Genomic DNA, 288,358 nt, shown 5'->3' with positions numbered 1-288,358 from the left:
CTTCCAAAAAGCCCTCTAGATACATACTTGCACGGTTAACGGTATTAAGGTGCCTGTTAACATGTGTATAACTCGTTAGAATGTGTTAATTACTTTCGATATATTCATTGCCACTTGGCATTAAGCAATCTCCTGTGGAAAGAGACCAGACATCAACTTTATTATTGTTGCTTAAGCTTTTATTACGGAAATTTTAAAAATACACGGAGGTAGAAAGAATAATATAATGTGTCCCCCATGTCATGTACCCACCACCCAAGTTTAACAATTATCAATATTTATCAACAGTTATTAATTATGTTTCCTTTTACACACTTTTTCTCTCCTCTGAGATATTTTATGGCAAACAACTTCCCGCTGGATGTGTAATATAGAGAGGAGTTAAGTAAATGTCAGAGAATAAATAGGGCCCTGGCGGGGCAGCCTGTCCAACTGGTGGGGGCAAGACACTAGCAGAGGTTGTCACCAGGAAGGAGAAACTAGCCCAGGACAAGGGTACTGAAAGGCCAAGGAGTTTTTTTAAAATGTCTATTTTCTGAGAAAGAAAACTGATCTTGACTGCAAAACAAAAAAAAAAAATGGTCTTCTTGTTTAAGGTTTTGTTTCATCTTAAGTATAGGATGATTGTGCCTATATTTTCATTTATTTCAAGATATTTATTTATTTTAGACTTAAAATACTCATAATTACCCTGAGTTTAAGCATCGTGTTGTAAGCAGGATGGTAACCAATTGGTTCTCAGTTCCTCAGTTTTACAGCCAGTTCTTTATTTTTTTAAGAGGTGTTTATTTATTTGAGAGAGAGAAGGAGGGGAGGGGCAGAGGGAGAGGAAGCAGACTCCCCATTGAGCGCAGAGGCAGACACAGGGCTTGATCTCATGACCCTGAGATTGTGACCTGAGCCGAAATCAAGAGTCAGGGACTTAACTGACTGAGCCACCCAGACCCCCCTCTACAACTAATTCTTAAAGATCAAGAACAGTGATTTTACAGATTTTGGGACATACATTAAAAAATTTTACCATCTTTTACATTCAAGAAAATTATTATTGTTATTATTAAAACTATTATGCATCTTTGATTATATCACATATTTCCATTTCTTTTCCTTTGGAAAAGTGGCAGTTAAACTCTTTGGAATTGTCTATTCCTTAAACAAACCTCTATTTCCAAATATTCAACATATAGTCTTTCAGATAGTCCCTTGTCTATCTTTTTTCTTTTTTTTTAAGATTTTATTTATTTATTTGAGAGAGAGAAAGAGAGAGCACAAGCAGGGGGAGCAGGAGAGGGAGAAACAGATTCCCCGCTGAGCAAGAAGCCCGATGCGGAGCTCGATCCCAGGACCCTGGGATCATGACCTGAGCAGAAGGCCACTTAACTGGCTGAGACACCCAGGCACCCCAGTCCCTTGTCTACCTTTAAGTGTAAATGTAACCCAAGTGACTAAGTCCTCCTTACACTAGCATGTTTGGGAAAGGGGGGTTGTTACAGGACAGCATGTGAGTTATTCCTCACTGCAGAGGTGACCTCCTTGCCACTTGGCCACTCAGTGCCCATCTGTGGCTCATAGTCTTTCCCGTACCATCCATCACCCCTGCCTCCTCTCGGTGGGATACTGATATCGCTGGTCACTGCTTGGTGGAGGATGCTGGGAGAGGGCCATACTTCCTGTACCTCCGTGTCCCTTACACCCCCTGTGCTCAGATCAGTCTCTCAGTCAAGGTTTGAGGTGACTGAGAGTGTGTTTGGGGCAGCACAGACTAGGAAACAATGCACACTAACATGATAAGGTAAGCTATGAAAAAATTCATTGGGTTTTTTTTTTTTTCCATATTATTGGTTTCCTTTAATTATTGTGACCTCACCAAGGAAGAATAAATTCTCTATCCCTCCCACCAATTCTGTAAGAGGCCAGTATTGTGTTTTTAAGGCCCAAGTTCTTTTTTACGTCTCTCTGCCTCCACCAAGGAAGTAAATAGCTGTTGTGATTCAGGTGCTTCGAGAGAGACGCACCTGGGCTGCCTCTGGAGGAGAGAGCAAGAGGGCTCAGGCTTTGGCTTCAGGTGGGAGTGTGGCCCATTCGTACCCCACCCCAAGCAGCACCCCTGCTGGAAGCCCCTTTGAGGGGATGGACCGGGGACTAAATGCCCAGTGCCCCAGCGTTGTGAGTTGTGCTCATTTCCTAGGGCTGCTGCAACAGTATCACAAACCTTGTTGCTCCAAACAACAGAAAGGCATTATCTCACCGTCGTGGAGGCCACAAGTCTGAACTCAAGGTGCCGGCAGAGCCATGCTCCTGCTAAAACCTGTAGAGGAGAATCCTTCCTTGCCTCTTTCTAGCTTCTGATGGAATGCCAGCAATCCTTGGCGTTCCTTGGTTTGCAGGTACACAGCTCCAGTCTCGGCCCTTGTAGTCATGTGGCATTCTCCTTGTGTGTCTCTGCTTTCACATGGCCATCTGTTAGAAGGACTCCAGTCATATAGGAGTAGGGGCCCACCCTACTTCAGTATGACCTCATCTTAACAAATTATGTCTGTAATGACCCTCATTCCAAATAAGGTCATGTTTTGAGGTATCAGGGCTAGGACCTCAACATAGCTTTTTGGGGGAGAAACACAATTCAACCCATAACAAAAACCATGGTACAGGATACAAGGACCAAGCCTGCTATGGAGGAGGCAGCCACCAGCCTTTGAATAGGCCAAGCAAGCTTGAATAATGACTATTTTCAGCATCGACCAGCTAAAGACCAGAAGCCCTCCGCAGGTTTTCTAAGCTGTGTAAGCATTTAGAGACTCTTACACCACCTTAAGAGGGTAAGGAAGCCTCCCTCGCTCCACCTCCACCATCCCAAATAATATGACTGTGCTTGCATTTCCTGGTGGGGGGGAGGGGGGATAGATTGGCTGATTCCCATGCACTCATGGGAACATATTCAGATGACCCCACTTGACATCATGGTTCCTACTCCCTGGGCCATCCCCGCCCCCCACCCCAGCCATTTCTTTACCAGCTGTTTTTTCTAAGTGCCTCATTCTTTCATTTACTTTCCACAGTTGCTAGTGTTCTACTTTTAGAGTACTCTTTTATTTTCCATTTGAAACTTTTGTGGACTGTATACACATAGGCAAAAAAACTGAGGTTGCTTCCTAGTCAAAAGTGCCATCTACTCCTGGTGGGCAGGCTTAGTAATAAAACATTTTGCAGTAACAATATTTCTTTAATACATCCTATATAAAATTTGTAAAAAGAACTTATTCTGCTACCAGACCCTATAAACAGCAGGGAAAGGATAGAAAAACATGTCCTCTCCCCATAGAATCAATCCCTAGGGGTTGAGAATATGGGAGGCTGGATTTTTTTTTCCTCCAGTTATATAAAAATCAAACAAATGCCCCATTTCTGCTCAAATTCATTCGAGATATCACCATTCTGATTTTTCCTTAGTTTTAAAACTAGAATCTGTCTACAATTTTTTAAATCCCATAATAGCACCCTCCTACTCAGAGACAAAATGGAAACCTCTGTACACTGTTCTGTAATCAAAGCATCTTCATGCAGTTGCACACAGGAAAAAAAATCCAAGAAATAAGACGACAGGCCAACTACATTTATAAAATCATATAAATATTATGTAAAAGCATTTTAGTTGTATTTGATAAAACAGCTACTTTTACCGATAAAATTGCTAAACCACTTTTTTTATTGAATTTTTTTAAAATTCCCCTTTAAAACAATGAAAAAGCAGGGCTGTAGGCAGTTTGCCCTTCACCCTCCCTTAATAGAAAATCATTAAGATTTAATAATCTGAATGCAGGATCATTTTACAAAGAATTCGATTTATATATATATAAAGGTAGAGAGTACATCAGACCCTCACACCAAGAAGTGCAAGCATTGACAGGTTAACGGCTAGTTACAAATCATTTCCATAAAGTTTCAGCTATTTCTTGGGCTTAAAGTATGGGTACAAACTAAATTATATATTGGTAATTGTTTTTTATGAAACCATCCATTTCCCTTTATTTATTTAACTACTCCAAAGCAAAGCCAAACAAAACAGAACAAAACAAAACAAAACAAAAAACCCAGCATACTTGTTGCATTTTTCTTAAGTCAAACCAAGCTGTTAACAGGATGAAGAGTCAATATACAAAGTATTCAATGAAAATTATCTGAAGCCACTCTAAAAAATATCACTGGTGCAACCCACTTATCATTCATATTCATGAGAACAAATAACTGGTGAAACTCACTGAGAAATTCTTCATTTACCACCTGTAATTTTTATAGTGACCGAACAGTGCAAACGCTTTGACTCCTCACTCTCAGCTTCCCAGCAACCATACTAAGGACAGAATTATTGGGAGCGGCTGATGATCATATGGTGTAATAATATGGTGGGCTTTTTAGAATGGCACATTCATCACCTTCCCCATAATGCCTTCTTTTTCCATGGAACGGTTCTTTCACCCAAGACAAACCTGTCCCCTGTAAATAGAGCACCCTGCTGTCTCCTGTCAACGTCAAAGTTGTGATATTAAAGATGGACAAAACTCCCCCCAACTTTCTCTCACATAGGGCTCTAGGCCATTTTGCTCAGTGTCCTTGTGAACCCCCACCTCTCGTTCTGTATTGCGGGGACCATGCTCCTTGCACACAGAGTCCAGAGCCTAGGGGCCCTCTCAGCAGAGGTGGCTGGATGGTGGGGAGCTCCACACCTTCTCACAGAGCCTGTGGCTACTTTTCCATCTTTCCCGGAGGTACCACCAGCTCTAGTCAAGTTGATCAGAAGTTAGAACTGGACACTGCCTATATATTATAAATACCAGATGTTATCCAGAGCAGAGAAGAATAACTAGGAAATTAAGGAATTTATTTTTATGCTTTGGTTATGGGATGAATTGCTTTAGAGGCTCTTGGGAAGCAGCTGCAACTAAATAAGAACATGGACAATGCCTGAATTCTCCACTGAATTCCTGCAAGTCAGGAATCCAGGTTCATCAAATCCTTTTGGAAGATAAGATTTCTGGTCAAGGTAAGGAAATAAATAACCCTAATAGTAGAAGAATCATAGAACTTGGGATAAACCAGAGAATTACTGTTTCCAGTCTTCCTATCTCACAGATAAGAAAACAGGCTTAGAGAGGGTGAGGAAAACACAGGATCACAGTCTCCCACCCTCCAGTCTAACATGAAAGTGACGCCACCAACCAAAGCAGCATCCCCTGATTCAGCCCTCCTTCATCAGCATGTCCATCGCCAAGTCAGAGAGCTGACCACCTGAGAGGTGGCAAATAGTTATCCACCAAGAAACTGGCTGGCCCATGTCCCAGGAAGCTTTCAGAAATTAGACTGCATTCTAGTTTACTGATTTTTTTCCCTATAATTATGAACTAGCCCTTTTCAAAGGAAGGACGGACATATTTATTTATGTGCCAAACTGATACACAGAATGGCTTACTGTTCTGCACATAGTGTGGAAACTATGCCATTCATTACTATGTTTGGTAGGATCATCTCAAATTTGAAAAGCAAATTACCAGTCTAAACCAACATATTAACTCCAAGCAGAATTAAATTTCAATTTGTGAGAGTCCTAACATTAGCTTGAAAACAAGATACACTAACGTTATAAAAATAAAAATAGACTACTACTTTTATTTGGTTTGTACCCATTTTTGTTCTTAGAATTACAAAAAGGAATACATTTGATAATTTTGCCCTACTAGTAGTATGTATATGTATGCATATATAGTTACATATGCATATATAATATACACAGGTATGTAAACACACACATTAGGAATAGAAAAGTTGTATTAAACTGAGCAGGGAACTACTCCTAGGAAATAGTAATACCCCCCCACATTCCCACCCCACCCACATGCATTGATAGTTGTATCAGTTAAGACAGACTAGCATCTGCTGAGGTAATAAAGAGCCCTTGGGTTGGGGGCCCAGGGCTTTTTTTTTAAGATTTTGTTTATTTATTTGACAGAGAGAGAGAGAACACAAGCAGGGGGAGTGGGAGAAGGAGAAGCAGGCTTCCCGCTGAGCAGGGAGCCTGATGCGGGGCTCGATCCCAGGACCCTGGGACCATGACCCGAGCCGAAGGCAGACGCTTAACGACTGAGCCACCCAGGCGCCCCCAAGGGTCTTTTTAAGATGCCAACAATTACAAACATTTTTTGCCAAGATTATTATTTCTTTGATAGTATAACTGCCTCAAAAACTTAGCTGGCCCCTTCCCTCTTCCTTTGGTTGGGTTATAATTAAGTGCTCAGCAGGGCTGGAGCCAGGGTCAGGGGAACTTGGTTAGTGTGGTCTGTGTGTCCAGAAGAGGTAGAGCCTGAATGTTTGGAAGGCTGATGATATACGGAGGGATTGAGCAGATCAGTAAATATATTGAGGAATAGGAGCCAGGCTTCTTACTGATAAAGGAGGTACAAATATGGTACAAAGGAAGGACAGAATAAATGCTAGAGTATCAAACTGGAATTGGAGATAGAGGTATCAGTGTGAACGTTTGGTTTTCAAAGTAGGTAGGTAGTTGATAGATAGGTATGTGTGTATGTGTTTTCCTGTGTATGTATATACATCTGTATATCACTCAGCTTGTTCTGCTGAGATGGCCTGGAAGGATTGATATTTCTGTAGCAATGAGCACACTGAACTCCTAGATCTTGGTTTCTCAATACCATTTTCAATTCAAGGCTCTTGAATAAATGGCTGATTATAGGGCTGGGGCAGGGAAAGTACAAGATGAGCCTGGAATATCTAGTTTTGCCAAACGGTAAGGATATGTTCAAAGAATAATAAGAGAAGGTCATAGGAGCCAGCTTCAAAGGTCTGCCACCGGCCAAATATGAAAAAATTTGAGGATAAATGTTGATCCATGTTATGCTGTGGCAAAATATACTACTGCTTCTAATAATTTGGAAGGCAAATGATGTGTCTCTAGACTTATAATTTTAGGGAAAGAGATGGGTTAATATTTGCTGCATTTCCAATTACTGAAAGACAGATGGGTTCAGAAATAACTGGCTAGTTTATAAGCAGGATCAAAAGGGAATAGAAAGTCGAGAAATTCAGAACTTGTAGCAATGAAAGAGGCAACTGCTGCTTAACTCCAAATAACAAAAGATGAAAATTAAGAAGTGTCTTGAGTTTGCAGCAAGGATCAAACCAAGAATATGGCTCTCAAACTCAATGAATAGATGAGGTGGCAGCCAGTAAACCCTTCAGTTGGTAAAAGACTGGAGAGTGTGTCACTCTAGAGTTCTTCAGTCCTTATCCACCACATTGACCTTATCACATTCAGCATCTTTCTGTTCTCTCTCCATAACACACACACACACACCCCATTACTTTTTCTGTACCCTTTGAGAGAGTAAATTGCAGACATGATGCCTGTTATCCCTAATACTTTCGTGTTAATCTATGTAAACCCCACAGCTAACATCATACTTAATGGCAAAAGGCTGAATGCTTTCCCCCTAAGATCAGGAACTAGACAAGGAGGTATGCTCTTGCCACTTCTAATTAGCATTGCACTGAAAGTTCTAGACAGGACAGCTAAGCAAGGAAAAAAGATAAAAGTCATCCAAAATGGAAAGTAAGACACAAAATTGGGGTGCCTGGGTGGCAAAACCAGTTAAGCGTCAGACTATTGGTTTCAGCTCAGATCACGATTTCAGAGTTGTGAGATCAAGCCCAAAGTTGGCTCCACGCTCAGAGCAGAGTCTGCTTAAGATTCTCTCTCCATCTCCCTCTGCCCCTCCACCGCCCCCATTGTCTCTGTCCCTAAAATAAATAAATTTTATTTCAAAAAGGACATAAGGGCGCCTGGGTGGCTCAGTCGTTAAGAGTCTGCCTTCGGCTCAGGTCATGATCCCAGGGTCCTGGGATCGAGTCCCACATCGGGCTCCCTGCTCGGCGGGAAGCCTGCTTCTCCCCCTCCCACTCCCCCTGCTTGTGTTCCTGCTCTCGCTGTCTCTCTCTCTGTCAAATAAATAAAATCTTTAAAAAAATAAAATAAAATAAAATAAAAAGGGACATAAAACCACCTCTATTTGCTATGATCATGTACATAGAAAAGATGAAGTGATCTCCTAAAAAGCTATGAGAACTAATAAATGAGTTTGGCAAGGTTGAAGGATAAAAGATCAATATACAAGAATCAATTGTATTTTTATATATCAACAATAAACAAGCCAAGATGACATTAAGAAAACAATTTCATTTACAATACTATCAAAGAGAATGTGATACTTATGACGAAATTTCTAAAGGAGGTGAGAGCTGTATTCTGAGAACTGCAAAACATTGTTGATAAAAATTAAGGAAGCTCAGGAGCAGAGCAAGATGGCAGAGGAGTAGGAGACCTGGATTTCATCTGGTCTCAGGAATTCAGCTGAATAGGGATCAAACCATTCTGAACACCTACGAACTCAACAGGAGATCGAAGAAGAGAGTAGCAACAACTCTCTGAACAGAAAAGCGACCACTTTCTGGAAAGTAGGATGTGCGGAGAAGTGAATCCGAGGCGATATTTGGGAGGATAGATGGCGGGGGAGGGGGCTTCCGTCGGCCGCTTCTGGCAAGTGATAGAGCCGCGGAGCACAAAATCGGAACTTTTAGAAGTCGGCTCCGCTGAGGGACGTCGCTCCAGTGGCTAAGCGGGGGGGGGTGGAACCCTCGTGGGACAGTGTGGTCTCAGGACCCTCGGGGTCACAGAAAGACCAGGGGTGCCTGAGTGCGGCAGAGCTCCCAGGTATCGGAGCGGGGAAGCCGGCTGCAGAGATGGAGCTGAGGCGCGGGCTCTCAGCTCGGGGTTGCCATAAACTGTGATCCGCGGCCCAGTCGGGCCACTGCTCCTCCAGCAGGGACCCAACAAGCGGCAGAGCTGGGGAGACTCCCCTTTCTCCCCCGGGAGGAGCGGCGCGGGAGCGCAGCGCAGGGATCTGCTGGGTTTGGAGACTCCACATGGGGTCAGGTGCCAGAGATAGAAACGCTCGGTCACAGGCCGGGTGAGAACGGAGTGCGGCTGGAGACCGGGGACATGGGAGTGACTGCTTTTCTCTGGGGGCGCACTGAGGAGCGGGGCCCCGAGTTCTCGGCTCCTCCGGGCGGAGATTGGGAGGCCACCATTTTCACTCTCATACTCCAAAGCTGTATGGAAAACTTGCAGGGAACAAAAGCTCCTGAGAGCAAACCCGAGCAGATTGCTCAGCCCAGACCGACAAGGGTGGGGCAGTTCCGCCTCGGGCAAAGACATTTGGGAACCATGGCAACAGGCCCCTCCCCCAGAAGATCAGCAAGAACAGCCAGCCAAGACCAAGTTTACCAATCAATGAGAACGGTAGAACTCCGGCTCTAGGGGAATACTGCACATAGAATTCATGGCTTTTTTTATCATGATTCTTTAGTCTTTCAAAGTTAATTCTTTTTAACTGTCTTTTTTAAAAAATTTTTCTTTTTCCCCTTTTCAACCAACATCTTATCAATCCCTTTTCTAAAAAACATTATTATTTTTCGTTTTTAGAGTCATATTCTATCCCTTCATAGTAGTTACCCTTATTTTTGGCATATATATATATAAGTTGTTCTCTCTTTAAAATTTTGAGATACAGTTTCTTCTAACAGATCAAAATATACCCTAAATCTCTAGTGTATGGCTTTGTTCTAGTCTCCTGCCTCACCACATTCTCTCCCTTTTTTTCCCTTTTTCTTTAAATCCTCTTCTTTCTTTTTTCAAACAACTTCTTATCTTATCAATTGCTTTTATAAAATCTTTCATAATTTTCACCTTTACAGTCATATTCCATCCCTTCATCGTATTAACCCTTATTTTTGTACATATATAAGTTTTTCTTTCTTTAAAATTTTGGGAGGCACTTTCTTCTAGCAAACCAAAATACACCCAAAATCTAGTGTGTGGCACTGATCTATTCACCAGCCTGATCATATTTTATCATATTCTGGTTTTTTTTGTTTTGTTTTGTTCAGTTTTTGCTTGTTTTTATGTTTTTCTTTTTTTTTTTTTCCTTTTTCTGTTTCCTTTCTTTCCTTTCTTTTCCCCCAGTTTCAGGTCTTTTCTGATTTGTTTATAGTATATTTTCTGGGGACATTGTTACCCTGTTAGCATTTTGTTCTCTCATTCATCTCTTCTCCTTTGGACAAAATGACAAGGCGGAAAAAATCACCTCAACAAAAAGAACAAGAGGCAATACCGACTGCCAGGGACTGACTCAATATGGACATCAGTATGATGTCAGAACTAGAGTTCATAATGTGGATTTTAAAGATACTAGCTGGACTTGAAAAAAGCATGGAGGTTATTAGCAAAACACTTTCTGAAGAAATAAAAGAACTAAAATCTAACCAAGTCGAAATCAAAAAGGCTATTAATGAGGTGCAACCAAAAATGGGGGCTCTAACTGCTAGGAGAAATGAGGCAGAAGAGAGAATTAGCGATATAGAAGACCAAATGATGGAAAATAAAGAAGCTAAGAAAAAGAGAGATAAACAACTACTGGATCACGAGGGCAGAATTCGAGAGATAAGCGATACCATAAGACGAAACAACATTAGAATAATTGGGATCCCAGAAGAAGACGAGAGAGAGAGGGGGGCAGAAGGTATATTGGAGCAAATTATAGCAGAGAACTTCCCTAATTTGGGGAAGGAAACAGGCATCAAAATCCAGGAGGCACAGAGAACCCCTCTCAAAATCAGTAAAAGTAGGTGAACACCCCGACATCTAATAGTAAAACTTACAAGTCTCAGAGACAAAGAGAAAATCCTGAAAGCAGCTGGGGAGAAGAGATCTGTAACCTACAATGATAGAAACATTACATTGGCAACAGACCTATCCACAGAGACCTGGCAGGCCAAAAAGGACTGGCATGATATATTCAGAGCACTAAATGAGAAAAATATGCAGCCAAGAATACTATATACAGCTAGGCTGTCATTGAAAATAGGAGAAATAAAAAGCTTCCAGGACAAACAAAAACTAGAGGAATTTGCAAACACAAAACCAGCCCTAAAGAAATATTGAAAGGGGTCTTCTAAGCAAAGAGAGAGCCTAAAAGCAACATAGCCCAGAAAGGAACACAGACAATATACAGTAACAGTCACCTTACAGACAATACAATGGCACTAAATTCATATCTTTCAATAGTTACCTTGAATGTAAATGGGCTAAATGCCCCAATCAAAAGACACAGGCTATCAGATTGGATAAAAAACCAAGACCCATCAATATGCTGTCTGCAAGAGACTCATTTTAGAACCAAAGACACCCTCACATTGAAAGTGAAGGGGTGGAAAACAATTTACCATGCTAATGGACACCAAAAGAAAGCTGGGGTGGCAATCCTCATATCAGACAAATTAGATTTTAAACCAAAGACTGTAATAAGAGATGAGGAAGGACACTATAACCCACTTAAACCCACTATAGACCACTTAAAGGGTCTATCCAACAGGAAGACCTGACAATTGTAAATATGTATGCCCCTAACATGGGAGCAGCCAATTATATAAGGCAATTAATAACAAAAGCAAAGAAACACATCGACAACAATACAATAATAGTGGGGGACTTTAACACCCCTCCGACTGAAATGGACAGATCATCTAAGCAAAAGATCAACAAGGAAATAAAGACTTTAAATGACACACTGGACCAAATGGACTTCACAGATATATTCAGAACATTCCATCCCAAAGCAACAGAATACACATTCTTCTCTAGCGCCCATGGAACGTTCTCCAGAATAGATCACATCGTAGGTCACAAATCAGGTCTCAACCGGTGCCAAAAGATTGGGATCATTTCCTGCATATTTTCAGACCACAATGCTTTGAAACTAGAACTCAATCACAAGAAGAAAGTCGGAAAGAACTCAAATACATGGAGGCTAAAGAGCATCCTACTAAAGAATGAATGGGTCAACCAGGAAATTAAAGAAGAATTAAAAAAATTCATGGAAACCAATGAAAATGAAAACACAACTGTTCAAAATCTTTGGGATGCAGCAAAGGCAGTCCTAAGAGGAAAGTATATAGCAATACAAGCCTTTCTCAAGAAATAAGAAAGGTCTCAAATACACAAACTAACCCTACACATAAAGGAGCTGGAGAGAGAACAGCAAATATAGCCTCAACCCAGCAGAAGAAGAGAAATAAAAAAGATCAGAGCAGAAATCAATGAAATAGAAACCAAAAGAACATTAGAACAGATCAACGAAACCAGGAGCTGGTTCTTTGAAAGAATTAACAAGATTGATAAACCCCTGGCCAGACTTATCAAAAAGAAAAGAGAAATGACCCAAATCAACAAAATCATGAATGAAAGAGGAGAGATCACAACCAACACCAAAGAAATACAAACAATTATAAGAACATATTATGAGCAACTCTATGCCAGCAAATTAGATAATCTGGAAGAAATGGATGCATTCTGAGAGGTGGATCAACTACCAAAACTGAACGAGGAAGAAATAGAAAACCTGAACAGACCTATAACCACTAAGGAAATTGAAGCAGTAATAAAAATCTCCCAAAAAACAAAAGCCCAGGGCCAGATGGCTTCCCAGGGGAATTCTACCAAACATTTAAAGAAGAATTGATACCTATTCTTCTGAAACTGTTCCAAAAAATAGAAATGGAAGGAAAACTTCCAAACTCGTTTTATGAGGCCACCATTACCTTGATCTTCAAACCAGACAAAGACCCCATCACAAAGGAGAATTACAGACCAGTACCCTTGATGAACATGGATGCAAAAATTCTCACCAAAATACTAGCCAATAGGATCCAACAGTACATTAAAAGGATTATTCACCACGACCAAGTGGGATTTATCCCTGGGGTGCAAGGTTGGTTCAGCATCCGCAAATACATTAATAAAAGAAAGGACAAGAACCATATGATCCTCTCAATAGATGCAGAAAAAGCATTTGACAAAGTACAGCATCCTTTCTTGGTCAAAACTCTTCAGAGTATAGGGATAGAGGGTACATACCTCAATATCATAAAAGCCATCTATGAAAAACCCACAGCGAATATCATTCTCAATGGGGAAAAATTGAGAGCTTTCCCCCTAAGGTCAGGAACGTGGCAGGGATGTCCACTATCACCACTGCTATTCAACATAGTATTAGAAGTCTTAGCCACAGCAATCAGACAACAAAAAGAAATAAAAGGCATCCAAATCAGCAAAGAAGAAGTCAAACTCTCACTCTTTGCAGATGATATGATGCTTTACATGGGAAACCCAAAATCCACCCCAAAACTGCTAGAACTCATACAGGAATTCAGTAAAGTGACAGGATATAAAATCAATGCCCAGAAATCAGTGGCATTCCTATACACCAACAACAAGGCAGAAGAAAGAGAAATTAAGGAGGTGATCCCATTTACAACTGCACCCCAAACCATAAGATACCTAGGAATAAATCTAACCAAAGAGGCAGAGGATCTGTACTCAGAAAACTATAAAATACTCATGAAAGAGATTGAGGAAGACACAAAGAAATGGAAAAACGTTCCATGCTCATGGATTGGGAGAACCAACATTGTGAAGATGTCAATGCTACCTAGAGCAATCTACACATTCAATGCAGTCCCCATCAAAATACCATCCACTTTTTTCAAAGAAATGGAACAAATAATCCTAAAATTTGTATGGAACCAGAAAAGACCTCGAATAGCCAGAGGAATGTTGAAAAAGAAAAGCAAAGCTGGTGGCATCACAATTCCAGACTTCAAGCTCTATTACAAAGCTGTCATCATCAAGACAGTATGGTACTGGCACAAAAACAGACACATAGATCAATGGAACAGAATAGAGAGCGCAGAAATGGACCCTCAACTCTATGGTCAACTCATCTTTGACAAAGCAGGAAAGAATGTCCACTGGAAAAAAGACAGTCTCTTCAACAAATGGTGTTGGGAAAATTGGACAGCCACATGCAGAAGAATGAAACTGGACCATTTCCTTACACCACACACAAAAATAGACTCAAAATGGTTGAAAGACCTAAATGTGAGACAGGAGTCCATCAACATCCTAAAGGAGAACTCAGGCAGCAACCTCTTCGACCTCAGCCACAGCAACATCTTCCTAGAAACATTGCCAAATGCAAGGGAAACAAGGGCAAAAATGAACTATTGGGACCTCATCAAGATAAAAGGCTTTTGCACAGCAAAAGAAACAGTCAACAACACCAAAAGATAACTGACAGAGTGGGAGAAGAAATTTGCAAATGACATATCAGATAAAGGGCTAGTATCCAAAATCTATAAAGAACTTCTTAAACTCAGCACCCAAAGAACAAATGATCCAATCAAGAAATGGGCAGAAGACATGAACAGACATTTTTCCAAAGAAGACATCCAAATGGCCAACAGACACATGAAAAAGTGATCAACATCACTCAGCATCAGTGAAATCCAAATCAAAACCTCAATGAGATACCACCTCACACCAGTCAGAATGGCTAAAATTAAGAAGTCAGGAAACTACAGATGTTGGCGGGGATGCGGAGCAAGGGGAACCCTCTTACACTGTTGGTGGGAATGCAAGCTGGTGCAACCCCTCTGGAAAACAGTATGGAGGTTCCTCAAACAGTTGAAAATAGAGCTACCATACGATCCAACAATTGCACTACTGGGTATTTACCCCAAAGATACAAATGTAGGGATCCGAAGGGGTACGTGCACCCCAATGTTTATAGCAGCAATGTCCACCATAGCCAAACTGTGGAAAGAGCTAAGATGTCCATCGACAGATGAATGGATAAAGAAGGTGTGGTGTATATATACAATGGAATATTATGCAGCCATCAGAAAACAAAATCTTGCCATTTGCAATGACGTGGATGGAACTGGAGGGTGTTATGCTGAGCAAAATAAGTCAATCAGAGAAGACATGTATCATATGACCTCACTGATACGAGGAATTCTTTATCTGAGGAAACAAACTGAGGGTTGCTGGAGTGGTGGGGGGTAGGAGGGATGGGGTGGCTGGGTGATAGACATTGGGGAGGGTATGCGCTATGATGAGCGCTGTGAATTGTGCAAGACTGTTGAATCACAGACCTGTACCTCTGAAACAAATAATACTTTATATGTTAAAAAAAAAAAAAGAGGAAGATAGCAGGAGGGGAAGAATGAAGGGGGGAAATCGGAGGGGGAGACGAACCATGAGAGACGATGGACTCTGAGAAACAAACTGAGGGTTCTAGAGGGGAGGGGGGTGAGGGGATGGGTTAGCCTGGTGATGGGTATTAAAGAGGGCACGTTCTGCGTGGAGCACTGGGTGTTATACGCAAACAATGAATCATGGAACACTACATCACAACCTAATGATGTAATGTATGGTGATTAACATAACATAATACAAAAAACATATTTTACACATTATGATATTCCTGAAGAAGGGGAAGTAGAAGGGGAATAAGAAGGAGAGGGAGGAGGAGGAGGAGGAGAAAAGGAGAAGGAGAAGAAGAAGAGGAAGAAGAGGAGGAAGAAGAAGAAAAGAAGAAGAAGGGGGAGGAGGAGGAGGAAAACCATTGCAAGTGTTGAGGATGTGGAGAAACTGGAGCCCTCATTCACTGCTGGTGGGAATGTAAAATGGTATTGCCTCTTTGAAAAAATGTTTGACCGTTCCTCAAAATGTTGAACATAGAGTTACCATATGACCGAGCAATTCACTCCTAGGTATGTACCAAAGAGAAATGAAAACATGTCCACACAAAAAACTTGCATATAAAGCGTCATAGAGACATTATTCATAGCACATTTGTCAGGTTTTAGATTCCTGATAATTGCATTAGCAAGTGTGGTGCTTTGGTTTGCTTTTAACTGATTTCCAGGCAGGTAGAACATTTCTAAACATGTTTACCACTATTTTTTGTTTTCTTCTCATTTATGTCTTTGCCCACTCTTCCATTTTATTTCTGTTGAGGGATCTTTTTCTTACTGATCTGTATATAAAGCAGGTCTTACCAAAAAACAAGTTGCATTTGACAGGAGGGCTTGGGAGATCTGGAATTTAGGGATCCATTGTAATACTTGGCCCAGAGTAAATAGCGAAAAATTAGGAACAAGTAAGAATCTCTACTGTCATCACTTCTATTTAACAATGTAAATAGTGGGAACAACCCTTCTTCTCAAAAAAGTGGAAACAACCCAAATGTCCAATTTGATAAATGGGTAAATAAACTGTGGTATATGCACACAATGGAATATTATTACACAGCAATAAAACAAACGAAATATTGATACATGCTACAGCATGGACGAACCCTGAACATATTATGAAAACTACCTGAAAGAAACCAGTAACAAGGGGCACCTGGGTGGCTCAGTCATTAAGTGTCTGCCTTCGGCTCAAGTCATGATCCCATGGTCCTGGGATCGAGCCCACATGAGGCTCCCTGCTCGGCGGGAAGTCCGCTTCTCCCTCTCCCACTCCCCCTGCTTGTGTTCCCTCTCTCGCTGTGTCTCTATCAAATAAATAAATAAAATCTTAAAAAAGAAGAAACCAATAACAAAAGATCACATACTATAGAGTTCCATTTATATGAAATGTCCAGAACAAAATGTACAGAGGCAGAAAGTATATCAGTGTTTGTAGAAGGGTAGGAAGGAGATGGGGAGTATGTGTTAATGGGTGTGGAGTTTCTTCTTGGGGCAACGAAAATGTTCTAAATTGATTATGGTGATGGTTGCATAACTGTGAATGTACTAAACACTATTGCATACATTAAATGTGTGAATTATATGGTTGTAAATGATATCTTAATAAACTGTTTTTTAAAGTATGTGTTTATTAAAGTGAAACACTAAAAACCTGAAGTTTCCAACCAATTATAGGGTTTAAGACTTGTTGGTATTTCTTTTTTATTTTTACATTGAGGGTAGATAAAGTGCTGTGTTCAAAATTACCTGGATTCGTTTATTTTTTCTCTCTGAAGTTATGTTAATTTGAAATACAATTAGGTTTATTTGTTTCTGTTTATATTCAATTTTAGAGTTATGCCTACATTTAATTTTATTTTTGAATATTTAAAACATTTCTGTTTCCAAAATAAGAACTATACATGTTATGCTCAGACAAGTGTTGTTTGTTCCTTTCTTATTCTTCCCACTTTGTTCTCATCCCAGCCCCATGTATGACCAATTTCATTAGTTTCTTGTTGTCTTTCCTGACATTCTTTAAAAAAAAAAAAAAAAAAGACTTTGGGCTCCTGGGTGGCTCAGTTGGTTAAACGACTGCCTTCGACTCAGGTCATGATCCTGGAGTCCCGGGATCGAGTCCCGCATCGGGCTCCCTGCTCAGCAGTGAGTCTGCTTCTCCCTCCGACCCTCCCCCCTCTCCCTCTCATGCTCTCTCTCTCAAATAAATAAATAAAATCTTAAAAAAAATAAAAAATAAAATAAAATAAAATAATTTAAAAAAAGATTTTATTTTTAAATAATCTCCACACCCAACATGGAGCTCAAACCCACAACCCCGAGATCAAGAGTTGTATGCTCCACCGACTGAGCCTGCCAGGCACCCTTCCTAAGGTTCTTTTTAGCAAAAGATTTTTGAGAAGCAACCAAGTAAAAAAATGAAGCATTAAAAATGGAAAACATAACAAAATTGGATGACAGAACTCATATAAAATGGATAGACATGTTTATTAAAAGATAAGAATCTCAGGGGTGCCTGGGTGGCTCAGTCAGTTAAGTGTCTGCCTTTGGCTCATGTTATGATCCCAGGGTCCTGGGATTGAACCCCCCATCAGGCTCCCTGCTCAGCCAGAAGCCTGCTTCTCCCTCTCCCACTCCCCCTGCTTGTGTTCCCTCTCTCTCTGTGTCAAATAAATAAATAAAATCTTAAAAAAAAAATAATCTCAGTTTGGATTACAAAGCAAATAGGAGACACACATAAAAAAGTGACTTAGAGCTTGAAGGTAAAAGAATGGTCAAAGATAGATCAAATTCACACAAAAAGAAAAGAGACTCCAATATTAATATCAGACAAGTTTGAATTTTATAGATAAAAGCACTAAACTAGACAAAGAAGGCCATTTTACAATGACAGAAGGGTACAATAGAAATGCATACAGATTGGCCCAGCAATTCCACTCTTAGTTAAGATGTATGTAAAGGCATGTGTGCCTGCGTGGCTCAGTTGGTTAAGCGACTGCCTTCGGCTCAGGCCATGATCTTGGAGTCCTGGGATCGAGTCCCGCATCATGCTCCCTGCTCAGCAGGGAGTCTGCTTCTCCCTCTGACCCTCCCCCCTCTCATGTGCTCTCTCTCTCTCTCTCTCATTCTCACTCTCTCAAATAAATATATAAAACAAAATCTTAAAAAAAAGATGTATGTAAAGGTTATGACTGCAGTATTGTTTATAATAACAAAAGACTGAATACAGTCCCCCCCACCAATTTCTATCATTAGGATTTGTTGAATAAATTATAGTAGAGAATACTATGTAGCCCTGGAAAATAATGCACTGCTAAGGAAGAGCCTCCAAGATATACTGTTAAGTGAAAAAAAAAGCAAGATACAGAACAGTATGTACGGCATGCTTTCATTTGCAGTTATATTGTGTGTGCCTAGACAGCTTCTAGAAGATCTATAAATTGCCTTTGGGGAGGAAGATTAGGAAATTGGAGCTCTAGGTTGAGATTTAAATATTGATAGAAAGATAGATAGATAGATTTAATAATAAATATTTAATATGTAATATTCAAATAATTAAGTAGGGTAAGAAAATTCAAATAGTGTAAGAATGTGTGTAGATACATCTATATATTAGAAGGTATATACCTACCTACGTATCTTCTTACACTATTTGAATTTTTCCTATACACATTACCTTTTCAGTTAAAAAAGAGCTAATTTGGGGGCACCTAGGTGGCTCAGTCAGTTAAGCGTCTGCCTTTGGCTCAGGTCATGATCTCGGTGTCCTGGGATCAAGCCCCGCATCGGGCTCCTTGCTCAGTGGGGAGTCTGCTTCTCCCTCTCCCTCTGCCACTCCCCCTGCTTGTACTCTGTCTCTCTCTCTGACAAATAAATAAACAAAATCTTAAAAAAAAAAAAAAAGCTAACTGTAAAAGGTTTAAAAGATGAAAATCCCTTCCAGGCCCCAAATTCAATTGTATCATCATATTGCATAACCCTGTTCAATAGAGAATCTCCAAGAATACCTTATAAGTTGAACAGTAGAAAATGGTTGTTCATGTGATTCAAGTCTTAGGTACTGCTGAGTATTTTGTAAACCATGTGTTTAATTTTGTCCCCAGAGGATTATATCACAGAATGTACCATAGAATAAGTCTGGTTATTTCTTTCAAAGATGAAATGAGTAGTCTACAAAGGCCAGTGTCTTGAAATAAATGGAAAAGTTTTAGATGAATTCTGCCTTACCTAACATAGAGAAGGCATGGGGCGCCTGGGTGATTCAGTCGGTTAAGTGTCTGCTCAGGTCATGATCCCAGGGTCCTCACTCCACCTGCTCCTGCTCTCTCTCTCTGTCGCTCACTCTTTGTCTCAAGTAAATGAATAAAAAAATCTTTAAAAAAAAATAGAGAAGGCATCATAATAAAAAGTACATTGCTATTTTTTTGTCAGAGTAAGGTCTGAATCCTGGCTTACCACTTACTTTCCATGTGACCTTGAGCAAACATGTTATCTCATGCAATCTAAGATTCCTCTTACATAAAAGGGGAATCATTCCTGCCCTGCTGGTCACATGGGGGGGTGGGTTGTAGGGATCCAGGGAGATAATGGATATGAAGAAGCTAATCCAGCCTAAGGGATTATTAATAATTTCGCTACTCAGTATATGTAGACCATGTATTGAAAACAGACTAAAAAGGAGTAGCCAGATATTCAACTGTTTAGTTTTCTAGAGTTTTCTGAGAAGACAGATCAACTGAGCAGCCACAGTGTACTGGCTCAGAACACAGGAGGCGACATGGCTCATTAAGTGTGTAAACTGATACCATAATGAAACAGGAGAGATGAAGCTGTTTGTCAGATACCTGATTTTAGGCTCATGGAGTCATGGAGTGGTACCGAAATACTCAGTGTGGGATTTGAGGTACTTGCGTTCCTGGGACCTCGGTGACTGACACTTGTTGTGGCAAATATACGCTACATCTGGCTTTGGAAAATTGTCATTTCAAAGTCTGGTACAAGAAGAGTAGGGAGAGGTGGCCTAATTAAAAGGCAATTTTAATAACTCAGATTAGTGGTTGGGAAGGCTCTTTCCACATGTGATCCCACAAAAGGAACAAAGGGAATTCTTCCTCATGTAAGGTCACGGCTGCTGGTGGAACAGGTCTGGGCCATTCCTACGGGCCTCCTTCAGAGGCAGGAATTGGAACACAATTTGCAATGCCACACTCACACATAAACCTGTATCTCCAAAGATGAACTAAAACTTTTGTGCATTCAAGAGGTATTAGTATGGCGAAAAGGAATTGCTTAATAATTCAGTGCATCCATTAACCTAAGAAGGGCTTAAAAGTCATTTATTAGCATGAGCAATTGACTGTCAGCCCATTTTCAGTTGGCAATTTTATTACCATTTTATGTCAAAGGTTATCATTTCTTTTTAATATTTTCTTTTATATCTGATTTAATATTTTTATGGGACAGATTTAATAATAAATTGAGATATTTCTTAATTACTTTTTTACCTCTGAATTTTTTCACTCTTCTGCTGCTCTTTTTCTCTGGAGTGCATAACAGAATTTCATCAACAACAAGAAATTAGAGGTCTGATAAAAAAAAGTTGGGGGGGAACGCCTGGGTGTCTCAGTGGGATAAGCGTCTGCCTTCGGCTCAGGTCATGGTCCCAGGGTCCTGGGATCGAGCCCCGCATCGGGCTCCCTGCTTGGCGGGAAGCCTGCTTCTCCCTCTCCCACTCCCCTGCTTGTGTTCCCTCTCTCGCTGTATCTTTCTCTGTCAAATAAATAAATAAAATCTTTTTTTTTTTTTTGTCTGATACAGGCTTAGTGAGACTTACTACAACAGGAATTTATGTTAAAAAGGTCGGGACAGGATATTTCTGGCCAATGAGCTTAAAATGCACAACAGAATGAGAGATGCTTTAAAAAAAAAAAAGGCAAAATAGGCTTAGGTTCTACTTATGGAAATGAAGTTCTTGGAGCACAGGAAAGTAGTAATTCTGTTTTCTGCTGATCAAACCACAACTGAGACAAAAGAGTTCAGTTTAGGAAAACATAATCTAGAAGAAATATGGAGGAGGGCCACCAGAATAGAAAGAATCTGGAAACAGGCATGGGAGGAAGCACAGAAAGCATTTGGGAGGATTGGCCTGAGAAAGAGAACAAAAGAAGGACACAGGAAATGATCTGAAAATAGACAAAGAACCACCAAGTGAAAGAAAGTGTGAACTTATTATATTTATCCACAGAACTAGGATTCTTAAGCAGAAATCAGTGCGTTATGGGTTAAATTATTTAAAATTATGTTCTAGCAAATAAACCTATTTAAAAATGGAATATCCTATATTGGGAAGTAGCTATTTCCCCGCCATTCAAGTAGAAGATAAACAGGCATCTATCAAGGACACTATAAAGCAGTGCTGTCCAGTGAAACATTGTGCAGGGATACAAATGTCCTAGATATGTCCTGTCAAAACAGTACTGGGGCAAAGAGCCCTGGAAATATGACTAGTGTGACCAAGGAATGGGATTAATTTAAGTAATTCTAATTTAAATTTAAACGGCCATATGGGCATAGTGGAGGCTGCAGATATAGAGTCTAGGAGAAATTCCTGCATTGGGCTGAAATACGAAATACACCACCTCTAAGAGTTCTAATCTCACCTACTAATGCCTCATTTCACTCCGGTTCCTTCCCCCTACTCCTCATACCCCACTCAAGTAATACTAACCTGCTTATATCTCCTTGAATACACAATGCTATTTCATGTTTATAAAAGGTTTATTTGTATGGAATGCTCTCCTCCAACATATTCTACTTTTCCTCATCCTTCCTTACATTCTTAGTTATTCTTCTGTAGAACTTTTTCTGATACCCCAACACTTATGTCCTCTGATCTTGGACATCTGTCTCTTATTAAGTACATCATGCAATATTTCAACCATCTGTTTACATCTTCCTCTTGCCTACTTGCTCTGAGTTTCCTTATTTTTTTTTAAAGATTTTATTTATTTATTTGAGAGAGAGAGAGAACGAGAGATAGAAAGCACGAGAGGGAAGAGGGTGAGAGGGAGAAGCAGACTCCCCGCTGAGCAGGGAGCCCGATGTGGGACTCGATCCCGGGACTCCAGGATCATGACCTGAGCCGAAGGCAGTCGCTTAACCAACTGAGCCACCCAGGCGCCCAAGTTTCCTTATTTTTTTTAAGATTTTATTTTTAAGTAATCTCCACACCCAATGTGGGACTCAACCTCATGAGCCCCAGCTCAAGAGACATACATTCTATTGACTGAGCCAGCCAGGCACCCTGACTCTGAGATTCTTTAATTTAGGGCAATTTTGGGTCTCCAGCACTTAGCATAATTGGCTTCCATAGTAGTTCTGTTGAACAGAAATGGAGGATGCCCATGCCTGATACTCCTGACACATGTATTTACAAAATGAGAGCTCAGGGGCGCCTGGGTGGCTCAGTCAGTTAAGCATCCAACTCTTGGTTTTAGCTCAGGTCATGACCTCATGGGTCATGGGATCGAGCCCTGCTTTGAGCTCCATGCTCAGTGGGGAGTCTGCTTGGAGATTCTCTCTCCCCCTCTCCCTCTGTCCCTTCCCCTGCTCTCATGCATGCACATGCCTGCTCTCTCTCTCTCAAATAAATAAATCTTTGAAAAAAATGATACCTAAGAAATCTCCATATAAGGGGAGATGTTACAACCTATAACTTATAGGTAAGAATGAAGAAGTCAAGGTTTTAAAATAATTTGTCCAATATAACAGAAAAATTAGAACAATTTGGCATATGATCATATGTTAACACTCACCTCACTGCTCCATTCCTGAACATCACTGTGTCAAGTTAAATACAGTTACTTTGGAGGAATTTTAATTAAAGCTTTTAGAGTCGCAAGGGATCTCAAGATATACCCTGCCTTTTAGCAGTGAGATCCAGAAAGGCTAAATAAACTTCCCACATTTACTCAGCTAAGAAGTGTCAGAATTGGCTTTAAAACCAGGTCTCCTATTTATTAAGAATTTATGTCTATGGTATACAATAATAGTTGTTATTTTTAAATTAAATGTATATTCAAATTTTACTGATTCCAAAATAATACTTGTTTTTTTATAGAAACATCAAAGAGTACAGACAAAATAGAGAAGTATGAAAAAGAGAATAAAGATCATCCATAATCTCCAAATGCAAAGGCTGATTCATTCATTCATTCCGTAATGTTCACTGCCAAAGGCCAATGGGAACACCGCAGAAATTGAGTAAGTTGGGCTTATTATTCATTGTAATGAAGGAGAATACACACCATGGAGAATCATGGGGTCTCTCAGTAAGAGAGTGTGTCAGAGAGAATGTATTACAATATTAGTACCTTGGTTGAGTGATTCAGGGAAGGGTATAGGGAAGGGGAGAAGGAGTTTCCTTTTAAACTGGTCCTGTTAGAAAACAAGACAGTTCTGTGATGGGTATCTCAAATTTCAGTTACAAGAAGGAAGTTGTAATTTATAAAGAAGCAGTCATTCATTTTGTCCGGAACAGAGCATGCAGGGCTGGGTAGCACATTGACCTTGTTTTTGTTTTGTGTATTCTTAGGAAAATTACGAAGTGGCCTTACTTGTTTCATTTCATCATGGTCTCAGCATAAGCTTGTCTGAAGTTGCTGATCTCTGAGATGGTTTATGTCTAATGGGAATATAATACAGCCCAACTATGTCAGGCTAGCTCTGAATGTCAGGGACTGCTGCTTTTTGTCTTTCTTCTCTATTCAGTCAATAAATATTTATTGAGCACCTACTTAAAACTCAGATAAAGGAGTTAGAATGTAGTGAATAAAGTACAGCTCACGTTTGCTTGGAGATTATATTCTAATTTGGGGATTTCGCTAAGCAAACAAATAAGTATATGACACAAGGTCAGGTAATGCTGACCTTCATAGTCAATGCTTTGAAGACACATAAAACAAGGAGAGAAGCCCAAGTGGCAGGGGTTCCATTTTAGATAGGGTGGGCAGGGAAGGCCACTTTTGAGATGGTCTGAGCAAAGGTCTGAACGAAGTGAGGGAATAAACCATGAGAGGTGTGAGGGAAAAGAATTCCAAGCAGAAGGAACAGCAATTGAAAGTCCCTGGTGGAGAGGCGTATGTTTGCTATGTTTGAGGAACAGCTGAGGTCAGTGGGGTGGCAAAGGAGTGATGAGAGGGTCTGTGGTAGGAGAAAAGGTCCAGGGGAGGGGCGGGAGGGAAAGGAAGTCAGATCATGTAAGGTTTTGTAAGCAATGGTGAAGTATTTGGACTTTAAGTGTGATGGAAGTCATTGGAGGATTTTGAGCAGGGAATGAACATGATCTTGCCTGTATTTTTAAAGGATTACTCTGGCTGATAAGGGGTGAATATCTTTGGGAGGGCGGAAGGGGAGAAAATGATATAAGGAGGAGACCAATTAAAATACAACTTCTTTAGTCCTGGTAAAAGATGATGCTCTGTTCAATAGGATAGCGCATGTTACATGTAGCTACTGAGCACTTGAAATGTGGACAGTCCAAACTGGAGGTGCTGTAAGTGTAAAATACACATGGGATTAAGAAGACAGCTGGAGGGACGCCTGAGTGGCTCAGTCGGTTAAGCATTTGCCTTTGGCTCAGGTCATGATCCCGGTGGGCTCAGGTCATAATCCCAGGTTCCTGGAATGAAGTCCCCCGTTGGGCTCCTTGCTCAGCGGAGAGTCTGCTTCTCCCTCTGCCTGCCTCCCCCACTGCTTGTGCTCTCTCTCTCTGATAAATAAATGAATAAAATCTTTAAAAAAAGATTTATGTTTATTACGTGTTGAAATGATAACACTTTGCAGATATTTGGTTAGATAAAGTATGTAATTAAAATTGATTTCACTTGCTTCTTTTCACCCTTTATTTTAAATAATTTTTTAAGCCCCAGTGTGGGGCTCGAACTCACAACCCTGAGATCAAGAGTCACATGCTATACTGACTGAGCCAGCCAGATGCCCTTCTTTTTACCCTTTTTAATATGGCTACTAGAAAATTTAGAATTATGCATGTGGCTTATGTTATGTTTCTATTAGATAGCACTCATCTAGAGTCATAGGCTGAAGGTGCACATGTGTGCTCTCTCTCTCTCAAATAAGTAAATAAATCTTTTTAAAAAGTGATACCTAAGAAATCTCCATATAAGGGGAGATGTTACAACCTATAATTTATAAGTAAGAATAAAGAAGTCAAGATTTTAAAATAATTTGTCCAATATAACAGAAAAATTAGAACAATTTGGCGTATGATCATATGTTAACACTCACCTGAGGAAAGGTCAGATACATGATGTATTTCTAAGGTAATGCTGGCATTGCTTGCTGATAAATTGGAAGAGGAGTATAAGAGAAAGAAAGGAATCAAGGGTGATTCTAGGACTTGAACATGAGTATCTGGGTGAATGGAGATGCCATTTGCTGAGCTAGGGTATGTCGGAGCAGGATCAGGTTTTGGAGGATAGGGGTTCAAGAGTTCCATTGTGGACATGCTAAGTTTGAGGTGTCTATTAGAAATTCAAGTGGAGATGTCTGGTAGGCAGTTCAAAGGAAAGCTTGGGACTGGGGATATAAATATGGGAGTCACAGGCATAGGGATGATATTTAAAATCATGGGACTGGATGAGATCACCACAGAAACAAGGATGACGGAGAAAAGAAGCAACCCAAGAACTGTATCTAAGAGCACTAGAGAAAAAAGAGAATTCTGTTGGGGAAAAATTCCATGAGAGTATACTATCTCAGAAGTCAAATGAACAAAGTGTTTGAAGAACGTGGGAGTGATCAGCTCTATCAAATGCAGCTGAGAGACTCAATTTGAGGAGGACTGAGAATTGACCATTGGATTTGAAAAATGTGGAACAGAACATTGTCAGTGTTGTGGTGGGGATGAGTCCCCATATGAGAAAGTACAAGAGAGATGGGAGTTGGGCAAGAGGACACAGTGATTAAAGTCTGTCCTTGGGTTTTGCTGCAAAGAGGAACAGAGAAATTAGGGGTAGGTATAGGGCAATGTGGAGTCTAGTAGTGAGAGGAATGGGATCTGGTAACAAGTGGAAAGTTGCCTTAGGTAGGAACCCACATTGTGCTTCCATTCCAACAGAAAGGAAAGCAGAGAGCACAGCATGGAGGCAGGTGAGTAGAGAGCTGGGGTTAGTGAGAGCATTTGGAAGCTCTCTTCAGACTGATTTAATTTTCTTAGTGAAATAAGAAACACGCCATCTGCTGACTGGGACAGGGAGACTGTTGAAAGTATGAGGAACGAAAATGTGTAAAATAGTCACCTTGAAGAGTTGGAGAATGGATATTATTAGGGAAGATTTTAGTTCTTGGGTCACTGTGACTTTCCAAAACTTTCATAAAATGCAATAATTTCAGTATCTAGGTACATAATCCTTCCAATATTCTGGCCTCTCAGTTCCTTGCTCTCTTCTCTTCCAGATCTTCTCTTCTAACACTCCTTTTCCTCCACTTGCTCCCATGATACCCTTGACCTTAACATTTACATAAAAGTAACACCTTCCCACAGTTTCAATTTCAAGCTCTCCATTTCCTAACCACCCCCTTCCAACTTTCTAGCTTATTTCCTCTAGTGCCCCAATCCCAACAATCCTCCATTCCATCCCTATGACCTTTTCACTATCCCTCACTGCCCTCCTATTTCAACTCCTTCCTTATTTACTCAGATGCCTTGGTCAATCATACGCATCCCCTTGACTATGGCCTCCAGTCCCTTGCCCCTGCCTGGGACTTGTCACTGCTCATAGATAGCACTCTAGCAACTCTCCCCCCTCTCTCTAGTTTCCTCAAATTGTCTTTCTCCTCTTGATTTTTCTTTTATTATACAGTACATGCTCTAGCTTCTCCCATCTTAAAAATACACAATTTTTTTAAAATCCTACTTTTTTCCCCACTAACTTCTATGCTTTCTCTCTTTTCCTGTATAGAAAAAAAACTTCTTGAAAGAGTTTTCTCCATCACTGCTTCCAAATCCTTCCTTTCATTTTTTCTTGGAAACTTCCTGGCTTTGCTTTGCCACTACCCCCACTAAAACTCTATATTGCAAAGTCCAGTTATTTATTCTCAGTCCTCGTTTTACTCTGTCTACCAGAGATTTCATCTTGTTTCATCCTTTTCTTCACTTGGCTTCCAGGACATCAGAGTTTTCTAATTTTTTTTTCTGTATCACTGGCTACTCCTTCTGAACACCTAAATGCTCAGATCTTGGACTTCATTTTTCTATCTTCATTCACTCCGTTGGTGATCTGATTTGGCCTCATGGCATTAAATGCTACGTGTATGCTTATGACATCCAGATTTTGTCTTTGGCCAAGGTCTGGCCCCTGAATTCCAAGCTTATATTTAACTTCCCACTCAACAGCCCCACTTGAGTGTCTAATTGGCATCTCAAATCTAGCATATCCCAGACTGGCATTTTATCCATGCCAGCTAAACTTCCACTGCCCAGTCTTCCTCCTCCAGGGTTGATGGCAACTCCACTTTTCCAGTTGTTCAGACCACAAAGCCTTGAAGTCATCCTTGACTCTTCTTTGTCTCACATCTTACATTCAATGTGTTAGAAAATGTGCCCATTTCTTACCATCTTGGGCCACCCCAGGTCTTCCCTGACTGTTCCAAACTTAGTGGTTTCATATCTTGTGCACTACTGGTCTGCAATACGGGAGTTGAAAAGCTCTAAGCATGTGGAGGAGAACAATGGGTGTAAGAAAATAAGAAGTATTCTAAGCAAAAGAAAATAAAATCAGGGAAGAATAAAATGACTGCTAGCCATTTTATTTGGAGGACTGCTAGTAGTTCAACATAGCTAAAGCAAAGGATGGAAGAGATAAGCCTGGACAAATACACAGGGGCCAGATTATGAAAGGCCTTCTATTATTTACTAGGCAGTATGGACTTTATTTTGCAGGAATGTGGAGTCACTGAAAAGTCTTAAGTAGGGGGGAACGGAAGCTGATTTGTGTTGGAAAGATCACCATCACAGCAAAGTGGAAGAGAAGGTATATAGGACACAACTGGAGTGGGGGTGGAGGGCAGACAGTCAAAAAGAAGAACTTTTGCAATAGCCTAGGGGAAAGATGGAGAGGACCTGAAATAATGTAGGGTCTGTGGAGATTGAGAAAGAGAAGATGAAGCTGAGAAATCTTAAAGATACAGAATCTCTCAGATCTGGTATATGATTGAATATAAAGAAAGGAGGGTGTCAACGGCAAGTCCCAGTTTTCTGCCTTGTGTGTGTTTGGATGGTGGTGCCACCACCTGAGAGAGAAGACTAGAGCACCAAGTACAGAGGACAGATGATGAGTTTCTGTTGGACAGACCGAGTGCCAGGTATCCAGGGACATCTCGGTGAAGACGTTCAGGAAGTTGTAAACTGTATGGGTCAGGCACTCTGGAGAGAGGTTGGGGCCGTGGAGGTGAGTTTAGGAGTTATTTGAATACACAGCACTTTGTTCTAGCCTGGGCGCTGTGAATTGCTCAGCGATAGGGCACCGAGGGAGAAGAAAAACAATCCAAGGATAATGTTAGGTATATGCACAGAAAAAGAAGCCCCTGAAATTCAGAAATGTTGGAGGTAAGGTGAGAACCAAGAGAGGGTGGAGTCTCAGAAATTAAGGGAGGAATTTCAAGAAGGGGAGTTATTGAGTAAGATGAGGACTGTCTTAGGTAGCCCAGACGGCTATAACAAAATACCATAGGCAGGGAAGCTTTAAGCACAGACTTCTATTTCTCATGGTTCTGGAGGCTGGGAAGTCCAAGAGCTGCTGATCTGCAGATTCAGTTCCTGCCCTTTTACTTACTTGCAGATGGCTGCCTTCTTGCTGGGATCCTTACATTCGAGGCGGGGGTGGGGGAGGGAGGGAGAGAGAGAGAAAGCGAATGAATGAGCTCTGGTCTCTCTTCCGCTTCTCATTAGAACACTAGTCCATCATGGAGGCCCCAACCACATGATCTCATCTTAACCTAATTATCTCCCAAAGGCCCCACCTCTAAATAACATCGCATTGAGGGTTAGGGCTTAGACATATAAATTTGGGGGAGACACAAACATTAAATCCATAACACGAATTAAAGGAGTCCCTTAGATTTGACAGTCAAGAAGCATTTGCCGGCCTTCGTCAGAACAAAATTTGGTGAAGTTGTCAGGGTAGAGGTCTGATGGCCAATAAAGGGAAAGTCTGAAAGCCAAGACAATGATCTCAGTCTAATGTCCCAGTAACCGACTTCAAAAGGAAGGAGAAAAAGAGGAATGTATTTAGAGAGGGGTGCAGAGCTGTTTTAAGGTGGAGAAATTTGAGCACGCTCAGTGAAGAATAATCTGATACTTTCAAAATACTGCAGAGAAAGGAGATGACTGATAGAACAAGGTCCTGGGATTAGAAAAGAGGAAGTAAATTTGGGGTCAGATAAAGTAAACATGCAGGTGGGAGCAGGGCCAGCTTCCTGGGGGGTGACCTGTACAGTTGCCCGGGGCTCACTCTCAGAAGCCCTACGCTTCATTTAATTTCTGCCCTGGCCACTTTGAAATTCTTAATAGTGTTCTCTTTGAATTTGCATGTCATATGTGACATTCAATGGGACAAAGAACCACGTGCATGAACAGAGAAGATTTGCCTGGCGGAAGGGTGCACAGCCTCCAGTTTAAGCCCACAGGCGTGGTAGGCAGTAGGCAGTTCACCTGGCTGCCTGGCACCCATGTGCCCACCTGACACAGACCGGGAATGACTGGAGGTGGGGCAGGAGCTGAGACCTTGTCCAGATTTAGTGGTGATTATGCAGTAGCCGCGGGAGCAGCAGTGGTGGTGGCCACAGCCCTGGCCCTGGAAGAGAGGAGGGACTCAGCATGGAGGCAGCTTCAGGACCTGTCCCAGGATCCCAACTCCACAGCATCTATACAAATATTAACTCTTCTGCATGATCACCGGGGCAGGAACTCTTGGTGTGCAGGCAGTAAACTCTGTAAAAAATATTAATGTGGGCACCTGGGTGATTCAGTGGGTAAGCATCTGCCTTTGGCTCAGGTCATGATCCCAGGGTCCTGGGATGGAGCCCCGCGACGGGCTCCCTGCTCAGCTGGGAGTCTGCTTCTCCCTCTGCCTCTGCTGCTCTCTCTCTCTGTGTCAAATAAATAAATAAAATCTTTTAAAAATATATTAATGCAAAATAGACGTTGACACATGGGCATTGTAATAAAACATGTCAGGGAGTTATTAGAATATTTCAGAGTTCAGAATTTCTGGTTTTGAAAACTCCTGCTACACTGTCAAGCAAATGTCTCTTCAGTTGCTATTGTATAAATTTACACTTATAATTAAATTTGGACTTGATAGGAAACTGATTTGTATGAAGAGTTAAATCATTTTAGAAAAGCTGTTCCACAAGAATAGTCATCAGTTCTAGATGTACTAAAATTTATATTTCGGAATAATTTATCAGAAATTTTACTCAAATGTTGTCATAACCTATGAAACACTCTTAAAAGCTTCAATAATAGTTGCATCAGCAGAAAGATCCTTCTCAAAGTTAAAAATTATCAGAAATTATTTGCAATCCTGCATTTTAAAAGAGCAACTGACACTGCTTCCAGTTACATCAGTTGAAAACGAAGTTGCTAAAAGTAAAAAATTGTGCCACCCTAACAAATGAACTTGCAGAAAAGTGAGCCAGATTAGTCTTGTCATTAGGATGTGACATTAATAAAATATTGTTATTGTATTATTTGAAATTATGATACCAAAGACTTTTTTTTGCAATTTGAAAGTTTATCGCTATTGCGATTACTATTACTCCTAACATAATTTTATAATTAAAAAATATTTTTAAAGGAAAAAACTTTATATTTTAGTACCTATAACTGCATTTTTTGCTTACTTTTTAAAACAATGGGCCCTGTTTTTCACTTTGCATTAAGCCCTGCAAAACAGGTAGCTGAACCTGGGTGTAAGGATGGGATGTTGAGGAAGCCTATGCCTGGTATATTCAGTTTCTTTTTTTTCTGTTCTGGAAAGTTGGAGGCAAGAAAATGACGAGTGGGGGGAATAGAAGGAGAGTGGGTTCTAAGTGTTGGCTCCAAGAAGAGCTTTAACGATTTAAATTTGGAGGGGGAATCAGTAAGGGAATGTAGCATTTTGTCTGGGGGTTTTCAAATACTTTCAATATAATAATTTCTATAGCTTTTAAAAATTACTACATCGTTAATATGCATTTTATGACCAATCATAAAGGAAATTACATTTGGGGATTATGCTATTTCTGCCAAAACATTTGCTAGGTTTAATATCGTGTTGTGAAAAGTCAAATACAGTTAGCCTGACTCGATACAAAATAAACGATGTGCGAAGGTCTCAATTGCTGTAGGTGATAGAGAATAAATGTAAAAATGTCATATAAACTGTAAAGCATTATAGGCACTATAGTTGTTAAATTTAGTTTTAGTAAATGATCTATAAAATTGAATTTTAAAAATGTAGTTTGTTTGTAAAAGTGGAATTTTCCAGATTATGAAACTGGCATGTTCCCTTTGTTAAAAATTCGAAAACTTTGTCATATGGAGAAAAAAATTACAGGTCCTCTCTCAAAGTCTACTACTGTTATCATTTTGATGTGTTTTCTTCCAGATTTTTTTCTCAGCAAATTAATTAGAATGTATGATCATATAGTTACATGTTATATAAATTTTTCATAAAAATCATTTTGATATTTACATGATTGTCCATTATGTGGCTCTGTCATATTTATCCATTTACTTATTGTTGGAGATTTAGGTAGTTTCCAACTTTTTTGTAATTTTATATAACTACATGAAGATTTCTCATTGAACTCCTTTCCAGTTAAAATGTTTCTAAAATTAAACCACATTTAATCATGCTTGTTTCTCTGCCTGTCCCCCTCCCCCTCTTAACAAACACAAAAATGTGAGTCATTGACCTATTTGAATCTTAGTTACTAAGACCGTTATGCGTCAAAACATTATTCTCTTTTTTAAAGATTTTATTTATTTATTTTAGAGAGAGAAAGAGTGGGGGGAGGGGCACGGGGGAGGGAGAAGGACAAGCCGACTCTGAGCTAAGTGTGGAGGCCAGTGGGGCTCGCTCTCATGACCCTGAGATCATGACCCGAGCTGAAATCAAGAGTAGGATGCTCAACCCACTGAGCCACCCAAGCACCCCTAAAACATTATTCTTAGAAGGTGAAAAAACACTAAAGCTAACCTCACAGGAAATTGCTTTTATGAACTTATTTTCTGTTTATGGCCGCAGAGTGGTAACGCCTGAGAATTTCTTAGCAGGGAGGAAAGGCAAAAGTTCAGATATGATGATAGTTGCATTAATCTTTGCAGGAGAGAACACTGGCTGGAAATGGGCTGAGGATTCCTGCCAGAGATCATAAGCTGTTTTCTATCACCTCTAAACTATTTAAATGGAAATAGGTCATTTGGAATCACATTTAGATTTTCCCAAAAATGACCACTCTAACTAGGAATGTTTCACTTGCCTTCTGTTCAATTCAGCCTCACCATTACTGACTGTTCCAGGCTATTTATTTTGTGGTCAGGAGACCTGAAAGAGTTAAAGCACTTTGCAAATGCCTTACTTGTGTTTGGGATTAATTTCCTCCCCCAACAGGATCTGGCTTATTAGAGCTTCAGATACGTCTAAAGAAAATTCTATGTTAGATGCATCACTGAACCGCTTGCTGTCTCACCAGGAGCCCACATGAAAATGGCTTGGTGGAGTAAACTTATTTTTGTCTCTTTCTTCTCATGAGTTTTCTACAAAACAGCTGGCCTTTTCTAAAATGAGGTTGACTAACCATTTACAAGATTTGAGAAGGGACTAATTAGTATTGGAGGTTGATTAGGGACTGTATCTATTTTTATTTAAAAAGTCACACACGAAGCATTTGTTTGGTGGCTTGCTATAAAATTACTTTTCATCAACCACAGTGTTACTGGGTGGCTATTGCCTGGGAAAAAAGCCCATGGAGTCTTTATCACTGTTTGAAATTGGGCCTATTGTAATCAGTGTCACAACTACATGATTTTACACAGTTTTATAGGTGGAAGCAAGAGATAACAGGAACCCTGACCTCTTGGTGTCAGAGATATCTCTTCATTCATTGTTCAAAGTAGAGGCTAGGACTAACGTGACTTTGCAGGCCTTTCCTTTGGGGGGTGAACAGAGATGACAAGTAGAGCCCAGGAGGCCTGCAGCTGAGGGAACAGTGACCATGAGGGCCCCCTTCGCCACCGTCCTGTCCCATCCTGACCTCTGAGGAGGCAGGCCCTTCAATGCCCTACCAACACTGGGCCAATCCCTGCCCCCAAAACATGCCTCAGGAGTAACACAAAAGAACGTGGAGAGACAGGTCTTTCAGGGCTGAAGTCCCAACTTCATATCTTCTTACTGCTCCTCTCTCACTAGCCTCCAGCTAGATTAAGTCCTCTGATTAACTGGTCTGAATTAACTCCGAATTCCTGAAGAACCAGGATTTCTCTTTTGTTCGTCTTTATATGCCATTATGTTAAAGAGGTCTAAGCAGTTTCTTTCTTTCTTTCTTTCTTTCTTTTTCTTTCTTTCTTTCTTTCTTTCTTTCTTTCTTTCTTTCTTTCTTTCTTTCTTTCTTTCTTTCTTTCTCTTTCTTTCTTTCTTTCTTTCTTTCTTTCTTTCTTTCTTTCTTTCTTTCTTTCTTTCTTTCTTTCTTTCTTTCAAGATTGTATTTATTTATTTGACAGAGGGAGAGAGAGCACAAGCAGTGGGGAGGGGCAGAAGGAGAGAGGAGAAGTAGACTCCCTGCTAAACAGGGAGCCCAACAAGAGGCTAGATCCCAGGACCCTGGGATCATGACCTGAGCCGAAGGCAGACACCTAACTGACTGAGCCACCCAGGTGCCTCGACACAATTTCTTTCATCAAGGGATTCACAATCCAGTTGTAAGATAAAGTATAACTGTGTAAAGCCAACAGTACAAAATACACATAACTAAGATCAAAACTGTTTTATTTATTAGATCAATACTAATTTATAGACAGATCTGATTGATGAAGGCAGAATAATCTAAGGAGGCTTCATGGAGAAGTTGAGATTAGAATTAGACTAATGTTGTCTTTGCTATAGGACTGAGGGAAGGGAGACCGGGGGGTGTTATAGGCTAAGAGAATGAAATGAACAAAAATGTGAAGGCTGGAATAAGCCTAAAATGGGTAAAATGAGCCAGATGGAGAAGGCTGAGACATGGAGAAGGAGCTCAGGCAGAGGTCATAGGAAGAATGAAGCACAAGGAAAGAACTAGCCTGACTAAAAAGAACAGTAAATAGTATACTATGGTGAGAAGTCATACAGATTAGACTTGATGGGAAATAAGAAATCACTATACGTTCCTAAGCAGAGGATTACTGTAGTAAATTGTTACCTGCTCCCGACCCCCCATGTCCAAGAAATCAGTCCTCCTAACCTCTATACTTTTATATAGAGGAAGATTTTCTCCTATCTTTCTTCCCACAGTGACGCTGAGCTTGGACATGTGACTTGCTTGGGCCAATAGGATATCTGCCAACATGACTTTCATGCATTGAGGTTTGTCCTTTTGAATGCTGCCTTTGCAGTGTGAGCAAGCCCAGGCTAACCAACTTGGGATGAAAGACCATGGGGAGACAGAGAGAAAACATGAAAAGAGAGGCTGGCAGTGCCTGTCACTCCAGCCATCCCAGGTGATGTCCCAAACATGTAAGTGAGGCCCTTGTGGGCCATCCACCCCATCAAGGCATGAGGTGAATACATTTGCATAAGTGACCTCAAGTAAGACGGCAGAAGAACTGTCCAATTGAGACTGGCCAGAATTGCTGACCCATGGGCCTGGGAGCAGTAAAATGGTGGTTGTTTTAAGCTACTAAGTTTTGGGGTGGTTTGTTACACAACAATAAACACATTAATAAGATGAAAGACTTTCTCCTATCTCTCTACCTCTCCTTGGTCACCTGGACAGGTTCATCATGTTTGGCTTATGTCAATACTCAATAAATATTAATGTTACTCAAAACTCCTTCTGTTTTCTCTCAATTCTCCCTCCTCATGTGATTTTATCCATAGCTTCTTTAGCTTCCATAGCATAACTTCCATAGATTCTTTAATGTAATAATGTGCACCACCTACATACTTTCAACCACTAGTTTACACCCCCAGCTCTAACCTCTTCCCCGAGGTCCAGGCTGAAATATACTATGGCCTGCCTGATACCTCCATTTGGGTATCTCCAAGGCGCTTCAGACTTATGATCACCCTAAAACATTCTCCTGTTTTGGCATTGCCTCACTCAGTGACTGGCACCATCCACCCAGCTGCATAAGACAGAATCTCAGGTACTTTTTTTTTAATCCTCAGTTTTATTGAGGAATAGTTGACAATTAAAAAAATGTATATATTTAAGAGGTACAACTTGATGATTTGATGTATGTATACATTGCAAAATATTCACCATAATTAAGCTAATTAACATACCTGTTACCTCACATAGTTCCCATTATTTCTTTGTGTGTGTGTGTGTGTATGTGTGTGTGTGTGTGTGTGTGTGTGTGTGGTGATAACACTTAAGATCCACCTCCTTAGCAGACTTCAAGTTTACAATACAATAGCATTAACTATGATCACATTGTCCCTTACTGCCTCTTACTATGTCTTACTGGTTTTACCTTCTCAACATTTCTCAAATCTACCTACTTCTTACCATCTCCATAATCACTACCCCAATCCAATCATCATCATCATCTCATCTAGATCACTGCCAAAGATGCCTAACTGCTCTCCCTGCATCCACTCTTGCCTAAATCCAATCTGTTCCCTTCACTGCTGACAGCAATGTTTGTTTCTCAAAACATAAATCTGGTCATGTCATTCCGTTACTCTTGAGATAAACACCAAAATGACAACTGTGGCCTAAAAGTCTGTGTTAGTTCCAGTTCTCCAGGAAGCAGATGCTAAGACAGTTTTGACATGAGAGATACTTATGAAGAAAAAAGCCTATGGGGGTGCCTGGGTGGCTCAGTCAGTTAAGCATCTGCCTTTGGCTCAGGTCATGATCCTGGGGTCCTGGGATCGAGTCCCTTGTTGGTCTCCCTCCTCAGCGGGGAGTCTGCTTCTCCCTCTCCCTCTGCCCCTCTCCCAACTTGTTCTCTCTCAAATAAATAAATAAAACCTTAAAAAAAGAAAAAGAAAAAAGCCTATGAAGAATAAAGGGGAAGAGGAGAGAGAATGTAGGAGAACTTTGGAAGTGTGATGCAAGTCTAACACCTGTGAAAGAGAGGAGGTAAGAAGGAGGACTGGGTAGGAAAAGGCTCAGATTCCAGAGAAAGTCCGAGAAAGTTTTGGCCAAGCTAATGTTGCCTATTAGAAGAGTCTCTTGTCTTACAGCGGTATCCTCAGGTTGTCAGTCAGCTCTGCTTCCCCGCAGCAGGAGCTCCGAGGGGCGCACTACATGACCGCCGGAAGGCCCTGTGTGGTGCCACCCTTGCCCGCTTTCCCAGCTTCACCTTGTACCATGCTGCCTTTTGTGGTCTCAGACTGGCCATACAAGTCTTTTGTCACTTACTTGAACACGAAGTTTACCCGTTTCTAACCCCCCACCCCTTACATAAATATCAGTTTATTCCTATTTGTCTTTTAGTTGTCAGCTCAGATGTCTCTTTGCTTAGAGACAATTTCCACAACTGGGGCCAAATCTCCCCTTTACATGCCCTCATAGCAGTATCTTCCTTTCCTTCTGGGCATTATTTGTGTGATTATTTGATTACTATCTGTCTTCTCCCCTAGACTATGAGGTACTTAAGAATAGAAAGGGTGTCTTTCTTACTTGTGAATATATCTGCAGGGACTAGCACATAGTATCTGCTCAAAATATTTTTCTTGGATGGATGGATGGATGGATGGATGGATGGATGGATGGATAGATGGATGGAAGCAAGGAGACCCAAATTCTTGATCTGCTGGTATACCTTGGGCACTTTTGATTTTTTCAGCTACTTTATCTACTTTGGAGCTGATGAAAAGTTGATAACCCTGCCCTTTAATGTGAGGTCTCTAGATTCTTAAAAAAAAAATGGCATTGGATGAATTAGGGTCAGGAAGAGTATGGAAACAGAGAAGCCCTTCTGGGTGTGAGGAGCTGATGAAATGAATTACAGGTGACATTATAAAGAAAGAAATGAAATGAGTAATTCACTTATTGGAGATTTCATTTACTTGGAATGAATCATAGGTGACTCAAAGGTGTAAGTCAAACGACTGGGATCATGGAGATGCCAAAGTCAGAGGCATCAAAGGTGGAGCCCGAATGAGGAGGGAGGAGAAAGATGAGTTGATTTTGAAGACACAGATTTCTAAATGAAGCCGGTTGTTCCCAGTGGAAATGGTCAGTGAGGCACTGGAGATGTAAGCTGGTGTGAGAGATCTGAAGTCCTTTGAGTGTCTCCTCCAAGGGGCCTGCCATGGCAGCTGAGTCCCAGAGTCCTGGGAGTCTGGGTTGAATGGACCTGTATGGGGAGGAGAATAGGAGATAACCTGAGACGCAAAGGACAAAAGAAAACATTGCTTCATCACCTATAAGCCAAGGAGTTGGAGGAACTCTCAGTACAAAGAGTCAAGGCAGAGATGCAGAGTCTGTGGGGAGCTGATTGAATGGGAAATGGGGCTCCAGGAGAGATGGGAGGTTTGAAGAGGGTGACAGAAATTAGACCTTGGGAAACAATCCCTGAGCCTACGGGAGAGCAGCTGTCAAGGCTGTCAAGGCCCGTAATGTGGTGGGCGTAAGGATGGACTCTCTGTACTAGTTCCTTAGAGGAGAAGTGACAGTGAAGTTGTGAGATGCATAGCTCCTGACAAACAACAACAAAACTATGTACTTTAGGAGAGAACAGCCACAGAGAACAGAGAATAGTCCTCAACAAGGGGCTGAGGATTCAACACTGACAACCAGGGAAGGGAACAAAGGGGAGTTTTTACAAGGCTTAACAAGGACAGTTGGGACGCAGCTATACAGAAGTGCCAAGAGTGACGTTTCCAGCAAGAAGAGGAAATCCTCATCGGAGAATCAGGAATAATGGGAACACATGAAACCAAAGTAGGCTCAATTTCCGAGTGGACAAATGTGTCCCCCAATACCTTTTCTCAATGTTCTTTCTGTTGAAGTATAGTTTATGTACAATAAAATGCAGATTTTAGGGATATAGTTCAATTCATGTTGACAACTGTATAAACCTGTGTAAATCATCAACCATTAAAATACCAATTAAGATACCAAACATTTACATCACCCCAGGAAGTTCCCCCGTGCAGCTTTTCAGTGAATTTCCACTCTGCTCCTTCCTTAGGCAATTACAGTTCTGCTTTCTTCAACCATATATTGGTTTTGTCTCATCTGGAACTTCATATAAATGGAACCATACAGCTTTGTATTCTTTTGTGTCAGGCTTCTTTTACTCCACATTTTATTTTTAGATGTCCATCAACAGATGAATGGATAAAGAAGATGTGGTATATATATACAATGGAATATTATGCAACCATGTTGTTTTGTATATAGTAGTTTGCTTCTTTTCATTGCTGAGTAGTATTCCATTGTATAAATACACCATTATTTGTTTATCCTTTTCCTTGTTGGTGGACAGTTGGGTAGCTTCCAGGTGTGGGATGTCATGAATTAAGAAATATGAACATTCTTTTTTTTTTTTTTTAGATTTTTTTTATTTATTTATTTGAGAGAGAGAATGAGATAGAGAGAGAGAGCATGAGAGGGGGGAGGGTCCAAGGGAGAAGCAGACACCCTGCTGAGCAGGGAGCCCGATGCAGGACTCGATCCCGGGACTCCAGGATCATGACCTGAGCCGAAGGCAGTCGCTCAACCAACTGAGCCACCCAAGCGCCCCAAATATGAACATTCTTATGTAAGTCCTTTTTGTGAATATATTTTTTCATTTCTCTTGGAGTGGAATTGCTGGGTCATAGGAGGACCATATGTTTAACTTTATCTGACCAATAGTTTTCCAAAATGGTTATAACATTCCGTACTCCCACCAGCAATAAAGTAATATTAAGTATATAAGTTGCTACCCAATATTTGGTATTGGTATTGTCAGTCTTTAATTTTAGTCATTCTGGTGGGTGTAAAGTGGTATCTTGTTGATTTTTATTTACATTTCCCGATGACTAATGATAATGAACACCTTTTCATGTGCTTATTGGTTATTTATGTATCTTCTTTTTGATCTATCTCTTCAAGTCTCTTGCCATTTTATTTTATTATTTTTTAAATAAACTTTTTACTTTGGAGTGATTTTAGGTTTACAGAGAAGTTGCAGAGAGTCTTTTGCCATTTTAAATGAGTTGTCTTTTTATTATTGATTTGCAGGAGTTCTGTATATATTGTCCAAATAAACCCTTTGTATTTATCATGTATTACAAATATTTTTTTCCAAATCTGTAGCTTACCTTTTCATTTTCTTTTTTAAAAATAGATTTTCCAAATTTTATATTTTTTCTCCAGCTTTTTAAAAATTTTATTGTTATGTTAATCGCCATACATTACATCATTAGTTTTTGATGTAGTGTTCCATGATTCATTGTTTGCGTATAACACCCAGTGTTCCATTCAGTATGTGCCCTTTTTAATACCCATCACCAGGCTAACACATTCCCCCCACCCCTCTAGAACCCTCAGTTTGTTTTTCAGAGTCCATAGTCTCTCATGGTTCATCTCCCCCTCTGATTTCCGCTCCCTTCATTTTTCCCTTCCTGCTATCTTCTTCTTCTTCTTCTTCTTTTTTTTTAACATATAATGTATTATTTGTTTCAGAGGTACAGGTCTGCGATTCAACAGTCTCACACAATTCACAATGCTCTCCAGCTTTTTTTTTTAAAGATTTATTTATTTATTCTAGGTGGAGTAGGGGCATAGGGAGGGAGAGAATCTCCAGTCCAATGCAGGGCTCCATCCCAGGACCCTGAGATCATGACCTGCACTGAAATCAAGAGTCAGATGCCTAACTGACTGAGCCACCCAGGTGCCCCTTCTCCAGCTTTTTTGATATATAACTGACATATAGCACTGTATATTTATTGTAAGTTTAAAATGTACAACGCTTTTTCATTTTGTTAATTGTGTCTTTTGAAAGGCAGAAATTTTTAATTTTAATGAAGTCTGATTTTTAATTTTTTTTCTTTTATGGTTAGTGCATCTTGTGTCCTAAAAAAATCTGTCTGTCCTAAGTTACTAAAGGATAAAAACCACTTTAAAATAATTTAAATAAGCCTTTGCGTATTGCCTTTCCCCCTTTCTCCTAAAATGATGCTACTTTTAGTTTAAAATTACAATAATAATACGCACTGTTTTGATAACAAGGTCAAGAATGAGAACAGCAGAGAAACTCACGTAGAAAGTGTCTCATCCCAGCAAGGTTACCAAACCTCAAAGGCCTAGAAGAAAAGGAGTAAGTTCCTTTAAAGACCAGGAAAAGTAGCAAAGTTCTTTGAGAACATGCCCCCTCCACTTCCATCAAATGGCACACGGCTCATTATCAATAATTTTGGAGCTCTACATAAATCAGCTTTAGTTTGACTTTTTATATCTAACAAACAAAAGACGAATGTGTTAGAAGACTTTCTCGGTGGTCAAAGAATCTAAAGGGAAACTAAAAAGGCAGGCTCCAGAAAGGACAGCAACTGAAGTAGCTGCGAAGATCAAGGGAGCAGGATCCAATAGACAACAGATCTCCGTAGGGATGAGCCATTTCCAGCTGCTCTCGTCTTTGTGCCACTCTGTTCAAGCTCAACGTTCTAGAGGAAAGTATCTGAATGGCCTACTTTGGGCACATGTCCAGGGGACCTTAGTTGACAGTCCCTCCTTCAAAACTGGATTCAATAGAGGAAGGAGATAGTTCCCCAGAGGAAAATCGGGGCATGTCCTCCCCCCCCATAGAAGGGGATGGACTCTAGGAGGACAAAAGCAGTAAATGCCCACCACACCCTTAAAAAGGCAGAACATATATCTGTTTTTTTGTGTCTCCTGCCGCAGAACGATGAAATTGCATTTATTCACTTATCTTTGAGTCTTCCCTCAAATAACTGGGCTTGGTTGAGTTAAATTATATTACTGCCAAGGCCAAATTTGTGAAAGCCAAGCTCATCCCAGGTTGGTTTTGTTGTTGTTGTTGCTTTAAATCTTGAAGTTGCATGTGTATTTCTGATTATTTAGAGTTTTTCTTTCTAAATTGAGATGAAGAAACTCTGTAGACTCTCATATTAAGTGGGGGGGGGAAGGAATAACACTAGATAAAACATAACTTGACTAAGATCGGGAGTTAGGAGTGATATAGACAGAATTTTTATGCATTAGTTTCCCTTTTAAAAAATCATTTAAAAAGTTATGTTTCTTTTTTTCTTTTTGGACTAACTCAGGTGTTCTTTATTTGGGTTATGATTTGTGGCCTCAGAGGAAGGAAGCAAACCTGATACAATATGAAAACTTTTGAATGCATGTACATTTGCTGGGAAGAGGTTCTACAGCTTTCTGTTTGAATTGTCAAAGCAGTCCAAGGGTAGGAACACACTAGAAAATCCCCATGTCCCAGTTGCTCTGACATCTTAAGTGTTTTATGACTTTCAACTCCATTTGGGCTCTGATGAAGGAAGAATCCCTTTTTTGCTGAACTTATCGTCTGAGTGATTATATATGATAAAATCTAAATTGCCCTTAGTCCATCGGAAATATTCCCTTATAAATAAAAATATAGAATGATTAGCCTTCATAAGCATATTATTCTGTAAAATAATTATGTCTCTTAATTTTGCTTCTAGAAACTATATGTTTTCACAGGCAAGCTCCTACATTCAATTTTTTTGCTCATTCACGCATTCGGCAAACATTGTTTAAGGGCTTGCCATGTGCATTAACATCAGGGGCTCTGAAGACCTCTGATGAGATCGCGGAAGAAACTGATCTATGAATATCGATGATAAACTACGATAGGAGTGAGGGATGGGATTGACTGTTGTGTTCACTAATTTTTATCCTTACTACCTCGCACAGTGCCTGAAACTAGAAGGAACTTTAAAAGTATACTGTCGATTGGATGAATAAATGAATAGAGGGAACAGCCAACTGGTGGTGTTGGGAACATAGAGGATAATGGGAGGGGACAAGTTCAGGAAATTTTCCTAAGAGTCATTTCATTCTGCTTCAACAAAATGTTTAGGAGGCTAGAGTTGCCCAAGCCCAAACGTGAAGACTGGCTACCACTGTATGTGTCCATCAGGCTTCTGCCTGGTTATATTATCTCCAAAAAAGATGGCAAGAATTGGATGTGCTCTTCCAGCTCTTTGTAATCAGGCTTTTTGTGACTGGGGACGCTGGTTGCCCATATGACCACCAAAAACATGTCAGTCTTCCTGTACTGGGGGTGAAAAGATGAGGCATTTAGAATTTGAAAATTACTTTTTCCTACATTGAGCAGTGTGATGTTGTAGGTTCTTCTATAATAGTTACTCACTCAATACTGTATATTTGAAAATAACTCAATTCTGAAGGAAAGTAGAGAAGAAGTGTGTGGAAGTCATATATCTACATATATGTCATATACATATATCTACATATAACTACAAACACATTAACATTCCATGATAGAACTTTTGAAAACAAACAAAAATAAAATCTGGGTCTTTCCTGGTTTTCCTCTCTTTGTATGCTTGTTGAATTTGTTCACACACCTCCATGTTTGTGTATTCTCTTGCTTTAATACACTTGGTCTCTCTTTAACCCTTATCACTTTTGGATCTAACTTGTTCTACTCAGTTTTCCATCCCAGGGGGTAGCATGGCTTATGAGAAGAGCAGGACCTTAATGCCAAAAAGAACTAGCCTCAAACGCCAGTTAGGCTATTTAATATTTAGACAACTTTCAAAAAGTACTCAACATCTTTGAGCCACAGTTTCTGTGCTGTTCAGTGATGTTTCCATTTCATCTTCTGGGTGCATCATAGGATTACACTTCTGGTTCCCTTAGTATTAGCACATGTCATGCACTTGCTATGGCCAATGGATTGAGAGTAGAAGTAGACATGTGTTCTTCCTGGGGAGAAGCCTGTAAAAAAGTAATCTTGCTGCCTTTCCAAAGCATGACAGTGACTCTATCAGTCTGGTCCCTGAATGAGGGCAACATGGAGTGGAGCACCCACCAACCCAATGGACACATAGCATGACCAAGAAATAAACTTCTCTTGATTGAGGTCATTAAAATTTGGGGGTTGTTTGTTACTCAGCATTAGCCCATCCTGGCTGATATTTCCTAATATGAATAATGATTGTAAGATTTACCTCAAAGAGTTGGTGTGAGAATTACTAAACTACAGTAGGGGATTAAAAATAAGTCGTTCTTATTACTATGACCCCCTTTCTCCCGGCTGTCTGTATCTACTGCTCAAATCAGACATTCCACCTACACACTCATACGTAGCTCACTGTGGTCCATTTCACTCCACCCATAATTCTCTCTCATTTCCCCACTCCCCCACTTTCCAAATCCTTTTCTTTGTCCTCTGTGGAATACCAACTCCATTGGGGTCAAACTCTCTACACCTGTTTCTTATCTTTATTCTCCAAATGGAAACAGAATTTTAGAGTTAAAAAGGGACTTCACTTCTCTAAGAATCTGTAGAAACAGACCTTCAACCTCACTCTCCAGCCATTGAACATCTATAGACATCTTGACATCTGGACCTCATTGGTAGAAGTTACTTCTTCCCTGAGAGCTAGGTACTCTAGGTCCCTAGGTACTCCCCCCCCATTTTTTTTTCTTTCAGCGATTAGCATTCATTTCCTAAGGACATCAAATCACCTTTGGCTTCAAAGGAACCTGTAGTCATTTAGCTGGTCTGACCTCACCTCTCACACACATATTTTGGACACTCACCTTATACTCTACAGTTAACGCTGTACGTACATTTTCTTTTTTCCCCCCTTCTAACCATCCTCATCACTCCCTTGAGGTTTTGCTGAAATGCCAGATAGTTGCAGTGCCTGGGAAGTCTCACCAGATGATTTCTCTTCTCTTGTTCCTGGCCTAAAGAAAAACAATGAACTGTACAGACCCATGACCACATGTTATATGTGTTATCTAAAACTGAAATAATGGACTTTTCTGGACATTTGGCATTAGTGCTCACCCTGACTTCTCAGAAACCTCTCCTACCATCGTCTCTGGTTCTCTTCCTGGCCATACTTCACCTCTCTTTTCAACGGTATACCTTTTTCTGTTCACTCATCATTTAGCAGGCAATCCCCAGAGTTTTGTCCCTTTGACTCTTTTCTTTTTTGTCTACATGCTTTCTCTAGGGGAATTTCATTTACTCTTATGTCTCGTATGACCATTTAAATGTAGATGACTCCCAAATGACTTTCACCAGCACTAACTTCTCTCTAGAGCTTTAGAAGTAGAAATGCAGTGTCTTATTAAACATATGGAGGTGGATGTCCTATGGACACCTTAAACTTAACATGGCCTCAAGTGAACACCTTTTCTCCTCTGACCCCAAAATGGAACTATCCCTTTTCTCTTGCATTAGTGGCATCACCATTTACCTGTCTCTCAACTTAGAAACCTTGGTGTTATTCTCACCTCCTTTTTCTCAACCCCCACATATAGTCAGCTGCCAAATCTTGCTGCTTCTAATTTTAAAACATCATTTGACTTTGTCTCTTCCAAACTCTATGCTACTGGCTTAAAATGAGCCTTCAGCATATCTTCTTTGGACCTATTGCAACAGCCCTGTCTGTAATTTGTTTCCCTGATCCCGGGAATAATATTTCCCACCGTCCCGTATTCTCTAGCCTGCCATTATAGTTGTGGAAAACAAAGCTAACCAAATCTTTTTTCTGTGTAAAAACTTCTGCTGGCTCAATATGCCCATGAGGTAAAATTCAAACTATGTAGTTTGGCTGCAAAATTCTTAACCTCTTGTCTCTGTTCTACTTCTCCAGCTTGCTTCCATTCTTGCCTTTCTGTTCTCTATGCACAACCTACGTTCCTATTGCCTCATATTCTCACTACCTCCAGCACAGAACCATGCTTTCAGAAGTCAGAAGTCGATGTATATATGTATATATATATTTCAAGATATTCTTTTCCTCCTCTACATCCGTATTCCCTTGAAAAATTCCTACCTGTATTAAAATCAAGTTTAAGCATCATGTACTCTGTGAAGTCTTCCCCAATTCTTCTAGGCTATTGATGTTCTGTTCCTTTTGTTCCCAGAACACTTTATATTTGCTGCAGACTTTACAGTGTGGCTTGTAACTTTTTTAGTTACATGTTTTCATCTCACATTAGACTGTAAGCTTCTGATTGTCAGAGAACTGAATAGAAGTTGTTTAATGAATACTGATGATTTAATGCAACATTGTTTTCCTCCCCAGATGTTTTTGGCATCAGTCTCTTCTTTTTTTGTTGTTTCTTTCATTTTTTAAAAAAGATTTTATTTGTTTATTTATTTAGTGAGAGATGGGGGAGGGGCCGAGGGGAGAGAGAGAGAATCTCAAGCAGACCCTGTGCTAAGCATGGAGCCTGATGACGTGGGGCTCCATCTCAAGACCCTGAGACCATTACCTGAGTGGAAATCAAGAGTCAGACGATTAACCCACTGAGCTGCCCAGGTGTCCCTTTTTTGTTCTTTCTGTCATATCCCTAATAAGCAGTCAACTCAAACTTAGATTTTTAATAGCCTCTAGATGACCATCTAGAGAAGCACTGTTCAGTAATGTAGCCACTAGTCACATGTGGCAATTGAGCACTTGAGGTGTAGTTAGTCCAAGTTGAAGCAAGCTGTAAGTGCAGAACACACATTGGATTTTGAAAACAATAGGAAAATAAGAATGTAAAATCTCACTAATTTTTAATTTTAATTTAAAAATTACTCATATGTTGAAATGATAATATTTTGGATATATTTGATTAAATAAAATATACTATTAAAATTGATTTGCCTGTTTCTTTTTCTTTTTTCTATTTTTAAATGTGGCTGCTAGAAAATTTAAAAGTATATGTGGTATGCATTATATTTCTACTAGACAGTGCTGTGCCCCTTCAATTTCTTGGTGGTAAGCCTGTCTTCTGTTTTTTTCTTTTCTCTCTCTCTTTTTTAAGATTTTATTTATTTATTTGTCAGAGAGAGAGCAGCAGGCAGAGGGAGAAGCAGGCTTCTCGGGACTCGATCCCAGGACCCAGGGATCATGACCTGAGCCTAAGGCAGACACTTAAGTGACTGAGCCACCCCGTGCCCGCTTCTGTTTTTTTCTTAATCCTTGTAGCAGTAAGCAGAATTTCCTGGAGGGGAGGAAACACTCAAAAGTCACGTTTGTTAACTGGTACTGTTGGACTAACTTTCCCCAAACATGCCTTTTTTCCCATGCTACTATCCTACTTAAAGAATCTGCAGGTTTTCTGTTGTCAGCTGCATCAGGGCCACATTGTTCTGGCTGGTTCCCCAAACCTTCTTTAATTCTGTCGCACTTCACTTATCCAGCCTTATCTCTCACTCATCCTAAGTAGTACCCCTGTCCGTTAGTCTGTTTTCTGAGCTCCTTGAAGTCTTTGTGCTTTTGTGCATACTGCTCTTGCTCAGTATCTCCTTCCGTGGCCCCCATCTAAATCAAGCCAGTCTTTAAGATGTGACTTAAAAGTTCTGCCTCCCACATGATTTTTTTTGTTTTTTGGAACTCACTCTGATATCCTACTAGTTACTAGTTATTATTTGTCAGACCCACACAGTTTAAGCTCTAATTTGTTCAATTATTCAGCCTTCAATTGAATTCCACAAGCATTTTTTTTTTTTTAAGAGAGGGAGGTGAAGGAGGGGCAGAGAGAGAGAGGGGGAGAATCTTAAGCAGGCTTCATGGCCAGCAGGGAGCCCAAGGTGGGGTTCAATCTCACCACCCTGAGATCATGACCTGAGCTGAAATCAAGAGTCAGAGCTTAATTGACTTAGTCACCCAGGAGCCGGATGAATTCCACAAGCATTTTTGAGATCCTGTGCCAAGAGCAGGGATAGGTGAGCATGAGGGTCACCTTAATGGAGGACCTAGGCTAGGAATTGGCCCTGTAGAAAAGTATAAGACACAGGCCCCGGCTCATTGCCTTTCTTAGCAACTGCTCCATCACAGGCATGTTTATTCTGATTTCTTAAGCCTCATATGAGAAATTGCTAATAAGCCATGATATGCCAAAACAGTCAAATAGCCTCACTCAGGGTTCAAATCCCATGAGGCCCGGTTGGGGAGCTCCCGGTTCCAATTAAGTGTCTTCTTTCCCTAGTTTTCTTTTTCACGCATTAAAGATCATTGCGTATACAGCTTTCTGTTAAAGTGAAAACACCCAGGATTTGCCTCCCTGGCCACACTCTCCCCTCCTTATGAAAGGCTTATTGCTGGGTGTTTTAGACTCTGGAGCCAGACTGCTGCAGACTCCAATCTCAACTCCTCCACTGTGTAGCTCTGTAGCCTGGGCAGAGGCTTAACTCCTCCATGCCTCATTTTACACATCTGTATAATGAGAATAACGTATCATAGGGTTGTGATAAGGGTTAAACAGGTTAATAGTTCTTGGTACACAGTAACCACTCAGTAAATGTTAGTTCTTAATAACTGTCACTACCAGACTATTTCTCTCCCATAAAATGTAAGGGACTGTTTTGACTATTTTATTGCACCCGTGTCCTCCAACTTCTAGGAGTTCCTGTTTCAAAACTGCACGTGAATAAACATGGAATGAATACACGAATGCACGCACTTTATATCTGCATTTCCGATGTTGCGCCGTCAAGAGCAAAGGCAAGGGAGCAAGTGTAAGTCACTTCTTTGCAAAGGTTCTTCCTTTACCAGATTTTACCCGAGGCCCTCTGGGGCAATCTCATCCCCAAAGTGGGGAAGCCCACAGCGGGCAGTGCGAAGTACCTTCTCGGGATCACCTTGGCCGAAGGGCCTGGCGCATAAAGTCCCGGGGGGGGGGGGGGGGGCAGGCTTCCTGGGAAGTTCGGCGCATGCGCATCGCGCCCAGCGCCTGGGTTCCTTCCTGCGCGCCGCCCGGAAGCCTCGGCTCTGTCTCCCTCCTTCCCCCTCCCCCTCCCTCGCCGGCTCAGGCGGTGCGTGCGGGGACGGCCCGGCGAGGAGGCGGGACACGTCGGCGCTGCCACCGCCGCCGCCGCTCCTCCTCCAGTTCCAGCTGCCGCCGCCGCCGCAGCCGCCGCTTCCTGGGCTGAGTCCGCCCGCGGTCCCGGCGGCTCCAGGTGTGTTCTCGCTGCCCAGCTCCTGCCCGAGTCCGCCGCCGCCGTAGCTGCCCCGGGCTCTCCGCCCCGCTGCCGAGATGGCGACGCGCTCCTGCCGGGAGAAGGCTCAGAAGCTGAACGAGCAGCACCAGCTCATCCTGTCCAAGCTGCTGAGGGAGGAGGACAACAAGTACTGCGCCGACTGCGAGGCCAAAGGTAGCGCGGACGTCGCCGCCCCTAGTCGGGGCCTCCTGCGGCCGGTGACCTTCCCGTCGCCGCGGCGCCCGGGGCCCGAGCGGACGCCGCGGCTGTGCCCAGCTGGCCCCGGCCCTGAGGGGAGGGCGGGCTTAGGCTCGAGTAGCCCCTCACCTCCACCGGAGGCGGCGGCGAGGTCAGGCCAGTGGGCGCCGGCACTGGCCCTAGCCTCCTCTCTTTCCCGGCCCGGGAGCAGAGCCGGTGCCAGCGTCGCGATGCTCGGACCCTCTAGAGGGCCGGGCCAGAGCCGGTCTGGGAGCGCGGAACGGGGCGACTGCCTGGCCAGTGCTTAGGGTTAAAGGGTTGCCCTCCTCCCGCCTCAGCTCGCAGGTACATCCGTGGGTGGGGCCCCCCTTAGTCTCGGTCTCCGCCTCGACCCTCCCCCAGTGACCACGGCGTCCCACTCGGGGCTCCGATGCTCCGTATCCCAGGTGGAGCCCTACCTGCCTGCCCACCTGACAGCTTTGTACAGGGTTTTTGCTTCTTCCTGACAAAGGGTATGGTGGTCCTTTTTGGTGGGTTGGAGTTTTACTGAGTGAGACCATTGGGGAGGGGTCTTTAGTAGTAGTAGTAGTAGTAAAATTGTTTTTTTAGTCTGGATATTAACCCGAATGAGGAGGAATTTCATTATATGAGTCTCTTGGACAGTGGGCTTATGTTCCTGAAGCTTTTAATAATTAGATTATCTCCGACCAGTTGGTTTGGGAGAACATGTGGACAGTGGTTTGTGTGGCCCAGAACGTTGAAGGTGCATTTTTTAAAAGATTCAGAGATTGACAAAAACCTAATTTTAGTTTGTTCCGTTGGAGGGCTTCTGCCTCAGCCTTTAAAATAGATACACTATTTTTAGCCTATATGTTTGGGTCTGGAGATCTGATTTATATTTAATGTCTTATAAGTAATCTCCTGAGAAAAATGTTTCAGATTTTAAAAGCAAACCTGTCATGTGTTTAGGAAAAGATCTTGCTTATTTCTAAATTGGTTTGTTTATTTGGTGAAGAATAGGTAGTTCTCCAAAGCAGGAGTCCCTCTTTGAGAATGTCATTTCAGATTTCTGTTATTGACTTAGACTTTTCTTGAAGCTTTACTGTTCTTCCTCAATACTATATAAATGAGTCACGTTTCAGTAGGCTGATAATGTGTGATTAGACTAAGCCACACACCATCAGCAAGTCACTTCACTACCACACTACCATAACAGGTACCTGATTACTGGAAGATCATGTGGGAATACTGTAACCAGACCATTTTAAGAAGCACTTTTCAATATCACAGTAACTTGACTGACCGAACCTTACCTTTATTCTGGGTAACCTTTCAGATGATGAGTTAAAAATGCCTGATTATTATGGCACTATTTGTTTACTTTATACTGATTATGTGTGTGTGTGTGTGTTTTGGGGGGGGGGAATACTGTATTGAGGCTCAATTACTCATCACTGCACTAGTAAAACACCGAAAAATAGGGCCTTTAAAAGGCCAGAAGAAGAAATGAGTTGCATTTTGAATGATAAGTAACATGGTTAAAAAGAGATGTTAGTTAAAAAAAAAAAAAAAGTTAGTATATATTAAATCTATTAAAAATTGAATAGTAACAGTTTCAGTAAGTACCTTCATTAGGTATAGAAATAAATGAAAAATATTTTTTGTTTAAATTTCTGTCCCCGAAAAAGTACTTTATAAAATCAGATTTTCACTGATGCTTCCTAAAATAGTGTATAGGTTTTGATAAATCCATTATGTGCCACATGGTAACATTTTCATTCTCGTTTTTTGAAGTGAGGAGAGGAGAATCGTGTACTTTTTAAATTAGAGCAAAAATTTTATTCTAACAGAAGGAAAAGGGAGCATTAGTTTTGCTCGCTCTTTGTATTGCCACTGAGGTCCATGGATATATATTGAATGAATGTTTTTAGTTTGGTTTTGTTTGGTTTTTTGTTCGTGGGTTTGTTTTTGAGAAATGTAGGAAGAGGGAGAGAAGAGAGTAGCATCAAGAGTTTGAGGGTAGGATGTGAAGGACATGAACTTCAGTCATGATTTGGAAAGATCCTTAGTTTTTCCTTGATGTTACTAAGTATCGAATAATATTAAAATGATCTAAATTATTTCACTGTTTTATCTCGTCTTCCAGGAAAAAATATCACAGTTAAGTTTAATTAGACTTGATCTCATAGTTGTAGTAGAAAAATTTGACATGACTGGGCTATTGATATAATTAAATATATTTTGTAAAAATTTTGAGTCTTCGATATGGTTGAAGCCCACTATAGAGCTCTCTTAGTAGAGTTCTTGGCTTGTTAAATGATTTTGGATTTATTGTTATGTATGCCAGATGACATAGTAAATGTAGGTAGTGAAATTCTGATTAAATGTATTTTTAAAAGACATGCTACGGTTCTTATTCTGCAGCTCAGCTGTTAAAAGAGGTTCCATACTGTATATGTGTATTAATGTTTTCTTCACTGTCTAATAAACTACATCAAGCTTTTCATGTATTTTTGAAGCTATTTCTTAGTTAGCTCAATTTTCTTTTCTTTCACAAAGTACTTCCCCACTACGCTTTGAGAACATGTACCAAAGACTAAAGTCTAGGGCTAAAGATTAGCCTACTCTCTTGACTTTAAATAGTTGGCAAAGTTATATCAATTGGATTTTGACATTTTCTTAACTGAGTCATTGGTGTGTGTGTTTTCTGAATTGACATTATTTAGGAAGTAAGGAAGGAGAAAAGGATGGCATAGGTGCCAGTTTCCTGCTCATGATCTGGCACTTACCAGGTCTGTTGAGCAACTGGAGAATAAGAACAGGCAGATGGATCTGCACTTCCTCTCCCTGGCCTCATTTGTGACTCTGTAGGAGTTTTAATGCAGTTCTATTGGTTATTAGTTGGTGGCAGTTTATGGAGCAGTGAAGATTTAGGGCCCTTTGCCAATCTAAAGTTTAGTTTTTAGTATTTAAAGTTTCATTCACGGTTAATACTAGTTTTGATTCCAACATTTGTTGGCATGAAAATGTGTCTTTTGCCCAGTAAGTTTTGGGGTAGTCAGAAACATAAGGTTTTTGAACCCTTAAGGGATTGTTTTGTTCTACCTGTCTGTTATTAAGAGGGTAAGCTCCTTGCCCAGATCAGGCACTTATTTCTTCATTCCACAGATGTTGACTTTAGGGGACACTACTAAGCACTACTGGATTATGGGGCTAAAAAAATTAGTAAGACCTAAAGGAGTTTGTTTAGTGAGGACTGCATTTTTGCAAATGAATAATTCCAAAACAATGTACTAAGTGTTATAATAGTGGTTGTAAGAAGTACCCCCCTCTCTACTTATTTTGGGCTGCTGTCCCTATTGCATCTGACTTTTGTCTATTGGTTGTCTTCACAGTTCCTAGAATGCTGCCGCAAGGCCTTTGCACATGCTGTTCTTTTCTGCCTAGGAAGCTCTCTAACAATTTTTTGCCTGATCACTTTTACATATCCTCCAGTTTCTGCTTAAATGTCTCTTGAAGGGAAATGATTCTCCCCTATTAGGTTAGGCTTCCCTTTATACGTATAAGACACATCCTGAATATTTTACTACTCTTACTACAGTTGTAATTAAACATTATTTGGGTATTTATTGGGTGATCTATTTCCCTGTTGAATTATAGCTATACGAGAGGAGAGATCTCGTTTGTCTTGTTTAGGCTTGTATCTCCAGCCCTCTACACAATGTGATAGGTTAATATAACTCTCTTGAATGAATGAATGTGAATGAGTACAGAGCTGAAGGCAGGCAGCAGGTTATGTGGAAATGGGTTCACATATGGGCATGTGGAGTGACCCTGCTGGGAAATATTCACGGGAGTCTTGTTTGAGTTAGGTTCCAAAAGTGGAGTGGGATTTCAGCAGATGGAGAAGGAATTGAAGGGCACAGTTAGCTGCACATACAAAGTACAGGTATATAAGAGAACATAAGAGGTTTCCATATGGCCTTTTTAGGGTAAGCTTTCTCTAAGCATGACCAGATTTGATGGCAGCAGTTCAGGAAGAACTAAAATGGTGAGAGATTCCAGGCATGTCACCTAATTAGAGCAGTAGTGTGAGAAAGAGTGTAAGGATCTGACCTCACCTAATGTTGGTGTGTTGTAAATTAGGGTGTAGGGCAGGAAACAAAATGACTGTAGCTCTTTTAAGGAACAGGGTGCTTACATTGGAAGGGCTGGAAGAGCAAAAATCAGGGAGCCACTACTGGACTAATGGTTTCAAGGCCATATACTAATACCATTGCTACCGTTCCCACCACTACTGCTGCAGCTGCTTCTCACCCATGAAACTGGTGAACTGATGGGGGAATCCGGACTGTGGTTACTGCCGCTGTTCAGTGTCTACTAGACATCTTTGTCAGTTTCCCTTACGATAGGAAGATGGCCTCTGTTGAACTTGTGCCTTCCATGTGCAAATAACTTGGCAGACCTATGTCCAACACTTTGCCGGCAAGGGAGTCTTTTAGCTTTCTAATCTCTTCAAAACATAGAAACATGAAGTGAAAGTTGTGAGACTCAATCCAGGAGACTACTACAAGGCAGTGAGGATGGAGAACATTTTCATTAAGTGTTTGATATTTAAGAGTTCTTATATAAACTTATTTTAGAGTAATTCATACTAAAAAGTAAAGTTCACCTTGAGAAAATGATGTTTATGATGATGCTTGTGGGATAAATACATATAAATGAAATCTGTGATGATAGTTCATCTAAAAAGACCTGCAAATATGAAAGTTCCCCCAAAATACTAAACTTCAGTTTGATGGGTTTGATAATTCTGCTGATCTTGAGGTTTTCTCTGGTGATTATGTGTAGAGCCCTGGTGTCAGAGCTGGGATAGAAACCACTGGTCTCTCTCTGACTCATCAGTTTAAAACTTGGACTACATTTTGTCCCCTTCCTTTTTTTTTTTTTTACCTCCCAATTCTTTTTCTTTGTCATTTTCTTTAAGATTAAAATATTTTCATTACTTGATTTCCAATACAAGATATATATAGCCCTTTACGAGATATATATAACCTTTATTGACATGTAAGGATTTGAACCCATGCTCTTTTTAAGGCAAAGGCAAATGTTTGACATTCTAATTATATATTTTATAAACCCAGGCCTTTTCCTACTGTTGTTACTACTATGACTACTGCTAATAGTCTTTTTACTGGATAGAATCAACTCACTTTTCTTTCCATTTCTCAAAAGAAGATCAAAGAAACTTGAAGTCCATTTTGTTTGTTGACTGTCTTATATTCTGACCCCTGTAAAGAATTGATTTAATATATATATAATTTTCTTGGTAAATCAATATTTTCTGGGCATTACAAAGATTAAATATCATGTCAGATACTGTTGTGTGTTCTAAAAAGTTTTGGGTATGGTCCACAAACTAGTTAGGGATCTCAATAGACATGAGACAGTGATGTGTTAAATTCTAGCCTATGTGTAGACTGTAGATTCATTAAAAGTTTGTGTTGGGAAAGCTCAGTGACTTGGAAAAGGTAGGGAGAAAGGAGGAGAAGAAAGTAAGAGGTAAGGTTGGAAGTTCAAAAAAAAAAAAAAGGAAGAATGAAAAAGCAAGTAATAACATTACATATATACAAAAGTTACATGGTGCTTTCTTCTTGCCAGGCAGTTTTGTGAGCATTTTACATATATTAACTCATTTAATCTTCAGAACAACCTTTTGAGGTAGGTAATATTATTCCATCTTACAAATGAGGAAACAGACACACAGGACTTAAGTAACTTTCCCAAGGTTATACAGCTAAGAAGTGGTAGAACCAGGAATTTCTTCATTAAAAGAAAAATTTTTTGGATGGCTACTATATTTCAGGCATTCTAGGAGCTGGGGATGAAGCAGGGAACAGATAGATAAGGTCCAAAGCTCTAAAGGATCTACTAGTCTGTTAGTCTGTTGGAAGCAGGTCTGACTTGCAATGTTGGCCCTTGACTGGCATCAGGGAACTTGGATTTGAGATCTCATTACTCTAAGTGGTAAGAATCAGTCACTGTGTCCAAACTGTACAAACTGTGTGGTTTATGTTAAATGCCTGCTTTCCTTCTGGGAGTCTGGAATTTCTATATATACTAGGCAAGGGTGCCTATGTGACAAGCCTCCCTGCCCACCCTCCCTCCAGTACTCGAGGCATCGAGTTCTCTAATGAGACTCTGATGAGTCTCTAATGGGTAATAGTTCACACTTGTCAGAAATCATTACTAAGACAGTTAAGTGTGTCTGGTGCAACTCCACCAGAAGGGGACACCTGGGCATTTGTGCCTGTTTTTCCTGAACTTTGCTCCATGTACCTTTTCTCTTTGCTGATTATGCTTGGTATCCTTCTGCTGTAATAAATAAATGACAGTGATGAGTACAACTGTATTTTGAGACTTGTGAGTCCTCTTAGCAAATTACCAAACCTGAGGGTGGTTTTGTGAACCTCTCAATATATTTGATAATATATATTTTCCTCCAATATATTGTAAAGGATATATTGGAATCTCAGTGTATCTCGGCTAGCTCTAGAACCTAACCTACCAGTAAGGGTACTGCCCAGAGAAGCAGGTATTAGCATTAGAAGAAACTCTGGCTTTACTGGGATGATATGGAAGTAGGAAGATGGACTCTAGGATCAGGATTTGAATTTACAAGATCTCGCTCCAGAGCTATAAATTGCGTGTTTGATGACATGAAAGATAAAACACGTGCTTTTGCAGTTGAAATTTTGTGATAGAAGAGACTATCACGTTAAAGTTGACAGTGTATTTCTGAGAGAGGTTATTGCCAAATATGTTCCAGCATGGACAGTGTTTATCTCTTTGCTTTTAATAGCAGAACCACCATAACTTCAAAATACTAACATAAAGCAGAATTTTTTCTGATCGCTAAACTTTATTCTACAAATTGAATTATTTTGTGTGGTGTGTGTGTGTGTGTGTGTGTGTGTGTGTGTGTTTTGTTTTTTGGTCTTCATATAGTTTCTTTGTTTTCTCTTTCTGCAGTTCTATTCTTAGGTTAGGTGCTGATATCTACCCTGGCTTTTTAAACCATAGGAACAACTTGATAGAATTGAGAGAGCACTGACCTGGATTACGTTAATAAAGCTAGGTTTGAGTCCAGTCTTTGCCTCACTTGGTGACCAGTTGTCCCTGTCCTCAGTGAGCCTTACTGCAAAGATTTATTTCAACTCTGATGTGATCTGTGTTCTTTTCTGAAACCCATGCCTCTTGTCACTTCTATGTCGGTATTTACTATTATCGTTAATTTTTAAAAATTATATTATTAAGGGTTTATATTTTAGGGCCTTATTGAACTTTGGATCATGGTCAAACCTGTATACTTTTTAAAGCTTTTCACTGATGACTTAGGTCTTCCTGAGCAGATTTACCTGGTATACTATCTTTAATTATCTCAAGCCATATCATTTTTTTTCTTAAAAATTTTTTTATTGTTATGTTTCAAGCTGTATCATTTAACTTGCAAGAATATTCCTCATAGATTGAGGACTCCTTTTGTTTGAATCTTTTTCTCTTTAATGCCAGTAAGATCAAAGAAATAACTATTTGTCTAGTCATCTACTAAAGCCATACTTTAAGACTGTATAGCCATACATAGCCCTTCATTTAGTCATACATAGTACCATACATACATACCATTTAGTCATACATAATACCGTATAGAAATGATTTAAAAAATTTCACTTAAGACAGAGCTTTGATAAGATGCTATTGGAAATATGTGCTGATTTCATGCTTATGTGTTTTGAATGGTAAATGTGAGGACTTTGAGAGTCTAAAGGGCAGAGAGTTATAAGCCTTCTAGTAATTCTCCATTCTCTGTGCATCCTCCTCCTCCCCTCAACAATTTTTGGTCTCCCTTTCACAAGAGATCCAAGTGATTGCTTTTAGGCATGATGGATGATAGACTTTCATACGTTTATCACTGATCTTTTGTAAAGAGTGCATTTCAAGGACCAGTGGTTAGCTTGAACCCAAACTTAAAAAGAAAAAGGATTTTAAAACTTCTGTGGGAAGTCCTATTTAGGATAGCTTTATCTTCCAATACAAGAACATTCATTAAAAATTATGGTTTAGTCTAGTTTAGATGTTTTTCAGTTCATGCATTTCTACTCTTTAAAGTTGCTTTTGGTGTAGGGTGGTAGTGGTGCATAGTGCCAAAAAACTAGCAGAAGTACGATTTTTAAAGAGAAATGATCATCACTAGCATATTAATTTCCTATTCCTGCCATAACAGATTATCACAAACTTAGTGGCTTAAAACAACACAAATTATTGTCTTATAGTTCTGGAGGTTAGAATTCAAAATAAGTCTGTTTCCTCATCTTTTCCAGCTCCTAGAAGTCACCTGTGATGTTTGCTTCATGGCCCCTTCCTCCATCTTCAGTGTGTCATCTTCAGGTCACTCTCTGCCTTTTTGTACTTGCATCAATACATCTCTTCCTGCAGCTCTTTTAAGGATGCTTGTGATTACGTTGGGTTTACCTGGATAATCTAGGATAATGCCACCTCAGTGTCCTTAAACACACTTGCAAAGTGTCTTTTGCCATGAAAGGTAACATATTTGTAGATTAGAGGAATTGAAACATGGACATCTTTGGGGATCACTGTTCTGCTTCCCAGAGGTGGATTTGTGATAAAAATTGTATAGCACACCTAGATTTTTATTAAAGGTACTGCTCTGCGTGTACTTAACATGGCATAGGATGGTGAAGTTAGTGCAATTCAAATTAGGAATTCTTGCAGAAATTATTTTAAAAGTATATACATGCAAGAGTCATTTAACAGACTCTTTACAACACCCTGATTTATGTAGAAAATCTTTAGAAATTTACCAAGAAAGCAATTAGAATCAATAATTGAGTTTCATTAAGGTTAGTATAGAAAAGTTAACTATTTCTGTATACCAGCAACAAACAATTGGAAGTTGAAAAAAAATTACTTACAATAGCATAAACATATGAAAACTTGGGGATAAATTTAACAAAATACGTGCAAGATTTGTGTACCATAAACTTAACCAGAGATGGCTAAGAGAAATTAAAGCATACCTAAAGAAATGGAGAGATATACCATGTTCATGGATTAGAGGATGCAATCTTTTTGTTTTTGTTTTTTGTTTTTTTTTAGATTTTATTTATTTGAGATAAAGAGTGAGAGAGAGCATGAGGGTGGGGGGTGAGGGGGAGAGGGAGAGGGAAAAGGAGAAGCAGCTCCCTGCTGAGAAGGGAGCCTGATGCGGGCCTTGATTCCAGGACCCTGGAATTATGACCTGAGCGGAAGTCAGATGCTTAACTGGCTGAGCCACCCAGGTGCCCCGCTGTGTACAGTTTTAATGTTAAACTTGTATAATCTTAATAAATGATATATTAATAGGATTGTCTGTGATGACTATTACATGATATAATGTACATGAAGCATATATAGTTCAATAGAGAGTATGTAGTCAGTAGATTTTGGATTTGAATCTTAAGTCATGTATGATTAGACCTACAAACACTTTTGTTTTCTTTTCTACTCCAATTACTTTATTTTATTTCTATTATTTTTTTAAGATGTGCTTGTTTTTTTACTTTTGTATTAGGTTTTTTATTTTAATTCCAGTATAGCTAATATATAGTGTTATATTATTTTCAGGTGTGCAGTATAGTAGTTCAATAATTCTGTACATTACTCAGTGCTTACCATGATAAGTATACTCTTTAATCCCCATCACCTATTTCATCCATCCCCCCACCCACCTCCCCTCTGGTAACCATCAGTTTGTTCTCTATAGTTAAGAGTGTTTCTTAGTTTGTCTCTCTCTCTTTTTTTCTTTGCTCTTGTGTTTTGTTTCTTAAGTTACACATGAGTGAAATCATGGGGTATTTGTCTTTCTCTGATTTATTTCACTTAGCATTATACTCTCTAGCTCTTCTGATTACTTTTCAAGAGAGTTGTCCAAGGTTTCAGATGTAAGAAAACTTCCTCCTCCAGATTTTCCCTAAATTTTATTGTTGTGAAATTTTTCTGAATTTTAAGTGTTTTTTAACTTAAAGTTGTAATTGATTATGGGGGTTAACTTTTTGATGTAATTACTGTAGGAAGTAAAAAACCCCAGACTATCCAAATATTTGATATAGACACATTCTTTTTGTAATGTGGTTTCCTTTTCTATTTGCATTATTTTTTTTTATAAGCAAAGATTACTAGTCTATTCCTACTATTACTCTTCCCGTATTGTCAGATTAAAACAAATGTTTTTTCATTGTGGAAATTATGTTCAACTGTTGTACAGAAGTAGTTTCCCTTCTATTGTTTATTCAGTGAAAATTAGTTGTTATCTGGGCTTTGTTTTTTAGTGGAGACAATGATTTTACTTCCGTAGATAAGACAAGGCTGTCAGGTCATTGCCTTCTTTTTTGGCCTTTTATTTCTTGTCCCAAATTTGGGCAATTATACTTTTGACTTTTTTTAACTTAGTTGGTAAAGTATGCCAGTAAACAACAGGAAACAAAGGTTTTTACTTAAAATAAATGTTTGTTTGGCTTTCAAAAAAAAAAAAAAATAGTTAAAGGGGCTTCCAGTTAGAAACTGGCTTCGAGACCGGAAGGATCTTCAAGTCTCCACTCCACCCTAACAACAAGTAAAAAGCTGAGCAAACTGAAAAATCAACATCTCTTCTTAGATCTTCAGAGAAGTGAGGTCACAGGGCAAACTGCTATTCCCAAAATAGGAGAGATCAGCAAATACAGAGAATCACAACTCAGTCAGTCACAACTCTGTGAGAACCAGTACTGGGGTAGAAAAACTGTAATTGGCAAGTTGCTGGAGCTCACTGTGGACAAATCTGAGAGTCAAAAACTACAGGGGGTTTAGTTATGGGGATGGTCCCCATACTTTTGTGAGTTTTACCTCCAGGAGCTTAACACGGTAAATATGGGAGAAAAATCTAATGCTTCTGTCAGGGAAAGGAGAAAAGGAACCATTTTGAAATAATACCAGAGCATTCTATTCTTTTTAGCAAGGTCTGCCCTCTGGAGAAACTATTTAACTAGAGCTTGACTGACTTGGGAAGGGAAATATCTGACTCCAGCCACCTGTAGCCTTTCACAGGAGAGAAGGGAAATGCCAGTTCCAGCTACTCTAGCCAACCTATCTCATGGGGAACGGGGAGAGTCATGGTAGGGGGCACTGATTTTGTGAAACTCACAGTGCAGAGGCAGAGGCTCACTGAAAGACAGACCTAATCATAGAACTTTGGGATGCTTTTCCACTGCATTACTAAAACTGTTCACAGCAGTTACTTTTATCCAGTACATCATATCCAGTTGTCCATAAAAAAATTACAAGACATACTAAAAGGCAAAAAAAAATAGTTGAGGTTCTTAAATTTCACAGTGAAAATGTTTTGGATAACAGAAGTATGGCTTCAGGCTGCCAGTTTACACCTTGTGAGATCTAAATATAATTGGAAAAACATGTAAAAATATTTTCATATATTTAAATGAATGTATTAAAGTATATGTGTATATAACCTATATAAATGGCTAAAGTAACATTATGTTCAGTTTGAATAAACTTGTTCACATCAAATCTATTCCAACCTCTTCTAGTTTAAAAGATTCTGAAGTTTTTGTGGAGAGTATCAGTCTCAAATAATACTGTTACCCCAGCTAAGGGGCAGATCTGTAAACCATTCCCACTCAACTGAGCTATAATCTTTATGGTAGATCTTGAATACTCATATTCAAATTATTTTCAGAATTCACATGAAGTAAGGAACATTATACTGATCAGTGACATTTCATATATGTATGTGTCCCTTGAAAATATTTTAAGTGGAGGTTGTAATTGCTCTTTATATTAAACCTGGGTTTAATATTTCTTTACCAAGTCAATGATATGAAAAAAGTTGGGAGGGGGACTCTTTTAAGTTAAAAGGAACTTAATGGATATAACTAACCACAGTCCCTGGTCCTTGAGAGGATACTTTTTGAAAAAGATCTTTACAAAAAAATTTTGTGGGGAAGCACGGTTATAGAAAATAGAGTACATACTAAATATTAGATGACACTGAGAACTTACTAATTTTAGTAGGTGTGATAATGTTGTGGTTATGGGGAGAAAATTTATATTTTTTAGAGATTCATACCAAAAAAGTTAGAGGTGGTATCTTGATGCCTGAAATTACCATACTTCATAAAAAATGAAAATATGACAAAATCTTAACAGTTGTTGAACCTGGACAGTGGGTATGTGGGTATTCACTATACTGTTCTTTCTTTCTGTTCTGTATTTGAAAATTTTTGATAATAAAAATTAAAAAAATTTTTAGTTTTTGTGTTTAAGGAATAAACTCAAGCTACCAATAAGTAAGGGGTCCCTCCTGCACATAAAAAATGTTCAGTTCTTCTTGGTCTGCAGGTTTTTTTTTTTTTTTCCAGTTGAAAGAATAACACTAATTAACTAGTCTTGACTAATAGTATGTTTCTGGACATTTATGTAATCTTATACTGAATGACTATTTTTTAATATATATCAACTATTCTTAACATGTTCAGAGTCTGTGTAAACATACTAAGAGAACAAAAGAAGTTTAAAAAAAATCAAACTATGATTACAAGGACAGTGTGATTAAGGAATAATTACATTAACTATTGGCTCTTTATGATAGGCCCTTAATCATTTTAGGTTGCTGGTCAGAAAAGGATTATCACGGAGCTGTTTTAGTGCTGTGTAGCTGTTGTTAAAAAGCATTTGAAAATGCAGTGACGTATGTTCTAATTGTACTTCTCCATCACCCTGTTTTTCAAGAACACATTGAAAAGAACTGCCACAAACCATGAAAATCACCAGAACCTCTACTGCTAATCATTATCTTGGATTTTATCCAAGGGGTACTTAAAGAAGTATTCATTTCACAAGTATTTTTTTTTAAAGATTTTATTTATTTATTAGAGAGAGCAAGAGAGAGCACAAGTGGGGTGAAGGGCAGAGGGAGAAGCAGACTCCCTGATGAGCAGGGAGTCCGATATGGGACTCCATCCCTGGACTCCAGGATCACGACCTGAGCCAAAGGCAGACAGTCAACCGACTGAGCCACCCAGGCACCCATTTCACCGGTATTTTATGAACACCAATTAAGTGTAAGGCAAAACTGCTAATTGCCATATGAATTGAAGTTGCGTAAGGTATGTGAATCCTGACCCCACGGCTTTCTGTATTATTTAGAACTTTCCATTGTAGGGCATAGAAACAGGACTAGAATTAACTTAAGCAAAATAGCACTGGGCATTGGTGTTTTTGTTTGTTTTGTTTTTTTAATCAGAAGAGGAGGGAGACTTGCCTCACATGACTCAGTTCTTGAACCTCTTTTCTGTTTGTATTCACTCCCTTGCCAATCTCATCCAGTCTCTTGCTTTTAACTATTGACTATAATTCGATTCCCAGTTATATATCTTCAGACCAGAAGATCTTGTCCCAGACTCCCACTGATAACATCCATCTCTATGTGGTTGTGCATTCAGTAGCTCCAAATGAACATGTCTTAACTGAAATCTTGATCTTCATTTTCTAAGCCTACTCCTTGGGCAGTGTTGCCTTTCATACTCTGCCCTTTTGCTCTGGCCCTGAGGCTGTCACTGGAACTGTTGAGTTTAAGAAAACACCAAATTAGCTGTAGTCCAGGGATTGGAAAGCTACATCTGCCTTAAAACACCTGTAAACCAGTGATTAGGTACTGGAGTGTAGGGTCTATCCAGTATCCGCATCAAAAGTGATGCTTCACACCCAAGAGGCTGGAGACTAGACATTTTATGATCTTGCCTTCTTACAGAAAATAGTCAAAAAGGGCAGGAAGATGATCACCTCACTTTTGCTTTCAAATATTGCATAAGTGAATCTAATTGGTGGAAACATTCTCATTCAGAACTCTGTAAAAGAATCTGAGAAATAGAGCTTTTTAGCTTTACATCCTCTGAATACAGGAGGGCACACCAGAAATAGGGTGGGATAGATATTATGTGAGCAAATCAGTAATACCCACCATGGTTTCTGTCTTAGCTAGTTGCGTCTGAATGAGTAGGATGTGCATAGCTTGAGATGGACTCAGGCAGCCTTTTTTTTCTGTCTTTGGCTCTCTCTATGTCTCTGGGTCTGTAACACATGATTTTTCTTGCCTGCTTTATTCTTTACTGACTACTTTCCCTTATTCATGTGCTTGCCTTTACCTCACGAGTTCCTAAGTCTATGTGACCTGTTATTTGGCTTCCTACAGGTGGTTGTCTCTTTCTTTGGATCATATACTGTATTCCTGGGTGAGATGAACTGGCCCAGCCTGGGCCATATGCCCCATCCCTCGTCACTGTGGCATGGAGGCAGGAGAGCTGCAGGAACAACAAGCAGGGGTTCCTTTTCCATGGCTAAGAGCAAGCAAGGTCTCAAGGAAGAGTAGCTTATATAGTTAAAAATATTAATACAAGGGCGCCTGGGTGGCTCAGATGGTTAAGCGTCTGCCTTCGGCTCAGGTCATGATCCCAGAGTCCTGGGATCGAGTCCCGCATCAGGCTCCCTGCTCCTTGGGAGCCTGCTTCTCCCTCTGCCTCTCTCTCTCTCTCTCTCTGTCTCTCATGAATAAATAAAATCTTTAAAAAAAATATTAATACAAGATTTAGAGGAAAATTTGATTCAAAACAAATTTGAATGAAGTGTTTAGTTTTAGCAGAGTTTTAGCAGAAAAAGTCAGGAAGAATGAGGAAGGGGAGAGTAACGGGTCTGAAATCAGGTAAGGGACAATTAGATGATGAAGTCATTTGCTGAGAATAAGGATAGTGGGACTTTTTAGGGCACTTAAATCTATTCTCTGCATAGAATACTTGCTAATAGTAAGTATTTTAAAAGTATTTTAAACTAATCAGCCCCCTCATTGATGGACATTTGCTTTCTAACTTGTGTTACAAACAGTCCTGTTGTCAGAGCTTTCTGTACACAAAATTATTTCCTGAGTCTTATATGTGATAATTGTATAGTAGAGTATGCAGATTAAAGCCTGTTTGATTAGTATTGCCAGGAATCCTGGGGCCAGTTTACCTTCCCACCAGTAGTGTATAAAGACTGGCTGACCCTCTGCACCCGGCCTGTCACTGGGTTTTCGTGTTTTTGAAAAGTTTTCTTAATATGGTTAGTGAAAATTGTTATTACACTGTTGTGTTTTATTTCTTAAAATTAATCATTTTTAATGTGCTTATTGGTCATTTTTATTCTTTTATGGTTTGCCCCTTCATTTTGGGGGCGGGGGGTGCCTGTCTTTTTCACATTTTTCTCTTGACTAGTCATTGGGCCACAACACAAAATTCCAGGCAACATTCATTTCTGTGAGTATGGTGGTAGGCAGCACCATTCATTCCTAGATTCTATAAGCCCGACAGTAAGTAATGGTGGAGCACTTTGGGAAGATTTTCAGGCTTTGATCTACATTTTGATCTACATTTTTTTATAAGTATGAAATTATAGAAAGTTTAGAGGTGTAAGAGACCTATCATTTACCTGGTGGGATCTCCTAGTAGAGTCATGAAACCAATCAAGAGAGGTTAAATGACTTGCTCAAAACTTTGTAACAATGAGAGAATTTGGGAGTAAGCCCAAGTTAATCTGGTCTGCTGTTTTCTGAGTCCACAGATGAATATTTTACCCTTGGCCTTTGCAAAAGGTAACTGTCAGCTTTTTATTTTTTTCTTTTTCTTTACATTCACAATCTGTATAATGAGAATGATAGTAAATTCTGCATTCTTGTGCTTAACCAAACTCTGTCTATGTAATGATTGGATATTAAGAAAAAAATTGGTAATCACAGTGACAAATGGTTGCATGTTAAGTATTTACTTAGCCAGGTTTTTTTTAACACAGATTTGGCAATAAATGTAAACATGTTCAAGAATTAGAATGCTGTTGGTTTCTGAGGTTATCTAAAAGCAAATGTTATCTCATGAGATAAATCTGTAAAATAGTGCTGAGAATAGCTTTAAAAAGAAGGATTTTTGTAAATATTGGATATCTTTGTGCTTGAGAGGGAAATTTTTGCAAATATAAAGCGCTAGAATATCTGTGAAAGAGTAAACAAAATAAAGGAAAGCTGTAATATGTCTGCTCAAACTTTTGAACTTTTAAGCTCAGTTTTTGAATGATGTTATGTCACCTGAACAAAGTAAGAAGTAGCTTTGACAAGGCTTAAACTTATAGGACAGGCAGGTGAAACAAGGATTGTTAATTCTTGAGTTTCATTTCATTTTCTCCTTTTATTCTGTACCATCCTGATGATAGTGAGTCCTTAAATTATTTTCACTGTTTAGTTTCTTTGCCAGAGTAAATCAACATTTGAAAAATAGCAGGGGAATGCTTTTTTTTTTTGTAGTTTTTGTAGATTTTAAAGTTTTTCACGGTCCTTGTGATATTGTGAACTTATTTATATATTCCTTTTTCCAAAGTTTAAGGAATAAATAAATATTTTTTAAGAAATTATATAATAATTTTTCCTCTAGTATTCTTCCTCTAGTTGACTGTGGGTTGGCAGATTCATTGCTCTGCTGTTATCCTTGAGAGGACACTAGTTCAGTAGTTAAAAGCAGTGGGTTTGAAGGCTGACTGCTCTGGGTTAAAAATCTCAGCTCTCCCATTGCTACCTCGGTGATTTCTTTCTCTTCCTCTCCCTCCCTCTCTTCTCTTTCTCCCCTCCCTTCTAACTTCCTTTTAGTGGGAGAGTGGTATTTAAACTTTCTAAGCTACTCTGTGTCGTCATATGTAAAATGGCCATACTTGTTGTCACAGAGTTATGAGAATTAACTGAGCTTGTGAAGTAATGTCTGGTACAATTAGGGGTCTGATAAATGAGTAAGGGTGTGATAATTATGTCAGGTCTTGTGGGTTTTTGTTTTTTTTTTTTTTAAAGCACTTCGAGTCATTTAGTCATTTTTTTTACTTTGCAGAAAGCATTTGTGAATTATATTTTGTTTAGTAAATAATGTCATTGAGTAGATTCTGAGCACAAGAGTACTTTATGGAAGGCTCAGGAAAAGAAGGTAGTTATTTTTCTTAATCTTTTATGTGCTGGTTCACTAGAGGAGACAGTCAGAGGTATACAACAGAAGCCCTGCCCTGCGCTTTTGGAACCTTTACCTTCAGGAAACAGGCAGGCCATAAGCACAAAGACTATATATATGTCATATATTAATATATTTTATATATACAAGTGTGTGTATGTATATATACATACGTATATATATGTATACACACACACACACACACACACACACATATATATATATATATATATATATACATATATATATTCTGGATACCTGTGTGGAAGGAGTAGTGCAAGCATTTAGTATTATAGAAGTTCAGAGAAAGTAAAAATCACCAAGAGCAGGAATTGGGGAAGGTTTTTAACAAAAGAGGTAGTTCTTGAGGAAGAGGAAGAATCAAACTTAAAGGAGAAGAGTGGCAAAGTTATTCTAGGTAGAAAGTTATTCTAGGTAGGACAAGTTTGTCCATATACTTAGTGCATGTGCTTTTCACATTCCTGGAAGCAGGTATAGGTACCAGGCAGAAACTTAGGAGACGGGATACACAAAGGAATCATCTGTGTGGACATGTTTGCCAAAGCCATGAGTGGATTAGACACTTGCAGATCAGAGGGTCAGTGACCAAGATTAGAGGGAGACAGCTGTCAGAAGTAGAGAATCATTGAAGGAACAAATAATGGCCTGCGAGACTGCAAGGAGAACCAGAACAGAGAAGCATTCGGAGAAGAGGGGTATAATCAGGAAAATTCAATAGGGAGGTAAAAGGGGCTACAAAAGGGCATTTAATTTTGGAAGACATTAAAACTGTTCTCTAAGCTCTTTATGAAAGTGTCTGTTGTGAAACTGCTTCATAACCTATTTTCCATCCTCTGTACAGTGAGAGTCAAGAAAGTGAATATTTAGTATGTTGGGATCATTTCTCAAGTTTTTCTGAGGCAAACATTTGCCTTTTTTTTTTTAGCACCTTTGCCAAATTTCATGGCTTGTTTTGTTTTTGGCATTTAGTTTACTTTTGAAACAAATGCTCTATTTTTCCATGGAATTCTGGCAACTTTTATTTTCTATGAGGAAAATTCTTTAGAATTTATTTTGCAGCCCAAGGAGTATTGTTAATATATATGTAAATGGCCTTGAAAATAAAGCTTGACTGACATTTTATTCGTCAGGGTTATTTTGTTTGAAGGATTATAGTTAACTCCTGAATCAATTGATAAAGTTGACAAAAACTTGTTTCTGGGGAGACCTGTCAGTTTATTTTTGAAAAAGATGTTTATTTTTAGCACTTCTTCTCTCTTAACTCCAAGAAGTACAATTCCTTTTGTGTAAGTTAATATCTAGTATCTTTTGATTCACTACTATTGTACTCCTTAAACATTTGAAATTGGTTTGAGGCGTTTAAAACATATATATATATATATATATATATATATATATATATCTGCCCTCTGCTGGTGAAAATGCATTATTGCTCTTCACTCAATAGCTTCAGTAATTTATTCAAATGAAGCAATACTCCCTAACAGGAGTGGCCATAAAATTTAGGAAAAATGCATTTATCGTTTGAAAGGAATATATTTTCTTTAGGGCATTCCTGTACAATTACTGCCCAAAAGGCCAGTAGTGTTGTGGGTGAGAAATACCCACTACATTGATGATTATTTTTACATTGTGTGTTTTTGTATTCTTTTTTGATTTTTTTTTTTTTTTGCAAGTTCTAGATCTACCCTGCCTAATGTGGTAGCCAGTAGCCATATTTGGCTATATAACTGAAGTTAAATTTTCATTTCCTTATTCCCACTAGCCACGTATCAAGGCTTAATAGCCACCTGTCATTAGTAGCTACCATGTAGGACAGTGCAGATTAAAGAATGTTTCCATATCACAGAAAGTTCAATTGACAGTGTTATTCTAATGTTTAAATTTTAAATAACAAGGATTATTATTTTAATGAAATAATTATTCTTAAATTTGCAATGAATTTCTTTCTTTGCTATGCAACTTTTTCAGATAAACACAGTTATCAATAAAGAATCCCAGTTAACTAAGGGAATCTCTTTAGTAGGATTTTACTTTAAGATTTTTTTTTTGTACCATGTAATTTGTTGTACCTTATATATATGTGTGTGTGTGTGTGTGTGTGTGTGTGTGTGTGTGTGTGTGTGTGTGTGTGTATTTATTTATTGCCAAATGATTAGAGTGCAGTTTTCTCAGTGTAGAGCATTGAACATTTCTAGTGTTTTTATTCTCTGTTTGGAAGATTAAAGTTAAGTGAAAAATAATGATCATATTTTCTCTGTGTTATTAATTGAGGTAATAGTCTCTTTCTCCCTTTCGTGTGTGTTTGGGTGGAAAGAAGGCTAAAAATCAGAGCATATGTAGAGAAACTTAAGATTTTATGACAGGGTGAATCATAGTTTAATGGATGTTAGTTGATTTAAAAAATAGACGTTTTACCAGCTTCCTCTAATGGTAACATCTTGCAAAACTGTAGCACAGTATTATAACCAGAATATTGACATCAGTATAATCATCCAATTTTACTGTGATTTCTACAGTTTTGCTTGTACTCGTGTGTGTGTATTAAGTTCTATACAGTTTTATCAGGTGTAGATTTACGTATCTGCCACCACACTCCAAGATACGGTACAGCTCCATCACCACTAGGATCTCTTGAATTGTCCTTTTATAACCACACACACCTTCCTCCCATTTTTGTACCCCTCCCATTCCTGACCTCTGGCAAGCATTAATCTGTTTCCCACTTCTAAAATTTTGTCATTTCAAATATAATATATAAGTGGGATCATATGATACTTTTGGGATTGGTGTTATTTACTCAGTGTTGTTCTTTGGAGATTCGTCCAAATGGTTGCATGTATTAGTAGTACTTTCCTTTATATTAATAAGTAGAATTTTATGTTGTATATGTGTATGTTCCATAGTTTAACCATTCATCTGCGGAAGGACCTCTGAGCCATTTCTAGTTTTTGACTATTATGAATAAAGCTATAAATTTGTGTACAGGTTTTTGTGTGACATAAATTTTCATTTCTCTGTGAAGTGCCCTTAGTATAATTACTGGGTTGTATGGTAATGGCATACTTAGAATCATAAAAAAACTGCAAAGCTTTTCCAAAGTGGCTGCATTATTTTACTTTCCCACCAGCAATGTATGAGTAGTCCATTGTTTTCACATCTTTTCTAGCATTTGGTGTTGTCACTGTTTTTTACATTATCCATTGTTGGATGTGTAATGATAGTGATACTGGTTTTGATTTGCATTTCCCTGATGGCGCTAATGGTTTTGAACATCTTTTTCATGTGCTTATTTTGCCATCTGTATATTCTCTTCAGTGAAATATCTGTTCATGTCTTTCATTTTCTTTTTTTTTTTTTAATTTATTTTTGACAGAGAGAGAGGGTGTGTGCAAGCCGGGAAAGCAGCAGGCAGAGGGAGAGGGAGAAGCAGACTCCCCGCTCAGCAGGGAGCCTAATGCGGGGCTCGATCCCAGGACCCTGGGACCATGACCCAAGCTGAAGGCAGACGCCCAACCGTCTGAGCCACCCAGGCGCCCCCATGTCTTTCATTTTCTAATTGATTTTTTTTTTTTACTGAGTTGTGTTTTTTTTTTAAATAGACTTTTTAAGAGCAGTTTTAGGTTCACAGCAAAATTAAGAAGGTACAGATATTTTCCGTCTGCCCCTTGCCTCTACACGTGTAGCTTCCCCCATTATCAAGATACTATTGAATTTTGAAAGTGCTTTATATACTTTAGACGTTAGTCTTTTGTCAGATATATGCAACTATTTTCTCCTGTAGCCTGTCGTTACATCCTTTTCACATGATCTTTTTTTTTTTTTTTTAAGATTTTATTTATTTGAGAGAGAGAGTGAGAGAGCACAAGCAGGGGGAGCAGCAGAGGGAGAGGGAGAAGCAGATTCCCCACTGAGCAGGGAGCCCGATGTGATGTGGGGCTGGATCTCAGAACCCTGAGATCACAACCTGAGCCAAAGGGAGATGCCTAACTGACTGAGCCACCCAGGTGTCCCTGAACAAAAGTTTTAATTTTGATGACGTCCAATTTATGAATTTTTCTTTTTATGGATTATGTTTTTTTGGCAAGTCTGAGGACTCTTTCCTAACCAAATTCTGAAGATTTTCTCCCATGCTGTTTCCTAAAAGTTTTACAATTCTGTATTTATGGCCATTTTTCATTTTGAGTTGCTGTTTGTATATGATACAGGTATGAATCAAAGTTAATTTTTTTGTATATGGGTATTCAGTTGTTCCAGCACCATTTCTTGAAAAAATTGTCTTTTCTCTGAATTTCCTTTGCACTTTTCTCAAAAGTCAACCACATGTATATGGGAGAACTTCTGGATTTTGTTATGCTCCATTGATCTGTTGTTTACTTTTATGCTAATATTATAATATCCTATTATTGTAGCTTTATAATAAGTCTTGGAGTCATGTAATATAAGTCCTCCAACTTTGTTATTCTTTTTCAAAGTTGTTTTTGCTATTCTAGGTTCCTTGAATTTCCATATGAATTTTAGAACTAGTTTGTCCATTTCTACAAAGTAATCTTCTGGGATTTAAATTGAACTTGCCTTGAGTATGTAGATTCATTTGGGTGAGAACTGACATCTTTAACAATATAAAGTCTTCCAATCCATGAACAAAGTACATCTCTCCATTTATTTGCATCTTATTTCTCTTAGCAATATTTTGTAGTCTTCAGGATGCAGGTCTTCTGTCAGATTTATTTCTAAGTAGTTCTTAGTTTTAAATGTTATTGTAAATGGATTTTTTTAACATTTCACTTTCTTTTCTTTTCTTTTTTTTAAGATTTTATTTTTAAGTAATCTCTATATCCGGTGCGGGGCTCAAACTCACAACCCTGAGACCAAGAGTTGTGTGCTCCACTGACTGAGCCAGCTAGGTGCCCCAAACATTTCAATTTCTGATTGTTGTTGGAATATGGAAATATAGTAGGTTTTTGCATATTTGTCTTGTATCCTGCAACCTTGCTAACTAACCTCATGTAATTGTTTTAGTAGCTTTTTTATAGATTCAGATTTCCTACTAGATGATTGTCATCCTCAAATAAAGACAATTTTTACTTCCTCTCCAACTTGGATGCCTTTTTCTTACCTTATTTCACTAGCTAGAACCTTCAGTAAAATAAGAGTGGTGACAGTGGACTTGGTTGTCTTGTTCATGATGTTAAAGGAGAAAGCATGCAAACTTTCATCCTTAAATATGTGTTGGCCAAAAGTTTTTCACAGATTTTTTTTATTGAATTGAGGAAGTTCCCCTCTATTTCTAGTTTGCTGAGATTTTTAAAAATCAGAAATGGATGTTGATATTATCAATGCTTTTTCTGCATCTGTTGAGATCATAGTGTTTTGTTGTTGTTGTTCTTTAATATAGGGGATGACATTTGATTTTGATTGAATGTTAAACTAACCTTGCATTCCTGGGATGAACCACACTTGGTCATGATGTATTATCTTTTTCATATATTCCTGGATTTGATTTGCTAAAACTTTATTAAGAATTTTTGCAAATATTCATGAAGGGTGTTGATCTGTATGTTTCATTTCTAATGATGTCCTTGTCTGGTTTTGGTATCAGGGTTATTTTGACCTCATAGAATGAATTGGGAATTACCTCATACCTATTCCCCCGCCCCCCCCCCCCCCCCCCCCCCCCCCCCCCCCGCCCCAGTTTCCTGAAGAGTTTGTGTAGAATTTGTATCATTCCTTAATTGTTTGGTAGATTTCCCTAGTGAAACCACTTGGGTTTTGATGGAAGGTTTTTAATTACAGATCCAGTTTCTTTAATAGAAAGGCTATTCAGGTTATCTTTTCCTTGTGGAAAGAGCTCATTTGTGTCTTTCAAAGAATCAGTGAAGTTATTAGCATAAAATTATTTATAATATTCCCTTATTTTTCTAGTATCTTTAGAATCTGTAATGATTCCCCTTCTCTCATTCCTGATATGGTCATTTGTGTTTTACCTCTTTTCTTAATCAGTTAGGATAAAGATTTATCAATTTTATTGATATTCTCAAATAATCACCTTTTATTTTCATTGACCTTCTTTGTTGTTTTCATATTTTCTGTTTCATTGATTTCTGTCCTTTTTATGTCACCATTGTTTTTGAAAGATATTTTAGCAAGTAAACACTTCTCAGTGTGCAGTATTTCACTTTCAATACTTTTAAGATGTTTCCCTGGCTAGGTAGCATTATTTTTTTTTTTTTGTAGCCTTATTTCTGATGAGAAAATTGTCATCATTATATTTGTTTCTTTGTATGTTATGCATTTCTTCTGCCCAGCTGCTTTTAAGATTTTTCAATTCATCTGTAGTTTTAAGCATTTATGTTATGATGTACCTTTGAGTGAGGAGGAAGAGGCAGAGGGAGAAGCAGATGCTCCACTGAGCAGAGAGCCCGACATGGGGCTTGATCCCAGGACACTGGGATCATGGCCTGAGCAGAAGGCAGATGCTTAACCAACTGAGCCACCCAGGCACCCTAACACAGTCTGCTTTCTTAAGATAATTAATGGACATAAATCTTTCGAGTATTTTTGCCAGCTCTATTTCATGCAGTTAGACTTTGAGGTTTGGAGAGAATAGGGTAGATTACTTTTGGTTTTTGCCTTATAATCCCTTCCATGCCTGGGAATAGCAGTGCATGCCCCAAATATTCTTTGGAGGAATCTTAGCACTATTTTTCTTATTTAGCTTTATTCTCTTTTGTCTTTCTTTCATACTTACTAAGCACGTGCTGGGCACTGAATTAAAATGCTGGAAGTCTGTATATGTACTGATTATGCTGATTTATTCTTAGGGACTACAAATGGTTTGAGCAACAACCATTTACAAATATTTCATAGTAAATGTTTTATTATTATATTTGATGTAGGGATGTAAAAGTAGCCCTTCATAGATCCTTTAAAAAACAAACAAAACCTCATTGGTATTGCTTAAACATGCCTTAAACATTTCTCAAGGTATACCTTAAACCTGAGGAAGGCATATCCGCTTCCTCAGGTCCATTGTGCTTATCGTTCCTTTTGCCTTAATTCCTCTTGCCCACTTAGCTGCATAGTTTGTTCCCCTACTTTCTTCAGATCTCTGGTGAAATACAACTTTTCCTGACCAAATAACAATTACCTCTCCCTTCTTCCTTTCCATCTGTACTCCTTATCCATTTTTCCTTTATTTTTCTCCATAATATTCACTGCTGTTGACACAGTATTACTTTTACATGTTTGTGTACAGCTTTCCATTGGAATTTCCATGAGGCAGGAGTTTATCTGTTTTGTTTATCACTGAATCTCCAGAGTCTTGTACAAGGTACAGTACAAGATACAGTAGTACCTTGAAATAGTAAGCATTCAGTAAATATTTGTTAGTTAAATACATGTGTTACTATTCTGAGTCTAACAGACTTAAAAAAGAAGAAAAAACATTTTTGAGGGAATTATTTAAATATTATAACTTATATGCTCTTTCTGAATAGAGAGGTTTTAAGGAAATTTCTGTGAGCTCATTTTTTAGTAATCACAATCGCTTGGCCTCCATTAGTGTTTCCTATACCAACTTCCAGGTAGTGATTGATTAAAATAGCATGACTCTTCTAATCAGCATTGTAATGACTCTTTAAATCTTGTAAAGTCACTTAGGAACCCTGATTATCAAGTGTTATCCCTACATGTCGTCTTTTTAGCATCACTGATGCTACTTAATAGGAAAACATGAATTTGAGGTAGGTCAACCATAGGTGACTAGTCATACCAAAGTATGTTAGTTACATTCAGATTTAAAAAAAAAAAATAAAGAACATTTTATTTCCTTCTTAGTAAAACCTTGTATGTTGAAATATTTGATATTTTAAAAAATGAAACATTCTGGTGTATGTTTGCTGGAAGAAAGGGTTTGGCAATTTAAAATATTGTTGAAATACTATGTATGGAACTTCTCTTTAAACTTTTTAATTCTGCAAACTCTTTTTTTTCTTAAGATTTATTTTAGAGAGAGAGAGAGGGAGAGGGAACAGGTGTGTGCAGGGAGGGGCAGAGGGAGAGACTCTAGCAGTGAGTGGGGAGCCTGACATGGGGCTCGATCTCATGACCCATGAGATCATGCATTTAAAGAAATGTATACAGGTTTTTTTTAAAAATAGCCTCATTGAGATATAACTTACATACTATAAAATTCACTTATTTTAAGTGTGTAATACAATGATTTTTAATGTATTAACAGAGTCTTGCAGCCATCACCATAGTAAAATTTTAGAACATACCCATCATTCTCAAAAGGCCCCTCTCCTCATGTTTATTTTCAGTGATTCCCCTCCCCCCACCACACACATACAGGTTCTTTTGCAAGTTTGTAGTTTGGTTGTTTACAATGTAGAAAACATGTTTTCAGGGGTTGTTGCTTGGTTCTCTTGCTGATCTACAAGTGAACGTAATTCTATAATGTAGCTGACCAGGAGCAGTGAAAGGCTCAGGTAAAGAACAAAGGGCCTTGGGATAGGAAAAGAGAAAGGGCTTCTTCCTTGTTTCATGCTTGATTGTGGACAGTATTTTGATACAGGCTGTTCTCTTTAGGATCCTTGTATTGCTTTACTGTGTGTCCCTTTCCCTAGGCATCCACTGCTGTGATGCTGTCTTATGAAAACACTCTTTAAGTCTCAGTTGATTTTGCCTTTGTCCTCCTCTCTTTTCCCCCTTGATCAAAATTCTCTATCCTTTACAATTTCCTTCTCCAACAAATCAAACCAAATCCAGTTCTACTGCCTCTAATCTTGGGTATTATGGGGAAAGAAATAAAGTGAACTTGTAATAGTATGGGTAGCATTTGATAATTCTGGAGAGTTGAAAAGATTATTTATATCTTTAAATCTATATTATTGGCCTCAACAGTAAGTGATTTGGCATGTCAAAAAGTTGACAGAATAAAGTAAAAGCAGTCAGCCAGTGTAAAGGAATTTTGTTTGGAAGGTTGGAATTATCATAGTAGGAGATGCAGTTTCTACAGTTGCATTTTGGGATCTGCCTGTGGTATAGTCTTGGCTTTTTCTCTCCCTCTTTCTAGCAATTTGACTCTAAGTTTCTTAGTCCTGAAAATGGTGTGGTAATACCTACCTACCTCACATATTTATTAGGATTACATCAGACAGTGTATCTGGAAATATGGTGAATGATGTCTTGCATATTCAAGTGGTGTTTTCCTCTAAAAGTACCTCCTAGCGGTTTTGGCAGCAGAATTCAGGTGGCTCAAGGTCTTAGCTATCATTTGTAAACTAGAGACTCCGTTTTTATACCAGATATTAGGAAGCATAGAGAGCATACAGAGATCAATATAATTATCCTATTCTCAAAGAGATCACTGTTTCTCAGAAAACTTAGCTAAAACAGTTAACTGTAGGTCATTGTGATAAATGTTAAAGAAGTTTTGGGGGAATTGGCGAAGGCTTTATAGAAGAACTAAATCTTAAAAAGAAATGACATTTAGCAGTTAGTGCTATATTCTCTGCTCCTTATCTAGTTTTATTTTCTATTTATAAAAAAATTCAAAAGTAGCTTTTCAGTTTGTTAGTCTGTCATAGTAATCAGAAACTTAAGAGAAATTTCTTCTCAGAAGTGAATGCAATTCACTTGAATTGTGAATTTCAATTTAATATAATTAAATGCAATTTCATCTTATTTCTCAAATGGTATGAAAATTATAAAATAAGTATATTCAGTTCTCAGTAAAATTCCTGTTCATTGTTTAGATATATAATATTTTAAAATATTGCTTAGATATGTAATAACTTATAGTTCCTTAAATCTCATTTTTCCACTTTCTTCAGAGTTTCCATATCTTAAAACTGTCATCTCTATTTGAAAGTTATTAGCCCCTTGGTACTTGGTATTTAGGTGCATATATATCACAAGTTAAAAAAAAATCAAATTTGTATTTACATAAAAGAAACAACAATAATCAGATGCTGCATTATTATTTTTTTTGGCTACAGCCTTACAGCATAGCTGAAATTCTTCAAGGTTGGAAGGGAGAGGTACTGTTCATTTTACCTAGAATGTACTTCATCCAGACTTTGCCTGTTATAACTCGACTTACCTTTTGGTAATCATCTCAAATGCCACTGTCCCTACAAAGCTTGTACTAATATCCCTGGCCAACATTCATCTTTTCCTCTTCTGTGTTCCCACCATTATTTGTACTTTATAACCATCGTATGACTTTTAGAGTACAAACTCCTTGAAGGGAGGACCTGTGTTTTGTCTTCTTCATTTAATACCTTCGTAAAAACAGACACTTAACATATATTTGGTTATTTAAATTGAATCTGGAGAACTAAGGTTTGGCAAAACTGTGCTTTATTATTCTTTAATACCTCTTAGAATTTTGGCTCTGAAATAAAGGATTAAATCTCTGGCACATTTTATTTCCTGCCACCAACAAGCAAATATAATTCACGTTGAATTAGGTAGATTACAGGCTTCGATGCTGTAACAAAAAGACCCCCAAATACTGTGGCTTAAACAGTATATAAATTTATTTCTCCTTCACATTAGTCTGGAGATGAACTGTCCGGTATGGACAGAGTAGGTTATGTCATCTTCAACATAGGGCTTTAATATCTGAGTCCAAGATAGCAGGCTCATTTCTTATTATGCTGTAGCTAATGGGAAAGGGGAAGAGGCAAGGGGAATACAGGCCTAATTTGGTTAATGCCAAAACATCATTTCTGCTCACATTCCATTGGCCAGAACTTGGTCATGTGACCACAGCTGCAGTGGAGGCTGAGAACTGTAGTCTCTATCTGGGCAGCCATGGTTCTAGCTAAAACTTAGGGGCTTTTATTATTAAGAGGCAGAATGGCTAAATGGATATTAAAAACAATAGTTTTGCCTCACAGTTAATTGCTTTTGCTTCCATTTTTTAAAATAGTAAATGAATTGCTTCAGGTATCAAACAAAGAACCTGTATATTTGACCAAGTCATCAGACTTAGCAGATTTTTTTTATCATGCTGCCTATATACCCTTACTGTAGGCCTGTTTCCTTATTGTAGGTGATGTGGAAGGCCATATAGAGCCTGGCTAGTGAGAAATTTACCATTAACTTTAGTAGATAAAACTAATTACAAATGAAAAAAATATCAGGTGCCTCTTGGAACATACAAACTGTGAAACAAGCTGTTATGGGCTGTAGACATTTATAGGAAAGGAGAGTGGAGGGATGGAGTCATAAGGAAGGGCTTTCTGGATAATATGGGACTCTAGTTAGGCCTTGAAAATGAGGTAGGATCTGTATGGTCATAAGCTGAACAATCTAGGCAAGGGAAATGGTGTGAAGGAAAGTTTCAAGACAGGATAATTGAGTTGTATTCAAGGGAAAACAGTGAGTCTTCTGATTGGCTCCCTGAGTATGTAAGTTGTTATAAGTGGTCATGAAAGCAAAATAGAGGAAAATAGAAAACTGTTAAAAGCTTGGAGTTGGAGACAAATGGTGAAAGAGTTTAATCTGATAATGAATTCAGAGTGGGTAAAGCTCATTTCTTTTCCCCTCCTTCCCTACTAATCTGGTAATGGAATTCAGAATGAATGAATTCCCTCCCTTTCTCCTGCCTCATCGCCATGAGGTTACCTATGACCTCTTGGTTAACATATCCAGATATTCTCTCCTCAAAAACTTCTTTGAAGTCTTTGACATTGTTGACTATATTTGCTTTAAGACCCTGGCCTCTATTTTTGTATTACTTTTCATTTTCTCCCTCAGACTTTGTATTCTGCTTCTTTTGTTCTTTTGTTCTTGTGGCTACAACTGCCATTTTGAAGGTACTCAGGTTTGTATCTCTAGTTTGAACTTAAGTCCTGTATTCCTATTTTTGATGGACATTTTCATCTCCATGTGTCACTGTCATTTAAAGCATTCAACAGATTACCTGCAAAATTTTCTGAGTCTACAAGTATCTTTATGGTTTAAGTCCCAGACTAAAATAGAACTTACAGACATCTTGGTCTCTATCTTCTCCTTTATCACTGTTTCTCAATCACTAACTCCTATCAGTTCTTCCTGGTGATCCTCACATTTGTCCATTTCCGTTCTTATTGTTGCCACATTTATTAATCCTTTAAGGTGATATGTTTGGATTGTTAGTTAGTGTTCTCTAAGTATTTGGTGATGAAGGATGTGAGTCAAGGTGCTAATATTAGGGAGACCAAATAACATCTCTTGTTAATAGAGCTTTGTTTTAGTGTGATTGTGATTATGAGATAAGTAATAATTAGTTTGGTTGATGCTCGCTTATTTGTGTTGCCTTTTTTTTTTTTTTTCATTTGACAGAGAGAGAGACAGCCAGAGAGGGAACACAAGCAGGGGGAGTGGGAGAGGGAGAAGCAGGCTTCCCGCTGAGCAGGGAGCCCGACGCAGGGCAGATCCCAGAACCCCGGGATCATGACCTGACCTGAAGGCAGACGCTTAACGACTGAGCCACCCAGGCGCCCCTCTTTGTGTTGCTTTTAAGTGCGGTAGTGATATGGGTCATTCAAAACAACCCAGTATTTGAATTCTAAATAAACTCTGGATTTTTTTCCTCAGATTTGATTGCTAGTATATTAAAATAAATTTTCACAATTTGAGTCATATACTCAGTAAGAATAATGAAAACAGGTCAAGAAGTATACTGAATGCTTGAGTTGAAGACCTTGTCAAGAATAATTTAGAGTCTTGCTATTTTAAATGTGCTGTGTGGATGGCAGCATGGACATCATTGGTTGCTTGTTAGGAATGCATGATCTTAGGTGCCATTGGAGGGCTACAGAATGAGAATCTGTAATATCCCTAGGGTTATGTACACGCATTAGAATTTGAGAGATACTGATCTTTGTCTACTTTGTCTTTAATTTTGCGTAGTTTGAGATTTAGCTCTAAAATAATTAAACCCTCCAGCTATTTACCTATTTGTATAAATCTATTTGTTTACCTTAGATTTTTGTGTAAACTTCAGGACAGATTGCTGGAAGTATTATATATAAATGATGGAAAGTAACTGGGGGAGGCAAATCTACCTAGAGCAGTCATGGGAGTCCTTTGTGAGCAGGTAGCTGAACTGAGGCCGATACAACAAAGTGAGCCAGGCATATGAAGACCTAAGGAAGAAACATTTGGGGCAGAGACAGCAACAAATGCAAAGACAAGAAGGCAGGAGAGGGCATATATAATCATAGATCAATGCTAAAATTATTTACTCCATGTTGTAAATAAGATTTTATCCATGTTGATACATGCAGATTATTCATTTTCACATTGTATGGTGAGATAATCATATTAGTGAACATTTAAGTTATTCTAGTCATTTTAGGAATCCGTGCTGCTATAAATATTCTGGTACATGCTTCTTAAAGACATGTATGAGTTTCTTTGTAGTGTTTTTCAGCCATATTTGACCATGACCCAGAGAAAAAGCATTTTACAGCATGACTTGATTTCTGTGTGTACATGTGTCTATATACGTATATATGTATGTTACTGATTTCTTAAAAGATTTATTTATTTATTTTAGATAGAGAGAAACTACATGCATGAGTGTGCTCATGTGGGGGTGGGGGCAGAGGGAGTCCCAAGCAGACTCCATGCTGAGCTTGGAGACCGATGTGTGGGGCTTGATCTCATGACCCTGAGATCACCCCTGGAGTGCAAACCAAGAGTAGGCCACTCAACTGCCTGTGCCACCCATGTGCCCCTGTATGTTACTGATTTTTAAAAAAAGTTTAATAAAACTATTTTTACCCTTTGTGTGATGCACTCATAACTTTTTCTCTTCTCTTTTAAAAATAAATACTTGGGGGCTTCTGGGTGGTTCAGTTGGTTAAGCGTCTGGCTTTGGCTCAGGTCATGATCCCAGGGTCCTGGGATCGAGCCCTGCATTGGGCTCCCTCCTTTGCGTTCTGGAAGACTGCTTCTCCCTCTCCCACTCCCCCTGCTTATGTTCCCTCTCTCGCTGTGTCTCTGTCAAATAAATAAATAAAATCTTAAAAAGAATACTTGTTGAGATTAAACTAATGAGTTGTGATCTGCCATTTAAAATAACTGCTGTAGGGTATCTTATATGTGACTGTGTACGTGTACCTAGATATGTCATATTACATATATAAATTGGTCAATCTGTGTGTGTGTGTGTGTGTGTGTGTGTGTGTGTGTGTGTGTGTAAGTATGAATAGATTTCCTGGTGGAGGGGTTTATTCATCTAGAACTTTACTAGATTTCACCAAATTGTTTTTTAAATTGTTATACATATTTATACTTGTCTTGGCCTCCTGAGTCTGGGAACTTAGCTTTTTACCTTTGTGTCTATTTTTAATAGCATTTACTTGGCACAGAGTTGGTAAGTATTCACCAATAGTTTGGGGAATGAAAATGAAGATTTCATACCAATACTTGAATGACTACCATGTTGAGCAGCTATTATTTTATCAATTTTAGGTAAATTTTACCTAATTTTATAGAGTGGATAACCCAATTGTAATTTTGGTTAGGCTTTTAAAAGTTTATTTTTGAAGGTGCCTAACTATATTGGTTAAGATGCAATAGCTATATTCCAAAGAAAGATGCGTTGACAAAATTGCATTATTATTTAAATTGGTAAAAAACGATTGGGGCTGACATTTCCCATAAGTGATAGCAATGTGTAAAGCTGTGTAAAACCTGAACACCACTTAACATTTAATTATATCTGGCTTTTTGTTCAATAGTAATATGCCCATTTTTTTCTATTACTGCTAAGCATTATTCTTGTATTTTGCATTTATACATTTGATCCCTTTATTATCTTTGGTTATTGTAAAAATGCACCACTCTATTTGGTGCTACAACTTCTTACCTGCATGGACAGTTACTGTGACATCGTGCAAATGATACTTTCTTGCTTGCTTTTTTTTTTTTTAAGATTTTATTTATTTATTTGAGGGAGGGAAAGAGAGAGAGAGAGAGGAGCCAAGGGAGAGGGACAAGCATACTCCATGCTGAGTGCAGAGCTTGACACAGGGCTCAATCCCATGACCCCAAGACCATGACCTGAGCTGAAATCAAGAGTCAGATGCTCAACTGACTGGGCCACCCAGGCACCCCACAAATGATGCTTTCTAATTAATTCATTTAGTCATAACATTTGCTGCATCAGAAAAATTGTGCTGTAGAGAAAATCTCCATTTGTATTTAGCTATGGGTCTAACATATTTTGAGGGGAATCATTCTATTTTAAGAAGAAAAATGAAGGCAACACTTGGAGAGTGTTGAAAATCCTTTCCCATCACGCTCTGGGTTCACTGCCCTTTTGGGAATTGTTTCTGAGGAAATTTTAAGATACAGTTGTTTTGCAGACCAGTGTAGAAACTTTTCTAGAGTAGGAACGTATTGTATTTTGATTTTCAAACTTTCTTAAGATGACAATAACTTGCACTTAAGTAGTGCTTTAAAACTTTCAAACTATTTTCTGTACAAGACTCACCTAAGTAATGAGGCAGCCAATCCTGACTCCACTTAACATGAGAACCTTGTAGCTCGGTTCGTTATTAGTGCGGGGTAATTCATGTAGCTCAGTGAGGGCAGAGTAGGTTGACAATACAGGTCTTTGGTCTTTAATTCATTTCCATGCTTTCAGCAATCAGACATTTAAAGAAAACATGTCCCAAATGTTTGTCAGTTTATAGGTGTCACTTCTCAAACTTAAAAGCAGGATATTTTGGTATAAATTGTATATGCATGGACTACTTCCTAAAGAATTTTGGAGAGGAATGTGTTTAGTTTTACTGCATTGGAATTACTGGCTTCAGTGTTATTTTGTCGATTAAATCTCACGTTTAGATAAAAAAAATTTACTTAAAACAAGTCTAATAAATGTTTTAAAAAGTTTGGTTTTTATTGATATGCTGTATATATTTTTTTCATAATCAGGTGATTTATAAAAGTCAGGTATAAGCTTCTGAATAGTTGACATAATTGTCAGATATTTTGTTTTTCCAGTTTTTTACTTTAATTATACAAGCAATATATGAAAATAATCATAAGAATATTTAAAATTACAGTTTTCACAGAGCTGGAACAAACAATCCTAAAATTTGTATGGAACCAGAAAAGACCCTGAATAGCCAGGGGAATGTTGAAAAAGAAAACCAAAGCTGGGGTCATCACAGTGCCTAACTTCCAGCTCTATTACAAAGCTGTGATCATCAAGACGGTATGGTACTGGCACAAAAACAGACACATAGATCAATGGAACAGAATAGAGAGCCCAGAAATGGACCCTCAACTCTATGGTCAACTCATCTTTGACAAAGCAGGAAAGAATGTCCAATGGAAAGAAGACAGTCTCTTCAATAAATGGTGCTGGGAAAATTGGACAGCCACATGCAGAAGAATAAAACCGGACCATTCTCTTACACCACACACAAAAATAAACTCAAAGTGGATGAAAGACCTAAATGTGAGACAGGAATCCATCAGACTCCTAGAGGAGAACACAGGCAGCAACCTCTTTGACCTCGGCTGCAGCAACTTCTTCCTAGAGACATCACCAAAGGCAAGGGAAACAAGGGCAAAAATGAACTATTGGGACTTCATCAAGATGAAAAGCTTCTGCATGGCAAAGGAAACAGTCAACAAAACTAAAAGGCAACCTATGGAATGGGAGAAGATATTTGCAAATGACATATTAGATAAAGGGCTAGTATCCAAAATCTATACAGAACTTATCAAACTCAGCACTCAAAAAAAACAAATAATCCAGTCAAGAAATGGGCAGAAGACACAAACAGACATTTTTCCAAAGAAGACATCCAAAAGACCAACAGACACATGAAAAAATGCTCCACATCACTTGCCATCAGGGAAATACAGATCAAAACCACAATGAGATACCACCTTACACCAGTTAGAATGGCTAAAATTCACGAGACAGGAAACGACCGATGTTGGAGAGGATGTGAAGAATGGGAAACCCTCTTACACTGTTGGTGGGAATGCAAACTGGGGCAGCCACTCTGGAAAACAGTATGGAGATTCCTCAAGAAGTTAAAAATAGAGCTACCCTACAACCCAGCAATTGCTCTACTGGGTATTTACCCCAAAGATACAGATATAGTGAAAAGAAGGGGCACCTGCACCCCAGTGTTCATAGCAGCAATGTCCACAATAGCCAAACTGTGGAAGGAGCCGAGATGTCCTTCGACAGATGAATGAAGATGTGGTATATATACGTATATACACACACACACACACACACACACACACACACACACACACACACAATGGAATATTACTCAGCCATCAGAAAGGATGAATACCTACTATTTACATCGACATGGATGGAACTGGAGGGAATTATGCTAAGTGAAATAAGTTGGTCAGAGATAGACAATTATCATCTGGTTTCATTCATGTGGAATGTAAGGAATAGTGCAGAGGATCATAGGGGAGGGGAGGGAAGACTGGATGGGAGGAAATTAGAGAGGGAGACAAACCATGAGAGACTCTTGACTCCGGGAAACAAACAGGGTTGCGGAAAGGGAGGTGGGTGGAGGGATGGGGTACCTAGGTGACAGGCATTAGGGAGGGCACGTGATGTGATGAGCACTGGGTGTTACACACAACTGATGAATCTTTGAACACTACATCAAAAACTAATGTACTATATGTGGGCTAATTAAATTAAAAAAAGAATATTTAAAATTATCAAGAAAATACATTCAAAGACATAAAGAATAGTACACCTAAGGCTTTGTGTTCTTGTATCCTTCTGTGAGTTTCTCTACTGTGTTTTTCAGAATTTTTTATATTTTATAGTGCACCGTAGTTTATAACTTTTCTTAATTCAGGGTTATATTTAGGATTTATTCATGTTGTTTTAAGGCTTCTTGAGGCAGACCTTACTGTTTCTCAGTCTTTCTAACATTTAGTTGATTAAAAAATTTTTTCCAATGTGTTGAATGTAAAATGGAGATTGTTGTAGTTTTAAAGGGCATTTTCCCTACTAGTGAGCTCATATATGTTTATGTTTATTGGTCTTTACATTTCTTCTGTGAATTACCCATTCATATCTTTTTGCACATTTTTCTTTTAGTTGGTTGTGTGTTTCTTACTAATGTCTACATTTCATTAAAAACTCTGATTTATATTTGTTGCTAATCTTTTAAGGAACACCTTACACATTTAATAAAGAACTTTTTACTGTGGGGTATTACCATTCCTGGTTCACATAAATTAGTTTTAAATTCTTAGACAGACTTGGGAAAGTTTCTAGAAAAGCAAAATTAGTAAACTCATTAAAGTTCTTGAAGGTTGATTTATAACCTTGCTGCTGGTGCCAATTGAAAATTTGAGCATGTAAAATTCTGTAAGCCTCCATTATAATTTTGTAAAAAATCAGAATGCTGCTTAAAAGCTGCCATAATATTTATTTTAGTTTTTAATATTTGTTTATCTTTGTTTTTTCTCCTTAATTAGGTCCTCGATGGGCTTCCTGGAATATTGGTGTATTTATTTGCATCAGATGTGCTGGAATCCATAGAAATCTTGGGGTTCATATATCCAGGGTCAAGTCAGTCAACCTAGACCAATGGACACCAGAACAGATACAGGTAAACATTTTCTTACTAAGAGATTATTTACAATATCTAAAATGCATTTAAAATCTTTAACCCTTCTTGCATCAGGATTAACATTGAAAATGGAGTATGTTGAAATGGCATGTGCCAGATATAAAATTTGGGTGTTACCTGAAATGTCCACTCTCAAATGTTTATATCTTCTTGGGTCCATAGTGAACTCAGTTTTTGATCTATTCTTATTTAAAATGTTGCTTTTGAAATCTTTAAAAAAATCAATTCCTTTTCCTTGTGTTAATGAAATTTGTGGTGTTGTTTTTCTGTCAGTAGAGGGAGCCTGGGTAAAGATAAAAAATAAATCACCTCTTGCCTAAGAACTGACTTGAAGGATTTCCCTTTTTTACAGAAGTGTTCTTGATTTTCAGACAGGTCCCAGTAGTTCGAAGATAGCCCAGTTAGCAAATGTTCTAGTGACTGATTTGTTTTGAGTTGGTTTAGTTGTGTTAGAGATAAATTTGTAATTTTAAGGGCTTGCCATTTTTACAGTGTGACAGTCTTAAATTTTCAAAATCTTACTTTCTGATCCTTAAGGTTAACTGCTAAAATAAAAATGTTTATTTCGGCTGGTTTTAATTTTGTAGTTCACAGTGAAATTATTCCAACTTTTTTTAATGCTCTTTTTGAATTACTTTTAGTCAGTATGAAGGCTCAGTACACAATATATGTAGTGAACTTAAGTGATACTCATACATACCTCTAATCAGAAAAAAACAAAAAGAACACAGGAATTGGCATGGATAGGGTGAGGTAAGGGTGAAAGAATAGAATATAATGCTTGGGGGTGGTGGGTCATAAATAAATAAAGATTTGGTTAAAGAAAGTAAAACTTCTGGGCTAAAGACATATTTATGCCAAAGTAAATTCTAGATAGAGCCAAGATTTAAATATTAAAAAAAAATTAAATCTTAGAAATACTTGTAAAAAATAGCCAAGAGATCTTAAGGCTCTAAAGTCAAGCGTAGCTTATTTAGTTCACTCTTAAATAAGTTTTTGAGGTTTTTGCTGGCTAGGGCATAAAAGGAAATATGGCACTTTATGTATTTTCCTAATCCTCGAGGAGAAGGCTTACTTGTTGTATCAAGGAAGCAGAGCTTTTTGAACATTGCATATAAGGCTCTGTTCTTGATAATATCTCTATAGTGACTGTGGTAACAGATTTCATAATGTTGTTTCTTAAGTTGCCTTCAAGAAAATGCGAAGTGTAGCTTGAAAATGTACCTTGGTGTTTGTAATGGGTTATGTAGTTACAACGCATTCAAGACCCAAGGTGTATTGCCTTTTTAATGGTTCATTTCACACTAAGGACAAAACATGAAATCCTTGGACAATTGAGTTTTCCAGAAATAATATTTTTCTCAACTAGGCTGTTAAAAGGAGTTGAATAGCAGCTTATTTGAGGTGGGCAGCTGTTCTTTTCCTATACCTGAGAGCAGAGCTTCCCAGTCAGAGGGCTGCAGCTGCAGTTCACTGTTTTTTTTGTGGAATAGGTTATAGTTACACAGCAAGATACTAAATTATTAAAAATGGCAGGCTTTGACAACAATTATTAAGTAATATACAGTCTTTGAAATTGTATTTGAACACTATTTGTATGGTTCCAGCTCTCAGCTTCTTGAAATAAGAATTATTATTTTGGAATGCAAGACTTTTGATAAGTACTTATAACCAGAGAATGCTCTGTATGGCTTCATATATCACAGAGCTCCTCTTTCAGTGTTCTGTGGTGAGAATAAGGTTAAATGAGTAGACAATGAAGTTTTATTAAAAAAAGGTATAAAGAAGCTTAATCACACGGACAGATGAGTAAGCCATCCAGTATTCTTACGGTGGGCTTGTAAGTACTTGCAAGCAAAGCCAGAGTTGTTCTTTAAAAATCACTCTGGGACTACTATGCAATATAAATGAGTAAGGAATGAGTGAAGACCCCAAGGTTCCATTTTATACAGCACAACCTTTATTTTAACCTAGAAAATTTCAAGGCAACTGATTCTAAAAAGGCAGTAGAACAAAGTGATTTAGAAAGTTGTCTCTAGCTAGACTGCCAGAGTTTGACCTGGGTACTCCTGACAGGATACTTAACCTCAGGGTACCTCACTTTCCTTCATTTATGAAATGGGAATAGGAAGAATGTCTCCTTCTGTGGGTTGCTGTGAGGATAGAATAAGTTAATATGGGGAGAGCATTTAGAACAGTACCTGGCACATTTTTAAATACTCGATATTAGCTTATCACTTATTAGTAGTATTAGTCCATTTGTTCATTGTTTAAAACCTTCAGTATTGCTCCCTTGAATATCTTTCTGATCTTAAGCAATGTAGCTTCCTAGTAAATCTGTGATGAATTGGTTACTAAATGTACTACTAAGTAAATAAATTGATTCACTGTGTGGTGTTGAGTATTAATTACTTTTTGAGGTTGCTTGTGAAATATAATTAATTCATTTTTAGTAATATTGGATGTTAAGGCATTTTGAGATGATTAGGTAATCATACCAGTTGTCTATTGAGGTTGCTCGTTACTCAGATTTAAATGTATCCTTTTGCCTTTGATGGTAGGTATGTTCCATATAATCCAACTCTGTTTATACCTATGCATTTTATTTTTTACTTAAAAAAATTGAAGTATAATTACAGAGACAACAATTTACAGATATAAGTGAGTTTTATGTGTCTAGACAAATGTCTATACTGTGTCACCAACACCCCAGTGAAGATATACAGAGCATTTCCATCATCCTATAAAATTTTCTTGTGCCAGTTTATAGTCAGGTTCCCTAGGGACAACCACTACACTGATGTCTGTACCCTTAGGTTGCTGTACATTGAGATTTTTATCTTTTGGAGCTTGTTCTTATTAACTCTGACTCTTAATTCAGGTTAGGAAGAGTGAAGATTGCAGTGTGATTGAGTGTTCCTTATTCAGATGACATTTTCTAAGAATTTCTTTGCTATTAAAAAAAAGCTCAGGAGGCATTTATTTGCAGAAGGAAAGTACTTTTTTGCATATACTTCTACCCTGTGTCTTCCCTTACCACCACCCCCAACATTTCATGAAAATCATATTTCTAATTTTCAAAGATGATACTTAGTTTTGGGTAGTTGTATATATTTTTAGATCTTTAATAGCAAATGTGGAAACATGATTTAATCTCTGAACCCAAACTGTTAAATGAAAATATTCTTTTTTGCGTGTCTCCATAAAATGTAACTACTTAAGTTTTGCCTCAAAGCTTCTTATCAACTGGCATTATATATATGACATATCTATATCATTTATATACATGTTGTGAGTGTGTGAATCAAGTTTTAGGGCATCTACCATATCACAGCTGTGTTAGAATTGCTTTATGCTTATTTTTAAAAGAAAATTTATCAGAACTTATTTTGATTTTTATTAGCATGGAAATAGAGTTACCTTACATTTTAATCAAAATTCTTTTTTAAAATGTGGTTCATGGTTAGATTAAATGTCTTTCATCTTGGGTTTAATATCAGGCACTTTTCAAATTTTTAGAAAGAACCACTTTGTACTTTTATAAATACTATAATCTTTATTATTTTGTAATGGTTCATTAACCCCAAGTATTGATTACCATTTTTCTCCATTATTAATTTTTAATTACTCAGTTTTCATTGTCTCTATTGAAGGAGTTAAAATAAAAACACCTTATTTTTACTACAGAGGAATGTTACTTGTGCTTTCAAGTTTCTTGGCTTACTTTGTGCGGTCTTGTAAATTGTGCTGCCTAATAAAACATCTTAGTGAGATTTTTGTCCCTATTGCAAAGTATACCCCATATGTTTGGTATTTATCTTGATAACTTTTGGACTACTTTTAATACTTTATGTATCTATAAATCTTTTAGTAATTTTCTTTCACAGATTCTTTATTTACTACTGACTAGTGTCATTTATTGATGTGGTAGTTAGTATTTTCTTGGGAACACCAAGGCCACACAACTGAAATTTATTCGTTTATAAACTATATTCTGGGGAACTTCACGTTTGAAACTGCCCAGTCTCCGTAGGCCTATGATTTATCCTTAGTGAACTTGCCTGCAACATTTTGTGGGTATTTTTACTCCCTCTGTTAATATCTTTACCATTTTTACTTTAGCTTTGACTATATTTTGGCTAGAAGGAAGGATCTTTAAACTCAACTCTTCACGTCCTTGCTTACTATTATAACAAAAGAATAGAAGCTTGTTTGCTTCTTATTCCATCCAACTCTTGAATATTTCTGCTTTGACTTCAGCTTTTTGTTCTCTTGTTTTAAGGGTAGAATGGAAGGTGGTAGCTGCTAGTTTCTCTGCCTTTATTTTCATTTGCAGCTTTCCTTCCTGCTTTTCCACCTAATTAAAAAAATTATATTCATTTGGAGGCACATTTAAATTCTTTCTTCTTCTTTGAAACCTATTACTCACACCCTTCTGCCATAAAAGTCTTCCTAATACCATCTTTCCCTCATCATACAGCTCTTGACTCTGCTATATTCATTTGTCCATTTGTTTGCTTATTCAGCCACTGAGCATTTATTAAGTACTCAGTGTGCTAGCCACTGTATTCTAGTGACTGGCTCTTCTCTTCCTTTAGCAGTTGAATTTCTGGTGTCTTTACCTTACTTCTGCTTCTACTAACTCATTTCTGTTCCCATCATTCTGCTAAGTTTGCACTCACAAAGAATACTAGTTACCCCTAATGGCCAAATCCAACTCTCTTTCCTCCTCCTCCTTGGTCTTCCTGCTTCACTTGATAACTACCCATTGCCTTCTTGAAGCTTTTGTTTGTGAAAGAAGCTAAAGTTACTCACCATGTCTTCTATTTGGTTTATTTAGTCTCGTATTTTTTTTTTTACTATTTCTTTTTCTGTTTTTTCCCCCTACTGGAGATTTTCTACAGTTTTGTCTTCAGCCCTGTTGTTCTTCAGTCTGTCTCCATAGGAGAACTCACTCTCATGGATTCAGCTGTTATTTTTTGTGCAGGTGGTTTTTCCCCAACTGTCCAGTAGTGGCTTCTACGGTGAATTTCAATTCTTTTTTAGATTGCCTATTAGAGACCTTTGGTGTTCGTGGACTTATCGTTCTTAAGAAACCTTGGATATCTTTGGCATGAAGTAATTGGTAATTTTCCCAAGCATCCATTTTAATTGCATATTCTTTGAGGCTGGAGTTAGCCAATTCAGTTGATTCCATAGCACTGGAATTTCAACATGGCTTTACATATCTCTTCATCTTTGTATATTCAGTAATTCTTGTCAAGTAATTAAAAATCTTGTTGCTTTATGAAAAATACTTTGCTACGAAGCAAAGAAAGCTGGCTATTAATGTAATGATAGAACTTAAAGGAATAGATATGACGGGGCATGGATTTTTTTTTTTTTTTTTTTTTTTGGCCAGATAACATTATGCGTTTGAGTAAAATTAAGAATAGAATATCAAAATTAGCTGTTGCGCTTTAGCAGTATCAATAAAACCTCTAAGTGTTCCATACAGAAACAGGAAAAAAGGATTTCAGCTACAGTCCTAGTTATTAATGTGTAGCATTTGTAAATGTTAAGATTAATAGATGCCTACTAATCTGAAACTTGATACATTTAAAATTTAAATAATTATCTGGTGGTCCAGACTGGTTTCTTAGTTATATCATTGTTTGAGTTAATCTTAAAAGCTTGTGGTGTCCTATGGTTCTTACCTCTTTCTTTTGTGTGCCTCCTTATTCCATCAGTTCTTAATTCTTCTGTTGCTTCTGTTGCTTTCCATTCTCATTTCTCCTACCATGTCCATGGCTTTAGCTTATTCCTGATATTCCTATCACTGTCCCCTCTCCATCACTTTTACATACCACATTCAGAATAATCTTTCTGGAACACTGCTTTGGTCACTTCACTTCTCTTCTAAGAAATTTGTATTGGTTCTCCTTTGAGAATCATAAAAGTTTTATTTTCCTTAAATTGGTAATCATATACCTCTGCCATCTGGCTTCATCCTGTGTCTTTGACCTTCCTCCAGATGCTTGGTGATAGATCACTTTGGCTGTACAGAGACAGCTGTTCCTGTTGAATTATTCTGGCGGTGTGTTCTGGCTTTTTGTTTTGGTGTGCGGTTGTCTGTTGTTGGAAATGTTTTTTGCATATTCCTTTTTTCAAACCAAATCCTTCCCATTCTTTAAAACCCAGCTACTTTAATAAACCTTCTTCAAAATATAGGTTGTGCCTAATTGTCTACTACCATATATTGTTATTTACCTTTGTGCCTGTCTGTTCATTCTAACTTTCCAGTAGTTAGAAACTTTACCATTTGTGTATTTGTAGTCGTTGTGATGGCTACTACAGTGGTGGGAATACAGTATGTCCTTATTTTATAAATGGCACAATGGCACACTGAGAACAGTCTTTGGTTTGATATAATTCTGTGAGATAATCTTTCCTCTATTTAGCAATGAACGGGGAGAATGAAGAAAATGAAAAAAATCAAGCATATGCCCCCAATTTCTCCTATATTATTTATACAGTGTCTTTTTTTATTTTCTTTACCTCTGTCCTTTTCTCCCCATGTTCCTGTATATGTTTAAATTCCCCAAATACAGGAGCCATAGGAGTATAACTTAAGCTGGTGTGTGGAAGTTCCAAGGTAATACATGCAGGTACTAGAAAGGCAGTACTTTCCGGTATTTCAAACCATCCAAAACTGAAATTGATTGCCTTGTAAAGTAATGAGTTTGCCATTACTAGAGTGGTTTGTGCAGAGGCTGGACAACCACCTGGAAATCTGTAGCTGGGATTTAAGCATTGAATGGGCAGACAAGAATAGTTTAAATGACTCTGAAGTCTCTTCCATTCTTGAGATTCTTTGATTGTATGTTCAGTCCTCTTTGGTTACCACAGCAATTCAAAAACCATTTTCATTATTTGTGTTTGAATAAGAATGGTATGTATGTCACAGTTAGAGATGTGATCCATCTTTTTCCTAAAAGTCAAATTCCACCTTATGGGATAAAAATTCCTGCACTCTGGATAAATCCTAAGAATGTGACAAGATTCTCAGATTAAGTCTAAAAGACAAGTTCTAAAAATGTTTTGAACATTTTTGCTCTTTATATGTTCTTTCATAAGGAAAAAAATCACTACCTAGATGAATATAGATTTCTACTTTAACCTTGTTATTCTTAGAAATACCTGCATAAGTAACTTGGTAGCTTTTAGGTGTGTGTGTGTGTGTGTGTGTGTGTGTTTTTAACACATAATATATTGTTTGTTTCAGGGGTACAGGTCTGTGGTTCTTCAGTCTTACACAATTCACAGCGCTCACTATAGTACATATTCTCCCCAGCGTCCATCATCCAGCCACCCCATCCCTCCCACCCCCTTCCACTCCAGCAACCCTCAGTTTGTTTCCTGAGATTAAAAGTCTCTTACGGTTTGTCTCCCTCTCTGGTTTCGTCTTGTTTCATTTTTCCCTCCCTTCCCCTATGATCCTCCGTCTTGTTTCTCAAATTCCTCATATCAGTGAGATCATATGATAATTGTCCTTCTCTGATTGGCTTATTTCACTTAGCATAATACCCTCTAGTTCCAGCCACGTCGTTGCAAGTGGCAAGATTTCATTTTTTGATGGCTGCATAATATTCCATTGTGTATATATACCACATCTTCTTTATCCATTCGTCTGTTGATGGACATCTAGGCTCTTTCCATAGTTTGGCTATTGTGGATATTGGGTAGCTTTTAGTTTAATTAGCAATAGATGTGTCATACTGTTGACCTGCTTGTCTTAATTTAAACTTGATCTTTCTTAGAAAAAAAAATTGTCCTTAGGAAGCTAAAATTATTGATTTTCACTAATATTCATCAGTAAGCTTTACTATGTTCTGTGGCCTCTGTTTGAATTCCTAATCAGCCCAAATATAGGGAAAATAGGCAAAAGAGAATTGGTAGGTACTTTAAATATTTCTCTGTTGGGGCACCTGGGTGGCTCAGGCGTTAAGCATCTGTCTTCGGCTCAGGTCATCTGGGATTGAGTCCTGCATCAGGCGCCCTGCTCCGCGGGAAGCCTGCTTCTCCCTCTCCCACTCCCCCTGCTTGTGTTCCCTCTCTCACTGTCTCTCTCTCTGTCAAATAAATAAAAAAAAAAAAATCTTAAAAAAAAAAATTTCTCTGTTGCTAAACAAGTAATTAAAATTACAGATATTTCTTATGTTGGTGGTTATGTTGTGCCCATCTTCACTATTAAAATTGGGATGTAAAGGATTATAAAAGGTAGGGGATGAAAGTGGCTAAATATATTGAGGAAGTTTTCTCCTCCTTGGTCCTCTGACATAGTATATTTCAGATAAAGTTATACATTTTATTCTTTAAAAACATATTAATTTTGTGAAATAAAATTGCGGTTGATAGAAGTACAGCATTCCTGTGAGGTACCTCTGCCATCCTTAAAAAATAGAAAACTGGAACAAGAATATTGATACACAGTTGAAATTTAAATTTAACTTCACTCATCCGGTTGTGCAGGTTTGTTTTAATTTATCACACCATTTTTAAATCATAAAAGGAAGGTGAGATAAGTTACTATGATTTCCATGGGCTTTCTGCAGAGGAGAATGATGCATAAGTAAAATATATTATTAAGATTAATTTTACGGGGAGGGTATGTGCTGTGGTGAGTGCTGTGAATTGTGTAAGACTGTTGAATCACAGACGTGTACCTCTGAAACAAATAATACATTATATGTTAAAAAAAAAAAGATAGCAGGAGGGGAAATATGAAGGGGGGAAATCGGAGGGGGAGAGACTATGGACTCTGAGAAACAAACTGAGAGTTCTAGAGGGGAGGGGGTGGGGGGATGGGTTAGCCTGGTGATGGGTATTAAAGAGGGCACATTCTACATGGAGCACTGGGTGTTATACGCAAACAATGAATCATGAAACACTACATCAAAAACTATGTAATGTATGGTGATTAACATAACATGATAAAAAGAGATTAATTTTACCTGTTTTTATTTTTGTTAATGAGACTACTTAATGAAAATTTGAAACGATACAACTGGCTCAGATTATCTTTTTGTTGCACAGCAGTGGTGTACCTGTTAAGATAGTTCTTATACCTTGCTGTGTAGCCACTGCAGACTTCTTTTGCTTAATGTTTGCATGGTATTTCTTCTTTCATGCTTTTATGTTTAACTGATTTATATCATTAAATATAAATAGATTTCTTTCAGACAAGAAATGCTTTGTGGTATGCTCTTTCAGTATGTAGTTTCAAATTTTTTTTTTAATTTCAGTGACTTTTTAAAATTAGTTTTTCAGTATTCTGTCTCCTTGTTTGAGTTTTCTTCTTCAGTGACTCTCTTATATGTATGTTGGATTGTCACTTTCTCTTGGATCCTTTTTATTACTTTTTTTTTAATTAAAAACTTTTAGGTCTTTTGTTTCTCCAGTTTTCATAGGCCATTATTCTGTGTATTTGTTCTCATGTTCCATTTTATTTCATATTCATTTCTGAAGTATTTTTCCTTTTATTTCTAATTCTTTCCTGAGTTTTCATTTTAGTTCTGAATATTTCTTAATTTTTTTTATTACATTTTATTTTTAAGTAATCTCTGTACCCAGCATGAGGCTCGAACTTAAAACCCCGGGATCAAGAGGCACAGTCTCCACTGACTGAGCCAGCAGGTGCCCCTGAATATTTCTAATTTCTGATTTAGTTGTTCTTTCATAACTTCACCTTTTAATTCATTTAACGTATTCTTCCATATCATGCATATGGTTTTTGATTTGTTCTAAATTAGTAGGTGTACAGTTTTGATCTGTTTTCTGAGCATATTTGTTCTAGAGTGGGTTCATTGTAGAGATGTTATTCTGCTTCTTATTCTCTTCTCCTAAAACTTTGTATGAGATTTGACCTTGATTCTTTTCTGTTGATCACTTTTATGTGTTATTAGTTTTCTTTACTTTTAACAGGAATTGATATTCAAGATAGCTTTTCTAACGGCACAGACCGCTCCCTTCAGTGGTTTTTGTGTAGTGTTTAATAAAATAAGGCCTCTTGTTTTCTGAGATTTTTTTGCTCTGTTCCTTCTCTCACTTTTATCTTTAACTTTTCTTACTTTATTTCCATTTTTTTTGTACTGCTTAATTTTGAATCCTTTCCCAGGACTTCCTCCTCAGGGTGGGGCCTGGTCCTAGCAGGGAAGTTTGGTGGTTGTGTTATGAGAATTCATAAGGGCTAGATTGTTTGCCCCCCTTTCAAGCTTATTGTAGACTGTATATATTTGCTGTTGGATTGGGTAAAAATGCTTTTCAGTTTCATGTGCTTTCTTCAGACTGGTTCACTGTAATTTCCAGTTTTTATCTCTTTACTATTTTAGTGTTTTGTTTTCAGATCTACCTGGCCCCCCATTAGTTGCAGACATCATGCAGGTTAGTGTTTGTTAGTGCCTCGTCTCTACCTCATAGCATTTTGGGGTTTGTGGGGATACTCCATCACCAATTTTTGTTGTAAATATTGTTCATGGGGTTTTGGTTTTTCTATTTACTGACTCTATTTTTTGTTGTTGTTGGTGGTGAGAGGCTTCTGGGAGCTTTAAAAACTGTCAGTGCTATTCCAGAATTCCTGACAAGCAGTATTTTATAGAATAAAATTCCATTTAAAAAAAAGCTAATTTGAAGAGCTCCATGATTTAATGACATCTGACCTGTATGTGTTAGAACATTATTTACTCTCTCAAGGTTTTGACCCTTAGATAAATTTTCATAGTGCTTTATAGAACCAGGGACATAAGCTTTCAGTACACAGTTCTTGGTACACATTTGTTCAAGAAAACCCCCAGTCAACTAACTTTTTATTTTGTGGGAGGAGTGCTCATTATTAATTCTATCAAGCTGACAAAATTTCTCAAATCATGGCCTAATGTACAAACTTTTAAAGATGATTGAGATTCAACTTCTGCCATCTCCTTGCTAGGATCATTAAATTGTCTTCAAAGAAGAGCAGAGCAAGGGGCAGCTTACAGCCGTTGGGTTTATGTATTGCCTGTATGTGCAGAGTGAGGTGAGGAAGGAAATGTGATACTGTTTGTAACAAAATTTAATTTGTGAAGTTTAATAAGACGTTTGCATTTTTAAGCAATCCGTTTAAGAAAAAACTGCATGTATTTTGAATTTGAATGTGCAAGATTATGACCTGTGTTTTCCTCTTGATTTTTTAAATTGTTTTTAAGGTTAACATTTTAAGGTTAAAAAGTCAGCGATAGTTTTTAGAATTCTCTTTTTCTAGTAACTGGCTATAGTTCTTGAGTCAAAGCAGTGAACAAAATGGTAAGATATTACTTAGTGGAAGTCTTTGTTCCAGTTTAACTCTGTTCATTCTATACTGCCTAATCTAGATAGAACTGAGAGAGTGTAACTAAAGGAATACTAAACTCTGACGAAAAAGGCTTATTCTCCATATAGAGTGCTATATTTGGTAGGAAGTTGTTATGTGGCAATGAATGAATACCTATATGAATAGATCATCTGAAAACATTATTATTAATTTCATTGCATATAATATTTTAGAGGTGTAGTCACTGCTCTTCCCTGTTTTGTATGAATATAAGAATGATAGAGGAATGCAGGCATAGTCAAAGGCTGGGACTCTGTAGACCTGGGTTCTAGTTTTGGCTTTGTTAACTAAATGGTTGGCTAATCAGGAATTTACTTAGTGGTGGCTCCTTTTTCTTTAAAAAAAAAATCAGTATCTAGTGCTATGATTAAGTTCTCAACATATTTTAAAGATGTATCATTACTATTTTTATAGTGACCTTTATTTGCTTATGGATTTCTAGAAGTATACTGCAGTATACACAGGGCCTTCTAAGGCAGAAAGATGGAGAAAGCATGTCGCATTTGAGAAAGTGAGGTAGTTTTCTATGACCAGAGTATTGGGCTCAGTTACGTGTTTCACCGGAGATGAAGGTGAAAGTTGCAGTGGTGGGTTGGTTTGGTCTTGATCCTATGAGTGATAGGGGGTGGGGATAGGGACAGAACAGGGAGCTCTTAAAATGTTACAAGTTGATGAGTGATATTTAATGTTATGTTCCTTTTAAGAACCTAAATCTGATGGGCTTATTCCTGCAATGGCCTAGGCAGTGGGTGACTAGATCTGGAACTAAAGTGGTGGCAGTGAGGTTGATTAAAAGGGGGAGGCTGTAACAAATATTAAAGAGTTAGAATCACTAAGACTTCTGACAGAAGAGGGGAGCGAGTCCAGGATGGTTCCTGAGCTGGGCCTTAAGCACCTAGGATGAAAGGTTTATTCCTCGACTTCAAATGGTATGGATTTCATAGTAAGTACAGATTACAGAAGAGTGTGAAGTAAAGCTTTTCCAACTTTGTCATAACAGTGTTTAATTTTACTGCTTTAAAAAAAATACTTTCTCTGAATTTGTAACAACTAGCAAATGCTGCAACAGATAAATCAGGTTCTGAGAATATCTAGAAATTGTGAAAAATATGAAAACTGGTACCTCTAATTCCACATTATGATTTAAGATTTTTAATTTTTAAATATGTTTGGTTTACTTACTTTGTTTTTAAAAATAACAAAACAGAAAGAGAACAACTCCCCTAAAACACAATTTTATGAAAACTGAAGGAATGGACTCTGTATTAAATATTTACAAAGAGTTCCTGAGACCAAAAACGGTGGCCCTTCTTTTCCAGCAGCTGGAATCCAAAAGATCTTGAAACCAGTCCTGAAAAGCTTGCTCCTATGCAAGAAATCCTGGTGGCTTTTGAGAGGAAGATAGAGAACTATTCTGGAAAATTTCAAGTGGTAGTAGAGGTGAGTCACTGACATGAAGAATTTGTCCAGGGACTACAAATACTCATTTTCTCTTTTTAATTAACATTTAAATATATATATATATTCAGATAAGGCAGTTTGAAAATCTTAGTCATTGTGTTCTAAAATTTTAATGAATAGAAAATAGTAGAATAAGTAATATTCCCTCACCCACATAAAAATAAATATGTTGAAGTTTTAAGAAGCAAAAACATACATTCAGTGATGTAACTTCAGCAATTCTGTTTCTTTAAGAAGATGATACTGGGAAAAGATATGATAAATAAATGCCATATTTATACTTTGTATTTTGAGTGTAAGATATACTTGGATGGGATTTTTAAAAATGTATTAATTTGATTTGATTCATAACCTCTTTGATCACTAGAACATTGTGTTCTAGTAGGAGTGGAGAATACCAGTGAGGAGGAAGTCTCCTTTTTCTGATTCACATGCTGCTTGAATACCCTGGCTAAGCTTCCTCTGGATAATATTTTATTTAGAAACAATGCAGGACTAATAAGCCCTCCTTAATTATTTTATTGTTTTGGGGAATTAGAAATACATGGACATGGCACAAACTTCAAAGGGTGCAAAAGGTGTAAAGTGAATAGTCTTCCTTCCATTTCTATCCTTCAGACATCCAATTTTCCTCCATAGGAACAACCATATTTATCAGTTTCTTGTATACTTTATCTGAAGTATTTTATGCATATATACAAACATATAGGTAGTGTATATTTTTAGCTGTTTTCATATCCTTGCATAATAATCTTTGACCTTGTAGGTGAGATTCCCTCCTGCATCTATTCCTCAGAAAATTGGGTAGAAGAGTTTTAATTTACATAGTTTTACCTCCAGATTTAATGTAGACATGTAGCAGCTTTCCATTACACACTAACATGTAAGATTCTATTGATTATTTTAATATTTTGCATTTTTGCCATTGGAAATTTAGAAGATCTAATTGCTGCATTATAACTTAATCATTTGCAACAGAGCAATTAGTGATCTCAGTCCTTTATTTTGTAGCTGTTATTCTTTTTCCCACTTATTCCATTTTTTCAAATAGCCAGTAAACTCCAAAGGACAAGTCAGTACACACCAAAAATTTGGAAAACTATGCAGGTAGCTTCCTGAAATAATACGTTAGTGTGAATTCTAGCTGTTGACCAGGTACTACTTAGTTTCTGAGGGAGAAAGTGCAGGAAACATTATGGGGACAGATAGTAGGTAGGTACTGAGAAAAGAGAGAGGATGCACAAGATGAAAGAGAGGAGAAGTCCAAGAAGCCATAGTTCTTAAACATAGCTACTGAACCTAGACGACTGTATTTAGCTTTAGATAGCTAATGCAGGTAGAAGTCATACCCTGAAGTAATTCTATCACTTAGCTGGAGTCCACAAAGAGCTCTGCTTTCCAAGATTTTGGAAGACTAAAGAAAGGGGGGAGAAATGACAAGTTTTATTCTCAGGAGAATGAATTATTAACTTGGAATTTTAGGTGGCCCGTCATTTATCTTGCCATTTATTGTTATTTCCTAATATTGAGAAAGACTTAAACTTAGGCACATTTTGTTTCTATCTGTTCCTGTTACATCTTATCTTTACATTTATTGCAAGGCTCTTTTTTCACTAAAGCTGATTTTGTGTGCTTCTTAATTATTAGTTTTTTCATTGGAGATGCCCCCATTGACATGAAACAGTGATTCCTGTTACATTCGTTTGCGTACTTATTAATTCTGTGTATTTTCTTTATATCTATTCCCACTTTTTGTGATATTTGTTACTTTTCTCGGTTATTTTGATTACTTTTTTAAGTTGAGGTACAGTTGACATACAATATTACATTAATTTCAGGTCTACAGCATAGTGATTTGACAACTCTGCATGTGTAGTAGCAAGTGTAGCTACTACCATCTGTCACTGGTTTTGTATGTTTTAGTTTATTAAATTGTACAAATCCCATAAATAAATGCCAATTTATTTATTTTTTAAATATTTAATTTATTTATTTGATAGAGACACAGTGAGAGAGGGAACACAAGCAGGGGGAGTGGGAGAGGGAGAAGCAGGTTTTCCGCTAAGCAGGGAGCCCGATGCGGGGCTCAATCCCAGGACCCTGGGACCATGACCTGAGTCGAAGGCAGACGCTTAATGACTGAGCCACCCAGGCACCCCACTAAATGCCAATTTAAAACTTTAAATTGACAGCCCCAATTCACTTCAGTCTCTTTAAAACATTAAAAACTTAGAACTCATTTAGAATATAGATTTTACTGTTTTTAGTGCAAAAACTAGGATTGGGCGAAATGTTTTCTTCTTAGAAAGTTTCAGAAATAGAAATGTTTTATCTGCATTAGATTGTGAAGGAAATATGTTAGCCTGTAGGTGTTTCTCAGCATTCTAGTTCAAATAGTAATTTTTGAAATTGAATCTCAGGCGATATGAGAGTCTTTGGGCAGGTGTTGTTTTATGTATTGGATTAGGTGGAGAAACTAAAAAAACACAGATTATGGATTGACAAGGACAAAATACATTTAATAGTAGGTTTTGAGATTCTTAAGTGTGATTTATTATACCATTTTCAGGTGAAGCCTCCCTTTGCAGTTATAATGGTGGTGATTTTGAATGAAGACGGTTCAAGCAAAAAGTACAATATAAAATTGATCTTTCTAGGAACATACAATGTATAATATGAGATCAAATTTGAAAATGAACAATAAATAACACTAATTTTAAAGTATGTACTGCCTAAATGGCATTTATCATAACTGTGAAGTGCACATTTCACTTAATCTTCAATATAAATATATATTTTTCTTAAAGTAAAAAATGCATATTGACTTTTTATTTATTATGTTCTTATCATTTCTTTGTCAAGAATTTCAGTATATTTTCTGCTCACTTAATATTTGACTTTTTTAAAAATTAATTTTGAGATGAATTATAGTTTATTAAGTAAATACCTATTTAAAAATATTTTTAAACAGTAGAAATTTTGACTTAAGTAATTAAGAGTCCTCTTCCTCCCTTTTTCATGTTTGAAGTGTGAGAGAAAGAGAAATAAAATTTACTGACAGAATTACATGCGTTCTGTAAAGCCAAAGTATTTTGAAAATTGGTAAATTTAAAAATTTTTAATAGTCTATTTGATGTCCTTACAAGTATTCCTCCTTTTGGAGAAGTGAAAATAGGTTTGGAAATTTAAAGTTTTTCAGAATGGTGCATAATATTAGGGTCTGGCTTGATTTCTAGGAAGCTAGATGGTAGAAGTTAAAGTAGCTAGCTCGTTACCCGTAACTGAAGTCTCACGGTAGTTAAAAATAATAAAAAATATAAAACTTACTTTTTCTTTTAAAAGTAGTGTATTCCCTTTATCATCCCCCTTCCCCCATTTTTTTGCAACCAGTCCACTCTGGAAAACTGAATCATAAATTGCCAAAAAATAAGCAACTAAAATTCTCCTTTACAACAGTGCATTTTACTAAAGCATTTTGGTTGAGAGAATCTAAAAGAAAAGCAATAATATTTTAATAACAGGAATGATGTTTTAATAATGGAGGCATACCTACAATGTTCTGATTTGTGGTGAAATTTCCTGTACACTTATTTTGATTAGCTGGTGCCTGGTGGTAACGATTGGGACTGAGAGCTTGATCCTAGTCTGAACTTTGTAACTGATTCATTGTCTTACTCTAGAGAAATCATATAACCTATTTGTGCTTCAATTTCTGTATCTGTAAAATGAAAACTGAGCCTCTAAAACAAAGAGCCTGGTGTTTGTAAGTCCTGCAGGAGGTAGTCCCCAGTTCCATTGGTTGCAGCCTGAGATCTCTCAACTCCTGAGGGCTGATGTTGGTTCTGTCAAGAGTCAAATACTCATGGAAACTAATAATCTTGGGCCTCTTACTTAATATCTTGCTGCTTCAGTTTCCTTTCCTGCCAAAATAGGATAATAATGCCTAAAGCAGGGTTTTGGTTTTTTTTTTTTTTTTTTGAAATTTACAATGGCGTGTGTGTGTGTGCGCGCATACACAATTTCTCTAATATACATGGAATTTATAATTATATATATATAATTTATACATAAAAGTAAGGTATTGAGGCTAATGCTTATCACTGTAATTGTTAGGCTATTTTCATTATTTTCTTCCGAGCGCTAGACAGAGTTTGCTCTTCAGGGCCAATAGAATAAATTTTCATAAGTGTTCCATATGGCCCTTAAATGTAGTGTTTTGAAACTTTGATACTGACCTTCCTCCTGCACTACTGTCTTCTACTTTTTAGAAGCCTAGAAACCATCTGAGCCTAACAATATCTTCTTACAAAACAATCTTTATATATCTGTGATGTCACTGAATCCTTGTTTCCTTTAATCCCAACTAACACACACACATGCAACCTGTACCCAGTCACTTTTTGGCAGCGGTCTCCTGTAGAAATGGCTCATTATTTCACATTATTTCTCCCTTTCAGATTTTTATACCTCTTTTTTTTCTCTCCTGTCTGATTGTGATGGGTAGCATCCCTAGAACAACAGTAAATAATTTTGTGTAGTACACATGTATGCCTTGTTCCTAATTATTTTTTATTTTGTCAAAATATTAAAATATTTTGACAAATAAAAGAGAATATTTTATATGAAATGTGTGCTATCATAATCATTGAACATAAGATACCTCTGTAAAAAGTACCTCTATTTTATGGATTCATAAGAAAAAATTGTCAGTTACAAGACACTATCAATTTTAAGATATATTCCTATTTCATTAATATTAAAATAGGAAGAAAAATGTAACTTAGGGTCAGTGAGATATGGCATACATAGTAGATACTGTTTTTAGTCTTACTAAATTTTTTGTTAGAATTTCTATGTATTCTTGTTTGCTTGATGGAAAATTTTCAAATTTTTTTACTTTCATAGTTTCTATGAGTTACTTTTTGCTTTATTGCAGATATTGTGCAAACTAAGAGGCATTTTTCTTGTAGTTCTTCCTAAATGTTTAATGCCTTTATGATTACATAACTTGGATCATCTTTACTTCTAAATTCCCACCATGACACAAAGGTGAAGCATCATTTGAATACTTGAGATAGGAAACGTTTTTTCTTTTTTCAAGAAGGGTGAGCTATACTGAAAGTTTCTAAGCTCTTCTCCCCACACACAGAATTACAAATTAGCTTTACTCATGGGCATGCTAGTATGTGTCATGACGTAGTAGAGCCCTCTGACCTTATACTGTCAGTTCACCTTACACAGTTTTTCGTCCTCACCTTATATACCCTTGGGTTTATTTTGCCTTAGCTTCTGTTTTGTCTCCAAAGCTAAATAACAAAAACTGTTTCATTCTTTTTCAGTTTACTCTTCCTTATATTTCCCAGCCCCCTATTACTTCCCTTCCTCATCATCTCGTTTACTCTGAAAGAGTACTTATGTTGAGGTGGGTTAGAATAGATATCGAGAAATGAGCGTATATTAGTATTTTGCATACCTTAAAACTCTTTGTTGGGAGAAAAAAAGGTCATTGTATTTTTTTAAAAAAGGTTTATTTATTTATGAGAGAGAGAGAGAGAGAGAAAGAGAGAACACGTGTGTGAGAGTGTGCAGGGGGACAAGCAGACTCCACACTGAGCATGGAGCCCAATGCAGAGCTTGATGCCATTACCCTGAGATCATGACCTGGGTTGAAATCAAGAGTCGGATGCTTAACTGATTGAGCCACCCAGGCGCCCCATGTCACTGTATTTTTTATTTGAAGGAAGATGGTTCTGTATACTTGAGGGCTACAACTCAAGGTGGACAATTGATTATCTGTTAAACCTGGATTGTCTTCTTGGGTGTGTGGGTGTGTGTCTACAGAATCAGAAGAAAAAAGAAGGAATTATACAGATTGATCTTTCTACCAATTAAAACATTTTCAGGAACCTAAACTCTGTGTAAAACATTTTACATGTATTCATTTGTAACATGTATTCATGTAAAATGAATAATGTTTTGTTTGTAAATGCTACTTTCTAATGTAGTAGATTATCCAGGAAGTACTGTTTAGCTAATCTTTACAGAAGATACTGAAACTTAAACTGGTTTAAGTGATTATGAGATTATTTTTTGCCTTCTGAGTAGTTCTTATTCTTGGGGTTTATAGATTTTAGGGAAGCTTTGGGTTATTGGGTACTGTTTTTTGTTTTGTTTTGTTTTATTTTTTTGTAGGGAGAGGATCCATAGTTTTCAGCAGAATCTTAAAGAGATTAACCCCAAAGAAATTAATCCACTTCTGTAGAGTTCTAGGTTAGCACTGTTTCTTTTTTATCTGCTCTCCATTGTGATCCTGATTGTAAATCATGAAAACCCAAGAGTATTTTGAAACTCAAAACAAAGAAAATTTGATCTTGAGTTGTTACCCTTGGAAATGGCAGTGCTGTTAAAGTGGCATATCTAAAACAGTAATAAAACTGCCATGAGCTACCAAGGAATTACTTTTAGGAAGTAGTGAATATAAATAAAAATGGTATTGTTTTCACAGAAAAAGACATTAGAAAACTGTGGGTCTACATAAGTTGAATAAATGTGAAGAATTAAAAATATGCTTCTACTTTGAACTTGAGTAATTAGTTTCATAGTTGTATTTATTTTTCTGAGAAGAATATATATTGGAAGTAATGTTACTTTGTATTTGTGTATGTGTGTGTATGTATATGTATGTGTATATAGGAATTACTTTTTAATATTCATATGAATAATGAAAATACTTGATTTTTCTTTTTATTTTAGTGCATGCAAGATATGGGAAATACTAAAGCAAGACTACTCTATGAAGCCAATCTTCCAGAGAACTTTCGAAGACCACAGACAGATCAGTATCCTTTTAACTTTATTTATTGTGGATTTTAAAAGAATTAACTCATTTTCTATACTTCGTATTTGAACTGTTCGTGTTTAGGAAGATGTGAACTTTATCATACTGTTATTTATTAAAGATCGAAATTGACTTGCCCTGAGCTGTGCTTTGTATGCAGTAAGTTTTTAATAGTAATTAATACATGATCTACATAGTATTTTGATGTAATTATTACTAAGTGTAAAATATGACTGATTCTTCTTGATCCCCAGCTCTTGATTGGAGAGTATATGTTGTTTATTATTTTAGAGTATTATTAGAGATTTGACTTGTGAGCATCTTGAATAATTGTAAAATTCATTTCTAAAGAGATTTTCTTGATCACCTTTATATAGTAATCATATTATGTTAAGCAGTTTGACATGTACGCATTTAAAATTGCAGATCACATATTTAGTGCAGGTGGACCTGCTGAAGTAACTTATGCTAATATTTATGGCTGACATTCCATCTTTGTTATAGGTTTCACAACTGTGTTTGCTTTTACAAATCTGCCGTAATGAATAAGTAGAATATGTTCTCACAGGCGTTTTAGTCAGATGTTTTTCACATTTGTTAAAGATAAAACCATTTGATTATATAGGGTTTCTCAAACTTATTTGAAGTTTGAGGGAACAGCTCATCAAAATTGATCTGTTCTATAAAATTATCAAATTGATTGTAGGTATTTGTGATTCTCTCCAAAGGTGATATTTGCAGTTTTGACAATAAGATGTAGTTTCTTAAAGAGCAGTTATATATACCTCTTTGTATACTAAAACAGTTCATGTGGTCAAACAGTGAAAAAAAAATGTGATCTTAACAGAGATACAGGCCATTATATATATTTATATATTTTTATATTTGTATAGAAACCTTTTAAGTTATATTTAAAAAGTTGGTATTTGTATTTGGCCTTTTCTGTTTCTGCTTCCCACCCCTTCTTCCCCAAAATTTAACAATCTGATATCCAAGGCTGTTTTTATTTAGCAAGTTCCTAGGGTAAAAGTAGGGGGTACATTTCAGACATAACAAATTGTGTGAGTAGAGGTATGAATGTGTGAGGAAACATGACACTTTAAGGTTTTGATGTGACAAGTTCACGTTTAGTGGGGCAAGTGGCAGAAGAAGCTTATTTTCCAGATTGTGAAGGGTTTTCGGTACCATATAGAAGCAGTGTGGACCTCATTCCATGGGCTCATGGAAGTTGAAGGATTTGAAAAGCCATGAAGGGTTTTGAAGCAGGAGAAACATTAAAAGCATTTACTTCTACTTCTACCGTAAGGAAGATTAGTCAGAGGAGACCTTGGAGTCAGAGACCCATGTAGAATGCTCGTACGCCTTGAAATGAGCAGTGATGAAGTTATAAACTAGATAATTAGATAGTGGCATTGAGAATGGATAAGAAAGAATTGGGAATATTGGAAAGAAATTAGGAAAGCAGGAGCAATTGGATTAGGTTGAGAATTGGCTGTGTTTCTGAGGAAGGATACTGAGATGACCCCAAATTTTAAAGCTTGATGGAGGTTCTGTGGGTGAGATAAATAAAGCATATTCCCTGAGAGAAGAAATTCAGTACCAGATAAAGGTTGAAGGGTCAGAAATGAAAGGTAATGAGCCATACTTCATTGCTTTGGGCAGGTTGAGGTGTCTGTTGGACATATACATGGAGATCCCAATTCAGTAGCTAGAAACATGGGTCTGGACCCTAGAAGAAAGCAGGAAATACAGCGCAGATTATGGAGTGATTAAGCATGTAGACTGTAGCATGTAGATAGCATGTAGACGATTGAAGTTATATTTACCCAGGGCAGTAGTCCTTTATTCATTTTTGTGTGTTTTATTGAGAAACTTGGGAATGCTGTTTTCTTTCTACTCTGAAAAGTGAAGGCCTAGGGCAGAACCCTGGGAAGTAGAGCATAGTAAAAGGAAATATAGCAGAGCAAACAAGTAATGTCCTAGGTGGTTTTTACCAATTGCTTGCTAGTTGTATTTATTCTCTTCTCTCTGGTTCTCACCCCCAAGCCTGAGTTGACATATAAGATCCCTCAAATGGAAGAATCTCCTTTTTGTGGAAGTTTGTGTGTGTGTTGGGGTTGGTTTGGTTTGAGTTGAGTTTTTTTGGATTTCTTTTGAATACTGCAGGGTAGTTTTTGGTAGTATCCTTTATTTGGTTTCTTGTGGGTGAAAGTGGCTTCCAAGTTATTTAATACATCATCATGATTCCATATTGTTTTCAAAGAAGCCTGGAAGATATTCAGGAAAGGACTGTATATTAGCTTCTTGGTATCTTCTTACATTGAACTATGTTCTTTGCACTATTTTGTGTATGTTGGTAGGAATATTATTTCTTAAGTAATTACCATTAATTTTATGATGATCCTTATAGAAGTAAAGGATTAATGAGGTAGTGAGTTATTAATTCTGATATTTTTGCTGATATATTTTTAATATTTAAGTATTTATATTTAAATATTATAAATATTTACCTAAACATTTCAGGGAAGAGAAGATTTTTATAGTGAATTGATTGGCATTGGGTAGGATTACATCCTTGACCTTGAACACACTGAAGATACAACAGCTAAAGTAGTCTTATTGCTTAAAAAAGGTTTGCTGGGTGCCAAGCACTGAGCTTGGCCTTTTATCTTCATTATCTTTTTAAATTATCCAAACAACCCAATGAACTAGACCATAATATTTTCATTTTGGGGGCTGGGAAGGGTGGGATGCTCAAAGAGTTACTAAGAAACTTCTCAAAGCTTCCAAACTTTTTCTTCTGTAGAAGGGCACTTGAATATTTTTTAACGATGATAGTCTGAGTAAAATCAATGTTGCCACATTTGAGTCTTGATGGCCTTTAAAAATAGATAGGCTTATGGTTTGGAACTCTGCAGCTAGATCATAAGGTCTGGGTATAGATTACAACTTTTAAGTACCTGATGTAATTCATTTCAGGCTTTTGGATTATGTATATTTTTGCTATTGTTTACTCAAACATGCTTATTTGATTTTTCACACTAAGTGTTACTTCTAAAGTATTTACAAATTATCATATTTATATGAGGTGTTGATCTCTTACTGTTCATAAGTAGATTATCAGATTAATCTGATTAATCTATTAATACATAAAATATTTATGTATTTTCAAGGCTGCTTTGGAGCTACAAAGGCAGAGTTGAGTAGTTGCAACACAGACCATCTATCCTTCAAAGCCTAAAATATTTACCTTCTGGCCCTCTAAAAAAATTTTGCTGACCATGGTAATAAATCATTGTTTCTTTAGGTATATAGATAAATAGATAATAGATTATCAGGTTGTCAGAAAATAAAGAGGGATTTTGTCTAAACAAATTTGAGATAGAGGACTACTTTGAGTATAAAATGCCATGTCTCAGACCATGAGATCAGCCCCTATATCTAATATAATACTATGGCCTTTAAAAATTGTTTTACCTTAAATATTACAGCAATATCACTATTCCCTTCTTTTAATTATGAAACATTGTGATTTGGAGGTTTTATTAGGGAAATTAGTAAGAAAACTAGTCCCCTTTCTTTATTTCATGAATCATTCTAAATTTCATTGCTCTTTGAAAAGCCTAACATCTCTGCATTTTTATTGATTTAAATACTGTTGCCTCATCCCCAGAGGCAAGTGGAACCAAACTGAGTAAAACTCACATAATATGGGGCCTCACTGCATTCTTAACAAGATTTGTCACTTTTTAAAAGCTTTACAATTTACAAAGTTATGCAAAAGCTGCTGTGAAAGTATAATTTCTCATGTGGGATGTGGTTAATTATAGGCTGCATGTACTAGTGCATGACAAATGATAAAGCTTTACATTAAGCTTTTCATTATTAGGGTATTTCATCTTATCTAAAAACTTTAATTACTTCAGTTCCATGAGGTCTATTGTGCACCAAAGCTAATCAGCAGTTCTTCTCCTTTGAGCTTTTCGAGATTTTATTGCTGTCAGTGGTAATGTGTCTGGAATTGGAAGATTTTGTTCTTGGGCCTAAATATTAATTTAATTGTCTTTAAAATGGTATCTTTAAGAAAAGGGAAAAAAATCTCAAATTATAAATAAATACATGTTAAAAGATAAAATACAAAGTAATGTTAAACTTTTGGGGGCTTGTATAGTATCATTTGTTAGTTTTGAGGACAGGGACAGTTCAGGGTACTCTGTTGAATGTTTTGTAACTATAGGCATGGGGAAGATTCTGGGGTATTTGTTTTTTGCTTACTAAATGCCAAATCAACCACATAAACTTGAATTGTTATTAATATTTCCTTACCTTGATTTCCTGAAATTATTATTGTTCTAATTTTTTTGGTTGTATTTTTGATGTCTATCAGTAAAAAAATCCTTATGTCTCAAATGACGCCTAGAAACTAGAAAATGAAGATGAATATTGATGGATCTCCAAATTCATTCGTCCTTTTGTTTTTGTTTCTCAGTTGCTCATCTATTTAAACTTGATGATATGCAAGCCATCTTAACCCTGAACATGGTAGTTCCTGTCCGTTAATTCCATCTACCATGGTAATAAGAGCTAAAAATTAAATAGCACTCACTACATGCCACACACTGTTCTTAGTTCTTTACACACACTAGCTTACTTAATTCTTAAAATAATCCTGTGAGATGGGTCTTAATGTTATCTCCATTTTAAAGGAGAGTAAACTGAGATACAAAGTTATATAAAAGCAAAAGCTAACTCCATTTATTGAATGCTTACTGTGTTAGGTGCTGTACTAAATCTTTATATGTATTATTCCCATAACTCTCAACAACTTTGTGAGTTGAGTATGATTATCTTTTTTTATGTATCTAGGTATGGGTTCAGCAGATTAGCTGACTTCAGGGTAACTGTAACTGCCAGTTAAATAACAAGTGCCTACTGGTACCACAAAATGTGAGGGTGTACGTTGGGAGACCATCTTCTTCGAAAATTAGTACTAGCGTCAGCATATAATGCAAAACTGTTATCAGAATGTCCATTGAAATTTCCTTAAGTTGTCTGTAGTGACAATTTGTAGACATAGAGTTGATCTATAAACCCAACTTGACTGTTTTTTGCCCTCTTGGGCAAAATTGGGATACAATTCAGGAATCAATAACTACAGGCCTATGAGCCAGCTCCTGTTTTTGTAAATAAAGTTTATTAGAACACAGCCATGACCATTCATTTATGTATTTTCAAGGCTGCTTTGGAGCTACAAAGGCAGAGTTGAGTAGTTGCAACACAGACCATCTATCCTTCAAAGCCTAAAATATTTACCTTCTGGCCCTCTAAAAAAATTTTGCTGACCATGGTAATCATTGTTTCTTTAGGTGAATTAACAATGACAAATTGGCTTGCATTTGGGACCTTGTACAAATACACATAAAGACTGTGTAATATGTTCTTGCTCTAAGAAGCACATAGGAACTGAGAGCAATCAAGAATATAGCATGTTCCCTAAATCACCGTCCTTTTTCAGATGACTCCCATGGAACTTAAAAAATGCACTCTGTGGTGTGCTTTGATTGGTTTTTGAAAAGTATTGTTTTATGTTAACAATAGGAAGATCAAAGTAAGTTCTCTTGCCCTAATGATTTATTTTATCTTATTTTAATATCCTTGGAAGACCAACTTTTGTCTCAGAATTTTAGAAATTGTTTACTTTTTAGATAATTTCTGAGGGGGTTTAGTATCATAAGCAGAACCAGATCCAGCTATATTTGAATTATTTATATTATATTATTATTTATTTATATATATATTTATTTATTATTTATATAAAATACATTAAGTATGAATTAAGTTATGTTATTTCTGAAAATTCACAGCAACATGTGATTTCACCAGATGTTTGTATTGTTTTTCACTCAAAAATATTGCATACTTAAAATTTGCCTTTTTCAAATTCAGTACTTATAAAACATCATAATTTTCAGTATTTTAGCTTTACTATTGGTTAAATTATTGTATATATTCTATTTCTAACTTTAATGAGTTTTCTAAGAGTAATTTTTAAAATCAAACTGATCATTTTTTATCATAAACATTTCATAGATGAGGGTGGTAAATCTTTTCAAGCTTTAAGGTGTAGTATACTCTAAACAATATCTAAAGTGAGTATTGTTTCTGTCTCTCAGAAGGAAAAATGTCAGTATTACTTTCTCTGATATTTAATCATAAAAATTATAATTTAAGAATTCAGATTTCTAAAAATTTTCTGTTGTTAAAAAAATAGCCGTATATATATGCTATATTGTATGTTATATAATATATAACTAAGTATAATTGCTGCTAAAATACATGAATTTACAAACATATATGTACAAATAATAAATATATTCCATATCATCTGAAGTAAAATGACATCAGTCTAAGTGAAGTCTATTTTCTTTTCCTTTTTGTGGAGGTAAATAGTTGTCTCTACAATGAAAATTGCTCAATATATCCATATGCGTACGCCTAATCTAACAGGCCAAGCCAACTTTTTTGTTCATTTTTTCTGTTAAAAAAATAGAAAAATGTAATATTGAATTTGGATTGATAATCATGAGCAAACTTAACATTTAGCTGATTTAAAAGTTTGAGTAAAATAACATTATAGCATTTTATGAAAATACTGGCATATTTGTGGTAACTTTTTGGTATTGAATTGGCTGCGAAAATTTTCACATACCTAAATAAGCATCCTGATGGCAGATTTAGGGCCTTTCACTTAAAAGGGTCTCCAAGGATACTTTGAAAATACCCTCCAAATTTAACATTCTTTTCTAGATTTTAAAATATTTATTAGCATTAGCGTAAAATGACTGATTCACAGATAAACTGGTGATGATCAGGAACATTCTGAAAAGGTTGATGCTAAACATTCCTGGTTTTGAATCACAACTCTTCCTTGTACTATAGAATCCCAGACTTTTTAAACTTCCTGTGCCTCACTTTTGGTTGTGAAATGATACCTACCTTATAGGTTGTTTAAGAGGGAAAAGGAGATAAAGATCATATAAAGTGCCCTTCACATACTCAGGTTGTAGAAAACTGTCTTTAAAAATAGCTTTCATTCAGCTTACTTAAAAAATTAAATGTTTAGATTTCCTTCCCTGGCCCCCTTTGAGTGCTTTCATAATACCCCAACTTTTAATATCCACTGTATTTGGTGTGTCAACTCTTTCTGTTACCTGTTGCCTCAACTGTCAATTTAAAAGGCTGTTACTAACTTCTGACAAGGAGTGTTGACTGAAAATGTATTGCTTTACTGCTTCAGGTAACTGTTCTTTTGAACAGAAGGATGTCTTTTTTTTTTTTAAGATTTTATTTATTTATTTGACAGAGAGACACAGCAAGAGAGGGAACACAAGCAGGGCGAGTGGGAGAGGGAGAAGCAGACTCCCCGCTGAGCAGGGAGCCCAATGTGGGGCTTGATCCCAGGATCCTGGGATTGTGACCTGAGCCGAAGGCAGACGCTTAATGACTGACCCAGGCGCCCCTGAACAGAAGGATGTCTTAATGGGGATCTACAGAGAGATTGTATTTCAGTATAATTCATTTCCTTTGTAATTCTGTGTATTTTATTTTACACATTTAAAAGCACTGTCCCATGAAGGAGTTCATAGGCTTTGCCTAACTACCAAAGGGGATCATGGTGCTAAATGGAAAAATTCCCATTTTAGTGAAATATGATAAAGCAGTGATTGAGTGGTAAGAGAAGTCTTCAATATCAGATAACTCAAAACTCTCAAATCCCACTAGAAGTGGCTCACTCTGTCAACGTATAAGGCTAGTGCAACCAACTCCAGAAAATTAAATAGTACTGACTTTGGTTGTAGCTTCTTGACTCCTCCATTCCTTAGCTTTGAAAGAGGGAAAAAAAAAGGCCTCCATTCTTCTAAAACACAGGGAATCCTCTATGATGCAACCAGGGGAAGCCATGTATTGTGGGAAAGAACAGAAGTATTGGAATCACAATTGTTTAATTTTTCTGAGTTGCTAATTACTCATCTGTGATGTGGAAATAGTATATATATTACTGGGTTGTGGAAGGATTGAAGGAAATAAACTATCGACAACACATAGCACACAGTGTTTGGTACATTGTGGGTACCGCATGGCTATTAGTTTCCTTACACTGAGAATTTAAAATAAACTTTAGAGTTTGGTTGGAGGTGGCGATTTGGGTAGTGTGGTGGAATTGAGAAATGTGGTTACTTTTCGTTCTAGAATTGGGTTAGTTGATTTTATTGAATGGGGAGAACTCCCTGAAAGAGACTTTCTGTGGCAGAAAGAAAGGTAGGTTACAGAATTTAGTTGCAGAAATAGTGTGAGGGCGCCTGGGTGGCTCAGTCGTTAAGCGTCTGCCTTTGGCTCAGGTCATGATCCCGGGGTCCTGGGATCGAGTCCCGCATCGGGCTCCCTGCTCCTTGGGAGCCTGCTTCTCCCTCTGCTTCTCTCCTTCTCTCTCTCCCTCTGTCCCTCATGAATAAAAAAAAAAAAAAAAAAAAAAAAAAGAGTGTGAGAGGAAAGCAGAGACTGGGGAGGAGGAAAATTGAATATAGAGTGCAGGCTTTGTGGAAAGGAATGAATAAAGGGGAGTGTACATTGTCACTGAACTCATGCTTTTCCTTAAGTTATCTGTTTTCAGAGCAGTGGAATTTTTCATCAGAGATAAATATGAAAAGAAGAAATACTACGATAAAAATGCAATAGCTATTACAAATGTAAGTAAAATCTTCATTTCTTTCATCAGTTGATATTTGTTGAATAGATCTCAGACTGTTTTTTTAAGATTTATTTATTTATTTGAGAGAGAGAGAAACAGAATGGGGGAAGGGACAGAGGGAGAGAATCTCAAGCAGACTCCCTACTGAGTGTGGAGTCTGACTCAGGGCTCCATTTCATGACCCATGAGATCATGACCTGGCCAAATCATGAGTCAGATGCTTAACCAGCTGAGCCATCCAGGCTCCCCAGATCTCAAACTTTTAACATACAAAGCAGCTTAATTTTTTTTTTATTGTAAAAATATATTTACATACTTTTAAAAATTTGAATATTGGAATTTTTTTTCACATATTTATGAGCTCTCAAAGCAGAACTCTTGATTCAGAAAAGAACGTGTTCTGAGTGAGAGTCTAATAGCTATTAAATGCCATTTGTTAAGTTAATTTATGAAATTTGCAAAAAGATAAAGTCACTAATTGAAAAGGGAGGGAGGGAAAATTATTTCACTCAGTTCTGGAAATGAATGAAAAAGAAGGCAATTTATCCTCTCCTAAGGGCTTTAATGGAGGTGTCCAGACATATGTATATTAAGACATGGCATTTTAATTGGTTATTAGCAAGCATTTTGATACCTAATAGTTGAGACCTTATTGTAGTGATCAATTATATCTCTGTTTCTTTTTAGTTTTTTTCTGATTAATTTTTCTCATTCCAGTTAATTACAGTTTAAAGCTAATTGTCTTTACTATTGCAGTTGTGTTTGGCGGGGGGAGGGGGGGTTTGATTCCTAGATTGATAAGCCAAGCTGTAAATAGTTAGTCTTGTGGTTAAGTAATATGTCCAGCAATTTGGAGACAATAATTTCATCTCATTTTGTATACAAACTGGGTTTTCTTTTCAGTCCTTATGGAGAAGTAATATACTAAAAAAATTAATAAAATACTAACAAAGTAAGGACATTTTAATACATTGTTTTTGTTCATGAAAAAAGTCTTGTTAAAAGTGTTTAAAGTGTCATTAATGTATATTTTGAAATAAAGATACCTTGTATATAGAGTTTGGGCTGCATTGGATATAGGAGAGGAAATCTTTTGAAAGAATGATAAAAATTGATAGTATTGAGAATGATACTTATAATGTCCATAAAATTAAATTTAGTTGTAGTATTATGGCGGAAAAAGGACTGACTGTAAAACATAAGTAATATATTTTCATATGAAATTTTAAGAAATCATTTTAGTGTAGGTTATAAAACATACAGCTTTACATTATATACTCTTTTTTTTTTCCTTCAAATTTTTATTTAAATGCTAGTTAGTTAGCATACAGTGTAATATTGGTTTCAGGAGTAGAATTTAGTGATTCATCATTTACATATAACATCCAGTGCTCATCACAAGTGCCCTCCTTAATTTTCCATCACCCATTTAACCCATCTCCCACCCTCTCCCCTCCAGCAACCCTCAGTTTGTTTTCTGTAGTTAGAGAGTCTCTTATGTTTTGCTTCCCTCACATTAGACCTCCTTTTTAAAAATCCTAAACATTTTTGTTGTTTTTAATTATATTTATAGTATTTTTTTCCTTCTTGACAACAATTTGGAAATTATATAGTAATGTATAGGAAAACAGTTTTATCTTTGGAAGATAGCTGTTGCTACGGAATCCCCTCCCCCAGGTATGATAATAGTATTATGTTCAGTTAAGAGAATTTCTTTATTCATTAAGAGATATTGTATTGGGATAAAATATTTAGGGATCAATTGTCATGATATCTGTAACTCATTTTCAAATAATAATAAATAATTTTAAATGGTTCAGTGAAACCTGGCAGCTGAGTGTGTGTATGTGTGTGTGTCTGTCTGTCTGTGTAGAGAGAGAACAGTCATGGCATAATGTTAACATTTGATGAATATTGGTAAGGTTTATCGAGACATTCATTCTACAAGTTTTTACCTTTTTTGTAGGCTGAGAATGGAAATTTCAAGGTAGAAGATTGTGTATTCTTGAGTTTATATTATTCATATAATGAAGATTTAGAAAAGCTCACAAAAATCACATTTAACCCAAGGGAAAACGTATTCCACCTATTCATTTATAAGCAAAATAATAATTTTTTTAAAAATTTATATTCTAGGGGCACCTGGGTGGCTCAATTGGTTAAGCATCTGCCTTCGGCTCAGGTCATGATCCCAGGGTCCTGGGATTGAGGCCCCGCATCGGGCTCCCTGCTCCGTGGGAAGCCTGCTTCTCCCTCTCCTTCCGGCTCGTGCTCTCTCTCGCTTTCTCTGTCACTGTCTCTCTCAAATAAATAAAATCTTTAAAAAAAATTTATATTCTAGCAAGTTTAAAACATTTCTTCCTCTTTCATGGCAGTCATTGTGTAAACAACTAATTTTAACATATGACTAAGAATTACATTATGTATTTATATCTGTTTTTTTGTCTTCAGTAATAGATTGAACATTCATTCAAGTTGTTTCTGATCACTTGTTATGGTCCCAATCTCCTGGTATACTGAACCAAAGAGGGCATGACCTTTGTTTTCAGAGAGATTTAATTTCATTGTGCGGATGAGACTAGGTTAAAAAAATAAACCTGAGACAAAGTATAAGTATTGTATATCTAAGATAGTTAAGGAGCGCTAGTGCATTTAAGGGAATATCTAAGGAGAGACAGTTTGAATACTAATTGTACGAGTTGTACTCTGATAAAAAGATGTCATGAGTGGCTGTTAAGCTTGATATGGCTGTTACCCTGATATTAAATGGCTCCAAATTGCTTTATCTTTACAGCTTTTGTGTCTGATTTTTATAGTTTTTCTGTCTTCTCTTAGCTGGTATTTTTTAGTGTTGCCAGTAAATGTAACTGCTTTTATTATTTTCTTATTTTAAATAAGAGTAAGGGCCTAAAGATTGACCCTGTTTATCTATGTAAGGCAGTAATTTAATTTCTTAAATTTAAATTCTTAAATTTAAAAGGATAAAATTTTTTTATCCTTTTAAAAAGTGATAAGTTTCTTGCCCTTCTGAAACATAAATATTTCACATTGTTGTGAAATATAAGTAAGTCTCACATTGTTGTGGCAAAATACAAAGCAATAAACTTAAAGAAAACAGTGGCAAAGAGTTTTGCTATTTTTCTGTGATATTGCCCCCCTGCCTCTCAGGGCATTTAATGAGTCCATGAACTAAGCCCCATAGGAATCCATCATGTAGAGTATGAGACTCTAGGATGGTACTTCCTTTGTAACCAGGGATTTATTTGTGGTTGTAAAAACTGACTTCAGCAAGCTGTTAATAAATGTGGTATCTGGTCATATAAACATGGTGCTTCTGAGAAAGCAGGGAGGGTTGTATGTGCTGCTTTGTGGAGGGAGCTTGTGGTATGGGCTCTATGGTTTTGAGTGCTGTGCAGTACTATTAAGTGTGAATTAAGGGAGGAAGCTTAAAGGGGAAAAGTGAAGTTTAGATAAAACAAAAACAAAGGAAAATATATTTCCAAGTAGAAATGTTTTGGTACTAAAGTTTGTACTATTTTTTAGTCTCAAAGTGAAAAAAAAGATATTTCATTTCTTTTGTATCTTTTAAAGTAACTGCATGGTGCTCGGCACCAATATGAGTATAGCATATCAACCCGTATTCATATCGACCCTCAGTATTTCTCTTCCTCGCCCCTGAGATCTATGCTAGCCTCTTATTTTGAAACTATATATAAAATTCAGAGATTGGCTGTTGAAGTTCCCTTGGATTGTTTCTTCCTTTATTTGTTCATTTAGTTATGCAACAAACAAACATTGAATATATACCATCTACAAGGCACTGAGATTGAAATGACAGAATCTTAAAAAAGATTTATTTCAGAGAGATAGCACATGTGCGAGCATGGGGGAGGGGGGCCGGCAGAAGGAGAGGGGATGCAGCAGACTGTGCTGAGTGGGGAGCCTGATGTGGGGCTCTATCCCCGACCCGGAGATCACCACCTGAGCCAAAACCAAGAGTCAGATGCTTAACCGACTGAACTACCCAGGTGCTCCAGAAATGTTGTAATCTTTGTACAATCTTAGCGTTGTCTCAAACATTATCCAATGTAATGTACATGTATAATGAGTTATATTCTGAAGTACAGTGTAGTAACTGTTAGAAGAATAAAAGTGCTATGGGAACACAGAATTTAGGTAGCACTAGTTAATTTTCACTGGGAGAATTTAAAGGAGGTATGTTTGAAATTATCCTTAATAGAAATGTAGGATTTCAGCAAAGAAAAAATAGGCTGAGTGTTGATAGTGCAGAAAGGACATGTCAGGTTGAAGGGACATTTTATCTCATCTATGCTAAAGTAAGATAAGGAGGAAAGGGAGTTCAGGTTTATTATTTGTTGTTTGGGTTTGGTATCTTGTCTAGTAAGTGTGAAAGAGGACTTTCCAGGGTGGGTAGATGACGAGGAGAGAATAAATGTATGAGGAAGTAAGTCTCAGAAGGCAAATAGAGATTATATGGAGGACTTATCCCTTTTTTGAGTAAGGCATGGTTATTAATTTTCTCTTTCCGTTTAATGTTGCTAGAAACTTAGTGACTTCAAATGACAGTGGATTTGTTACCTTACAGTTTCTGTTGACTAAGAGTCTGGGTATGGGTTAACTCAATTCTCAGCTCAGGATATCACCAGGTTGAAATTAAAGAGTTGGCCAGGGGTGCGATCTTATCTGAGGCTCATTGTCTTCCAAGTTCATGATTGTTGTCAGAATTCATTTCCTTGTGGTTGTATGACTATGGTCCTGTGTTCTTGCTGTCAGATGGGGACCATTCTCAGTTGCTAGGGGCCACCCTCAGGTCCTTAACAGTTAACCCCATCCTCTTATAGCATAGCAGCTTATTTCTTCATTGGAGAATTTCTCTCATACTTCAAATCTCTTATTTTAGGAAGGGCCCTACCCCCTTTAGGGGCTAACCTGATCGGGCTTGGCACACCCAGAAGAGTCTCTCATTTGATTAATCCATCTTTAACTATTTTGGGATCTTAATTATACCTGCAAATTTTAAACCTTTGTCATATAACAACCTAGTCAGGAGAGTCTATCATATTCACAGTCCTGCCCACACTTAAGGGGAGGGCTTTATATAGAGTATGTATACCAGGGAGTGGGAATTGTGATGGCCATCTTAGAATTCTGACAGTGATACAGAATGAATCTGACCTTCCTGGTTGTTCCTTAATTGAGTGAGTGATAGGGGAGTTTGAAAAACTTTGAATACAGAAATCTGTTCTCTCTGTCCTCTCCTTCCCCTCCTTAGCCAGTAGTGAATCATGATTGCAAGCACAGTGATTAGGTGAGTTTCTAGAAGATCTAATAGTTCTTGAATAGATGGAGCTGAACTCTGACACATTATTTGCTCCTTTCCATCAGCAGCTTTTCTCTCCCCTTCCCTGCCTTCTCCCTCACTCTCTCTATTCCTCTCCCCTTTCTCCCTTCTTTCACCCCCTCTCTCCCTCCCCCACATATATTTCCGTAGTCACATTATTCATTTGCCATCATAATGATCAGAAACAAAAAGAAAATCTACTAGAGCAGTAAAATGTATAGGTAACTGTAACTATTTAATCCTGATCCCTCAACTTCCTCAATTTTGTTTTGGAAAACAGTTAATAATTTTTGGGAGTTGGTGACTTTAAAATGAGCACTTGCTTGTTTTGTTTCAGTTTGTCTTACGTATTACTTGCTTCCTTTACCACTTCTCATTTCTCAGAAGCAACCTGTTGAACTCAGTGTGAGTACATACTTGAATTTGTAGCACATAAAGATTTTAATTCTCCAGTCTGAATTTCACATGAAATTACTTTCTAATCAGTTGCCATATAATTGAATATTATATAAGGGTTTAAAACAATAAAATTTTCACTTGTTTTATTTTACATATATGTATATGTATATAAAGACTAATATTTAATACAACAAAAGTAAATTCATTATTTCAACTTAGAAATTATTATAGAAACAATGTTTCTGTATTATATTACTATGAAAATGAGATAGCCCTACTAATTTTACTAAGCTCTGTTTACAATTAATTGATGTGATGATTATAGAATTAGTTATTTGAGATATGTGAGTAATTTTAAGACAATGTGATTTGCAATGCATTTTAGATGTTCTTTAATAGGGATGAGAAACTTAGATGAATAATTAGGTAGTGAGTTAGGATTAGTATAAAATAGCAGTTTCAAGTTGGCTTTCTTTGTTAATTCTTTTCATTACAATTTTATTTTCCTCTTGTGTGGAATAAGAATGATCATGGTGTCTACATTTCATAGTATTGTTGTAAGAGTAAAATAAAATGAAGCATGTTGCATTTTTAATAGGGTGCCTGGCACATAAGTGCTTAATAAATATAAACTATTGTAATGATTATATTGAAGGAAGATGGGGAAGGTGGCAGTGCCAAGTGACTTCAAGCAGGTAGATTATTAAGAAATGTGAATATTCAAACTTATCTATAAGACTTTAAATCACTGGCACAATTTGACTTGAGTTGTTTGATTCATCCATCCACATTTTAGTCAGTCTTTTAATTATGGTCTGTCAGTGACTTGATGTGGCAATTAAAGGACTTTATATTTTGAAAGTTTTCCAGATTTCTACATTTCTTAGTGACTTATGCAAAGATTTTAAAGTTAGTATATTAAAATTTAGGCTTCTTCTACATATTTGGTGGCTGTGGTTACTTAATTAAGTTGTTAAAGTCTTTTAAGCCTCATACTGATGAGTTTAATTGATGGTGTCGTTTGTACGATTTATTTATTAGTTCAGTAAGTGTATTTTCAGCTTTTGTGTCAATTACATTGACATTGGAAATCATTTTTTTTTCAAGATTTTATTTATTTGAGAGAGAGTACATGTGTGCCCAAGAGAGCACAAGCAGGGTGAGGGGCAGAGGAACAGACTGTCCACTGAGCAGGGAGCCTGATGGCTCGATCCTGGGATTCCAGATCATGATCTGAGCCTAAGGCAAAAGCTTAACCGACTGAGCCACCCAGGTGGCCCTGGAAATCATATTTTTAAGATGATTTCTGGACTCCTGAAAAACCTGAGCTTTGTAATATATTGAAAGCTAATGAGACAGCCACTTGAGAATTGTTATGATAAAATCTCCACTTAGAAAACTTACAAAGTTTCCAAAATGGGTTTGAAGCAGTGTATTGCTAGTAATTAATCCATAAGGCCTTTTTTAGTGGTCTTATGTTTTTCAGTGTTTTAGAACACCAGATTTTATTATTATAGCATTATTTTGTTGAAAAGGGTGGTAGTGGAAAAAATTGATCAGGAAAATAAAGTGATCTTTTCTTGAAAAGATAAACATTTTGCCTTATGGCCTTCAAATAATCATACTGATATTTTTATAATAATACCATTTCAAAATGCATTTACTCACCTTATCCTGGTAGGTGGGAATTGGAAACCTGTTTTGCCTGATCAGTTTTTCTTTTGCAAGAGGTGAGTTTATGTAGTTGTATTGCTTTAGGAGTTACTTCACATATAGGTTACCTGATGGTGGCCTAAAGAGGAACCTCTGAGCTTAAGGATAATTGAAAGGACTATAACTCATTTATTCCTAAAGGATATCTTTACTGGGTTCCCACTGTGCGTTCTGTCATGGATGGAGGGGTTGGGCAGGAGAACAGTAGGGAATAGAGGGACATTGAGTCAGTAAACTGAATTTACTGACACCAAAAATTTCCAGTGAAATTTTCTAAGGTCAAAGTCTTGTCTGCTCTCTCTCTATAAAGTACTAGAATCCAGTGAAATGGTGTTAATGTCTAGTTAGAAAATAAATTCTGAATTTGATAGTAAATATAGATAACTATATGAGATTTCAGAAAAGTATGTTAGCAAGCAGTGAACTTAAAAAGGACAGTGATAACTGCTGAGATTGAGCCTCTTTTTGGTTCTTCCTCTGAGATGCTGCTCCTTTCCTGCTTTTTATTTTCCTGTAACATTCAAGTTTTTATTGAAACTTGTTGAGTGCCAAGTGCTAAAGATAGTGAACAGAATAGAAAGTGTCTGTCTTAGAGAACTTCAGTCAGTTGAACAAAGAATACTGATAAGTAATTGGATCTTTACAAGATGGTGTGTAGTAACTTCTGCAATAAGGAAGTATTATAGAAATGCTTTGGGAGTATCTCAAGTGGCTACTTAATTCCTACTGGAGTGATGAAGGAATACTTCCTGGAAGAGGAAGTGTCAACTTACAGTTAAAGAATGGGTAAGAACTAATAGAAGTGTGGGTATTTCAAGCAGAGGAAGTAGCAGAAGCAAAGACAGAAGCAAGATAAGCAGACTGGAGAGCTGGAACCAGGGGGAGTTGTGTATGGCTAGACCATAGTTCAGCAGGGCAGGAGAGCGTAGGAGAGGGTAGGAGATAAAGTAGATGACACTTGTGGCCTGGTTAAGGAGTTTGGGCTCTGTCCTTATATAATATGTATGAACTATTTAAAGCTTCTAACTAGGGATATGCAGTGATCAGATTTGCATTTGAGAATGTCGTAGTTTGGAGAAGAACAAGACTTGGGGCAAGGAGGCCAAAGGATTAAGCCAGGTGACAGATGATGGTGATTTCCTATTAGTGCTTAGTGGAGAAGATGGTGAGAAGTGGTTTTGAGAGATTTAGAAACAATACTCAAGAGCACCTAGTTTTTTTTGCCTCTGTATTTTTTTTTCTTCTCCCCTGCTTTTTTTACTCTCCATCTATCTCTGTTCTGTGGTGTTTCTTGCTTCTGATTGTCAGTACGTTGACCTCTATTTCCTCATTCCTTCCTCATATAATGTATCTTACCCTGCTCATGGATTTTTTTAAAATGAATTTTACTGAAAATAAAATTTACATGCAATAAAAGGTAAACAATTTAAGGTACATTTCATTGACTTTTTTTTTCCCCCTCAAATTTTTATTTAAATTCCAGTTAGTCAACACAGTGCAATATTGGTTTCAGGAGTAGAATTCAGTAATTGATCATGTACATACAACACTCAGTGCTCATCACAACAAGTGCTCATTAATACCCATCCCCCATCCCCCACCCACAGTTCCCTGAAAAATATCTAACCCTATGTAGCCACCACAGAGGGCATATAGAATCCTTTGCTCCAAAAGGTTTCTCTGTGCCTCTGTATGCTTGGTGTCTGGCTTCTTTCTTTTGGCCTATTTCTGAAATTCATCCCTATTTTTATGAGTACTATTAAGACAATTTCTTTTGTATTGGCAGGATAATAGTTCATTTTATGGGTATACAACAATTTATCTGTTCAACTGTTAATGTGTCCATTAATTTTTCAAGTGTCTTTCCTACTGAACAACCCTCTGTGTTTCTTTCTAGCTGAAACATAGTATTAACACTTTTTTGGAAGGGAGCATTAAAATGCTTTATTAAATTACTGTACTTATTAAATAATTTTATATTCCTACTTCTGAGTTTTTAAAAAAAGTGGCCAAATCAGTCAAAAGGAGAACACTTTTACAATGAACTATCATGAATTAGTAACCCTTGACGTGCTTTGATATACCTATTTCTCATTTATATTTTATGTTCAGCTGTTAACATGAGTTTGGGCAAAGAGGTCTTTATGATACAGGTTATCATCTTAAGTGAATTTGTGTGCTTTTTTATCTCTTATTTTCTACATAAAGTGGCAATAAAGATCTTTAGCAAGTAAATGTCCAATAGGATAAAGCAACTTTTGAAGCCAGGGTTTAAGGTGCAGTTTTTCTTTTAAAATCTTCTTTTCCAATTGTAATTTCTTTTTTTTTAAAAGATTTTATTTATTTGAGAGAGAGAGAATGAGAGAGAGAGAGAGCACATGAGAGGGGGGAGAGTCAGAGGGAGAAGCAGACTCCCCGCTGAGCAGGGAGCCCGATGCGGGACTCGATCCCGGGACTCCAGGATCATGACGTGAGCCGAAGGCAGTCGCTTAACCAACTGAGCCATCCAGGCGCCCTCCATGTGTAATTTCTATTAGTAGTCAATAAATGGCTAATTTGCACAGTTAAAACAGAGCCAACAAGCAGTGTTGAAGCTAAGAAAAAAAAAAACCCTAAAGTTTATGGTGTTGGGTTGTGATTCAAGAATTAAACCATAACTAACTTAATAACAAGCAGATTGAATGACGACTTACCTCCCAATGTTATTTTGACATTACATAATGACTTTTATATAATAGCACCTTTTATTTTAAACAGGTCCTTCGAGGCACTATTGATATGATAGGCCTGTATATACAGATGTCAGTTTTATGGCTCCAAAGATCTACTCTGCATTTGTAAACATATTTCAGTTATATTTTGGCAGTAAAGAGAGCAGAAAGATAATGCTTCCATTAAAGTGATCAACTATGCATGTAGGAATTGGGTAGGAATATGTGTGAAAAGGCTTTTAGATGAAATCCATTTTGATATATAAATTGCCTCTGCTGCATATATAACATTGTCTCATAATGCTTTGGGGTAATTCAGCAAATAATAGCACTGGAAATGGTGTTTGTACATACTGATCTTAAAGAAGGAAGTGTATAAATTGCTTTCTGATAAGTCCTTCTGCTGCTCAGCTGTTGTATTGCATGAACCCACTCTTTTTTTCCCCAGACTTTTTTTTCTTTCTTAAACAGTTGATGAAAACTTAACTTTTACTATTTCAGCACTGTTTTATTTTCCATTCTTAAAATAGTTAATACAAGTAAAAACAAAAATTCATTTATGCTCTCCTGCTACTTGAAACAATGTCTTCATGCTTTAGAGCATTAGTATTTCAGTAGTAACATTGAATAAAAGTTTACCATATGAGAACCTTATTTTTCAAATACTTTTGGTATGATCTTACCTGAGCACATTTTAAATTTTATATCATAGTGAATTCTATTTTAAATCACACATTATTCTGTAATGAATACTTTTGTTTTTAGGAATTGCATGTGGGAATGTAAAAAAAGCAATACTCTCCACTTGATACATTATTTTTTTTTAGTTAACATACTTCTAAATGCTTTTATATCTCAGAAATGCGTGGGTTTTGTTTATTTCCTGTGCCTGTCAATTCTGATTACCTTCTTTTCTCTTGTTCTTCTGACTTTTCATCTGCATTCCACAGATTTCTTCTTCTGATGCTCCTCTTCAGCCTTTGGTATCCTCTCCTTCTCTACAAGCTGCTGTTGAGAAAAACAAATTGGAGGTATGGTAGTGTTCTAGCCAGCAACATAATGTAGAGTTCAATGGTAAATGAACTTCTCTTAAAACGTGCCATAATTTGGGAATGGTGTAATTGTTGTTTATATTTGAATGGTCTCCAGTATTAAATATATTAAATACAGCAATTTAAAAAATATTTTCCTATGTTGCAAGTAGGAAAAGGGCTTTGATCTGTTTAGTTTCAGAAGATGGATTTATTGGTACTATAGATATATCTCAACATTTAAGAAGCAATTTTCTGTTGTTTTCCTTACTACTTTATACTTACAGGAATTGTTTTATAGTTGCTATTGAATTCTTTGATCTATTAGAAAAGTCTTTGAAAAGTCTTTAGAAGATTCTGTTGTTACAAGTATTTGAAGAAAATTAATGTCAAGCAGTGATAGTAATCATACAGATACAGTAATGTGTATAATAAAGATTTATGAATACAGAATCATCAGTGATAGTCATTAGAATGTGTTTGTGTAGGGGTGGTTAGAGTGAATGACAGTGATTCCTAATGGAGGAAAACAGATTACAGAGGTTTCTAATGCAATACAGTGTGTGCTGTGCTTCACATTCACTCATTGTGCTGCTATTTAATATAGAAGGCATGCTTTTGATACATCTTAATTTTTTTTTTTTTTTGAGAGCGCACTCATGAGTGGAGGGTGGGAGAGGGGCAGAATGAGAGAGAGAGAATCCCAAGTAGAACCCAATAGAGTGCTTGATCTCGTGTCCCTGACTGAGATCATGACCTGAGCAGAAATCAAGAGTGGGATACTTAACCGACTGAGCCACCCAGATACCCCACTATATCTTAAATTCTTAAATATTAGCTATAAGGATTAGGATATATTCTAAGTAGAGAAAGCATCTTGTGAAAACAAACAAACAAACCTGTGAGCAAAGTAGATTGTTTGGGTATTTGCAAGTAGATGGCATGACTAGAACATGCATAGGATAGGGAGAGAAGTGAGAGAACAGCCTACTTCTGAGCCTTCTGAAGGATTTTGGTCTTTACCCTGAAGGCCCTGGTACTTTAATGATGAGTTTTTAAGGGTAGGAAGGGTAATGGGATCTGATTTTCTTGTCATCACATGGCTTTCTATCTCTGGAGAATAAATTATTTGCTGATGGGTGTGGAAAAAGCTTGAGAACCTGTTGCTTTAATCTGGGTCATGAATAACATGATGGGAGCAGTTGCTAAAATGGAGGCAGAGAGAATAAAAAGAATGCAGTTTTAAGAGATTTTGAGAAGACTGAATCTGTGGGATTTAGTAATCAATGGATTGTGACAGTGGTTTGGGAAGCCTTGATGACTTCCAGTTTCTGGCTTGAGCATCTCAGTACCTGATGGTGCTATCCAGGGAGAAAAGGATACAAGCTGACGGTGAGGAACAGGTTTGAGGAGAACAAAGGAAGGTGGGGGTGATGAATTAAAAGTTGGATATGACTGTGGGGCATCCAGGTATCTAGTAGGTGGTTGGATATAAAAGTGTATAGCCCAGAGGACAGATCCAGGCTAGGGGCAATGGGGGTGGAGTTAGAGAGAGAGGGATTGTGAGAAGGATTGAGATTACAAGGCAGCCCAGGGAAAGTGTGTTGAGTGATAAGAGGAGAGTCATGAGAATGGAAAGCTGGGTACAATGAACTTAAGAGTTGGTAGAGCAAAGGGTGTTCATGAGGAGTCTGTAGGAGACAGTTTTGGAGCATGAAGTACATGGTTGGAATGTTGTAGGTATCTTAGGTCAATACACAGGCCCAGGAAAGAAGCACTCTAGGAGTGTGGATGTTACCATGAGAAAGTGGAAGAATGTCAAAGGCAAATTTTTCTTTTTCAAAATTGCTTTCATGTGAGAAAAAGGTTGGAAACCCTTAACACACTTTTGTACCTTAACCCACTTCCTGCCTGCAAGTCTTAGAAGTGGACATTTGTGATTCAAGATGGTGGCATAGGAAGACCAGAGCTCCCCTTCTCCCATGGACAAACCAAATTTACAGCTACCCATAGAACAGTTTTCTCTACAAAAGGTGTGAAAACTAGCTGAACAGCTCCTTCACAACAAAGGACAAAAAGGCCACATTGAGATAGGTGAGCAGAGTCATGGGCTCACCAAAAACCCATCCCTGGTGCTGTAATCCACCAGCGGGAGTGACCTCACAAATATGGAGCATATCTCTGAGGAGCGAGCCACATCAGGCACCCCAACTTTTGGGACCTGCCCTGGAGAGATGAGCCCCCAAAACATCTGTCTTTGGAAATCAGTGGGTTTCATGTCAAGGATACCCAAAAAGTTGTAGGAGAGTAAGATTCTACTCTTAAAGGGCACATGAACAGTGACTCACCTGTCCTGGAATCTAGTACAAAAGGAGCAAGTTGAAAAGCCCATAGACTATATGTGAAGGAGATTAATTGCCTAAGTTTAAAGTGTCTGCCAGAGGGACAGGGGTCAGTTGGATCTCTCTCAGAAGACAGGTGCTAGGAGGCACCATTTTTGCGGTACTTCTACCTTGCTAGTGTTGCTTGCCTTGCTTCTCTGCACTCCCATAGTCCCACACTGCCAAACTGGATGGGTTGGCTCTTCATGGACTGGTGCTCCCCTCTGACCCTGCTAAAGCCAGGAAATGCATATATTTCACATAGGGCTTGTATGTCTGGCTCTGGTGGATAGTGAGCCTTGCATTTCTGGGCCTCATGGGACTGAAACAGTTGGAGTAGGTTGTGGCCAGCTGCTACCCCCAGGGCACTACACAGACAGCTGACTGAAACAAACTCTCAGTCTTCCTATGGCCATTCCTTCAGTACTAGGAGAGATCACTATTTTGCCTAATACAGAAACAAACAGAGAATTAGGCAAAATGAGGAAACAGAAATATGTTCCAAATGAAAGAATAAGATAAAATTCTAGAGGGAAAAACCTTAATGGAGATAAGTAATTTACCTGACAAAGAATTCAAAGTAATAGTTGTAAAGATGCTCATTGATCTTGGGAGAAGAATGGATGAAGACAGTTTCAACAAAGAGAAAATATAAGAAAATACCAAATGGAAGTCACAGAGCTGAAGAATACAATAACCGAACTAGAAAAATATGCTAGAGAGAATCAACGACAGACAAGATGAAACAGAAGAACAGATCAGTGACCTGGCAGACAGGGCCGTAGAACTAACCCAAACAGCATCAGAAAGGAAAAAAAAAAAGGTTTTTTAAACGAAGATAACTTAAGGGACCTATGGGACAACATCAGTAACATTCACAGCTGAATGACAGTCACATTATAGGAGCTGCAGAAGGGAAGAGCAGAAGGGACAAAAACTTATTTGAAGAAATAATGGCCGAAAAGTTTCCTAACCTGGGGAGGGAAACAGCCATACAGATCCAGGAAGCCCAGGGAGTTCCAAATAAAAGGTGAACCCAAAGAGATCCATGCCAACACACATTATAATTAAAATGTTAAAAGCTAAAGATAGACTCATGGGAAGATGGTGGAGTAGGAAGATCCTGAGCTCACCTCCCATGGATATACCAAGGCTGGAAATACATATAAAGCAACTCTCTGAGAAAGACCTGAAGACTAGCAGAACAGCTCTTATGCAACTAAAGATATTTTAAAAAGTGATGTCAAGAGGGATAGGAGGGGCAGAGACATGGTCAGATTGGGAAATGAACCCCCAGCACAATAATGCACAAGTGGGAGGGATATCAAGGTACAGAGGCCCTCCCTGAGAAGTGAGGGGGGGTTCAAGCCCCATATTGGGCACCCCCTGCCCTGGGGGTATCCACACTGGGATTTTTAATGGGCCTCTGAACAGTTTCACTCGCTTGGAGACCCAGAACAGAGGTAGCAGTTTGAAAAGTGCCTGGAACATGCATGAAGGAGATTGGCTAATATTAGGGCATGTGCCAGAGGGGCAGGGATCTGTAGGAAGTTTCTCCTGGAACAGAGTACTGGAGGGCACCATTTTCTTGCCCTCCTTTAGCTGACCTGATACTGGCAGACGCTTGTTGTGACATTCTCCCATCAACCTCAGTAGCAACCATTCACTCCATTTCATGTTCCTCTGCAGACTGGCCTACCCGTGTAGGCACCCTTCCAAATGGCTCCTACTCCACCACAACCTGGCAGACAGCCTCTGTCTGGACCAGTTCCCCTCCCAAAGCAGCTTCTACCCACCTCCCCCACCCAGTGGGAAGCCTTGGCTGGGACAGGCACTACTCCAAAGTGACTTGTGCCCCATGAAATGGGGGCCAGCCCTGCCTACTAGCATGCCTACAACAGTTGTGGCTAGGTCTTGCAGCCAGCCACCCTGGAGGCTAACTGCTCCCACCAGCATGTCTGCAGCAGCCACAGCCAGGCCTCTTCACCAGCTGGGCTGAGGCCGGCTCCATCCCTGCAGTATGCCCACAGTTATAACAGCCAGGCATTGGAGCCAGCCCCACCCACCAGCATGCCCCCAGCACTCATGGCCCAGTCACAGCAGGAGGGTGCATGCAGCCCACACAGAGGACACCCCTGAACTACCTGTTTCTAGTGACTGGGGAGCTTGTCTTTCTGGGTCCCACAAGATACTTTCTTCATAAGGCCAGTACCTTCAAGACAGGGAGATGTAGCTGACCTACCCAATGTATAAAAACAGACAGACGGACAAACCGAGAAGACAGAGGAATATGTTCTGAGCGAAAGAATAAGACAACATTTCAGAAAAGAAGTAAATGAAAAGGAATTAATCTACCTGATACAGAGTTCAAATAGTCATAAAGATGATCACTAAACTGGAGAGAAAAATGGATGAACTCACTGAGAAATTTCATTAAAAAGATAGAAATATAAAAAAGAATCAGAGTAGGGGCACCTGGGTGGCTCAGTCAGTTAGGCGTCTGCCTTTAGCTCAGGTCATGATCCCAGGGTCCTGGGATTAAGCCCTGCATCAGGCTCCCTGCTCCGTGGGGAGCCTGCTCTCCCTGTCCCCCTGCTTGTGTGCTCTCTCTCTCTCTCATTCCCCCCCCTCTGTCAAATAAATAAATAAATCTTAAAAAAAGAATCAGAGCTGAAGAATACTATAATTGAAATGAAAAATATACTCAGGAATCAATAGCAGATTAGAGGAGGCAGAAGAACAGCAGTGAGCTGCAGGCCAGGGTAGTGGAAATCAAGCTGAATGGCAAGAAGAAAAAAAATTGAAAACATGAAAATGGGTGAAGGGACCTCTGGGACAATATCAAGCATACTAAAATCAAAGTAAAAGAGAAGAGGCAGAAAACTTATTTGAAGAAATAATAACTGAAAACTTAACCAAATCTGGGAAGCAAACAGACATCCAGGTCAATGGAGCACAGAGGGCCCCAAACAAGATGTGAACCCGAAGAGGTTCACACCAAAACACATAGTAATTAAAATGGAAATGTTTAAGTTAAAGGGAGGATCTTCAAACCAGCAAGAGAAAAGCAACTAGTTATATACTAGGGAATACTCATAAGACTGTCAGCTGATTTCTCAGCAGAAGGTTTGTAGGCCACAAGGGAGTGGCATATGTTCAAAGTGTGAAAGGAAAAAACTTAAAGGCAACAGTACCCTACCCAACTACGTTACTATTCAGAATTGAAGGAGAGCCTAAAGTTTCACAAATAAACAAAAGTTAAAGGAGTTCATCACCACTAAACTGGCCTTATGAGAAATGTTAAAGGGAACCCTTTAAATGGAAAGAAAAGGGGCACCTGGGTGGTTCAGTTGGTTAAGCAGCTGCCTTCAGCTCAGGTCATGATCCCAGGGTCTTGGGATCGAGCCCCGCATTGGGCTCCCTGCTTGGCGGGAAGCCTGTTTCTCCTTCTCCCACTCCTCCTGCTTGTGTTCTTTCTCTAGCTGTCTCTCTCTGTCAGTTAAATAAATAAATAAAATTAAAAAAAAAAAAAAGAAAAGACCATAACTAGAAGAAAATTATGAAAGGAAAAAATTTCACAGGTAAAAGCAAATACACCATAAAGGTACTGAATTAATCACTTATAAAGCCAGTATTGAGGTTAAAACACAAAATGATTAAATCAATTATATCTACAAAAATTAGCCAAGGGATACACAAAAAGATGTAAAATATGACATCATATACATAGAATGTGGAGGCCGGAGTAAAATTTTAGTGCTTCTAGAATATGTTCACATGTATGTGACCATCAATGTAATATAGACTGCTATACATGTAAGATTATTGTATATGAACCCAGTGGTAACCACAAATCAAAAACCTATAATAGGTAGACAAAAAATAGAAAAGTCTAAAAAAAGCCACCAAAGAGAGCAAGAGAACAAGAAAGGAACAGAGAACTGCAGAAACAGCCAGAAAACAGTTAACAAAATGACAGTAAGAACATGCCTATCAATAATTAGTTTAAATGTAAATGGACTGAATGTTCCAATCAAAAGACATAGAGTGGCTGAATGAATGAAACAAACAAGGTGTATCTATATGCTGCCTACAAGAGATTCACTTCAGATGTAAGGGCACACAGACATAAAAAGATGTTTCATACAAATGGAAGCCGAAAGAAAGCTGGGGTGGCTATACTCAGATAAAATAGAATTTAAAAGACAGACCAATAAAAGGCAAATAAAGGCATTACATAATGATAAATGGAGCAGTCCAGCAAGAAGATACATTTGTAAATATTTATGAATGCATCATAGGAGCACCTAAGTATATAAAACGGATATTAACAGACCTAAAGATACAAATTGACAGCAATACAATAATAGTGGACTTTAATACCTAACTTGTATCAGTGGATAAATCATCCAGACAGAAAATCCTTAAGGACACATTGGCCTTAGACAACACATTAGACCAGATATACTTAATAGATATGTACAGAACATTACATTCCAAAGTAGCAGAATGCACATTCTTCTCAAGTGCACACGGATAGATCATTATTTTAGACCATGAAACAAGTCTCAGTAAATTTAAGAAGATCGAAGTAATATCAAGCATCTTTTTATACCACAGTGGTATGAAACTAGAAATAAATCACAAAATGAAAACTGGAAAAAGCATAAATAATATGGAGATTAAACACACTATGGACAGTTAATGGGTCAATGAAGAAATCAAAAGAGAAATTAAAAAATACCTTGAGACAAATGAAAATAAAGCATAGCAAAATCTGTGGGATTTAGGAAAAGCAGTTCTAAAAGGGAAGTTGATAGTGATACAGGCCTACCTCAAGAAATAAGAAAAATCCCAAATAACAGTCTAACTTTATACCCAGAGGAACTAGGAAAAGAGGAACAAATGAAGCTCAGAATTAGTAGAAGGAATGAAATAATAAAATCAGAGTGAAATAAAGGGAATAGAGACTAAAAGAAAATAGAAAAGATCAATGAAACTGAGAGCCGATTCTTTGAAAAGATAAATGAAAGTGGTAAGCCTTTAGCCAGACTCAAGAAAAAAAAGAGAAAGGGCTCAAATAAAATCAGAAATGAAAAAAGGAAAGTAATGACTGACACCACAGAAATACAACAGATTATGAGAGACTACTATGAACAATTATACGCCAACAGATTGGAGGGTCTAAAAGAAATGGATAAATTCTTAGAAATATACAATCTGCCAAGACTAAATCATGAAATAGAAAATCTGAATAGATCATTTACTAGCAAGGAGTTTGAATCAGTAGTCAAAAACCTCCCAACCAACTGTACCCCAAACTCTTCCAAAACATTGAAGAGGAGAGAATGCTTCCCAATTAATTTTACGAGGCCAGCATTATCCTGACACTAAAACCAGACAAGCACACCACAATAAAAAGAAAACTACAGGCCAATATCCCTGATGAATATAGATGAAAAGCTCCTCAACAAACTGTTAGCCGACTGAATTCAGCAATGCATTAAAAAGATCATACACTGTGACCAAGTGGGATTTACTGAAAGGATGTGAGGATGGTTAAACATTTGCAAATCAGTCAGCATGATCTACAGTATTAACAAATTAAGGATAAAAATCACGATCATCTCAACAGGTGCAGAAAAAGCATTTGACAAAATTCAAAATCATTTATGATAAAAACTCTCATCAAAGCAAGAATGAAGGAAATGTTCTTCAACATAATAAAGACCATTTATGACAAGCCCCACAGCTAACATCATACTCAACAATGAAAAGCTAAAAGCTTTTCCTCTAAGATCAGGAACAAGACAAGGATGCCCACTCTTACCACTTCTATTCAGCATAGTATTAGAAGTTCTGGCTGGACAAGTTAGGCAAGAAAAAGAAAAACATGCTTCCAAGTTAGGAAGAAGTAAAATCATTATTATTTGTGGACAACATGATTTTATATATAGAAGACCCTAAAAACTCCACCAAAAAGCTGTGAGAACTAAGAATTTCAGTAAAGTTGCAGGATGCAAAATCAGTATACAAAAATCTGTTCTTTCTCTACATAGCAACAAATGGTTAGAGAAATTAAGAAAACAATCTTATTTACAATCACAACAAAAAGAATAAAATGCCTAGGAAGAAATTTAACCAAGGAGGTGGAAGACTGCTACACTGGAAAGTTCAAGATATTGATGAATGAAACAAGACACAAATAAATGGAAATTATTATATGTTCATTGATTGGAAGAATTAATATTGTTAAAATGTATTACCCAAAGCAGTTTATAGATTCAGTGCAATCCTTATCAAAATCCCAATCGCATTTTTCACAAAAATAGAACAAACGTTTCTAAAATTTGTATGGAACCACAAAAGATCCTGAATAGCCAAAGTGATGTTGAGAAAGAAGAAGAAAGATGAAGGCATCACATTCCTTGATTTCAAAGGTATGGTAATCAAAACAGTATGGTATTGGCAGAAAAACATACATAGATTACTGCAACAGAATAGAGAGCACAGAAATAAACCCACATATATATGGTCAGTTAATTTATGCCAGAGGAGGCAAGAATATACAGTGGAGAAAGGACAGTCTCTTCAATAAATGGTTTGGGAAAACTGGACCAGTATCTTATTCTGTATACAAAAATTAACTCAGTATGGATTAAAGACTTGAATGCAAGATTTGAAATCATAGAACTACTAGAAGAAAACATAGTAAACTCCCTGCTATTGGTCTTATTGGTTATGGGTAGTAATGTATAGCATGGTGACTAGAGCAACAGTACTGTATTTCACTTATGTAACTTTATTTGGTGACAGGAGGAAACTGGACCTATGATGGTGATCATTTTGCAGTGTTATATGAATGTTGAATCATTTTGTACACCTGAAATTAATATGTTATATGTAAATTATACTTCAGTTTTTAAAAGAAAGGCATTGGTCTAATTCAGTGGTCTCCAGAGTCTGATGTCTGTAGCATTAAATATCAGAGAGAACCCCCAAGGTAGTTCATTTATGATGTCTATTTGTGCTTTTTTTTTGTTATCCTTTCAAAATTTCTATTTTTATATATATTTTATAATGTACATAATATAGTGTTGTATATACTTTATAAAGAAGTATATATGCATGGTAGAGTATATATGCTCACAACTTTTTAAAGTAGGAGTACATAATAAAAATTTTTTGAAGACTATATCTTTAATCACATCATTCAAGTATAGTTTGAGTATAATGAACTTAGTACATGCTTTTCTCTATCTTACAGAAATTGGACGTTTATTCCAGTTTTATTTTATTTTTTTACATAGAAGGTCTTTTTCACTATATCATTTGTATATATAGCAACCAAGTTTCAGGAACTATTTTACAATACCAAACACAGCTATATTTTGTTCTTGCTAAGAAAATAGTTTAAAACAAATTAGGTTCTCACAGTACTCTGATCTTTCAGCAGCTTTTGATTCTAGAGATGGGAGTCATGTGTGGATCAAACTGTTATGACCTGAATTCAAAGCCCATGTTTTTAATGTTACTTCAAAGCTTGTGTCATAATACCTCTGCTGAAACCAGATTAGATGACAGCCATATTTTAGCAGCTGAAATTCCAGTGTTGAAGAGCACTGAGTTGTACTCTCTCTTTATTAAATCTGGCTGTATAATCTGATTCATTTTTGGTGATGTCATATGTGCCTACCAGTTAACAGTGAATAGAAGGACAAGCATTCTTCCCCACTCTCATGACAGTGCCTTCCTTGAGAAATTAACAGTTCTGTGAGGGTATAGAACAATTCGTCCCCAACATATTAGTGAAAATATTTAATCACATTGCTTTCTTCACCAAATTTGATTAATAACATCTAGAAAACATTTCATAATGGATAAAAGATTTGTGCATATCTCATTTTTTATATTAACTTTGGCTTTATTTTTTTTAAATTAATTTGGTTTTATTTAAGTTTAATTAACATATAATTATTATTGGTTTCAGAGGTAGAGGTGCATATCTCATTTATGCATCACTTAGTAAATGGGATAGGGTTACTTATAAAGATGTTGTAAGGATTCAATAAGTGAAGATGGTATCTTGCACATAGTAAGGGTTCAATAAATATTAACCATTGTGGTTTGAAAGAATAGCAATAAATACCAGTGCTGCACTTTGGAGTTTGGCTCTGTCTTCCTCGGTCCTCCCACTGATTTAGTTGTATGGCTTTCTGCCTTACTTTCCTATTTTTTTTTCTTCATTTGTAAAACAACCACGATGACATTTTTTTCAGACACTTATTGCATAAATTAAATTAGAAAATAAGGTGATTACCACAGTATCTGGCCCATAGGAACTTTTACTATATGCTTTATGTTATAGCCTAGGGATTGCCAGTGTTATCTTTTCTCAATTATAAATAATAAAAATTATACTGTTGAAAGGTTGTGGCAAATACCGTTTTTAAAGACACAGGTACAAACAAACCAGTAGGCATTTTGACTGAGTTTTGTGTGTTTATTATTCTGCCTTTCCTAGGTTCATCAGTTTATCTTTTCCCATTTGCTGCTAGGAAACTAAGGTACTAATTAATACTCATTTGTAGTAGTGATTCACTTCTAGGTTTCTAGGCATCTCTTACCTTTAAATGTCTTATGAATGCTCATGGTTTAATCTTTTATTTCATTTTCCTTTTTTGGCATGTTTGTGGCCCTTAAGTTTTTAATATTATATCCTGTTTTATCCTTCTTGGAAATGCAAATTGTAGTCATCATAGTACCATTTTAGTTTACCTAGATTGAGTTGGATTAAATACACTAATCAGTTTGCTCTGGTACCAGGCATATCCTTAACATTTTTTTTAATGAGAAAATTATTGTACATGTCCTTTTAGAAATCAAAACATTATGTAGTGGACTAAGCATGTTTTGTGATATTTTAGAGATTATTTATTAGAGAGAAAGAGAGGGAGAGCATGCGTGTGGGGGGAGAGGCAGAGGGAGAGAATATTCAAGCAGACTTCCCGCTGAGCATGGGGCTTGATCATATGACCCATGATATCATGACCTGAGCCGAAATCAAGAATTGATGCTTAACCATTTGAGCCACCCAGGTGCCCCCATGTTTTGTGATATTTTAAAAAATTAAAGCATTTTTTCCCTTTTTGCTTCATGTTCACATGTTGTAATCTGTCTTCATTTGTGTGATAAGGAACTCTCTTTTAGCAGTTAGTTTACTTTTTCTTCTTGTTCAAATTTCAACATGATGGTTGCTATTAGGAAGCCTAACCTGATGTAAAGATACAGTGAGAATTTATTGAGTAGAGGTCTCATTTGTTTAAAACGAACTCTAAAATTTCAGAGAAGTTCTAAATAGTTTCACCTGTCTCAAATTTTTTAAAGCAAAGATATTCTTTGTTGTGTTATCAACATGTAATTTCAATGACCATATGAATTTGCTGTGTTTACTTTTATATTTCAGTATCACTGGATATTGCCATCACTGAACACTTCCTCAAACAATGACTCAAACTAGTAAAATAAAAATGTGTTAAGAGCTGACATTTTTTACAAAGTAAATTGATCAAAACTATGGTCTATGTTTTAGAAAGAAAAGGAAAAAAAAAAGGAAGAGAAAAAGAAAGAAAAGGAGCCAGAAAAGCCTGCAAAACCTCTTACAACTGAAAAGGTAAAATTCATTTTTTTAGAAATCCATTAAGATTACCATCTTATTTTTGTAGTCTTACATATGATTGTTTTTTAGGATATTTACAATGTGTGAATAATAATTCTTTCATTAAATAATTTTTGAATGAATATGTGTGCTAAGCGTGTCCTTCTATATTGTCCTATATAATTTTTAGTCAATTACATATCTGTGGGTACAGATCATGTGAACTCCTCAAGGACTAGTATTCTCTTATTAATGACATAAAGAAAAATGTTTTTAGTTTTCATGCACAGATTTCAGTGAAAGTTTGAAGAGATCATACCTGAAGGGCCTTCAGAAAAGAGTTGATGCTTAAAGGTAAACATTTGAAGTAGATTTTGAGTGGTAGGTAGGATTAAGGTGGAAGGCAAGAGTATATCATTTGCAGAGAATACCTTGAGGATAGGTATAGAAAGTGAAAATAGACAAAGTATATTTAGAAAAATAGTATCTCTATAGAAAAAATATCTATGTATAGAAAAAATATTTGAAGAAAGATGTATATCTATGTATAGAGAGTAGTGCAAAATAAGACCAGCATGGTAGATTGAGCTCAAATTGTAGAGGACCTTAAAGTCCATGTTGATTGTTTTTTGGAGGAAAGGCTATGGGTAACATTCCAAAGTTTGTAGAGATAGACCTAATTCAGAAAGGTTCTTTTGGAAGATTATTTTGGCAGTGATATGCAAGATAGATGTGCTTAGGCAAACTAGAGGGAGAGAGAACATCAGCTTTTTAAAAGGCATTGGGTGAATAATTATGGCAGCTTGGCTTTGAATGTATTTGATCATGAAAGTATGGAAGCATGGTAAAGGGATTGTCAGTAAAGGGAACATCCTTGATACTTGTTGAAATTTTAAAAATTGACCTAATCAAGGCATAAATTACATATACAAGGTACATCCATTTCAAGTGTACAGTGCAGGTACATACTGATTCTTTCTCTGTCATTTATTAAAGCAGTCTTTACCTTCAAAGAGTTGTAAGAATGTCCTTTCCTTTCCCCACCTCTTACCTAAAGCTTACTCATTCTGCCTTTTCCATGAAGCCCCTCTAATATCTCAACTAGATAACACTTTTTTCCTTCCTCAAAATTCTGGCGACATTGCTATACATTTGATATTATTACTTCCTACTTTGTAGTATTGTTTAATTGTATTTTTAGATAAATTTTCTTATCTAACACGGATGGCATAGGTATTGTGTTTCCTGAAATTATGCATCAATCAGGTGGGGACCAAGTCTGTGTTTCTTTGTATTTCTAACAGTTTCTTATTTGTAGTAGATGTTTAGGATAAATACATGTACATTGATTCATTGGTGTTTTTTATCTCATAGTGTCTTGATTCCAAGGTCATGAAGAACAATTAATAAACTGCAAATGCTAAGACTGTAAGACCTTTGCTAAGTAGAATTCTTTGAAATATTTTTTGAAATCCTGATTTTCCATTAAAATTAATTTCTTGAATATCACTTTAATGATATTTTACCGAATGAAATTCTTACCTTTCATCAGATTAAATTTAGATGTTAAATACTACATATTTTCAAAGGAGTGATTAAGTTGGTATTTGTAATCTGGTTACTTAGTTTTAATTCTCTGGTAACTTTTCTCTTTAGCATGCATCAATAAGCTTTTTTTTGTTTTTTAATTTTTTTAAAATTTTTATTTAATTTAAATTTTTATTTTTCTAAAGATTTTATTTATTTATTAGACAGAGAGAAACACAGCCAGAGAGGGAACACAGGCAGGGAGAGTGGGAGAGGGAGAAGCAGGCTTCCCGCCGAGCAGGGAGCCAGATGCCAGGCTCGATCCCAGAACCGTGGGATCATGACCAGAGCTGAAGGCAGTCGCTTAACGACTGAGCCACCCAGGCACCCCCCTTTTTTTGTTTTTTTTCAAAGATTTAGAGAGAGAGAGCGAGCACACGCACATGTGCGCACAGCGGGGAGGGGCAGAGGGAGAAGAGAATCCTAAGCTGACTCCGTGCTGAGTGCAGAGCCTGAGGTGTGGCTCTATCTCACAGCCCTGAGATCATGATCTGAGCGGAAACCAAGAGTCAGACACTTAACTGACTGAGCCACTCAGGTGTCCCAACATGCATCAGTAAACTTTAAGTGAAATTTTTTATGATTTCCGGTTGTATTATAAAGGAATTTTAAAATCACTAGTAGATGTTATCTTTTATTGCCAAAAATTGGAAATATCAAAGAGTTTTTGTTGTACTTAAGATATAACCACTTTTCAAACGTCATATATTTATTTTCTCTCTTAAGTAAAAACCTTACCATTGAAATATAGTGAGCATCTTGTTGTAGTGATGTGTATGTTTCACAGCCTTGCATGTAAATACTTGCCTTTTATGGCAAAGGGCTTACAGCAGTTACCTGACAACTGAGTCTCTGGGTTGGGAGCTTGAGAAGAGCAGTTCAGGGTGTGTTAGCAGTGAGAATCTAGTATGGTTCCTATACTATTTCCTTTCGATAGTTAGGTTCTATTAAAATCAGTTTACCTATCATCTGTTATTCTTACTCAACCTGCAAAGGTTTAGGACTCCTGCTGCTAATGGTGGGATCCTTGCTGTAAGAATAATCATGTAGAGGGAAAAACTTTAGTTCCTATCAGAATTTTGTGGTCTATCAAGATAGTGCAGAGAATATAAGAAGGAAGAAACATTTAGAAGTGTAACAGTGGGGAAACAAGGGAAAATGGCACAAATAAAGAAGCTTTATAGGCATGTAGACATTTTCATATACAGGCATTTTTCTTTATATTCTCTCTGAGCTGGTATTTTAAGGGGGCATATGTAATCTGCAGACAAGAAATTAGTAGTAATATCAGTGAAGGTAGTAGCAATAGTAGTCAGAATAAGATCATCATTATAAAGTAATAGTGTCTTTATTAACTATCTCCTGTAGTATATACAGTGTGCCATATATCTCCTATGTGCCAGAAACTTACAGATGTACAACTTATGTGTACAGTTGTACATATACAAAGTATGTTTGGGTGACCACCCATGTATTCACTATCTAAGTCAGGAAATAGATCATGGCCAACACCCCAGAAGCTGCCCCCCTCCGAATACCATTCCCAGTAAAAAAATCACTTCCCTTCTCCCCAGAGATAAAAATTTCTTTGCAATTTAGAAGTGGTTTTACCTTCTCTGCATGTATTTCTAAACAGTTGTGGTTTACTTCTTTCTATTTTTTAACATATGAATGAAATTATACCACAAATACTCTTTTGTATTTTGCTTTTTTTAGTCAATATTTTATTTATAAGCGTCAGTCTATCATATTATATTTAGTTATAGTTTATTCAGTTAATTGTTTTGTAGTATTCTATTGTATGTCTCTTCCTTATTTATTTATCCATTCGACTGTTAATAACATTTGGATTATATCCAGGCTTTAGCCGTTATAAACAGTGCTGCTGTGAACACTTCTGTACATACATCTAAGCATGTTTTTCTTTAAGATATATTTATGAGTGCAATTGTTGGGTCATAATCTACGTGTATCTTGAACTTGACTAGATAAGGTTAAACTGTTTTCCAAATTGTATACCAAATGTATTCCGGTCAGGCCACATTCTTTACACTGTGTAGTATTGTCAAAGATTTTACTATTTGTAGTCTGGTAAGTATGTGATGAGAACCCATTATATCTTTAATGTCAGTTTCCTTGATTAATAATGAGACCAAGGCCTTATTCGTAAGTTTATTGCCTGTTTGGATTTCCTGTTTTGGAGTTCTGGTTCAGATCTTTTGTCTATTTTTCAATTGGATTGCTTACCTTTTCCTCATTCATTTGTATCAATCTTTGCACGGACATACACACACATAGAGGATCCTAGTCTTTTTTCAGTTATGTGTTTGCAAATATCTTAGCTTTGTTACTTTATTGGAGCTGATTTTATTGCTCTTTTTATTTCTAGTTTTTGAATCAGTGATAGAGCATCCTTGTCTTATTTCTGACATCAAAGGGGAAGCTTTCAACTTTTTGCATGTGTGTGTTATCTTTATTCCTCACAAAAACTACAGAGTTGTTGGTGGTCCCATGTTATAAATGGAGATTCAGAGAGAATGTTTGATTTGCTTGATGTCACCTAGTTTAGTTGGAGAATTTATAATCAGATTTGGAAGAAGGATTTTACTTATTTTTTTAAGGCAGCACATATTAAACTCCATCTCATATCTCTTCATGCATTTAAAAGAATGAGGCTGGATAGGGATTATTTATCCTAAAATACTTTCTCTAAGTTCACTAATTTCTATAGGTTATTGAAGTCATTACTATGGTTCTTGACACATAGCAGTGATTTAATAAATGGTTACTTACAGATAACTTAATTTGGGGCACCTGGGTGGCGCAGTCCATTAAGCGTCAGACTCTTGGTTTTGGCTCAGGTCGTGATCTCAGGGTCATGAGATCAAGTCCCATATTAAGCTCCACACTCATTGCAGAGTCTGCTTGAGATTCTCTCTCCCTCTCCTTCTTCCTTTGCCCCTCCCACTCATGCTCTTGTCCTCTCTCAAATAAACAAATAAATATTTAAAAAAAAAATAAGGGGCGCCTGGGTGGCTCAGTCGGTTAAGCGTCTGCCTTCTGCTCAGGTCATGATCCCAGGGTCCTGGGATTGAGCCCCACGTTGGGCTCCCTGCTCAGTGGGCGAGTCTGCTTCTCCCTCTCCTTCTGCCGCTCATGCTTGCTTGCACTCTCTCTCTCTCTCTTGCTCTCAAATAAAATCTAAAACAAAAAAATTAATTTGGGGGTTAAGAAGGAACCTTACTACTCTAGTCCAAATCCCTTATTTTATAAAGAAGTAAACTAGGGGTTCCTGGGTAGTTAAGTGTCTGACCTTTGATTTCAGCTCAGGTCATGATCTCAAGGTGTGAGATTGAGCCCTGTATGGGGCTCTGCACTAGGCGTGGAGCCGGGTTGGGATTCCTTCTGTCCTACTCTCTCCCTCTCTCCCTCTCTAAAAAAGAAGGAGAGAGAGAGAAAGAAGGAAAGAGAGAGGAAAAGAGAAAGAAAGAAGAAAGAAAGAAAGAAAGAAAGAAAGAAAGAAAGAAAGAAAGAAAGAAAGAAAGAAAGAAAGAAAGAAAGAAAGAAAGAAAGAAAGAAAGAAGAAAAAGAGAAATTAAGAAAAGAGACAGTTATTTATTTATTTTTAAGATTTTTTTTTACCTGTTTGACAGAGACACAGCGAGAACAGGAACACAAGCAGGGGGAGTGGGAGAGGGAGAAGCAGACTCCCCACTGAGCAGGGAGCCTGATGCGGGGCTCGATCCCAGGACCCTGGGACCGTGACCTGAGCCGAAGGCAGACGCTTAACGACTGAGCCACCCAGGCGCGCCGACTTTCTTCTTTAAATAAACTTGTGTTCCTTGAGCAGCCTATTTCTTTTATTTAAATTCTATTTGTATTTAAGTCTCACTGAGGTTTATATTTTTTGTGGTGTGTGAGCATCTGTTACTAACAGGGTCAGCTGTTAGGTTTGCTTTCCTTTTTGAGAAGAGTAAGGTAAAACCTAAAAGTTTAATGAATCAGTGATTAATAGGGTAGATGTTCTTGACATTTAAATGTATATATACATTTATATATATTTTATTTTATATTAAATATATATTATTAAATATATATCTCCTTTGTGCCTTATTCTGCTGGAAAATTGTGTATAAATTTGACTTTTTCTAAAATACTCTGTCATACATTTTACATCTCTAATTCATTTTGCTTAGATTTATCTATTATGCTCTCTCCGAAGTAGCCAGTGATCTATAAATATATTCATGTAGATGAGAAGTAGTCTTACAGCATAGGAATCTATATGAATTCTCATTGAGTTTAAATAATTAGATCTTAATTTCTCCTTTAGAAGATTCTAAGTTTTATAGTTTTTCTTTTTTTTTTTTTTAAGATTTTATTTATTTATTTGAGAGCGAGCGAGAGAGAAACAGCATGAGAGGGGCGGGGGTAAGAGGGAGAAGCAGGCTCCCTGAGGAGCCGGGAGCCCAATGTGGGAGTCTATCCCAGGATTCCGGGATCATGACCTGAGCTGAAGGCAGTCGCTTAACCAACTGAGCCACCCAGGCACCCTAGTTTTTCTTTTCTAAAAGATGTCTGTGTCAAAATATGGAAAATGGACAAATAGTCAATTCCTTGGTGGTGGTGGGGTTAACCCCTTTTAAGGTAATTGCTAATGTTGTTCTGGTTTTATTATTTATTACAACCCATCATATGGGTTATTATTGGTCAAGTTCTGAAATTTCTCAATTGTATGGTAAAATATCTTTAGAGTCAGCATTTTTCTGTAAAGAACCAGTTGGTAAATATTTTAGGCTGTAGATCATAAGGTATCTTTTCACAACTACTCAATTCTTTCTTTGTAAAAACAAGCAGTGAATGAATGTGTTCCAATAAGACTTTACCTACAGAAACAGTTTGTTGAGATATTCCCCTCTTTGCCTCCCCAACAACTGAGAATTAGTTGCAGTGGAAGAAGCAGTCAGGAAGAGAGCCAGATTCAAGCCCTTGGTCTGTGGTTAACTGTCTCCTTGGCAAAGTCAGTTAACTGCATAACCTCCTTTTCTTCATTTATTAATGACAGGGTTTCTAAATGATCTCTTGGCAATAATAGTTTTAAATTTAGAATTATTCCACCTACTGACACAGGGACAGATTCCTAATAACCTTTTAAAATACCCTTAAAGATGGTTTTCAGTGTTCTGCAGAGCTGGTCTTTAGTCACTGAGTTCTCTATATTATTTCATACTGGTTTCTCACCTACCATAGTTCTGATCTCTTAATTGTTAGCTGTTTTACTGTTAAAAGCACAAAGTCTAATTTAGGAGAAAAGATATTTAGTTATTCCTAATGTAAGTTATTTCCATATTTATATAGAACATATATATCCACATATGTATATAAAATTTGGAAAAAATGGCTTACTTTAAGGTATTTAGATATTTCTACTTAGATGTTTATCTATATAAGTGTTATTGCACCATTTTTTTTTCTTTTAAGTTTTTATTTAAATTCCAGGTAGTTAACATACAATGTAATACTAGTTTTAGGTGTACAATAGACAAATACAATATGATTTACCATTGTTTTTATATGCAATGGATATATTAATAGAATAATTTAGATCATTCTATCAGAGAGATTTATATTTTCATGGACTTTCTTAAAGTTCCTCTCTGAGATAATTATACTGAGAGGACATAATTACCTATCTTGGAATATTTTTATGTTTTTATAAACTTAAAATTCTCTTAATATTCAAACTTTTCTTTATTAAATATTACCTGTTCTGTAGAAAAAATATACAAACAAGCAAAACATTAAAAATTATGTGATTTCTCATAGTCCCTCTTACCTAAGGATAACTGTTTTAAACAATTTGTCTTATAATTTTCTATGCTCATGTACATATGCATGTATGTACTTACTCATATATCCCTTGGTGGGGTACTTCAGTTTAAAAGAGGTTGCTGTCAATGGCATATGGTCCCCAAAGTATGTGTTAAAATTTTTTAATGTAAAATTTAAAAAGTGTTTCTTACACAGATATTTGCCACTGGCTTCTTGAAATTCATGAAAGAAAAATCAGTTCATAAAGTATTATCAGTGTAGAATAAAAAAATCCCAGGAAGGAAGGTAGAGAAGCAGTGATATTATAGGAAAGAGAAGGTTCCTTCTTTTGCTAATACTACCATTAAAAAGTTTAAGATATGACAAGTATTTGACTCTTTAAGAAAATGATACAGATGAATAGTGATTTTTTTTCTAACTACTAGTTGCAAAAGAAAGAACCAGCAAAGTTGCTTTTTTAAACAAGTCTTTTATGTTAATAAAACTTAAAAAATACATTTTTACTTGATAAATATAAGTGATTTAATCTTACAATATAAGCAAAAACCATAATTGCAAGTCTGTTGAACTTGAAATTTCAGTACAGCCCTATAAAAGTAAGCAACGAATTGTAAATCAAATAAATTGTTCTTAATAAAACATTAAAGTTAAATTAAGTGGCTCATTGCCAGATGCTATATTGATAGGTTATATTTTTTTAGCAATCTGACAGAGACATTTACACGGTCACCAAGCTCTCAGATGTAATTTAGGCTAAATAAACCTTTCATATGATACATGAATGCATTTGAGAATAAGATATTTCCAATAATTAATGCTTTTATAGAAATCATGGAGACATATGGTCTAGGTGAGTAAGCATAGCAGATGTCTCACAGAGCAGTTTTATAAGTGGGTTTGGAAGATTCCTTATATTTTCCACAAATCATTTCATTCCCAGCTTAACGCTCAACCTTAGAGATTAGTTTGATAATAATCTTTTGTTAGTAAATTTAAAAAACAATAGGTGTAATATCACTGTACATTATGCTTAGAAAGCATTTTAATGCAGCTTCTCTGTTAACTAAGTTTTATTAAGGTATATTGCTAGTTGCTGTTGACAACTTCCTATCTTTTTTTAGCTATTAGGTATCTTTTTAAAAATTAATATTTTCTCATTGAAAAAGAAAAGATCACAGTGCTATGCCTAAGTAAAAAGAAATCAAATGTTCTGTCTGGTAAATTTATAGTTACTCATTCTTTAACCAAGAGACGTGGTAGATAAAAAACCTAGCAGATTTTTTATAGCCTCTCCCTTCTTCCTCCCCATAGTACCCATACGGTATATGTTTTTAATAAGTTAGAAAATATGCCACAAGCAAAAAGAAAGAAATAACATCACCACAGATCTGACCACTTAGAAAAAATTATCACTAACATTTTGATGTTTATCCTTCCTGATTGTTTTCCAATGGAAATATATGTATCTACATGGGATCATACTATACATATTATTTTGTAACCTACTCTGCTCCTCTCTCATTTAACAGTGTCTTTTGTTAAATCTTCAGTGTCCTTTCTTCTTCTTCTTCTTTTATTTCTTTAAGATTTCATTTATTTATTTGACAGAGAGAGAAAGCAAGAGCAGGGATAGCGGCAGGCAGAGGGAGAAGCAGGCTCCCTACCGAGCGGGGAGCCTGATATGGGGCTTGATCCCAGGACCCCGGGATCATGACCTGAGCTGAAGGCAATGCTATATGTATGCTTTTCTCTCTTTAATGACATTCCATTGAGTGGATATATCATAATTTATCTTACTCTGAGTACAGTAAGATTTTTTTTAAATATATCTCTTTTGAGTAATGAAAATATGTATATATAATCAGTGTACAACTATGTGATAACTTCTTATGGTCAATTTTTAAAACTGGAATTGCTAAATCAAAGGATATGAACTTTTAAAGAGTCTTTTTTTCTTTAAGATTTTATTTATTTATTTGACAGAGAGAGACACAGCGAGAGAGGGAACACAAGCAGGGGAGTGGGAGAGGGAGAAGCAGGCTTCCCGCTGAGCAGGCAGCCCGATGCGGGGTTCGATCCCAGGACCCTGGGATCATGACCTGAGCCGAAGGCAGACGCTTAACAACTGAGCCACCCAGGCGCCCCTTAAAGAGTCTTTTGAAAAAAAAAAATATTTTTTAAGATTTTATTTATTTGAGAGAGAGAGAGAGAGAGAGAGAAACAGCATGAGAGGGGAGAGGGTCGGAGGGAGAAGCAGGCTTCCCGCCGGGCTGGGAGCCCGATGTGGGACTCCATCCCAGGACTCTGGGATCATGTCCTGAGCTGAAGGCAGCCACCCAACCAGATGAGCCACCGAGGCGCCCCTCTTTTGAAAAATACTAACAGAACCACTAGAAGACAGAGATGGAAGAGGCTGTACTTGGTTAGAAGACTTTAACTTGATTCTCAGCTTCGCTATTTTCTAAATATCTGAACACTCTGAGCCTCAGTTTGCACACACACACACACACACACACACACACACACACACACACACACACACATATATCTATATATATATCTATATATATGTGTGTGTGTATATCTATCTATCTATCTATCTATATATAGATAGATAGATAGATAGATAGATATAGATATATGCTAGGCATTTTTGAGTACCTACCACATGCCAAACACTATTTTAGGTACTGGGAGTGCTCGGGGGATGTCCTTTGTCTTATAGGATGTTTAGCAGCATCCTGCCAGTCCTGACAGTCCAAAATGTCTTCCAACATGCTGAGTGTCCCCTGAGGGCAAAAATCACTCCTCCTTTCAGAATCACTAATTCACATTCTAGATCCATGAAACTGGGTCTTGATGTTGTTTTTCATCTTCTGGAATATTACTTTTGTGATACTTAAAATTATTTGTCTAGATTACTGCATTTATTTGAAAGTATTGGAGTACCAGAATAACTGGCAGAAAAGAAAGATTCCAGCATCATCAAAACTTAGTGGGGGCCTGAACACTGGGAAGAATTAAGATAACTAAGCATAACTGCTTATAGAATAAAGTATAATTGTCTAAGCCCTTTAGAGTCTAGCCATTACTTGTTTTCATTTTTTGTTTTAGTTAATCCCTTTTCAGATCTATACAAGTTCAAAGGAAACTGAAGAGATACTGTCTTCTAAACATGCCATTCTTATTTTTGTCTCGATAACTTTGATTTGATTCTGTGCCCCCCATGTCTCTTTTTTCTACCTAACCAAATCTACATCTGCTCCTAAATCTTTATCATTATAGTGATATTCAGCCTCATTTCTTTTTATAGCCATTTTTTTTCTTACTATAAAAATCATGGACAATATAAGAAAAGTATTAAAGTATTTAAATTTAAATCTCGCCACTTTCAACATTTTGGTTTTTACTTCCAGTTTCTTTTTCCCTAGGTAGACTGTATTGTTTTTATATTTTTGTTTCCTCATTCCCTACTTAATATTATGTAATGATCATTTTCTTATGCAATGTTTATATTATCATAAATTTTAGTATATAGACTATATTATATTAATAAGTTTATATTTTTTAAATTTCTAACTCATTTCATGACATTTTCAAATATAAATGGAAATGAAAACTGTTATAGGACTTAAACAGGGCACTGTACTTGACACTAGGATGACTACTAACAAACAGAAAATAAGTATTGGTGAGGATTTGGAGAAATTGGAACTCTTGTGCATTATTGGGAATGTAAGGTGGTGTGGCTACTGTGAAAACCAGTGTGGTGATTCTTCAAAAAAATTAAACATAGAATGACCGTATAATACAGCAATTCCACTTCTGGATATATACCCCAAAGAATTGAAAACAGGGAATCAAACAGATTTTTGTATACCCATATTTATAGCAGCATTATTCATAAAAGCCCAAAAGTGGGGAAAAAAAACCAAATTTCCATCAGATTTTAAGAAAAAATTCTGAATTTCCATCATGGATGAATAGATAAACAAAATGTGGTATACATACAATGGAATAGGAAGGAAATTCTGACACATACTATAACATGGATGATCCTTAAGGAAATTACAGTAAGTGATAAAAGCCAGTTACAAAAGGGCAAATACTGTATGATCCCCCTCTGGGTCTCTGTATATACCTGGAATAGTCAAATTCATAAAGACAGAAAATAGAATGGTGGTTGCCAGGGCTAGAGGGCAGGAAAAATGAGTAGTGATTGCTAAGTGGGTATAGAGTTTCAGTTTTGCAAATGAGAAGAGTTCTGGAGATGGATGGCTGTGATGGTTGCACAGCAGTTTGAATGTACTTAGTGCTACTGCACTGTACACTTAAAAATAGTTAAGGTAAATTTTGTGTTATGTGTATTTTACCACAATTAAAAAGTTAATTCATAAATTTTCAAATGGTACCTTGCAGATATATACAATTTTATCTTTATAACTCTATTCTAATGAATTTTATAATTTAACAATTTCATTGTCATGTTTTTCTTTTGAATGCACATTTGGACATTCATGAACTATGGTATTTATTTTGGCTACCCTTTAGCTGAATATTCTGTTTATCTGAGTTACAGTATTTGCTCTTGTAATCATGCTGTTTCAAAAACTATTTTTAAATATGACATTTAAACTTTCAAAACCAGGGCATTAGTTTATTTTACCTGTGATTGTAATGTGTTGTAACTGACCTGTGGCAGTGTGGAAAAAGTCACAGGCATCTAGAGACTACTGAAAAAAGGTTTGCTTATCCAACTGAGTAATGATCACTCACCAATTAACAAATGTTATCTTCCCATTTATTATGCCATCCTTACAAATGTGAACAATAATGAATTGAAAATAAAATAGGCTTAAATTATACAAATATATTTGCATAACATATTTTGTTTAAATGAGTACATTTAATGCTCCTAGATGCTTCTCTCCACCAACCATTTACACACTATGTGATAGACCACTCAAAACAATTGAAGGTTAATGTTATATTTTGTTTTACATAAAATTTCTAAATATAAAATTTTGATACATTATATTTTAACTTTTCGTCCCCTGTCTTCTCGCCAACACCCAACCCCCCACCTCAATAAAATCTAGTAGGGAAGACTTATGCTTTGAGTCCTAAACTTGTAATGGCTGGATGTATTAATGCATAGTTTCTTTGGTATACTTGTTTTTTTTTTTTTTTTAATTGAAAACAATTTTATAAATGTACAAAAACAAAAAAAGAAAAGTTTCAAAACCTATTTCTTATTTAATTTGAAGATCATTTTCTGTACATTCTTTTTTTTCTTCTTTACATCTGTTTTTTTTATTTTAATTCAAGTCAGTTGACATATAGTATATTATTAGTTTCAGGGGTAGAATTTAGTGATTCATCAGTTGCATATAACACCCTAGTGCTCATTACATCAAGTGTCCTCCTTAGTGCCCCATACCCAGTTACTCCACCCCCCAACCAACCTCCCCTCCAGCAACCCTCAGTTTGTTCCCTGTAGTTAAGAGTCTCTTATGGTTTGCTTCTCTCTCTGTTTTTATCTTATTTTATTTTTCCTTCCCTTCCCCTATGTCCATCTATTTTGTTTCTTAAATTCCACATATGAGTGAAATCATATGGTATTTGTCTTTCTCTGACTGACTTATTTTGCTTAGCATAATAGCCTCTAGTTCCATCTAGTCATTGCAAATGGCAAGATTTCATTCTTTTTGATGGCTGAGTAATATTCCAGTGTGTGTGTGTGTGTGTGTGTGTGTGTGTGTGTGTGTGTGTGTGTGTGTGTGTGTGTGTGTGTACGTACGTGTATATATGACATTTTCTTTATCCAGTCGTCTGTTGATGGACGTTTGGGCTCTTCCCATGTTTTGGCTATTGTGGATATACATTGCTGCTATAAACACTGGGGTGCATGTGCCCCTTTGAATCACTATGTTTGCATCCTTTGGATAAATACCTAGTAGTGTAGTTGTTGGGTCATAGGGTAGCTTTATTTTTAACTTCTTGAGGAACCTCCAAAACATGTTTTCCGGAGTGGCTGCACCAGTTCACATTCCCACCAACAGTATAAGAGGGTTCCCCTTTCTGCGCATCCTTGCCAACATCTGCCGTTTCCTGTGTTGTTGATTTTAGCCATTCTGATTGGTGTGAGGTGGTATCTCATTGTGGTTTTGATTTGTATTTCCCTGACAATGAGTGATACTGAGCATTTTTTGTGTGTCTGTTAGCCATTTGTATGCCTTCTTTGGAGAAATGACTGTTCATTTTTCTGCCCATTTCTTGACTGGATTTTTTTTTTTGCTTTTTAGGTGTTGAGTTTGATTAAGTTCTTTATAGATTTTGGATACTAACCCTTTATCTGCTGTGTCATTTGCAAATATCTTCTCCCATTCTGTAGGTTGCCTTTTAGTTTTGTTGACTGTTTCCTTTGCTGTGCAAAAGCTTTTTATCTTGATGAGGTCCCAATAGTTCATTTTTGCTTTTGTTTCCCTTGCCTCAAGAGACGTGTCTTACAAGAATTTGCTGACCAAGGTCAAAGAGGTTGCTGTCTATGTTCTCTTCTAGGATTTTGATAGACCCCTGTCTCACGTTTAGGACTTTCATCCATTTTATGTTTATTTTTGTGCATGGTATAAGAGAGTGGTTCAGTTTCATTCTTCTGCATGTGGCTGTCTAGTTTTCCCAACACCATTTGTTGAAGAGACTGACTTTTTTCCCATTGGATATTCTTTCCTGCTCTGTTGAGGATTAGTTGACCATAGAGTTGAGGGTCCATTTCTGGGTTCTCTATTCTGTTCCATTGATCTCTGTGTCTGTTTTTGTGCCGATTCCATACTGTCTTGATGATTACAGATTTGTAATAACTTAAAGTCCAAAATTGTGATGCCTCCAGTTTTGTTTTTCTTTTTCAATGTTACTTTAACTATTTGAAGTCTTTTCTGGTTCCATACAAATTTTAGGATTGTTTGTTCCAGCTCTGTGAAAAATGCTGGTGTTATTTTGATAACACTTGCATTGAATGTGTAGATTGTCTTGGATAGTATAGACATTTTAACAATATCTGTTCTTATAATCCATGAGCATGGGATGTTTTTACTTTTTTTTTTTAAGATTTTATTTATTTGACAGAGAGCACAAGCAGGGGGAGCGGCAGGCAGAGGGAGAAGGAGAAGCAGGCTCCCCGCTGAGCAGCTTGACGTGGGCTTGACCCCAGGATTCTGGGGTCATGAGCTGAAGGCAGAAATTTAACTGACTGAGCCACCCAGATGGACATTCTTACTCATTAATTCATCTGGTGGCATTTGACTTAAAGCAATATAATCTGACCAGAAAGTAAAAAAATATGCAATGGTGAAAGAACAAGGTATTTCTCCATTCATATGGGAGGCATTCATGTTCTTATTTTTTTAAAAAGTATATATATATATATAGATAGATAGATAGATAGATAGATAGATAGATAGATATAAAGAAACGCCTAGCCTTGGGGTTTCCAGCTCTCCCTGTTTTGTGGCCTGTCAAAAGATGGCTGTTCTAGATACATGTTTCTTTTAGATTTCTTTCTTGCCTTGGTTTATGGCTTTCTGCTACCAGCCTGGCCCCCATCATTATTACTATATTTAATATTATTAGTTGTGGATCTGGAGAAATAGATACTTTATTTTCTGGTAGCAATGGTGAGCATTCTTGAGCTATTGTTCCAAAAGTATCCAGAATGGGTTTTAATTGTAGATTATGAAAACAAGTCTTATCACTTCAGAGTTACTACATGGTATGAACATCCTTACAATCTGATGAGGATATTGGTATCAGTGAATATTAATAACCTTTTAGAGATGACTCTATGGTCTTTGTTTTTTCCCCCTCTGGGCCCAGTACTCTCTAGACCTTTCATCATTTGAAACTTTACGTTTTAGCTTCATAGACTTAGTAGCTTTGATCAGATGTCATTAGAACCTTGAGATGTGTACTGTTTTTTCATTTGACCTGATTTCAGTTCTCTGAGTGTGCCGTCTGATTTCTTAATCCCACCCACACTCAGCCCTCCTCTCCTTACTGTAGAAAGCATGCTGATCAAGTGGGAGTTCTGGTCTAGCTACTGTGATTATTCTGTGTGATTTAAGTGTAAGTTTGATAAAAGTAATCTTAAAAGGGATTTGGTCTGACAGTTTGGTTGCTTTCAAGGAGATTAAATGCTACCACTATTTTGCATCCAGATATTTAGTGAGTGAGTGAGTGTGTAGGAGAAGAGGTACAGAGTATGGAGGTTAAGGGAAGTGAGAAATAACATGTTGGGATTATTAGGAAAGTCTTCATGGTGATGGTTGTATTTGACATGAGCTTTGGAAGGTTGTTAGGAAAAAGGAGGAGAGGGCAACAAGCAGAGGGAATAGCCTGAAAAAATGACTGAAATTATAAGGCATATTTTGGCAATAATAAATAATCCAAAACTTGGGCGTCTGGGTGGCTTAGTTGGTTAAGCGGCTGCCTTCGGCTCAGGTCATGATACCGGGGTCCTGGGATCGAGTTCCGCATCCGGCTCCCTGCTCAGTGGGGAGCCTGCCTTTCCCTCTCCTTCTGCCTGCCACTCTGCCTACTTGTGTTCTCTCTCTGTCAAATAAATAAATAAAATCTTAAAAAAAAATAATCCAGAACCAGAGTGTAGAACAATAATGGAGTATAAGACAAAGATAATATTGAGAAAACCTTAAGTTTCATGATGAACAGTGGATCACTTCTGATTTTGAGTAGCGAAGTATATTGATTTGAGCAGTGGTTTGGTAAGATGATACCCTGGCTGCAAAATCTAAGATGTAGTGACCAGAGGAGCCCCAGTGAGTGATAGTCCAAGCAAGAGATAATTGAGGCTTGAATGGAGAGTGCTATCTTTATAAAAGTAGATTAGCCAGCATCTGCCTAAGTAGAAGAATGATTGCAAGGGTTTTTGGTTTTAATGCATTTTACTTTGCTTTTTAACAAATAAGACTTGTCAGACTCCAAGGGGCTATTGTTTCAGATTCATTCATTTAGTCATTCAGCAAATATTTATTAAACAGTCATTGTGTATATAACATTAGAGATACAGTAATAAAAAATTCCTGCCTTCATGTGGCAATGTATATAGAATCATTTCAAATGTATAAAGCTCTTTGCCAATTAAAGATATTAGTATGATGTTTAGTAATTACTACCACCAGTATTTTACAGTAGTCAAAAGCCTAAAATGATATTATTATGCCAATTCTCTGTATTTATATCAGTATTTAAAGATATTTTAACTGATCATTAGACTTTAAATTACAGCATTGGTTTAGTACTTTGATTTTAATTATGAATATACATTTACTTTATTTTTCAAGGAATTTTAGCAGATGTCTATTTAGATATATTGATGATAGCTGGAAATTGTATTGAATCTAAGAAATTCTCCCTGATTCCATTTTTCCCCCAACCAGCAGATAGGTTTTGGTGATAGGCCTTCATTCCCAGAAGCAGTAGTTCTCAGACGATATAAGAATCTTTCCACTTCTAGTTATTGTGATTTAGCAGATCTAGGATGGGCTCCCAAATTTTGTATTAATACAGACTCTAGTGGAGATGAAATACAGCAAGAGCATAGTCTTCTACCATTTTCTCAACTTCTTAACCACTAATCCTGTTGAAGCTAAACTTCTGTGATTTTGCTAAATAGATACTAGTCCAGTGTCCCTAATTTTTCTACCTAGGACCTTATTATTATAGCATTGTCAACTTAAAATTCCTTTAACTGCTACAAGGGGAAGTAATCCTTTCTTCATAATTGATTTGAAAACATCTGAGGGAAAATACACTTGGTTTGGGCTAAACTTTTGATCTCTAAGAGGTTTAAAAGTGGTTTGTATAATCATGGTTCCTTGCAATGATACAAAACAGAGTGTTGGACGTCCCTATTTTTCTGCCCGGATGTTATCTATGTGTGTAGAAAACTGGGACTTTTTCTCTTCAACCACAATTCTGGATTAAAATCCATTGAAAAGGTCCTATTAAATGACAGTCAGTCTTCGTACTTATTGAGGGTGTCCTTTGCTTCTATTTTGTTCGTTTTTATTGTTATCCTATTTGTAACTATTCTATTTCTAAGTTTGCAAAGATTCCATAAAGCTTAAATCCTTTCTGGCTCCATCTCTTTGTTGATTGTAAAGGGAGGTCAGAAAATGAATTCAATATTTATTTTTTACTGCCCGGCTGCTTTGCGTTCTCTAAAAACCAAGTAGAAGCCAGTAAGGTCTGTAAAGAAATAAAGAGTTATACTCTTTAAACCATTTTAGAAGACCCAAAGATGTTGAGAATTGTCTTTGAGTCAGGGTAAGGTAGTTATAATATTTATATAAATTTGCCTTAATTATAAGATCATAAATCTTTGGGATTTATTGCTCAAAGTATATTGTGTTTATATACGTAAATTTAGTCCAGATATTTAAAATGTCTTTTTATTAAACTTTATATGGAAAATGCCAAATGTATATATACTTACTATTCAGCTTCAGCAACTCATGCCTAATTTTGTTTCAACTATACCTTTACTCTCCCCATATTATTTTGAAACAAATCCTGGAAATTTTATCATTTTATCCAGAAATATTTCATTATATATCTCTAAAAGATAAAGTGTCTTAAAAAAACAGCAACATGCCATCATATATACTAAAAAAAGACAAGTCATTCCATATTCCTCACCAAATACCCTATAGTGTTCAAATTTCTAATTATCTCATAGAAGTCCTAAGTTTTTTTCTCAGGTTGTTAATTTGTATCAAAATACAGATCAGATTGGTAGATCAGATTGGTATGTCTTTTAAGCTTTTTAATCTAGGAATTCCTTCTTCACCTCTTTTTTTTTCTTTTAATTTACTTGTTGTGGGGCAAAGGGTGTCTTTCCCTTCCCCACAGTATAAATTTTGCTGATTTGCATCTCCATAGTTCTTTTGCCTTTTGTATTTCCTATAGTTGGGCAGGTGGATTCCCATTTGATTTTTTTTTTTTTAAAGATTTTATTTATTTATTTGGCAGAGAGATACAGAGAGAGCACAAATAGGCAGAGAGGCAGGCAGAGGGAGAGGGAGAAGCAGGCTCCCCGCCAAGCAGGGAGCCTGATGCGGGGCTCGATCCCAGGACCCTGGGATCATGACCTGAGCCGAAGGCAGCCACCCAACCGACTGAGCCACCCAGGTGCCCCTCCCATTTGATTTTTTTAAGCTAGACTATTATGTTGTAATTCTTTTTCCATCAGGAAATAATACCTAGGTGTTTCTCTTCTTGAGATGTTAGCCCATTTACCTTAATACCTATGTCCAGAAATCTCTTAAGGGCTGCAAAACAGTGATATCCTAATTCTGTTATTTCTTTTTCATTCAGTAGTTGAAATACCTGTACTGGTTTTGCTTACCTGGTAGTATATAATATTCATATAGGAAAGGCAGCTTCATTCTTTCCCTTAATCTAACAGTTTTCAGAATAATGAGTTGATTCATTAGCATCCTTCGGTTGTGTACATTAGGGTTTTTTCTGTCTCATTATGTATTCATGAATTTAAACATATATGGTGTAGTCTATCCATTGAAGTCATTATCCTTCAATGAGAAGGCGCTTCAAGTTGCTCCTGAGCCTTTTTTGTGATGCTACTGTAAGTAGTGTGATATTTTCCTTGATATTTGGTATGATAATTGTTTTAAGCTCATCTTGTACATTGCCTGCCCCAGACCTGTAATCTGTCTGCTGTTTTACTAGGGAGCCCTGGTTCCCTTTAGTGGAAAATAGTATTTCATTACCACAGTGTAGGTCCTAGTGGTGTTCATTGTCAATATATATATATACAGTTCCTCAAATTTAAATTGTTTACTCTCTCCATCTGTCAGTTTATAGAAAAAACTTGTAACTAGTAATAGCAAATCAAGAACAGATTGTGAATTTGAATTTAGAACTCCATAGTTTACTGTTTTCTTAGTTAAAAAGAATGTGTTCCCAAACTGAATAGCCAGCAATGACTTTGTCAGATTTATGACGTGCTGTTCAAGAACCATAGGCAGCAGGTGTTTATTTCCATTCCCATTTCTTCATTATTTTTACGTTCATCCCTTTGTAAATACTATTTTTAATACGGTATTACATTAAAAATTGATAGGGATACTCAAATCTTGTTTATCATGAAAGCCTATTCCTGTGGTTTTCATATTACGCTGTTTTGCCACAGGCACACAAATTTGCAAACAAAACAGAACACAGGAAAGTGTTGTAATAGAGATTTCTTTTAGGAATTAGCATCCAGGAGATACTCTTGGCTTTGGGGGTAGAGTGTTGAGGTAGAAAAGTTTGTTCATCAGACCTGCTTTCCCCACTTTTCTCTTTTTTCCTTCCTGGCTTCCTCACCCTCTTTCTTTAAGAGGAAGAAAAGGAGCTGGACTGGAGGACACTAGATTTGTCGTAGTGGAAGTGTGTCCACATAGAATGTGTTGACATTCTTCAAACTGGATTGGGATATTTACTGCTGAAGTATAATCCATGATAGTCTTTATTTCCAGTTTGTGGAAAAACCATGCTAATAACATTTTCCAATTGTAAATGTTTCTACCATGTTATTTTTTTAAATAATAGTTTTATTGAGATATAATTTACATATTATAAAATTCACCCATTAATATGTACAATTCAATGGTTTTTACTATATTATTAGAGTTGCACAACCATCACCATTGTCCAATTTTAGAACACCTTCATCACACCTAAAAAGACCCGTTAGCTATTAGTGATCACCAAGCCCTCCCCATCCTGCATGGCCACCGCTAATTTTTCTGTCTTTATGGATTTGCCCGTTAGAGATATTTTATATAAATGGTATCTTATAACATGTGGTATTTTGTGACTGGCTTCTTTCATTTAGCATAATTTTTGTAATGTTATAGCATGTGACAGTACCTTATTTTCTTGTAGTATATTTTGTTGTTGCAATTATGGAGCAAAGAAATTGTTATTCTCTCATCAACAAAATTATGAGCTGTCAGAGTTTTAGAAAATACCATGCTTTAATGATGCAAGAGTAGGAAGAATTGGAAGTAGCCATTTATTAGGGAGATATTTAAAATCTGGAATCAGTGTTTACAAGACCTATAAGTTCTATTTTCATACATGTTTCATTCAAAGAATATTGTCTGTACTGTCAAAAGCAGAAACATGAAGAATTAAAATCTGAGTTTTCCATGTTTCAGTTCTTACTGAAATTTTTAATGTAAATTTTCTATTCTCCCTTTATTCTTCTCTAAAGTAAGCATAAAGTGACTTGAAAATATAAAAAAATTAAAAGGATTGCTTAGACCCAGATGGTAAGTAATGAGAACAGATTATCCTTATAAAACTGAGAATTAAATTGACTGCTAAATGGAAGTATCTGTGATACAGTTTTTATTGGAACAGAATATGAAGCCTATCAGAGCAACAGTAATATTTCTAAGATTTTGAAATAGGGTACCACATATATTAATTACTTAAAACTGAATTTTACTAATAAGAAAGGAACATTCTGCTGAGTTGGCATTAATATGCCTCTTCTTAAGATCATTTTAGAAAGACTTGACATAGCTCCTGGTTTCAGGCGGGGGACTGGATTCCCTGCCCTTAGTGCTCTCTGTAGGGCAGTGACTTCAGTTTGTCTCTCTGCTCTGCCTTTCCATTTGATTTCTGTTTCAGGAAGATGTTCATCTCCATCCTGAGCCTGATTAATCTTATGGGTTTTCTTACATAATATTTTTTGATGTGTTTGAAGCTGAAAAGAAGTGATTAAGGATGAAATTCTGGAGCCATGTTGGCTATAGAATGTTATAAGCAAAAACATAAAAGACTTAAAGAATACCTTCCTTTGATTAATAAGTAAATGTGAGCTAAAATATACACCAAATAGTCCTTTACCATAGACAAGCAGTATCTATTGGACATATATCAATAGAAAAAAAAAAGGCTCTATCAACAGAGATATTGTTATAGATTTTCATGTCATTTTTCTATACAGTAAAATATAAGGAAACAGTCGTAATTCAGGTTACAGAATTGTGAAGAGGAAGAAGAGAGAAGAAAACTATTTGATTTGATGGTAATAGGTATGCTGTGTCTTGGTACGGAGACTAAAGAAAGATCATGAAAACTTTATGTATTATTCAAGGTAATTTTGAGCCAGTGAGAGAAGTTCTATCTAGGACAATATAACAGATATATGTATATTTTTTCCCACTTAATTATACAGAGTAAGTTTACTTTTTTATAAATCCACTATAGAATTCTTAAATAAGCATTTAAATCTCCAGGCTCTTCTTTTTAAATAGGCTAAACTATCACACTTAAGAGACCAGTCAATACAACCAGAAACTGTGAAGGGAGTAGTCAATAGCTGCTGAGGTTAGTCTTTGTAGAGTCTAAAGTTTGACTTTTGTATCCTCCTTCTCAGTAAAACCAGTGTTAGAAAATATCACTCCAGGTAGCACTTGAAGTTGCTGTTGGGATTTTTTTTTTTTCTCATTTGTTTTCAAGATGTCCTGTTTTTTTAAAGAGAAAATTAAGAGAACTAAAAAAAAAGACTTTTGTTATATTTTGAGTATATATCTGTCTGAAAAGAGATATTTTGTAACTTCACAGAGATTTCATTTTATAAGTTAAATTAGTTTTTTAAAAATTTCCTAACCCTTTTATAACCTTTGAAGTATAATATGTAGATCTTAAATTTACAGCTTAAAAATTTATATATTGTGTAACCAGTGCACTGATCACTGAATAAAAACATTTCTAATATTTCTGTACTCTTTTGGCCCTCCTAATTGGCACTTTCCCAAAGTTAATCACTTTTCAGATTTTTGAATATAGGTACGTTTTGTCTGCTCTTGTATTTCATGTAAATGAAATCCTAAAGTGTGTACTCGTTCTGTGTCTGGTTTCTTTTGATTATCATCGTGTCTCTGCGATTCATCCATGTTATTGTGGGTTCTTTTCTTATTGCCAGGTATTACTCTGTTGTCTGCATTTGCCATACTTAATTTTTCCATTCTACTGATGGTTGACATGAGTAGTTTTTGGTTTAGGACTTTGATAAATAAAGCTGCTGTGAACATTCTTGTACATGCCTTTTGGTAACACATACACATAGCTTATTGGGTGTATACCTAAGAGTGGAAATGCTGGATCATAGGGTATGTATATGTCCAGTTAAGTTTTCCATAGTGATTGTATCAATGTATATTCTCTTCAGTATTGTGTAATAATTACAACTGCTTTGCATGTTTTACAAAACTTGGTATGTATTGTCATTTAAAAAAAGAATCTGATGGATATAGAAACTAGTATTTTTATTATTGGTGCTAATTAAGTATACAGAATGTCCTAGCAGTTGAAAGCTTATCTTTAAATTAGTAAATAATTTAAGTAGCTTGAGACAGTTGTGACTAATACATGAAAGTCTTTCCAGCCAAGACTGCTCTCTTCTTACTGTTTTACTTAATTTAAAAAAGAAAGAATTGAGTTAAAATAATTACTGTTTTACAGAAAGCCAAAACAAGATGATAGTGACCTTATTTTGTTAGTTAAATAACTGTATACTAAAATGCCCTCAAGCCTAAAAGAAAAGGGAACCAGCCAAAGTTATAATAGCTTTTTAATACTTACTCATTATTAAAGTAACTGTGATAAGGAGTGTATAAGTTGTGGCAGAAAACCATATTTTAGGTTCTATTACAGACATATAGTAAATTGGAAACATTTTTTTCCTTCATGGAATTTCTAAAATGTTTTTGCAATCATTTAAAGCTTTATTGCAAGTGAGGCAATAAAATGGGAAGAAATCCAATTACTTTATGTGCAAAGCTTTCATTTCCTATTTAATGAAAGAAAGGAAGACTTGTTCAGTAAGCATGCAAACTTTACAGTTCCTTACAGTATCTTAGAAATTTCCTTAAATAGGAAATAAGAAAAAATATTTTCTTAGTAAATGCTTTAATGAAAGGTAGTTTTACTAAGTTTAAGCCTTTACTTAACATTGCAGCCAAGGTGAAAGGGTTCAGCAATTAGATTTGATTGGTCATGAAGGTAATAAAAATAGGAAGTGCTTACTTGATGTTTAACTATCACAGCATTGTTCTGAGCCCTCTATGTGTATTATTTCATGGGCTTCACCACAACTCAATGTGATTGATACTATTAACTATTCTCATTTACTGATGAGAACCTTGAGAAACTTGGTAATTTATTTATGGTCCCACAACTATTGAGTAGCCAGGCCAAGATTTGAATCTGAACATTCTGCCTTTAGAATATGTGCTCTTAATGAATATGCTGTATTACTATTATAGGCCAAAAGTGGAGATAGAAAGAAGGAAGGGGTTGTTAACTAAGTTCCTGCAGGTGCCAAGCATTGTGTTGAGCATTTTGTGTACTAACTAATTCTCACAGTAACAGTCCAGTCATGTTTGTTTAGTTGTGATTTGCTCTTGGGAAATTGTGATTTCTTGATATTGTCTCCTTGCTCTCCATCTGGCAACCTGATAGGTTAGGAGCCAGTCTGCCTGATAGAGCTCATTTCTAAGAGCGTCCAGGAACAAAGATGTTAGGTCCCATCTGTGCTAGCTTTCTCCAGGACCATCAGTTTTCTGTGCCTTTGCCTGGGTGTTCTAAGTTAAATATGTATTTATTGAGCATCTTGTATATGATGAGGCCTATTCTAGCATTGGGAGTACAAAGGTGACATCAGGAAAAAATAAATATCCTTTGGGAGCTTATAGTTTGGGGGAAAGACAAGGGGCAAAGGGAGAGGAGAGGAAGCCTTTGTCTCCAACCTGTGGTCTCTCCCCAAGCCCTCCCTCTGTTCTTTTCCTCCATAAAAACTAGTCAGAACCTACAAGCAGGGGTGTAAGCTTCATTGTATAAGTTCCTTGACCTCAGTCTTTCCCTTTTCTAGGCCCATGGTGATCCCTAGTATTCCTTGAAGGGAGATAAGGAAGAAGGTGTGTTTCCAGATACAAGCATATTTCATTTTCTGGCTCATCTGGTTTTAGTTGAAATTTTGGTGATATTTTCATAACATCCCTCTTTTGTGATGTTTTGACATGCACACTAGTTAATGTATGTAGAAAGTCCTTATTGAAAAATTTTCACTATCCAGTCACTACAGTTGAGTCATAATACAGAAAGATTTCAGGTAGATGATGGAAAACTGCTTTAATTATGTTCAAAGCCACTGTAAAATGAGGATTTGATAAAGGTAAGCTGGTTAACAATCAAAGAGGAGAAAATTGCTGAAAATGTGCCTCAAATTAGAATTATTTAAATAGTCTTCCTGACTTCACAAATTCTTCAGTCTCACTCAACTCACTTCCTTGTGACTGCCCTACTCTTCACTCGGGGGTACTTTTGTCTGGCAAGTATTGATTCAATCCAATTATTGTCCCATTCCATGCCCTCCACTGAGCAGAAACTCTACCTGCTGGCCAGTCTCACTTTCAATTCATGGTTACAAATCTCAGCGGGCACTGAATGTTGCCTTGCAGTTCAATTCTACTTTCCTTTTTCCTAGTATGTTTGCTTTCTAGTTTTCCAGAGTTCTTTTGTGCTTTCTCTTCCCTCTATAAACATAATACACAGTCCATTTGGGTAATGTTTTTGTTTCATGTTTGATCAAGAGAATAGCAGTCATACAGGAACTTCCTCATTTTCTCACGACCAAAATAGGCAGCCCATATCTGTGCCCTGACGTCCTCTTCATGAAATGGACAGGTCCTGACCCTGCCGGAGACCAGCTGCTCCAACTGGGGTCGGTATTTTACCTCACAACTTCATTCTTTATTTCTCCCCTTGTTTCTTCGTTTTTTTTTTTTTCTCCTTTTAACTGTATCTTATCTCCAATTATTATCGCCTCTATCTACCACCATTTTTAAAAGAGTCATCTTTAGTCATTGTTTATGTATTCTTACTCAGGGTTTTTTCCTCCTTGCATTCTATTCCAATTTCTGTTCTTTCTCCTGACACCCCCCCCAGTTAACAGTCCCCCAGTTAAAGTCACCAGTAACGTTCATGTTGTCAAAGCCAATGGATTTTTCTCTCATCTTTCCTCTCGTCAGTTTTCTATACATATGGCCACTTCCTCTTTCTTGAAGCACTTTCTTGTCTTGGTTTCCATGAACTCCATTCTCTTGGTTTTATTCTCACTTCATTGCCTGTTCCTTCTAAGTATCCTCTGTTGGCTTCATCTCCTTTGCTAGGCCCCAAAGTATAAGTCCCCAGTTTAGTGCTGAGCTCCCTTCTTTTGTACTTTCTCTGCCTAAATGCCCTTGATCAGTGCCATATTTTTTTTAATATTGTTTAAATTTATTTTTTAATTTTTTAAAGATTTTATTTATTAGAGAGAGCAAGAGAGAGAGCATGAGAGGGATGAAGGACAGAGGGAACAGCAGACTCCCCGCTGAGCAGGGATCCTGATGCGGGACTCAATCCCAGGACCCTGAGACCATGACCCAAGCTGAAGGCAGATGCTTAACCGACTGAGCCACTCAGGTGCCCACGATCAGTCCCATAGTTTTAATGATCAAGGCCAGCTTCAGAACTCTAGGCTAATATATTCAGCATCCTTCCTATCATCCCTATGTAACAGATGTCTTAGACTGACCATGACCAAAACAGATTTCTTGATCCTCTATCTGCTGCCTCCCCATCTCAAGAAACCACATCGCTAGTCAACTCACTGAGTTGTTTTAAGGCAGAAATCTGCATTGACTTGGTTTCTTCTTTCCCTCACCACCTCTGATACATCACTTCCAGCAGCAAATCCTAGTAACTATACCTCTCTCTATCTTCACTGTGACTATCCATCAGGCCACCATATCTTTCCTCTGCAATAGTGCCCTAAATATTTTCTTTTTCTCTGATATGTCTTTTTATTTTTTTTGAGCATTTTTTATTATTATATTATGTTAATCACCATACATCACATCATTAGTTTTTGATGTAGTGTTCCATGATTCATTGTTGCGTATAACACCCAGTGCTCCATGCAGTACGTGCCCTCTTTAATACCCATCACCAGGCTAACCCATCCCCTCACCCCCCTCCCCTCTAGAACCCTCAGTTTGTTTCTCAGAGTCCATCGTCTCTCATGGTTCGTCTCCCCCTCCGATTTCCCCCCCTTCATTCTTCCGCTCCTGCTATCTTCTTCTGATAAGTCTTTTTAAAAGTAAATCAGATCATGTTACTTCCTTGCTTCACACCTTCCAGTGACTTTCTGTTGCACTTAGAATGACATCAAGCTCTATAGTCCTTGTTGAATAGTCATATAGTGAAGCCTTAGGCAACCCTATCTGTGTCTCTGGGTTTATCTCTTTCTACTCTCTCCCTTCTGTATTTTGCTCTAGCCATCCCCACCCCCCCACCCCCCCACCCCGCTTTTTCTTTGTTCGCAGAACATATCAGATTTACTGTGGCCTGAAGACCTTTGCTCTATTTGCCCTGTCTACAGTGCTTTTTCCTGATCTCCTCAAGGGTGCTTTCTTTGTTCTTGTCTTCAGATTTCACTTTAAGTAGTACCAGAGAGGGGCCTATCCTGCACACCTGATTCAGGGTATTCTTCATTACACCCTATTTTAAGTTATCCTGTGACACTTAACACTACTGTTTTATTTGTGATTATGTATTTTATTATCTGTTTCTCCACTTGCACCCCCTCTCCACTTCCCCAAAATGCCGAATGTAGAATGTTGGTGCCTGGAATGTTGCTGAGCGTGTTTAATTATCAAATATAGAGGTTTAATTATCAAATAAATGACTGTCAGTGGAGTAAGCAGCCCTTGTGGAAAATGATGATTGGCAAAAAGGATCCTCTTTATGGTTGTGCTTTTGGGAAAGTTGAACATGAAGACTGACATAATTAGGGGAGTAAAAAGAACTGAAGGGTAATTGCTACATAAGACCAAATTCTTGGCTGTTTACTTTGCTTATAATGCATACAGCTCACATCAAGTCACTTGACTGAATGGAGTAGTGTTGAATGAACACAGGTCAGAGGTGATGAATCATCCACAGGTTTAAAACAAATAACACAACCACTGAGCCTGCAAAAGGATGTATAAACAGCTTAGTGTTTAGGGTATTTTTTTTTTCCCCTCCAGCTGGTACTTTTAATAACCTACCTTAGGGAAATTTTTAAAAAATAAGGAGCTAAAACTACCTCTGTGATACTAGAAAATATTATTTATCCAAAACATAAAAGGTATTTTTAAAATTAACAGCTGTTGCTATTATAGCAAAAAGGTCCTGGTGAGTGAATTATTAATAAATCTTTGCAGTTCTAGGAGGATTAGTTAATACAGTGATAGCTAAACTGATTAATATCTTCGTGATATATCTTAGAATATCTGTACAGGCCTTGCCATTTAGGAAGATATTTCCCTGCACTAAAGCTTTCGGTGCAGTAGCTGATAGACTGTATGGAAATGTATATACCAGCCCTTGGTGAGGCCCAACAGCACCCATACTTGATGTAGTTTTAGAATGTTGGTGAGGTCTGAAGCCGATGGCCAAGAATTCTTGAGACGTTTTTGGTGCAAAAAGGGGCTGTCATTAAAGCACAGGGACAAGACCCATGGGGAGAAAGCTGCTGCACTGGGGTTGAGAGGAATGTCTTCTGTACTTGGGAGTTGGGGGTGGTAAGGACAAAGGGAGGTGTCCAAAAGGACTTTCATATGCTAAAGAAGATCAGGAACTAGAGGCCTGGCTATTGTCAAGCAAAATTGTTATTCCTTCTCGTAAGGCATTAACATGAAGACAATTGGGAGCTTCCTGGAGGAATGTTCTACTCTGCTTATCTCAGGTCCTTGTCAGTGGGCTGCAAATCAGAAATTTAATTTTGTTTACTTTCCCTTCTGCCTCAGTTTCCCACATCACTCGTGGAAGGAAGGGTGATGTTAGGGCTCCAGGAGATTGAGTTATGGGTCTCTGGAAGTTAGGCTATTGATAAAGAATGCTTTTTCTTGTAAATCACTAAGACTTTTTTTTTAAACTGAGGGAGACTTATGCCCTGAAGTACTGTGATCTCTGTAAGTTAACCATGTTTTTCTTTCCCTTAGCTTTAGGGCAGCCAGGAGTGCCTGAGGAATGTCACATAGGTCCCACCTGGGAGGAGGGGGGGATTGTGTGGTGTCAGCTTGTACTTTGCCATCAGCTTGCTTTCTGCTCCCTCATCATACTCATACATGCATTCATATAGAGTGGAGATAGTCAGGGTCCACAGTAGACTTTATTTGTAGTCTCTTAATGTTTTAGAGCTAGTAAGGACATAAGCAGGCTAATCCAACCAACTTATTCTTCAAATGAAGAAATGGGAGCTGAGTGTGATTATACAACCTGTAAGTAACGCCATGATTCAGATCCCATAGCCCCTGACCTGAATCTCTTGCCAGTGATAATGTTACCAGTGGAAGAGTCTGCCTCGTGTGAATGGAGGTTTTGGTCCTTGGATTTCCCTACGAGATTTACTTGGGGATCCACACTCAAATAAAGACAGTCAGAAGGGGGCGCCTGGGTGGCTCAGTGGGTTAAGCATCTGCCTTTTGCTCAGGTCATGATCTCTGGGTCCTGGGACCAAGCCCCACATCTGGCTTCCTGCTAAGCAAGGAGGCTGCTTCTTTCTTCTCTCTCTCTCTCTCTCTCCCTCTGCCCCGCCCCACCGCTCGTTCTCTTTCTCTCTCAAATAAAAAAAAATCTTACCAAAAAAAAAAGAAGAAAAGTAGCAAGCACAAAGCAGTTTATTAAAGCAAAAGTACACTGGGAAGGTGGGAGAGCGGGCAGGTTCCCTGAGGTGGAACCCGCCCCTAGGTTGTTTTGGGATTGGATATTATTGGGTCTTTCTGGGCTAGGAGGAGCTGTGACTTACACTGGGGTTGTGTCTAACGGAGCCTGCTTCCAATCATTTGGGGAAATCCTCCCACTGGTTTTGAGGGGAAGTTTTGACCCTATAAGATTTGTACCAGAGCCTCCTGGCAGCCTTTCTCTGTAGGGGTGGGGAGGGGCTCTACCCGCAATGCAAATATATTATAATGAGTCTAGGTTTCCCTGGGGCTGAGGTGAAAGAGGGGGGCACTTGCTCAACACCTGTGGCTATTGATCTGTCAGCCCCAGGGTCTTGGAAGCCACCTCAGGATGTTGTTCCGCGCCCCACCCCCCTTTAATGTGTAGCTTATTTATCACCATCCTTGCCTTCAGCTCTTGTCTCTATCATTCCCTCTCAAGGATTTGGAACTCTACCTGGGAGCATTCCTTTCACTGCTCCTTTTTAGCTCCTACCACCTAACAATAACTTCTTTTTAATAGCTACCTTTAATCAGTAATAATGCACCAGGAACCAGCAATAAGTATGCATATCCAATGATGTATGCAGTCTTTTATCAGTTGGCTATTTGTGCTTACACAAATCCTGCAGAAAATACTTTGCAGCTTTCATTTTTGTCTTTGACTTTAGAAATTAAACAATTTTTCATACAAGTAATCTGTTCATTGGTTGTTGGTGAAATATCTGATAACTTGTATGATATGTTCACTTGTCTTGAAAGTTTTTCTTTATGCTCTTCCCTATCTAGCATCACTAAGCTGAGGGCCCATAATTCTCTGACAGAGCCAGAAGATATGAGCTTGGGGTTATCTACCTTTTCTTTAGTTTAAAAAAAGAAGACAAAAGCTAGAAGTAAAGTATTAGAAGATAGCACTGTATTATTCTGAAGTAGCCGCACTAAGTGCCAAAGAGAATTTCCATTGTTCAGAAGTGAAGGAGACTAGGTTAGGTTGGAAGCTAATGCAGGAGAGAGAAAGGAGATAGGTAATTAATAGTAGTAGTGTTTGTAGTAGGTGTGATAGTGGTAGTAGTATCTATACTAGCAGTTCAGTACTTTAATTCACTGTGCTTTATCTGAAAGAGCACAGTTTCCAAACCTGTATACATTAACATGATTCTTAGACTCATTATCATTAACTAACAAAAGTAAAAAATAAAAACATGGATTAACTCCATGTGAACTCCATAAATGGAAGTTGTTATCGTGGTTGTATTGGTTGTGGTGACATCAAATTATACCTTTGGATGGAATTCTTACCAAACTACTAGAATACTTAAAACATGAATTTAAAGGGGCGCCTGGGTGGCTCAGATGGTTAAATGTCTGCCTTAGGCTCAGGTCATGATTTCCAGGTCCTGGGTTCGAACTCCTCATTGGGCTCCCAGTTCAGCAGAGAGTCTGCTTCTCCTTCTCCCTCTGCCTCTCCCCCTGCTTGTGCTCTCTCTCATAAATAAAATCTTTAAAACAACAACAAAAAGCCCCCCATGAATTTAGACATATTATCAAATAATGTTATCTTACTAATAACTGTATAAAATAACATTCTGAAATAAAGTAGCTATAAATTATTAGTTCTGTTCTTTACTAATGGTGATTTTATTTTATTATTGGATATTTTACATTATTAAAACCAAGAACTTTAAATAAACATCCTCTGTGAGAATTAAGGGAATGGTTTCTGACACTGAACTTCTGTTTTCACTGTAGACTTACTGCACTATATTAATGCAAACAGTGAAAGGATGAAATTCTCTACTAGGTTTCTTATGATCTAGTAATAAGTTGCTATAATTTCTAGAGTTCACAACTGGCTATAAAGGAAACCTTGAAACAGTGTAAGGTGTCTGATGAAGCAGGCTGACAGGGTATAGTAGCAGTCAAATATGTTTCCCAGTGCTGTGTTCTGAACGTAGTACCTGATGATAAGATGGGATGTAGAGCCATCGGCTTCTGAGATAATGGGAAGGAAAGAGGGAAGAGTTAAGTTATAATAGTCACATTAATCTGAAATGTTTATATGTTTTATTTTTACAGTTTACAAAGCACTGTTGTAGTATTTATCTTATTTTACCTTTACCTTTTATCCACTTATGTTTTTCATTTCTTTATGCAGTTTTGAGTTTCTGACCTTTATCATTTCCCTTCACTCTGAAGAACTTTGAAATTTCTGGTAAGGCAAGTTTATTGGCAACAAATTCCCTCCATTCTTGTTTGTCTAAGAAAATTTTTTATGTCTCCCTTACTTTAGAAGGGTAATTTTGCAGACTACAGAATTCTAGGCTTGTGGGTTTTTTCCTTCAGTACTTATCTTTTCTTGCTTGCTTGGCTTCTGAGGAGAAGTTCAGTGTAACTTTTATCTTTGTTCCTCAGTAGATAAGTATTATTCATTCCCCCTCTGGCTTCTTTCAGAAATTTTTCTTCTTCCTTTTTTTTTTTTTAATTTAAATTTTAGTTAGATAATGTACAGTGCAATATTGCTTTCTGGAGTAGAATCCAGTAATTCATCACTTATATACAGCACCCAGTGCTCATCACAGCAAGTGCCCTCTTTAATACCCATTACCCATCTAGCCCATCCCCTCTCTTTGATTTGTTTCTCTCTCTCATTTTTTTTACCCGTTCCCATATGTTCATCTGTTTTGTTTCTTAAATTCCACATATAAGTGAAATTATATTGTATTTGTCTTTCTCTGACTTATTTCACTTAGCATAATACACTCTAACTCCATCCGTGTTGTTGCAAATAGCAAGATTTCATTCTTTTTAATGGCCGAGTGATATTCTTGTGTGTGTGTGTGTGTGTGTGTGTGTGTGTGTGTGTGTGTGTGTGTACACACCACATCTTCTTTATGCATTCATCAGTCGATGGACATTTGGGCTCTCTCCATAGTTTGGCAGTTGTTGATAACGATACTGTAAACATCTGGGTGCATGCATCCCTTCAAATCTGTATTTTTGTATCCTTTGGGTAGATACCCAGTACAGCAATTGCTGGATCATAGGGTAGTTTCATTTTTAACTTTCTGAAGGAACCTCCATACTGTTCTCCAGAGTGGTTGCATCAGTTTGCATTCCCACCAACAGTGCAAGATGGTTCCCCTTTCTCCACATCCTCACCAACACCTATTATTTCTTGTTTTGTTAATTCTAGCCATTCTGACAGGTGTGAGGTGGTATCTAATCATCATGGTTTTGATTTGTATTTCCCTGATGGTAAGTGATGTTGAGAATCTTTTCATGTGTCTGTTAGCCATCTGGATGTCTTCTTTTGAAAAGTGTCTCTTCCTGTCTTATGCTCATTTCTTAACTGGATTATTTGTTTTTTGGGTATTGAGTTTGGTAAGTTCTTTATAGATTTTGGATACCCACCCTTTATCAGATATGTCATTTTGCATATATCTTCTCCCATTCCATAGGTTGCCTTTCAGTTTTGTTGCTTGTTTCCTCTGCTGTACAGAAGCTTTTTATCTTGATGAAGTCCCAATATTTCATTTTTGCTTTTGTTTCCCTTGCCTCTGGCAGTGTGTTTGTAAGAAGTTACTGTGGCTGAGATCAAAGAGGTTGCTGCCTGTGTTCTCCTCTATGATTTTGATGGTTTCCTGCCTCACATTTAGGTCTTTCATCCATTTTGAATTTATTTTGTGTATGGTGTAAGAAAGTGGGGGTTCAGTTTCATTCTTCCGCATCTTGCTATCCAGGTTTCCCAACACCATTTGTTGACAAGACTGTCTTTTTTCCATTGGATATTCTCTCCTGCTTTGTCAAAGATTAGGGGACTGTGTAATCTTTGTTCCAAGATTAGTTGACTGGTGTAGGTCCACTTTTGGGTTTTCTGTTCTGTTCCATTGATTTATGTGTCAGTTTTTGTGCTGGTACCATACTGTCTTGATGACTACAACTTGGTAATATAGCTTGAAATCCAGAATTTTGATGCCTCCGGTTTTGTTTTTCTTTTTCAACATTCCCCTGACTAGTAGGTATCTTTTGTGGTTCCATACAAATTTTAGAGGATTGTTTGTTCTAGCTCTGTGAAAAATGCTGATGGTGTTTTGATAGGGATTGCATTAAATGTATAGATTGCTTTGGGTAGTATAGACATTTTAACAATATTGGTTCTTCCAATCTATGAGCATAGAATGCCTTTCCATTTCTTTGTGTCCTCCTCAATTTCTTTTAATAGGTGTTCTATAGTTTTCAAAGTACAGATCTCTTATCTCTCTCTTTTTTTTTAAGATTTATTTATTAGAGAGCAGCGGGGGAATGGAAGGGCAGAGGCAGAGGGAGAGGGAATCTCAAGCAGACTCCCCACTGAGCGCAGAGCTCAATGCAGGGCTTGATCTCATGACCTGAGCCAAAATCAAGAGTCAGACCTTAACCAACTTGCCACCCTGGTGCTCCAGATCCTTTACCACTTTAGTTAGGTTTATTCCTAGGTATGTTATTGTTTTTGGTTCAATTGCAAATAGGATCGATTCCTTCATTTCTATTTCTACTGCTTTGTTATTGGTGTATAGAAATGCAACCAGTTTCTGCACATTGATTTTATTTTATTTTATTTTATTTTTAAAGATTTTTATTTATTTGACACAGAGAGAGAGACAGCGAGAGAAGGAACACAAGCAGGGGGAGTGGGAGAGGGAGAAGCAGGCTTCCCACAGAACAGGGAGCCCAATGCGGGGCTCGATCCCAGGACCCTGGAATCATGACCTGAGCCGAAGGCAGACGCTTAACGTCTGAGCCACCCAGGCGCCCTTGCACATTGATTTTATGTCCTGCAACTTTGCTGAATTCATGTATTAGTTCTAGCAATTTTTGGTGGAGTCTTTTGGGTTATCTACATAGAGTATCATGTCATATGCAAATGGTGAAAGTTTGACTTCTTCCTTGCTGATTTGGATGCCCTTTATTTCTTTTTGTTGTCTGATCGCTGAGGCTAGGACTTCCAGTACTATATTAAATAGTAATGGTGAGAGTGGACATCCTTGTCTTGTTCCTGACCGTAGGGGAAAGGCTCTCACTTTTTCCCCATTGAGGATGATATTAGCTGTGGGTCTTTCGTATATGGCCTTTATGATGTTGAGGTATGTTCCCTCTATCCCTACTTTGTTGAGGGTTTTTATCAAGAATTGAAGTTGTATTTTGTCAGATGCTTTTTCTGCATCTATTGAGAGGATCATATGGTTCTTATTCTTTCTTTTATTAATGTGGTATATCACATTGATTGATATGCAAATATTGAATCACCCTTGCAGCCCAGGAATAAAACCCCACTTGATCATGGTGAATAATTCCTGTAATGCACTGTTCGATTAGATTTATTATTGTCTTATTGAGAATTTTTGCATCCATGTTCATTAGGAATGTTGGCCTGTAATTCTCCTTTTTAGTGGGGTCTTTGGTTTTTAGAATCAAGGTAATGTTGGTCTTTTGGAATGAGTTTGGATGTTTTCCTTCCATTTCTGTTTTTTGGAACAGTTTGAGAAGAATAGGTATTAACTCTATTTAATGTCTGGTAGAATTCCCCTGGGAAGCCATCTGGCCCAAGACTTTATTGGGAAATTTTTGATTACTGATTCTGATGGTTATGGGTCTGTTCAAATTTTCCATTTCTTCCTGTTTCAGTTTTGGTAGTTTGTAAGTTTCTGGGAATTCATCCATTTCTTCCAGATTGCCAAGTTTGTTGGCATATAATTTTTCATAGTAGTCTCATAATTGTTTGTATTTCTGTGGTGCGGGTTGTGATCTCTCCTCTTTCATTCATGATTTTATGTATTTGGGTCCTTTCTCTTTTCTTTTTGATAAGTCTAGCTAGGGTTTTATCGATTTTATTGATTCTTTAGAAGAACCAGCTCTTTGTTTCATTAATCTGTTCTATTGGGGTTTTTTTGTTTGTTTGTTTTTATATCATTTATTTCTGCTGTAATCTTTATTATTTCCCTTCTTTGGCTGGTTTTAGGCTTATTTGCTGTTCTTTTTCTAGCTCCTTTAGGTGTAAGGTTAGGTGGTATATATGAGACTTTTCTTGCTTCTTGAGGTAGGCCTATATTGCTGTATACTTCCCTCTTAGGACTGCTTTTGCTGTGTCCAAAGGTTTTGGACTGTTATGTTTTCTTTCTTTCTTTTTTTAAGATTTTATTTATTTATTTGACAGAGAGGGAGAGAGCACAAGCAGGGAGAGCGGCAGGGAGAGGGAGAAGCAGACTCCTTACTGAGCAGAGAGCCCAATGTGGAGCTTGATCCCAGGACCCTGGGATCAGGACCTGAGCCGAAGGCAGCTGTTTAACTGACTGAGCCACCCAGGCACCATTGGACTGTCATGTTTTCATGTTCATTTGCTTCCATGTACTTTTTTATTTCTTTTTTAATTTCCTGGTTGACCCATTCATTCTTCAGTAGGATGTTCTTTAACCTCCATGTATTTGTGGTCTTTCCAAATTTTTTCTTGTGGTTGACTTTAAGTTTCATAGTGTTGTGGTCTGAAAAAATGCATGGTATGATCTCAATCTTTTTATTCTTGTTGAGGGCTGATTTGTGACCCAGTATGTGATCTATTCTAGAGAATGTTCCATGTGCACTCAAAAAGAATATGTATTCTGCTGTTCAGGATGAAGTGTTCTGAATATGTCTCCTAAGTCCACCTGGTCCAGCATGTCTTTCAAAATCATTGTTTCCTTGTTGATTTTCTGCTTTGATAATCTGTCCATTGCTGTAAATGGGGTGTTAAAGTCCCCTACTGTTCTTGTATTATTATCCATGAGTTTATGTTTATTATTAATTGATTTATATATTTCGGTGCTGCCAAGTTGGGGGCATAAATATTTACAATTGTTAAATCTTCCTGTTGGATAGACCCCTTAATTATGATATAATGCCCTTCTTCCTCCCTAATCATAGTCCTTGTTTTAAAATTGAGTTTGTCTGATATAAGTATGGCTCCTCTGGCTTTGTTTTGACCTCCATTAGCATGATAGATGATTCTCTATCCCCACACTTTCAATCTGCAGGTGTCTTTAGGTCTAAAATGAGCCTCTTGAGGCAGCATATAGATGGATCTTGTTTTTGTGTCCATTCGGACATCCAGTGTCTTTTGATTGTAGCATTTAGTCCATTTACATTCAGAATGATTATTGAAAGATATGAATTTAGTGTCATTGTGTTGCCTGTATAGTTGGTGTTTCTGGTAATGTTCTCTGGTCCTTTCTAGTCTTTGTTGCTTTTTTTTTTTTTTTTTTTTTTAATCATTCAGAGTCCTCCTGAAAATTTCTTGTAGGCCTGGTTTAGTGGTCTCGAACTCCTTTAGTTTTTGTTTGGGAAACTCTTTCTCCCATCTATTCTGAATATTGGCCTTGCTGCATATTTCTGCCATTTAGCATGTTGAATATTTCCTGCCATTTTCTTCTGGCCTGCCTGTGGACAGATTTGCTGTGACCTGATCTCTCTTCCTTGTAGGTTAAGGACTTTTTTTTCCCTTGCTGCTTTTAGGATTCTTTCCTTGTCTGTATATTTTGTGAATTTGACTATGATATGCTGTGGTGATGGTCAGCTTTTGTTGAATTTAATGGGCGTTTTCTGTGCTTCTTGGATTTTGATGCTTGTGTCCCTCCTCAGATTAGGGAAGTTTTCAGCTATAATTTACTCAAGTAAGTCTTCTGCCTCTTTTTCTCTCTCTCCATCTTCTGGGACTCCTATGATATGAATGTTAGTCCATTTTAATAAGTTCTCTGAGTTCCCTAACTCTGCCTTCCTGATCCATTACCTTTGTTTCCCTCTTCTTTTCAGCTTCATTATTTTCCATAATTTTATCTTTTTAATTTTTTTTAAGAGCATGAGTCGGCGGGGAGGGGGGACAAAGGGCAAGAGGGAGAGTCAGAGAATCTTAAACAGGCTCCACATTGGGCTCCAACATGGCGTTCAATCTCATGACCCTGAGATCAGTGACCTTAGCTGAAATCAAGTCTGATGCTTAACCAACTAAGCCACCCAGGCGCTCCCATATTTTTATCTTCTGTATCACTGATATGTTCCTCTGTTTTGTCCATCCTAATTTTTATGGCATGCATTCAGGTTTGCATCTCCATTATAGCATTTTTAATTTCAGCCTGACTAGATTTTAGTTCTGTGGTAAGGGATTCTCTAGTGTCTTCTATGATTTTTTTCAAGTCCAGCTATTATCTTCATAATTATTGTTTTAAATTCTAGTTCAAACATCTTACTTATATCTGTAGTGATTAAGTCTCTGGCCATCATTTCTTCCTCTTATTTCTTTTGGGTTGAATTTTCCCATCTTGTCATTTTGGAGGGGAAAAAAACCAAAAATGTGAAAATTAAAAATAATTTTTAAGTAAAATACATAAAGGAAGCTAGATTCTAGATGTGTTTTTGTCTGCTTTTTACGAGAAGCTTGATAGAGAAAAGGTAGAAAGAAAAGGGAAAAAAATAAAATTAAAAAAATACAAAATTTAAAAAAATAAAAATATTTAAAAATTGCTTTTTCTATATCCACAAAAGACAAAAACAAACAAAAACCCCAAAGTATACTAGATCCTGTTTCCCTTAGAGCTGAAGCTTTTCAGCACTGGTTGATCAGTAGTGTGGGTGAAGGATTTGTACTAGTCTTCTGGGGGAGGGTCCTGCTGCTTGATTCTTAGGTGGAATTGCCCTAGTGGCGATGTGCCTGGCACAGTGGGGCTGGGCTTGGTGTAGTGGCTCCGTTCTCCACTTGGTGGCGGTGTAGCTCACTGAGGTGGATCAAAGTGGTAGACTTCCAGAGAAAATGGCTTCCCCTGATTCTCTCCAGAGCAGGAAATGTATGCCACCCCTCTTCAGCACGCCTTCACAGATGGGCAAAAAATGACCCCTCCTATGTCCCTGGTTTCTGTTAGATCCCTGCCTTCATCTTGTCTGTGTCTGAGCTTTCTGCCTGCCCAAAGGCACTGCATTCCTGTGTTTTATGTCAGGCACAGTTGAATTTCAAAACCCCACACTTCAAAGATCCCCGGCTGCGGGGACCTGCACTTATACTCTGGGATAGGGTGTCCCTGCACCGTGCTGGGTGCCAGCTTATCCCAGAAGACTTGGTTCAAAGTTTATGGTAAATCACAGTGTACAGCTGGTGCTAGGGTTTGCTGCCTTCCGCAGGTATCTTTGTTCCTATACTGGTGAGTGGGATAAGTTGATGGCACCTGCAGGGTCCTTTGCCCCTGCCGAGGCCCTAGCACCTCTACCAAATAAACTCCAAGCATGGGACCTGCTTCTCCGTCTATGATCTTGGGGAATCCTCAGGCTACCCTACTGCTAGGGTTCCACCCTGATCTCCCACTGGAGCACCACTCAGCTCCCCTGGTGTGAACCTGGCAATGTCACAGACCTCTGAAACTTCAGACTCTGTGCTCCCCTGTTTATAGAAAACTGGCGGTATTATAACCCTCTTTTTCCCCTGTAAGTGGTTTTTGGGAATAGTTTTCTTATGCAGTCCCCTGTGCTTGTTTTCACCTCCCCTCCCCCACTTTCTCTCTTCTTTCTCTCTCACTACTCCCTCTGGATCAGGGCTCCTTCCCCTGTGGGCACCGATAGCTCCTTTTCTCTCACAGATCAACTCTCTGCAGTTCCTACCTGCCGTGGGTCATTTTTCCAGTTTGTAGACGTGCAGCTTTGTTCTCTAAGACTTCAGATCGATTTCTTGGGTGTTCAGAATGATTTGATATTTATCTAGTTGTGTTTGAGGGAAGAGGCAAACTTATGATCATCCTGCTCCTCTGCCATCTTACTTCTCTCCTCAGAATTTTTGCTTTATCTTTTATTTTCTGTAGTTTGAAAATTGTATGATAGGTGGAGGGTTTTTTGTCTATTTGTTTTTTTAGCATTTATCCTGCTTGGTGTACTCTGACCTTCCTGGATTTGTGGTTTGGTATTTAACATTAATTTGGGTAGATTCTCATTATAGCTTCATTATGGCTTCAAATATTTCTTCTGTTCCTTTTTCTGTTCCCCTTCTCATACCCCAAAAATATGTATATTATACCTTTTATATTTGTCCCACTTAGATACTGTTTCATTTTTCTTTTTCAGTCTGTTTTTCTTTGTTTTCCATTTTGGAAATTTATATTGACATATTCTTAAGCTCAGAGATTCTTTCCTCAGCCATTTCTAGTCTACTAATGAGTCCATTGGAGGCATTATTCATTTATGTTACAGCATTTTTTGTCTGTAGTGTTGATTCTTTCTTGGAATTTCCACTTCTCTGCTTACATTATCCATCTGTTCTTGCATGTTGTCTACTTTTTTTGTTAAAGCCCATAGTGTATTAATCATAGTTGTTTTAAATTCATTCTGATAATTCCAACATCTCTGCTATATCTGATCTGGTTCTGATGCTTGGTCTCTGTCTTTTCAAACTGTTCCTTTTTGTTTGCCTTGTGATTTTTTCGTTGTTGTTGAAAGCTGGGTATTACGTACATATGGGGTGAGAGGAACTCTGGTAAATAGGGCTTTAGTAATTTGGTGGTAAAGTGTGCAAAGAAGAGAAGCATTCAGTAGTCCTGTGGTTAGGTCTTGTGTTTTAGTGAGCCTGTTTCCCTGGGCAATGAACTTCTCAAGTGCCTCTTTTCCCCACCTTAGGTGGGACAGGATGGCTGGAGGGGGGCTGAAATTGAGTACTTCTCTCCCCCCGGTAAACTAGGTTCTGCTAAAACTCCAATAGGAATGCTGTTGAACGTAAAACTCACAGAAATGTGAGGGCCCCCGTGTGACAGAATCCTTCTGCAGTTTTTGACGCTCAGGTTGAGAGTCTTCTCAGCACTTTCTCAGTTACATACAATTCAGATTTCTACCCTGTGCTGGGTTTTTGCTCCAATAAATTGCAATTCTATTTTCCTTATTTTTCTCCAGTTTTGGGGGCTGCTGTTTGCCCTGCGACCTCAATTCTCTGTTGAATTTAAGAGGAGTTGTTAATTTTTCAGTTTGTTCTGCTCTTACTTGTTAGGATGAAGTAGTGACTTCCAAGCTGCTTATCTGCCAGACCAGAGACTGAAAGTGTTGTTTTATTTATCTTAATTATTATTTTAGTAGTCATAACGTCAATATGACAGTTATTGTTATTATTTTACTAGTCAAAAACTGAGGCTCAGAGAAAGGGCCAGGCTGCATAATCTGTAGGGCCTTATTTAAAAAAACAAGAAAAAAGCATGATTAAATGTACTAAAATATAAAAGCTTTTTTTTCTTTCTTATACATTCTCTCAGCTGTCAAGGTATCTTTTATTTGCTACTTAATGTTGTTCTAAGTACATGAGTTCGAGCCCACATTGGGGGTAGAGTTTATCTTAAAAAAATAAGAAATAAAGCAGTGTTGTTCTAAGTAAATAAAAATTTAAAAATTTACATCAACATAAATTTTGTCATTCATCTTTATATTGCAACAGAAGTTTTAACTGCAGTCATAAGAGCATTTAATTTGTATGTGGAATCATCAAATTTACACACTTTGTATTTCTAAGCTTGTACATGCATGGGTAATTTTGTTCTTACCAGAATAATGGGAATACTGCACAAAACTATACTCTTTTTATTTCGCTTATTAATATGCACATACTCCATCAACATTCTTTGTATTTGATTACTGATGAATAAGGAAGGACTGAAAGGAAAGGTACTATCCATTGTACTATCCTCTCTCCTGTCATCATTTTCACTGTAAATGGGTTGGCTGATACAGGGAAGTGAAATGAGTAAGAAAGGATTAGGAGTTTTTGGTCTTTCTTGTTTCTTAGGATACTACTGCCTTTTTCTGCTTTTAAGTTCTGATTGAAAGATAAAGCATGGCCTCTTAAGGCTGTTGATATTCTGCTTACCGTGTTGTAGAACTAATATGCTTACATTGTGCCCACTTGGGTTCTTACAGAGGAATTCTGTGCTCATGGAACATCATGACCACTGTAATCAAATGGGCAGCAAGGGCATATATTGCACATACCTTCTGTGCTTATGAAGCTTAGGTTTCATTGTCTCATTGGATTTACAAAATCAAGTTCAAAGATAAAATGAAGAAGTTCAGGATGCAATACCTATTAAACCTTTTGTGGGATTCTGTGGGACTGCATAAGTTATACCCACGAAGCTGACCCTGCTCAGAGATACTCTGTCTTGTTCAAAGCCACACAGCTGGGAAGTGTCCAAGCTAGGTTTAAACTTAGGTATTTGGCTAATGTTTTCCTTCCTTCCTTCCTTCCTTCTTTCCTTCCTTTCTTTCTCTCTCTCTCTTTCTTTCTTTTTATATTTGTTATTATTATTTTTACAAATTCTTGTGTTGAGGGCTGACTTTCAGTGGATTGCTGCAAGGAGCTTCTCAGTCAAATACAAAACCTTGACCCAGAAGCAGGTCATCCATGAATAGTTTAGTTCCAGGTTCCCCACGAACTTGTGTTGTGTGATGGGCAAGGGGTGGCCCCTTTCCAGCTGCACCCCATTTATATTTTTTCTTTCAGTTATAGTTTGCTATTAAGTAGTAATTATAAAAAACTCTTTTTCTTTCTCTGTAAACCTTGAGACTATTGTGTAAAGCGAGAATAAAATAGTAAGATGAATGTTAAAGACATAGGTATAGATATAGCCTATTCCTTGTATTGGAATTACTGACTTTTTTCCCAGTCTTGCTGATTCACTGCTGAGAGGCTGACTATAGACATTTGGATGCAATCCACAGTCTTATAGAACTTGGAAAGATCATTCTTCCCTCAAGGAGTTTACCACTGCTAGAAGGAGATGAACCCCCTTACACCTGAGTCCAGCAGTACTGTAGCCGATTCCTATCTTCAGGCAAAGGCTCTAAGTATAATTGTGATGAGTATTTCAAACTGGATACTTTTTAAGAGTGAAACCAGGCACTATTAACAGTTAAGTTGGAATCATAGGTATTAACTGCAGGTGTCCTGAGCAAACTGGGACATATAGTCACCTACCTTATAAGGCATCATTCAGACACATGCTGAGCCTAAGCATGACATCCCTGTGAGCGTCCAGAAGACTTCCTTTTTTTTTTTTTTTTAACACCATCATTGCACTAATCCACTCTGAACCACTGTTACGATTGTGTCTGTTTGCTTGACTCAAGTATAAGCTTCTGAAGATTAGGAACTGAGCCTTAATTCATCTTTGTATCCCTAGTGTTTTATAGGACCTGGCATATAACTGTAAAGGCTGCCACCACAGTCACCACTGACTGCCATTTATGAAGTGCCTGTTATATGTCCCCCCACTATGAAAGGGACTCTAGATATTATTTTACTTAATCCTCACCAAAATTCTGCAAAGTAACTGTTATTTTACCAATGTAGGCATTTGATGTTTGTGTTACATAATGGGAAACCTTGCAGACCTGATGTATAAAGCACTGTAGGTCATTCTTTGAGAAACTGTACAAACTGAGACAAGAGCTAGAAGATTAGAGATAGGCAAATATCCAGATTCTTAGAAGGAAAATGTATGTGGGTTATTAATGTTTGTATCATTGAGCTTGACATGAATTCTATGCAAAATTCAAATGGGACTTTTTTTTAATGGCTTACTTCTTTTCTCAAAATGTTAACAGCAGTCACTAGGTGCTTATATGGGTTTCCTGGGAACAGCTCCTGTCAGACTAAGCTTATTGTTTGAGATTCTTGGATATCTTTCTGGTCAAGATGTAGACAGGTAGACCTGATGTGCAGATTGTAGATAGATTGTGAACTGAATGGACAGCTCTACCAGAGAAATCCAGCTAATAGAATTGGTGTTAGTACCGAGGGAGTTTGCTACATTCTTCAGGACTCAGTTGTGGACTTTGTTCTTTTCAGCATTTTTATTAACTGAGTACATCAATGTCATATGGTTCAAATTTTCAAATAACCAACAAAGATTAGTTAAGACATTGCATGACAGAACAATTCCTCAAAAAATCTTAAACACAAAAATCCCAACAAATTGGACAAAAGTAAAATTCCAAAATAAATGCATCCAAACCTCAACTGCCCTAAATATAATATCACAAAGGAAAATGTCAGGGAATTTTAGATGAATAAGGGCTTGATGTGAATTAGTGGTCTGCTATGGCTGCTGAGAGGGTCAAGGCTCCACTTAATCATTTCTCACTTGTTTTCTGCATTGCTCTGTCATGGAGTATAGGGGTAAGTGAGCGAGTAGATGGTACAGGCTGCCTGAAAAGGAAACTTTCTAATATTTAGCATTGTCTCCAGATATGGAGTATGCTGTATCACCATATCCAGTGATTCTATAATACTGGAAAATTTTCTTACAGAGAGACTGGCCATGTAAGAGATGTTAATGGCAGTGTTTTATGCATCACGTAATGAATTGAGTAAATGTCTTCTAAGGCTCCTTCCTGTTCTGAAATTTATATAAGTCTCATATTTCTCCAGCCCAGTGAAATATTGTTTGGGATTATAATGTCCCTAGGCCATATAAAGAGCCATTTACTGAAAGATGTCCATATGGTTGGGGAAATAAAATGTAGATTACAGTTCTAAATTGAACCCTAAAAATACAACTTATTAAAGAATATTAAATTCAAAAAACAGTACACTATGTATTGATAAGTTTAATGTGAAAAAAGATTTATAAGTACATTATAAAGAATGGTAAAGAAGAAAAAAGGAAACTTTAACAAGATTCAGAGTAAGTAAAATAAGATGTTGGAAATAAGTTATGTGCAAGATTATTTCTTACATAAAATAGTTTTCAACAAGGTTGTATATAATTTGGTTGTGACAGTATACACATACAAACACATATGTAGTAATTATAACAATCAATATATCCTAGGAATTAAGACAGTGAATTTTATTAATGTATTGGTTTTAGACAGTTGAGACTACTGGGCAAATAATAAAGATGATTCAGGCTTTGCAGTTTTTAGAATGTATGATGAAGTCCAACCCAATAGCCTTTGAGTAAGTCGTCATTTATAAACTTTTACTAAAAAATTCTGTGAAGGTGGAATCCTAGTATAAAGATTTCAACATGTATCCAGATGAGAGTAGTATTCTGGTAATTGTGTTATTGAGTGGCTTGTTAGAAAATAGATTTCAAGCTGTAATGAAGGAGTAAATTAATGTTAATCCTCCTGTCCAGCAAAGTGTTGTGTCTCCACTCTTGGCCTGAAGCAATAAAGAATTAGAGATTGGTGCTCAAAACGAAAGCAGAAAACAGTTTTATTAAAGCAACAGTACACTCTCTAGGGGAGAGTGGGCAGGTTCTGCAAGGTGGAACTGGCCACTAGGTTGTTTTGTTTTTGTTTTTTAAATATTTTATTTATTTATTTGACAGAGAGAGAAAGAGAGAGAGACAGCGAGAGAGGGAACACAAGCAGGGGGAATAGGAGAGGGAGAAGCAGGCTTCCCACTGAGCAGGGAGCCTGATGCAGTGAGCCACCCAGGCGTCCCGTAGGTTGTTTTGGGGTTGGATATATATTGGGTTTTTCTGGACTGGGAAGACCTGTGACTTGCAGTGGGGTGGTGTTGAGGGCTCCTTGACTGACAGCTAAGATTATGTAACCACTTTCCTACTATGCATGCCCATTTCCATAATGTATCTGAAAAGCCGATAAAGGGGGGTTTTAACTGCAAAACAGATGTATGTAAATGGCTGTATAGCTAAAGGTCAAGCTGGGGACACCTTTTCGCTGGACTATGCGTGCACCTTTTTAGGGACAGTTTCTCTAGGCTGTTAACATCCTGTTGCAAGGGGAACATAACCCGGTTTTCTTTATTGTAAAGGTGTTTCTTGGGGTGTTCCTTCCACTGTTCATTATCTAGTTTCTACTTCACACTCCTAAAGCATTGCTCTGATCATGTCACAAGACAACATACCCCTGTGCTTACAATGGTAGTGATTATTTTCTTTCTCAGTACAGTTCATATGCATGCATAACACACTTCCCTGGGAGTGTAATGTCTTTGCTTTGCCTACCGTCTTTGAAAATTGGTGCCCTAACTACTAGCTCTAGTTGGTTATTCAGATCCTTCTACAGAGTGGCCCTAGCTTAGTTTTTCAAATTTCTCTGTTATTGTTCCTATATACTTAAACCCATAGGTTAGTCATATATATCCACTCTTTCTTGCTTTCCCATACTCCGTTTTCTTACTTGGTACTTTTAAAACCAACTCCTACCTTTTGGACTCCGTCCTATCTTTCCTACAGACTTCAAGTAAATATTACTGTCTTTTTAAAGTCCTAATCATCCAGTGACCATCATGGGTATAAGTTGCATCTCACACCTTTCATATGGTCTTTATACTCTACCTTGTGTGAAATTATTTGTGTACTTGCCTTGTCCCATCTATCAGATTGTGGTTCCTTTTTTGCAGCTTCTCTTTGTGTCATTGGAAAAATAGTATCCATGTAAGCATTGGGTAATTTTAAATCTAATTTTTGATAAATAAGAATTGTTAAGGAAAAGGCATCATGATACTGGGAAAGGAGCCCTATCAGGAGAATAGCTTCTTTAGCCACTTTTACGGAGTCTTTGGACAAATCATATCACTCTAATATCCTTAATTTTAAAATGAGAGAGTTGAACATATATTTTATATCCCTTCTGGTTGTATGATTCTATAAATGTTAAAGGAAACTGATTATACATAAACTAGTTAAGGCCTATTTGAGATGTAGCCAGTTTTTTTTTTAAAGATTTTATTTATTTATTTGAGAGAGAGCGAGTGTGTGAGTAGGGGGAGGAGCAGAGGGAAAGTGAGAATCCCTCCTGAGCAGAGAGCCACACAAGGGGCTCAAGGCTCGATCTCCCAACCCTGAGATCATGACCTGAACTGAAATTAAGAGTCGGATGCTTAACCAACTGAACCACCCAGGTGCCCTGAGATGTAGTCAGTTTTAAAAAAGTTTTTAATTACCTCTAGCACTTAGAAAATTGTGTAGCTTCCCTACTCTTATAATATGTATTAATGCTATTATCTACATTAATTGGTCAGCTTAAGCATAGTGAATCACGTTTTAGGGGCGAGGCTGTTATTTCTATTATTTAAAAGGTTGGTAAATGTAGGAGTTGGAAACGAAGTAGGGTTTTTATTCATTTATAATCTGGATAATAATTTGAATGAGACATCTGCTCATTATGTGTCTAAGGAACTTAGAAAATTTCTTAATCTAAGTAGACCTGTAGTATTCTTGCTTGTTAGAAAATTGTGTCTAATAAATTATAAATTGCTTAATTCTGTTCATTGACAGTTGACTGCATTCCTCACTTATTAAAAGGCAAATTGCATAATGTTTTTAGTAGCAGGAGAATTTAAAGTGGAATGATTCTACACATACTGATTGACATATCTAAGCTAAATGTGAAATGTCAAAGTGGTGACAGTTACATGAGGGAAAATGTGGTTGGCAAGGTCTTGATTTACTGTTATCATACTTTATTATATCCTTGGCCCCAAATCCTAAGAAGATGATGGCATTTTTATTCCGAAATCTTCTAAAATTCAGCTTTAAGAAATTACATAATTTATATGAGAGCTACATTTCAGGTATCTTTAATAATTTTATCTTGTTATTCTTTACAAAGCTCAACAGAATTGTTATGCTGTAGAACAAAAGGACAAATAATAGTTTGTGTTTTAATACTTTGATTTAAGGCTTATTATCTTTATATCCTGAAAATATTTAACAAATAGTACTTAGTAAGTGTTATATCTAAGTCTGGTAGAAATCATCAGATATGTTCTTTTTTTTTTTTTTTACATTTTTAAAAATTTTATTATGTTAATCACCATACATTGCATTATTAGTTTTTGATGTAGTGTTCCATGATATGTTCTTAAAGATTTTTTCCTTTTAGAAGAGATTGTCAGGAAGGCATAATGTATTATACGTCTGTTTGTTAATCACAATGTCTAACTGGAATATATTTTGGGAGTCCACATATAGTTCTTCTCTAACATTAATCTGGTGAGATATATATACATATATATACATGTCTCATATATTTTTTTTATATAAATAAAGAAAGAGTGAAAAATATGTTTTGCTATAGAAACTAAGTGGACTTCAGAGTGGCCATGAAAGGTGTTTTCAGGATAAACACAGGGTACTTCTGCTTCCTTCTTGATAAATCCAGGCTATTTAAAAGATGTCACATTGCCCTGTTGCCATGGATATTGTAATGAGGGAGAAGGAAAAAAACTATTCCTAACTTCCTGTCTTATTTCTTGAGATTTGATTTTGATAATTTTAAATGTTTCATTTTTGAAATGCTAGATTATGCTTTGTGGCGAAGAAAGGAGATTTATTATTTTGACACTGTCTTTCTAGTTCAGTGTCTGAGGCCTTCTGTAATCTTCCTCTTCAGTCAAAAACTGAGTGTCTTGACAGCTTTTAGAATATGGCAGTGTCAAGAAGCCATAGCAGTGGACATGATTTCAAAGCCTCTTTGAAATAGACTTTGCCTCTCAATTTATTGGTGATGGCATTGGGCTTAAATGTACATCATCATGGAAAAAATGCAATACCTAGATATTTTTAGTTTGTATTTTTTTAAAAAATACTGAATCTTTGTTTTAGAGGGCTGTATTAATTTAGAGGATTTTTTTAGAGTTTCTTCCAAATTCTCATAATGGCACCATATAAGCAAAGATTTTTTTATCCCTCAAGTCTGTATTTCGTAGATATTATAATCATCTAAGACTAGGAAAATAAATGCTTTATTTCTGTCATTTTACACAAAGACCTGTAAGAATAATTATAAGTGTAAATGAATTAATTTTTAGTTATTAGAAAGTCACTCACAGAAATTGAATAGAAAATTAATATCTTTCTATGTATATTTAAGTTCTGAAAGATTAAATATTATTCTGGCTAGAATTTCAAGATTTCTTGGGGTGTGTGCGTGGCTCAGTCGTTAAGCATCTGCCTTCAGCTCAGGTCATGATCCCAGAGTCCCGGAACAAGCCCCGCATCGGGCTCCCTACTCGATGGGGAGCCCGTTTCTCCTTTCCCACTCCCCCTGCTTGTGTTCCCTCTCTTGCTGTCTCTCTCTCTGTCAAATAAATAAATAAAATCTTTTTAAAAAAAAAAGATTTCTTACCTATATAGTTTGTTGCTTTGGTGTATCTGTCCTTGAATTTTCTCTTTAATAGATTTAAAAATAAAAATAATGAGGCTCATTTCTTAAGTTTACATTTATGAACAGTATCATCTGAATTCAATCTTTGTAGCTCTCACCAGTGTATTTAAGGTAGTACTTGGATTACTATGAATATATAAAAGAGTGATCTCTAAAATTATCTCTGCCACACATCAGTGTGTTTGTGATACTGCCTCAGCAAGATTTGAAGATGAAGAGATACAAGGTAGTTTTTAAAGTGATCGACTCTTTTGCCTTTTTAATTTGTGAGACAACCTATGAAATGCCAACTCTAAGATAATCATGTCTGAACTGTTGAAATCCATCAGGAATAGCCACCTCTTTTTGGAGTAGTTTGTAAGGTTTAGGGCATAGATGTACTTCACTCATATAGGTTGATTCACTATAAGGAGCCAAGGAGCAGTCTGTATTCAGAGCAGTGTTTCTCAACCCATGAGGCTGGTAAGAACTATGTGTTATATTATGATCCAGCCTGCATATGCTCACATGTGTGCACAAATATGCAAAACAATTCATGAATACTTTGTACAGTGCACTGTTTTCTATTTCATTTTTTTAATGCCAAAAATATTCTAATTGTTATCCAAAAATTAGATTTCAAAACTGAATATTGGGCCATGTCTGCAGTTTGATAAACTATGTTTAGGATACGCCCCTTATTCTTTAAGTTTTTCTTTACCTTGCACTGCTTATATACATGTTCTATATTATATAGTTTTCTACGGAGATGGTTGATAAACACCTATTTAAACTATGATGCAATTGCAATCTAAAGAAGAGAAACTCTGGGAACCCATATATATGTGTGACATCTGGAAGGAAAGATATTTTCTAGACTGTTTGCAGTAGTTCTGAGGATGGGAGTCAGGATTTCCAGAGGATCTCTTGTTTGATTTAGCTTTTTCTTCCCTTTCCAAACAATGGGTAATTTCATACTCAGCAATATTTTAAAAGGTAGTTCTAATTTAGTGGGAAAATAACTCATAAACCAGAATTGAATTTTTAAAAAGAAGTCATTTTGGCCTGAAGATTATTAGAATGCAGAAAGTAAATAGGAAGGAATTCCTTACAGTTTTATTCCATGCTGCTTTTGCAGGGAAGAAGTTTCAGTAAAATATATCAAAGAAAGAATTTTAAACTGGGGGACAGAAAATAAGCTTTAGTCACTCTCTATTTAGCATATGATATCTGAGCCTGAATTTGCAAAGTGAATGAGATTGGCCAGATTATTTAAGTTTATTTTCAACTTTAAGACTTTCTGATTTTAGGTTAAATCAGGGATTAGATTTTTAAGTGCCTTCTAGGCATAAGACACTTATATGGTAAAATTTAGAATATTACAGACAGGGGTATGAATTAAGATCAATGAGGACCTGTTTGAGGAAGCTGCTAGAATCCTGCTTAGATGTTATTTGAAGTTTACGTGCTTTATGGCCACTTAATCCTCAGGTTCTCCTGCAGAGTTGGGTGCTTATACATTCAATACAGATTGTCCAGGAAAGAAGGAAGGATGGAAGTTCTAGCATTTTAAGTATTTAGTTGGAATTGACTCCGTGGTTACTATAAACTGTGCTTTGAAATTATTTTGCTATAAACAAAATAAGTCTTACCTCTGTTGGAGGTGAAAAATAGAAGAAAATGTGAAATGGATTATGTTAAACTTCTGAGAATTGTGTATTGTTATAGGCTGACAATTCTGTATTTGAGAAGATTATTAAAGAATTGATATCCGTGATGGTAGGTTAAATAAGTAACACAAACAATTTTGAGGGAGATAGTTGTGACTGAAAACAAGAGTAGATACATGTTCTTAGAAATTATATATCTGTATAGCTACCAAAAATGTACTCCTACAACAACTAAGTTATGAACTTTTTAGGTAGTTGTAGAAGAAATGATCTTGTAGGAATGGTTTGAGAAATGAATGTGAGTGAAAGAATGTTTTATTTTCTTGATCTAAGAGAGGTAGGCTATATATTTAATGGAATGTTACTGAGCTATAAGATAGAATGAAATCTTGCCATTTGTGACAACTTGGATGAACCTTGAGGGCATTATGCCAAGAGTAATAAGACAGAGAAAGGCAACTGCCATATGATCTCACTTATATGTAGAATCTAAAAAAGAACTCCAAACAAACAAAAACAAATGGAAAAAACAAGTCCACGGATACAGAAAACAGAGGGCTGGTTGTCAGAGGCAGGGGTGGGAGGTGGGCAAATGGGTGAAGGGGATTAAAAGGTACAAACTTACAGTTACAGAATAAATAAGTTCTAGGGGTGTAATATACAGCATGGTAACTATAGTTAATAATACTGTCTTGTATATTTAAAATTTACTAAGAGTAGGTCTTAAAAGTTTTCACCATTAAAAGAAAAATTCCTTAACTATGTGTGGTGATGTTAACTACACTTACTTGTGTGGTGATGATTTTACAATGTATACAAATGTGGAATCATTATGTTGTGCACGTGAAGCTAATATTATATGCCAATTATATCTACATTAAAAAAGTGAGAAGAGAGGTAGGCTTTCAAGTTGATAATCCGGTGGATGTGCTTCTTTTCATCTGGTCCTACAGAACATTTCTGTATAAGTGATAAAGAGAAAGTTTAGAATGGATAACTGTGACTTGGGTTTCTGAGAACTAAAAGAACATTATATTTAAAAATGTAATTGATCTTGTAGACTCAGGAGGAAAACCTATCAGGTAACATTTCATTAGGCTCTTCGGGGTGCACAGGTGTCTCCCATATCAGCAGTGTGGATGCGGGGACTAACAGCCTGCTCATGAAGATTCTGAGGCCTCCCCAGCCTCTAGTTAAGAGCACATTAACAGTAGCTAGCAAATAATATGAAATGGAGTTCTTTTAAAAAGTGTAATTTCATATAAAGGATTTAAATGATTAAGAACAATTACATTAAGTGTGTATATTTACTATTTTGGGATCCTGACATGTAAGGTTTGTCATTTCAAGTTCAGTGACCATGCTTACTTGTTTTTTTATACAATAATAAATTTTTGGGGCTTCATTACACTATGCTTCATACACTTCATTACACTATATCAAAATATGCATAATTAATTGGGGCTTAAAAGGCTTGTTCAATTTATTTAAGAAAAATTAATAAAACTGATTATTTCCTTTAAAGCTGCAGAAGAAAGAAGATCAGCAGTTGGAGCCCAAAAAAAGTACCAGCCCTAAAAAAGCTGCAGAGCCCACTGTTGATCTTTTAGGACTTGGTAAGTAAAAAACATAAGTCACCTTAAGAGTTATACAGTAATTGAAATCTTTACTTGAAATGAATATAGTGGCTTTATCATCAGTATGCCAAAAGATACCTGTTAACTGAATTTGAAAATGGTATGATGAGTGTGCTCAGTTCCCACAAAAAGGGAAGTCTTTAATAAGAGAGCTAGTGTCTGTCAGCACTGTCTCCCTTGAAATACAAGTAATGAGTTCCTTGGGGGAAAGAAGAGATATCAAAGTAATCTTCAGAGGCATAGTAGACTGACATTTCAACGTTTAAAATAAAGAGTAGATTTCTTGTTCTCTTCTCTCCCTCCCTCCCTCTTACCCCCACTTCTCTTTATTTAGTTTTGTTGGGGGGATTCCCTTGGCAAAATAATTATGGGGTAGCCTTATTGTAATATGTGCTGGTTTAAAACAAAATTTAATTTGGTTAACTGAAGCAATGTGCTTTACATCTAGATCTAGTGGCTAAATTCATTTCATTTATTTGATGACAATAAGAAGTGCTCATTTTAATTTAATGTATTTATTCTTATGGCTGACAGATACATGTTGTCTGCCTGGTAAGTAAACAGGCTTCCATTCAAGGAATGTTTATATGTGCTTTTCTACAAATACTGTCAGCTCTTTTTATATCTTTCTTCTCTTCCTACAAAAACAGCTTTAAATAAATGGTTATTTTTAGTAATACCTGAGCCTTCAGCAGTAATTAATGTAAACTTTTTTTTTAGTTTGGAGAAGGATTAGCAAAGGAAAAAATGAAAGATACTTAAAGTTGAACTTCATATACTGCTTTTCTAAAAATTGATTTTTGTTCTTATTGAGTAGATATTGTTTTCTGTTTTAAGAATTATAGTTGAGTGCTTTATTCATTTCTTAGGAAACTGGTATATCACAGAAATATATCCCTGTAGGGAAAAATTTTTTGTGGTGGTGAAAATAAGTAGTATATATAACTGTAATTTTGAAAGTACAGCTTTAGTCCAGGGGCTCTGAAATAATTACGTTGAATTCTAGTCCCTGTAGTTTCTGTATTTTCTTTTCTGTAAATGAGAGAAAAGGAAAAAAAAGACTTATTACTAAAATCTTACTAAAACTATATGAATGTTTGTCTTCACTGTAGCATTTCCTTTCCAGTGTAAGTGTCTGGTTTATTACTTTATAACTTAGAAATGTAAAATATAAACTAGACCTGACTCTTATCATACAGATTCATTCATTGATTTAACAAATACTGATTGTCTACCATGTTTTCAGGCACCATTGTAGGCACTAGGGAGATAGCTATGAATGGAAACAGAAATATCTGACCTTTTGCAGCTTTCATTCTATCTGGGGAAACAGTAAATAACACTTAAGGTATATTATGGGTCATATACGGTAAGTGCTACAGATAAAGTAAAAATGAGTAGTTGTAATTTTAAATACGGTGGCCAGTGCCTGGAAGATGCTCACTGAGTATTGCTGGAGCAAAGACCTGATGAAGTTGTGGATATCTGGATGTGTGGGGCAGGAACATTCTAACCAGAGAGAAGAGCAAGTGCAAATGCTCTGCAGTAGCAGCTTACTTGATGTGTGCAAGAACCAGCAAGGATGACTGTGTAGCCAGAGTGGAATGATCTCTGGGGAAAGTCGTGACAGAGGAGGGGAGTGTGTGGCTTTTCCTCTGAGTGTCCTGGAAATACATTGGAGAGATTTGAACAAAAATGCCCATGAACTGACTTTCATTTTTAAAGAATTATTGTAGCTACTATGTTAAGAATAAATTATGTAGCAGGGCAAGGCTGGAAGCAGGGAGACCAATAAGGAAACTTGTTAGAATAATACAAGTGAGAGATGACGGTGGCTTAGAGTCAGTGGTGACGTTGGAAGTTAAAAGAAGTTACCAGGTTCAGGGTATGTTTAGAAGTTGGAGCCAATAGGATTTGCTGACCAACTGAAATTATAGAATATTTACCTTTGGGAATGAACCTGTAGAACAGGCAAATCTGCTGATTTAGGACAAGAAAAATTGCTATAACAATGTCTTGACTAGCCAGTGGGATCTAGTAGACAAATGGGGTGGCTGGCCTTAAATACTCAACTCTTACTGCAGTAATGTTGTGTAGTAATAACCACCAGAGCTCAGCAGCTTACACCAGGACACATTTCTCGTTTTTACTCTCAAGTCTGTGGGTCAACTTAGGGCATCTCTGCTAGAACTTCATTTGATGTGTTTCCTACCAACTGTTGCACTGTCACATATCGTGTCTCCGTTTTTCAAGATCCTGTAAGTGTTCCCCTGTCCTCTGCCACCCACCGTCAAAGCCAGTACCACAAATTTTAGGATTTGGTGATGACCGCACCCCTCTTCTGGTATCACTTTCTGTGATAGTGCCCATGCTACATAGCGAACAACTCCAAAATCTCCTTGGCTTGTATCAGTTAACATTTCTTTCTCTCACTCATGGTCTGTGTAGTATCTGTTCTTATCAGTTTAATATCTGATACGTTCTCTATCAGCTCTCTTTTTGACAGTGGGAGAGCTTCAGGGAACGGTGTCTTTAGGGGAGAACCAAGGTCGACTTAGGACAGGAAGGTGAAGAGAATATTTGAAGAACGTAAGGATATATAGGGGATTTTGCTGGTGACTATCAGTTTTAGATCATATACTAGAAGAGTTCCAAAGGGGGCAGGGACAGGAGCTAAGGTCAGAAAGAGGGATATCTTGCTGATGAAGTTTTAGCAGCAGGGATTGTGGGGGGTATCTTACCCTGAGTATGTACAACTCTTCACTCTTACTGGTTTATCAACATCTTAAATTCTTTTTAAAAATCTTTTCAGGCTTTTTTTTTTTTTTAAAGCTCTGTGAAGCATTACCTTTAATGAGTTTGTGAAGGTCTAGGAGACCACAGAGAATCAGAGGTCCCTTCCAGCTCAAAACAAACAGTGATCCTAAATCAGAATTGATTATGGGTATCTACTTTGGGCCGCAGACTGTTTTTCTTTTGCCCAAGGTAAGCATACCACTCTCCCCTAAGGGGACTCTGGTTTTCCTCTGTAAATTGAAACATGGTACGGGGCAGGGAGCAGGTGCCCTGAAGTATGATTTATGGTCATGCAGAGATGACAGTATATCCCCATGTGAATGAGACTGGAATAGGCATTAACGTAAAGCATTTGCAGAAAATACAGAGAAAACCCTCACCATTAGTTTAGTCACACGACCACAGAGGGGCCATAAATCCTAAAGTTTACTGTTGGTATTTGGGATCACTTTTAATCTCGTAATAGGGTAATCATTAGGATCATATTTTAGTAATTTGATCTTCCCTTTAAATGGCACTTTGGTGAGTCCATGGTCTTTTTTTCAACCTACTGACTCAAGCTAAACCTATTTTCTTCAGGTCACCTTTCCTGATCTACTCCCTATCCCAAGGTCAAACATAAAATGCTCTGGATATGCTTTTTAGCAAGGGTCAGCAAGATTTTTATGAAAAGGGCCAAATACTTTGGCTTTGCAAGGTACATGGTTTCTGCAACTACTTAACTCTCCCATTGTAATATGCAAGTAGTGTGCACATACATAAGCAATTGAGCATGGCTGTGTTCCAGAAATATTTAAAAATAGGCAGTGGATTATAGTTTACTGACCTCTGCCTTTTGTTCCCGATTGTACCTGCAAGAACTGCTTTATATTTAGGTATTAATTAGAGTCTGAAGCCTGTACAAATACAACTTATTCACTGTTTTGCTCTCTTGATACCAGAAGTGGGGCCAGATACTTGGTTATTACCTGCCCTCTAATCTTGGAAATAACCTAATGTCTTAGGGTTCCTCTTTAGTAAGGGCCAGACCGAAAATCCCTGAATCAGACTCCAGACTCAGATACATCTTGACTTGAATGTATACCTGCTATGTTAGAAGAGAATTGAAATCAGTTTCTAGGGCATGTTGGGGTGGTGTTCTTCATGGTCCCTACCTGTGTAGTTATTCTAGCACTGGGCATTATGCTGTTATGCTAGTCTCCAATTTTTGTTGATTGCTGCTTAGTTTTTACATGATAAAACCTGACAGACAGCTTAGCAATTGGTTAGGATAATCCTCCCAGACTAATACTTTCATCCAGTAGTGCTTTTTGCTTTTTCTTTTCTTTTCTCTTCTCTTCTTTTTTTTCTTTTTTCTTTTCTTCTTTCTTTCTTTCTTTCTTTTTCTTTCTTTCTTTCTCTTTCTTTCTTTTTCTTTTCTTTTCTTTTCTTTTCTTTTTTCTTTTTTCTTTTCTTTTCTTTTCTTTTCTTTTCTTTTCTTTTCTTTTCTCTTTTCTTTTTTTGTAGAAAACCCCATCTGAGAATTGCTTCAGGGCTGAGCAAATGCTCTAAGCATAAGGCTTGAGAAGAATCATAAATTGTTGGTGTTAAACGTGACCTTACAGGTTTCAGTTCAATATGGCACCAAAGGTAGAAAGCTCTCCTGCAGGGTTTCTGTCTGTGGTCGTCCATTCACTGCATGCACAGAGCAGCGTAACCTGGCCCCTTGCCAGGAGGCTTTGACTGGCAGTCCTGTCAGGCACAGAGGTGTGTGTGTGACTGGGGTGGACCGCAGAAGGTGTCTCAGAGGATCAGATCCTCAGTGCTCCAGAAAGCATCGTGCAAAGAATGGATATGATCTTGGTAATGAAAATCTAGCTCAGGGTGTATTCAACCGCTTAAATAAAATCATTCTTATGCTTATGCACTTTAATCTAGGGAAATTTCTGCCTAAACATTTCTTAAGTTCTACTTTAAATTATTTTAAATACCAAACTCTATAGAGGAGTAGGTAGAGGTTCCTTCAGTTTTTTCTTAATTCAAAAGCTCAAAGGAACATACAGCTTTGGGAAAGTTTTCAAGTTTTCTCATTCATTTTTGTGTTTCAGGAAATAAAAGCTTTAACTTACCACAATGGCCGAGTTCAAATGCATTGACAATGCTAGTTAAATGCAGTTAACAATATATAACCTACTTAATTTTCTAGTAACATACATTCCAGTTTTATATGATGAGAGAGATGAATACATTACTCTTTTTTTCTCTAAGTTTTTTTGTTTTTAAAAGATTTTTTTGGACAGAAACAAGCTAAAGGATAAAACCCCCACAAAAAGCATTCTATGTACTTTTATTTATTTATTATTTAAAGATTTATTTATTTATTTATTTTACAGAGACACAGAGAGAGAGCGAACACAAGCCGGGGGAGTGGGAGAGGGAGAAGCAGGTCTCCCGCTGAGCAGGGAGCCCCATGCGGGGCTCAGTCCCAGGACTCAAGAGATCACGACCTGAGCCGAAGGCAGATGCTTAATGACTGAGCCACCCAGGCGCCCCTCTACGTACTTTTAAAGCAGAAAATTCCTAAAGGGAAACTTCTGTTTTCAAAGTTCATATGCTGTAGACAGAAACAAGTTTGGGAATGAGCAGACTAAATGCCAGACATAGCAGCAGTGGCCCTGGGAAACCACTGGTGTCCTGTGAGCTGTGCACTGACCAGATCAGGAGGATGTTTGTGTAGTTAGCTACACACCCCGTTTTCCCAAGGAGAGGGGCAAAGAGAAGGAATACTCTAGCATAAGTACCCTAAATAATTTTGTAGTCTGTTTTGTTTTGCCGATACAGTTTTTAAAATAAGATTTTATCTGTTTATTTGACAGAGAGAGACACAGTGAGAGAGGGAACACAAGCAGGGGGAGTGGGAGAGGGAGAAACAGACTTCCCACCGAGCAGGGACCCGACGCGGGGCCCAATCCCAGGACCCTGGGATCCTGACCTGAGCCGAAGGCAGACGCTTAACGACTGAGCCACCTAGGCGCCCCTTTCCGATACAGTTTTAAACCTAATGAAAACTTGCATTGCTTCTGCTCAGAAGAGTGTGTTCAGTGAACTATTGTAAACTATTATATTACCCTATCAAAAAGGAGGAATTGGTTTTATTTTTGTGTAACCACACCTGTGGAGGAAAGAAAATGCAGGTAGATGAATATATTGCTGTAAGAGAACTGGCAATAGGCAGATCCTTGCAAGTGGTCCTGAGTCCATGCTGGGGAGAAGTGAAGGGTAAATCACCTGAGGCTGGTGAACTATCATTTCCATTTTACAAATGAAGAAACTGAGGCACAGAGAGGTTAAGTTGCCCAAAGTCACCTAGCTAGTAGATTACAAAGCTAGGCCCATGTTCTTAACTATTACACTATGTTGAAGCTGTGACACAAAATAAAATGGGTGACCTTGTGCCACACAAAACAGACATTGGCTCCATTTGTCAAATGGATAGCTGGTGGCATTGTGTCGTAAGAACAGCACTGAATTTAGAGGCAGTAACCTATAGTTTGTGTGGGCTCTAGTGTTTTCATCTGGGAAATGGAAGTAAGAACCCCTCTGTGGTTGATGGCCAAATCTAAATGAATAAATAAATGTGAGGCATACAGCACAGTAACTTGCATGCGGGGCTGTGCTGAGATTTTAGCCTGAATATCGGGTCAGAGGAGATGAGTAGGAAATAGCTCAGGCCTTTGAAGGAATGTGCAGGAGAGGGAGTCAAATTATGCTGTATAACCTCCAGACTGTTGTCACACAGTATGGTCTTTGGCTGATGGAGGATTTGTTGCTCCCTTAAAAGCACTGAGGGGGCGCCTGGGTGGCTCAGTTGGTTAAGCGACTGCCTTCGGCTCAGGTCATCCTGGAGTCCCGGGATCGAGTCCCACATCGGGCTCCCTGCTCAGCAGGAAGTCTGCTTCTCCCTCTGACCCTCTTCCTTCTCGTGCTCTCTATCTCTCATTCTCTCTCTCTCAAATAAATAAATAAAATCTTTAAAAAAAAAAATTAAAAAAAAACAAGCACTGAGGAAATCGGGTGGCCTCAAAGAAATCTAGGCTGTCACCATGTTTTAAACATTTAGAAAGAAATTTGTTTTATACAATTTGGTTTTATATTTATATATTTCTTGTCTTCTGAGGCTATAAAATGGTACAGAAATATATATATATATATTTAAGCAGTCCGTTCTACAACATTTACTCCTTAAAGCATTTCTTAGCAGTCTCAGACAGCAGCTCTGAATCAATGTGTGTGGGTCTCCTGAAAGATGGACAACCCTGCAGGGCTTGCTGCACAGCACTGTAGTACCCATTCATAAAGGGGTCCCTTCCTCCAGAGCTGGCCAGAGTGCAGGGATGGGTAGCATGGAGGGGCTCAGAGGGAGAGCAAATAGAGCAAGAGGATTAAGGTCGTCTTTTCAGGCCACTTCAGTCATTTTAGTAAAGTACTAAATACTATCTTTTTAGCAGTAAGAAAATTAACTAAAAAATAAAAATAAATAGCTCCATTTAACTCTCAGGCACCTGTTTTTTTAAAAAAGCATTTGAAAACAATTTGAAGCTTGAAAATTTTATATGCTTCAGATGGACATTTGTGACTTGCATCTACAAAGTAACACACATGGGAGTTTATTTCATTCCATAAAGCAATTTATGTGTTTTAATACAAAAGAATTCCAAATAACACTTTTATTAAGGAAAGAGCTTTAGATGGTTTCTTATGTAGAAAATAAAAAGGGTTCTTTGAGTAACATGTAAATTTATAAAGCTTTAAGAAGAAGGAGTTTTGCCATGAAAGAGAATATTATTGCATCTCATGGAAGCAACCTTTTTTAATCAGTACTGTTTCCACTTAAACTCATTCCTTCTTGGGATGCTGCCTCAGTAGTTACTGATGAAGAATTAAGACTTGGCGGTTTCCGGTGTAGCAAGGGTGTACTCAAGGCTGAATGTTCATGCTCAGTCAAAAACGGTAATGAAAAACATAACATCCATTTACTTATCATATTCTTATCTGCCTTAAACTAGATTAGTAATACATAAAATCTCATGTTGCTCTTTGACATTTTTTATTATTTGTGCAAATAGATTATGACCAGCTAATGCAACTGACATTCAAGTAAAGGATGAATTCAATTAATATTTATTGAGTGCCAGCAGAGTTCATGGAACTCTAGTAAATACCAGAAAATGCAGCTTTTGTGTGTATATAGTAATGTGAGTCGGGGATGAGGTTGCAGTCTGGAAACTGGAAGATAGAGAATTATTGCTGAGGGAAGAGTGGGATTATGTATGAGAATTGGTTGAGAGAATTCAGTTTGAAATATGGAATAATGCTAAAATTCCCAACTTAAGTTTTATTTTCCTCAATTCAAAGGTTAATTGTCTTGCTGCTGCTGGTCAGAGGAGGAGCAAATAAGTTTTTTGTTTATTTGTTTTGTTTTGTTTTGTCCTGTGGAAATTTATTTCAAGTGAAATCTGATGTGTTTATTACTACTCAGATAACCAACTACTCAGGTAAACGTAGCTCCTTGTGCCTTACCTTTGTAAGGCATCTTATGACTTAAAGCCCGTTATTGAGCATACACCTTTGGAGTACTACCTGTCAGGTGCTGTGATAGCACACTTGGAACAGATCTGTAGGTGAGGAGAGTAAGATGTGCTTCTGGCTCACAAGGCGGTTGGTGGAGGACACTTGCCTGTGTGTGACTAGTTGTGTGTGGTGCTGTGGCAGCAGGGATGCACTGGCCTGTAGACAGAGTGACTCTGGAGGACATACTTCTGCTTTGGAGAGAGAGAGAATTCCAACCTTATTGTCATTGGTGAACTGGAGAGAGGAAGCCCTGGGATAGGACTTTGTGTCAAGCATCAAATGAAGGAGGCAGCTCTACTCTCTTCCTGGTAAAATAACAGGAGGGCATGGACAAGGTCTCTGGGCTATAAACATGGTGCCAGGGTGCAGTAATATGGCATATTGGGGCTGCCTATCAATCTAAGTATATTCAGATGCCATTAAAACCAGAAATAACAGGCAGGCACCTGGGTGGCTTTAGTCAGTTAAGCGTTCAACTCTTGATTTCGGCTTAGGTTGGGATCTTGGGGTCACGGAATGGAGCCCCACATCTGGCTCCCTGCTCAGTGCAGAGTCTGCTTGTCTCCTTATGCTCCTTCCCCCACTCTCCCTCTCCCTCTCTCTCTAATAAATAAATAAATGAATAAATAAATAAAATATTTTTCTAAAAAACCCTAAAAATGAAAATATTGAGGTACTTGGAAAGGTCGCCATTTTTGCAGCCCCTGGATTTGGAGTGGAAAAGTCAGTAGGCCTGGCTGACCAGATGGATGGGTCTATAATGGAAGTGGTGTTAGGTCTTCTGGATTTGGGAGTCATCAATTGCCTTAGAAGGGAGCTCGGGCCAAGTACTGTGCCTGGGCAGGGTGGTAGTAAAGCCAGCCCCACCCTCCACCTGGTTTTATTAGGGACATAAGGCAACTGCCACTTAACTGTTTTAACCCTAGATGGAGAAGGGGCACCAGTTTCTGCTTGGGTGCTCCAGAAAAAGCTTCTCAAACTGGTTATGGCGGTTGAGTTTTCTAGGTACACCACCAGACTTCTATGGAAATCCTAGACTTAATGTGTAAAATTCTCTTGAGGTGATATGATTAAACTCAGATACTTTATATAAGGCATTGATGAAAGTACCTGGCAACAGACTTTAAATAAAAATACTAGTGTTAAAAATGTGTTATTAAAATGCAAAGTATTATGTTCTTATTTCCTTTAGTTTACAAATTATCATTCAAAGGCACTTGGAATGAACCAAAAGGAAGACACTAAATATTGTCTTACTGTTTTGTTTTGGTTGTTTTGTTCTTTTTTTTTTTACCTTTACTCTTTTGGATTATTGGTGTTAGATGAGTTCTGGTATAGCCACAATTAATAGAATCAGCAGTCTTACTCACCATATTGAGGATTTCTAGAAGACAGAGACTGGCTTTCATGACTTTGTCATATTTGAAATGTTACCTTCTTTCTAGGCATCTATCAGTGTCATCATGCAAAGTAGGCCAGTAAATGCATGCCTGGCATGCCTTATGTTCATGTGAGATGTAGCACTGATTTTAACAACTTTTTTTCTTTAGCTCGAAACATTTTAACATTTTCTTGTAAATTTATGGTATGTGTGTAATTTAAAACAGACATCTACAAACTCAGTTTTCAGATAAAACACTGCTTTGAAACCTTAAGGTAACATTGAAAGAAAACAGTTACCCACAAGCAGCTAACTGTAGGCTTGATCCCTTGCCTTTAAGATTGAAATTCCTTCTTCATTTTACTGCATTGTCCTAATTTCTTTAGTTTGCTCATTGCCTTTTCAAGGGGTCCTTTGTGCTTCATTATCGTTCTTTATGATGTTGTCCCCAGCTAAATTTCTTCCATTTGCCTTAGGCTTTTCTTGTACTGTGGATCTCCCATTATTTTTATTGTCCACCAACTACTGTTTCTGCATACTGATTAAAGGGGGCTGCTCCCTCCTCCTGCGGCTGGCTGCTCCCACCACCATTCTGTAGCTGAGGAAGGAACACAACATTCACTCCGAGGTGCAGGACTGTGGTGAATTCTGATTAGTTTGCACAGACGTCCACTTCTCTGTTGCTTTTGTGGACTCTGAGCTTTTATTCAGTCAGCAAAGACTGTGCTATTAGTGGACCCTTGATCAAAAGGATTCTTTGAACTCACTGTGATATGTAAATACTCTGTTGACCCAGGGCTGACTATACCCCACACTTGCTTCCCTCAGCCCAGTTTGCTCATTGATGACCACATCCACCTGTGTCCTTCCCTATAAATTGAGAAGATACTAGGATTGGTAGGACAGTGGAATGGGGAGAGGAAGAGGAACTGTGCATGTGGTGCTGAATGGTTTTTGAACCTTTGGTGTCACTGCTGCTCTTGGTGCAAATAATTATAAACTGTTTAAAAGTTGGCTTTTAGGGCGTCCAGGTGGCTCAGTCGTTAAGCGTCTGCCTTCGGCTCAGGCCATGATTCTGGGGTCCTGGGATCGAGCCCCGCATCGGGCTCCCTGCTCCGCGGGAAGCCTGCTTCTCCCTCTCCCACTCCCACTGCTTGTGTTCCTGCTCTCGCTATTTCTCTGTCAAATAAGTAAATCTTAAAAAAAAAAAAGTTGGCTTTTAAATTTCAGAATTTTAAGTGACGTCTTTGTAATTAGGTACAGTTTTAATTACGTGACTACTGATGAAATGTGGTTTAAAGTAAAGAGCACTCACTAGCCTAGGGATCAGAAGACTCTGTTCTAGTGCAGATTTTGCTGTTTAACTAGGGAAGTGACATTGAACAAGTCTTTTAATCTGTTGGTGCCCTGGTTTCTGTTACTGGAGATAGTGGAAAGAGATGCCTTTCCCATCTTTCATAGAGACAAAAATGATAACATGTAAACATTCTTTTAAAATGTCCGGGAACTATGATGTTTATAATGATGATAATGACAGTCTTTAACTGTCCTTTTTAAATACAATCAAAAACACAACCTTCAAAATGAATTGAAACAGTCCTTTTTAAAGAATGCTAAACAGCAGGCCAGGGTAGTAAGTCAAATTCACAAACATTAAAGTCCATTGGGAAAACCCATTGGGAACTTGTTTACTGATCATGCAAGGCTGAGAAGTTTTTGTTTAGGTTAAGGATTTGTTTTTCAACAATTCTGTGAATGCTTAGCTTTTGTATTAACAAGAAAAATTGATGGGGATAAAATCCATCATATTTAGGGGATTGTATGGGGAGAAAACCAGGATACAGAGAAAAGAAGACAGGTGTGCTGCAGATGTGAAAGCAGAGGAGAGTCACCATTGTCTGTCACGAGGGTGGATTGGAAACCTTGGTCAGACCTGGGAGAAAGTTCCTCATCTTAGGTTTTTGTAGTTAAAACAGTATCTTCCTTAACCACTTGGAAACAGTGGCAACTTTGCCATAAAGATCACTATTTCTAAGGAGATGCTTCGTCTGTCTTACTCTAAAGGATTCCAAAGTTCCTTGGACGTATATTACGAGCTGACTTTCATGGCAGCTCCACTATGGTAGGTAGAGTTTGTGTGGAATGCTCTTCTGAGATTTTAAATGCAAATATATTTTTAATGGAATGAGAAAATGAAGCTGTTTACAGTGCAGTGGTAGAACATGAAGTCGTGAAGGAAGTGAGCTGTGTAGGCTTTATATGAAGGACTGTGGTTATTTACTGTTTCTGTAATGGTGAAAGTCTGGAAACTACCTACATGTCCAGTAGTGAAGGACTGAGTAAATAAGTTATTTTAAGTCCATGCAATTTAGAATGCAGCCCACCCTCACCCACACAAAAACAATTTAAAGAAAACGACTTTTGTATATACATTGTCTTAAGTATGTTTTTAAGCATTTGTTCATAAGCATTAAAAAACATAGGGACTTTTTGTATTGTGGTAAAATACACATAATGTACAATTTACCATTTTAGCCAGTTTCAAGTGTACAGTTTAGTGGCATTAAGTACATTCATTCACATTATTGTGCAACCATTACCATCATCCATGGTAAGGAACTTTTATTCATTTTTGCATAGTTTGTATGTTTTCCAAGAATGTGTTGATTCTATAGTAAAAATTGATTTAGATATTATAACCCAAGGCTTTGCTCTGGCTCTGTGATGGTGGACAAATTTAATGTTTTTGTCATCTGCTAATGAGGGTAATTAATAGTACCTCTCTCATAGCATCATTATAAAGACTAAAGAAGTGCATATATGTGTTTATGTATTTGTATTTTTTTAGACTGGCACAAAACAAGCACTATACTGAGTGTTGGCTGTTATTTTTAATAGATATGTGATCCTCAGGGTATGAAGGGTAAAATAAGACTTCAAACACCAAATAAAGTATTGTATGTTGTTTTATAGTTTAGATAATGTACTGCTAGATCCTGAACAGAATTTAGATTTGAAAGTATAAATAAATATTCTTAATGAAGTACAGTATACTACTTAGAACAGACCTAAATTTCCAAAAGATGTACAGTTTATAAAAGTATGGACACAGATCATTTGCCTGGAGTAGGTGAACCTCTTGGTTCTCACACAGTGTATCCTGGGCTCACTGGTGTCCTGTAAACTAGATTGACATGACCTGTGATAAAAATCAATTAATGACATTTTCTGTATTCACCAAAAAATAAAAGATATTTTCTCATGTGTAAGGTATTTTTTTAATAAATTTTTCCTCATTATTAGTGTTTGCTATTACTTGAAGAAGCAAAAAATTGTAACTGAAAAACTGCAAATACATAGTTTATACTCAGCTTGTCAGGTTTTTGCTTTTTTACCTTTGTTCCTCTTGGTCATAGTTTGTTTTATAGGACATGTGCTTTTTTTGTGTGTGTGAATTTAAACTGCATATATAAAATATAGTTATATTTTCTGCTAATAAAATGCTTCCTTATTCATATGATAGAATTAAACATGTCCGTTTGATGAGGTTGTTTCCCTGTCCCCAATCTGCAGCTTATGGGCACCACTGGCTCACATGCCCTTGTTATTTGAGTTTCTTTACTGAGCTGTTGTAGATACCACAAAAAAGATGTTCCTTTAATTGTGTTTTTAATCTAGAATATCTTGTCCTTTTAAAATATTTTATTTCTGGTTCCTATTTACATGATGTATTACACATGATGTAAGTGGAATGCGGAATGGACTGGAAAACATGAAATAGTTCTTTTAAGAGGTCTGACTTCAAAACGAATGTTGCCATTTGTGTTTAGAAATGAAAAAAAAATGCTTTCATGAGTCATATTTAAATTCTTTTGTGTCATAGTTGTGTCTTAGCTTAAAATTCTATATATTATAAATTAGTATTAATCTGTGCATTGTTTTATTGCTTCACCTTTAAATTGTCCATAATGCTTAATACAGATAGAACATATATAGGAAACATACATTTTTTGTGGTTCTGATAATGTGATATCACTGAAAATGATTAAAAATATTTGCAGTTGATCTCTTTCAAACCTTGTGAATTTTACAGTCTTTTCTAAATTAAGTAGTAAAAAATACTTCATTGTGACCCATTTATTCATTGAAATTAATGATAATCTGTGAGTCACTGAAGCTTAAACAGGGACATAAAATACACCAGTTTCTATAGTTATATTTCACAAAAGAGAAGAAACCTGTGAGTTTCTGTGGGTTGTGGCAGAAACACCCAGTCTGTGGTAGACCTTCCTTTAAATTTGCCAAATATTTGAAGCCTGCTTTGTGCAAGACATCCCACTCAATGTTGAAGAAATTTTGAAAGATGACTGATGACCTTTGAGGAGTGTGTAGTGTATCAAAGAGAGATCAAATGAGATTGTAAATTGCTAAATTAGAAGCTCAGGATATAAGTCCCAAGAGATTGGAGTTGGGGTATTCTGAACTGTTATTTGGTTGTGGCCACAGTAAACTGTGTGAGGTGTCCCATTCCCTGGACTGTGCTCACAAACTCTCTCTACTCCAGCCCACTCCAAGTCCCACCCCTTACATTTAATAACCTGCACTAACGTAAAAAGGAGATATAAAATTTTTTGAGTGGGAGAATAAGTAGGAAGCTGATACAGGATGTTGTCACTGTCAGACTTCCTTCCCTGGTACAGTTCAGTGGCTTGGTACGGCTATTGTGGAAGGTGGCCATGCTCGAGTAAAAAAGGGTTTATTTCAAAGTTTTATGCATATTTCCTGTAGAATCAGTCTATGTAGTGTATGTTTGTTTTCTTTCTTTCTATGCAGTTTTTTCCCTTATTGTAACTTGAGAATTCAACATTTCAGACATTTTAAATCCTCAAAATTTATTTCCAATGTCGGTAAACATGATACGAAGTGATGTCCATAATACACACATGCAGCATGTGCACATTTATGGAGACATTATTTGTAAGAACATGGTATCAAATGCCAGTTTAGCCAGTTATCTCCAAAGTAGTATCTCATAACATCATGGGGATTAAATGAGTTAATGTCTGTACACTCAGAACAGTGCCTGGCACATAAGGAAGCATCAGGATGCAGAATAACGTGAATAGTGTAATACCACTATTGTTAAAATGGGATTTGGATATATTATACCTAGAAACCGGTGAGTAAAGAATATTTTTGGGAGAATAAAACTGGAAATAGTTTCTTTGGGAAAGAGGAGAGAGCCTGGGGTAGAACGGGGACATATATTTTGTTATCAACTTTTGAACTGTTTTTTTTTTTTTTAAACCATATATTAATTTTTTAAATGATGCCATGTTTCAAGTAATTTAAGAGAATCTACTTTAGGATGAGAATCTATATTCTTTTCAGATGGCCCTGCTGAGGCACCAGTGACCAATGGGAACACAACCACAGTGCCGTCCCTGAATGATGATCTAGACATATTTGGACCAATGATTTCTAATCCCTTACCTGCAACTGTCATACCCCCAGCTCAGGTATGTAATAAGAATATGGTTTTACATGATCACGGCTTATTTCCTTTTTGAAAAGTCTCAAAATTTCAATTTTGAAAGCACTGTCTCTGAGCAGTCTCTTGATTTGAAAGCTTTATTCTTTAGGCCAGGGGTTGGCAAATAAGCCTGCAGCTCATTTTTGCAAATAAAGTTTTATTGAAACAGGCATTCCATTTGTTTATATATTCTCTGTGGCTGCTTTCACACTACAAGTTGAATAGTTACAACAGACACTGTTTGACCCACAAAGCCTAAATATTCACTGTTTAAAGTTTGCTGACTCTTGCTTTAGGCAAACAGTGCCGTTTAGAGTGAACCAGTGGGAAAACTCAGACTGTCTCAAACTTGCCTGAGATTAACAAGGTCACTTCAGAGGTTTTAAAACCATGGGTGTTTAAATATTGATTACAAGCCAGTAGTTCTTTTTTTATGCTGTATTGAGCCATTCTGAAGATTTAGTTCTGGCTGCAGGAAAACCGAGAATAAGAAATTCTAGCAAATTCAGTACTCATATTTTTTATGAAGATTAGTTGTTTTAAGTTAGCCCTAAAACCTTTTTTTAAAATTGAAGTATAATGGACACACTATTTTTACTTTTTAAAATGATTTTTAAAAAATTATTTAGAACAATATGAGCAGAATTTTTTTACATATTGATGGCAAAGAAATTTTGAATTGTGTTCTTACTTACGTGGAATTTTTTTTTGCCTTCATTCCTTTTTTAAAATTGTAAATTGTTTAATACCTTTAAATATTTTTTCAGCTTTATTGAGGTATAACTGACAAGTAAAATGGTAAATACTTAAAGTGTATATTTGATTCCCACCATCAAGTTAATTAACACATCCATCACCTCATGTCCTTTTTTTTTTTGATGAGAACACTTTAGCTCCCTCTTCACAAATTTCGGTTACATAATACAGTATAATCAACTATCGTCACACTGTAGGCCCTCAGACCTTAATTCATTTTATAACTGAGTTTGTGTCAACCTCCCTGTATTTCCTCACTCCTGAGTCCTGGTAACCACCATTCTGCTTTCTATGAATTCAGCTTTTTTTTTTTTTTGATCCCACATACAAGTGATCCCATGAAGTATTTAGCTTTCTTTAAGGTGAATAAATGAACTTTTTTAGGGATATAGGTTACTCTTAAGCATACAGCTTTAAGATTCTATTTTAAGTTTATACTTTATAAATGAACAATAGTTTGTTTCAGTACAGCATAATTTTTGAGGTAAAATATTTCCCTTTTCTCTAGAAAAACAGAGCCAAATGTATATTGTTTGGGTAGAAAGTTTTAATAAGAATCTATGTCTTACTAAGAAGATTAATTGCTTATTTTATTACACATATTTTTTGTTATGATAGTCATTGTATAATTACCAATAGAATTGAGCAAATAAATTTGAGGTACTAGTTTAAATTATCTTTATCAAAATTGTCTGCAGTATTTTTTATTTTCAGAAAAGATAGCTTTATTTTATGACTTGGCTCCTTCTCCCCTCCCCCAACACATAAAAAGAGGAACTGTTTGTTACTATTGTTGTTTCAGTTAACATTAAGCACCTTGTGAATTTGTGCACGCAGGGGTATTCATGTGGTAATAAAAATTGTCTAATGCTAATGTTGTGGCTTCAGAAAGAAGCATTTAGAATATTTGACAATCTGAGCATGAAAAGCAGTTTCTTTTGGTCTAGCATTCTAGTGAGGCTGTTTTATCTGCTAGACTTCCTTCGATTCCACTGGACTATGAGAGTTGCTTTGGAACTGCTTAGAGAATTAGACCCCACATCTGAGGCTTCAGTGTACTACTTCATGTGTTCTGTTCAGTATCAAAGCAAGTAGAACAATGCAGACTTCATTTAAACTCTTAAGTAGCACCTGACAAGCAATATGGGGTATAGCTCCTGCTTTTATGAGGGGTTGGTCTGACCTGCGTGCTTTGTGCATTCTGCATTAATAACTAAGAGTAACAGGACTAATTTTTTTTTAAATCACATCTAATTCTTTTTTTAGAGCATTGTTTTTGACCAAAACTGTGCCAGTTGTATTGAGCCCTGTAAAATACTTGGGGAACAGAATTATCTTTCATCTGAACTACATGTAAAGGTTAAAAACCCAGATACGTTTTCAAAATAATGTCTTTCAAAATGGGGAGGGGGAAAGGCAGGTTAAAGTACACATTTTATACATACACTCCTGCTATGAAATTACTAATTTTGGTGGGTTTCTATTATGTAAAATTGGACAGAAATAGGAATCACTCTGAGCTCCTACTATTCTTTCAGTGCTCGTTTCGTTCATAATTAATGTTTTTTAAAAAGACTTCCCACTCAGGAACGCCTGGGTGGCTCAGCCGGTTAAGTGTCTTGACTTGGGCTCAGTTCATGATCTCGGGGTCCTGGATCAGCCCCATGACTGCATGTGCCTCTCCCTCTGTCCCTCCCCCACTTGTGCTCTCTCTCTCTCTCTCTCTCTCTCTGTCTAATGAATAAATAAAGTGTTAAAAAAAAAAAAAGATTTCCCACTCATGTGAAAGTGAGATTTACCTGTTTGGCTGTGTAGTCTTGTGAAGAAGGTTAGATATACTCAGCTAACCAGAATGCACATGTGTATTGGGGGTTCAGAGGGAATCATTCCAGAGTCCCCAAAGGTGACTTGTAGGAGCCATCCCTTTCCTTCTGTCTATAATATACATATACCAACAGTATCTAGACCTGCACGAGTGCTGTGCCCTCTCCTTGGATCAGACCTAGGATCCCGACGCCAGAGAACCTCTGGTTAGGGATTCTGTAGTGTCCCAAAGTGTAAATTGATAGGCAGACATTCTTCTTTTATCCTGGAGTTGTACTGCTATCAAATGGAGCACCAAAAAATAATAATAGACGTATGAGTGCTTACTCATCATGCTATTTGGTTTGGCTCTTTTTAGATTATGACCATGTTGAGGTAGATACTCTAATCTACCCTCATCAGAAGAAATATACATGTTTAGAGCATGTGAATATTAGGCTGCTCTAGGATGAGACTGTGGTTTCATTTTCCGCGGTTTCACTTGCCCACAGTTCAGAAGCAGATGATCTTTCTTCTGAGGTATCACCAGGTGATCAGTAGCAGTAGCTTAACACTTGTCACAGTGCCTCACTTGTCATTCCCCTCACTTCATCTCATCATGTAGGCATTTTATCATCTCACATCATCACAAGAAGGGTGAGTACAGTGTATTTTGAGAGAGAGACCATATTCACATAACTTTTATTACAGTATATTGTTATAATTGTTCTATTTTATAGTTACTGTTAATCTCTTACTGTGCCTAGTTTCTAAATTGAACTCTCAAGAGGTATGGATGTGTAGGGAAAGAGCATAGTATATAGAGGGTATATATAGGTCTTGGTACTCTGTGGTTCCAGGCGTCCACAGGGCACTTGGACTGTATCTTGGGAGGGGTGGAAACGGGGGAGCTACTGTAATAGGTTTCCCAGCCATTTTGGATTTTAAGCAGGTTCTTCGATTCAAAAGAAACTAAACATGATGGAAAGATTAGTGAGATGGTTGCTTCATTACCTGACAACATTAACAGTAAACACTGTGTGCTTAACCCTGCCACAGAACACTTCTTGTGGTCATCAAGCAACTGTGTAAGGTAGGAAATCTTATTATCCCCAAGTATAGAGAAGAGAGACAGTGGAGATTAGGTGACAGTCTAAGGGTACATTGTTTTCTTTAGTAAGCAGTGGGACCAGAATTCTGGTCCTGGCAGGCTGGCTCCAGAGCTCTTGCTCTTAGCTTCTGTGAGCTTTTGTTGCATCATTCGTAGTTCAGATAATACTTTATTCAAGCATATTGTTATATTTGGTATTCCATTATGTCCAATTTCTTACACATTTTAGATCTTTTGCAAAATTAAGTGGCTTATCTCAAAATTCTTGCTTAATTTGTCACAATAGATTCAACATATTGATCTGCTTGAATTTGTGAATACAATGCTTGGATGGTAATTTATTGCTAGGTTTTTTAGCCAACCTATTAAAATGTCTAAATTTTTAAAAAATTAAGACAAATCATATGCATGATCTTTAACTTGTACCTACTACTCTCACCTTATTCTATAGTTTGAAAAGACTCTTACTCAGTTTTTACTGTTCTTAGAATTCTTTGAAACTCTTCATATCTAAAACAATTTCATGTAAACAAATGTGATTGAATATTTAGTGACTGTAGAGATCATTATACAATCACAGCTGTAATAACCTCACTTTAATCTGTGTGCAGATACAGATTAAGTGAAAATTTTTGTTTTGTATCTACATGTTTCTTTGTATTTGTGTTCCTCTGCCCCTTGTCCAAAAGTGGGATTGAAGATATGGTTGAGAGTATAGGTGGTTGAACTTTGCTGTGCTTCATTTCTGGATGGACTAGAAACATCCTAATGTGGTTAAAACTGATCTAGGTTAGATTTATAAAAATATCTTGATGCAGCTTTTGAAAAAGCCTTTTCTTTTTTTCAAAGAAGACAAGATCAGCCTTTGCAGGACCCTCTTGGAGTATGCTGTCATTGTAGCAATGTTCTTTATTTCAAGGGATTACCAGAACCTTGGAGTAGTAGTTGCCAAAGGGAATGCCTCAGCATCTTCCAGGAATGGTGGTCCTCACACGGCCATTATATCCTGTTGCTGAAGCCACTGTGGTCAGGATGTGGGTCAGGATGTGATGGGCAAAAACTCAGTTGTTAGTTGAGCAGGTAAACGCAATTTATTATGAAAGAGCTTCAATCTGCCTCTCTTCCAGCAACAGATTCAAAATAGGAAACATTGTACCTTCCTCCTAGATGCTGTTTTATGTGGGCTTGTGAATGATCCTCTGTAATGTCACCACATTACCTTCTACAGTTAATTTCTAATTTCATTTAGATTTTAACAGATGAACTGTGTTCTGGTATGGAGAATTTGACAGCTTGCTTTGGTATTTGTCTCAGGGGACACCCTCTATACCTGCAGCTACCACTCTGTCTACAGTAATATCTGGAGATCTGGATCTGTTCACCGAGCAAGCAACAAAGTCAGAAGAGGTGGCAAAGAAACAACTCTCCAAAGACTCCATCTTATCTTTGTATGGTACAGGAACCATTCAGCAGCAGAGTACTCCTGGTAATTCATTTTAATATCCGCTGTCAGCAGCTTGTTGTGACATTACTAGAAGTATACCCTTTGTATTATTTTTCTACGGAATCGGTACTTTTGTTGCAATTTGTGCAAATACAAAATTGAAGCATTAGAATTAAAAAGCATATACAGGATTCACAAAACTTTATTCGCTTAGAATTAACAAGCTGTTCACATATCACTTAATATTGTTTCACAAGGTTACAGGACATGGATTGTTTTTGAAGATTTTGATTTGCATGAAGTTTACAAGTTTGTGTAGTTTTCTGTAAGTAAACAATAAGCACTGTTACCACACGAATTCCAAAACTTTGAGTTTTTAATAATTATGAGATACTGCACAGTAAGATTTGTTGTTTACATAATCTGTTGGGCCCATTTCCTCTAAATAGGGAGCTAAAGTTATAGGACATCTCACCTGCTTCTATTAAAGGCAGACAGCTCTCACTGTGCGTTTGATGGTGGGAGCCTAGTGGTGCTCGTCAGCATGTAATCTCATGCTACATAGTTTGGGTATTTTCTATAGCTATTGCATAAGATTTATGTGTCCTAATTAAATGTGCTCAGGTTTATAACTGCATTCTGGAAGTAAGCAGCTCTGAGGGTTATGGTGTAAGTTTGAGCAGTAGGAGCAGACTGGAATTAAAATTTTTGCTGTGGGTAGTTGAGAAAGATGGTGATCCTTTTTCTGTGATTAGAGAGATGAGTGCAGCTGCACACAATAGCCCTGTTTTCTCATTTTCTTTTCATGGTTCTTAAAATGCAGGTGTGTTTATGGGACCCACAAATATACCATTTACCTCACAAGCACCGACTGCATTTCAAGGTTTTCCATCGATGGGTGTGCCTGTGCCTACACCTGCAGCTCCTGGCCTTCTCGGAAATGTGATGGGACAGAGTGCGAGCATGATGGTGGGCATGCCCATGCCCAATGGGTTTATGGGAAATGCACAAACTAGCGTGATGCCACTTCCTCCAAACGTGGTTGGCCCCCAAGGAGGAATGGTGGGACAGATGGGTGCACCCCAGAGTAAGTTTGGCCTGCCGCAAGCTCAACAGCCCCAGTGGAACCTCTCACAGGTAAGAGGTCATTTGCTCTCCAACTTCTCCAAAATCAAAGAAACTGGATTTATTTTCTAAATGGTTTTATTTAAATCTAACAACCTGGCAGAAAGATTTGAGTAGGGCCATGTTGTATGAGGTGAGAACTATTTATAGGTATTATGAAGTTACAATCACATAGACAAATGAGCAGTCACTGACTATAAAGAAATGTTAAGCATTTTTTCACTTCAGGTTATAACACTGGCGAACATCCTGTTTGTAATAGCTAGAAATTATCTTGGGCATCTTGAGAGACTTCCTGTCTTCTTCCCCCCCATCACCCCATGAAATTAGCACCAAGCTTTTAACCCAACTCCCTTTTGGGGTGTTTTTATAGTCCGCTTAGACCAGCCTACCGTCACTAATGATTTTGGGGTTTTATGTGTTAACTTTGACAAATTAGAAAAATATCCAGCCTCCTCTTCTCAAAGCACTATTTTGTGAGGGATCTAGGCTATTCTCTATGTCATGTGACTATTGCCCTTGGCTTTATAAGAAATATTCTTGTTTAATTTACTTAGGGACAAGTCCATATTTGTCTCAGACATCCCCTTATATTACAAAATCCCATTTCTACTTACGTTAGTTTAAAGCCAAAAGCTGACATTTTAGTATAACTTTTCTCAAATCAATTTCTATATTATGCTCCATTCTGACCTTAGACTTCGTTTCATGCTCCAGCAACTCTTCCCTTTACAGTTCTTATTTGATGTTTCTCTAGCATTTGGGGGATCTTGGTTTCTGTTCTGGTCAGCTGTTTTACCTTGAGAGCATTCAGAGAATAGTCTATAGTGATAATTAACATTACCAAAACACTGTATATCCCATGAATGCTTTTATTGTCACTTTTATTTTAAAGTTATCTCCACACCCAGTGTGGGGTTCAAACTCTCAAAACCCTGAGATCAAGAGTCACGTGCTCTACTGACCGAGCCAGGCAGGCACCCCTCTTGTCATTATTTAAAGGAATTATTCGGGGGGGTGGGTGCCTCAGTTGGTTAAGCATCTTACTCTTGATCTCTATCCTCTGGGAACCTCAAGTACCAAATGTCAGTAACAGCTTTTGTGAGACAAAGTGCTGAAGCACGCCCAGCTCAGGTTAAGGTGCTAGATGAATCCGTAAGGAGTTACGGTTGGCCCTTACTTCCAAGCATGCTGAGGGGCGCTGCTGTTTTCCAGCAGCCTCTCACTGAAAGGTGGTTATAGCATCCTTTAGTAGGGATGACGAACTGGACACTTACGCCTCATCAGCAGTGTGGTAAACATAAGTGTCTTTGCAAAATAACAAATGAACTTTATTAAGAATACATTCCAACCCTGAGCATAGGTTTTGAATCCAATCTGTGCTTTGTGATAAATCTTGCCTTTCCTTTACTTATCATCAATCTTAGAAGTAAGAGAGTACCACAGGGAAAGGGTTAGGATGCTTCTATACATATATGATTCCAGTCTGGAATAAAAATACATGTAATCTTATACCTTATATAATGAAAATTAATTTTAGACATTTAGTGGTTAACTGAGCAAAAGATATGCTTTATGACCTTTTTTAATATTTAGAAAGTATATATAGAACCATTTAAGATTTTAATAAAGACAGAAGAATAGCTGTCATCCACAAAATTTCCTCAATCCTTATAGTTAAAGAACAACATGCTGGTAGAGTTGAAAGAATAGTGGACTTGGATACAAATTCAAAGATTGCTTTGGTACTTTTTTTTTCAGTTGTGGTTAATCTTTGGGGGACAAAAAATGGAGTTTTGAAAAGGAATAAATAGACTATAATTGAGATCACTTTATGGACAGTGTTAAAAAATGTGGAAGGAGATAAAGAACAAGAAGGAAACAAAGTAGCTTTCTCTAGGGAAGTAATTGTTTGGTAGTCTTTTACTCCTGTGCTTTGACTAATTTTCACATTGAGGAAAAGGACTTATAATTGCTATTAAACTTCATTATCTGACTAAACCTCCAGTAAAGGCAGCTTCTAATACAACAGGGTAACTTAAAAATGTCTGTGGCTAAAGAAACAAGAATTAAAAGTGAAGTAAGCCTTTTAAAGTAAGCTTTTTATGTTTCACAGATGAATCAGCAAATGGCTGGCATGAGTATCAGCAGTACAAACCCAACAGTGGGTTTTGGCCAGCCCCCCAACACAACAGCAGGATGGTCTGGAAGCTCATCGGGTCAGACTCTCAGCACACAGCTGTGGAAATGAAAACTGCAATGCAAGTTTCATCCAGAACTACCACCTGACATTCCTTGCTAAAACGCATCTAGTTCCCCTGTTTATTCATGTACATATATATTTTTTCTTTTTCCCCATTTGTTCATATTAAGAATTATCTGACCGTGTTGGTCTGTACTGATTAAATTTGATGTGAAAAGCAGGTTGAGAAACCATTTTATGTCAAGGGCAGCTTTGGTCATTTCCCATGATTTCATAAACCACATTATTTGAGAAGCTGCTCAGTCAACTTGCATAATCAGTTTTACTCTCAATAAAATTATAGCTCTAATGTCTGCATATAAGGGAAGTAGTTATCATGTTAGTAATACCTCTAACAGTATAAACCCCACCCCCAAATTAGCCAGTAATCCTTAGGAAGGTACTGTATGATCAAATGTTTAATCATATAAATAGAATGTAAATGTATCACTGAGCACTGTTTTCTAGTGTATCAAAATTCTTTTATTTCATCATTCACTTCACTGTGCTGTTGTTATGATGTGCTTAACAGGGAGCGTGGTTAGTGAAAGGAAGATAAACCTGGATGTTACTACAAAACTTAGTTTAACGAATGTTTAAAGAACTCAAATTTTATCTGCCTCTCCTGTAATTTGGATCTCTTCTTATGTACATAGTGCTAATAACATGAAGATCTTTCTCTGCACTGTATGCAAACAGGGTAACTAAACAAGCCACTTTCAATCCTTGAAGGTATATCCAGGTTTATGACAGTAATTGTGTTTACATTTTATGGTGCCTAGTATTGACAAAATGTTATATCCCTATATTAAACAGATGAATCCATAGACCTTTTTATTTTTGTGGGTTTTATTTCCTACAATGTATACTGCCACCAACCTTACAAAACTTAAACTTTACATTGCAAAGTGAGGAATTGGGAACATTTAGTTGGCAAAATGCCTGTTGTTTCTAAAACCTGCTCAGTTCTACCAATTTTAAGGCCAAATGGGAAAAAAAAAAGTACGTAAGATACTCACAATCGTACCCTCCAGTGTCACTAGCTGTGTACAAAGAACTTCCAGTTTAGTTGTAGGGAAGACATGCAGAACAAAGGAAGACAAAAACACACATTTGATACCATTCCATCAGCTGTGTTAACGGATGGACAAGCTCTGTTGAAACAGATGTCCGTTAGGTGACGACATAGGCTGTCGTACCGAAGTCAAGCGAACGATACCTGAATGTTCTGGAGCCTGACCTCCGCACTCCTCTTCGTGTCCACTAGCCAGGCAAACTGCACCAGCTGCTGCTTCCGTTTATACCTCAATTTTCACCGTGTCCAGGCGGTACTTTGGCTCGTTGGCTAGATTAACCTTCTCTGTCCGAGTGTGCCATACGAGAACCTAGAGGGGAGGGAAATCTCTTGGGTAGCCACACTTCTTAATGCTGACACTGAACAAGGTCAAGCAGCACAAGTGAAAGGAATACCTTAGTGCAGTTACTTGCTTTTGGTTCCAGTTCTTCAACTGTTGTTATCTGTTTTAGAAAATCAGATTCTTGCATCCCTGGCTGGGATCCACGACGCTTAAATACGGCTTTTGGATTGGACAAGATGACTTGAAGACTTACAGCAAATCCTTTGTGAAAAGTTAAAAAAAAAAAAGACTTTAAAATAATGGTGTACTTCTCTTTTTTTCTGTAAAATTTCCAGACACAGCAAAAATTTTTTTAAATGCCAAGTATGTGCCAGGTCTTGGATTGCCAACTTGAATTAGGAGCATTACCTGTGTCACAGTCTCAAAAGGAAAACCAATCATTACAATGTAGTACATTCAGTGTAATGACAAAGGTGTATGCGTAGGGTGGGGGCGAGGACAACATCTGTACAATACAAAGTCCGGACTGTTGCTAATCAGCTCTTTCATAGAGGTCATCACACCCCGACATTCAAAACTCTGGGAATTAACTAAATGTAGCTGAAGAGATACAGACTTACCCTAACTATCCTCCAGGTATGAGCACGCCCACCCAGGTCTCCCGCCTGTTCTTTAACGTTTTTATGTGTGCTCTTACTGAACCAGCACTGCTGTGATTTATTTTGAGTTTAGAAGACTGAGGAATTGAAGCCAGTTAGCTAGGAAATGAAAAATATATAATCATTTGGTTTCAATTTTCAATTTGGTTCAACCTGACAAAGGTGGGGGGGTTTGGAAATCAGTGCAGGAGATATCAGTCCATTTGATAAATTTGGTTTTGAGGTTTAATTTTTTAAAGGAAACGAATGACTCAATTTCTTTCAATGGTTTGGTCATAAAAAATGATTACTATTTAAATCTGTAGTTTAACAAACTCTGTGTTAAAGGCTTAGCCAATAAACACTCTACAAGCTATCTCAGTAAGCAACTGCTGCAACCTTTGTAGTTGTTTTGAAAGTCTGAAGCCCTGTGCTCGAAATGACTAAGCCAACACTGTCAAGTCAGACACCCTCCCAGAATTAGCTGTGAGGACCAGTCTCCAGGAGCATTTCTTAGCAACATTTGGCCCTCTTCTACATTAACTGAATTGATTCATGCTTCTTTTTCCAAAAGTGTAGTTAGCAAAGTAAGTACCAAATGATACCAGGCAGTAATTGGGGAGTTGTGAGAAAACCACAACCAGCATTCTCATCACCTCTCCACAGACTGAGCCAGTCCCACATCTAGACCCTGTCCCTTTTACAGGAAAACCTCCCACTAAGCCACCTACAAACACAACGTGGTACATCACGTGCTGAGTGAGGCAGAATAATTAAAGCCTTAGCCTGAGGACTGGCCCCAGTATCTTCTGCCAGTCCTGGAGGGAGGCAGCACATTCTAGCAGAAGGAACACTGAATTTGGAATTAGAAGCCTTTCGCTTGGCCCGGATCCTTGTACTTGGGACATTGGCCAAGTCACTTAACCTTTCTTCATCCTGAAACTTCCCCATTTCCTCATCTGCAAGAGGCGTGACACCTTTTCAACTCAGTGTCTGATGTAAAATTAGCAGATGGAAAGACCTCACTAACTGCAGAGCAGTATTCATAAGGTACTACAGTATATAAATACAAATACCATTATAAATATTATGAAGGGCAGGTGGCATTGGCCACCATTTACAGCTGGAAAATGGGGTTGATGACAGGAAAAGGGCCTGTGAAAGTGGTGGCAGAATCAGGCCACCTGCATCTCACATCACGTGGCTAACAAGTCTGAAGCCTTCCTCAGCTAAAACAGCCACAGACCTCTTCAGCAAAAAGCCAAAGGTTTCAATTCACATAAAAAGTGACTTTTCTAATAGGTGAGCGCAGATTTTTGTGTCATAAGTTGTCTTGCTTCTTTTTCTATAGTTGAGAACCTAGTTGAGGACCTGCCCTTCTCAATCACTGAAGATCCTGGTATATTTTTCCCATGGCTTCAAGGTACTATTTCCCCATTCCTTTTTTTTAAAAAAAAAGAACCAAAAATGTAGATTAATCAGTCTGAAAATGCTATGAAGTCACTTTGATTTCCCTCATTTTCCCTTGTTTTTTTAACACATTCATCATGGTGACCACTGAAAGATATAGGTTAAGTGTATTTTCTTGCTTTCCTGGGTTCAGGAATATCCCTCTAGTTCTTCAGAGCAAACTCACATAGCATGGTGTACCACTTCTGCAAGCAAAGCTGACGGCTGGCCCTTTCCTGGCCTCACTGGAGGATAGGGTGCACCTGGCGGGCTAGCACCCAGGAAAGAGATGTTAGCGGGGGGCTCACCACAGTAGAAAAGTGGTTTTCTGTTCTCTAATACAAAAAGGGGAGGCGGACAATTCAGATGCTCTTCTATCTCCTACCTCCTCCATTTTCTTTGCTGCACCCCCGCCTCAATGAGCGCTTCAAAGGAAGCAGGTCACAGCCAGCATGTAGGAATTGCACACTAACTAGGCCCAAACTCTGGGTTGCCTTTCAGGGAATCGTCTGACCCGCTATGAAGCTGGAGGAGTTAGCGAGTGCTCCCTCTGAAAGCAGCACAAGGAGTTTTCAGCTCCTTAAACCACTGCTTCCAACCCAAGATGGATATTTTGGGTTTTCTTAATTTCCAAGTAATTTATGCCTCAAGTATTATATGTACCCTTACTTTTTTCTAGTGAAATTAATTTAACTTTAAAGATGTTGGCAGTTTTTGAGATACTAAGAGCCTTAACAAAAATCATGGGAGTAGGATTCTCTGTCCTACAGATGTATAAAAAATAAAATGCAAATTAAAACTGGTTATCCACTATGAACACAGGACTTCCTGACTTCTTCAAATGAAGTAGAGATAGGGTGGAGATACTGTCTCCTATGTATGTTTGTATTCCATGTATGTGTGCATACATATATGAGGATGTATGTAATAAACTCATGTTACACATACTTTATATAAACATATATACATATTTTCTAGTACCTAGCAACAAAATTCAAAATGCCTGAGCTACAAAGAGTACCAGACATACAAATAAGCTGGAAAATACAACCCCATAATGAAAACAAAAATCAAGCAACAGAAATAATACAGAACAAAGACATTAAGACATTATAAATAAACCTCATATATTCAAAAAGGTAGAGGAAAGACAGAGCATGCTAAGGAGAGATAACAGAAGATAGAATAAAGACCCAAAGGGATCTCACACTCTTGTGGAAAATATACTGGCTGTTATTAGCAGCTGATAAGACATAGCGGAATAAAAGACTAGTAAACTTGAGGACATAACAATAGAAACTACCAAAAGGAAAACACCGAAACACACACACAAGTCACAGAAACTGAATGAAAGGTGGAAAAGGGGATAGAAAAAAAATTGAAAAAATAAGAGAAAATTTATAAATTTGAACAATAAGGATATATAAGACTTAACCAATTTGACCTGACATTTATAGGGCACTCCATCTACCAATACAGAATACACAATCTTTTCTAGTACACATGGGACCTTGTCAAGATAGGCCATAGTCTGGGCCATAAATTAAATCTCAATAAATTTAAGAGAACTCAAATTGTACAAAGTATTTATCTGACCATAATGGAATTCAAATAGAAATCAATAATATGAAGATACGTGGAAAATCTCCAAATATTTGGACACCAAACAATGTAATTCTAACTAAATTAGGGATCTAAGAAGAAATCAAAAGGGAAATGAAGTGGTTAACCGAATGAAAACAAAACAAGAATGTGGGATCCATCTAAAGCAGTACTTGGGGGCACCTGGGTGGCTCTGTCAGTTGAGCATCCGGCTCTTGATTTTGGCTCAGGTCATGATCTCAAGAGTCCTGAGATGATTTATCGTTGGATTCAATTGGTTGGATTCATGGCATTCAATCATGACCAAGTAAGGTTTATTCCAAGGCTGCAATGTTGATTTAACACTTCAAAATCCATCAGTATAATTCACCAGATTAGACTTAAAAATGAACTTGACAAAATCCAACATCAAGTTAAGATTTTTAGAAAGCCACTCAGCAAACTAATAAACTTCCTCAATTTGATGAAGGGCATCTACAAAATACCTATTGCCAATACTATATATGCTTCATGGTGAAAGACAGTGTTAAACCCTTGAAGACTGGAATGAGGCAAGGTTGTCTGCTCTCAATTTTTATTTAACAGTGTACTAGAGATCCTAGTCATTACAATAAGGAGAAAACAAAAACCAGACAAACTGCAAAGGAAAAAGCCAGTCCAGCAAATCTCTTCCTCCTTCCACCCATAGTTAAAAGCATCAGTAATTCTTATCAGACTATCAATTTAGTCTCACTTCCATATACTTGTCCCACTGGCATATTCTCTCTTTTCTAACTACACATAATCCAATCTCAAGCAAGGCTGTTACAAGCCAGAACTATTTCTAATTCCCAACAGATAGTTTATGGCAACAATACCAGTCTGATCACAAGAAAGATACTAATGGCCTTTATTTCCTGACAGTCACTCTGGCTAATGGTGGTAGAATACTGGGCTCTTGACACACTTCTACTACTGGCAATAGGTATCAGGTAATTTCAAAAGTCAGTCTCTACTCACTTGAAATAAGAAAAAAAAAAAAGAACAATTTCCAAATTAAAATGTATACACATAGGGGCGCCTGGATGGCTCAGTCGGTTAAGCATCTGCCCTCGGCTCGGGTCATGATCCCAGGGTCCTGGGATCGAGCCCTACATCGGGCTCCCTGCTTGGTGGGGAGTCTGTTTCTCCTTCTGCCTCTGTCCCCCCCCCCCCGCCCCCTGAGCGTGCTCGCTCGCTCTCTCCCCGTCTCAAATAAAATCTTAAAAATATCTATATACACACACACAATTTTCTCAGGGAATTGTCTCAGAAAGATGTGTGTGTGGCACCTCCTCTCCTCTCCTGTAATTCTTTCTGAGGTGATCCACTCTCATAGCTCTTCCTAGCAGAGCACATCCGGTCTTTTGGGGGGGAGAGGGAGGGGGAGGGGGGGGGAGGGAGGGAGAGGGAGAGAGGGAGGGAGGGAGAGAGGGAGGGGGGGAGGGAGGGAGAGAGAGAGAGAGAGAGAGAATGTGTGTGTGTATCTTCCCTACCTACCCACCCCCTTTATTGAGATATAATTCATAGATGATACTGAAATTTGCCTTTTTAAAGGATAGGATATTCGTAACTCTGGGCACCATTTTTTAAAAACTATTCTTTCTCTACTGGTCTTGGCACCCCTGGCAAAAATCAATTGACCATAATGTAAGAGTTTATTTCTGCTCTGTCATTTCCATTCTATTCATTCCTATGCTTATCTTTATGCCAGTGCCACACTATTACTGTAAATCTATATACTAAGTTTTCAAATCAGGATGTTTAAGTCTTCCAACTTTGTTCTTTTTCAAAATTGTTTTGGCTATTTTGAGTCCCTTCCTTTTCCATATGAATTTTAGGATAACTTCGGCAATTTCTGCAAAAAGGGCAGCCAAAATCTTGATAGGAATTACCCTGAATCTATAGATTAATTTGGGGAATATTGCCATTTGAGTAATATATCTTCTAACCCATAACATTGTCTCCTAATCCAGGAACATAAGATGTCTTTTTACTCATTTAGTTCTTCTTTAATTTCTCTGAATAATGTTTTATAGTTTCTACTATACAAGTCTGATGCTTATTTTGTTAAATTACTAAGTATTTCATTATTTCTGACACTGTTGTGAATAAAATTCTTATAGTTTCATTTTTCAGACTGTTCATTGCCAATGTATAGAAATGCAATTGGTTTCTTATGTTTGAGCTTGTATCCCACAACCTTGCTGAATTTATTTACTAGCATGAATAATTGTGTATTTTTTTTTTTTAAAGTAGGCTCCAATGCAGGGCTTTAACTTACAACCCTGAGATCAAGAGTTGGACACTTAACCAACTGAGCCACTCGGGCGCCCCCAACTCCTTTCCTTAGTAGGCTCCATGTCCAGCATGGAGCAGAACAAGTTGTGTATGTATTCCTGAGGATTTTCTATGTAAAAAAAACACGCTATTGATAACTGAAGATATTTTTACCTTTTCCTTTATAATCTGGATGCCTTTTATTCCTTTTTCTCAACTAAATACTCTGGCAACAACCTACACTACAATGGTGAATACAACTGTGAAGAGGGGTCATCCTTGTCATGATCTGAGGGAAAAAGCTTTCATCTTCAGCTATTAAGTATGTTAGTTTTTTCACCAGATAAAAGCTGTTCTTTTCCATTCCTCGTTTATCAATCTAGTGTTTTTATCATGAAAGAATGTTGAATTCTGTCACTTTTTCTGCATCTATTGATTTGATGTGACTTTTTGTTCAACTGATGCAGTGTACTACATTTACTGACTTTTGCATATGAACCAACCTTACACTATGGGGATAAATCCCACCTAGTCATGGTGTATAATCCTTTTTATTATATGTTGCTGGATTAACTCCACTAGTATTTTGGTTAGAATTTTTGCATCTATATTCATAAGGGATATTGGTCTATAGGTTTTTTTTTCTTTGTGACGTCTGGTTTTGGTATCAGGATAACAATGGCCTAATACAATGACTTCAAAAATGTTCCCTCCTTACTCTTTTTTGGAAATGTTTGTGAATGATTGGTCTTAACACTTCTTTAAATGTTTGTTAGAATTCACCAGCAAAACCATCTGGAACTGGGCTTTTCTCTATAGAAGTTTTGTTGATTATAATTCAATCTATTTTTTATAAGTCTATTCAGATTTTCTATTTCCTTTTGAGTCAGGTTTTTTTTTTTTTTTTTTAAGTAATCCTCTACACCTACATGCAACATGGAGCTTGAACTCACAACCCTGAGATCAAGAGTTGCATGCTCTACCAACTGAGCCAACCAGGTGCCCCTTGAGTCAGTTTTAACAGTCTTTCCATTAATTTGTCCATGTCATCTACATTATCTAATTTGTTGGCATACATTTTTTTATGGTTTTCTCTTACAGTCTTTTTTAAATGGTAGTAATGCTCCTGTTTTCATTGCTGATTTTAGTAATATGAGGATTGCCTCCTTTCAGTTTAACTAAAAGTTTGTCAATTTTGTTGATGTTTTTAAGAACAAACTTTTGGTTTTGCTGATTTCCTCTACTGCTTTTCTATTCCCTATTTCATTTATTTTGGCCCTAATCTTTATTTCCTTCCACTGCTTATTTTGGGTTTAGTTTGCTCTTCTGCTTCTAGTCTCTTATGGTAAAAGGTTAGGTTACTGGTTTCAGATCTTTCTTTTTAATAGAGGCATTTATAAGTATAAATTTTCCTCTGAGTACTGCTTTAGCTGCACTAAGTTTTAGTATATTTTGTTTCCATTTTCATTCATCTAAAACTATTTTCCAATTTCCCCTGTGACATCTTCTTTGACCAAGTGGTTATGAGTATGCTGTTTAATTTCCATATACCTTTAAATTTCAAACTTTCTGGTAGTGATTTCTAATTTCACTCCAGCATGGCCCAAGAACACACTTTGTATGCTTTCAACTATTTTAAATTTATTAAGACTTGTTTTATGACTTAACATAAAAATTACTTTATAGTCCATCCTAGAGAATGTTCAACTGTGTGTTTGAAAAGAATGTATATTCTGTTGTTGAGTGTTCTCTAGATGTCACAGGTCTTGTTGATTTACAGTACTTTTCAAGGCTTCTTTGTCTTCTAATTGTTCTATTATTGAAAATGGAATGTTGATGTTTGCAACTATTATTGTTGAGCTGTATTTTCCCTTCAGTGCTGTCATTTCTGCTTTATATATTTTAGGGCTCTGTTGTGAGAAGCATATATATTTATAACTGTCATAACTTTATAATGGATTGATGCTTTTATCATTATAAAATAATCTTTTTGTCTCTAGTAGCAACTCTGTCTAAAAGTCTATTTTGTCTGGTATTCACTCCAGCTCTTTTTTTGGTTCCTGTATGCATGGCAGGTCTTTTTACATTCTTTTGCTTTCAACCTACTTAGATTTAAATGTCTTCCATAGAGAGCATTATACTTCGATCATGGTGCTTTTTGATTTGTTGTTTTTTTTTTTAAATCCATTGTGCCCATATGTCTTTTGACTGGATTGCTTGATTCATTTATAGTTAATGGAATTACTGGTAAATTAAGATTTATGTCTGCCAGTTTGCAAATTGTTTCCTGTATGTCTAATATCTTTTCATTCCTCTATTCCTCCACTACCATCTTGTTTTGCATTAAAAGGATATTTGTTAGTGTGTCATTTTTGTCACTTATCATTTCTTGTATAATATTTTTTGAGTTACTTATTTAGCAGTTGCCCTGGGGATTACAATTACCATCTTAACTTCTAACAATTTAGCTCAGATCAATACCGATTTCAATAGTACACAAAAGCTTTGCTCCTACATAGGAGGCTCCATTATTCCTCCCCACTTTGTGCTATTATCACCAAATTACATCTATATTGTGTATCTCTCAAACCTGATTTCTAATTATTGCTTTATGTAGTTGTCTTTTAAATCAGAGTGGGGGGGGGAAGAGAGGTAAAAATTACATTTATACTCTCTTAAAAATTTATCTATACGTTACTTTTACTGGTGCTCTTATTTATGTGGATTAGAGTTACTGTCTGGTAGCCTATGATTTCAGCCTAAAAGACTCCTTCAGTACTTCTTACAGGACATATTTGCTAGTCATAAATTTTCTTGGCATTTATCAGGAATATCTTAATTTCTCCTTCATTTCTGAAGGATACTTATGCTAGATATAGAATTCTTGGTTGGCAGTATTTTTCTTTTGGTATTTTGAGTATGTCATCCCACTGCCTTCTGGCTTCCATGGTTCCTGATGTGAAATCAGCTGTTAATCTTGCAGAGTTTCAAGATCAGCCAGAAGTGAGGACTCAGGGCCTTTGAAGGTTTTTTTCATAAGCATATGCACAGCTCTGGCCCCTGTACACACACGTACACTAACATATGGCCTTCTAGAATCCCAGAAATATGTCAGAGCTCTTCAAAGCCCCTGTGTAAATAATTATCCAAGATATTTCCTCTGCATTTTTGATTAGTTTATTGTTTGCCACAACTGTTATTGCCTCAGAGCTGCAATGGTAAACAATCAACATTTAATTTTTGCTTTTGCTTAGTTTTTGTTTTGAGGTTTTTGCTTTCCTTTTTATTTTTTAAAAATGCTCTCAGGAAAAGGCTCTACTGGGCAAGATCTGAGTGAGATCAGATAAAGACAAGCTTTGAGAATGGCAGTTTCTACAGAACTATTAGGTCAAATAATGGCAATTCTCTTAGAATGGAACTCTGAATGAGTTCCAACCCCGTTCTTCCCTCCCAGTGACTGCTAGGATGAACAGCTGCTGATTTCTACCCTGACTGCAGGACCCTTGGTTTTCAAGGCCCCCATGGAACTAAGGAGAAAGGGATGGGAATAGGAAAGTTGAAACAATGTAATACTTGCTGTTATTACCAACATTTAACCATTTTTCTTGAACACTCCTCAGATGGATGTGCACTTTTGGTTAATTTCCATAGTTGTGAAAAAAGTTGATTTTGACAATTTCTGACAATATTCTCATTGTTTTTATATAAGACAATATTCAGAGGTCCTTACTCTGTCATTACCAATGATGTTTCCACCTTTTTTTTTTCAAACCCCCAATCCCATTATCATTTGAGGAGAGTAAGCATGGAAGAAGCAGCCACAGTAATGTAGGGCATGAAGGTTAAAAATGGAAAACTGCTGAGAAATCAAAAAATACCTTGAGACAAACGCAAATGGAAATACAACATCCTAAAAACTTATGAGATGCAGCAAAAGCAGTTCTAAAAGGAACGTTCTTAGTGACAAATGCCTACACAAAAAACCAAAGATCTCAAACAACCTTTCTTCCTCAGAGAACTAGAAAAAGAACACCAAAAGTTAGAAGAAGAAAGTAAATAGCAAAGATCAGAGCAGAATAAGTGAAATAGAGACTAAAAGATAATAGAAATGATCAATGAAACTAAGAGCTGGTTCTTTGAAAAGATAAACAAAACTGACAAATCTTTAGCTGGAATGACCAAGAAAAAGAGTGGTCTCAAATAAATAAAATCAGAAACCAAAGAGAAAACATTACAACTGCCATCACAGAAACAGAAAGGATAAACTACTATGAACAAGTATACACCAACAAATTGGACAACCTAGAAAAAAATGAATAAATTCCCAGAAACATACAACCTACCAAGAATCATAAAGAAATAGAAAATCTGAATAGACCAATGATGAATAAGGACATTGGATCAGTAATCAAAAACCTCCCAACAAACAAAGTACAAGACCAGATGGCTTCACTGATAAGTTTTATCAAACATTCAAAGAAGATTTAATACCTATCCTTCTCAAATGCTCCCAAAAATAGAAAAGGAGGAAAAACTTCTAAACACTTTATGAGGCCAGCAGTACTTTGATACCATAAACTGACAAGGACACCACAATAAAATTACAGGCCATTATCTTTGAAGAATTAGATGCAAAGAAAGAAGCAATACATTGAAAGAATCACATGATCAAATGGGATTTATTCCTGTGATGCAAGGATGATTCAACATCTGCAAATCTATCAATGTAATCCACCAGACTAAAAAATGAAGGATGAAAATGATTTGATCATCTCAGTAGATGCAAAAAAAATTGACAAAACTCAACATCCACCTGTGATAAAAACTCTCAAGAAACTGGGTGTAGAAGAAATGCACCTCAACATAATAAAGGCAATATGTGACAAGCCCATAGCTAACATCATACTCAACAGTGAAGAGCTGAAAGCTTTTTCCCTAACAAGACAAGGATGCCCGCTCTCACCACTTTTATTCAATATAGTACTAGAAGTCCTAGCCACAGCAATCAGACAAGAAACAAGTCATTCAAACTGGAAAAGAAATAGTAAAACTGTCACTATTTGCAGATGATGATACTATATATAGAAAATCCTAAAGACTCCACCAAAAACTGTTAGAATAAATGAGTTCAGTTAATCACAGGATTCAAAACTGATATACAAAAATTTGTTGCATTTCTATGCACTAGTAATGAACTATCAGAAAGAGGAATTAAGAAAACAATCCCACTTACAATTGCATCAGAAAGAATTAAATACCGAGGAAGATTTTAAACTATATTACAAAGCTGTAATAACTAAAACAGTATGTTATTTGTATGAAACAGATACATAGCTAAATGAAACATAATAAAGAGCCCAGAAATAAACTCATGCGTATATGGTCAATTAATTTATGACAAAGGAGCCAAGAATATACAAGGAAAGCACAGACTCTTCAATAAACTGGACAGCCACATGCAAAAGAATGAAACTCAACCACTGTCTTACACCATACACAAAAATTAACCCCAAATAGATAAAAGACTTGAATGTAAGACCTGAATCCATAAAACCCCTAGGTAAGCTCCTTGACAGCAATCTTGGTGATGATTTTTTGGATCTAATACCAAAAGTAAAGACCACATCGAAATAAAAAAAGCCTCAGCCCAGCAGAGGAAACCGTCAGCAAAATAAAAAGACAACCTATCAGATGGGAGAAAATATTTGAAAATCATATTGCTAAGGGGGTTAACATCCAAAATATATAAAGAACTCATATAACTCAATAGCAAAAATCCAGAACAATCTGATTTAAAAATGAGCAGAGGATCTAAATACACACTATTCCAAAGAAGACATACAGAGGGCCAACAGACACATGAAAAGATGCTCAACATCACTCACCATCAGGGAGATGGAAATCAAAACCACAATGAGATCACCTCACACATGTTAGAATGTCTAGAGTCAGAAAGACAAGAAGTAAGTGTTGGCAAGGACATGGAGAAAAGAGGACCCATGCACACTGTGGGCAGGAGTGTAAATTAGTGCAATCTGAAAAACAGTATGGAGGTTCCTCAAAAAATTAAAAAATACCATATGATCCAGCAATACCACTTATGGGTATTTACAAAAGAAAATTAAAAACTCAAAAAGATCTAAGCACACACCCTCCCTCCCCAACATGTTCATCGCCATTATTATTTACAATAGCCAAAGCATGGAAGCAACCAAAGTGTCCACTGATGGATGAACGGATGAGAAGATGTGGATATATACACAACGGAATGTTATTCAGCCATAAAAAAGAAGGAAATCTTGCCTTTCGCAACAATGTGGATGAACCCTGAGTGCATCAGGCTAAATGAAATAAGTCAGAGAAAGACAAATGCCAAATTATTTCACTTATATGCAAAATCTAAAAAAAAAGAAAAAAGAAATCCAACTCACAGACCCAGGGGAGAGACTAAGAGTTGCCAGAAGTAGGTGGATAGAGGGTGATCAGAAGGTGCCAACGCTCAGTTACAAAAGAAATAATTCCTGGGGATGGAATTATAGCATGGTGACTAGAGGTAATACTATATTGTACATTTGAAAGTTAAGAGAGAACTTCGTTCTCATCACAAGAAACACATTTTTAACTATATGGTGATGGACGTTAACTAGATTTACTGTGATCATTTTGCAATATATACAAATGTTGTACACCTAAAACTAGTATGTTATATGTCAATTATGTCTCAATTCAGGAAATGGAAAACTGCTAAGTATTTTTTTTTTTCATAATCTTGTACCTTCCACCCTTGGCATCTGTGAACTCTCCAGCTGAAAAACAGATGTGTTAATAGTTGTGTTTCAGGAATCATTTTCACTATACTTAAATCAGATCAAGAAAGCAGAGAAAAGAGGGCTATATAAAGGAACGTGTCCTTTACTTATCAACTATCATGTCTAAATTGCCACTATTTCATGTAAATGTTCAACTACTGATTTCCATGGTCCTAAGCCTGAATACTCACGTGCCATGTGTGCTCCTAGGGAGAAGGCAGAACTAGTTTTTTCCACATTTCTTTCCAATTACACCTTCGAACGATTTTCTTCTAGTGCAGAAAAGGAATGAAAAACCATGGCCTGGCTGTTAAATGGATCTGTTAATCTGCTCCATAATGTGGACTGAAACTTTATAATTGCTTCAGGGTAAACCTTTTTTTTTTTGGTCCAGTTTTTAAAACTCCCCAAAAGCCATTTAGCAGTCATTGTTCCTTGTGGGGAAAAAAATAAAACACTCTTCATTTCGAAGATGTATTCTTTATTTAATCTATAAACAATTCATTTAAATCTTTACTCTGAAAACAAACCATCACAGAAACCTAAATCCTCTAAGGATATGGTCAGGATGCTGAATCAGAATGGAAAGAATCAAAGATAAATTAAGAAGGCTTAATTAACTGAATACTAAAATACCTGTGATGGGGCGCCTGGGTGGCTCAGGCGTTGGGCGTCTGCCTTCGGCTCGGGTCATGATCCCAGGGTCCTGGGATCGAGCCCCGCATCGGGCTCTCTGCTCAGCGGGAAGCCTGCTTCTCCCTCTCCCACTCCCCCTGCTTGTGTTCCCTCTCTCGCTGTGTCTCTCTCTCAAATAAATAAATAAAATCTTTAAATAAAATAAAATACCCACGATGGATTTTTTTTTTTTGTAGGTTGGTGGCAAAGAACTAAGGCATGCCTGAGACTGTAGTTTAGAAGGGGAGGTGGTTCTATTGGCTTAACAGCCAAAAGGACTCTGATGGGAAATGAAGTGTTCTATATGTTGAGAATGGCACAACCAACACGGTTGACGATGTCTGATTAAGAATCGCTGTCTCATGGTGTATTGTGCCTATGAGGTTTTCTGCTTGACATTATCCATGAATACTACTAAATGTGTCACTAAGCCGCTCTATTCCAACCCAGAAAATATAGCAGAACTGGAGAAGGTATCTGTATACCTATTCCTCAAACCCCAGCACATCCAAGTAAAATAATTTTTCAAATAACAGAAAATAACGAGTTAACAAGGATATGGAGAGATTGGAACTTTTGTGCATTGCTGATGGCAATGTAAAATGATGCAGCCACTGTGGAAAAAAGTATAGCAGTACCTCAAAAAAAAAAAATCCAACATACAATTACCATATGATCCAGCAATTCTACTTCTAGGTGTATACTCAAAAGAATTCAAAGCAGTGACTTACAGTTATTTGTACACTCATGTTCAAAGCATTATTCATAATAGTCAAAAGGTAGAAACCCAAATGTCCATCAATGGATGAATGGATAAACAAAATGTGGTCTATATATACAATGAAATATTATTCAGCTTTAAAAAGGCATGAAATTCTGACACATGCTACAACACGAATGAACCTTAAAGACATCATGCTAAGTGAACTAAAAAGGACAAATAGTGCATAACTCCACTTACATGTGGTACCTGAAATAGTCCAATTCATAGATACAGAAAGTAGATGGTTGTTACCAGGGACTGGGGCAGGGGTGAGGTGTGAAAAGTTTGTTTCATGGGTACAAAGTTACAGTTTGTGATGATGAAAAATTTATGGAGATGGATAGTGGTGATCCCTGCACAACAATGTGAACGTACCTAATACCACCTTATACTTAAAAATAGTTAAAATGGTAAATTTTATGTTAAGTACATTGTTAGGTACCACAATTTAGAAAGATTAACCTTGCCTTCCCAGTGAAAACAGTCTTTTAGATTGTTGGTGGTGCTTTTCAGTTGTTATCATTTTTAAAACTCCTCTCCTATGCTCAAATTCTCTTTTTGTTTGACCCATGGAAGTGTTTTCTATGGAAATAATTTGATTGAACATTCTCGAACTCTTTGAGCAGGGGGCTATCCTAACTTCAACCTCCAGATGAGACCAATGGGTGGCAGGGCAGGAGGCCCCACCTACAAAAGGACTATAATGAGCTCCCGGAAGAAACAGAGAGTGGCTTCTGACCACTACACCAGTCCTTCTTATTTCTAGCTGCACTTTATTATCACTTCAGACTAAAAAAAAAAAAAAAAAAAAGACACACCCCCACAGTGGGTGCCACACCCACAGATTATGGTTTAATTGATCAGTGATGAAGCCCACATATGGAGGTTTTCTCAGAGCTCTCCAGGTAATTCTGATGTGTAGCCAGGTTGAGACCCACTGAATTAGACACTCCTTAGAAAGCTCTCTGGAGTACAGCTCAACATCCCCTTTTAAAAAAATCTCACCATTAAGAAATAACGGCAAGGAAAAAGAAATAGAAATAATGGCAAGGGCGCCTGGGTGGCTTAGTCTGTTAAGCATCTGCCTTTGGCTCAGGTCATGACCCCAAGGTCTTGGGATTGAGTCCCTCGCTGGTCTCCCTGCTCAGTGGGGAGTCTGATTCTCCCTCTCTCTGTGCCTCTCCCCCTGGCTTGTGCTCTCTTTCTCTCTCTCTCTCCCCCTCTCAAATGAATAAATAAAATCTTTAAAAAAAAGAAAGAATGGCAATTAGGGCTCAGAAGGAATCAGAAGCTGTAAAACTTTTAATTTTGATAATCCTTAAACCAGAAATAAAGACAGGTTAGAATTCATGAATTCAGCGAACAGTTGCTCAAGCTCCTACTGTCAGGGACCATGCCCAGGCTGGAGATGTGGGTAGAAGAGATGACCCGTCTTCCATGGGAGCTCCCGGGCTCCGTGAGCAGAGGAAGTCTGGGGCAGGCAGGACACCAAAGTGAGCAGCTCCCCTAGGACAAGTGCCTAAGGGGAACATGGGTGGGGGGAGCAACTTCTACGCTGGATGGAAAAATCAGGAAAAACTTCCCAGAAAAAGCTATCCCTATACTATTGACGAGTCTTGCAAAGGGACTAGAAATTAGTGAGGCAAACCTAGGAAGATAAAGTGATGTTCCCTTTTCTGGAAGGCAGTGTGAGCCACTCTGGATTACCCTGGGCCCAGGAGCATGGGGCAACGCTCGGCTGATCCTGGTGGCTGGTCACGGTGCAGTGATTTGAAATGAGGTGGATTCAAGTGCATGGCGTCTGGGGTTGGGTGATACGGCTGCGCAAGGGGCCCAAGAAGAGGCCAGCTAAGTTCAGCTTCTGAAGCCAGGGCAGAGACTTGTGTGCTGATCACAGCAGCCAACTGTGTGCCCAGGAAAACCGGTGTGTGTGCCAGCCCCCAGGTCAGCCACGCACAGCAACAATCCTTAATTCTCATTTATACTAATACACTGTCTTGCCTCTTCAACAGACTCCATATGATAACTGTATCTCCAGATGCTCTCCCACAAGCTCTTAGTAAAGTCAAGGTGGTGAAAAAGGACCTTTCTCCCCTCTTGTGACCTGACTAGAAAGTGCGAGAATCATTCTCTGAAATCCTTCCCCATGTGCCACCAGTAATTATGAAATGATTTTTCATCTGCAAAATTATGAAAATGAGCGTATCTCTACTTCTAAACTTTCTAACAATCTTTTGTTTTTCTCCTATTGATCAGTCTCTTTTTGGAGTACTTTATCTAAAGCAAGGGCTGTGTTTATCTCCACGTGCCATCTTGCACACAGGGTTCGTTCACTGAATAATGAGCACAGGTCCACCAGGCAGGAGAGAGATGAAGTCCATCATGAGCCCAAAGCAATGAGTTTGCATGTTCCTAAGTATTACCTTCAAGAATGATCTGAAATAGCTCTCTGTGGTGAGAATTCAAACACTGACAGAACGGCAGAAACTTCTGCAGTATCTGTTCTCATTTCAACCTCACCGCAACCCAGAAGGCGGGTGGTCGAATCCCTCATCTCTAGGTGGGGAAACTGGGCTAGTACGGCCTGCTGTGCCCAAATGGCGCCTGAGTGGCAGCGATGCCGCCCCCCCTCCCCCAGCGACCTGTGGAGCTCTGGTCACCACCATTATCAGCCACACACAGCCCTGAGCCAATTCTCCTGGACAAACCTATGAGCCGTCTGAACCCAGGTGACAGGGGAGCACAGACACAGTCTGATACTGCTTCTTGGTGAAGAGACAGATCATTCAGGTGTCTACAGTGTTGTTCCAAGTGCTCTGCATTTGATGTCTCATTCCGTGAAGAATTCCATTTCCCCTGTTCTGCAGATGAAGAGCACAGAGGCTCAGAGATCAAGAACTTGGTCACTTGGCGGTGAGTGGGAGTGCCATCTCTGGAGACATACTAAGCTGAGTTGGATCACTGTGCAACTTTGGGCAAGTGACTTTGCATGTCCAGGCCTCCATTTCCTTATATTTAAAGGAGGAGGAGAATACTAGCACATCCCTTGCAGAACTGAGTGAAGACGAAATAAGAAAACACCCAGAGCACCGAAGAATGCCTGACGCCTGGTAAACATGCCTGATGCTTGGTAAACAATAATCATGAAGTTGGCTGGGCTTCCCAGATAGAAGAGAAACCTTCTGATTTTCAAAATTCTTAGTCCTGAATGCTTTATTCACTGAAATTTTGAGGGATATCACTCCACTTCCGCCAAGCCCCACTTGAACACGGCTGCCCCACCCGCAGCTGCCCTGGTGATGAGCACACAGATTCATAGGCGCTCCTTACCCTACACACCCACCATAACCCAGCACAGATGCAGTACATGTGGACAGAACTGAACAGGTCGGTGAGGCCCCTGAACACCTGCTAGTCTCTACAATGCACCTCATTCTGGAAATAGATAAGAAATGGGCAACAGGCGACCTTTCCCCCTCACACTCCATCACCATCCCTGTGGTGCTGTTAAGTTCTCAGGACAGAATCACCATGCCCCTGCAGTGCACTCCAGTGACAGTCACGCCGCACCAACCTAAGGACAAGGTCCCAAGTCAGTCCCCAGACCCTGCACTGAACCACATGACACACTGTCAACTCTACTGAGAACACTAATTTTATCTTCCTTACACAAAACAGTCATGCACTGAAAACAATACATTTAATTTACAAATGGCCTCAAAGTGGCAACAAGGTTATTACCTCCCTTTTTAGAAAAAAAAAAAAAAGATTTGAGAGAGAGAAAGAGAGAGCAAGCGAGCGTGCACGAGTACAAGTGGCAGGAGGGCAGAGGCAGAAGGAGAGAATCCCAAGCAGACTCCCCGCTGAGCAGGGAGCCCAGACGCAGGGTTCAATCCCATGACTCTGAGATCATGACCCAAGTGGAAACCAAGATTCGGACACTCAACTGACTGAGCCACCCAGCTCCCATACCTCTCTTTCTTGCAGTAATTATGCTCATGAAGCAAAGTAAAACATTGCGAATTTTGGCTATATTCATTTGGCTTTGACGATCTAAACCCGGGCTGATGTTTACTACTACATTATCTACCAAGAAAGGGTTTTGCCAAGTAAATTAATCCAGACAAAATTCCTTGTCAACAAATATTAAGAGAAAAAAGGCCCTGTATGACCTAAAATTCTGCTAATTTATGGGCAGAATCTGAAATGGCTTGTTTAAATTTCATAAATAGTTAATATATGTTTATAAGGCCTTCCGTCACCTGCCCCCTCCTCCTGCAGCCCCAGCACCCCTCCGCAGGCGGCCATGCCACCATTCATGCTGCACCTACCAGCACGTGGTTCTCAAATCACACTTGCAATCCCATCAGTCCCCAACTCAAAAATGTCACAAATCCTCCAATAGCCACAGAAATGAAGACAAATTTCTATTTCAGCAATCAATCCTCAAAGGTGCCCCGAGCTTGCCTCTCCCGCAAGAACTGCATATACCCTGGGGTTTGCTGTTCCCTGACCTCGCCCCGACCGGGCCCGCAGGTAAGGTACCTCTCACATGTTACCTCTTCCACGACACCCTCCCCGAACTGCCCTCAACAGCAGTTCTCTTTCCTCTTAAAACGTAAACCCAACACATCCCGTTCATACCTCATTTTCTACCTCATGGGACAGTAAGTTCTGTATTTGGCACAACCATTCTCTCTCTGCTAGATACACAACTGCTTGGGGGCGGGGGCTCTGTGTTCCCTACAAACTCCATGCAGTGCCAGGGTCAGTGTTTATGGGATTCAGTCCGTGGTGCTCCTCCCGCTCCATTAATCTTCAGCAGATGGCCGGCCTCCAAAAACCAGCCCCTCCACCCTCCTGGGTTTCGGTTTCCTTCCTTACCTCACCTCCTCATTAAGAATAAGAGGTGATTCTGCCGAGGTGAACTTGTCCATCTGAGTTCCCAATCCCCCCCCACCCTCCCATTTCCTCTCCTTTGGGACTTCAACACATCTCTTTTTCTCTCAAAACGTCTACTTCTCTTCTTTCATTAAAGGAAAACAAAAAAGTAGTTCTCCTACCCCTTGAAATGGCTACCATCTCTCTTCCCTTCTCAATCCTGCCACATTTCTGAAAGAGTTGCTCCTGGCCCTCCCGCCTCTTAGTGGTGCTCACCACACCCATCCCTGCACCCACCGTTCACCCTACTTCCCCAGAGGTCTCTTCTAAAGCATGGATCTGAGTTTCATTTTAAAAAGGGCCCTTTATATCTCTAGAGACTAGAAGCGACTCCATACTGGAAATGGGGATAAGCCGTAGGGATGGAGAAGCTAGGGGTCAATAGAAAAATAAAGTATAAATACAGTGGCCCATGTACAATCTCAATCCTTAGAATCAAAACTTGTCAAAACTCATGCCACCTTAGAGTCCGACGTCAGAGATCACCCCACCCTTCCTCTTCCCTACACATAGCTTCTTGCAGCCCTCCCAGCTCCTTACTTCCAGGACATCCTCTATAATCACTGTCCTGGCCAAATGGAACCTCCCCAATCCTCTCATGAACTGAACTTCCCCTTTCTCTTTGCTCTACTGGAAACATAACTTTCCTTGGACAGTTCTGCCAACCTTTTACTCCTCTTGAATTCAGGCCCTCTATTCTCCCATATATCCCTTGTTCCAGGGAACAGCCTAATTGCCAAGCATCTTAATGACACCGTCTACATGCCCGGCTCTCACACCCCCACACTCACCAAGCACCCTCCTCTTTCACATCCATGACACAAGGCAGCCAATAAAATCATGCCTCGCCCACCTCTTCCCTCTGGTTGTCGCTGCCACGGGTCCACCCCACCGCCCTCAGCCTGGGCCCTGTTCCCTTCCCTGGCTCCGGCCCCTGCAGCCACTTGAAATGGCTACGCCCTGGGATGCCATCCCGGGAGCTCAACTATTTCCAGAGCTTCAACACACCCATGTCCACAGGACTCCAGGCCCAAAAACTCAGAGTCCTCCTAGACTTCTCCTCCCTCTCTGTAACCCGCACACAAGAAACAATTTCATCACTTGACAATCACATCTCGTTTTTACGAGTCAGGAACAGACAAAGCTGAAAGGGACCCTGAGACATTACCTAATGTACCCTTTGTTTTTGTGCATGAAAGCATTCGTAAAACAGGGATGTGGCAGACACTCTTCTTTAGGATATGAAAGTTATCATTTTTGAGCCTGTGGTATAATTAAAAAAAATTTATCTGGTCTTTGTGCCTAGTTCTTGGCAAGGAACTTGTAAAACCCTTAACATTTCCTGAGGGACAGGAGCGACTTTGTTATGCTAATGAGGTGGCTGCAGTGGGTCCCGAGACAGCTCCAGAGTGAGGACTGGTTACTGGAAAAACCAAACACAGGATTAGAGGGTTGGAAGGCGGGGGCCATGCCGTGGCCCTGCCGCCGAGCCATGCCGACCTCTGGGGATAGAAGCTGGAGACTGGGTTCAGTTGTGTGGCCACTGATTCAATCAATCGTGCCTACATAATGAAACTATCTGAACACTCTGAACGCAGAGGATCAGTGGAGCTTCCCAGGCTATGAACACATTAATGCGCTGGGAGGGGGACAGATCTTCTTGCACACAAGCTCTGCGTTCTCTACCAGGCCTCACCCCAGGTGTCTTCTTCATGTGGCTGGTCCTAATTTGTATCTTTTGTAAAAGGATTGTAATGATAAATAGAGCATTATCCTGAATTTTGTGAGTCCTTCTAATAAACTGTCAAACCTGAGAGAAAAACAACAGATTTACAGCTAGTGGGGAGTGCAGTTGGCCTGGGGACTCCCAGTGTTGCTGGCTAAGCAAGGGCAGTTGTGAGCAGACTGGGCCCTCCAACCTGTGGGGTCTGAGCTAACTGGGTGGTTACTGACAGAGCTGAACAACAGCACACCCAGCTGGGTTTTAACTGGGATAGAGGCCCTACTGTGCTCCGGGCGCTCAACTGGGAACTGTACACACTGTCCTTAAAGGAGCACAGAGCCCTGCCTGCCATCTCTCAGAGTTAAGAATAAAGTGCACGCGCACAATGAGAATTCAAAATAGGGATCTCGGCCTCAAGTTCTGAATTTGAACAAATCTACACCTCCTGGTGAGGTTCAAGATTACTTTAAGCTCAGTTCTTTCAAGCAATGGTTCTTATTGACACCTCTCCCTGGAAGTGGCCAAAGTGAGTCTGTTGCTTGAAAAGAACACCCTGATTTCAAAAGAGAGCCAAACACTTTGTGTGGAGAGCCTTTCTGTAGTCAGTCAGAACTAGCCAGGGGTCATATGCCCGAGGGGTAGGAGCTGAAGCCGGATGCTCAGACCAGCAGCAGTATTCTAGGTCTCCCTCGCCTGGCAGAGCCCCCTGCGTGCCGCCTGGGTGGGGACTGCCTCTGACGCTCTCGCTCCCGGGCCATCTTGGGGGTGGTTATTTATCTCTTTGTTTCAGCAGTCATGACTCCAAAGTTTGGGTTGTTTTTTAACTTTCCCCCAGTGCAAAAGAAATAATCTTTACTTCTGCCATTAACACCACTGTGCCTACAAAGTAATTCCAGAACAATGGTTCCTCATCTGAGAGCAAAAATAGCACCTCCAAGTCCAATATGGCAAAACAAATATGGACACGAGGTTGAACACCCTGAATGACATGAAATGTTACAGTTCAAAGGTCTGATACTCAAATCAGCTTCGAGTGATGGGCGAGGCTGTGACTTCACAGAAATTCAGGCGGGACAGACAGAGGGGCTTCCAGCAAAGGGGCTCGCCACCCCCACGGCAAGACAGTTGTGGAAACACACCCTGCTGGTCAGGCGGCACGTCTCTCACTCAGCCTGTGGAAAGCCAGGAGAGGCCCAGGCTCCCACGCTGGCCTCTCACTCCACTCCCAGGACCGTTTCCTGAGCAGTGCTTCCCCGACTGTCCAGATGCCAGCAGGAAACTGGCTTCCGGCTTCTCTCTCTCCTTCTAGACACCGTGAGTGCATGCAACTTATAAATGAAGTGGGAAGTACTGTTTGTACGTGAAGGTCCACAAGATCTTTCCCCTCTTCCCACAGAGAATACATGAACCTTGTGTGAAATGTATACAGAGCTGTGAATTTTCAAGTTTTAGAACGAGAACAACCTCCCTCCAAATCAGAATCATCACCTGGTCAACCAAATCGCTCTCACTTAAAGTCTTCCCAAAATACTAAAAATTTACTGAAAACTAATTTGCAAAGCACGTTCCTGCATGAAGAAAATCATTCAGTGTGGCAACACCTGTTTTCTTAGAGACAGAAATTGTATTCCTATTTTGAAACAAGGATAATTAAGAACCAGGCAAATCATTCATATTTTTTGACAGTTCTTCTATTATGCTTTGAAAATATACTGAAATGCTTAGAAAAAGCCAAACACCAGTCATGTCATAGAGCGAAGTTTCCCTGGGAATTTAGCAATAAAATCAGATATCTTATCACAGGCCAGGCCTAATGCATAAAATCCATGTGCCTTTCTTAAGTTTTAGATATATCTATTTGGATCCAAACTCTGGGGGGGAATCAATGCAAATATTCAGTGGGTTTACTGGATACTTGATCATCTATGTAAAAGTTCTTACAACAAAATCCAGGAAGACTTATTCAAGTTGTCCTCACCCTGAAGCTACCTTGCAGGGTTGTAGGCAGAGATCCTGTGTGTAAGGAGACACGTCTGCAGAGCCTGTGGTGAAGCAAGGCTCTCGGAAAGGTAAGGACCAAACACCTATCAACTGGCGGTTGAGCGTTAGCAGTCTCAACTCCTCACTTAGGAACTGGGACCTGGCTTCTCTTTGAAGAAGAGAAGATGGAAGACAGGAGAAGGAAGAACACATCAGAGAAAACCTCAGTGGTCATTCAGGCTATGCCTCATTCCACACACGGGGAAGCTAAGTCTCGGGGAAGCAAAAGACTTTGTCTAATGTCCTCAAAGTTTTCTGCTCAAAGTTACACTTCCTCTCGGCAAGAAACAGATTCTCAAAAGACACGGCCTTTTAATTTCAGAGCCATGAACTCCCATTTCATTGAGGAACTCCCATTTCTTTTGGGAATCCTCAGGACCTTCCAAGTATGGCTGAACTAGCCTCCGTCTGCCTTCAGGTGAATGATTTGGTTGAGATGCCAGCTCAGCGCTTAGGCTGCAAGAACTGAAGACCAAAGGATAAGGCTCTTGTTGGGGAGGTCAGGAAACAGAGAGGGAAGCCCAGCACAGGGTAAGTTACACTTCCAAACTACCCTTCCAAACTTACCCTTACCAGGGAAGTTACCCTTCCAAACTGTCCTTGGGGTCAGAGACCATGACACACATTTCCACAAAACTGGCACTCAGGAAATGTTTCTTAAACCTTGAGTAAAAACATCCTAGTTTGTCTCCTCCCGTGATGCAGGGCAAGAGATCCGCCACAGTGCCATGCTCAAGAACTTGCCTCAACAACTCTTACTCCTAGCGCTCTTCATAATCTTGCTCCCTCAAATTTATAGGATTGTCAAAATAAAAGTGATGAATCCAGTTCAGAATGAAGCCTTCATCCCATAAGAATTCTGAGTGTAGAGATTTTGACTGAAGTTGGGAAATACACATAAAGGACTGGCCAAGCAGAGGATGACAGACAGAGAGACAGAACTGTGTTCCAGACTTGAAGATGGAGGAGATTAATCTTGAAGCTTTTCTGCCTCCATCTTCTAGGTTATAAATGTCAGTGATTTTTCATGCCTCTAAGCCTCATGTTTTAAATTGTATCCTTCCAGGAGCAAGATGGCGGAGGAGTAGGAGACCTGGATTTCATCTGGTCTCAGGAATTTAGCTGGATAGGGATCAAACCATTCTGAACACCTACAAACTCAACGGGAAATCAAAGGAAAGAATAGCAACAATTCTCTGAACAGAAAAGCAACCACTTTCTGGAAGGTAGGACGTGCGGAGAAGTGAATCCGAGGAGATATTCAGGAGGATAGACAGCAGGGGAGGGGGCCTCCATTGGCCGCTTCTGGCAAGTGATAGAGCCGCAGAACACAAAATCGGAACTTTTAGAAGTCAGCTCCGCGGAGGGACGTCGCTCCAGTGGCTAAGCTGGGGGGGTGGACCCTCGCGGGACAGTGTGGTCTCAGGACCCTCAGGGTCACAGAAAGACCGGGGGTGCCTGAGTGCGGCAGAGCTCCCAGGTATCGAAGCGGGGAAGCCGGCTGCAGAGACGGAGCCGAGGCGCGGGCTCTCAGCTCGGGGTTGCCATAAACTGTGATCCGTGGCACAGTCAGGCCACTGCTCCTCCAGCAGGGACCCAACAAGTGGCAGAGCCGGGGAGACTCCCCTTCCTCCCCCAGGAGGAGCAGCGTGGGAGCGCACTGCAGGGATCTGCTGGGTTTGGAGACTCCACATGGGGTCAGGTGCCAGAGATAGAAACGCTTGGTCACAGGCCGGGTGAGCACGGAGTGCGGCCGGAGACCGGGGAGACGGGAGTGACTGACTGCTTTTCTCTGGGGGTACACTGAGGAGCGGGCCCCGAGTTCTCAGCTCCGCTGGGGCGGAGATTGGGAGGCCGCCATTTTCACTCTCATCCTCCAAAGCTGACCGGAAAGCTTGCAGGGAACAAAAGCTCTGGAGAGCAAACCAGAGCAGATTAGATTACTTAGCCCAGACCAGGCAAGGGTGGGTCAATTCCGCCTCTGGCAAAGACATTTGGGAACCATGGCAACAAGACCCTCCCCTAGAAGATCAGCAAGAACCGCCAGCCAAGACCAAGTTTACCGATCAATGAGAACGGAAGAACTCCAGCGCTAGAGGAATACTGCACATAGAATTCATGGCTTTTTTACCATGATTCATTAGTCTTTCAAAGTTAATTTTTCTTAACTGTTTTATTTTGAATTTTTCTTTTCCCCTTTTCCAACCAACATCTTTTCAATCCCTTTTTTAAAAAAACATTTTTATTTTTTACTTTTAGAGTCATAGTCTATCCCTTCATAGTAGTTATCCTTATTTTTGGTATATATATGTATATATATATATAAGTTGTTCTCTCTTTAAAATTTTGAGATACAGTTTCTTCTAACAGATCAAAATATACCCTAAATCTCTAGTGTATGGCTTTGTTCTAGTCTCCTGCCTGATCATATTCTCTCCCTTTTTTTTTTTAAATCATCTTCTTTCTTTTTTCAAACAACTTGTCAATTCCTTTTATAAAATTTTTAATAATTTTAACCTTTACATATTCCATCCCTTCATCATATCAGCCCTTATTTTTGTACATATATAAGTTTTTCTTTCTTTAAAACTTTGGGAGGCACTGTCTTTTTTTTTTTTAAGATTTTATTTATTTGACAGAGAGAGACACAACGAAAGAGGGAACACAAGCAGGGGGAGGGGGAGAAGGAGAAGCAGGCTTCCCGCTGAGCAGGGAGCCTGATGCGGGGCTCGATCCCAGGACCCTGGGACCATGACCTGAGCCAAAGGCAGACGCTTAACAACTGAGCCATCCAGGCGCCCCAGGAGGCACTGTCTTCTAACAGAACAAAATACACCCAAAATATAGTGTGTGGTACTGATCTATGCACCAGCCTGATCTTATCTGATCATATTCTGGTTTTTTTTTTGTTTTGTTCTGTTTTTTTTTAATGTTTTCTTTTTCTTTTCTTTTCTTTTTCTTTTTTCTTTCTTTCCCTTTTCTTTTCCCCCGGCTGGATGTCTTTTCTGATTTGTTTAGAGTATATTTTCTGGGGACGTTGTTACCCTGTTAGCATTTTGTTCTTGCATTCCTCTGTTCTCCTCTGGACAAAATGACAAGATGGAAAAAATCACCTAAACAGAAAGAAGAGGTAGTACCGACTGCCAGAGACCTACTCAATACAGACATTAGTACGATGTAGGATCTAGAGTTCAGAATCACGATTTTAAAGATACTACCTGGGCTTGAAAAAACCATGGAAGTTATTAGAGAAACCCTTTCTGGAGAAATAAAAGAACTAAAATCTAACCAAGTCGAAATCAAAAAGGCTATTAATGAGGTGCAATCAAAAATGGGGGTGCAAACTGCTAGGATAAATGAGGCAGAAGAGAGAATTAGTGATATAGAAGACCAAATGATGGAAAATAAAGAAGCTGAGAAAAAGAGAGATAAACAACTACTGGATCACGAGGGCAGAATTTGAGAGATAAGTGATACCATAAGACGAAACAACATTAGAATAATTGGGATCCCAGAAGAAGAAGAGAGAGAGGGGCAGAAGGTATACTGGAGCAAATTATAGCAGAGAACTTCCCTAATGTGGGGAAGGAAACAGGCATCAAAATCCAGGAGGCACAGAGAACCCCTCTCAAAATCAATAAAAATAGGTCAACACCCCAACATCTAATAGTAAAACTTACAAGTCTCAGAGACAAAGAGAAAATCCTGAAAGCAGCTGGGGAGAAGAGATATGTAACCTACAATGGTAGAAACATGAGATTGGCAACAGACCTATCCACAGAGACCTGGCAGGCCAGAAAGGACTGGCATGATATATTCAGAGCACTAAACGAGAAAAATATGTAGCCAAGAATACTATATTCACCTAGGCTGTCATTGAAAATAGAAAGAGAGATAAAAAGCTTCCAGGACAAACAGAAACTAAAGGAATTTGCAAACACTAAACCAGCCCTCCAAGAAATATTGAAAGGGGTCCACTAAGCAAAGAGAGAGCCTAAAAGCAGCATAGACCAGAAAGGAACACAGACAATATATAGTAACAGTCACCTTAAAGGCAATACAATGGCACTAAATTCATACTTTCAATCGTTACCCTGAATGTAAATGGGCTAAATGCCCCAAACAAAAGACAGAGGCTATCAGATTGGATTAAAAAACAAGACCCATCGATATGCTGTCTGCAAGAGACTCATTTTAGACCCAAAGACAACCCCAGATTGAAAGTGAGGGGGTGGAAAACCATTTACCATGCTAATGGACACCAAAAGAAAGCTGGGGTGGCAATCCTTATATCAGACAAATTAGATTTTAAACCAAAGACTGTAATAAGAGATGAGAAAGGACACTATAGCCTACTTAAAGGGTCTATCCAACAAGAAGATCTAACAATTGTAAATATCTATGCCCCTAACATGGGAGCAGTCAATTATATAAGGCAATTAATAACAAAAGCAAAGGAACACAGTGACAACAATACAATAATAGTGGGGGACTTTTAATACCCCCCTCACTGAAATGGACAGATCATCTACACAAAAGATCAAAGAAATAAAGACTTTAAATGACACACTGGACCAAATGGACTTCAAAGACATATTCAGAACATTCCATCCCAAAGCAACAGAATATACATTCTTCTCTAGTGCCCATGGAACATTCTCCAGAATAGATCACATCATAGGTCACAAATCAGGTCCCAACGAGTACCAAAAGATTGGGATTATTCCCTGCATATTTTCAGACCACAATGCTTTGAAACTAGAACTCAATCACAAGAGGAAGTCAGAAACAACTCAAATACTTGTAGGCCAAAGAGCGTCCTACTAAAGAACGAATGGGTCAACTAGGAAATTAAAGAATTAAAAAAATTCATGGAAAAAAATGAAAATGTAAACACAACTTCAAAATCTTTGGGATGCAGCAAAGGCAGTCCTAAGAGGAAAGCATACAGCAATACAAGTCTTTCTCAAGAAACAAGAAAGGTCTCAAATACACAACCGAACCCTACACCTAAAGGAGCTAAAGAAAAAACAGCAAATAAAGCCTAAACCCAGCAGGAGAAGAGAAATAATAAAGATCAGAGCAGAAATCAATGAAATAGAAACCAAAAGAACAGTACAACAGATCAACGAAACCAGGAGCTGGTTCTTTGAAAGAATTAACAAGATTGATAAACCCCTGGCCAGACATATCAAAAAGAAAAGAGAAATGACCCAAATCAACAAAATCATGAATGAAAGAGGAGAGATCACAACCAACACCAAAGAAATACAATTATAAGAACATATTATGAGCAACTATATGCCAGCAAATTAGATAACCTGGAAGAAATGGATGCATTCCGAGAGATGTATCAACTACCAAAACTGAACCAGGAAGAAATAGAAAACCTGAACAGACCTATAACCACTAAAGAAATTGAAGCAGTCATCAAAAATCTCCCAACAAACAAAAGCCCAGGGCCAGATGGCTTCCCAGGGGAATTCTACCAAACATTTAAAGAAGAATTAATACCTATTCTTCTGAAACTGTTCCAAAAAATAGAAATGGAAGGAAAACTTCCAAACTCATTTTATGAGGCCACCATTACCTTGATCCCCAAACCAGAAAAAGACCCCCATCAAAAAAGAGAATTAAAGACCAATATCCTTGATGAACATGGATGCAAAAATTCTCACCAAGATCCTAGCCAATACAGTACATTAAAAGGATTATTCACCACAACCAAGTGGGATTTATCCCTGGGCTACAAGGTTGGTTCAACATCCGCAAATCAATCAACGTGACACAATACATTAACAAAAGAAAGAACAAGAATCATATGATCCTCTTAATAGATGCAGAAAAAGCATTTGACAAAGTACAGCATCCTTTCTTGATCAAAACTCTTCAGAGTATAGGGATAGAGGGTACATACCTCAATATCATAAAAGCCATCCATGAAAAACCTACAGCGAATATCATTGTCAATGGGGAAAAACTGAGAGCTTTCCCCCTAAGGTCAGGAACACAGCAGGGATGTCCACTATCACCACTGCTATTCAACATAGTATGAGCAGTCCTAGCCACAGCAATCAGACAACAAAAATAAATAAAAGGCATCCAAATCGGCAAAGAAGTCAGACTCTCACTGTTTGCAGATGATATGATACTTTACATGGAAAACCCAAAAGACTCCACCCCAAAACTGCTAGAACTCATACAGGAATTCAGTAAAGTGGCAGGATATAAAATCGATGCCCAGAAATCAGCGGCATTGCTATACACCCACAACAAGACAGAAGAAAGAGAAATTAAGGAGTCGATCCCACTTACAATTGCACCCAAAACCATAAGATACCTAGGAATAAATCTAACCAAAGAGGCAAAGGATCCGTACTCAGAAAACTATAAAATACTCAGGAAAGTAATTGAGGAAGACACAAAGAAATGGAAAAACGTTCCATGCTCAGGGATTGGAAGAACAAATACCGTAAAGATGTCAATGCTACCTAGAGCAATCTACACATTCAATGCAATCCCCATCAAAATACCATCCACTTTTTTCAAAGAACGGGAACAAATAATCCTAAAATTTCTATGGAACTAGAAAAGACCCTGCATAGCCAGAGGAATGTTGAAAAAGAAAAGCAAAGCTGGTGGCATCACAATTCCGGACTTCCAGCTCTATTACAAAGCTGTCATCATCAAGACAGTGTGGTAGTGGCACAAAAACAGACACATAGATCAATGGAACAGAATCGAGAGCCCAGAAATGGACCCTCAACTCTATGGTCAACTCATTTTCGGCAAAGCAGGAAAGAATGTCCAGTGGAAAAAAGACAGTCTCTTCAACTAATGGTGTTGGGAAAATTGGACAGCCCCATGCAGAAGAATGAAACTGGACCATTTCCTTACACCACACACAAAAGTAGACTCAAAATGGTTGAAAGACCTAAATGTGAGACAGGAGTCCATCAACGTCCTAAAGGAGAATACAGGCAGCAACCTCTTCGACCTCAGCCACAGCAACTTCTTCCTAGAAACATCACCAAAGGCAAGGGAAACAAGGGCAAAAATGAACTATTGGGACTTCATCAAGATAAAAAGCTTTTGCACAGCAAAAGAAACAGTCCACAAAACCAAAAGACAACCAACAGAATGGGAGAAAATATTTGCAAATGACATATCAGATAAAGGGCTAGTATCCAAAATCTATAAAGAACTTATCAAACTCAACGCCCAAAGAACAAATGATCCAATCAAGAAATGGGCAGAAGACATGAACAGACATTTTTCCAAAGAAGACATCCAAATGGCCAACAGACACATGAAAAAGTGCTCAACATCTCTTGGCATCAGGGAAATCCAAATCAAAAACCTCAATGAGATACCACCTCACACCAGTCAGAATGGCTAAAATTAAGAAGTCAGGAAACTACAGATGTTGGCGGGGATGCGGAGCAAGGGGAACCCTCCTACCCTGTTCGTGGGAATGCAAACTGGTGCAACCACTCTGGAAAACATATGGAGGTTTCTCAAAAAGTTGAAAATAGAGCTACCGTACGATCCAACAATTGCACTACTGGGTATTTACCCCAAAGATACAAATGTAGGGATCTGAAGGGGTACATGCACACTGATGTTTATAGCAGCAATGTCCACAATAGCCAAACTGTGGAAAGAGCCAAGATGTCCATCGACAGATGAATGGATAAAGAAGAAGTGGTATATATATACAATGGAATATTATACCGCCATCAAAAGGAATGAGATCTTGCCATTTGCAACGACGTGATGGAACTAGAGGGTGTTATGCTGAGCGAAATAAGTCAATCAGAGAAAGACATGTATCATATGACCTCACTGATATGAGAAATTCTTAATCTCAGGAAACAAACTGAGGGTTGCTGGAGTGGTAGGGGGTGGGAGGGATGGGGTGGCTGGGTGATAGACATTGGGGAGGGTATGTGCTATGGTGAGTGCTGTGAATTGTGTAAGACTGTTGAATCACAGACCTGTACCTCTGAAACAAATAATGCAGTATATGTTAAGAAAAAAAAAGATAGCAGGAAGGGAAGAATGAAGGAGGTGTGAAATCGGCGGGGGTGATGAACCATGAGAGACGATGGACTCTAAAAAACAAACTGAGGGTTCTAGAGGGGAAGGGGGTGGGAGGATGGGTTAGCCTGGTGATGGGTATTAAAGAGGGCACGTTCTGCATGGAGCACTGGGTGTTATGCACAAACAATGAATCATGGAACACTACATCAAAAACTAATGATGTAATGTATTGTGACTAACATAACAATAAAAAAATTAAAAAAAAAGAATAAACTGCATCCTTCCAGTTACCATAGGCATCGTTTTATATAAAACATTACCATAAAGTGACGCATTTTAGGATTTGTGGACTATTACTGGTCTCACTCAATTCAGTGGGTTGGTCAGAGAATAAAAACTATTTTTGGCGGGAGTGAGAATCTGAAGCAGACTCCATGCCCAGCACAGAGCCCAAAGCAGGGCTCGATCTTACAACCCTGAGATCATGACCTCAGCCAAAATTAAGTGTTGGACTCTTAACCGATTGAGCCACCCAGGTGCTCCGGGGGATATAAACTTTAAAAGACAGTTATACTCAGTTAATGTCTGAAAAACCAGAAATCCAATTTTATGTTTCAGCTATTAAATGTATCAAGAAGCACTGAATTTATTAAGCATTAAAATGATTAGCTTGTCAATTTCAAATCATTCTTAGACTTATCAATAAGCATGTGATATACTGAAATCAACTGGACTCCTAGAGAGGGGTACCAGAGAGCACGGGCAGCAGCCCCGGTGAGGAGGGGCCAAGTCTGGTTCCCACCACTGACCGGACACCCAGCCCAGCACCTGGCGCACAGATGCTTGTTGAAGAGATGGCCACATAGAGAGCTGAAAAAAATGGGACAGAATGAGCATTTCTTAACACCCACAAAGTCCATTTCTACTTGAATTAATCAAAAAGCCTGTCTTGAAAGTTTCCTTAGTTTATCTGCTGAATGTAATAGGATCTAGGGTCCTTCAAAGCTTCCTTCCTCCAGGACACTGTTACAACAAACAGGACCACTGGAAAAACAATCAGGGAGGAGCAAAAGTCACCACCCACACTCCTCACCTGCCATGTCGATGGCAAAAGGCCTGTCTGCTCTCCAGCCGGTGTACCAGCCAACGACTTTGCCGTTTTCCACCAACGGACGTTCATAGCGTCGCCCACCAACCAGGCCCACTGGCCAGACAGAGACTTTGCGTGTAGTTCGCATCTATAAAAAGGGGAAAGAGAGGTGGTTTAAGTTTCCTGAGGGAAAATAACCTGAAGGGAGGAAAGAAATGTGAACCACACAGAAGAAATGGGGTGGGTGGGGTGACATAGATTTTCAGAAGCTGAAGGTTCCGAACAGAACCCTCCTACTGGCAGCCTGTGGCCCGATGTGCAGCTGCTTGGCACCATCGGCCACCCTCTGTCGCGGTCAGCTGGCAGCTCAAGGCTTAAAAGAAATAAAGTGGGTGTCAGTATCTGAACATCACTTATTTGAAGCTAAGTTGTGACTATCAAAAATATTTTCTATTTGTTTCAAAGTTGAATCTTCAAACTTTGCATCTTTGGAAGTGAGAGGCTTGACTTCCCTTTAGGAAACTTGATTGCTCAGTAACAGCAAAAATTTCACTCAGAGAAGCCACAGGAGTTGCCTTTCTATGAATTTTTTTATTTATACATACACAGAAATAGTGGCTGGGGGCGTTACTAATGGCATCCAGATACAGAACAAATACCAGGCATTCTCCAGAGAGACAAAAAGTAAAATGTACCCTACATTCCACCTTTCGAGGGAAACTGGGCCCAACTAGAGGAGGAAATGTGTCATGCGCTCAGCTGCAGAAGCTGGCCCTCTCTCTCCAAGCACACACTGTAGCTCCGTAGCACCTGGCAGAGTTCTGGTTAAAGACAGCCCTCCACTGAAAGTGATTTGCTGGATTTCTTTAAGGGGAAAGACATGTTCACAACAAAGCTGGCTATTGGGGCAGCATTTTGGGGGAAAACCACCACCACCACCACTCTCTAAGACACGTGTTGAACAGGACCAGAAGCAGCCCACAAGACACCTTTGTGCAAACTAAAGCTTCCCTTTTCTCGGGCACACACATATGCAGGGGCCTGTGGCTTGGCCATTAAAGTACAGGCTGATGTCAGCTCCACTCACCCCCTTAGCTGGGGGTGTCCTTGGGCGTAACCTACCCAGCTGCATTTGGTGGGCCTGTTGTAATGACAATTTCAACACCAAAGCTTCCCCGCCCCCCAACACCAAAGCTTTGTCTTTTATTTGCTACAGAACTGGGTCATGATCAGTTAACCAATGGTTAAAATAATGATTATCAATCAAGGATTTTTTTTTTTAAGAAAAATTATATACTTGGGAAATATTTGCAAATATTATTCAAATGAAAAGTCTCATTTTTAAGATTTTATTTATTTGACAGAGAGAGAGAGAGAGAGAGAGAGAGAGAGAGAGAGCACGCACAAGCAGGGGGAGCAGCAGAGGGAGAAGGAGGCTTCCTGCTGAGCAGAGAGCCTGACCTGATCAGGGGCTTGATCCCAGGACCCCGGGATCATGACCAGAGCCGAAGGCAGATGCTTAACCGACTGAGCCACCCAGGTGCTCCTCAAATGAAAAGTCTTATCATTAAAGAATAAAAAATAACTAGAAGCTCCCATTTCCCAGGCATTCCAATTTCACTTACTAATCTCCCACCTCACTCCAAAAAGATTTAAGGGCATGAAGCATTTCAGGTAACAAAGACCTCACTGTATTGGTCTTCCACAAATCTAGAATTATTTTTATAACCTATTACTTTCTCAATAAATTAATCACCATTGCCTTGTGCTCATACTAACTTATATGAGGATTTTTAAAAAGTCCTACTGAGGTATAATTGTAGAAAAGAGTTCATAGTTCAGAGACTACTGTCTAAGAGACTTGCTTATAAGGCTGGCCCTTGGCTGGCATCTGGGAACCTGGCTTTTCAAACAGTCCCCACACTCAAAAGTTTTGTCTGCCTGAGGGCACTAAACACCTGTCTTCCTTTTGGGAATCTGAAACATTGGCGGGCAGGAGGTGCCTAGATGACGATAAAAAACCCTGAACCCTGAACGTTACATGGGTTTCCCAGGGCATAAGCATCGCACACCTGGGATGACAGTTTTGCTGCTGGAGGGAAGATGTGCTTGTGTGACCCCTTGTGGGAGGGAGAGAACATAGGGAGTCTACACATGGATTCCTCCAGACCCTTCTTGTTCCCTCACTGAGCTGGCTATGTATCTTTACTGTGTCACTGTCATAAATCTAAGCCTCAAGTACAACTATATGCTGGGTGCTATGTGTCCCAGTCGATCACCAAACACATGGCTAGTCTTGGGGGATCCCTGAAAGAATAAAATGTAATTTTTAAAGTGTAAAATGTGATACATGTTGATACATGTATGTAGCCATGAAACCATCACCACAATGATGAACATATTCATTATCCCGCAAAGTTCCCTTGTGCTCATTTCTTAATCCATCCCTCCCATCACCCTCTACATCCCGGATCCCATCTGCTCATCCCCTATACCACTGAGCTCTTGTCCCTATGCATTAGTTTGCATTTCATAGAACTGTGTCTGAATGGAATCACACAGCATGTACTTTTTCATTTGGCTTCTTTTACTCTGTACAACTATAAAAAGATTCATCCATGCTACAATATATCAATAGTTAACTCCATCATATTACCAAAGAGTATTTTGTGGTATGGATGTGCCACAGGTTGTTTTTGTTTTTATCCATTTGCCTGTTGACAGACATATAGGTTGTTTCCAACTTGTGGCTATTACAGATGAAGCAGCTGTGAACATTTGTGTACATATGAACTTCACTTTTTTTCTTTTGATAGATACCTGAGGGGAATGACTGGATCACATGGTATGTATACATTTAACTTTTTAAGAAACTGCCAAATTATTTTTCAAAGTGCTTGCACCATTTTACATTCTCACTAGAGTGTGTGAGAGTCCCAGTTACTGCACATCCTCATCAACACGTGTGGTCAATGTTTAATTTTAGCCAGTCTCATAGATAGTAGTATCTCACTGTGCTTTTAATTTGCATTTTTCTATAATGATGTTGACTATCTTTCATGTGCTTATTTGCCATGCATAATCTTTTTGGTGAAATATACGTTCAAATCTTTTGCCTGTTTTTAAAACTGTTTACTTTTTTGCTATTGAGTTTTGAGAGTTATTTATATATTCTGCATACAAACCCCTTCTCAGATGATTTATGAATTTTCATAATTGTGATTTACAATATTTTATATTTATGATTTATATTTTATCCCAGTCTGTGGCTTATCATAATGTTCATTCTCGTAATAATGTGTTTTGAAAAACAGAACTTTTAATGTTGATAAAGTCCATCTAATTCATCAATTTGTTCTTTCATGGATGATGCTTTTGATGTTATATCTAAAATCTTTGCCTAACTCAGGGGCGCCTGGGTGGCTCCGTTGGTTAAGTGACTGACTCTTGGTTTCAGCTCAGGTCATGATCTCAGGGTTTTGGGATCGAGCCGCCCCCCCGCCCCCACGCCCACCCCGTCAGGCTCTGCGCTCAGCATGGAGTCTGTTGGAGATTATCTCCCTCTCCCTCTGCTCATCTCCTTCTTGTGAGCACTCTCTCTTTCCCTATCTCTCTAAAATAAACTCTTAAAAAAAATAAGATCTTTGCCTAACACAAAATCACAAGAGTTTTCTCCTCCTCTCTACAAGTATTATAGTTGTAGGTTTTAGGTTTATGATCTATTTAGGTGATGATCTATTTTGAATTAATTTGTGAGTATGGTATGAGAGACTGACTGTACCACCCAAACACTCCTGAAGTTATTTTCTTTCTTCTTTTTGCATATGGATATCCAATTGTTCCAACCACAATATGTAAATGGATATGCAACTGTCCCAGAACAACTGCATTGTCTTTGCACCTTTGTCAAAAATAAGTTGCCGAATATGAGTGGGTTTATTTATGGACGTTCTCCTCTGATCGGCTGGTCCATTTGGTGATCTTGATGCTAACACTGTCCTGATTTACTGTAGCTTTATAATAACCCTGGTAATCAGGCAGTGTTAGTCCTCTGTTCTTCTTCACCAAAGTTGTTTTGACTGTTCTAATTTCTTTTCCTTTCCATACGAGTTTCAGATGCACTTGTTCATTTTAGCAAATTTTGATTGGGATTGCATTAAATCTATATATCAATTTGGTGAGAACTGACAAGCTTAAAATCGAGTCTTCTAAACCCACGAATATGACCTAGCTCTTCACTTAGATTTTTAATTTTCCTCAGCAATGTTCTCGTGACTTAATTCTTGAATCAATACTAACGTTTAATGCTTATGTCCTAGGTCTTCTCCATAGGTGGGGAAAAAAAAAAACCCAGAAAATTTATTAAATTTCCACAGAAATATAGCCCTCTCCCCAAATCACTCTACCTTCAAACTCCTGTTCCCTCACACACTGTGGAAAACATAAACATTTCTACTTTTTTTGTTTTATGTATCAAACATGCCAAACATATGAAGAAACTAAAAATCTAATACATGTGTTTTTCCTCAATTGACACAATGGCCTTACATCTATCTATAAAGTACTAAAAATAGTACTCTGTTCTTTTTTGGTATTTCCTTAATGTGATTTTTCAGCTCCTAAATTGCTTTTGCGCAGAGCACTAAATTTTCAAATCTGCTAAACACTGGTAAACAGACCCCACCTCAGCCTCGTGTGTCCTCTTGAAAATGCATAGGTTATGCCCTGCGTGCATCAGGTGCCAAAAAATTCTTGATAAGCACCAGGTAGTAAATGAAATGAAGACCACGTGTAACAAGCAAGCAGTGTGTGCCTGTGCAGGCCAAGGGACAAGTTCACAATGAAAAAAGGACAGACAATAAACGAACAGAAGTTAAAAATGTTTTTTAAAATAGGAATGGAGAAATCGCCATTTTTTTTTAAGATTTTATTTATTTATTTGAGAGAGAGAGAATGAAAGAGAGCATGAGAGGGAAGAGGGTCAGAGGGAGAAGCAGACTCCCCGCTGAGCAGGGAGCCCGATGCGGGACTCGATCCTGGGACTCCAGGATCATGACCTGAGCCGAAGGCAGTCACTTAACCGACTGAGCCACCCAGGCGCCCAAGAAATTGCCATTAAAGAGAATAATAAACCATAACTGTGAGACCATTAGCATGAGGGAATTAAACATGGCCAAGCACGTATTGTGGCAGGCTTTTCACTTAAGCTGGGCCATGAAAGACATGTAGGATTTGGCCCGCAGCCTTCAGAATAGCCTCAGGTTCTAGGTAATGAGATGAATCCAAGAAGCAAAACTTCACATTTCTGTGCCAGTTTCTTGCTAGAAAATGCAGGTTTGGCTTAACACATTCCAAATTCCTGAGAGCAGCTCAGAGCTAACACTTACTTGTGTTTGATTTTTTTCACAGACTTGGGTGTTCAAAGGTGAAGGAGTGACTATATGAACGCAGGTGATATGCCAGGATTATGTTTCCGAGTATGCTAAATTAAAAAAAAAAGAAGTTTGTCATTTAAGTAGTTTAATACTTTGGAAAGATCCAGATGCCCTTGCCATGTGTGCACCACTCTGAGAGTCAATGTGGAATGCTTCATCAGAGTTAGACACACGGCCCCTCGGTACACCACCACTATTACCACATAGAATGTGCCAGACGTTTCAAAGGAAAATAGCACAGCTATTTACAGAACTTCTTCATTTCACCCCTGGGAGCTATCCTTTGTTCTGTGTCCTTTTCACTCAATCTATGCTCTTTAAGGATTCCTGGGCAGGCACCTTCTTTTCTGAGAAGGGTGGGGGGAGGGAGATTACAATGACTGTTACTATTAAAAGTAAAAAACACTTTCATATAACTGAAATATTCTCAGTATTTAAAAGTTTTGTTACTTTCTTAACACAAAATAGTAGTTACGTAACAGGCACAAATTCAAGTGCCTGGTGTGAGCCCCAAGCTAAGACAGAGGACTAAAGCACTAGATAGGAAGACAAAGAGGAAGCAATTCACATATTTCTAAGAGTTACCACATTACGAATAGATCCCCAAAGAATTCTCTTCCTGTTTATTCAATGCCAAAGTCATAATCTGTCCTTTATTTCTCCCGCCACGACCTCAATTAAATAGTCAGGACTGGCAGAGCGACGTTAACCAGTCAAAATCACGGGCAGAGTAATTTCCACAGACCCAGCGGCTACAAAGGACACCAAAGAAACGTGTGGTACATCTCCACGCTCCTCCTAAATGCCATTTAAACTATCCAGGGGCAGGGCTGGCTGGCTGACTCAGTCTTCCATACCTGCTGCTGAGTCTTGATCTCAGCTCAGGTCTTGAATTCAGGGCTGTGAGTTCAAGCCCTGCGATGGGCTCTACTCTCCAATGCTGTGGAGACTACTTTAAAACAACAACAACAACAGAAACCATCCCAGGGCAGGTGGTGGTTATCTTCATCTTCTCCGGGAAAAGGAGGGAGGCAAATGACTACTTCCCCTCCCCGTGTCTGGTGACCTTTTCCAACAAACAGCTCCTGGTTTTTTTAGCCAACTGTTTTTTTCTGCAGCTTTACATCCTTTTTGGTCCCTCCTCGGAGGATAGCTAAGAGCCAGCTCCAGGGACTGGAACACTTCGGGAGATCATACACAGGAGAGCAGCTCAGAATGCCCTTAGAGTAAAACAGAAAAAGTTAAATGCCTTTAGCTTCCTTCAAGACATACCACTAAGGTGAAATTTTGTCTCATTTTTTTTCCAAAGGGAAATGAATAAAGTTCTTGATCTTCTGAAATTTAAAATGCTACAGGCAACCTCAAGGAGAATTGCATTAAAGAATGACTCTCGGTATCCTTTTTTTTTTTTTTTAACATTTCAGTGGGAAAGAAAAACACCCTAAATCCAACAGAAATCCAGTAAAACTGAAGACACAAAAGAGCGAGCAGGACAAATATAAGGAAGGAAAACAGAAGTGATGACCTGGAGCTGAGGGTCCTTTTCCAATCTCACTGTCCATAAACATTTGATATTTCCAATGCAGAAACTACATTATATAATCCAACATACCCATAAAATTCCTTGGGAACAAGTTTGAAAATTAATGTCATATCTGTGCTTTCTCTTTCTTGCATCTGTCTCCTAATGATTTTAGCGTCCATTTCCCTCAACTCATTGACCCTTGGCTCAATGCTATTCATTCCAATGTCCTTCACATATCTTTATATTGCCTTGGATCTTTTTTTTTTTTTTTGCATGATTTCCATATACCCCCATTCCCACAGCATGAACTTTTGAGGTGCATAAAGTATCTAAGAAGTCTAGAAAGCAGAAATGTTCCTAATGTTATATTATAAACCCATCTGTCATTGGGTAGAAGATCAAGTCTAACATTTCTTCCATACCTGCTGCATTTTTTCACTAAACATCTATCACATAATGTGTGTCCGGTGCTGTACTAGGCCCTGAGCAAGGCTGACAATGTTCTCACCTACCAAGCCAACACCCCAGGAGAGAAAAAGCAATGACACATGGAATTGCAAAATTAGTTACTTAACTTCTATGCTAATAAGGGCTGTAAGGGAAGTAGACAGCACTACAGGAGCAGGCTGCAGAGGATATGATGTGATCTGGGAGCTGCTGAAGTTTCCTGGAGAACATCAGCATGAGCTAAGCCTAAAGCCTGAAGCAGTAACCAATGGAGACAAGAAGACCAAAAATATTCCAGGAAGAAAGGAACTCAGGTGCATGGGCCCCTAAAAGGAATATTCCCCTGCATTCCTTAATTAAAAAAAAAAAAAAGATATATTGTGGCCAGTGGATATTAGGAGTCAAGTTTCTCACTGTTGGAGTAAGGATTTACAGCCAGAAAGTAAGGAAGTGCTCAAAAACAAAAGGCATTTTCTCCCACGTTTTGTGCTCTTATTTATCATGCAGACCAGAGGAGCATGGCGCCAAATGTGGTTCTGCAGGAAAGTTTGGTTTGGCCTGCACAGAGATGTTGTGTTTTAAATTGAGATATGTTAAAATGCAAAGATTTCTGGCCTCTTGAAAATTCGGCAAGCTGGGCTAGCATTACATATGGCAAAAGTGGCACTGCAAGGCTGTGTAGCCTAGCCCTCTGCTGTTGTCCACGGTCCCCCACTGCTCCCATCACAGCCCCAAAGCTGAGTCTCAGTGTCAATCACCATGATTACTAGTTGGTGCTGTCACAGGAGGTATCCTTATCTCTAAAGTGGGAAACTGAGAGGCAACATTTCCATACATACAACAGGGAGGCAACACTGTTGTATGTATGGAAATGAGAAATGTTCCTGTATATTTAATATGCAAAGTATGTATAGAGAAGACACCATTTGAAACATAGGAACTATAGGAAATCTATGAAAAAGTAACATAATTAAAAACCTTAGTAAGTGAAATAAATCAGGTCACAGTTTCAGTCCTAAATTAAGTTTTAATACCAATTAAGTAACTGCTTATACATGGCCCACTTAAGTATGCTACATGCTTAAAAGCATATGAATTTGTGAATCCTGGTATAGATTGTCTGGGAGGAGCTAGCTTGGGCTCTGCTTATTATAAAGCTATACTAATCAAGACAATGTGATATTAATGTAAAGACAGGTAAATAAATGAAAGAGATCAGAGTTCAGAGGGCGTTCTTCCCACAGACAGGTTTTTTTTTTTTTTTTTTTTTTACTAAGATGCTAAGGCAATTCAATGGGGGGAAAGGACATGGTTTTAACACACAATGGTGGAAGAATTTTGCATCTATCTATGTCAAAAAAGAGAGAGAGAAAGAAAAAGAGAAGAAAGAAAGAAAGAACGAACGAACGAACTCCAACCCCTATGTCTCACAAATGCATAAAAACTCAAAATGGAATCACACACCTAAATACAAAACCTGAATTTATACAACTTGTAGAAGAAAATACAGGAGAAAATCTTTGAAGTCTTAGGGCAGGTGAAGATTCCTCAGATAGTACCTAAAAAATTCAAACTTTAAAAAAATTCAGAAATTGAACTTAAAATTTTCTACTCTCCCAAAAGATACTGTTAACAATTTTTTAAAAGTAAGTCACAGACTGGAAGGAAACATCCCAATACATATCCCTGACAAATAGCTTATATTCAGAATACACAGAATTCTTACAGCTCAATAAAAAAGTCTAAAGGATGAATAGTATTAACCACTATTAACATTAAATGATTAACGGGTCAAAAGACTTGAACAGACATTTCAAAGAAAAATGAACGAACAATTAGCACATGAAAAGATGTTCTCCATTAAAAATAAAAATCAGCAAATTAAAGCCAGCAATTAAAATCACAAGATACCATTATACACCCACCAGAATGGCTAAAATTAAAAGACTGACAATACCAAGTGATGATGAAGATGTGGAGTAACTCGGTCTCTTATACATTCCTGGTGGGAGGATAAAATGGTATAACCACTTTGGAAACCAATGTGGTGGTTTCTTACAAAGTTAAAAAATATATATATACTTATCATATGACCCAGCAATTTCATTTCTAGGTATTTACTCGAGGGAAAGCAAAGCCTATGCCCATATAAAAACATGCACCTGAATGTTCACAGCAGCTCAGCAGCTTTATTCATAATAGCCATAGGCTGGAAACAGCTCAAACATACAACAACTTGTAAACAGATAAACAATATGTGATACATCCGTTCAATAATTACTCAGCAAAGTAATGAACTATTGATATTCATAACATAGATGAATCTCAGAAACATAATGCTGTAAGAAACCAGAAAAAAGGCTACATACTGTACTATTGCAATTATATGAAATTCTAGAATAGGCAAACTGATCTATAATGAGAGAAAGCAGATTGGAGGCCGTGATGAAAACTGCCTATAAATGATTATAAGGTGATAGTTACAAGGGTGTGTTTGCTAAAATATAGCAACTCGACACTTAAAATGAGCACATTTTATCATAGGTAAATTATACCTCAAAAATACAACTCAAAAACAAAATATTTAGAAGGCTTTGACATGAATTCATGATTAGAAGACCTAGAGATACCAACACCTCAATAGCAATAAATACATCTAACACCCTGATCTTAGTTTGTAAATACCATTCTCCACTAAAAGGAGTCAGGGCTCCAAGGAAAAGTGGCAGATTCCAGAACTGGCACAAGGAAAGTATGAGATGAGTCTAGAATACTTTGTGCCAGAAAAGCAAAGATGTGCTCAAAGACAATGAAGGACACGTGGAATGAAGACAGAAGCAGGTCTGAAGGGTTGCAGGCCAATGTGGGAACAATCTGAGCATCAGGAAGAAAGACTCTGATGGATTAAATCAACAAAACTTGGGGGAAAAAGGGAACGAGTCTAAGGTTATAGGTTGGGGTGTATGTGTGAGAGAGAAGCTGCTCTTTAAGAAGGACACCAGCTAACAGAGGAAAAAAATAGCGCAATAAGAAAATAACCACTTCATACCCCCAATGTACTAATTCAAGCAAGAACATTCACTGGATGTTAGAACTCTCAGGTAAAAGTTGAGAAACAAGACATTCAACTACCTCAGTATCAACCTGTGGCTTACCAAGTAAGCACAAAAGAAAAATGTGCCTTCGCAATGGAGAGATTTGGCAGTCACTACCTTGACCCAGTGGTCAAGCTTGGTGTCACCACCCATAAGATAACCTAACAATTTATGCCACCCCACTGAATGCAGGAGAGGAGGACAAGGTCATCCATGTGGTATTCTGACTAAAGGGGTTCAGCCTGAATATATATATGAGGAAACAGATGACTGACACATGACAACCAAATGCAGTTTATTGTGTGTGTGGACTTAGCATCATGGTCAAGCCCATGAGCTACTTAAATTTCTACTTTCCTCAAAGCTTCTAGGAAAGTAGGCACTGTTGCAGCAAAGAATCCCAGCCTAAGAGTATTAACATTATGGTGACAATATCAGAGACCAGAGAAAAGGGTTACTACTTCGGAGGTACCCCTACCCCACAAAAGCGCATCCTCTCTCCAGCCATCAATGTTAAAATAGATTCCTTATAAAAATTTCAAATAAATTTCATGATGAAACCACCTCTTGTACAGATCTATATACTTTAGTAAAATTCGGTGTTTACTGAAAATATGAACATAATTGCCAATGACCATGAATCTTCATTTGGATATATCAAAAAGTAAAACTTTACATAATATCAAACATAGTTAGGTCTGCAGAAAAATTCTGCAAACATGCTAATACAGTTCAGTATTGTAAGCTGCTGCCCCCTTTAAAATGTGATCCTTTTGCTACACATTCCCCGAAATCTTTCAAGAGTCCTGAGTTCTTTAATGGTGGAGAGCATGTTATCTCTGTGGCAGTGGAGTTCAGCACATGAAAGAAGTGTTTACCAAACTGTAGATTTTACTTAGTGTGGGTATTTAAAGCTCTAACATCTGATGGCTGGTCTCATTTTTGTACTAGCCTTTTCATGTGACTGACAGACTCATATTCAAAGAAGCTGACCCACATTTCAAAAAAAGTTATAAATACTATGGACTTGAAAGCATTAAAAAATCAATATGGTCTCAGAATATGTACTCTGGTGCTATGTGTGTGCATGTGCGTGCATGCGTGTGTGTGTAGAAGAGGGATACTGGGAGCATATACTGGACTGTTTAACTTCTTTTTCATCGTTACATAGGAGGTAGTAGAGTTCACTACAAGAATGGTGGCATTGGCCATGCTCGATTTGCTTTCCTGAGTGAGTACTGATCCCAAATATTTTTGCTCTAGTTTGCTCAGAACTATAAGTAGGTGAGAAAGCTCCAATTCCTTCATTTCTGTTTAATTTCTCCATATGAAAAACCAACTACCCATCTCCCATTATTCTCATGGAGAAAAGCTGTGCTGATGGTGGGGGGAGGTCTTTAAAGGACTGAGATATTCTTAAAAGATGCTGGTTATTGGTCATCCAGTTGGTTATTGATCATCCAGTTTCAACATTAAGTATGTTCTAGGATGGACGGGCACACAAAGCATTCTTTTAAGACAAGTTCTGAGAAAAACACATACTACTATTTCTTTCCCAGGCACTAAGATGTAACCTTTCTTTTCACAGAAATGGAAAGTAATAAAATATTCTTTGTTTTATTATTCATCAACCCTGTTGCCTTGTCCCGTTTCATGTAAGACCCTTCTACCTGAAGGTTTCTTTCCCGATATTGAATTAACATCTATTATTACTTCAAAAAAGGATTTAAGGCAATTTATAGAGATACACACATAAAAGAAAATTAAAGAGATGATTGATAATCAAGAGCTTTCCTATATATTAGCAAATACCACAGAAATAAGCATTACCACAGCAAAAGCAAATATGGAGTGTTAGGCATAAACTTACTGAGAACAGTGCAAGAACCACAGAAGGGAAATTTAAAAACTTTATTAAAGAACAGAAATAATGTGAATGAGTGCAGAGAATGACCATGGCAGATACTGTTGGTTGCCTACTCAATATCCACTCTCCTCTTCCTTGATAGCTGAGCTTCAGTTTGGTTTAGATGGTGACCAGCTGACATGACTGAGAAGATAGTGACCCCCTCTCTCATGCCAGGGATAAATTCTCACCTATCAGTGATTAGTTTGAGTATTGGCAGTTCTTGTCATCAGAGGAACTGTGCTTAGCTGCTTCTGGGAAAGGTTCCCTCACTCCTAAGAGACTCCTAAGTTCCCCTTCCACCTTAGCACATGGTCATGTTTAGACGTGATGGTGGGAACTGTGGTGGCCATTTTGTAACCAGGAGAAGGACAGCCTGAAGACAAAACTAACATTCTGAAGATGGCAGTGGTGACAGATGGAAAAGATTCTGGACCCTTGATGACATAACTGAGTTGTTCAGTCAGACAACCCTGAAACCTGCTTTACACCTGGACTTCCTGATGAGAATGTGGCTCCTTGTTCACTACCTGATGAGAATGTGGCTCAGTCGGTTAAGCATCTGCCTTCAGCTCAAGTCATGATCCCTGAGTCCCAGGATCAGGCTCCCTCACTGGGAGTCTGCTTCTCCCTCTGACCCTCCCCACTCTCATGCACACTCTCTGCTCCCCCCACTCTCAAAATCTTTAAAAAAAAATAAAAAAATAAAAAAACACCAAAAAACCGCACACAGCTTTAGTAATCAAAACAGTGTGGTACTGACACAAAAACAGACACATACGTCAACAGAGTACAGAGCCCAGAAATAAACCCATACCTATACGGTCAATTCATCTACAACAGAGGAGGTAAGAATATACAATGTGGAAAAAAAGTCTTTTCAATAAATGGTACTGGGAAAAATGGACAGCTACATGCAAAAGAATAAAACTGAACTACCTTCTTAACACCATACACAAAAATAAACTCAAAATGGATGACAGACCTAAATGTGAGACTTGAAACCATAAAACTGCTAAAAGAAAACACAGGCAGTAACCTCGTGGACATCAGCATTGGCAACATTTGTCTAGAGGAAACAAAAGCAAGGGAAACAAAAGCAAAATAAACTATTGGAACTACACAAAAATAAAAAGCTTTTGAACAGCAAGGAAACCATCAACAGAACAAAAAGGAAACCTAGTAAATGGGAGAAGATACTTGCAAATAATAGATTCAATAAGGGGTCAATATACAAAGTATATAAAGAACTCATACTATGCAAAACCAGAAGAACAAACAATCCAATTAAAAAATGGACAGAGGACCTGAATAGATATTTTTCCAAAGAAGACATACAGATGGCAAACAGACACATGAAAAGATGCTCAATATCACTAATCATTGGGGAAATGCAAATCAAAACCACAATGAGAGAACACCTCACACTCATCTGAATGGCTAGAATCAAAAAGACAAGAAATAACAAGTGTTGGTGAGGATGTGGAGAAAAAAAACCCCTCAGGCAGTGTTGGTGGGAATGTCAAACTGGTGCAGCCACTGGATAACAATATGGAGGTTCCTCAAAAAATTAAAAAAAAATACTGTATGCAGTAATTCCACTACTGGGTATTTACCCAAAGAAAATGAAAACACTAATTTGAAAAGATATATGAACCCCTACGTTGAATGCAATTTGATTTACAGTAGCCAAGATATGGAAGGAACCCAAGTGTCCATCGATAGTTGAATGGATAAAAAAGATGTGGTGTATACATACAATAGATTATTACTCAGCAATAAGAAAGAATCAGATCTTGCCATTTGTGACAACATGGATGGACCCAGAAGGTACAGGCTAAGTGAAATAAGTTGGACTGAGAAAGATAAATACCATGATTTCACTTATATGTGAAATCTAGACAACAAAACAAAAAGCAGAAACAGATCCATAAATACAGAAAACTGAAAGTTTCCATAGGAGAGGGGTGTGGGGAGATGGGCAAAATGAGCGAAGGGGAGTGGGAGATACAGGTTTCCAGTTATGGAATGAATAAGTCACGGGGATTAAGGGTATAGTATAGGGAATATAGTCAATGATATTGTAATAGCACTGTATGGTGGCAGATGGTAGGTACATTTGTGATTAGCATAGCAAAACACAGATTTATCAAATCACTATGTTGCACACTTGAAACTAATGTAACACCGTGTGTCAACTACACTTCAATAAAAATAAAAATTAAAGGGGTGCCTGGGTAGCTCAGTCTGTTAAGCGTCTGTCTTTGGCTCAGGTCATGATCTCAGGGTCCTGGTTCGAGCCCTGTATCGGGTTCCTTGCTCAGCGGGGAGCCTGCTTCTCCCTCTCCTTCTGCCTCCCCTCCCTCTGCTTCTGCATTCTGTCAAATAAATAAAATCTTTAAAAATAAATAAAAATAAATAAAAATTTAAAAAATTAAAATAAAAAAAGCAAGGAACTGGAAACTGCAGTGCTTAAATATGCAACAACTCTTACAAAAAAGATTGGGCAATCGACCAGCCCTCTTCCATTACTAGAGTGACCTTAGAAGAAGCCAAGTGTTAGAGTTAGTGCAATGACAAGATGGGAAGCACTGGGATGTCAGAATCACCAACTCTGCTCAGAAGAGTCACCGACCCCGCTCAGAAGAGTCACCAACCCCCAGCAAACTTTGTAGAGCTTTTACTCTATCAAGCTTATCAGATGTCCGGCTTTGCCTGCTGCAGCAGCCAGTACTATTCTACCAGAAAAGTGAGATTATATGCTCACTGCTTAAGCCATTTTTTTTATTGTTTAGGTTGAGGTTTTGTAATTTGTAGGCAAAAGACAGCTAGACAAAATGAGACAGAAGAATAATGAAAACCTGAAAAAAAAAGAGACAAAATCACAGTAAAAGAGCTAAACTAAACAAAGGTTAGCAAAGTGCCTGATAAAGAATTGAAACCAATGGTCATAAAGATACTTGCTGAACTCGAGAAAAGTGAATGACCTTAGAGAGCACTTCAACAAAGAGAAAATATATATTTTTTTAAAAAAGAACAGTCAGGACTAAAGAATTCATTAACTGAAATGAAAAACAGAATCAACAGTAGATCAGACGATGCCGAATGGATCAGCGATCTGGAAGACAGGATAATGGAAAGCAATGAAGCCGAACAGCAAAAAAATAAAAATTAAAAAAATTAAAATGAGACCATGTTAAAGGAATTCACATCAAGTGTAGTAAAATTTGTGTTATAAAGATCCCAGAAGGAGAAGAGAGAAGGGGACAGAAAACTAATTTGACAAAATAATGGCTGAAAACATCCCTAACCTAGGAAAAGAAACAGTTATCCAGGCCCAGGAATCACAGAGTCCCTAACAAGATAAATCCAAAAAGGCCCACATTAAGATAATCATTAAAATGGCAAAAAGTAATGATAAAGAGAGAACTGTAAAGGCAGAAAGAGAAAACTTACATACAAGGGAAGCCACACAGGGCTATCTATCAGCTGATTTTTCTGCAGAAACTTTGCAGGCCAGAAAGGAAAAAACCTACACCAAGAATAATCTACCCAGCAAGGCCATTATTCAGAATAGAAGTAGAGATAAAGACAAACCACAGTTAAGGGAGTTCATCACCACTAAACTACCCTTACAACAAATGTTAACAGGAACTCCACATGTAGAAATAAAGGCAATAGAAGAAAATCATGAAAGGAAAAAATTTCACAGGTAAAACCAAACAAATAGAAGGAGTAATCATTTTTAAAGGAAGTATAGAGGTTAAAACACAAAAGGAGTAAAATTGACTACATCTACAAAAATTAGTAGAGGGATACACAAAATTAAAGATGTAAAATATGACATCATATACAAAAAACGTTAAAGGAGGAATTAAAAAATTAAGTGTTTCTGGAATGTGTTCTAACTTAAGTGACCATCAATGCATCAATGTAATACACAGTGCTATACACATATGATGTTATATAAGAACCCAACGGTAACCATAAATCAAAAACCTGTAACAGATACACAAAAAGTAAAGAGAAAAGAATCCAAGCATAACACCAAAAAAGCCATCAAATGAGATAGGAAGAGAGCAAGAGAATAAGAAAGGATCAGAGAACTACAAAAATAATCAGAAAACAGTTAACACAACAGCAAAATGTGCATACCTATCGATAATTAATTTTAATATAAATGGGCTAAATACATCAAAAGACACAGGGTGACTGAATAGATTAAAAAAAAAAAAACAAAACAAGATCCATCTATATGCTGCCTATAAGAAACTCATTTTAGACCTAAAGACACATACAAACTGAAAGTGAAGGGATGGAAAAACATATATCATGCAAATAAAAATTAAAAAGCCAAGGTAGCAATACATATATCAGACAAAATAGACTTTAAAACACAGACTATAGTAAGAGACAAAGAAGGGCAACACATAATAATAAAGGGATTAATCCAGTAAGAAGATAGATCAATTGTAAGTATCTATGCACCCAACATAGGAGCACCCAAATACATAAAGCAAATATAAACAGACATAAAGGGAGAAATGTACAGTAATACAATACGGGACTTGAACACCCTACTTACATTAATCTATAGATCATTCACACAGAGAATTAGAAGAAACGAGTGACTCTGAACAATACACCAGACTGGATGGACTTAACAGATACATACAGAACATCCTATCCTAATGTGCACATGTAACATTCTCCAGAATAGATCACAGGTTAGGCCACAAAAAATGTCTCAAATTAAAAAAGATTAAAATCACATCAAGCATTGCTCCAATCACAACAATATGAAACTAGAAATCAATTATAAGAAAAAAACACAAACACATGGAGGCTAAACAACATGCCACTAAGTGAATGGGTCAACAACAAAACCAAAAAGAGGAAGTACTAAACAAAGCCCAAAGTCAGTAGAAGGAAAGAAATAATAAAGATTAGAGTAGAAATAAATGAAAGAGAAAAGATCAATGAAGCCAAGAGCTGCTTTGTGAAAAGATAAAATTGGTAAAACTTGAGCAAGACATCAAGAAAAAAAAAAAGAGCACGAACTCACATAAGGACAAAATGAGAAAGAAATACCAATGCCACAGAAACACAAAGGATTATAAGAGATTATTAAAAATTTTATGCCAACAAATCGGACAACCTAGAAGACACTGATAAATTTTTAGAAACATACAATCTACCAAAACTGACTCAGGAAAAATAAAAAATTTGAACAGACTAATTACTAATAATGAAATTGAACTGGTACTGGAAAGCTCCCAACAAACAAAAGTCAAGGACTAGATGGATTCACAGGTGAATTCTATCAAACATTCAAAGAAAAGTTAATACCTATTCTTCTCAAACTTCTCAAACTATTCAAAAAAACAGACGAAGGAAAACTTCCAAATTCACTCTATAAGGACAGCATTACCCTGAAAATAAAAACCAGACAAGGACATAACAAAAAAAGAAAACTACAGGCCAATATTCCCTGATGAACACAGATGCAAAAGTCCTCAACAAAATATTAGCAAACCAAATTCAACAATATGTTAAAAAAAATCATTCACCACAATCAAGTGGGATTTATTCCAGGGATGCAATGGTGGTTCACTATTCACAAATCAATCAGTGTAATATATCATATTAACAAGAGTAAGGATAAAAAACATATGATCTCATCAGTAGATGCAGAAAATGCAACCAACAAAATTCAACAACCTTCGTGATAAAAACTCCCAACAAAGTGGGTTTAGATAATGAAGGACATATATAACAAACCCAAAGGTAACATAATACTTCATGAGGAAAGCTGAAAGCTTTTCCTCTAGGAACAGGTATAAGACAAGGATGTCCAATTTTATTCAATACTGGAAATCCTACCTGCAGCAATCAGACAAGAAACAAAAGGCATCCAAATTGATAAGGAAGAAGTAAAATTGTCTCTATTTGTAGATGACAAGATACTACCTATAAGGAAACCCGAAAGACTCCACCAAAAAAGTGTTAGAACTGGTAAATGAATTCAGTAAAGTTGCAGAATATAAGTTTCACTATACAAAATTAATGTACAAAAATCTGTTGCACTTCTATACATTAATAATGAAACAGAATAAAGAGAAGAAACAATTCCATTTCAACTGCATCAAAAAGAAAAAGATACCTAGGACTATTTTAAACCAAGAAGGTGAAAAACTTACACCCTGAAAACTATAAGATGTTGAAAGAAAATGAAGATGATACAAACAGATGGAAATCTATTCCATGCTAATGGACAGGAAAAATGAGCATCATTAAAACGTTCATACTACCCAAAGCAACCTACATATTTAATGCAATCCCTATCAAAATACCAATAGCATTTTTCACAGAACTAGAATAATCCTAAAATTTGTATGGAACCACAAAAGACCCCCAAACAGCCAAGGCAATCTTGAGAAAAAAGAACAAGACAGGAGGTATCACAATCCCCAATTTCAAACTATACTACAAAGCACTAGTAATCAAAACAGGTTGCTACTGACACAGACACATAGATCAATAGAATAGAGCCCCCAGATAAACCCAAAATTCATTTGGAATCTCAAGGGACCCCCAAATAGTCCAATCTTGTAAAAGAACAAAGTTGAAGGACCCACACTTCCTGATTTAAACACTTACTATAAAGCAACAACAATTAAAACAGTGCTACTGGCATTAAGACAGACATGTAGACTAATGGAATACAGAGCCCAGAAATAAAGCCTCACATGTATATTCAAATCATTTTTGACAAATGTGCCAAGGTTATTCAATGAGGAAAGGACAGTCTTTTCAACAAATGGTGCTAGGAAAAACTAGATATGCACATGCAAAATGAAGCTGAATCCCTACCTAACACTATGTACAAAAATTAACTCAAAATAGATCAACATTAATTACCTAAACATAAAAGCTAAAATTATGCAACTATTAGATGAAAACAGGGGAAAATAATGAATTTGGTGACAATTTCTTGGGTAAGACACTATATGCACAGGCAACAAAAACTAATTAAACTTCATCAAAATTTAAAACTTTAGGGCATCAAAGGACACTATCAACAAAATAAAAAGGCAACCCTCAGGACGGGAAAAAATATTTGCAAATCACATATCTGATACAGGGTTAATATACATAATATATGAAGAACTCCTAAAACTCAACAGAAAACAAAAACCAACCAAATTAAAAAAATGGGCAAAGGACATGAATAGACATTTCTCCAAAAACTACAAGCACATGGAAAGATGGTCAAATCACTAATCATCAGGAAAACACAAAACTCAAAACCACAAGGAGATACCACTTCATGCCCAGCTGGATGGCTATTATAAAAACAAAACACAAACAGAAAATAACAAGTATTGGCTATGATGTAGAGCAAGTTAAACCTGTGTGTCTTCTGTTGATGGGAATGTAAAATGGCGCCACTGTTATCTAAAACAGTATGCAAGTTCCCCAAGAAATTAAACATAGAATTATCCTATGACCGGGCAGTTCCACTTTCATTATATACACATAGAAGAACTGAAAGGAGAAACCTGAACAGAGAGCCATACAACAATGTTCACAACAGCACTCACAATAGCCCCCCTCAAAAAAATAAGGCATGAAATTTTGATATATGCTACAATGCAGATGAACTTTGAGGATCTTATGCTAAGTGAAATAAGCCAGACATAAAAGGACAAATATTGTATGATTCTACCTTACATAAGTTATCTAGACTAGTCCAATTCAGACAGAAAATAGACTACAGTTTACCAGGGAGGGGCAAATAGGGAGTTATTATTTAATGTGCACAGAGTTTCAGTCTGGAATGATGTACAAGTTCTGGAGATGGATGAAGGCAGTGGTTGCACAACAAAGTGAATGTATGTATATATGTATGTATGCCACTGAACTGTACACTTTAAAGTGGTTAAAATGGTAAATTTTACGTATATTTTCCTCACAATAAAAAAATTACAGAAATATTCAATTTTTGCTTCTCTCCCATTGTCCTTCACATCTACAGAAAAGACATATAATAAGAAAAAGAATAGGTACTTACTTTTTTATTTTTTTTTAAAGATTTTATTTATTTGACAGAGAGAGAGAGCACAAGCAGGTGGCGTAGCAGCAGAGGGAGAGGGAGAAGCAGGCTCTCCGCTGAGCAAGGAGCCCGATGTGGGTGGGGCTTGATCCCAGGACCCTGGGATCCTGACCCGAGTCGAAGGCCGTTGCTTAACCAACTGAGCCACCCAGGCACTCCAAAGGCACTTACTTTTAAATGTTACTGGATTTACAAGAGCCAACCAAATGAACACCTAGATTTGAAACTCGAGGACAATCAACTGATTTTCAGAGGAAACCCAGCATTGCTATAAAAACCTTATTATTGTCCACAGAAACCACAAGCCTCATCAACCCAACTTGTTAACATTTCCGTTTTTTAAATCCTTAAACAGAGAAATCGACCTGAAGACTGACAGAACTTTACAACTAAAGGGAGAGAAGAGGCCACATTGAAGAAGGTGGGAAGTTCAGAGACATGGTTTAGGAGAGAAATAGATCACAGGTGGTACAGACAGGAGGGAGTTGTGGTCATGGAAAAGGGTGAGAGAGAGCACGTGGGGGAATGCACAAGGAGATCACTTCCCCAAAACCACTGGCTTGGAAAATGAGAGAGGCTGAATTTTGTGAGTTCCTGCAACACATGGGGCTTAAAGCCTGGAGTTTTAAAGGTCAGCCAGCTTGGCCAAGACAAAGTGACAAAGCCCAGAGGGTACTGCACTGCTCTCGGAGAGAAGGCACGCAAACTACCTGAGTGGGGGGCACATGGTATGGAAAGAGCCATCTGAAGAATGCCTGGAGCACAGAGTGGGGAGATTATTCCCTCTTCTCAGAACGTGTCCCCGAGAGGCAGCATTCGTGGAGATGCCTCTCTGGGAACAAAGGAGCTGGCTGGCACCATTTCCCTTCCTTGCCCCTCAGCATAAACACAGAGCCACCTGTGGGAAGCAGCACAGCACAGACACTGGCTGCCTAACTTGCTTACACCAAGCCCCATTCCCCAGTACTCTGGTGGGACTGCCCTTCTCAGTCAAGTTTATCTCAGTCCCAGCACAGCAGGCCCCTCCCCCAGAAGACCAGCACAAACCCATGCCCACACTGAGTCTCCCAACCAGAGAGTTCTGCACAGCCTCAGTCCTTGTGGAAGTGGTGTCAGGTTTCATTTCAGAAGCAGACCAGAGCACACCTACTTAAACTCACCACATTCAGGCCAGGGACCAAACACTGCCCAAAGCAGGCAAGGAGAGGCAAGTTAGGAATGGCCTGAAGGGATAGAGCAGCCAAAACACAATAGCAGAGCACATGCAACACACACCAGAGACACTCCTTCAAGTGCCAGGCCCTGGGCACTACATGACCTCTTCTTCACAAGGCCATTACTTTCAGGAGCAGGAGATATAACTGGCTTTTCTAACACAGAGAAGAAGGCAGAGACTTGGACAAAATGCCAAGACAGAGGAATTTATCCCAAATGAAAGAACAAGATAAAGCCATGCCCAGAGATCTAAGAGAAACAGATTTAAGTAACATGCCTGTGGAGAATTTAAAGCAATTATCATAAGAATACTTAATGGGCTTGAGAAAAGAAAACATTAGTGAGACCCTCACCACAGAGATGAAAGAGTTAAAAAAGAATCAGAGATGATGAATGCAATAAAGGAGATTGGAGATGGGCTTGAAACAATGAACAGCAAGCTGAAAGAAGCAGAGGAACAAATTAGTGACCCAGAAGACAAAATAATGGGAAATAATGAAGCTGAACAAAAGAAAGAATTATGCAACATGAGAATAGACTTAGAGAACTCAGTGATTCCATTAAATGTAATAACATTAATATTATAGGAGTCCCAAAAGAAGAGAGAGAGAGAAAGAGGGCAGAAAATGTATTTCAAGAAATAAGAGCAGAAAACACACCTAATCTGGGAAAGGAAACAGACATCCAGGTCCAGGAGGCAGAGAAGTCCCATCAATACCACCAAGACAAGCTGTAATTAAATTTGCAAAATACAGTGATTAAAAAAAAAATCTTAAAAGCAGGAAGACAAAAGAAGTCCTTAACTTACAAGGGAAAAACCCATACAGCTAGCTGGAGATTTCTCAACAGAAACTTGGCAAGCCAGACGAGTGTGCCATGATATATTCAATGTCCTGAATGGGAAAAAATCTGCAGCTAAGAATACTCTGTCAGCAAGGTTAACATTCAGAATAGAAGGGGAAATAATGAGTTTCCCAGACAAACAAAAACTACAGGAGTTTGTGACCTAAACTATCCCTGCAAGAAATATTAAAGGGGACTTTGAGTGCAAAAGGAAAATGACAAAGAAAGGATCAGAGAAAAATCTCCAGAAACAACAAGATGAGTAATGAAATCAGCAGTAAATACATAGCTATCAATAATTACTCTGAATGTAAATGGACTAAATGCTCCAATCAAAAGACAAAGGGTGTCAGAATGGATTAAAAAAAACAAAACACCAAGATCCATCTATATGCTCCCTACAAGAGACTCATTTTAGACCTAAAGGCACCTGCAGATTGAAAGTGAGGGGGTGGAGAAACATTTATCATGCAAATTGATGTCAAAAGAAAGTCAGTAGCGGGGCGCCTGGGTGGCTCAGTCATTAAGCGTCTGCCTTCGGCTCAGGTCATGATCCCAGGGTCCTGGGATCAAGCCCTGCATCGGGCTCCCTGCTCAGCGGGAAGCCTGTTTCTCCTTCTCCCACTCCCCCTGCTTGTGTTCCCTGTCTCTCTCTCTCTGTCAAATAAATAAATAAAATCTTAAAAAAAAAAATTCAGTAGCAATACTTATATTGGACAAACTAGATTTTAAAATAAAGACCATAAGAAGAGACAAAAGAAGAGTATTACATAATCATAAAGTGGACAATCCAACAAGAAGATATGATTATAAATATTTATGCCCCCAACATGGGAACACCTAAATATATAAAATAATTAATAGCAAACATAAAGGAACTAATTGATGACACAACAATAGTAGGGGATTTTAACACCCCACTTAAATCAAAGGGCAGGTCATCTAAACAGAAAATCAAGGATACAGTTGCTTTGAATGACACACTGGACCAAATGGACTTAACAGATACAGTCAGAACATCCATCCTAAAACAGCAGAACACATGTTCTTTTCAAGTGCACATGGAATATTCTCCAGAAGAGATCACAAATCAGGCTTCAACAAATACAAAAAGACTGAAATCATACCTTGCACCTTTTCTGACCACAATGCAATGAAACTAGAAATCAACCACAAGAAAAAATTTGGAAGGAACACAAATACATGGAGGTGAAACATGCTACTAAACAATGAATGAGTCAACCAGGAAATCAAAGAAGAAATAAAAATGTGGGAACAAATGAAAATGAAAACACAATAATCTAAAACCTTTGGGATGCATCAAAGGCAGTCCTAAGAGGGAAGTATTAGCAATACAGGCCTACCTCAAGAAGTGAGAAAAATCTCAACTAACATTACCTTACACTTAAAGGAGCTAAAAAAGAACAAAGCCTAAAGCCAGCAGAAAGAAGATTAAAGCAGAAATAAATGATATAGATACTACAAAAGCAATAGACCAATGAAACCAGTAGCTGGTTCTTTGAAAAAAGTAATAAAATTGATAAACCTCCAGATACACTTACAAAAAAGAGAAAAAACAAAGTTAAATAAAATCACAAATGAAGAGAAATAACACCACAGAATACAACAAATATGAGAGAAGATTATGAAAGACTATGCCAACAAATTGGACAACCTGGAAGAAATGGATAAATTCCTAGAAGCATATAACCTACCAAAACTGAAACAGGAAGAGAGAAAACTTGAACAGACCAAAAACCAGCAAAGAAATTGTATCAGTAATTTAAAAACCCCAAAAATCAAAAGTCCAGGGCCAGATGGCTTCACAGGTGAATTCTACCAAACATCTAAAGAAGAGTTAATACTTATTCTTCTCAAACTCTTTCAAAAAATAAAAAAGGAAGCAAAACTTCCAAATCCATCCTATGAGGCCAGTATTACCCGGATACGAAAACCAGGTAAAGACTCCACTAAAAAAGAGTACAGGCCAGTATCCCTAATGAACATGGATGCAAAATTCTCAATAAAATACTAGCAGACCAAATCCAGCAATGCATTAAAAAGAATCATTAACGATGATCAACTGGGATTTATTCCTTGGTTGCAAGGGTGGTTCAACACTTGTAAATTGATCAATGTGATGATACACAACATTAATAAAAGAAATGGTAAGAACTATATGATCCTTTTAATAGATGCTGAAAAAGCATTTGACAAAGTAATACATCCGTTCATGATAAAAACCCTCAACAAAGTAGTTTAGAGGGAACATGACTTGAACATAATAAAGGCCATATATGAAAAACCTACGGCTAATATTATCCTCAATGGGAAAAAACAGAGCTTTTCCTCTGTGGTCAGGAACAAATAGATATGTCCAATCTCACCACTGTTATTTAACACAGTAGTGGAAGTTCAAGCAACAGCCATAAGAAAACAAAAAGAAATAAAAAGCATCCAAATCAGCACAAGGAAGAGGTCAAACTTTCACTATTTGCAGATGACATGATACTCTATGAAGAAAACTCAAAAGACTCCACCAAAAAATTGCTAGAATTGGTAAATTCAGTAAAGTCACAGGATACAAAATCAACATACAGGAATCAGTTGCATTTCTATACACCAATAATGAAACAGCAGAAAGAGAAATTAAGGAATCAATCCCATTTACAATTGCACCAAAAACCATAAGATACCTAGGAATAAACCTTACCAAAGAGGTAAAAGACCTACACTCTGAAAACTATAAAAGAGTGATGAAAGAAAAAGGAGATGACACAAAAAAATGCAAAGACATACCATGCTCATGGATTGGAATAACAATTATTAAAATGTCTACACTACCGGGCGCCTGGGTGGCTCAGTTGGTTAAGCGACTGCCTTCGGCTCAGGTCATGATCCTGGAGTCCCAGGATCGAGTCCCGCATCGGGCTCCCTGCTCGGCGAGGAGCCTGCTTCTCCCTCTGACCCTCTCCCCTCTCATGTACTCTCTCTCTCTCAAATAAATAAATCTTTAAAAAAAAAATGTCTATACTACCTAAAGCAATCTACATATTTAATGTAATCCCTATTAAAATACCAACAACGTCTTTCACAGAGCTAGAACAAACAATCCTAAAATTTGTATGGAAACACAAAAGACTCCAAATAGCCAAAGGAACCTTGAAAAAGCAAAGCAAAGCTGGAGGCATCACAATTCCAGACTTCCAGTTATATTACAAAGTTGTAGTGATCAAGACAGTATGGTACTGGCAGAAAAACAGACACATAGATCAATGGAACAAGACAGAAAACCCAGAAATGAACCCACAACTATATGGTCAACTAATCTTTGACAAAGCTGTAAAGAATATCCAATGGGAAAAAGACAGTCCCTTCAATAAATAATGTGAAAACTGGACAGCAACATGCAAAAGAATGAAACTAGACCACTTTCTTACACCAAACACAAAAATAAATTCAAAATGGATGAAAGACCTAAATGTGAGACCTGAAACCATAAAAATCCTAGAAGAGAACACTGGGCATCAGAAGAGAACACAGAAGAGAACCTCTTTGACATCCATAGCAACTTCTATTCTAGATATGTCTCCTGCGGCAAGGGAAACAAAAGCAAAAATAAACTATCGGGAGTACATGAAAATAAAAAGCTTCTGCATAGTGAAGGAAATAATCAACAAAACTAAAAGGCAATCTCTAGAATGGGACAAGATATTTGCAGATGAAATATCTGATAAAGAGTATCCAAAATATATAAAGAACTGCTAAAACTCAATACCCCAAAATGAATAATCCAATTAAAAATGGGCAGACGACATGGGTAGGTATTTTTCCAAAGACGACATACTGATGGCCAACAGACATATGAGAAAATGCTCATCATCACTGATCATCAGGGAAATACAGATCAAAACTACAATGAGATACCACCTCACACCTGTTAGAATGGCTAAAAACAACAACACAGGAAACAACAGATACTGGCAAGGATGCAGAGAAAGGGGGACCCTCCTACACTGTTGGTGGGAATGCAAGCTGGTGCAGCCACTTATATGGAGGTTCCTCAAAAAGTTGAAGAGAGAGCTACCCTATGACCCAGCAATTGCACGACTAGGGATTTACCCCAAAGATACAAATGTAGTGATCTGAAGGGGCATGTGCACCCCAATGTTTATAGCAGCATTACCTACATTAGCCTAATTACAGAAAGAGCCCAAGTGTCCATTGACTGATGAATAAATAAGATGTGGTATATACATACAATGGTATATTAGCCATAAAAATGAAATCTTGCCATTTGCAATAACATGGATGGAGCTAGAGTACAATACTAAGCGAATTTAGTGAGAGAAAGACAAATACCATATGATTTCCTAATATGTGGAATTTAAGAAACAAAAGAAACGAGCAAAGGGGAAAAAAGAGAGAGGCAAACCAAGAAACAGATTCCCCACAACAGAGAGTAAACTGATGGTTCCCAGAGGGGAGGTGGGTGGGGGGATGGGTGAGAGAGGTGATGGGGATTAAGAGAGCACCTGCTGTGATGAGCACCGGATGATGTATGGAAGTGTTGAATCACTATATTGTACACCTGAAGCTAGTATTACACTGTATGGTAACTAACTGGAATTTAAAGAAAAACTTTTAAAAAATCCTTAAAGAGGAAAACGAGCATAAAAGTTAAAAATCACAGAGCCTATCTTTTCAGTATGTCCAGCAGGAATGAAAGGTAAACAGTTAAATAGAACCATTCAAGGAAAATGAAAAGAATTAATAGAACATGAGCCCCAAATACCAGCTCCAATGACTGTGACTAGAACTTCTCTGCAAAGCAAGGCTGCAGCACCCCCAGCAGAAAAAGACTCCCCGGGGAGGTCTCTAGAACTTTTGCCAGTGTGAACAGATGTAGCTGAGGAACTTTCCAAAGTTATAAAAATATCCCCAAACTGTCATTTGACCTTTAAAAATGACACTGGCATTTCAATCTTGCAATGCCAAGTTTATTTAGATGATAAACAACACATCCACACATGGATCATACTTAAATTCCCTTTCCCATCAGCTGACAGCAGCATCGTGAGGCCACGGAGACTGTCAGGGTTGGTACAGCCACGGTGGCTCAGGGTTTTCGGACATTCTGCCTTCTGGAGCCTTTCCAAAGCTCCTGTGGCCACCAACTTCTGATAGAAGCATATGACCAAATGGACAGGGACGTTGCCCTATTTGCCCACTTTCCAGGTATATCAGCTCATTTAAATGTCACAACAACCACCTACATTTATATCAGGCCCTGTAAGGCAGCTGAATATTAGGGCTTTTCCTCATTTGTAAGATAGATAGCACAGTTCCTACCTCAGAGATACCATGAAAATTAAACAGCGTACACACCCAAACACTCGGGCAGGGCCTAGCACACGGCAAGCCATCAGAAAACATCAGTCCAGTTCCCCTGAGGTCAAGAGCACACATTCTCCAGCTCCTAACTTAGTGCTCTTTCTACCAAAACTGCAGTTTTCAAACTTGGGGTGCATGGTCCCTGAATATATATAAAGACTTTCCATGTAATATTTGAGCACACAGCTTTAAGGGAATAAATTCTCAGACCCTCAACATTCTTACTTGCTTTCCTAAAACTCAATTCTCAGGTAAAAGGGCAGGTTCTTCTTCCCCCTGCTCTGCTCCCACGTCACAGAAAAAGGTCAACTTCTCACCCACCCTGAATCATATTAAATGCACTGTCCCACCATGGTCAAATCTCTAGGGCACTAAACAAAGGTAATTAGAAACATTGTTGTCTTTATTAAGAAAGTTAATGTCTTTAATGAATGAGTAATAAATCCCTTTGGAAGACAAGAGGTTTCTAATTATTTGCTTTCAACAAAATTGAAGGCGACCTAATGTCATCAATAGATCATTAAATATTTGTTTGCTAAGAGATAACCATATGGTTTTTGCTTAGAGCTTGAGAGTTCAAAAAACTGAAGAACACCACTACAAGAAAATGCTTTCCATCTTACTTCTTTATGTAGACAAGGTTGACCTAATGAGAACAGAATTATGTTAAACCCTATCTTTCCGGCAATCAGTAATATTCATCAGTGAATAGATATCAACAATAAAATGCTCCATCCATATCATTAAGAATCCAATTTCCAATAAACGTAGCTTTTATGCTTAAGTTAATTATCCAAGTTGGCAACATTTATGGGTTTTTTATTACAAATGAGTAACAATTTCACAAAAATGATATGTACTCATATGCATGACATTTATGTTGTTTTGATTACTTGTTTATTGCTACTAATTGTACTGTTAACTCAATCTTAAAGAATTTTTAAGACCTTAGTTTATAGCCATAGGAATTTTTTTTTTTTAATTTAAATTCTAGGGGCGCCTGGGTGGCTCAGTTGTTAAGTGTCTGCCTTTAGCTCAGGTCATGATCCCAGGATCCTGGGATCAAGCCCCTCGTTGGGCTCCCTGCTCAGCGGGAAGCCTGCTTCTCCCTCACCCACTCCCCCTGCTTGTGTTCCCTCTCTCGCTATATCTCTGTCAAATAAATAAAATCTCTAAAAAAAAAATTTTAATTCTATCTATAATCATTTTTGTTATTGCAGATATGTGTGACTAGAGGATCAATAAAGGACCTTGAACCTCAAAATATTATGCTAAGATAAAATTCTGAGGGAAAATGGAAATAGAAAAAGGAATATAAAATTTCCAGATGTTACTGAAAAGTCTATCAATGTTGACTATAAACTGTTACAGTTTTTATAATATCCACTGTATGTATTTAGTTTTCATAAATAAATGTATTTATAATTCACTAAAACTTACATGCTTTGCAACTATTTTAAGTGATTTAAAAAAATTTAGACATCAATTTGAAAACATCCTAGAGAGTGTATAATTTTACTAAAATCTTTTAGGAGTTATGCGAACAGAAAATGGTGAGGATCACTGCACCAGATCCCTGGGCGTGACCACAATTCTTGTAAGAGACTGATGTGGAGGGTGCAGGGTCTATGAAGAAAGAACTGGGAGAGTACTCCCAGCATTTGCAGGCAAGGAGGCAATGAGAGGACCCTGTGGGTAAAAACACACACACACACACACACACACGACCCTGTGGGTAAACACACACACACACCCCACACACACTCCAACTGCTACATTCCCAATTCTGGCAGGAAATAAGCTTCAAAAGCTTTGTAAGCTTTTTACTTATGAAAATGTAAGCAATATTTGAAAAGAGAGAAACAAGCTCAGGGTAGACTTCCCAATAACTGCCAGTCAGCTGAAGGCCAGCTCAGTGTCCCACTTAAGGCCGGAGGGTGCTGGGCACAAGGTGAGGCTGTCAAAATGGATCCTCTCTGCCTTCTGCAACAGGTGATGGAAAGAGGAATTCTCCTGACCTTCCCATCCCTAGCAAATGACCTCAAAAATCAAGCTATTGCTTCTAGTCATGTGCTTTAAAAATAGATTCATTGCATTCTTCCCTTTAATTTGCCCTCTCCTTTGTAACATACTATCTCTGATTCATTCAGTCATGCCAGAAAGAACCTATCTTGCAACATGCTCTGGGACGAAGCTAGGTCCTAGGACTGCCAAGTAGCTAAAAATCACTCCTAGGACCTGGTCTGAGCTACATGCAGGTCAACTTCCTAGCTCTCATACACATATTAATCAGCTTCAGACCTCTGAACCCACAGGAGAATCAGCCTTCCACCTCCTCTCAACCTAAAATGTCCTTTAAGATGCTTTCTACTCTCTCGGATCCTCCCAGGACTCTTTGTAGACAAGCCCCGTTTAACTTTTGTCCCTCTAATCACTTTGGTAACACCCAGTGGTGTAATTAAGACACCCAATTTATGTAGTTCCACTTGGGTACAGACTAATTTGGGAAAGTCAGGCACCTGCACCTCCTCCTTGCCTCCAGAAATACAGTCCAGATCTCAGAAACAGAGTATTTAGAGACATCTAACGAAACAGTGCAGGCAGAGATTTGATATATACCTCTTAACGGGGGCAGTCACCCACAGGAGAACAAGGGAAAAAGAACTAATACTTGTAACTTGCCAATAGGTCAGTATTTAAATGAGGCAGGCAGCTCTTGCCAAAATCATGCAACCACCGAGCGGTAAAGCTGGATTTGAACACGGGGCTCTTTAACTCCCAAGTTCCTACCTAAGCTCCCCACCAGCCTCCAGTGTGAAGAGGCCTAGCACTCAACTGGTTCACAACACCTTCACATACCTCCTGCCCTCTGCACGGGCTTTGCCAGGAATGCTCTGCTATATATGCAAATATTCACAGGCCTTATCTCTCTCTCTCTCTCCTTTTTAGCATGAAAGCTCTTAGAGTCAGCATAGGGGCCACATTTATCTTTAAGTTACTATTTACGGGGCACCTGGGTGGCTCAGTGGGTTAAACAGCTGCCTTCTCGCAGCTCCCTGCGCAGGGGGAGCCTGCTTCTCCCTGTCCCTCTGCTCCTCCCCCGACTCATACTCTCTCGAGCCCTCTCACTCTCAAATAATAAAATCTTTTTTTAAAATATTTTATTTCAGAGAGAGAGAGAGAGAGCATGAGAGAGAGACAGCATAAGCGGGGGGGGGGGGGGGGTAGAGGGAGAGGGAGAAGCAGGCTCCCTGCTGAGCAAGGAGCCGGAGGCGGGACTCAATCCCAGCACCCTGGGATCATAACCTGAGCCAAAGGCAGACGCCTAACCGACTGAGCCACCCAGGTGCCCTCAAATAATAAAATCTTTAAAAAAAAAAAGAATGAAGGTGAAATAAGGATGTTTTCAGACACACACACAAAAAAACCCAAGCATTTTTCTTAAAAAAGTCACTATTTAAAAGGCTCAGTATAATCCTAGACACATAACACAGACTTCAAAAGTGTTATCTGACCAACAATCTCTGTTCAGGGCTCCTTTTGAGGAACAGATTCCTTCTGTAAGAGAGCCCCTCAGCTTCTAATCTCCCTGTAACTCATTCACTTATTCAACAAGTATTTAATGAGCATTTACTACATGGCAGGCTCTGCTCTGAGTGCTAAAGATACAACAATGAACAAAAGAAAATGCCTACCCTTATGGGGTTTAGACTGTAGTGGAAGAAATGGTCAACTGAAATACATATACCACATTATATAATGTGATGTTAAGCACTATAAAAGAATCCATAACAGTCTAAAATACCACTTCCTTGGAACAACTAGATGAACAAATACTTATAGTTTTTCTACTAATTTACTCCCCCCACCCCTATCCAACTTGTTTAAAAAGTTAAAGGCCAAAGATTTGCCTGATGGGTGATCTAAAAACCAGATGGGAAAAAATGAAAGCATACTCCTTGCACTGCTATGTACACATTTTTCAAAGCCACAGATTTACACAAAAAAATGAAGACTTCTTTTCTTTATAGGACAGGCTTGGGAAGAGATGCTAACTCTTCCCCCAGAACTAAGTATCTCACTTGGCATGTAGGAGATGGGGCCGCGGCTGCCTACTCCTCCATCCCATCCCCTCTCGTCAAGGACATCTTTCTGTTCTCTGGATATTCGCAAACCCTCTTTGCTCAGGTTCTTAACTATGGCTCCCTCCACTTGGAGGGCTCTTCCCCGCTGCCCTGTCACCCACTAGGCCCCATCATCCTTTAGGTCTCAGCTCAAAAGTCACTTCTACAGTCACTCCACATTACAACCTACAACCCCATTAGCTGCCTCTGCTCTACGCTCCCAGGCATCTGCATTTCTCTCAACAGGCACTGATCCTAGCACGCATATTTAGTCCAGACACTTGATCTGTGAGGACTGGGAGGCACCCTCTCTGTTCACAGCTGTATTACGCCCTGTCATGATAAAGCACAGGGCCTAGCACACAGTAGATGCTCAATGAACATTTGTCAAGTGGAGAAGGCATACTAATTATATTCAAATATCTTCTCATTGTGAAGACACAATTTATAAATACCTGCCTTTCAGAATGAAGGAACGAAGGTCTTAGTTTCTGTACGTAACATACATTACTATTTAGAGTTCTCTTTCCACTGCTGGAGATTGAGAAAACAAAAAACAAAAAACTTTGAAGTTTTCAGTTATTTTGAAGAAAAGACCAAATAACCAAATGAACAAATAAGATCAGGAAGAGAACCTGATCACCCTCCTCAGCACAGACATCGCCAAGGTATTCCTAACATGCAAAAAGACTCAACCAATGATTTATTCATTTTATTTTTAATCCAGGGAAATTCCTAAGCCCCAAAAAATAACAGACAAGAAAATTAAGCCTTCTGTCAACAAGTGACCAGTCTGGTGCACCTGACAGTGCGGGCCATCAGTGGCCAGCATAACCACTGGCTGGAGGTTCCTACAAGTACATCTTCGTGCTCCAGGAAGGAGCCGCCTCAGCCTCCATGGGAGAGAGCAACCAGCAGGTGTCTGTATCCTACATGAGCTTCAGCTCAGACTGACTTGGGTACCCAACTCCTGCCATGTGAAATAATTCAGTACTGTCCCTGACGCCCATTCTACCCCAACAATTCTTCTCCCATTCAATTCTGCCTGTCCTGAAAAGATACGTGCTCAGTAGCTATAGTTGCTAATATATATCTATCAAGTGAGGGAAAAAATTAATTTTAATGTTTTATCTTCTTGCAGAAATGGTCCTTTCTTGCTCACAAGAATAGTTTTAAAAAGCACACATATTATATATATATAAAAGCACATATTTTATATATATATAAAAGACTACAGTTTATATACTAACCTAGCAGTTTTCACCTGACTTGAAAAAAAAAATCTAAAAATCCAATGGGCTATAAATGAGATAATGTGAAATGAAATAAAATGTTCGTAAGATCAAGTGATATTAGGGGGGAAAAGGTCGAAAAGGAAAATTAGAAGTTGATATGTCCAAGAAGACAGACCTGAGTTTAAGTGTGGCAGGAGACAGCAACAATGTTAGAACATTCCTGTTGAGGGGCGCCTGGGTCGTTCAGCTGGTTAAGCATCTGACTCTTGATTTCAGCTCAGGTCATAATCTCAGGGTTGTGAGATCAAGCCCCGCCTTGGGCTCCGGGCTCAGTGGGGAGTCTGCTTGAGATTCTCTCCCTCTGCCCCTTTCCCCACTCTCTTTTTCTAAAATAAATAAGTCTTTTAAAATAAATAAATACCCCTGTTGATCAAATGCTTTATTTACCACATTGATATATTTCTATCCGACTGTAATGTTAAATGAGATAAGCCTCAGGAAGGTCAAAAACACAGGCTCTAGGGGCCCCTGGGTAATGCCAGGTGCCAGTCTGTTAAGCGTCCAACTCTTGGTTTAGACTCAGATGGTGATCTCAGAATCGTGAGATGGAGCCCCCGTGCTGGGCTCCATGCTCTCTCCCCCTCTGCCCCACCCCTGGAATAAATACATCTTTAAAAAAAAAAAAAAAAAAAAAAAAAAGGGCACACTCTAGAACCAGAGGACTTGGGCTCCAAATTCTGTCTCTGAACAGCTGCATGACCTGTTCAAGTTACTTCCAGGCATTTCTACTCAACTATGATATAAGGATGCCGATTATACCAGTCAGAGTAAATGACTATATTAGATTCCTGAGGCACTCTTAAAAATCTCTGGGGTCACCAAAGTACTATGCTCAGACCTAAATATCAGCAGTAGGATGAAAGAATAGGAACATACCAGTACCTACCTCAGGGGCTGTTGTGAGGAACAAAGAAGTTAAAACACATAAAGGAACAAAGAAGTTAAAACCCTAAGGGTGGTTCCTGGCCCATAGTGAAGTGCTGAACTGATGTCAACTGCATTCTGCCTGTATCCATGGGAAAGAGTATTTTAACATTTATTTTAAATTATGCACAAGAACTACCAGGTATGAACAATGGATTATCTTCATTTATTGCTGTGAATTGGAAATCTGTTCTAAACCTACCTATTTACCTACCTACCTACGGACTGGTGTAACAATTTTATTTGTGTTTTGGAGGGAGGACTTGAGATCCATGCAAAACTTAAATATCATGCTTCAACAGCATTGCAAATCAAGTATATAATGTGTTAACTATACAGACTGAGCAAATATTTCCTCAGACTTCAAAACGTTTGAATAGACATATCTGAACATTATTGAATTCTGTATCAAAAAAAAAAGCACTACTTGAATACCACCTGGAATAGTTAATAAGACCATTGCCTTTGGTTCTTCTATTTTGCTTTTGCAGCATGCCTTAAAAGCAATTACTATTCCATTACTGTTCACACTAGAGAAAATTTACCAGCTTGTAATTTAGAGGCAAGTGGAGTAGACAGAAGAAAATGGAGTCACCCACTATAGATTCCAAGAAAGAGACAAGAGTCTAAATGTTTAAAAGACACACGTTCATTGCACCAAACAATCATCTGGGCTTGTCTTCATGTCTATTCATGAGAAAGGATAATCAGTGAAAAGCAGGTTGGAGGACAAAGAATGATGGAAGAAGACAACAAGAGGAGGCAGAAGAGAGAATGTCTTTTAAACCCAAATTGTTATTTCTGGTCCATTAAAATCTCAAAATCCAAATGAAAACTGGTCTTCATAGAAAACTCAAAAATTAGCCCTAACTCAAGTACTATACACCCAGGGAGAATACAGAAAATCTTGAGATTTAACACTGACAGACTAAGAAAATTGGCTGCAGTTTTAGAAAATTCTCACGTTTTTATCAGCCCTACAACAGGATTATTAATATGGTTTTAGATGGGGAGAAATAAAACACAAAGGGCATATTTCAGGTAACAAAAGAGTCATTTTATGCTACACCTAAGAGATTCTTTTAGGTTTCTTCACTTCGAAAAGATAATTACCCTACACTAAGTAACAGTAACAAAGGTAAAAGTAAAGGTAGATCTCTGGTCTTCTTTCAAGAAACACTGGCAGAATTTACTACTTGGGGGGAAGTGCCAAACATTGTATATTTGAATATCCTTTGGATTGTGGCTCTAATAAGCTGCATATAAAGAGGGGAGCATACTGATGCTTCAGGAAAAGAACGAGACAGAAAATTAAACCTCAACTCCTCCACCTGCTCAGCACACAAATAGCTTAACTGCACCCAACAGAAAAATCGAAACAAAGGGCCTCTTTAGTTCACTGTTTGCCAGAAAGGCATCTTCAAGATGCCTTCTCATTAACTGAGTCCTTTCACCCACCCCCCCTTAAGTGTCTCACTGTTGGCCTGTCTTCCAGTCTTTGCTCATTACATTTAAAAAAATTTTAAAGTTTTTTCTTCTTGCTGGGAAAGGACTGTTTTTTAACCTTTCGATTCAATTGATTTCCAAAGGTGAAAGCAACTTCACCTGAAAAGCATCAGCTTTAAACTCAGGAAACACTGGAAGGTTTTCTAGCGAAGAACAGAAGTCTCATCAATAGTGTTATTGAAAATATAACTAGATAGAGAGCCACATTTATCTGCAGTTGTCGCTTGTATTAAAGTAGCTTAAATCCTTCACAAAGAAGCTTTTCCGGGGGGTTAGAAAGAGAGGGTGCTCGGGCAGGCAGGATTATCTGCGATCTGTAGTGTAAAACCCCTCCGTGCCACAGGGAGAGCAGAAGGACCTGCTGGGATACTGCAAACCTGAAAAACCCTGTCCATCTCCTCCAACGGACAGTCCAGTTTCTGTGGCTACCACTCCCCCCACAGCTTCATTTGCAAGTGGATTCGGCTGCTAAGGTAGCATTATTTCGATGCAAATATTTCTTTCCTGGCAGCACAGCTCAGTTGAGAAGGGAGGCTGAACATCAGTTAGCGGTATGAAGAAAGCAGCTCTCCAGTTACCAGGGAGAAATAATTGAACACAGATTGCCTGTTGTGCCTTTAATTTAATTTGGAGACCTTTCATCTTTTAGTTTCCTTCATTTGCAGCCAATGCTTAGCGAGCTAATTTGTACCTGGTTCATTTTCCTCCTTTTATCTTATCTACATTAACATCAACCATGGAAATTAGAAGCACTATGAATAAAAGATGAAGCCTGACTTGGGACATTCTCTCAAGTACCGTGAATTACTTAAAAACTAATTTGTGTGTACGCACAATATGGAGGACTGAGATCTATACACCTCGCCTCTACATCATCCTTTATCAGCATCTTCCTTTCCCCCCAAGGAGTTGCAGCTTTTAGATGTTTTATCTAGTCCTACCTGTTCTCCAAGAAAGCAATGTCTAGACTATAAGCCACATGAAATCATTAATCTTAGAACGGATATAAGGTAGACCACCCCATTACCGCACAAATCCAAGGATGCACAAATCCCACTAACCTGACTTTTTAGAGAGTTCAATATCACTTGCCTTACAGGGAAAAGAATGCGTTGCAAACAAGGAAAACTGAATGTATCAACATATACGCATGGTGAACAGATGCCCACTCTGTCCAAAAACACTGTGTGTAGGGGAGGATGAGAGGTGGTGGAGAAAGGGACTAGTCTTGAAATTACTGTCCGGGAGTGGCCTCTGGGAGCTACAGAATTTCAATTCCAAGCGTATCATGTGTATGACGTTTTTTTAAACAGTCCTTCTGTCGTATATTTTGTACCACTTGGCACCTCTCCATAAAAAAAGAGTTGCACGTGCTCTTAAGTTTGATTTTTTTCATTACTTCTTACTGTACAAAATTTTAGTCTTAATAAGTTTTGCATTTTTTTTCCCTTTATAGTTTCCTCTGGGCCACTACTATTTTTCCTCCTCACCCTCTCCTCCTTTATATTCTTTCTCTTTTTCCAGTGGACCAATGAAAAAATCTACTGGGTTTTTCTCTTGCTGCTTTAATATCCCCCACCAACAAGCCTTCCTTGCAGTTTGGGAAGCACCAAAGAAAGACTGGGCTCCATTGTTTCACCGCCTGGAACACCAGCTCTCACACTCAACTAACCCCTCACACCAGTGCGCTAGAACCTGGAGATAAACTGAAAAATCACTCCTTCACAGTCCATCCCCCTAAAAAGTTTATTAATAAGATGTGCATTATGTATGCCAAGACCACACATTTCTACAAGTAAGGCAACTTCCAAGTTCCGAGGCAACTTCCAAGGGTAAAAAATTTAAAAAAAATTAAAAAAAAAACTTTGAAGTTTAAAATTATGGTGTATTGAAATGTAAAGGTCTTTGCTTCAGAATACAAACCACCGTATCTTTTGGGGAAAGAGTATGTAAGCAGGATCAAAATTGAAGCCCAACTTAAAGAAAAATCAGATTCTCTCTCTGATCTTGGTTATAATAAAGACTACCCCCTACAATGTCAAGCTTATCTTATTATATATTATTTATTTCTTCTGAAGGAACATGGAAAGAAAGCCCTACATTGCAAAAAGTTGAAGAAAGGATGGAAAGGGATTACTGGTCCTTTTATTCATGAAGGAGAGGATGAATAGAAATGAAGGAGGCAACTGCCCTTAAAAAATGGATTCTTAAAAGCCACATAGGCAGAAAAATTAAACTGAAAGGGTACAAAGTCACTCTGTCCTGAGGTTAAGAAAGCCAAACAGATATTAGGATGAAGTTGTGGGGCATTTATGTTTACTAGACACACACACTGGCAGGGCGGGGGGTGTGATGGAGTCTCAGAGGCAGGAGGTCAAGGAATTTGGGATAGAGGAAAGCAAGTCCCACCAAGTGTCAAAGAATCCCAAGTTTTTCTTTTTCCCCCCAGGTATCCTTGTGTATAAGGAAAGTGAAAACCATGTAATCCCGACTCATTCACAGAACACACACAGACTGCAAAATACCAGCCTCAAGAAGTAAAACCTGTCCTAACCCCCTGCTGGCTCTGTGCATGAGTGGCCTTCCAAGGGAAAAGAGCCATTTAGGCGGCAGGGGACCGCGCTGCACCCCAGGACCTCACAGGGAGCACCAGGATGCAATGGGCAGGCGCAAGAGTGGCCTTGCCCAAGAGAGGCCTTAGAGAAAGGTTCAGAAAAAGAACGGGGCTGGCTTCCTCATGATTCGGGCTGCAGAAAAACAACCACAGGGCACAACAGTCTCAACTCATTTACCAGAGGTTTTCCTTGAAAAAGAGGCAATCTTCAGAATCAGAAAGGGCTTTTGTGGGGTGCAGGAAGAGATAAGAGGTTGGACCCCCCACCCCACACACACACCCTGGAGAAGTCACTGTTTTCACTCTAACCATTTCCGTGCCAGCGGGCTGTAAGAGAGAAATTTGTCTCCGGGATGATTTTTAGTCAGCATCTCCACCTTCCTCCCTGTATGGTTCTAGACTCGAGAATACACCAAGCCCCCCTGCCCAGTGAGCTGGGTCCCTCCGCGACCTGTTCCTGACAGCGTGCCTCCCCCAGGGACTCTCTCTGCCATCTGGGCTCCCTCCTCAAGCCAGCCAGAGCCTCGTTCCTGGAAATACCCTCGCGCCTCACCTGTGCTACTCCCTCGGCTCAGTCTCAAGACCAGGTGGACTGCGAAGCCCCTGGTCACACACTCCCTCCCTTGCGCCACAGCGGTCCTCTCGTCCACTCTCCACCCCCAAGGCCAGCGTAAACACGCCAGGGCCAGCGGAAGCTGCAGGCTGCCCGCGAGGAGCGCTCCACCTGTACTCCCGAATGGGAGTACGGAAAAGTGAGAACTCACAAGTGCAGCCGCAGCCCCGCCGGCCCCGAGGCCCCTCCTGCGCGCCCCCCCCGCCCCCAAGCTGGGGCGGGCCGGCCGCTACCTCTTGAAACAGCTCCAGACTGTAGGTGTTGTCGTCGTCGGCGAAGAAGAGCACTCCGGGCTGCGCGCGCTGATGCTGGTGCCTCTGGCGCAGCCAGGCGAGACCGGCGTTACGCTGCTCGGTGGCGCGAGGCAGTCCGGGCCTCTTGTAGCGCCGCGGTGTGGGCACGTGCAGGTGCGTGCTGGGCAGCCCGGCCCGCGCCAGGAAGCGGCTCACCAGCTCGCTGCGCGCCGCCGCGTCCTCCACCAGGATCCAGTGCAGCTGCGCCACCTGGCGGAAAGTGTTGGCCAGGCGGGTCAGCTCGGCTTTCTGCACCGGGCGGCTGTAGGTGGGCGTGATGGCATAGATGGTGGGCAGAGGCGGCTCGGGCCGTGGCTGTGGCCGCGACTCGTTGCGCTTCTGCCAGCCGCGCCCGGGGCCGCTGTCGGGGCCGCCCCTGCGGAGCGGGAGTCGGGCGCCCCCGCGGCCCACCACGTAGGGAGAAAAGTAGGGGCGCGGGGTGAGCGGGGGCGCGGGCCTGCGCGTGTCCACGTCGAGCATGATGATGACGATTAGGATCCAGGGCAGGAGGATGAAGAAGCGGCTGAACAGCACGGACTTCATGGTGCGCTCTTCGCTGGCCTCTCGGACGCCCCTGAGAGGGGCGAGATGGAGGACCACAGCGCGCAGTTTGGACGACGGCGGCGCCCGCACTCAGGAAGCCGCGGCGGGCGCGTTCTCCATGGGGTCTGAGGATGCTGCGGGGGCCGAGAGCCTCGGGTCTCAGGCCCCTGGCGTGGGAGATCGGTGCAGGGGCCGAGAAACTAGGGCTACAGGGAGTGCAGGCGGGCAGACGCCGTCCCCCGATCCCGGTGAGTCGGCGGGAAGCGGGACTCTGTCCAGCCGCGCGCTGCTGGCCCCGGAGTTGCGCGGAGCGCCAGGAAAGCGGTGATCCCCCGCCGCTCTCTCTGAAGAGTGGGAGCTGGGAACCGGCCCCAGGACTCCTTGCCACTCCCGTCCCGTGGCGCTGCGGCCAAAGGAACTCCAGCGGTGTGCTCCCAGTGAGCTCTCTGGGGGGGGGGGGGGGGGCGCTGAGGGCTTTCCTGGGTCACATCCCAGCTGGGTGGGCGAGGACCGGGAGGGGACGCCGGAGATGTTGTGCCCCCAGCTCTGCTCGCGCGCCGCAGCGGAAGCCTGCACTCCGGTCCTTCTCGCTTGTCTTCTCAGACCCTCTCCCGGCTCCGGCAGCAAGATCCCAAAGCAAGGAAAGAAAGAAAAAGCGAGGGGGCGGGGGCGCTGCAGACTCCGGCGTCCTCCCAGTCCTCCCTCCTGTGGGAAGACAGCAGCGCTGCTACTGGCGGAGAGGGGCTGCGAGGGGGGCCCCGGCTCTCCGCGGGGTCTGCCGCTGACGGCCCCGAGAGCTGGCTCTGGAGGCGGCTGCTGCACCGCCGAAGGAGCGGGAGGAGGGTCCTCGCGGAGCTGCACGACCTGCGGGAAGGGCTGGATGCTCGTTCGCTGATCTCCGCGCACTCGTAGCTTTCTGAAATACTGCAAGGTCTTTAGAGATCAGCCAGGAAACCCCATTCACGTGCGGAAAACTCGGGAGACCTAGGGTGGGGAGTGAGGGGACAAAGGCGGGGAGGGTAAAAGATCCCTTCTCTGGCCCCCAGCTGCAGGGTTGGTGTGCTGGGGTGTGTACCCAACAGCGGCAGCAAAAAGCGCTTTCACTGAAAGGCAGAAATGAATAGAAGCCCTGGGAGACGGAGGGGTGCCACACGTAGGTGTTTGGCATGTAAGATGGTCCGTAAGAAAGAATCCATCCAAACGGTTGCTGCCTGCCTGCAGTGAGATCATTGGGGGGAAATTCCTAAAACTCCAGCTGAGGATGTTTAACTTATTTTTCCTTCAGTAATTTGGAGTCACATTTCCTCACAGTTCGCTGCCATCAGAATTATTCTGTTTGACCCTCCCGACGATCCTTTTAAAGAGGCCTGGAAAGTAGAATCACCTTCATTTTATGGCTGAGGAAGCTGAGGCTCAGCGTTTAAAGTGATTTCTCCGAGGTCAGTAGCGAGTGGCCAAGTGGAAATAGAAGGTGGGTCCCCGGAGTCTAGCCCGTGGCTTCCTCGCTGCGCGGCCTGAAGAAATCACTTTCGACACAGCCCGACCGGGAGGGGTTGGCCCTCTGAGATGTATAAACCTGGTGCAATCAAAATCAAACAGCATACGAAGACATAATAGAACCATGACAGTGCCTGGAAGACTACGAGTAAACAACCGGTGCTTAGGACTTTCTCTATCGAGCGGACCTTCTAGCTGAGTCCCTGGCTGTCTATAATGTACCGGGAGGAAAGAAGAGGGGCCAGGTTTCATAGTCACGTCCCAGGGAGGTGCTTGCAAAAGCAGCAGGAAAGCCTTTCCCCACGCCAGCCCACGATAGATAATTTCTGAGCCCATCTTCTCTCGGTTGTTTGTCTTCCTCAGTCTCGCTCACAAATAAATCCCTCCGATTGCGCATTCTGCGTGAGGGCGCGCTGGAGAGCTCTGGAGCTGATAGCCCACCCCACCCTTCCAGCCTTTTTTGAGAGGCCTCAATTTCTTAAGCCCTACCCTTGCTGCTCTATCACCGGGAGTTGGAGCGTTTGTGAATTTCCCTAACTTCCTGCTCGGAGTCTGAAACCTGAGGGTGAAATTTATAAAGTTAACATGCACTCCCTCCCCACCCTCCCACCGCAAGCAAGGACTAGCGTTCTGTCCCAGCTCCCTGTATCAGCCACAACTCATACTATAAACTTGGCAGATTAGTGCATCCTAACATAGGAAACAGTGAATCCATTAGACCCTTCCCTGACTCTCAGCTACCCTAATGGTCCTCTGAATATAACACAACCTCCTGAAAAATGTGTCGTGATCAGGCCTGGGGGTGCACCGCCTGAAACCACTGTCAGTATCTTGGGGCAGTTAGGTGGGGGAGGGAACCCAGTAAAGGCTTTTCTGAAATACTAGAAAACAGCAGGCACACCTGGCGACCTTTGCAAAGATTACTGGTCTCATTCATCCTGCTGAAATTTTTAATGTAGTTGAAGAGAAATGCCAAGTTTGTTAGCTGGAGTGAAGCTCAAGTGGTTACTGAATTGTATTAAGAAACTTCACTAATCTTTGTTAGTTGGGAATTCTTGGTTATACTTACTATTCCATAAAAATCCATTCCTAATTGCTTCTTCTCCAGCAACCAGGGACATTCACAGATGAGACACTTTCAAAATCAATCAAATTTTGAAATTGGAGATTTTAACTGGTGTTCAGAATTCACAGGTGTCCTATAACACAATGCTTAACTAGCACATTCACCTTGAGGTCACCTCATCATTTCTATTATCTTTCGTCAGCATTTGCATCCAGGTTTACCTCATTCAATCATCTGTTGGGGGCATCGTGGTTCTTGAAGTCACACTGACCTTGGTTTGATTCCCAGCTGGGCCACTTGAGCAACTTTAGAAAGTCAGGTGAGCTTCTCGGTTTCCTCACCTGGAAAATGGAGTTAATAATACATACTCCATGGAAATCTTATAAGGACTAAACAGGATAAATTTGGTAAAGTATTTTGCAGAGGAGCTGGCATTATGCAAGCAATGAATGGTATATAAATGCAGGTAACACTTGTTCAAAAGATCTTAACCCAGGAGATTGGCAGAATCATTGTCGCACAGGAATAAAAATGAGATCCATTCTAAACAGGACTGATGATGCCTCTAAAAAGGGCCCCCTCCTGTCAGGAAGGTGTCAGTGTGTGGTAGTCTTCCCCCATTTGAGGTAGGGAGGGGAATAAAGAAATATTTACCCCAAATACAAGGTGCAGCTT

The 288,358-nt window shown here is 38.2% G+C and overlaps 2 protein-coding genes across 5 annotated transcripts; one reads left to right on the top strand and one right to left on the bottom strand.

Annotated features, from left to right (window-relative positions):
- The first annotated feature begins 48,416 nt into the window (after nucleotides 1–48,416).
- On the top strand, nucleotides 48,417–212,630 carry SMAP1 (small ArfGAP 1). 3 transcript variants are annotated; one of them, XM_027602611.1, is made up of 12 exons: nucleotides 48,680–48,784; nucleotides 57,190–57,256; nucleotides 84,448–84,581; nucleotides 104,203–104,288; nucleotides 112,959–113,034; nucleotides 124,172–124,252; nucleotides 136,226–136,306; nucleotides 187,891–187,981; nucleotides 203,181–203,308; nucleotides 208,307–208,478; nucleotides 209,260–209,573; nucleotides 211,678–212,630. In XM_027602611.1, exons 2-12 carry the CDS (start codon nucleotides 57,220–57,222, stop codon nucleotides 211,810–211,812), a joined length of 1,335 nt encoding a protein of 444 aa, XP_027458412.1. In that variant the 5' UTR covers nucleotides 48,680–48,784; nucleotides 57,190–57,219; the 3' UTR covers nucleotides 211,813–212,630. The 3 variants fall into 3 exon arrangements, with proteins under 3 accessions (XP_027458410.1, XP_027458411.1, XP_027458412.1); XM_027602609.1 differs by lacking the exon at nucleotides 57,190–57,256 and having other exon boundaries at nucleotides 48,417–48,784; XM_027602610.1 differs by lacking the exons at nucleotides 57,190–57,256; nucleotides 124,172–124,252 and having other exon boundaries at nucleotides 48,417–48,784.
- Nucleotides 124,138–285,239, bottom strand: B3GAT2 (beta-1,3-glucuronyltransferase 2). Of its 2 annotated transcripts, XR_003521490.1 has the most exons (5): nucleotides 284,518–285,239; nucleotides 245,236–245,380; nucleotides 213,274–213,422; nucleotides 213,023–213,188; nucleotides 124,138–124,229 (listed from the first exon to the last, which is right to left on the bottom strand). XR_003521490.1 is itself a non-coding variant. In XM_027602613.1 (4 exons), the coding sequence occupies exons 1-4, from the start codon at nucleotides 285,118–285,120 to the stop codon at nucleotides 213,102–213,104; spliced, it is 984 nt and encodes a 327-aa protein (XP_027458414.1). In that variant the 5' UTR covers nucleotides 285,121–285,239; the 3' UTR covers nucleotides 212,784–213,101. The 2 variants fall into 2 exon arrangements, 1 of the variants encoding a protein (XP_027458414.1); XM_027602613.1 differs by lacking the exon at nucleotides 124,138–124,229 and having other exon boundaries at nucleotides 212,784–213,188.
- Nucleotides 285,240–288,358: the final 3,119 nt, after the last annotated feature.

The sequence above is a fragment of the Zalophus californianus genome, chromosome 7, assembly GCF_009762305.2.
Source record: "Zalophus californianus isolate mZalCal1 chromosome 7, mZalCal1.pri.v2, whole genome shotgun sequence".
NCBI lineage: Eukaryota > Metazoa > Chordata > Mammalia > Carnivora > Otariidae > Zalophus > Zalophus californianus.
This window is presented reverse-complemented; position numbering and strand designations above follow the sequence as displayed.

Bases quoted from the DNA above. Each gene is read 5' to 3' on its own strand.
- SMAP1 (XM_027602609.1), top strand. From the start codon at position 48,667: ATGGCGACGCGCTCCTGCCGGGAGAAGGCTCAGAAGCTGAACGAGCAG. The intron at 48,785-84,447 runs GTAGCGCGGACG...CTCCTTAATTAG, and splicing joins CGCCGACTGCGAGGCCAAAG to GTCCTCGATGGGCTTCCTGG. The intron at 104,289-112,958 runs GTATCCTTTTAA...ATCTGTTTTCAG, and splicing joins CGAAGACCACAGACAGATCA to AGCAGTGGAATTTTTCATCA.
- B3GAT2 (XM_027602613.1), bottom strand. From the start codon at position 285,120: ATGAAGTCCGTGCTGTTCAGCCGCTTCTTCATCCTCCTGCCCTGGATC. The intron at 245,381-284,517 runs GTAGCGGCCGGC...CCCTTTTTATAG, and splicing joins GTCTGGAGCTGTTTCAAGAG to ATGCGAACTACACGCAAAGT. The intron at 213,423-245,235 runs GTGAGGAGTGTG...CTTTTCACAAAG, and splicing joins TTTTGCCATCGACATGGCAG to GATTTGCTGTAAGTCTTCAA.